General features: G+C 38.4%; 2 protein-coding genes and 3 long non-coding RNA genes across 12 annotated transcripts; 3 read left to right on the top strand and 2 right to left on the bottom strand.

Annotated features, from left to right (window-relative positions):
• Positions 1–29997: 29997 nt before the first annotated feature.
• Positions 29998–31610, top strand: LOC148155540 (uncharacterized). The gene is made up of 3 exons (XR_015765220.1): positions 29998–30214; positions 30561–30673; positions 31312–31610. It is a non-coding gene; the product is annotated as an uncharacterized LOC148155540 (long non-coding RNA).
• A 20084-nt stretch (positions 31611–51694) lies between these two features.
• On the top strand, positions 51695–129813 carry LOC106906402 (uncharacterized). Of its 3 annotated transcripts, XM_088012349.1 has the most exons (12): positions 51695–51983; positions 84049–84201; positions 86411–86518; positions 114128–114371; positions 116602–116832; positions 118063–118169; positions 118586–118733; positions 119844–119896; positions 120123–120220; positions 120321–120510; positions 121159–121368; positions 123134–129813. In XM_088012349.1, exons 1-12 carry the CDS (start codon positions 51963–51965, stop codon positions 124271–124273), a joined length of 2703 nt encoding a protein of 900 aa, XP_087868475.1. In that variant the 5' UTR covers positions 51695–51962; the 3' UTR covers positions 124274–129813. The 3 variants fall into 3 exon arrangements, with proteins under 3 accessions (XP_087868475.1, XP_087868474.1, XP_087868476.1); XM_088012348.1 differs by lacking the exon at positions 51695–51983 and having other exon boundaries at positions 83028–84201; XM_088012350.1 differs by lacking the exon at positions 51695–51983 and having other exon boundaries at positions 83029–84201; positions 114128–114335.
• On the bottom strand, positions 97127–97722 carry LOC148155539 (uncharacterized). The gene is made up of 3 exons (XR_015765216.1): positions 97597–97722; positions 97389–97507; positions 97127–97252 (listed from the first exon to the last, which is right to left on the bottom strand). It is a non-coding gene; the product is annotated as an uncharacterized LOC148155539 (long non-coding RNA).
• A 13029-nt stretch (positions 129814–142842) lies between the features above and the next one.
• dbn1 (drebrin 1) lies at positions 142843–276143 on the top strand. 3 transcript variants are annotated; one of them, XM_088012356.1, is made up of 15 exons: positions 142843–142992; positions 235873–235928; positions 237750–237862; positions 241381–241455; positions 261847–261990; positions 262352–262429; positions 265114–265265; positions 265776–265833; positions 266499–266555; positions 266790–266904; positions 267743–267871; positions 270960–271088; positions 272398–272891; positions 272986–273085; positions 273390–276143. In XM_088012356.1, exons 1-15 carry the CDS (start codon positions 142910–142912, stop codon positions 273443–273445), a joined length of 1839 nt encoding a protein of 612 aa, XP_087868482.1. In that variant the 5' UTR covers positions 142843–142909; the 3' UTR covers positions 273446–276143. The 3 variants fall into 3 exon arrangements, with proteins under 3 accessions (XP_087868482.1, XP_087868481.1, XP_087868480.1); XM_088012355.1 differs by lacking the exon at positions 267743–267871 and having other exon boundaries at positions 266499–266549; XM_088012354.1 differs by lacking the exon at positions 267743–267871.
• Positions 169592–172022, bottom strand: LOC148155538 (uncharacterized). 4 transcript variants are annotated; one of them, XR_015765214.1, is made up of 6 exons: positions 171757–172022; positions 170639–170748; positions 170432–170549; positions 170188–170255; positions 169998–170113; positions 169592–169898 (listed from the first exon to the last, which is right to left on the bottom strand). It is a non-coding gene; the product is annotated as an uncharacterized LOC148155538 (long non-coding RNA). The 4 variants fall into 4 exon arrangements; XR_015765215.1 differs by having other exon boundaries at positions 170639–170727; positions 171757–172021; XR_015765212.1 differs by lacking the exon at positions 171757–172022 and adding an exon at positions 171343–171739.
• Positions 276144–288358: the final 12215 nt, after the last annotated feature.

Below are 288358 nucleotides of genomic sequence, written 5' to 3'. Positions count from 1 at the left end.
GTTCACACGAACCCTCGAACTGCATTGTAAAACCTCTGACACCAGGAGATGGGGTGTCCTCAACACTTAGCATTACACTGCGGGGGTTCAGGACGTGAAGACAACAGGGCCCATCTGTGCTACAACTAAATTAAGGAGAGAAAAATGACATCACACACTAAAAAAAATTAAAAAGAACTTATTCACCACTACCAAGTTTTGTTGGCATCCATTTCGTCTCCAACCTGCAGACTGAAGGGAACCCCAGGAGTGGGCTTTGGTGCTCAGGTCACATGATCAGAGGTGAGAATCCAGGATCAAACATGAGAACACACAACAGGACCACTGCTGAGCGACTTGCCATGCCCCAATTCTTTATCTGCTGAATCAGAAGGTGTCCAGAGTAGCAGTCATTCCCGCAGTGCAGAAACATCTGGATACAGTCCCTCTTTGATGAACTTTGGTCAGCCTGTCGTAGTCGACAGAGCAGGACGTAGAAACACAGCAGATCAGTCATTCACTCAAACCCCCGTCTGGGTTTGGACAAAAGGCTTTGATCTTTGTGGTCCCGACTCCCTGCTGATTCCCGGCCATAGAGGACTCTCACAGATAACGCCTGAGTCCCTTTTGTTTTCAGCCAGGTGTGAAAAGCAACACTCAAAGCAGACATCTGTTGCCAAGTCTTGTGAGCAGCACTTTGCCCTCACGTGACAACATCAGAACAGTTCATCTTCACTGACCTTAGTAATCGTTCAATAGCTTTTGGCTTTCATACAGCAGTCCAGCAGAAGATGGGCACAGTTCAGCATCGTCATGTCCTTGTTCAGCAGCAACAACAGCGGCCTGATGCGGTAATCAAGAAGATCCTTTCTAATCACACCGTCCCATGAGCTCCGAGCTTGAAAGACCCTGCCCCCAAGATCGCCATCAAGTCAGAAGGAAGGAGAACTGCCAGAGAAAAAATAATACAAAGTAATTAAAAAAATCAAAACTTATATATGCCACATTTTGTTACTTTAACTATTATAAATAAAATTTATCTTGTGATGCATCCTCCCGTGTGGCTCTAGATTTGTTGTTGTTATAGCACAAACGGCCAACTGCCCCAAATCCTGAACTGCAAAAAAATAAACATAGAAATGTGTTAAAACATTCCACCATCAGATGTGCCAGAATTAAGAAAATAATGACACTTACTGTTCAAAATCAATAGACGTCAATACCTCGATGACATTCACTCTGTTTGTGCCAAATATCAACTACAAATTTTAAAATCACAACCTCTCAAACTCATTAAAGAATTAGAACAAAATCTAGAATGTCCTAGTACTGACACTAATAAAAGTTGTGATTGAATTGCACTTTGTCAAATAATTATGAATTTCATATTGTCCTAGTAAATACTAAACATTCTTATCATTGCCCCATGCTTCAAGACAAAGTCCTATTTTAAAATTTCAGAAATTATTCACATTTTATTTGAATTTCATAGCAGTTTTAACCAAAATTTTCCTCAAAATTAACAATTTACACCCAACTGTATATAATTAAAGTCAGCAGTGATGCAGAAATCTATCAACAATTTGAAATGTAAATAAAAATGACATAGATGTTGTTTGAAGCTGTTCAATTTTAGATGATCAAATCTAATTTAGTAGAAGCTTCTATATCACATACACCATATTTTAGTCAAGCAGGAAGGCAATATGACTCTACATTAAAGAAATCCATAATTCACTATTGTTGAATGAAAAAGTTAAAATTATTGATTAACTAATTTACAATTAACCATATCCAAAAATTTACCAGGAATTAGGGTCTACTTCTCCTTCTCCCCCTGTTGATATAATAAAATTATAATTTTGAAAACAATTTGGAATCTATGTTACTCTTATATGATAATTTGCTGAAAAACCAAAATATTATAAGATGTTCCACCATTTCTCCAAATCTTCCATCTAGTATTCAAACTAGACTGAGATGATGTAAATTTCAAAGTTCTATCAGTAATCTCTTATCTTTATAATATCCCCCTGTGTTTTTCTTATTTCCAAAAAGAAAAACAATTTTCAGGTGGAAAACAAAAATCGAAGAACTTTCCCCCATTGTGCTAAAATGTCAACATGTCCAATCAGTTACCCATATTAAATATAAACCAATTAAATTCAGTTAGTAAGTGTTAGTAAAAAATAAAATAAAGAAAATACCAAAGTGGATGAGACAGTATCCTATCACTAATTCCATCTGCTTTAAGCCAAGGCTGAAGTTTTATTGCTCCCATCGTTGTATTAATTCTACTGCACAAGCAGATGATTCAGCTTTAACCAGATTGTGATACCAAAATATGTAATGATCACCTTTAAAATTGTCTGTAAAGCAGTAGTAAAAGTAAATTTATGAAACAAAACCTTTACTGTCCCTAAATAGTTTAAAATAAGAAAAATATCACACAGCTACTCACTAAAGTGACATCATATGTACAAAGCGCTTCCTAAAAACCCATCAACGGCCATCTGCATACACATTCACTCTCATTCACACTCAAGCAGACCCATCAACACCCTATTGTAAGAAAGATGCAGGATGTTATCCCAGACTAAGCTGACCAAACAAAGTGAGGTGTGATCTGCCCCCAACACTCTCGTGAGAGCAGGAACACATCCCCATTCTCAGTATTTGAAGGCATCTTTACATCAGTCGACCTATACAGTAAGAAATATACCTTCCAATTCTCCTCGATGACATTGGGCAAACACATTGAGTACAGTTACAGCAACTGAAAAGATTCCCATCTTCACCTGTAATTTGTTCGTCACACTCCAGTGTGTAAATAAAGAAATCCGTGAACCATAAAGTTAGAACTTCCCAATTTGTACTGATTCCATCTTCCAAACACATATTTACCCAAATTTCAAACCAAAATTCATCCTGTAGAAAGTTTTAAACACAATTATTATAACACCATGCTTGAAAAAAATTATCCAACAGTTCTAATATTGTTCAGTTTTGAGTGAACCTATTTCAAAAACTCCATTTTATACACACAACCGTATTTCATGATAGCCCACTGTTATTAAATGGCTACCCAGTAACTAGACCCCCTGTAGGAAAACCCCAAAAACCGTTCATGTGGTCATGTAATATGCAAAATGGGCTGCACACGAAGATCGTCCTACAAGAAACAAAGTCATTCATTAGTGTTTCAACATGTCCTACATTAACAGTGTAGAAAACGCTGTCAAGCAGAAGAACATCCATATGTTCTCGTTTTTGTTCCCTTGTTTCAATCAGTGAGGGTGTTCCATCCTGTGTCAGGAAACCTAGAAATTGAAGTGATTGTCAATGTTACAATATTATAAAAAAGCAATGGGATCATTCCAGTGCTCCAGTCTGGAACTGACGCCACACATTTCTCCCGCTGAGAAAGTAAAAACATCTGTAAATCTGTTATTTTGTACTTTTCATTTCAACATAAAACACAGTTCTAAAAGAAATTTACATCAAAATCCAAGAATCCTGAAAGAGTGAGCTGCAAATGTCAGTGTTAACAGAACAACTGAAGCACTCCCAAAATGCAAATGGAATGGTCACTCAGCCCCCTGCTCTGTGAAACAAAACCTGTAAAACCTGTAACCAAAATGGAGAAGAAATCTCTGTCCCACAGAAGCATGAGTTAACAGAAACACAGCAACATAACATCCAGCAAAACAGACAAACGCATAACAAGACACAAATCTCTTCACAACTCAGACAGAGACAGACAGCAGCGCGCAGTGAAACATAAAATGGTGGACAGACACAAAATCAGTACACATAGAAACAAATAGATCAACCCGCAGCCAAGCACGCTCACAAACACAGATACACAGACGACGTCGTAGTTCAGCCAAGAAAAGACAGAAAAGAAAAGAAAATGAAAATGTCAGGCGCCGGTTACAAAGACTGTATGATTCCCAGAATTAAATAACATGTCTCAGTCCTTTATACTCACGGCAACTCGATTCAGAGTCCCAGAGTAGGGTGATTCAACCCAAATCTATCCAATTAATCCCAAACCAGTCCAATTATTAGTCCACTGGAGATGAGCCATAATCTCCGGGCTGATACAAGCCCATGCTATCTAATACACAAACACCCGAAATTCTTTTATAGAGGCACAGGCATGGATCCTCAGGGTAAAGAATTTAAAAGAAACCCAGCTTTAGGACAGAGATAACGTAAACTTCTACTGTCTGGATCCGCTACGATCCCCTGTAATGTGTATTTTCTCTTCAAACAACAGACTCTTTTAGGAGGGATTTTATATACCGCTGCAGCTTCTAAATTCTGTGAGGCCGCACACACCAAGAGCAATCAGCCACGGTCCAACGAAACAGCGCTTCAGACAACCAAAAAATAATTAAACATTGTCTTACCACACCGAAGCGTCGGGCCGAAACGGATCAATCAGGGCCAAACAGCCGCCCGCCGAGATTCCAGAACCGGCACGAGCCCCCTAATGTTAAGGAAGAATATTCTAAATTGGTTAACTTTGGAAAAAAGTTTGGCTCTCTCTTCCTCTGGATCCCAGGTCCTCTCGGCGGGCCACGTGTAGCCACAAGGAAAACAACAATGCGTGTTGACGTCACAGAATTACAGAGTTTAATCCAATATAAACTTACACCAGAAACTGCAGAACAACGGAGACATACATTCATTTACCTCACAGACTTGGAAAAGAAGGAAAGAAAGCAAAGACGTGCAAAGACGTCTTTGGAGAGTTGCAAGAGCAAATCTAATCTGTTACTTCTGTGTAAAAAGTTTTATAGTAAAAGGCGTATTCTTATCTTTAATTTATTCAAACAAGGCGTATCTTTGCTCATCCAACCAGGAGCTATCTCTGACCCTCTCTCAAGCCAGAAACCCCTGCCGTGTTTACGGCCTTTCACAGATGAGTGTGAAAAGCTACAACTTCTACTGTATTGTTTTCCCACACAGACAAAAAGCAGTTCAAACGATCCTAACAAACCATCTGCTGTAACTACAGGTAACATAAAGGTCAATAGGCCAGAATACATTACTAATTTCAAAACCACAATTAGGGCATTTGAATCAAGACATGTTAAGTTTTAAAACTAGCTTATTTTAAATTTATTTTCTCAACATCCGGAAAGCCAACAAGTTGCACTTTGGAATGACCTTATTATTGTATCATGTTTTTGATCTGAGTTTGTTAAGAGCATGAAATGTCTGAATGAGTGCTCATCCAAGACTGGTGATTCCATACTTTTTGCCAGGGGCTGTATAATTGAAAGTTGTTTTGTTTCAAATTATGCGAGTTCTTCTCTGAGAAAACCATGTAGATACATGATGTCCTTACAGCAGAATATGGTGGGTTTCTACTGTACATCCTTTCTTTGCATTTGCGTCTTTTCAGGTGTTTTGATGCAGCTTCTCCTTATGCATGTGTTTCAATTGTTGCGCCAAAAATGTTGATCGCTAAATCAAAGCTGCAACTTGCAGGCTGCTTCCCTGGGAAACGGGCTGTGTGTGCACACCCTTACAGTGGGCAACAAGTTTCAGTTCAAATCAAGGATGCTCACCTCTAATATCTCTTATGGTTATATTTGTATTATTAATATTTAAGATGCTGGATGGACATCATTTTGTTGATGTAAATAATGTTGCATAAATTATTTTTATTTTGCACCTTTATATTTATAAACCACCATAGCATGTACAGTATATGCCAGCAAGCAGTAAGATTTGTCTTTACCTAACTTTAACAAAAGCATCAGATATTACTCTGACAAATTGTATTCTGTATTAACTTAGTTATTAGGAAAGATAATATTTGGATGATACAAAGTATAAATTCTTTACAACTGATGAAACAAGAACAAGTCCAGCACTTGGTTGCATATCTTCAAACACATATCAAGTTGCTGACAACCTTTCATTCTTGAAGAATGTTGGTACAATATCTGATGGACCAACATCCTGCACTACAAACTGAAATGCCATACCTACAACCATGGCACCAACAACCAGAACTGCAGCATCAACCAATAGAACCACTGTATCAACCACCAAAACTTCTGTTCTAACCACCCCAACAGTTGCACAAAACACCTCAACTATGGCACTAACTACAACTACACTCAACTGCTGCACCAAACAACTACTGTGCCAACCACCATAACTGCAGTGCCAACCACAACAGCAGCACCACCACAACATCTTGACCTCCAACCACAAGTGCTGTCACAACCACCACAATTTCTGCACTAACCACCACAAATTATACACCAACCACTATTACTATGACTGCAACCCCCAGTTCACCATAAGTGCTGTCAAAACTACCACAACTTCTCCACCTACAAAGACAACAGCTACACCAACCACCACGACTGCTACACCAACCTCCACAACAGCTGTACCAACTACCAGAACTTCTCTACCTATAACCAAAACAACTGCTGTCTCAACCAACTCAGCTGGTGCTGAACCTCTCACAACTGCTGTCCCATCCACCACAACACCTCCACGCTGTATATATACATGCTGTGTATATATATATGCATCAAGACGGTGAAGCTGAATTAAGAGTAACTTTAGTTCAGCAGTCCGACTGCTGAAGAGTTGAAAGTTTCCTATATGGTGACCTTGCTCTGGATGCTTCCAGCCACCTGCATGAGCAGAGGGGCTGAGGATTCTTCTTTTTTTGTTAATTGTTGGTTTTAACTATGCTATGTTATTGTTAGGTTGCGACCGAAGAGAAAGACAGACTGGAGCCAACAGTTGTAGAGTACTCAATACTTTTCTTTTATCTTTAGTTCAGTTCAGTACACAGCATGGCATATCAGTTCACCACAACAAGAGGAAGAATCTCCCTCTCACCTGAACCACCTGGTTTTTTAAGGATTGACTCCCACCAGGACTAATTAGAGGGGTGGAGACAATCACATTTTCAGAAAAAAAACAAACATTTGCACTAAACTATTTCTACAAAAAAAATGTCTACACAGTTACAATTAACTCAAGCAAAACTAGAAACAAAAACAATCTGGGCCCAAACAAAATCCAAAATACATCTCTCCTCCCTCTCAGAAAATGGATTTTCCCAATGAGGCTGATTGGAAACACCAGGTCCTTGTCAGCACTGCTCATGGGCGCGCTTCCATGGCAACACATAACCAAGTGACCTCAAAGAGATGAGAAGATGATTAAAACAAGTAAATAAATCAAACCACCTCCCAAAACAATACATCCACCCAAATAAACCAGAATATACAAAGCACACAAAAAACAGCACCTGTTAGGGAGGGGGTAAATCCCACAGTTATAATATTCACGTTTCAGACCCCAGTCCTCAAGCCACTTATTCTCTCCAATGCATTGTTTGTGACCCAAATACAGGTCAGTGCAAATAACATGTGAAGGAGAGGAGACAAACTGCTTCTCTGCAATTGGTAGGTTTTCACATGCAATATCTCCAAAAATCCCATCTTTGTCATGAAGTGGTGTTGGAATACACAGGTAGGCCCAAGTTGACATGATTAAAGTAGATTTAAAATGACATCCAGGAACAAAAACTCAAGCAGCAAGGGGAAAACTGACAACAAAACATACTGGTTCGATGATTGACATAAGGCGAGGACTTGACAAGGAACAAAGACAACAGGTGGACTTAAATACACAGGGAGGGTAATCAGGGAACTAGACACAGCTGGGAACAATCAACAAGGAAGACAGGACATCAGAGACTCACATGGAAACGGGACTAAATAAACACAGAAAACCTCAAAATAAATACACAGAAAACCCAGATTACAACAATCTTTATAACTTGTTAAAAATAATTGTTAATAATGAGAATGAACAGATTAAATGTAATCAACTTCTATGATGTATGTAATTTTCAAATAAAATTACAAAAATTGTTCTCTCATATTGACAGCGATGGATGGAACAAGAGAAATTCCAACACTTGGCTGCATAACTCCAAACACATGTAGAGTTGTCGATAACCTACATAGCCACAACAGTTGCACCAACCACAACAATTACTGCTTCCACCACACGTGAAGAACCAACAACCACAACTGCTACACCACCAAACACGATAACTGTACTAATAACCAAAACTGGTGCCTCCAAAACCACAATTACTGTAACAACCACCACAACAGCTACTCCAACATTGACAGCTGCTTCCCCCACGACCACAAATTCTGCAGCAAGTAGCACTACAGCTGCTCCAACCATCATTTCTGCTGTCTCCACCACAAGTGATGCACCAACAATAACAACACATTCTCCAACCACTACTACAACTGCTAAACTGAATACCACAACTGTTGCTTCCACCACCACAAGTGCTGCATCAACAACCTCAACAGGTTTTCCAACTACCACAACTGCTGCAGCAAGTAGCACTACAACCACCACTTCTGCTGCCCCCACCACAAGTGCTGCAGCAACCATGACGACAGCTTCTCCCACCACCACTACAACTGGTACAGTAAACATGTCAACAACTGTGCCAACTACCACAACTGCTGCAGCAAGTAGAACTGCCATTGCTCCGACCACCACTTCTGCTGCCTTAGCCACCACAAGTGCTGTACCAATGACCACAGCTTCTCTAGCCACCACAACTGCTAAACTGAACACCACAACTGCCCCATCCACAAGTGCTGCACCAATTTCTGCACCAAACTCGACAGATTTTCTAACTACCACAACTGCTGCAGCAAGTAGCACTGCTGTTGCTCCAACCACCACTTCTGCTGCCCCCACAAGTGCTGCACCAACAACCTTGACAGATTTTCCAACTTCCAAAATTGCTGCAGTAAGTAGCACTGCCATTGCTCCAACCACCACTTCTGCTGCCTCCACTACCACAAGTGCTGCACCAACAACCTCAACCGATTTTCCAACCACCACAACTGCTGCACCATCCATCATATCTATTGCTGCACCCACCACATCCGCACAAACAACCACAACTGTTGAATCAACTTTAATGACAACTTCTCTAACCATCTCAACTGTCTCACCGACTGCCATGACAGCTACTCCAACCACCACGACTGTTGCACCAACCACCATGACAACTCACAACACCATGACAGCTTCTCCAACATCCACAAATACTGCATCAACCACTATATCTTCTGCTGCAACCACCACGACATCTGAAAAAACCACCACAGCTGTTGCAACAATCAAAATAGCTTCTCCAACCACCACAACTGCTGCACCAACCACCAAGACAGCTTTTCCAATATCCACATTTACCGCAACTACAACAACTGCACCAACCACCACGACTGTTGCACCAACCACCACAACTTCTCCAACCACCTCAACCACAGCAACAACTACAGCTTCAATGACCATCACAACTCTTGCCACAAACACCACAACAGTTGCAACAACCACCATGACAGCTTCTCCAACATCCACAACTGTTCCACCAAACACCACGACAGCTTCTCCAACCACCACACCTGCTGCACTAACCACCATATCCATTGCTGTACCAACCCGACATCTGCACAAACCACCACAAGTGTTGCACCAACCTTGATGAGAACTTCTAGAACCACCACAGCAACCACAACAGCTTCTCCAACCACCTCAACCGTCTTACCGACCTCAACAGTTGCATCAACCACCACGACAACTTCTCCAACCACAACAACTGTTGCCACAACGACAACAGTTGCACCAACCACCAAAACAATTTCTCCAACCACTGCTGCACCAACTACAACTGCTGCAACAACAACCAAGATAGCTTCTCCAACCACCATAATAGTTGCCGTAACCACCACAACAGTTGCACCAACCACAATGACAGCTTCTCTAACATCCACAGTTGCTACACCAATCTCAGCATCTGAACCAACACCCACATCTAACGCAGCAACCACCACAACTGCACCAATCGCCACAGCTGTTGCCACAACCACAACAGCTGCATCAACTGTTGCACCAACCACCACAAGATCTGCATCCACCACCACGACAGCTTCTCTGACATCCACACCTGCTGCACCATCCACCATATCTACTGCTGCACCCACCACAACATCTGCACAAACTACCACAACTGTTGCACCAACCACCACGACAGCTTCTCCAACCACAACTGTCGCCGCAGCCACAATAGTTGCACCAACCATCAAAACAGCTACTCCAACCACAACCACCACAACTGCTGCACCAACCATCAAGACAACTTCTCTAGCCTCCACAACTGTTGCTGCAACCACAACAATTGCTGCACCAACCACCAAGACATCTTCAACAATCTCCAAAACAGTTGCCGCAACTACGACAAAAGTTGCACCAACCACTATGACAGCTTCTCCCACATCCACAATTGCTACACCAAACTCAGCATCTGAACCAACAACCACATCTAAAGCAGCAACCACCACAACAACAACTGCACCAACCATCTCAGCTGTTGCCACAACCACGAAAGTTGCACCAACCACCACAACAGGGCTGTGCGGAGACCACTAAAGGGGCAGGTGCTCACAAAAAGAGGGCACATCTAACTGCATTCTAGGACAGAATATTAACAAAGCCACATAGCTTACAGAGTTTAATAAATAATGATAAATTACAAAATTGTGAGATATACAATCAAAGCTAAGGAAAATCTCTATATAGAGCACACAACTATGCTATTTTATTAGTAATTTAATTCTGCAGGTCTATTTTGTTATAGGAAAGTACTGCAATATTCAAACCCGCAATTTAGCAAGATATGTAAATCAGAGCTAGACCACCAGACATATTTTGTCTTTACAGAATTACACTATTAAAAATATAAACAAGGGCACAATGCAACCTTTTAGTATACTGTAATCTATATAAAAAGAGCTGCCTGTTTGCTACACTTGCAGTGGAGATGAAGATGGTCCATTCAGGAAAGCAGAGCTGCATCAAACTTTAATGTGGAACTGCAGAGAAAAAAAAAAGCAAAAATTGAATTGTTAATGAATGTCACCATGAGAAAACCCTACTGAGTTTTGCTTAAAAAACTTTTTTTAAATTAAAATCACACATTTTTATTTCATGAAGTGAAAAAATTATTTGCAAAACAAAGTTATTTGCGCTTGTCATAAATCTTTTCTTGCTATTCTAAGTTTTTGTTTGTGACTCAAAGCTTTGCTTGTGATTCTCATGACATTGTGGGCAGGGCCTAAAATAGCAACAAAAGATTTCTGATGTGTGCAAATAAAAGTTTATGTTTGGCAAATAACTTTTTAAGTTCACGAGACAAAAATTAGCTATGTAATTTAAAAATAAGTTTTTTAAACAAAACTTTTTGTTTTTTAAAAAAGAAATCATTACGATTCCAAATGTTTTGATTACAATTTTGTTGTATTTAACTGCATACTCTGTGAACCAGACCCTAAACTTACTTAAAGTCTGGATTGAGTTTTTTCCCCTTCATTAATGAGACACTTTTATTACATACATTATATCTATCATGGTAGTTCAGGGTGAGTTATTTTTAATTCTACATGAATTCTACATGGACTTTTATTTAAGTGCTATTCTCCTTCAAGATACATTGTTATTAGCTAGTTGTTAGCTAGCAGCTAGGTAGCTAACAGTAGCACATCAACAGCAGCCTAATGTCTGTATGATAAAAATACTGAATCGATAGATAACAGTTTTTCCTCACCTGGCTGTCTAATTCCGCTCAGCAGTTCTTCAGGGAAAGGCAGACGCAGAGGTCTGTCAGTGTCTATTGTATTTCATTACCTCTCTGCTTAAACTGCTACGCCGTGCTGAGGCAGAAACGATACATTGTTCAACGTGGTTTTCCGTCATCTGACAAGTAGCAAGTCTACTCCACTTTATTCACCAAAAACGTTTTTTTATTAATTCACTGTTAACTTAAAAAACTGTTATGTAATCTGGAACGTTTGCCGCGTTGAGCTCCAGTTAGCCGCCTTATCTCACTGCGCGAGAGGCAATTGCGTCATGCGTCACAAGGTGACCGGCTTATTATGTTATACAAAAAAAAAAAAAAAAAAAAATCAAATAATTTTAGTACATGTTATTATGTGTCAGAAGAGGGCTTAGAAAATAATAATACCCCCCCCCAAAAAAAATTGACCAAAAGGGCCCTTGGGGGCAAGGAGCAAAAGGGGCAGGTGCTCAAGCACCCTCAGACCCCTCTGCACATGCCTGCTGAGTTGGCAAGTGCCACAATATGGCCTTTGTAACAGATCAGGTAGTTGCGTAAAGCACCTGCCCTGGACCAAGTACACAGCAAATTTGGAAGTGTTAGTTCAACTCCTAGAGAGTTGAATTCGACACTTTGAAAATGTCTATATTGGTCCGCTCTTGATTGAGTTAAAATTACACTTTTGAAAGTCTTATTTGTGACAGAGTTGAATCAACACTCAGTAGCTGAAATTTAACACAGAAGAAGATCTGTCATTTTACCACTTCCCTGTTCTCTGGAATAATGCGTGACAGCATAACTGCCATGTAAACTGGAAGTATTACATGCTTTCTATTGTTTGCTTTGTCAACATCATTTGTCAGCTCACTGGAGACAAGTGACTTAGCTTCCGCCTTCAAACCACGAGAAGAGGCTTGACATTTAAAATCAGGGAGGAGGACACCACTGGAAAAGCAAGTAGCAGTGATTTTTTTACATAGAATAAAACAGAATAATCCTTTATTTATTCCTCAATGGGGGAATTCAGTGCAATGCAATTAACTGAATTTGTATTACAAAGTTATTACAAACTTTTATGCATATAAAAGTTTGTAATGATAAAATGAATAATAAAAGACACTTTACTGCAATTTCAAATATACAAATGTAAGAAAAACAGCTTACTGGGTTTTCTTGGGATCAGTGGTATTGACAACAGCAGAGAGGATGGACCTCCCTCCTACAATAACTCTCCTTTGTGAATTCAGTATGCACAATATCTTATGTTACTTCTATGTGAATATTGACTATACTCTAAAAAGTATTTATGGCTATGGACTTATTTACATTAATCTCACTTAATTATTTTTTTGTGTTCAATGAACTTTACAAATCTAACCAGCTTGAATTAACTTAATTAAATGAAAGGAACTTTTTACTTTGACTTTACTTGAAATAATTGACTTCAATGCCAGTTTCATATCCTATGTCTGACCAACTCAATTTATAATGTTCATCCAACTCAGTTCAAAAACTTTATCCAATTCAATTTACTGAGTTTTTTTAAAGGTTTTATTGGCTCTAGTGGCCTTTATTTGATAGTGAATTGACAGACAAGTGGGTATTGAGAGAAAGGGGAAAACAAGTGGCAAAGGTCAGCAGGCCAGGAATCGAACCTGTGACAGCCGCGTCGAGGACTAAGGCCACCATGTGGGACATGTTTAACCCCGGCACCACCACAGCACCCAATTTACTGAGTTTTTCTAACTTAATTCGTTAAGTGTGTTTAACACATTTAAGTGACTCCCACTCAAATCACTTATTTTTGTCTAATAAATAATTAAAATCTCTTTGACTAAATTCTACAGAAAGTCAACTCAACTTTCTGCTCCAAACTGAAAAACTACATGTCCAAAATTATATCACTCACATTGTACTTAAAATTCAACTTGAATTAAAATTATTTTAAATGTATGTTTTAACATGTTATTTTAGTTTTTTGACGATCCTGTACACTGAAAAGAGAAAATAGTTTATCCAACTTAATTTATTAAGGTGGTTTAACTTAATAATAAATAAGAGGGGGAAGACATGCTGCAAAGGTCATCAAGCTGGCATCGAATGTGCGACAGCTACATCTAGGACTAAGGTCTCCTTATGTAAGTTGTGTACTGTAGAGTGCACTCTCAAAGGTGTATTTGAAACAATTAAAAGTGCTAAGTGAGCCTTTAGGCACTGGGCTATCACTCACAACTTAGCTTTTATCACCTTTACTGTATTTATAAAATCACAGTTTAATTTTACAATTAGTTTTTGGACAAATACATTGATTCACCATCTATGAATAACATCTCCTATTGTAATGTTAAACTAAGCTCCTTTAAGCCGCAGTTTTTCCAAGCAAATTCTTCTGAAAGCCAGGGCTTTAACGATACGTCAACAACTCAGACAAAACAAAGACAGACATGTCCTATTTCACTTAGAGAAATTACTTTCTTTACATTCAGAAATTTGGACACACTTAGGTCACTATACCTTTAAAGAATTTGAGGATTTTAAGGTAACACATTGTGTGTTCATTTGTTTAAAAAAATTATGAAAATATGAACAGCATAGGTAGGGTCAGTCATCATAGAATTCAGGAAGAAACTTGATTCTGATGTCCAAATGTACACATGCACATGTTTTTATGTACATGTGCAAATCAACCCCAGAAAAAAAGTAGAAGACCATCAAAACATTTTTTACTGAAACTGAAAAATGTGTCATAATCCACAGTAAAAAGATTCCTGTACTGACACAGGCTGAGCAGACTGGGAGTGTTTTGTGGCAGGAGGGACAAAACAGACAGCATCATAAGGAAAAAACATTTTATGAAACTGTTGAAGCAACAGTTTCCTTAGACAGTTTCCTTATCTAAAATTTTGGACACCTATGTGTCTAATGCCTTCTTATTCAACCAAATTTCTCAAATTGCAGTTTAGATCCCACTGAAGGATTTGTGACCAACTGAAAAGATGACTGCAGGTAAGTCGACCTCCAAACCTGAACCAGTTATTCCAGTTTGGTCAGGGGAAATTGTAGCCAACATTCAACATTCAATATTGTATTGAATACTTGTTTTACATTCAACTTTATGAAAAATACTTGTACACTGTAAAGAAAAATGGCTCTAATTTACAGTAAAATACTGGCAGCTGTGGTTGCCAGAACTTTACCGTCTTTATACGATAAAATTCTGGCAACCAAAACTGCCAGTATTTTACCGTTTTTTCCAAAATACGGTAAAATACTGGGAGAGCACATCCTCTCTCCATGGCAGCTTCCTCGGTCGACCTGACACCTGTTGCTACACACTGGGAAACCACGCCGTGTTCTTGCGCTTGGGTGCCAGGATTACCGACAGCTGTTCCTCCTGAACTCGGTCCAGAAGCCATGGAATCAATGGAACTGGGGGAAACGCCTAAATGACTGCCCTTGACATGATGTCCGCTCCTCTGTTCAAGACGCTGGGGCAGCCCCGGCTCCAGATGAGTTTAACAGGATGGGGCATCGACTTATTTTGGGGGGCAAAATGAATCGACCTAGCTGAACATAGACAACAACATCCGTAGCCTACAGGCTACTTGTTAACAAGCTTAAGGTGCTGTATTGATATTAGCTAGTCATCTTTTAGCTAACATCGCCTGCATCCAACAGCATTACTCAACTCAGTCAGTTAGTTGGGGGAAAAAACTATGCAAATTTCTTTGCGCTATGCTGGTTTGCTGCCATGAGTCTAGCAGCTCCTGAGCAGCTCTGCACAGCAGCAAGTCTCCGTCGTTGCCGTGTAAACCCAGCTCGAGCGTCTTAGCGCTCATGTTGCATTTGAAGGCGGCTCAAAAAAAACAGGTCATGGCATGTTAACAGCAGATTAAACATTTTTAACTGCTGATAAAAGTGACGGAGGACACAGATATGGGAAGTTTGGAAGTCCCTACTGTGTCAAACTGATATAGGAATCACAGAGAGTTGACCACTCTAAAGTAAAAACAACAAACAGCTTCCAGGCCAGGAGGGGGGCACGGCGGACTCTGTGTACAGGCAATGTCCCTCAATGCCGCTGGGCCTGCGGTGGGGATGTACTCTGATCAAGAGCAGGTTTACATGCGCCCAGTCCACCAGCTGTCTGGCGATGTTTAACAGCTGAGCAGAGTACACGCCTCCCTGGCGATTTACGTAGGCTGCCACCACTCTGTTGACCGTGTGGATCAGAACATGTTGACCCTTCAGCAGAGGAGCAAAGTGCTGAGTCACCTCCACCACCGTGAGGAGCTCCAGCACGTTCATATGAAGAGTCATGTCGTCTGACCACTGTGCTCCAACCACCTGAGACAGACGCATTCCTCCTTGTCCCGACAGGGATGCGTCTGTGAACACCGATATGTCTGCTAAGGGGAACTCCCTCTGCCAGAATGCTGGGGCTTCCCCAGAGATCATGCGCTTCTTCTTGCGCACAGGATCTATGCGCAGGTGAGCGAACCATCTCTGAAGGCGTCTCATGTGTAACAAACCCAGCGGAATCACGTGAGCCGCTGACATTCCCAGCAGCCGCGTGACTGACAGAGCGGTCACTACGCTGCGAGGCCTGACATGGCGGAGCTGCGCTGACAGAGCCTCGATTCTCGGCTGTGCTAACGGGGCTCTCATCATAACTAAGTTCAGCTCCACTCCCAGATAAACGATCATCTGGGACGAAATAGCTGAACTCTTTTTCCAGATGATGGAAATTCCCAGACTCAGCAGATGTGATGTGTTCCTCTCTGGACCGAGCAAGTAAAAGCAGGTCGTCCAGATGGAAGAGGACTCTCATCCCTGCCACGTACAGTGGCTGCAGCGCTGTTTACACACATTTGGAAAATGTGCGCAGGGCAAGAGAAATGATCATGTGGGACAAAATAGCAGAACTCTTTTCCCAGTTGATGGAAAATCCCAGGCTCAGCAGATGTGTTGCCAGCTTCTGGGTCTGAATGGAGGCTTTCTCTCTGGACCGAGCCAGTAAAAGCAGGTCGTCCAGATAGAAGAGGACTCTCATCCCTGCCATGTGCAGTGGCTGCAGCACTGTTTTCACACATTTGGAAAACGTGCGCGGGACGAGAGAATAACCAAATGGCAGATGGTTGTACTGATACTGGGTCCCCTGGAAGGAGAAACGCAGATACTTCTGGTGTTTCAGGATGTTGGGGATGTGAAAGTATGCATCTTTAAAATCTATGGAGTTTGAACCAGACGTCCTGGTGAACGTTTTCCAGCACCTGTCTGATTGTCAGCATGTGGAATGACCTCTCCATGATTGAGTTGTTGAACAGGGACAGATTGAGAATTTCCAATAGGAGGTCTCACTCCTCCTGTTTTTAGGGACCAGAAAATAGCGGGAATAAAACTCTGCATTTTCTTCTCCCTGGGGAACCGTGGAAATGGCACCTTTCGCCACCAGTTCCTGCAGCTCTGACATGAGAGCACCCTTCTGCTCCGGAGGTGGTAGAAGCCTCCCCATGATCCCCTTGAAAGGCGGAGGCCTGCCTCCAAACTGCAGCATGTAACTCCTGCTGATTAGCCGATCCATCCACCTGTCCAAGGAGCATGCACGCCGCCACTCTGAATAATGTTCTGAAAGCGGGCGTGCATTCATACCCTAACCCTCAGCGATATGTTTGTGTTTTATTTCAAAACATTTCACTTTATCACACACATTCCTCCCAGCTAGTCATTTCCTAGCTTGCCTTCTCCATGGTCTCTGCGGCTGGCTGGTCCAGATGGTTCAGGCTGACGTCTTCTGTGAAGATGCTGGGCTGTCACACCGGGAAGAACTGCAGAGAGGTGGAGGAGCATGGAGGAGTGGAACCGGATGAGGCTGCAGCAACTGTGGAGGGCACAGGAGTGCCCGGTCAGAGAACCTGGTAATCAGCTGATCGCGCAGATTCACGCTTAGAAGGGGCACAGGCCACTGGACTAATCCTGACGTCTTGGCCCCAAACAAGTCAGCGAGGCCCGGATCCAGAGGGATAACAGAGGGAAAACTCAGCTCCATGAACCCTTCCACTCTGGTGATGGGCGCATAAGTGGAGACAGGTGCCCCCAGCTTCACGGGCTCAGCCGCTGCCTCAATTATGTAAGCCATTATGGCCAGAAACTGAGGACAGATGGGGTCCGGACGGCGACTCAGGGCAGAGCTAAACCGTCCCACCAGGTCATTCGAATGTGGCAGAGGAGGTTGGGGGACGGGAAGCCCGTTAGCGATAGCCGGCTTCTCGATCAAGCTAGGTAGCTCAAGGAGGAGCGAGCCCACAGCTAGGTGCAGGGTTGAATCGGACATACGGAGCCTGGGGTTGACTGAGTATCCGCTCAACCGCCTCTCTTCCACTGCGGTGATTCCCAGCTGGGAAGCAAAATCCGAACTGCAGCTGCATCCTCTCTGCCGGTAGGATTAGCCGATAAATGCTCAGCGTAGCTAGCATCCCTCTAAGCATAGCTAGCATCTCTCAAGAGCAGCAACCAAATTTGGTGGGCCCGGCGCCCCGTCTAGTGATACTAGAATATCTTAAAGAGACACTACACAACTACGGCTGTTGCATATTCCCCCCAGTGAAAAAAAGGCTTCCCTCAGCCGAACACAGCAAAGGTACAGTCGATACTTAACAAGCCTTCATACATGTATAATATATAGCACAATATCGAAAAACCGGCATACATGACAGTTTCCAATAAATGGAATGTCTTTTTGGACAAATACTGTACAAAAAAAAAAAAACTTAGAACATTCAGGACAATTACAAAATGAAATTCCCGTTTTGTACTTTTTTAGAATGCCAGATTAGCATTATATGTGAGAAACATTTTGTACCATGACCCGTACAAAACTTAATAGTCATTTAACACCAATGAACACAAAGAAACATAAAATGAGGTCACTTAAGGTCAAACCTGGAAGTATGAAAAGGATTCGTCCACCTATTGACTGACCATAAATACATCAAGGACAAAGCCTCAATGGACGATGTGCTCAGCGAATGTCTCAGACAATGGGGAACAGAGGACGAGGTGCTGGAGGAACCATCATGGGAAGACAAGCCCCTACATGGGATGTACCACCGACAAATAACTGAAGTGGCTGATATCAGGAAATCCTACCAATGGCTGGAGAAAGCTGGACTCAAGGACAGCACAGAGGCCCTCATCCTGGCCGCCCAGGAACAGGCACTAAACACCAGAGCAATAGAGGCTCAGATCTACCACACCAGACAAGACCCAAGGTGTAGGTTGTGCAAGGAGGCCTCTGAGACAGTCCAGCACATAACAGCAGGGTGCAAGATGCTGGCAGGGAAAGCATACATGGAACGACATAACCAAGTGGCGGGCATAGTGTACAGGAACATCTGTGCCGAATATGGACTGGAAGCCCCGAGGTCAAAGTGGGGAACACCCCCAAAGGTGGTGGAGAATGACCGAGCTAAGATCCTGTGGGACTTCCAGATCCAAACAGACAAGATGGTAATGGCGAACCAACCGGACATTGTGGTGGTGGATAAAGAACAGAGGAAAGCCGTTGTGGTGGATGTAGCAATACCAAGTGACCACAACATCAGGAAAAAGGAGCATGAGAAACTGGAGAAATACCAGGGCCTCAGAGAGGAACTGGAGAAGGCCTGGAAGGTGAAGACCACAGTGGTGCCTGTGGTCATAGGGGCCCTCGGGGCAGTCACCCCCAAACTGGAGCAGTGGCTCAAACAGATCCCAGGAACAACATCAGACATCTCAGTCCAGAAATGTGCAGTTCTAGGCACAGCCAAGATACTGCGCAGAACCCTCAAGCTCCCAGGCCTCTGGTAGAGGACCCGAGCTCAGAGAGGATGAAAGAGACCACCCGCGGAGGGTGAGAAGGGAATTTTTTTTATATATATATATATATATATATATATATATATATATATATATATATATATATATATATATACTGCTCAAAAAAATAAAGGGAACATTTCACTTTAATTTTGTGTGTGGCTCCAAATCCAGGCCTCCATTGGTTAATAAATTTGATTTCCATTGATGATTTTTGTGTGATTTTGTTGTCAGCACATTCAACTTTGTACAGAACAAAGTATTCAATGAGAATATTTCATTCATTCAGATCTAGGATGTTATTTGAGTGTTCCCTTTATTTTTTGAGCAGTGTATATATATATATATATATATATATATATATATATATATATATATATATATATATCTTCTTTGTGTGCTTTGGAGTTTCTGTGCTGATTAATTTTTTTGCAAAGCAATAAAAGCTGGGTAGCTCTTGAATTGCTACAAAATAAAGCTGTATTTTCCTCAGCCCACTGGCTGCAATGTTGACACCTTGAGATGCCATGAAACCTAAATTTTGAACATCATGGCATGGAGTGCATCCCAGTTTTCCATGTCTGGCATATAACCATTAATTTTATCTTTTAAACTGGTTATATTGATCCTGTGACCAGACAGAGGAATAATCAGTCGGCCTAGTAGTAGTAGGTCTGTTTGTTCTGAAGATCCTGCAGCTTCCACTTCGTCTTCCTAACATGGCGCCTCCTCATCCTGACTCTCATACTGATAGGAGGAACCACAGAGCTCTGTTTGGTTAAAAGCACATCTTCTGAAGTTGGGATATTTTTCCTCCAACAGGTTCCAGAGGAATCACCTCAAACCAGATGTTGAACTGGAATTTATTTCAATGTCATTTGTGAATGTTAGCTTCTCATTTTCAACAGTGGAGCTATAAAGGTTGAAAATGGTTATCATTTTGGAGAAATTCTCATCAACATCAATATTTCCACAAAATAAGAGGCAAAAAAAATTGTTTGATAAAGGAAAAGGCTTTCAGACTCTGAGCCCGACAGCACCAAACTATTTTTTTATATTAGACAATTTAATTTCACATAATTACGGCAGTAGAAGCCATTTGTTTGTTAAATACTTAATGAAACATATTTACCGTGTTTGATGTTTGTTGTGAATGACGTTTTCTCACAGACAAACGAGATAATTAGTCCAAGTTTGTGTTTATTGAACGTTCAGAAATTACAGCAGCTGTGATGCGCCAAGACAAAGGTAAACAAAGGTAAAACAACCCGAACAGACGATCAACTCAAAACCACTCCTACCTTTTTGCTCTCTGTCTCTTTGACGTTTAAGCACACACATTGCCGTGGCAACCGTCTGTGTCCCGCAAGCCAAGCAGAGATTACTTTAAAAACACAACATTCAGTCTGTTACGATATCAGATTTCCAGGCTTGATATTTATTTACCACTAAGTGGTCCTCAGCCTGAAAAAGTTTGAGAAACACTGCTTTAAACCAAGGCTAAAAGCCCTGTTTAGAGTTGCCCTTGATGATATTGATTGATCAACACATTTGTATGCTGATAATTTCGATGGTGGCATTTGATGTAATGTGATAATTATTGCTTATTTGATAAATGGTGACTATGGTGTTTTTATAAGTAATAAAAGTTCTTTATCATTAATTTCAGATGGCAGCTGTTTATTCTCATTTATCACTGAAATACAGGCGGTCTGACATCTATAATGGAGCAGTGAAACATTTGAATAAACTGAGTGCACAAGGGCACTTAGGGAAAGAGAGGTAATATGCAACATATTTAAAAGGAAATGATCAGAAAAATGTGATGACATTATAAATTAATATAAAGAAATAAATTTCTGGTTAAAAAAAATCCTACTTTTAAATATTTAATAGGGACATATTTACATGTTTTATGATTGGGTCTTTGTCTTTGGAACTGCGTTTCTATAGTCATTGTGTTTTGTGGTTCATTGCAGACTTTGTGTTTGTTCATCCTGTTCTCTGAATACATCTTTGTTTATTTGGATGAACCACCAGTCTACCAGCCGCCATCTCTGATGACAGTTTGATGCTGGTAGCCCATTAGAAGTGCTAACTTTGCATCAAAGTGTTGTTATATACAAAATAATGCAAGGTTGGCACTTTTAATGGATTTTAAAGCAACCTTTAGGGCAACTTTGCAATAAAAATGTCATTATTTACCGAATGACACTTCATGACAACAGTCATAGATGTTCATAAAGACTCCTTCATATTCATAATAGATGTTATGTCATGTTTATGACGGTGTAATGTCAGTCTTATGCATACCCCGTCAAATAAAGTGTTACTGATGTTGGGTATTTTACATATAGTTTTGGGCTAAAAGCAACTTATCAAACATTTTCCACCTTTTCCTCTCCAGAATCAAACACCATGGCTATTTTACAACCATCAAAGAACTTTAGGGTGACTCATTAATTGAATGTCCACAACATCTCTTAGATTTTCTTTATGCTAATTATTCTAATAGTAAAGCAATTTTGCAAGGATCAGTACAGCTTAATTCAGTAGTGGAAATAATCATCCATCCATCATCCATCCATTGTCTGAACACCCTTGTCCCTCAGTGGGGTCGGGAGGGGTGCTGGTGCCTATCTCCAGCTAACGTTCCGGGCGAGAGGCGGGGTACATCTTGGACAGGTCGCCAGTCTGTCGCAGGGCAACACAGACACACAACCATGCGCACACACACACACCTAGGGGCAATTTAGACAGACCAATTAACCTAACAGTCATGTTTTTGGGACTGTGGGAGGAAACCGGAGTACCCGGAGAAAACCCATGCATGCACAGGGAGAACATGCAAACTCCATGCAGAAAGACCGGGGCCGGGAATCGAACCCAGAACCTTCTTGCTGCACGGCAACAGCTCTACCAACTGCGCCACTGTGCAGCCCTGGAAATAATCAAATAAGTAAAATCAATTATCTAGGCCAGGGGTGTCAAACTCCAGTCCTCAAGGCCGGTGTCCTGCAGTTTTTAGATGTGCCACAGGTACAAAACACTGGAATGAAATGGCTTAATTATCTCCTCCTTGTGTAGATAAGTTCTCCAGAGCCTTGCTAGTGACCTAATTGTTCTATTCACCCAAGTCGGATGGGTGAATAGAGAGAGACGGACGTAGTATGGCATTTTGAACCCCAGAACTGGCCTGATGATGAAGAAGGAGTTGTAGCAGGAGGAGGCTCACAGAGCTGATCGATGAGGCAGGTGTCCCTGCGGGTCTGATGAGCTTTCGTCTCTGCTTTGAAGGTGAGGTCACATAGGACTTGAGTGCTGGCAGGAAGAGTACTGAGTTAGAGCAGCAGGTCCCAGGTCTTAGGGTGACTTCCTCTTGTGTGTAGCGGTCCTCAGCTTCTTGTCTTGCAACTCTGAAGCTCCCTTCACCTTGTCTCATGATCTTTCTGGTCCATCAAGATGTAGACGAGCTGGTCTCAATGAAGGAACGCAACAATTCTTCCTCTTGGCCTTTGTTCTTTGTCTTTATCTTTATCTTCATCTTTGCCTTGGTCTTCATCTTTTCCTTAGTCTTTGTCTTCATCTTTGTCTTTATCTTTGGGGTCTGAACACAGTTGATGAGAGAAGTGCAATTTGAAGCCACATGTTGCGGGGCTGACGGGTTGGTCCCCATGCACAGAACAGTCTTCTGCTCTGTGACCCTGGCTCTTCTTCAGCTGCGGAGTTCTTTGTCCATCTCAATCTTGACTCAAAACTGCCTGGAGGATCCAACCAAAGGTTCCTCTTTTGCACTCACCTTTTATAGGGTTTATCCACCCTTTTGGTGTGTTCACATTGGCGAGCACTGTTGTTTTGCCTGTCTCATTGGCTGACTGCTTGGACAAATGATCTCATATCCATCACTGTCTTGGAGACATTATGTCCTAATGTCTGTGTTAATGTCCCAGGATTGCTCAACAGTTGTCTGCACACCCTTTTCTTTGGAAAGTTTAAGCTCAACAATCTGTCTCCAAATAAGGCATTGGTCATCTCTGCTCTCCTGTTAGTTCCTCCTTTTCCCTATCCTTTCACCCACCATCTATCTCCAACACAACATCAGTGATCTTGGTAACACTTTATTTGAAGGGATGTGCATAAGACTGACATGACACTGTCATAAACATGACATAACATGTGTCATGAACATAAATAAGTCTTTCTGAATGTTTATGACAGTTGTCATGAAGTGTCATTCGGTAAATAATGACACTTTTAATGCAAAGTTGCTCTAAAAGTTGCATTAAAATCCCATTAAAAGTGCCAACTTTGCATGATTTTGTAAATTAGAATTTAATGCAAAGTTAGCATTTTTAATGGACTTTCAATGCAACTTTTAGAGCAACTTTGTTGGTGTTCTGAAAAGAAACCAAAAATAATCCATTATTATTTGATACCAAAGTTACAGTTACTTGTTTTACTTGTAAGTATTTCCACAAGCGTAAGTGTAAGTGTAAGTTTTCTTATAAGTAAACCAATATTAATATAAGTATTTTACTTTGGGTCTTATCCAATTACTCAAAATGTTTAGACTTCATTCCTTAACACTTTTATGCTTTGAAATAAGGAATAGTTTTAACTATTTCTATTAATCTGCAATTAATCTGCAAGCTGGAAACTTATTTCCTCTGTTTCAGGAGACCTGCTCTTCTTGTTTTATGACTCTCTGTGTCTGACTATGATTCCTTATGATTATATAGAAAAAATAAGTAGAATTAAAGCAAAGTTTGCAGGAGACAAAAACAACACACACAACCAGGTTGATTTTATTAAAGTTTGACTCTACTGTTGGGTCTTGATGTTACTTGTGTAATTCACTTTAAAGATAACTTTATGGATTGTTACTTTCAAACTAAAATCTCCAGCATGGGGAAGTGGAATGAGCTCGGGTTTTCTTGACACTGTGAAAAAACGAAGAACCATTTAAATTGCTTCAACAGAAGAGTTTAAATTAATATCTTTCTGTTAAAAAAATTACAAATTATGAAATTTTTTACATTCCTATAAAATAGTTGCTGACTTTATTATATATTTACTTTGCAACAAATTTAAGTTTTGTATTTGCCACCTCATTAGAATATCAGCCCGCATTTGTTGCATGTATATTTAAAAACAGTTCATTCTGTCATTTTAGTTACTAAGAGTCATTATGGCTCCACAGCTGCAGGTTTCTAACAGCTGCCTTAGATAGAGTCCAGACCTACATTTGGTAATTTCAGCTGAGGACAGCCTTTTATAAGAGACTTCATAATCTGACACATCCGTACAACTACTCAGGTTTAATTTTGTTTTTACATTATTTGTTTGTGAAAATGCTTTATCATGATCTTTTATATTTGCCTGGCATTTTAAAGTCGGCGTGTCGGCTTTCAGAGTTATGGCTTAGCTTTGAATTTGTTTTTTATACCATTTTTTAAATATTTTGTTATTGTGTTTAAAGAGACAGTTTCAAGTCTTAAGTGCTGATCCTTATTAATAGTGTAGATCCTCCTGAAAGTTGACTAACTTCTGAATTTACACACAGAACCACGGTTTTATTTCACATCAGAAAGTGCTAATAAAAAACTTTAAAGGTCACACTGAATATAGATAAACTTCTTTACGGCTTGATTTGTGTTGTCTAAATGTGCTCTGAGAGTCATGTCCTGAAAATCCATGTTGTACTCCCACCTAGTGGTGGTTTATTTTATTGGAGTGTGAGGTTTGTGTATGTCAAGACAGTTGGTCTGCCTTGTTTTAGAGGGGGGAGTAATTTTAATGGCTACAGAAATAATCAGTCTATTGCATCAGTTGTGTTTTATTGAAAACAAAGAAGAAAGTAAAGAGTCCTGAAACTGAGTGAAAAGACTGCACTGAAATGGCTCTAATAATGACTTTACGTGTTTTATTTATCCATCCATCCATTTCCTTGAGGGTCGGTAGGGGAGACATTTCGGGCGACAGGCGGGGTCACAGACAAAAGTAAAAGCAAAACAGAAAAAAAAAAAAAATTAAAACAAATTATTATGCACAATTGACATGCAATTTTACATTATCTGTTTGAAAAGGAGCAGGTAGAAGATAAAAGATCTTATGATTTGCTGCCCCTCTCATTCAAGTTATAAACATTTACATCTCCAAACACCAGATAAACTTAAATTTTTAAACTTAAATTTCACATTACATGCGGTTGCCACCCGTCCCTTAAAATACGGAATCGTTCCGTATTTGGTTGTTAAATGTTTCGTCCCGTATTTGAACCAATACGGGACGCGATTTATTCCGTATTTCTATAAATGTCCGATAGACACGCCTATCACACACATATCAACACTAAGTGTAACAATAATGACCAAAATAAAACACAGGAAATATTAGGGTCAGCTAAATTGTCGTTGCGGGTCTATGGTTGTGGGCATAGACATATACGTAGACGCCTCATGGAGCGCTGAGTCGTACGTAACAGCGTCCGCCATCTTCTATGTGACAGCAGGGCAATCGGAGCTCCTTAAGTCCTGTGCTGTGTGGACTTGTTTCAACCTTTTTATGAAACAAACTGGATTCATTGGCATTACCTTTTACAGGTAAGGATGAAAGATCAGAATTACTTGACTTTGCAGACAGAAACTCGCTTCTAAACAACCGAAAAATATTTCCTAAGTAGCTTAATTGACCCGAAGTAACCGCTGATTGTTAGCGTAGCAGCGTTTTCATACTGTTTTTTAATGAGAGAGAACTGATGAGAAACCGCTGTTAGAGGAGAAGTGCATTAAAGATCAGGGGGGTTTTGTGAGGAAAAATCTGTCAGGATCAGAGCTGGAGCTGCTGTTCTTCAGGCTGTTTCCCAGCTCAGCTTCACCATGTCAGTATTTAGCTATAAAGATGGTACGAGTCAGAGTCCAACATGCTGAAAATGTCTTTTTCTGAATGTGAAGGAAACATATATGTCACTTTTGGATAATTTCTCTTTTATCCTTGGCTTTTTAGCCTGTGAACCAGGATGTCTCAGAAGTCATTGGAGTTCTCCCAGTGTGACCAGCAGACTGAAGCCCTGCCTGTGGCCAGTGTTCCCAGTATAATAAATAAATGTTTTATTCTTTCACTTTTTTTTAAATATCTCAATCTGAAGTATTAGTGTATTAATACAGCTTATGTAATGAAATAAAAATAATTTCTCTGTTAGAATTATTTTCACTCTTTGGTGTCAATAGCAGAATTGACATACTGTAATATTTTTTGTCTGGAAAAAAGTAAGAAAACTATGTAGTTCAGTGTTTCTCAACCTTTTTTGGGCCAGCGCCCCCCTAGCCCTTATCCACGTCCCTCACCGCCCCCCACCAAAAAAATTGCAGGCTACTTTGCACTGACTATTATTTTATTATTAATATTACTATCACTATTGTAGATGTTTTGATTTTTATGCTTGTTTCTGTATTTATCATCAAAAATAATTTCCCAGAGAACAAAAAAGCCATGGGAATAGAAATTATTTTCACAGGTGTCTACGAACAATTTAATGAACATTCAAGTTAAAACTACCCAGATAGCACATGATGTTAAATCAACGTTGAAAAATAGTTAGAATCGTTGATTTTTGGTTGAAGTCGACAAATGACGGTGGATCAACCATCAAACAACCATCCAATCAAACCGTTGAAACTGTGACATTGAATCAACGTTGTTTTGTGGTTGAAATCTGATCACTGAAATGCCGAAGTCTGATTAATGGTTGATTTTTGGTTGAAGATGACAAATGACGGTGGATCAACCATCAAACAACCATCCACCTCTAGCCAAGTAACCAATGTTGAAACTGTGTCATTGAATCAATGTTTTTTTGTGGTTGAAATCTAATGACTGAAATGCTGATGTCTGATCAACATCTGATCAATATTGAATCAATGTCAGATGTATTGCCGCACCCCTTCCCCTCCTCTCCTCCTCATCAGCGCTCTGGGTCAGAGCATTTTATTACTGAGCAGGGGTTATCACATTTAAATTAAGCACTGTAGAGGATAGTCGGTGGTGATTCCTTTCTGTACATTTTCTTACTTGTTCATAACAATTCTCACTGACTGTGTGTGTGTGTGATATATTGACACAAAAACATCTACAACTTCTAAAAGGAGTGGAGCGGTCCACCCCCACGTTTACATGAGTGGGATGTCCCAAACACACAGCCACTTCGCTGTTGGCTTGTTGGAAAATATGTTAATTCAATGTTGAATTATCATCACAAAGGTTGCATGTTTGGTTGAGGTCGACAACTGATGGTGGATCAACTATAAAACAACCATTCAATTCTAGCCAATTAACTAATGTTGAAACTGTGTCATTGAATCAATGTTGTTTTGTGGTTGACATCAAATAAATGAAATGCCAACGTCGAATCCAGTGTGTTTCACCACTGGTCCTCCAGCCCCTACAAGTTTTAGGCATTTCCCTAATTCAACACACATGATATTAATTGACGTCTGATTAACGGGGTTTTGCTGAACTGAAAAAACGCAGGTCAGTTTGATTGACGTCAAGGTTTGGGGAAGAACTACCCAGATAGCACACGATGTTAATTTAATGTTGAATTATGATCACAAAGGCTGCATGTATGGTTCAGGTCAACGACAGAAGCTGGATCAACCATCAAACAACCATTCAATTCTAGCCAATTAACATTCATTGATTGAAATGCCACATCGAATCCAGTGTTTTTCAGCACTGGCACCAGGCACACTGCCCTGCAAGTTTTAGGCATTTCCCTAATTCAGCACACATGATTTTAATTAACATTTGATTAGCAAGGTTTTGCTGAAGCATGCAGGTCAGTTTGCCTTGAGGATAAGGTTTGGGGAAAAACTAGTAATCAAAGTGTTCAGGTGTTTTTTGCGCCCCTCACCACCGCCTGCCATTCAAACGCCCAACCCCCTTCCCTCCACCCGCCAAAAACACACACACACACCTCTTTCCCCCCACCTGGGCCCATCTACCCCTCAATCGGGTGAAACAACTTTAATTTTAAGTGAGGGTTTTTCATTTTTCACATTTTATTTTTTAAAAGATTGTTTTGGCTAGTGGCCTTTATTTGATAGTTAATTGACAGGAAAGTGGGTAATGAGAGAAGGGGGGTAATGCAGCAAAGGTTGCCAAGGTCAGGAATTGAACCTGTGACAGCTGTGTTGAGGACTGAGTCCTTGATTGTGGTTTGTGCTTAACCCCTGCGCCACCACAGCACAACCCCTTTTAGGTGAGGGTTAATCACGTTTTAACTTAAGCACTATGTGTTGACAACACTGAGTTGTGATTCCGTTCTGTACCCAGATTCACTAGCGGAACAAGTCAGCGTTGGGCCGGGGGGCGGGGCTAATTACCGGACCCCTAACGAATCACCAGGCCCCTGACGTTTATCGCCTGCGCTACCAGAAACTGTTGAGCGAGGGGCGGGGAGGTTGGTCTGCGTTTTTTGGTTGATCTTTACCCAGGACACACATCGGCTAAACCGTGAGTGAAACGGTCACTGGGACTGACTAGTATATATTCCATTGAGGGAAAGTAACTTTAACATTAAATAGACCTTTCTCAACAGGTGGTAGACTTTCTCAGTCTATAATCAGATATTTAAGCCCCCCCCATAGCTCTGCGCCTGCCCAGATTGCACATGATGGCAATTCAACATTGAATTAACATCTTTTGCCAACAAGCCAACAGCGAAGTGGCTGTGTGTTTGGGACATCCCACTCATGTAAATGGTGGGGGTGGACTGCTCCACTCCTTACTCCTTGTAGTAAGTTGTAGATGTTTTTGTGTCAATATATCACACACAAATGGTCAGTAGGACTTTTTTATGAAAAAGAAAGAAAATGTACAGAAATGAATCTTCACCCACTATCCTTTACAGAGGTTAATTTAGAATGTAATACCCCCCACTCACTAATAAAATGCTCTGACCCAGAGCTCTGATGAGGAGGAGAGGAGGGGAAGGGGTGTGGCAAAAGAGCTGACATTGATTCAACATTGATTCAACATTGATCAGTCGTTGATCAGACATTAGCATTTCATTCATTAGATTTCAACCACAAAACAACATTGACTCAATGACACAGTTTCAACATTGGTTACTTGGCTGGAGGTGGATGGTTGTTTGATGGTTGATCAACCGTCAGTTGTTGACCTTAACCAAAAATCAACCATTCTAACTATAATTCAACGTTTATTTACTGTTGTGTGCAATCTGGGCAGTTTGTTGCATCCCTCATAACCTCCTCATTTCCCCCTACTCCCTCCCAAACCTCCCCCACCCAGCCGCTCCTCCCAACCTTCTCCTCTTTACCCCCTCTCATTCCTTCTTCCCTCCCCCTCCTTGAGCTCTGGGTCAGAACATTTTATTACTAGGTGGGGGTTAATCATGTTTCAAATTAAGCACTACATGTTGAGAACAGTGGGTTGTGATTCCTTTCTGTACATTTTCTTACTTGTCTGTAAATATTATTACTGACTGTGCATAATGTGTTGACACAAAAACATCTACAAGTCTGTACTAGGAGTTGTACAGTCCACCTCCCCAATTTTACACTTGTGGTTTGTCCCAACCAAAAAGCCACTTTGCTGCTGGCTTGTTTGCTACCGGCTTCTGAATTGAATTCTCCGCTGAGCACTTTTATGGTAAGTTTTTCAATATTACTTTGATCTTAAATGTGTTTATTGAAAAATAAGGGCATTGTTTTGTGCCCATAGTAATCCTGGTTATTTTGGGGCAAAACGGATATTTTTAATAATTGAGGTCATGTCTCCTTTTGTATTATTTTCATCCTACCCACCACTCCAGGCCTAAGTATGAAATCCTGCGAGATTTTGTGGGATTTGAGTTTTTAAAATAAGGTGGGGCCTATTGTTTGGTCTGGGAGAACATGTGGTGGACAAGGAAGTGTAAGGCTGGCTGGTCCAGGTGAGCTTTAAATTGTTGTGATAATAATCACTTGTTTTTAACTTTTTATTATGATATGCTTAGGGTCGTGCTTAAATGAGCCTCTGTACCAGAACAGCTGAGTTGGATGATTACATGACTGTCTGCAGCCATCAAGAAGTGCAGAAGGTTGTTAATCATCCACAGATTCAATCCAGGTGAGGCAGAAGGGAAACACTTAACATGTAAGGCAGGTGAAACACTGAACTAAACCTGCTAATGACTGATTCAGTCTGTTGATCCTTGGATTGGTAACTGGTTAAACTGAACTGGACTATTGTTACTTGTGTGGGATCTTTATTAGCATATTGACACTTTTTAAGGAATTTAATCAACTTATTTGGAAATATTTGTAGTTGATGGAAGATTGAACCAGCTATTTGATGGAAGTTTATTGTGTATTAATTATAATTTTCCAACTACACTATAAATCACCTTTTGTTCGATTTATTTGTCTCTGGTGTGTTAAATAAACCTGATCCTCCCTGAGTTTTATTGTTAGGTTTTCTGATAAACAGCCCTTTATTTTAAATATTGATTTAATATCAATATCATAAATCCTACACTATACTGCAGCTTGATGGGTAAATGCAGTTGTATATGTAAACATTAAGATAAATATTAATGAAAGATTAAGATATTAATTTAACAGTGAGTGCACATGGGGAACTATATGGTTTGTATTTGTTCTCAGACCTGTAACCAGTACACTGTTTAATCTTTCATTGTGTTTCAGAACTTTTCAAATGTTTATCATATTTCTAACTGGCACCTTCCTCACTTTTATTTTTTTCAGCTGTTGCTCTGCAGTTTGACCGAAAGCTGACTCTTGAGGACTGCAGCAAAATTGTCAAGAAGTGGCTTCATTATGCGCCAGAATGAGAGGAAAACATCACAAGGAATCAAAGTGACGCCAACCAGAGTCAAACTGGGGTTACCACAACTTGTACTGTTTCCCTACTTCATACAGTACAAAGCTTAACTTCATGGACTCTGTTCTTCTGTGGACAACATACTGTTGTTTTGACAGTCAAAAAGGAGTCAAATATGTTTAAAGATCTGTCCCTCTTTTCTTAAATAAAATGTTAAATCAAACCCATGTTGTCATTTTTAACCTTTTGTACACAGTTTACGCATCATCTGCCAATAGTACAGTGTTTAACACCAGTAAAGAAACTTTTAGTGGCATGTTATGATGTAGACCTATCAGATGTAAAATGTACATAAATCCTTAGCTGTCATTCAATATAAAAACAACTGCATGTACATCCACAGTCAAATGAGTGTTGAATCAACATTGATTCAATGTAGAATTAACACAAATCTGCATGCAGATCCACGTTCAGCTGATGGTTGAATGAACGTTGATTCCTAACTGATTCAATGTAGAATCAACACAGATATGCATGCAGATCCATAGTCAAATGAGTGTTGAATCAACATTGATTCAATGTAGAATCAACACAAATATGCATGCAGATCCACGTTCAGATGATGGTTGAATCACCATTGATTCCTAACTGATTCAATGTAGAATCAACACAGATATGCATGCAGATCCATAGTCAAATGAGTGTTGAATCAACATTGATTCAATGTAGAATCAACACAAATATGCATGCAGATCCACGTTCAGATGATGGTTGAATCACCATTGATTCCTAACTGATTCAATGTAGAATCAACACAGATATGCATGCAGATCCACAGTCAAATGAGTGTTGAATCAACATTGATTCAATGTAGAATCAACACAAATATGCATGCAGATCCACGTTCAGATGATGGTTGAATCACCATTGATTCCTAACTGATTCAATGTAGAATCAACACAGATATGCATGCAGATCCATAGTCAAATGAGTGTTGAATCAACATTGATTCAATGTAGAATCAACACAAATATGCATGCAGATCCACGTTCAGATGATGGTTGAATCACCATTGATTCCTAACTTATTCAATGTAGAATCAACACAAATATGCATGCAGATCCACAGTCAAATGGGTGTTGAATCAACATTGATTCAATGTAGAATCAACACAAATATGCATGCAGATCCACGTTCAGATGATGGTTGACTCAACATTGATATAATGTAGAATCAACATTGATTCATAACTGATTCAATGTACTATCAACACAAATATGCATACAAGTTGACATACAGATGATGGTTGAATCAACATTGATATAATGTCAGTTATGGTTGAAACCCTAACGTTGATTCAACATACAAGTCACCGACCACTTTCAATGTTGTTTCAATGTCAGCGTTCAACGTTGATTCAATGTTTCTGGCTGACATTGATTCAATGTTGTTTCAATCATTCTGTGCTATCTGGGTAGTAGGCCTAACAGCAGCCAATCAGAGTGGAAAAAAATATTCTTATTTTGTGCCATTTTCTAGTTGTTAAATATTCCACAAAATGATCAGATAAAAGATGTTCAACATGCCAGTTTAAACTTTGATCTATTTCCAAAACGACTGAGCTCTGCAGCTGTAGCGGTTGGCAACAGGAAGTCAATCACACCGGAATCAGGATTCAGGATAATTTTATTCCTGTTCAAAACAAGAACATTTTAAACAAAGCAGCTCCTGGGCTCCGGATTCTCCACAAACACCCTCTCCCCAGCGCAGCTTGGCGCGAACTGACACAGAAATGCATTAAACAAAACCAAAATTCTCTGATGTTCACTAATAAAATAAATCTACAGTCATACAAAACAATTAAAATATAACTTAAACAGAAATAATCTGCCCTATAATTACAATCTTCCACCATAACATAGAAATATACTAAATAGATTAATTTCACATCCAAATAAAATTTGAAACACACATACCTGTTCAAAACAAGAACATTTTAAACAAAGCAGCTCCTGGGCTCCGGATTCTCCACAAACACCCTAACCAACCAAAAGAAAAAAATAAATTAAAAAAAAATAACCAGTTGATACAGAAAACTTGATGGGTGTCACCAATGTGGGAGACAAATGCCCAGCATAGTGCTGCGCTAAACATGAACGGTTAAACAACAATATATATATAACATGTGAGTTTACAACATATTTTTTTTAGAACGTTTTCAATATTTTAATACACAAATGAAAGACAACTCTGTACACTTACCTCTCCCCAGCGCAGCTTGGCGCGAACTGAGGAGGGCAGCGGGAACACACAGGATATAACGCAAAAACAGGAAGTAAGAAAATAAAAGCTTCCCCACCAAAATAAAATACAATTAAAAAACAAAGAAAAACAAATATTCATAGATGAGGGTGGATTTTTGCACACTAGGAACCAAAAATGAAAGCAAAATAAAACAGAAATAATATATAACAGACATGTCAATTCAAAGAAAATTAGTTTTGAGAAGGTTCATAAAGAAAAATAAAATAAATAAAATTAACTCTGCTACATACTCCCCCCTGAACTTCTCAAAACCGTCCCAACATTAATCAAGACTGGACACAGAATAACATTCTTGCCATCTGACAAGACAGTGACCACATACACCTGAGCAACATTAAAGGTCTTCCTCTAATAAAAGGAAAAGCAACATTGGAAAGTTGGCCAGACTCAACAATGCCTGCTTGCTAAAAGATTGTGCCGTAAACACAACCTCACAGTCAGTGGCTGTTACTCTCCCATACATTTTAACTAATGGGCATTGACTTATTTACAGAGGTGTAATACTACCATACTCTATTCACAAACAAAAGTTGATTACTCTTACAAAAATAAACTCTTTGCAAATTCAGAGACTGCATTACGTGTCTGTGTGTTCCTTTGTGCCATGTTTTGTATCAGTCTGTTAACTGGTTTGATTATCCTGCCAGCCCTAGATCTGACAAGACTTACAGCACCAGTTGTTGGAGTTGTTGGCCTACCAGGACTTATAACAACTGCTTCTTCATCAGTTTCTGGCTGTTTATGTGGCGACTGTGGGCACTTGGCAGTGTCACTTTCGATGTCTCCAAGACCCTCAGCATCACTTGCTTCTGTTTGAAGATTCCTGACACAACTTTCAGCATCCTGGAGGTCTTCAGGGTTTGAGGTGGTATTGGCCACCCAGTCAGCAGTGCGGTCCAATCCATTACTCTCTGAATACACAACTGAGACATCCTGGTCACCACCGTTAACAGTACTTGGATCTGGTGTGATGTCAGAGGAAAACACCGACTCTTGCTCTTTGTCCAACTCAAGTGGCAGGAAGTTTGCTGACAGGAGTAAGTTGCGATGGACTACTTTCTCTTGTCCAGTTGCTGCGTCTTTGATGCGGTAAGTATGGCATCTGGGATCATGAGACACAACAATGTAGATGTTAGAAGACCACTTGTCTGCAAGCTTTCTACGGCCACGTTCTCCTTTATTAGCCAAGAGCACTTGATCCCCTTCAGCTATGTCCTTGCCCCTTGTTTTTAGATTGTACAACTGAGCCTGACGTTGCTGACTGGAGTAGGCATTAGCCTGAGCAGCAGCTAAAGCCTCTTTAAGGTCCTCTCTGACTCTTTTCGTGTAACTGTGGTAATCCGTGACTTCATTATCCCTTTCCACATTGTGAAACATGACATCGACTGGGAGGCGAGGAATCCGGCCAAACATCAAATAGAAAGGCGCATAACCAGTTGACTCATGGGCAGTGCAATTATAAGCAAAAGTCAATGTTTGTAACATCTGTGGCCACATGCACTTATCACGGGGTGGCAAGGCTCTGATCATATTACCAAGGGTTCTGTTAAACCTCTCGGTCTGACCGTTGCCCATCGGGTGATATGGAGTGGTCCTCGACTTTTTTACCCCCGCCACTTGCAGCAATTCTTGGATCAACTGACTCTCGAAGTTTGCCCCCTGATCCGAATGGATTCTTTGAGGGAAGCCATAAATACAGAAGTATCTGTCCCATAGCTTGCGGGCCACTTGTTTGGCAGTTTGATCCGGGCACTGGAAAGCATGGGCCAACTTGGTAAAATGGTCGGTTACCACCAACACATCAACGGTTCGACCCCTTGCATCTTCTGCAGACCAGAAGTCGAGGCACACCAACTCCAGAGGGCTTGTTGTTTTTATGCTCTCTAGGGGAGCTCGACCCTCTGGTTCAGGAGTTTTGCTCACAACACAACGTTTGCAGCATTTGACATATTCACGAACACTGTGCTCCATACTGAGCCAAAAGAATCGTTGCCTGGCCAGGTGTAATGTCCGGTGTTGGCCTTGATGTCCAGCCTCATTGTGGACGCCATGAAGTGCTTGGTCTATCAGAGACAAGGGGGTTACAAACTGGTGTCGTTTCTTGCCAGTACTTAGATCTTTACACACCCTATATAGAATGTTGTCAAGCATCCTTAGCTTCTCCCACTGTTTCAAGAGCTTCAAAGCTTTTGGCAGCAAGCTAGATTTTTCTCTCCTGGATGGCCGCCTGCCTCGCATGACGAACAGGATGACCTGAGATAGTATGGGGTCATTTTGTTGCGCCTCCTGGAGGGCCTGAAGGGAGAGCATAGGTAGAGGCACCGAACCAGTCGGCACCAGCCCCTCTACGTCTTGAGCCAGCCAAGTTAACACCCTTTGCTTGTGACTGAGGTCCCACTTTGCATGTCCCAGCAGAACTGCAGATACCTCTTCTTCACTCAGCGACTGATGTTCTGGGCGTTGGAGAGACTGGAGGTATTCATCCCCTTGATGGTCAGTACTGACCCGAAAGACCTCCTGAACTGCGTCTTGCCTCACTTGTTGTGACTCCTCCAATAAAGCTTCATAGGACTCAGTCACCAGCCTTTGGGAGACTTTGTTCTTGATGAATGGTTGTCTGCTCAAAGCGTCAGCGACTACATTTTTGCTTCCAGGTATGTATTTGATGCTGAAGCTGTAAGGGGACAACTTCGCCACCCATCTTTGCTCGCATGCGTCAAGTTTAGGTTTAGTGAGGATATACGTCAAGGGGTTGTTATCTGTCCAAACGGTGAATGTGTGTCCTTTAAGCCAATGGCTAAACTTATCACAAACCGACCATTTGAGTGCAAGAAACTCTAACCGATGGGCAGGGTATTTGCTCTGGGCACGGGTGAGTGCTTTACTAGCAAAAGCAACTGGTCGGGCTTTGCTCTCCCCTTCCTGAACCTGGGATAGTACAGCCCCGAGTCCATCAGTAGAGGCGTCAGTTGAGAGGATGAACGGTTTGTTAAAATCAGGATGTGCAAGGACAACAGATTTCAAAAGTGCAGACTTCAGCAGCTCAAATGAGTTTTCATGCTCTTGCTTCCAGTCACTTGCATGCAGTTTTTTGAATGAAGCGACACCACGTGGGTTGCCTTTCCTTCCTCTCGGGGCAGCTGTAAGAGCAAAAAGGGGTTTGGCTAGCTTGGAACAGTCCTGATTGAACTGCTGATAGTACATTATCATGCCCAAGAATGATTTGACTTTCCTTTGAGAGGGTGTCACTCCATCCTCCATCATAAGGTCCGTAACTGTCATTGATGTTATAGCCTTGACCTTGTCTGGATCAGTCGAGACACCATTACTGTCCACAACGTGTCCGAGGAACTTTACACTCCTTTTAAGAAACTGACATTTTTTAGGGGCTAACTTTAGTCCATGGTCTCTCAGTCTGCTGAAGACCATTTCCAACCTTCTCAGGGCCTCAGCCTCATTGGATGCATAGACTAGCACATCATCCAAGTAGCAAAGAAGAGTCAGGAAGTTTTGATCTCCAAATATACTCATCATTAGTCGCATAAAGCTGGCTGGACTATTGCACAATCCCTGGGGAAGGCGGTTGAACTCATAAAGCCCCATGGGTGTTGTGAAAGCCGTCAACTTCCTGTCCTCTTCTGCCACAGCAATATTGTAGAAGCCGGAGGTGAGATCCATAGCACTGAATATAGTGCTACCACCCAAGGCTGCGAGACAGTCTGCTTGGTGTGGCAAAGGATGGGCGTCCTTTATTGTGCGAGCATTTAACCATCGATAATCTACACAAATCCTAAGGTCCCCATTCTTTTTCCACACAAGGACCAGCGGTGATGCCCATTCACTCTTTGACTTGCGGATTATCTCGAGTTCTTCCATCTCTGAGAGCACCTGTCTGAGTTTATGGTAATGCCCAGGTGGCACACGGCGGTATGGGAGCCTGAAGGGTCGAGAGTCGGACAGATGGATCCTGTGAACAACATCCTTTGCTGAGCCGCAATCGAGCTTAGTTTTTGAGAAGACAGCCTCATACTTTCGGACGAGTTGCAACAGCTGGCCCTTCCAATAGTCTGACACCTCACAGGATTTAATGTCCAAACTCTCGAGTCCAAGTTTGACTAAGGACTCTTGGTAATCCGATGAGTCAAAGTCTTGTGCGTCATCAGCCGGTTCGCTGTGCATTGCCTGGTTTTTTACCTCAAATGAGTCAGCTTCAGTCAGCTCAGAAGTCTCGTCCAGATCCTCCACAGCAATGCAAGCCGACACCTGCGCCACCTTTGTATTGCGCCTCAGAGTTACTGGCTTACTTGAAGTATTTAGGACTCTGACTGGAACCAATCTCTCACCGTTCATAGTGGCAATGGATCTACAAACCATTATGTCATTCTTGTGGATCATTGCTTTGGCTGGTTCTATCAAGACAGCACTGCCTTCAGAACAGGATGAGGCTGCGGGCAATTTGCTCCAGACTAAATGTTCCTGCCTGGGCAGAAGGGTAACAGCCTGCATTAACTTGGCTGTCCCAATAACATCAGGGATAGTTTCTCCGTTCCATCTCTTAATGCCAGACAGCATGTTGAGAAATTGCATTACTTCAGGTGCTTCCTCTGAATCAGGCTTACTCAGAACCTGCCAAAACTGTTTAGATTGTTTAAACTGCTTAAGAAGGTACTTGATAACATTTGTTCCTAGAATCATTTCATCTTGCTGCCCAGGAACAACCAGTGCAGGGACTCTGAAGGTGCAGCCATACACTTTCATCTTTAGGTCATAAATGCATTTAGGCTTAACTTTCATCCCGCCACAACCAACAAGTGTAATGTCAGGGCAAATATCTTTAGACATGGAGACTGAATCTGAACAAATTAACATCTGTTCAGCTCCTTCACTGATAGTACATGTCATTGAGCCTGTGTCAAGCAGGGCTTTCAAAGACACTTCATCCTCCACCTCAGCATCTGTATAGAACAGACTGTCAGCTTTGTCAAGCCTATTTATGTTCTGGAATAGAACAGTAGTGTTAGACGGAAAGGAATTTACACACTCAGAATATACGGTCTGTGCATCATCTTCAAGTTTGAGGGTTTTGTCTCTCACTCACACTATCCCCTCCCTCATGTGAGTGTTTTAGTTTCCCTGATGTGGTAAAGTGTTGCCTGGTCGATTTGAAGACCCCTTGGGACAGTCCTTTCTTTGATGCCCAGTCTCTAAGCATTCCAGACATCTTTTCTCCCTCATACAATGTGTACGTGTGGAATGTGAGGTATGTCTGCAGACCCTGCAAGGGGAACCATGGCTGAATGGAGCAGTTTCTGGTCGGACAGCAGAAGGACTAGACTGGCTTGTACGCTCTAGTACTCTTTCTAGCATGCTAAGTACTCTCTCCAAAGCATTTGACTCTGAAACAACAGCTGTACTTGGTTTAGTAGGGTCAGATAGCTTGGCTGTGTTTACATTGGTGTACTCTGCGTTATTTTCTAGGGGTTCACTGGCTGTTACAGCGGCAGCTACACAAAGAGCATGTGCATTAGGCAGGGTTGTGGTTGTTTTTTTAGCTTGGTACTCCCTCTGATGCTCATCAATAGCTTCTTGCACATCAGCCAGGGACCATTTGCTTGTGGGCTTGCATTTAAAGACACTAGCAAGGTTGGGGTCTGGGCAATTTCTGACAAACATCATGGCAATTTCTGAGTCCATGTTGTCCATTTTACCCCCCTGGGACTTTAGATGCCTGTCTGCCACTTCTGCAGCAGTGTTTAATCTGATCCAATAGTCAACAGGCGTTTCCTTAGCTTTCGGCTGGGTGGCGTAGAAATCGGCCAAAGGTAGACACGAGCCAGGAGTATCACTGAAGTAGCGCCTCAGAATGTTGTATATTGTCTCTGGTGCTACTGGGGTGTTGCCGGTTGAGCTACTCTTCAGGCCCACTTTGACAATACTTTTAGCCTTGCCACAGAGATGGTTTAAAACTTCCTCTGCTTGTTCACAAGGTGGGAGGTCTCGTTTCTGTAGGTACACTTCAACTGTGTCTATCCACTCATGAATGGAGTACTTGTCTGTGCCATCACCACGAAACATGGATGGGTCCTTAATATCAGGTCTGACTATCAGACTTATTTTGGAGGTGTCAGCAGTTGCTGTGAATGATTCAGCTCTAGATGATTTATTGGGAGGAACCTGTGAGCTAAGAGCTGGCTGGCAGGCTAGGAGCCGGCTAGCTATGGATTCACCGATTTGACTTCCTAATTCTCCAATAAGTTCACGTAACTGATGTGTAGTGGTGCGCTCACTGAAATCAGTGGGTGTCGAATGCAATGGTTCGTGTCTGTCTCTACCATCATCCAATGCAAACTGCATTTTAGAGGTAGCTCCTGGAGTGTCATTAACAAAGGTTTTCTCTGGGCTAAGTAAACCTCTCCCTCTTCCAACAGGGGATGAAAATACATCATATGTTTTTTTATTTTTCTCTGCCATAGTATATAAAACAAAACACAGAAAACAATATTGCTATAAAAACGTCCCTTAACAAAAAGTAAATATGCAGGAGGCAGTAGATACTTTTTTTTTTTTTAGATTATCAACCTGAAACCTTGTGATCCAGTTTTTTTTTTTTTTTTGCTTAGAAACAGTTATATACAGTTGCAGAATAGCAACCAAAATGGAGCCTGACAGAACCCACTAATCCACCAACTTGAGCATTCAATGTTCCAAGCACACAGCAGAACCTCGGTGATCGGCAGCGGCTGATCTAGGCATCCGGGTCACGGCACCAGATGTAGCGGTTGGCAACAGGAAGTCAATCACACCGGAATCAGGATTCAGGATAATTTTATTCCTGTTCAAAACAAGAACATTTTAAACAAAGCAGCTCCTGGGCTCCGGATTCTCCACAAACACCCTCTCCCCAGCGCAGCTTGGCGCGAACTGACACAGAAATGCATTAAACAAAACCAAAATTCTCTGATGTTCACTAATAAAATAAATCTACAGTCATACAAAACAATTAAAATATAACTTAAACAGAAATAATCTGCCCTATAATTACAATCTTCCACCATAACATAGAAATATACTAAATAGATTAATTTCACATCCAAATAAAATTTGAAACACACATACCTGTTCAAAACAAGAACATTTTAAACAAAGCAGCTCCTGGGCTCCGGATTCTCCACAAACACCCTAACCAACCAAAAGAAAAAAATAAATTAAAAAAAAATAACCAGTTGATACAGAAAACTTGATGGGTGTCACCAATGTGGGAGACAAATGCCCAGCATAGTGCTGCGCTAAACATGAACGGTTAAACAACAATATATATAACATGTGAGTTTACAACATATTTTTTTTAGAACGTTTTCAATATTTTAATACACAAATGAAAGACAACTCTGTACACTTACCTCTCCCCAGCGCAGCTTGGCGCGAACTGAGGAGGGCAGCGGGAACACACAGGATATAACGCAAAAACAGGAAGTAAGAAAATAAAAGCTTCCCCACCAAAATAAAATACAATTAAAAAACAAAGAAAAACAAATATTCATAGATGAGGGTGGATTTTTGCACACTAGGAACCAAAAATGAAAGCAAAATAAAACAGAAATAATATATAACAGACATGTCAATTCAAAGAAAATTAGTTTTGAGAAGGTTCATAAAGAAAAATAAAATAAATAAAATTAACTCTGCTACACAGCATTAAAACATGGATAGAACTGCAACTACATTAATCATAACTTTTCTTTTCAGTGTTTCTGTCAGTTTCTGGTGGTGCAGCTCTGTGCTGCCTTCAGGAGAATGAGACATCAGAGCAAAATTTCACTCACATGGCATTTAGTTTGCAAACCAGAGCTTTCAGTGGAAAAACAAAAGTTCCAGATCCTTTAATGCCATAGAAATATGAGACAGAAACATTGATTATATCTTTATATAGACCTCTATTGATTTATAGATTAATAGTTTTACTGGACAGAAATTACAAAGAACAAATCTGGTTCTTAATCTAATCTAATTAAAAACATGAATAAGTGATAAGTTATTTACTGTTATGATCTGTAAGATATATTTATTCTCAGTACTAGATGTGGTCTCAACAAACCCATGGCACTTCAACTATATTATTTTACCTTTTATCTGGAAATAGTGTCCGTTTATTCTTGCCATACCGTCCTCTGTATTAATTATTGATTGAAAGGTCTTGCCATACCAGTTTATTCCTCTGTATTTAGTTTCTTAGTTTATTCTTGCATTTTGTTATTCATTCATTCCCATTTAGTTTCCTTTGATTAGTAATTATCCTCTCTTGGTTTATTGCTGTGTCCACTTTAGTTATTTCCTGTTGCTAGATTTATTTTATCATGTATTGACGCTCACCATCATTAATCTTCACTCATCACCTGCTGCACCGCCTAATCATGTGTTTCACATCGTGTTGATTTTTCACTGTTCAGCGTCGGATTCTCTGTTTTTATGCCATAATTCACATCTAGTTCGTCGCTCCGTTTTATGTCCCGCTTCTCCTGTTTCAGAGTTTTTTGCAATGTGCACGTCTTTTTTTTTTTTTTTTTTTTTTTTTAACTCCCTAAGCTGCAGGGCGGTCGGGAACCGTATCGATGGGGAAAAGGCAGACTGACATAAACCTTTTAAAACAACGAAAACAATTTCGGTATTCTGATTATTGAAATTTAAAAGTGCTGTGTTGTTCCATCACCCCAGTTTCATACAGGACCACTTACAGCTCCGGTGTTAACGCTATAAACTGAACGCTCTCTATCGTCGTATCACTATGGAGAAATTTCTTTATTTAAATGGGTTCGTATTTCAGAGGGATGCACAGTGAGGGTGTCGTGATTTTAGCTACCAGTAGCAGGAGAACGGAGCTGCGCCCAGAAGCTAACAAACACTGAATAGAAGAAGAAGAGCTGCCATGTATATTGTTGCAGCCAAGCATGGTTTAATGTTACACAATACAGTTTTACCAAGTTGTTCAAAGTCTAAACTGGCATTGTTGTGCATTTAAAGTGTTAAGTTTACCTTCGACCAAACGCCCCCCAAAGGCATCCCAGTGCCCCCCTTTTGTAAAAATGTCCGCCAGCGCCCCCTGCCGAACTCTGAACGCCCCCTGGGGAGCGGTACTGCCCACTTTGAGAACCGCTAAGTAGTTTAATGTTTGACAGTGAATGTATAAGAAATAAACAAGAAAATTATTTGTTTCTTGTCTTGAAACATTAAATGTACATTAAATTATGGAATCACGTAAATATATACTTTAATTAAACACTGTAAAAGTGTGTCTGTTCATCAATGTCAATATAAAAATGATCAGAATCATTTCTTTCAAATAAAAACATTGTGCTCTTTTTTCAGAAATGCCCCAAAACTATTAAATAATCACATCAAAAGTTAGAAACTCTGTCTTTAGTAATTTCTTTGATTACCAAAATATATTTGTGTGTGTGAGAAAATGTGTCAATGACAGGTCAGTGATTCTTGAGAATAGGGACAAAACAGGTCCTATGGATAAAGCATGAAATTTGAATAAAATATACACAAAATATATTTTTTTTCAAATATCTAACTAAACTAACCTGGGTCATGTGAGCACAACGATGTATATTTTTCTTTTTTTTGCTGAATATTTTTTTATTTTAAACATTGTAGTCGGTGGATGATGCCTGTAAAAGCCCTTGTCCAGGAGCAGAACTCAATACATTCTTATAGTTTAAAACAATTATTAAAGAAATACAAAAATTATATATTATGACAATTAAGTATAAGTAGTCATATAAATAATTATAAAAGTATCGATAAATTGAATTAAAAATAATTTTTAGATATTTTCCAACTCCGTTGAAATTTGTCCTTAGTTTTTGTCAACACCGTCAGAAATGAAAAGAATGTAAAAAAAATCAGGCATTATTGGGGGGCACCAGAACTTCTGAGGACCCGATGACGTTGTCTTTTCTCTTCCTTTGCTAGGAGGGCTAGTTAGCTCCGGTTAGCTTAAGTTATTCTTTAGTTTTTTCTTCTGTTTTATTCCTAAGTTGTTTGTCACAACCATGATGTGTCAACTCCATAACTGACAATTTACAAAACTTTGATGAAATTTTGCGAAATAAAAGCTTAATTTTGGTATAATGTAAAGATTTCATGGACCTGACGAGCTACAATATGGCCTCTTTCAGAATAACATCATATAAATTGAGGTAGTTTGGCATTTCGTCAACTCCGTCAGATGTCAACTCCGTCAGAGTTTTTCTGACTCTTTCAGTGAAATTGTTGTCAAATCTCACTTAATTGTGCAACTAATTCATTTTAATGTATTTTACATGAATTGCATTACTTCACATGTACCAAGTTTTTCATTTTACTCACTAGTTTTTCACCACCTTCAGTTCTGTGTCAACTCCGTCATGCACTGTCAACTCCATCAGATGGACTTTTTCTTGTTTTTTGTTTTAAATAATATTTATTTTATTTCTTGAAAAGCATTTGTCTGTAAATTGAGTAAAAATATCACTAATGGGGTATTTTAAAAATTATTTTAGATTTATTTTTGTCAGATGGTGATGACAAAGTTTTGGGTCAGGTCGATTAAAAATGTATTTTTTTTAAAAAAAAATCGCAACTGGGAGCCTGTACCTTAGCATCTTCATATTTTCTAAACATTATTTGTCATATTTGCATACATAAGGTTGAGAAATAATAAAAAAAAAATATGGGAAAATTAAAACCCATTTTGTCCCTATTCTCAAGAATCACTGAGGTATTAACTTAAAATACTTTGTAGAACGGCGCTTTGTGAAGTTCGGTCCATTTACTTGTTTTAGCTTACTGGCACATAGGCCACATTCAATATGGCGTACGCTGTGACGTATCTCAGCAACGGGCCGACTCGCTCCATGAGGCGTCTAGCTATTCATGTCTATGGACCTTACCAAGCCCCGCCCAGAAACGCCCCTCTACAGTCCCACGTGGCTGCATGTCTCACAAACAAAACCTCGCGGTGCTTAGTTTCTATGTGTAAACATGGCGTCTTTCGTTTCAACTGACTCTCTACAAAGTATTTCTGAGTCGATTAGTGTAGCATTTCTGCCGGATTTTCAAAAAATATCAGCCACGACAGTGGACAGGGGAACAAACAAGTTCATGTCATCTTTTTTGGACGACATCAAGGTGTTTGAGCCACGCGATGCCTCCAACATTGTGCGCGTCGCAGCGAAATGCTACCGGTCGATGAGGGAAAACGGCAGATCCTCACACCTCAGCATAAATATAGCTGTTGACAAGATCACTGATGCCTATTGTTCTTGCAAGGCTGGGTAAGTCGGCCATTCATGGTTTTGAGGGTTACTTTTGGAATCAGTGATTTCTGTTGTTGGCAAATGTTTGAGTGTGCCTAGGCCTGTTACTCGGTGCTAGCGTGGCTAACACGATTACAGTTTCGTAAAAAGCCTTTTCAGGTAAAATAAACATCTTTAATGTATGTCAGATACGGTACACATTGCATATTGATCTGTTCAGCTAACGTAAGACTGTGTAACAGACAGGCTTCAGGGTGTGGAAGTTGTATCGGTACTGCCATTATGCTGTACTTAGCTAAAAGGTTTTCATAATGAATGTGTTTATTATTGACTTTTTTTTCAGACTTGGGGGTCATTGTTCACACATTATAGGCCTCCTTAAGACCTTACAATATTTCAAGCTTCAAAATTCAAAAGGGATCGGGAGGTGCTGGTGCCTATCTCTAGCTAACGTTCCGGTGAGACCGGGCGAGAGGCGGGGAACACCCTGGACAGGTCGCCAGTCTGTCGCAGGGCCACTCAAAATATCCCCATTAACTAAACACAAAGAAAGCAAAGTAATAATACTTACACCAGCACACACTCCTTTGTTTTTATTGATCTTACGACGGTTGAGCTGCAAATGCGGTCGTGCACAAGCTTTGATCCAAGCTAGGCATTCCGTATGAGATTTGGGAAATCTGTGAATTTTATTTCCACAAATACAATCAGGATACCTGACATCGCCTGTACAGATACCCTACTGACAGTGGAGAACCATTCTTATTTGAGTTCTGTCGCAAAACCTTTGATTGTGTAGATTGTGGTCTGCTAGTCCACAATCTACATTAGCATGTGTATACTACTGTAGCTTTTGTTTGTGAGACGGTCAAACACGTGGTAGCTGCGCAATGACGTCAAATGGGCATTAGCCAATGAAACGCGAACCCTGTGGTAAGGTCCATCATAGACATAATATAAGTCGCTCCTGCGACTTGTAGCTTCACTGCATCAGTTCAGCTTTACACCCATAGACATAATATAAGCGTACACCCCGCACTGGCCGCTCCGGCGCAGGAAATACGGCGGCCATCTTGGAGCGGTATACCCTCCTACTTTGCTCAATCAAAACAGCAGAAGATGCCTCAGCACTGAGGGATATTGTTGTTCTGATCGAAGGATTATTGATGTGAGGGCTCCACAGACAACATTTCACAAGTAAGATGGACATATTATTGTGTATATATTGTGATTAGAATATTACTTTACTGTATTTATGTCCACCGGCGAGATACCAGCTAATATTAGCTACAGTGCTTGGTGTAATACGGGTTCAGCCTCGCTATGAAGGCTAACTGAGATTCCGTAAATCTAAAAAAAATTAATTATTCTCTAACATTGACTTAGATTATCTGACACAAGGGCCTGTATTAGAAATGAAACAATATAGCACATATTATAAAACTTATATTATGTGTTATAACATTCACCGGCAAAGTTTACACAGGTGGTAAAGACTATTATTTATATTCTTTCACTCTGTCAAAAGTAAGATACATCCTAAATCTTCCGTTTTTGTTTTGAAAGTTTCCTAAAGACACGATGTGAGGAAGAAGAGGGAGATATCTATAAAGAGAGATGGATTCACTGCAGCACAGATGAATCTCGCATCGGATTTTGGACTCGTCGGCTGAAAAACTATATATATATATATCTATATATATATAGATATAGATATAGATATATATCTATATCTATATCTATATATATATATATATATATATATATATTATTCACTATTAATCATTATTTATTTGTGCCATTATTAATCTTTATTTATTGGTGTTTGTATAGTTATATAAATGTATATTGATATTACTAAATAATTTATTAAATAAATTATGAATGGCTGTGTGTTTTGTAATATGCTCTTCATACATCGATATCGGAATATTCCATTCTATTCTATTGTTATAGCCACTAAGCATATTTAAATATGATGAACTATGTATTAAAAACATACTTAAAAAATACAATTGTTTATAAATGTTGCTTTGATAGATGTTTGAATATGGTTTCCAGTAACAAAAAAGTGTGTTATGATCGATTAAATGTGCTGATACGTCATTGTGCCTGCTAAACGCATAACGCTGAGTGGAGTGGTGTACCGCTCCAAGATGGCCGCCCTAAATCTCGTCAGCGACAATAGGCGAGAGCGGTCCATGAGGCGTCTATCCTTATATTATGTCTATGTTTTCACCGGCTGGTGACGTTGCTGTGATTCACCTGTCTGGTGTCTGATTTTTAAATATTTTAAATATTTTATGTTTTATTGAGGATTTTTGTACATATGAATACATACATAGAAAGTGTTTTATTTCCGTTTGAAGGCTGCCCGCTTCCATGGAAGGACAACAGAAAATCGCTCTTATAAACATGTAATTACTAAAATCATGATACCCTGACTTTGTATCCCTCTGAAAAATGAACCCATTTAAATGAAGAAATCCCTCCATGGGTGATACCACGGTAGACAGCGTTCATTTTATAGCGTTAACACCGGTGCTGTAAGTGGTTCGGTATGAAACGGGTCGGATGTGATACAACAACGGTACTACCATCGCACTTTTAAATTTGAATAATCAGAATACCAAAATTGTTTCTGTTGTTTTAAAAGGTTTATGTCAGTCTGCCTTTTCCCCAAAGATACGCTTTCCGACCGCACTGCACCTTAGGGGGCTAAAAAACAAAAACCGACGCGCACATTGCGCAAAACTGAAACAGGAGACGCGGAACATAAACGGAGCGACGAACTAGATGTGAATTATGGCATAAAAACAGAGAATCCGATGCTGAACAGTGAAAAATCAACCAGTGATTCTTGAGAATAGGGACAAAATGGATTTTAATTTTCCCATATTTTTTTTTTTATTATTTCTCAACCTTATGTCTGCAAATATGACAAATAATGTTTAGAAAATATGAAGATGCTAAGGTACAGGCTCCCAGTTGCGATTTAAAAAAAAAAAAATACATTTTTAATCGACCTGACCCAAAACTTTGTCATCACCATCTGACAAAAATAAATATAAAATAATTTTTAACATACCCCATTAGTGATATTTTTACTCATTTTACAGACAAATGCTTCTCAAGAAACAAAATAAATATTATTTATAACAAAAAACAACAAAAAGTCCATCTGACAGAGTTGACAGTGCATGACGGAGTTGACACAGAACTGAAGGTGGTGACAAACTAGTGAGTAAAATGAAAAACTTGATACATATGAAGTAATGCAATTTATGTAAAATACATTAAAATGAATTAATTGCACAAGTAAGTGAGATTTGACAGCAATTTAACTGAAAGAGTCACAAAAACTCTGATGGAGTTGACAAAAAGCCAAACTACCTCAATTTATATGTTATTCTGAAGGAGGCCATATTGTAGCTTGTCAGGTCCATGAAATCTTTACAGTATACCAAAATTAAGCTTTTATTTCACAAAATTCCATCAAAGTTTTGTAAATTGTCAGTTATGGTGATGACACATTATGATTGTGACAAGCAACTTAGGAATACAACAGAAGAAAAAAACTAAAGAATAACATAAGCTAACCAGAGCTAACTATCCCTCTTAGCAAAGGAAGAGAAAAGAAGATATCATGGGGTCCTCAGAAGTTCTGGTGCCCCCCAATAATGCCTGATTTTTTTACATTCTTTTTATGTCTGACGGTGTTGGCAAAAACTAGGGACAAATTTCAACGGAGTTGGAAAATATCTAAAAATTATTTTTAATTCAATTTATTGATACTTTTATAATTATTTATATTACTACTTATACTTAATTGTCATAATATATAATTTTAGTATTTCTTTAATTATTTTAAACTATTATAATGTGTTGAGTTCTGCTCCTGGACAAGGGATTTTACAGGCATCATCCACCGACTACAATGTTTAAAATAAAAAAATATTCAGCAAACACAAGAAAAATATACATTGTTGTGCTCACGTGACCCAGGTTAGTTTAGTCAGATATTTGAAAAAATATATTTTGTGTATATTTTATTCAAATTTCATGCTTTATCCATAGGACCTGTTTTGTCCCTATTCTCAAGAATCACTGGTAAAATAAACAAGAAGCCAGACCCTTGGAGCTGAATTGCAGGTGAGCTGCGAGCATGCCTGATGGAAGAAACAGATAAAGGCTAAAGGTTGTGACCCAGAGAAGCAGGACCAGCTCTTAAAGCCTTATGAGAAGATGGGGGGGGGCATCTTATTATATATGAGCTGTTTTGTCCCTATTCTCAAGAATCACTGCAACACATGAAACGCATGACGATGAGGCGGCTCAGCAGTCGTTAAGTGAAGATTACTGGTGGTGAGCGTCAATAAACGATAAAAAAAGTCTAGCAACAGGAAAGAAACTAAAGTGGACATAATAAACCAAGAGAGGATAATACTAATCAAAGGAAACTAAATGGAAATGAATGAAGAACAAAATGCAAGAATAAACTAAGAAACTAAAGTAAATACAGAGGAATAAACTGGTATGGCAAGACTTTTCGAGCAATAATTAATACAAGAATAAACACACTATTTCCAGATAAAAGGTAAAATAATATTGTTGAAGTGCCATGGGTTTGTTGAGACCATATCTAATACTGAGAATAAATGTATCTTACAGACCATAACAGTAAAGAACTTATCACTTATTTATGTTTTTAATTAGATTTGATATATTTACTACTTCAATATTATTTTTCATGTCAGTGTTAATGTCATGAGGCTGAAGACTCCATGACACTTTCAATTTGACTCATTAGGACTTGATTAAGAACCAGATTTGTTCTTTGTAATTTCTGTCCAGTAAAACTATTAATCTATAAATCAATAGACAGGTCTATATAAAGATATAATCCATGTTTCTGTCTCATATTTGTATGGCATTAAAAGGATATGGAACTTTTGGTTTTTCCAATGACAGCACTGGTTTGCACAGTTAATGCCATGTGGGTGAAATTTTATGGATGATACTCTGATGTCCCATTCTCCTGAAGGCAGGACAGAGCTGCACCACCAGAATCCGACAAACACTGAAAAGAAGAGCTATGATTAATGGAGTTACAGTTTTAATGTTTTAATGTTGCAGAGCTCAGTTGTTTTGCAAATAGATCAAAGTTTAAACTGGCATTGCTGTACATCTTTTATCTGGTCATTTTGTGCAATATTTAACAACTAGAAAATGGCACACACTCTAAAAAGAAAATAGTTGAATCAACTTAATTTAATTGCTTCTATTGGTAACAAGCAATTCAATTAAGTTTATCCAACTTAATTTATTAAGTTGAACCAATTCAATATGTTAAACAAATTTATTAAGTATGTTAGCAGATTTAAGTCTGTCTTACTCAAATCATTTATATAAGTGATTTGAGTAAGACAGACTTAAATCAGTCTATTTAAATCTAAATAAATAGACTGAACTTGTATAGCACTTTTCCAGTCACTTTGACCACTCAAAGCGCTTTACACTAAAGTCATATTCACCCATTCGCACTGACCAATAAATATACATATATAAATTCACACATTTATATGTGTGAGCGTGAATTGGTGTATAAACACTAATACACAAATTGATAAGCAATTTGGGGTATAGTGGTTTAGTGCCTTGCCCACGGGCACATCAACACATGGCAAGAGGAAGCTGGAATCAAACCTACAACCTTCTGATCACGATTACTCTACCCACAGAGCCACGGTCGCTTACCAGGGAAGCTGTCCCTGGTAAGCTGTCCCTGCTAAGCTTTAGTCATGGTGTCAGACGTGTCAGAGTGACTTAAATTTGTCATGTAAACCCCCTTATGAATTAAGTTATAAAAGCTTAGCAAATTGAGATGGAAGGACTTAAGGAATTGAGTTGGATGATCATAATAAATTGGGTTGGACAGACGTAGGATACGAAACTGGCATTGAACTCAATTGTTTTAAGTAAAGTCAAAGTGAAAAGTTACTTTAGGTTAAAGATTTGTAAGTTTTGAGTAAATGAACACAAAAAAGAAAGTTGTCATAGCAAAAGCAAAATAATTAAGTGAAATTAATGTAAATAAGTCCATAAGATGAACTGCAGCCTAAATACACTTTTTAGAGTGCAGAACAAGAATAGTTTTTCCACTCTGATTGGCTGCTGTTAGGCCTACCGATTTTAAGTTGAATGTTTATTGCATTTTTCGTAGACATCTGTGAAAATAATTTCTATTCACATTGCTTTTTGGTTCTCAGGGAAATTATTTTTGGGGATAAATACAGAAACAAGCACAAAAATCAAAACATCTACAGTAGTGATAGTAATATTAATAATAAAATAATAGTCAGTGCAAAGTAGCCTTCAAATTTGGTAGGGGGCGGTGAGGGACGTGGATAAAGGCTAGGGGGGCGCTGGCCCAAAAAAGGTTGAGAAACACTGACCTAAGCTGATGAACTAAGTGTTAAGGGTGCTAACTTTAAAGAAAGTTGTGTGTGAATGCACTTTATTAACATTATAAGTTAATCTAATTTACGTGAGTGCACAGAGATAAGATGTTTGACAATTTCAGGATATCTGCGATAATATGCTGGTAAATGCAACAACAAATGGATTTTTATTCGATTTTAGATTTTTTTTTATCTTAACCCCGCCCTCGTATTCCGTTTCAGTCGGAAATACGTCATGTTAGTGAAGTAAAAATGCCCCCCTTTAAATGTGATTTTCGTATGGAGTTGTACTTTGTGGCAAACTTTGGCCACACCTAGATCCCGTGCCATTTCCACCCATTTAAAAAAGAGAAAAAAGTAGGATAGAAGAAAAGCCTTTCTTTTTTATTTTTTCCCCTCCTCCTCTGTGGTGCGTTTGTTTGCGTGTCGGCGTGTCCCGGCGGTGTAACCGGAGAGAGGGGCCTCACTGAGAGGGAATGCAGGACTGCAATGGAGCACAATGCAATACAGGTAACGCCGATATAATTTCTAAATAAATGTCGTTTTTATCAGTTTTTGAACGCAGATTTGACAATACGTTGACCCGGGGATATTTTAACCATACGTCTGTGTAAAATCGAGTCAATTTCCGCCTTTATTTTAGCCGAATTTAGCGGTGTCGTATTGATTGTTTTCTCATATCAGCCACCGAGAGTTGGTCTGACTGCAATTACAACTTTATTCAGCTAGCCTCAACTTTTTTTTTTCAACCCCCCTCTTCCACCTCTGGAGGTGGCAGATAAACACATAGTTATGCTTTTCAGGCCGAAACAGACTGGTTATTTCTTCGGGGCTGTCGCCTGGAAGGCAGCCGTTAAATTTCAGTTTAATATCGCAGATATTTTCTCCGTGTTAATGATTAATTTCTTTGTGTGTGAGTGTCGTGTCGACATTAGTCTCCCGGCTACCAACCCCCACCCGCATTAGCTTGAAATAAAAATAAAAATTTCTGCCCTCCTTTTTTTTTCTCCCCCTGCCTGAAAATATCAGGAAACTTTTTCAGCTCGGTCACATTTTTAGCTAACCGCCGCGTCGCCATTTTTATTTTTATTTTTATTAAAATATATTTTTACCGACGCAATATTGCACATTCAAATATACATATTTTTCCCTCGACATCGACTGGTAGGTGGAGCAGCAGTTCGTTGAAATAATAATAATAGGAAGCAGCATATTGATATTATTATCACCAAATCCACCCCGACATTTTGTCTCCAGCAGTTTTTAAGGAGTAATGTTAATATTGTGTACGTTTCTGTACTTGAAATAACTGGTTCATAGTCCCGCCTTAAAAAGCCAAGAAACATGCAGAGGACTCTCACATAGAGCAATGAATGTGTGTGTGTGTGTGTGTGTGTGGTTACTTAGTATACAACTAATTTATTTTTCACAGAAATCTATTGATTTTAGTTTGGCTGTGTGTTTTTAATAATATCCTTGTTTAAATATTAATTCAGGAGAGAAATGGAGATCTTTTTTGTATAGTTTTCACTAGAGGTGAAGTTGTCACTTTTTTTTCAATAACAGGATATAGCCAAGGTCAGTAGTGCTGGCTGGATTTTATTTGTTGGTTTATTTATTCATTGTACAAAGCAGGGGACATTTTAGTATTGATATTCATGTTTTATTCCCTCCTTCCTCTTTCGCTCTTGTTCTGAAAACTGTACTAAAAATTGAGAGAAATATCACGAGAACTGACTCGGGCATGGTGCAGATTAAGGGTTTCCATCTTAAATTCCTGTGTGTGTGTGTTCACTGCTCAGATTATATTATGTGGCTTTTATTTTCCTGCCTGCCGCTAGGCTGGAGCAATGCTTCAGCTGGCCCTCCCCCAGGCCCACAAAAAAAAAGGCTGGAGCTCTGTGATATCCATACAACACTGCCACACTGCATAATAGTATGTTTATTACCCAGCCTGCTCACTTTATGATGGTATTTATCATGCATCGACACTGTAATCATGTTAAATACATGCACACTGCAGATTTAGGGAGTCAAACAACACATAAATTGCTTTCTTGTAGTATTTTTTCTTTGTTTCACTGCTCATAATTACAGCTCAACCATCAGAGAATAAATTAGCAACATGCCTGATGGTGATCTGGGCCAAAAACATTTTTTTAAATCCAGCTGATGGCTAAAGTTGCTTACTTCTACAATATTCAGAAGTTATTATAAAGGTTATTCTGTGCACACAAAATAACAGCCATTTTATGTTGCAGTGTCGCAAAAAAGAAAACGTAAAGCAAATCGGAATGTAAATGAATAATATTACTGGAAAAGCTGGAAAAATTAGTTATTAATTTAGGCAACACAAAAACATTAATTGTTAAATGTGACCAGTTTTTAGAAATGCTTAGTATGCAAATCTGATGAACCATGGGTTTACATGAGGCTTTATTTAAATGGTATTTAAGTTTAGAGTTTGTAATTAAATGCATGGCGTCTTGAAAAAAGGAATTGACAGTCTTATAAAAAATCAGTTCAGTCAGTATAAAGGGAAAAATTATTTTAATTTTGAACCCAAAAAGGAAATATTATATTCAGAAAACAATAATAAATGAGCTAACAAAACATAAAAAACACAAATAAAATGAAAAATTAATGATATGCATTTTAATTCAGTCAGTGGGCTTGCTAAAAATATTTTTTAGAATTAAAAAATAACTAATAATTAAATAAAGTTTAAGTGGCCTAATTATGAATAAAATTTGACACTGAGTTTATTATTAAAAAGTAAGACTCTAGAATACCAATCACCTTGAAATGCATTTAAAAACTATATATTTATTTCTAGTTTGACTGGCAATACAAAATAAAAAACATATTAATCTTAAAGTATTTTCTTACTTTATGGTCATTTTCCTGCAACTGTCCTGAAACTGAAATGATTAACTGGTAAATACATGGTCTGAAATTTAGCCCCACGCATATCCCATAAATGCAACAATAATAATGAAATAATTACTACCTTTCCCTTCCCCTGAATGTTTAGTCAGTGAACAGTAATTACATTAAATAGGTTTATGATTGTTTTAGTTTTGTGTGTTATATCTCATCTGTTTTTCTTTAAAAATTAAAGTGTCAGTGTTAAAATGACAAAAATAATCAATAAAGCTAAAAGTGAGCAATTAAAAATTTTTTTTGAATCAGATGTAACATTGAGATTTATATCAATCCCATGTGAGAACTCATGTTCCTTTGGATAATTCTTTATCAAGGTATTAGCCAGATTTAAAAGCCAATGCATTTGCTCTGCTTGCGCAGTTCAATGTGAACTGCAAATTAGAGGTGTGCCGATCGATCGGTCACCGATCATAATCGGGCCGATTTTCGTGAAAAAGTGCATGATCGGTGATCATTGGCTCTTGTTGCCGATACCAATCACCTGCATCTCATTTCCAGCCTGCCTGTGCAGCTGGTCTCCCCTTTCCTTCACTGTGCAAACGCGCAGCAACAAATCCTAAGCGATGTGGAACTATATCGCACTGAGTGAATGGGGAAGTTTGCGTGTTGCAGCGGAAAATTGAAGCATGTCAAAATGCATCAACACAACGAAGCTAATACGACATAAAAACAATGCCATACTTGACGGAGATTGGCTACATCGAGGCTCACTGCAGTAAAAAAGACATACGGAGGATCAGATGGCAGGTAAAGCAGCGCACAGCTACAAACACTCACCCGGATTAGCATGACGGTCAGAAAGCTAAACAAATAACCCGCAAAATTATTTAAGTCTTCGAGCTGCGATGTCAGACGCTGGTTCTGCTCTCGCTGTTGAACCGCTGCTACGCTACAGGTAGTAATATTTCACAGACGAAGCTTCGCTTCTGCTCCACCTGGTAGTGACTCTCACACCGAACCTCTGCTTAAAGCTGCAGCATCTAACTTAAAAAATACATTTTACATGCGTATTAAAACTTTCGTTGTCCTAACATGAGACAGATAAAAAAATAATCGATCTCCTCCCTGTTCTGCATAATTACTCCGCTCAGTCAGAAACAGCCAATCAGAGCTAGCAGTAATCAGCTAGCCGCCATGCTATCAGGAAGTTTTCATTCAGTAACTCTGGATTGTTTATTGTATGGAACCTGTTTTTGCCTTTGAATGTTAAGTTTCATACTTGAATTTTTTTGGCAATGTTGAGAGGTTTTATTTTGGCTCTTTGTATTATTTAGCCTCTTCAGAGCCTTCATATGTTATCAGTCTGTTAAAGATAGTATTATCAATAGCAGTACAATTTGCACAATGCCTGTTTTGTTTAGTTTTCTTCTTGAAAAAAGTTATTAAAAACAAGTTTTTGTCTAAATTAAGGTGAATTCATGGTTCCTTTTTCCACATAATGTAACCGGTAGTGTTTATGATAAAAAAAATAAAATCATTATGTGATCGGTATCGGTGATCGGCCCTCATGGGTGATCGGTATCGGTATCGGGAGGAAAAAACCTGATCGGCACATCTCTACTGCAAATATAACCCATAGTTGCGTTTTCAGAGGTGTGCATTGTTAATATAGGTTACGTGAACAAAGAATTCTGTGCGGTGTGTGCATTTACATCTCACACACGCTTCCTGTTAGCTCTGTGTCTGCGCTGATGAAGTTTACTTATGTATTCCTTGGTGCATTAGTGGGCCAGTAGTCCAGCCTGTGGAGAAGCTGTTGCACTCGCCTCATAGTCACGCAGCATGCTGGTTTTATTTTTTTTATCCTTTATAAGTTTTGCGGTGACAAGATTCATCAAACTGTGCCATATCAAATGTTTTATCTACTTATAGTCAGGTAGAGTTGCTGCGCGTGGCCACAAGGGTTTCCAAAAAAACTCATCCCATAAAGCTTGGGCAACCAAACCAGTCTCTCTGGTAGTTGTTAAAAACTCAATAGGCACAAAATGGAAGAATTACTAAAGCCACATAAATGAATTTCCCTGTTTGTCTCTCTGTATCCAGCAGAGAGATGCACAGTGCAGCAGATTTAGCTCATCATGCAGGGCCGGCCCAAGGTTGTATGAGTCCTTGAGCAGAATTTGATTTAGAGGGGAATTTGATTTGCTTTTCAGAATATCAGCAACACAAACAGCATTTCAGCATAGATTTGGAGAAATCTAAAGAGGGACGGTAGTTTAATTGGCCAACCTTAAAAGCAATCAGTGATAACTATTATTTACTTAGATGTATTGGCGAACAAACGGAGCTGAAACTCAAAGACTAAACTCATAGCATCATAAAAAACACAGTGGGCCGCTGGTGGAGCACCTCAGTGCACCAGTCACTGGGCTCAGCAAGTTTTCTGAGAGAAACCCTGAGTGGTTTTCCATCAAACTGCTATCTATTTATAATTATAAGACATGAATATTGTATTTAACCTTAAATTACCAATTTCTAACTGAAAGGCTTGCAAGTCACCTTGGAATGATCTTTTTTACTAGTACCACCCCAAATCTATCTTCCAAGTGGGTACAGTTTAAACATTGTGTTAACATTTTATGGTTACTGAAGTTTAAAAGTACAAAAACAACTACAATGTTCAGTATTGGAGTTTTAGAATTAATAGACGGGACTTCTTTCTACTTTCTTTTAGGAGTGTTTAATATGATCAAAATTATGTTACAATAATTTTGTAACATAATTTACTAAATTAAATTGTAAATTAAATTTACAATTTAATTTAAAAATAAATTGTAAATTAATTTACAATATTTTTGCCAGTTCTTGGTGAATGATGCAATTCATATAGGTCTTGAGATATTTCTGTATATTGGCCTAATATGGGCCAATAGATCCATATTAGGCCAGAACCAGTTTTTCATTTTTCATCATTCACTAGAGAAAATTAGATTTTCTTTTGTTTGTTATTACTGTAAGCAAATCCATCGAGAATCTCTAAGAACCTGAAGTAGAGTTTTCTTTTTTGTTGTGCTTCTTCTAGGAAAAAGTGTATCCACCTAATGCATCAACTTGCTGCATTATTTTCATGCAGCAAGTTGATGCATGTTGCTTGAAATGTTCAAATTTTCTATAATGTGTCCTGTCATTTCACTGATTTCAAAATATACATTAAACTGCAAAATAACCTAAATTTAAATGAGGGTTGTTATATTTCAGTGAAAACGAGGCAAAAACTGTTTCAGTACAGCATGGTGTTTTTGTAAAGTGAGTATTCAGAGTGAGTACAAGTAGCTTTAAAATGGAGAGCTGTTCAGAGTCAGTTTGACATTGATGTATTTCATTTAGTTCTCATGTATTTATGATGGCACATAATACGAGGGGGTACCCAAAAGTTTCCAGAAAAGTTGTTGTTGAAGTGTGTATTTATTCTTTTGTACAAAATTCCTTCAATCTCCTTCAAAGTAATCTCCCTTAGCGGCAATACACTTGTCAAATCTCATCTGCCATTGTTCGAAACATTTTTTTAAAGTCATCTACTTTGATGTCTGCAAGCGCCTCCATCGTTTTCCTCTTCACCTCCTCTATGTCAGCGAAATGCTTCCCCTTGAGGTTCCTCTTCATTCGTGGGAATAAAAAAAAAAGTCACTGGGAGCCATATCGGGTGAATAGGGTGGGTGGGGCAAGACAGCCATGTCGTTTCTTGCCACGAAAGTGGTCACCGAGATGGCGGTATGAGCTGGGGCATTGTCGTGGTGGAAAACCAATCACCAGACTGCCACATTTCGGGCCTTTTTTGCCGCACACTGTTGCGCAACCTCTTGAGAACCCCCAAGTAGAAAACCGGGTTCACGGTCTGACCTGTTGGAACGAATTCCAAGTGCACAATCCCTTTTGCATCAAAAAAAGAAATGACAATTGTCTTCACATTGGACTTCACTTGACGAGCCTTTTTGGTGCGGGGCAAGGATGGCGTCTTCCAGTGGCTTGATTGTTGTTTGGTTTCCGGGTCGTAAGCATAGCACCAAGACTCATCTCCCGTAATAATTTTAGAAAAAAATTCTGGGTCGGTTTCGGCATGTTCTTTCATGGCACGGCATGTTTCGATGCGACGCTCTTTCTGTTGATCAGTCAAGAGCTGCGGCACAAACTTTGCAGTGACATGCCCAAATCCTCCGATAAAATGCGTCATCCTTGTAAGTGGTCTTCAACATTTGAACGGTTTCCGATGCTTTTTTCCCAAGCAGGAAGCAAAACTTAACAGCCGCGCGCTGCTCATAAAACTTCTCCATGAAGAAAAACGACGGCTGGACAAAACAGTTCTTCCAAGAAAATTCACTGCGGGTAGACAAAATCTTTTGCATCAACGCCACTTGGCACACTGACTGAGAAGGCGTGGTTGAACAAATAACTAATGGCAGAATCGTGTACTATGAAAACTGCGCGGCAGCAGCGTCATTCTGGAAACTTTTGGGTACCCCCTCTTATATTGACTTCAGGTTACTTGTATGAAAATGTTGCACAAAAAGGCTGTTTGTCTCTTAAAAGATAATGGGAACCTCTGGCCTTGGTTTTTAAAATATCATTAAAATTAAAATCCTGAAATGTGGAAACTGTTCTCTGAGCTTTTTGTGGCTTTAATAAAGGCTATTATTAAAGTAATCTCTTTTATGCCACTCCCAGTACATGAAACAGTCAAAACAGTTACTACTGATTCCGATTTCTGGGTTATGCAAAAAACAAGACTCCATTTATCTGGAATTCACAACATATTGGTGTCCAAATTCCAAAATCATTAAATTGTTAAAAAACATAAAACATGTCTAAGTACATTGTTTTATCTGCTTGTGACAGAAAGCTGTGCAGCAGTCTGATGGCTTTTAATGTTGAAAAAACAAACAAAACAAAAGCGACTCAAAGTTTTGGAAAATGGAGAGAAATATTGAAAGTTAAGTAAAATAAATAAAAAATATATAACTATAAAATTTATATCTTAACCCTCCAAAACTATTAGAGAATAATGCAGTGATGATGGTGATGGATAAATATTGCAATGATGATCAGTTGTGAAATTTGTCTTATTTTCTTTCCTTCTCATCTGCACTTCCATTGTCGTGGCCTTTAGAGTTTTGAGCAAAGTCTTTTGTGTCTGTTGTGAGGATCTGCTGTCCAACTGGTTAAATATCGCACTAGCATGAAAAATACAAATTCATAGCACAATTCCTTCACTTCAAACACTTCTTTGCGATATAAAGATTGCACAGTGATATTTCAAAGATGATATTCTTGTGATGTATTACAGCCTTAGATGTGACAGGGCTTAAAGAGCTCTGGCCGGGAGCCGGATTTCCGGCTTTTGACCAAACGGTCCACCTCAACCAAACTGTAGTCTCCAGGCTAGACTGGAACGTGTCGGCAGCGACGCATCTAAATTTGCAGTACCGTAATTCCGCCACACGTAGTGCTATCTGAAAAATTCCAACGGCTTCTGAAAGGGGAGACGTTGCACTTTCCAGCAAATATCTACGGTGGCCAAAAAAAAGACGCGCTCAAATGAACTGCAGCAAACAAAAAAGAGACGCAAACAAAAAAGAATACAACCACAAATGAAATGCAGCAAACAAATGAAATGCAGCAAGGCTTAGCTTTAATCAGTCAAACCCATTTGCTGAGGAATAAATAAAATACTTTAGTGAACCAGCTATTACCTGGCTTAATATCTGTGTTTCACCTCCGCTCATAGGGGAAAACTATCAGGAGTTTTTAAAATGATTTGCCGGGAGACATGGGTTCTCTCTCGGTGTGCCAAACCTGGAGCGCCAGTCAGCTGACAGCTGGCGAGGGGAGCTGGCTGTTAATGCAGCGGGAGCAGACATCTCCGAAAACGTCGAAGCAATATTGTAATTAAGTGATTTAGGGCTGAAACGATTCCTCGAATGATTCGAGTACCTCGATTACTAAAATTCCTCGAGGAAAATGTACCTGCCTCGAAGCTTCGTTAATTTATGTTTTATTAGTTAGCGCACCGTGTTCCGGCCGGGACTTCATTTGCGTTGCGCGGAGCTCTCACTTCCGCCTCTGAGTTGTTGACAAAAGCTAAGTCTCAGCGGCATAAAGTCCAATCTTCAAGATTGGCCCGTGGGGATTTTATTGATTGATGATAATGCCTGACTTTTTATCGTTTTTGAGGAACCAATAAGCATCCTTAAAATGACTGGGGAATGCCTGGAGTACGGCAGCATTTCTCCTCCGGGGCTGCTGGTTGAAAGCGAACGGCGGGAAGAGCGCTGAGGTGAGCGGATAGACTGAACAGGGCGGGCGGCTGAGTAGCTGATGCTTACCGTGTAAATGTAGCTTTACCGACGAACCACACAATAAATTTCATATCCCGGTCTGAAGAAACGGGTGGCGGAGCGCATCATACATGGCTGGTGAGTTTCTGAGTGTGACCAGTGAAGGTGTCGTAAATATCCCGTATTGCTTCCCCCCGTGTTCGTCCCCCGGTCTAACGGTTTGTCAGTCCGCTGGTCTATTTCCTCCCCTCCACCCCATCTTACGTTCGTTCATTCGCCCTCTCCTCCCACTCCAGGCGGCATTTCCCGTATTTTCAAACCCAAAGCGTGACGGGTTAGGTGGCAAGGTGAGTTTAATTAATCTATTAAACTCACTGAAGATGAATACATAAACTAAAAGCTGGATTGTAGACATTTTTTATAAGCATATTTGTGAGCCTGCCTCTTTGTTATTAAATTCAATATAATTTCAGATTTTTCTATAACTTTTCTTCTGGTTAACTTAGAAAGTGAGCTATTATTGTTACAGGTTAGTTTTCTAAACTACAAAAAAGCAACTGTTAGGGATGCTCAAATATGAAAAATTGGACTGATATTGATATCTGATAGTAACACCGGTATTATGCCAGATTTACCAATATTTCATTTTATAATTTTTTTTTATCCGATTACTCGATTAATCGTAAGAATAATCGATAGATTACTCGATTACTAAAATATTCGTTTACAACAGCCCTAAAGTGATTTATTGATGAACCGAGCAGATATTTGAGATCTATACATCTACATTCTCGCCTAAAAACATTGTAAAAAATCATTTTGTGTAATTTTAAGTGTAACACAGCAAAAATAATTTTGCCGCCATTGCTGCTTTTCTGAATACCCGTTTTAAAGGATGCAGACCCTAAATTTGGACACAGCTGTTTTTTGTTCGACTCCCTCTAGTGATCTGGAGCACTTCCGTTTTCAGCACTTTTTGTTTGCATCTTTTCTTTTGTTTGCTGCATTTCATTTGTGGTTGCATTCTTTTTTGTTTGAGTCTTTCTTTTTGTTTGCTGCATTTCATTTGTGGTTGTATTCTTTTTTGCTTGCGTCTCTTTTTTGTTTGCTGCATTTTATTTGCTTTTTGTTTGCGTCTATTTTTATGTTTGCTGCATTTCATTTGTGGTTGTATTCTTTTTTGCTTGCGTTTCTTTTTTGTTTGCTGCATTTTATTTGCTTTTTGTTTGCGTCTATTTTTATGTTTGCTGCATTTCATTTGTGGTTGTATTCTTTTTGGTTTGCGTCTCTTTTTTGTTTGCTGCATTTCATTTGTGCGCGTGTCTTTTTTTTGTTTGCATGTTTTCTCTGTTGCTGCGCATTTGCACCTGTCGGCCACCGTAAATATCGTGTTAATACGGTAACTTCACAGCTGCAGCTGCAGAGTGTAATTAATCAGGGGGGAACTCGTTTAATAGATGGTAAATTGCGAAAATAACTTGCTGGATATTGAAAGTTCCGGTTATTATGGATACATGGGTAAGTATATCATCTCACAGGACATTTAAAGAACTACTTACAATTAAAATAAAGAAGATTTATTTAGTCAGACGTTTGAAACTTAGGCGTAAAGAGCTCCGTCTGGGGGGCAGACTTCCAAGCAAAGCGAGCATTGGACCAAACAGCCCGCCTCAACTAAACTGTAGATAATGGTTTAGATAATAGATAATAATAGTCTGCCAATCAGAATTCTAGCTCCCGTGTTCTTGACCAATGACTGTAAAACGTTTTGTAGAAAAAATGAAGATGGAGTTTGTTTCACCCGGTAAAGAAACACGTTTACTTGAGAAAGGAATTAAAAACAAGTGGCGCTGGGCAAAGGAAAGGGGACAAGATGGGAAGCTGGTGGAAATTTTTACAAAATGGGGGCGCTGGGATTTCTTTGGGGGGCGTTTGGTCGAAGGTAAACTTTACACCTTACAATCACAACGTACCAGTTTAGACTTTGAGCAACTTCCTAAAACTGTATTGTGTAACATTAAATCATGCCTGGCTGCAACTGTATCGATGGCATCTCTTCTTCTTCTATTCAGTGTTTGTAGCTTTTGGCACAGCTCCGCTCCTGCTGCTGGTAGCTTCACCGCATCAGGTCAGCGTTACACCGGCTGATGACGTTGCTGTGATTCACTTTTTCTGCTGTCTGATTTTCTAATATTTTATATTTTATTGAGGATTTTTGTACATATGTTTTGGCAGTTCTGTGATCATGTTAAAGCAGCAACTTATATTAAAAAGTGTTTTATTTCCATCTGGATGCTGCCCGCTTCCATGGAAGGACAACAGAAAATCGCTCTTATAAACATGTAATTACTAAAATCACAATACCCTGACTTTGTATCCCTCAGAAAAATGAACCCATTTAAATAAAGAAATCCCTCCTTGCGTGATACCACGATAGAGAGCGTTCATTATATAGCGTTAACACCGGCACTGTAAGTGGTCCGGTATGAAACAGGTATGATAGAACAACGGTACTACAGCACTTTTAAATCTCAATAATCAAAATACCGAAATTGTTTCCGTTATTTTAAAAGGTTTATGTCAGTCTGCCTTTTCCCCATCAATACGCCCTGCACCTTAGGGGGTAAAAAAAAAAATGACGCACACATTGGGCAAAACTCTAAAACAGGAGAAGCGGGACATAAAACGGAGTGACGAACTAGATGTGAATTATGGCATAAAAACAGAATCTGACGCTGAACAGTGAAAAATCAACACATGATGTGAAACATGATGATTAGGCGGCGCAGCAGGTGATGAGTGAAGATTAATGATGGTGAGCGTCAATAAATGATAAAATAAATCTAGCAACAGAAAATAAACTAAAGTGGACATAGCAATAAACCAAGAGAGGATAATGGTTATCAAAGGAAACTAAATGGAAATGAATGAAGAAGAAAATGCAAGAATAAACTAAGAAACTAAAGTAAATACAGAGGAATAAACTGGTATGGCAAGACTTTTCGAGCAATACTTAATACAGAGGACGGTATGGAAAGAATAAACAGACACTATTTCCAGATGGCATTTCAACAATAATATTGTTGAAATGCCATGGGTTTGGTGAGACCACATCTGATACTGAGAATAAATATATCTTACAGACCATAACAGTAAGTAACTTATCACTTATTTATGTTTTTAATTAGATTTGATATATTTATTTCTTCAATATTATTTTTTATGTCAGTGTTAATGTCATGAGGCTGACGACTCCATGACACTTTCAATTTGACTCATTAGGATTTGATTGAGAACCAGATTTGTTCTTTGTAATTTCTGTCCAAGAAAACTACTAATCTATAAATCAATAGACAGGTCTATATAAAGATATAATCCATGTTTCTGTCTCATATTTGTATGGCATTAAAAGAAACTTGTTTTTCCACTGAAAGCTTTGGTTTGCACAGTAAATGCCATGTGGGTGAAATTTTATGGATGATACTCTGATGTCCTATTCTCCTGAAGGCAGCACAGAGCTGCACCACCAGAAACCGACAGAAACACTGAAGAGAAGAAAAGCTATGATTAATGTAGTTACAGTTCTATCCATGTTTTAATGCTGCTGAGCTCAGTCGTTTTGCAAATAGATCAAAGTTTAAACTGGCATGTTGTACATCTTTTATCTGGTCATTGTGGGGTATACAGTGGGGAGAACAAGTATTTGATACACTGTTGATTTTTCAGGTTTTCCCACTTGCAAAGCTTGTAGAAGACTAATTTTTATCATAGGTACTCTTCAACTGTGAGTGATGGAATCTAAAACAAAAATCCAGAAAAATAAAATGTATGATTTTTAAATAATTAATTTCCATTTTATTGTGTGAAATAAGTATTTGATACACCAGAAAAATGAAACTTAATATTTGGTACAGAAATCTTTGTTTGCAATTACAGAGATCAGACGTTTCCTGTAGTTCTTGACCAGGTTTGCGCACACTGCAGCAGGGATTTTGGCCCACTCCTCCATACAGATCTCCTCCAGAGCCTTCAGGTTTCGGGGCTGTCGCTGGGCCACACGGACTTTAAGCTCCCTCCAAAGATTTTCTATTGGATTCAGGTCTGGAGACTGGCTAGGCCACTCCAGGACCTTAACCTGTCATTCACGAGAGGACCCAAATTTGGGTCCTCTCGTTACAGGGGTGTCAAACTCCAGTCCTCAAGGGCCGCTGTCCTGCAACTTTTAGATGTGCCTCTGCTGCACCACACCTGAAAAGAATAATTAGGTCATTAGCCAGGCTCAGGAGAACCGATCTACACAGGGAGGAGGTAATTAAGCCATTTCATTCCACTGTTTTTTACCTGTGGCACATCTAAACACTGCAGGACAGCAGCCCTTGAGGACTGGAGTTTGACACCCCTGTCATTGTGAATGACAACCTGTGAATGACAGGTTAAGATGTTTCCTACGGAGCCACTCTTTAGTTGCCCTGGCTGTGTGTTTTGGGTCGTTATCATGCTGGAAGACCCAGCCACGACCCATCTTCAGTGCTCTTACTGAGGAAAGGAGGTTGTTGGCCAAAATCTCACGATACATGGCCCCATCTATCCTTCCCACAATATGGTGCAGTCGTCCTGTCCCCTTTGCAGAAAAGCATCCCCAAAGAATGATGTTTCCACCGCCATGCTTCACGGTTGGGATGGTGTTGTACTCATCATTCTTCTTCCTCCAAACATGACGAGTGGAGTTTAAACCAAAAAGTTCTATTTTTGTCTCATCAGACCACATGACCTTCTCCCATTCCTCCTCTGGATCATTCAGATGGTCATTTGCAAACATCAGACGGGCTTTGACATGCGTTGGTTTGAGGAAGGGCACCTTGCGGCACTGCAGGATTTTAATCCTTGACGGCGTAGAGTGTTACTGATTGTTTTCTTTGAGACTGTGGTCCCAGCTCTATTCAGGTCATTGACCAGGTCCTGCCGTGTAGTTCTGGGCTCATTCCTCACCTTCCTCAAGATCAATGATGCTCCACGAGGTGAGATCTTGCATGGTGCCCCAGATCGAGGAAGATTTTCCGTTATTTTGTATTTCTTCCATTTTCTAATAATTGCACCAACTGTTGTTGCCTTCTCACCAAGCTGCTTGCCTGTTGTCCTGTAGCCCATCCCAGCCTTGTGCAGGTCTACAATTTTATCCCTGATGTCCTTACACAGCTCTCTGGTCTTGGGCATTGTGGAGATGCTGGAGTCTGATTGATTGAGTGTGTGGACAGGTGTCTTTTATACAGGTAAAGAGTTCAAACAGGTGCAGTTAATACAGGTAATGAGTGGAGAACAGGAGGGCTTCTTAAAGAAGAACTAACATGTCTGTGAGAGCCAAAATTCTTACTGGTTGATAGATGATCAAATACTTATTTCACACAATAAAATGGAAATTAATTATTTAAAAATCATACATTGTATTTTTCTGGATTTTTGTTTTAGATTCCATCACTCACAGTTGAAGAGTACCTATGATAAAAATTACAGTCTTCTACATGCTTTGCAAGTGGGAAAACCTGAAAAATCAACAGTGTATCAAATACTTGTTCTCCCCACTGTATTTAACAACTAAAAAATGACAAAGAACAAGAATGGGAGGCGGTGAGGGACCTGGATAAAGGCTAGGGGCTGCTGGCCTGAAAAAAAGTTGAGAAACACTGATTTCGTTGGTAATGTTGCATGTTCTAAATTACTTGCAAAAACATTGACTGAAAGGAGTCTTAATTAATGTTGAGGGATTTTTGCCTTTAAGGCAAACCTTTAGGGCACAGACATTTTACATTTTGTTTTGAGTTGAAATGTACTGAAGTCTTATTTAAGTTTGAGTGTTTAGCTTGTTAATTGTATTGTTAGAAGCAATTGTTTGTACTATTCAAAGACACTTTTTATTAAACTGTGGCAATAGCAACGCTACAGTTAATTTCTATCATAACTATAAGTTTCAGGCTCAGAATTTTTTTTTTACTTTAAGTAGTGTTGACGCGTACCAGTCCACGATTCTGGGTTGGCCGTTGAAAGAAGTTTGATGAGAGGACTTGGATGTTTTTTTATTTTTTTACCAGATTAAGGTTGAAAGAATTAATTGTGATCAATAGATTATTGAAATATTTGTCAACTAATTTAGTAATTGATTAATTGTTGACAGGAGTATACAGACTCAAAACAGGCAATTTGTGTAGAAAGAAAGATATTTAGAGCAGTAACTAAGCCAATCCTGTATACATGTTTAGGATAATTATGCCTATCTACTAAATATGTTCTCAAATGGCTTAGTTTTAGCTTCAGCCAGTTTAGATTTATTTAAGGAAAGCTATTGGATATTAGACAATACCATTTTTATTTTCTTACTTAAAAAAGGGAATTGAATTATGTTCATATACGTCTTTAACATTTTTTTTCTAATATTGCGTAAAAAAGGCAGTAGTGGTAAATCAAGAATCAAGTTATTTCTGCTTCCTTAATCCAGTGTCTGGAGACTCATATGTGCCTTTAAACAGTTTGGAAAAGCCCAAACGATGTCATTGTTATGTAAGTTTCTCATAACATTTCAGTTGATTATAGAATCTATATAGATTATAGAAGTATGAGTGAATGTAGTGTGGGTCTTATTGACCCTTTGCAACTACATCACTTAAATCACACCAGGACCGACATTGGAAGTGAGAGATGGGAATATTGAACAGAGCAAATGAAATTGTTTTCCAAAGTTGTTTTGGCTGTTTCTTCATGGCTTCTACTTGTTCAAGTCACACTACCTGAACAAACTACCTGAACTTTGGAGATTTAATAATCCTGCTGTTATGTAATTGCCTTTTTTTTTTCTTCTTTTTTTTGTGTTGCGTTCAGGTGTGAATGAACGTAACACACCTGGCTCATAGATGGTGGTATTTACAAAAGTTTGAAATAGCTAGCTCAGAAACCAGCCCATACCTTCCGCCTCCTGACATGTTGATCAAGTTGATGATTTGTATCACTGTCATGAACGGCGTTTCCCCTTATTATATATTGCACTTCATGCAATATATGGTATCCTGTGAAAAGAACATGTGGAAATTTCTCAGGTTCTGTCAGGAAGAATGGGTCTAACTTCTAACAAACTATTGTCAGAAGCTGGCCAACTGTTGGCCCAAGAGAATCCTACCAAATAATAATATATGTAGAATTTAAGTTGTAAAAAGTTAGCAATATTCTTGTGTCATTATTCATGCATTTGGCAAATGGAAAGTAATTTAGGTAATTCTGACTTAAAATATTTGTTGAACAATTTTCTTTTAACGCAGGGCACAAATATGTATGTCATACAATTTCTTCTAAAAATAACCCTTTTTATAAAACCCATTTGATGCCTATGACAGTCAGAGCTGGCATCAAAGTGACAAACTTAGTATCACTCAGAGTAAATTGTTTATTTAGAAAATGTAAAGGGTCCTCCATTTTAGACAGCATGTACAAATTTGATTTTGTGCAGGAATGTTTATTGAAACATGGACTATTGACAGAATATTGAGTAAAGTCGTGTGACACACAATAATTTTGTTTAATCTAGGGCTGTTGTAAACAAATATTTTAGTAATCGAGTAATCTATCGATTATTCTTACGATTAATCGAGTAATCGGATAAAAAAAATTATAAAATGAAATATTGGTAAATCTGGCATAATACCGGTGTTACTATCAGATATCAATATCAGTCCAATTTTTCATATTTGAGCATCCCTAACAGTTGCTTTTTTGTAGTTTAGAAAACTAACCTGTAACAATAATAGCTCACTTTCTAAGTTAACCAGAAGAAAAGTTATAGAAAAATCTGAAATTATATTGAATTTAATAACAAAGAGGCAGGCTCACAAATATGCTTATAAAAATGTCTACAATCCAGCTTTTAGTTTATGTATTCATCTTCAGTGAGTTTAATAGATTAATTAAACTCACCTTGCCGCCTAACCTGTCACGCTTTGGGTTTGAAAATATGGGAAATGCCGCCTGGAGTGGGAGGAGAGGGCGAATGAACGAACATGGGGTGGAGGGGAGGAAATAGACCAGCGGACTGACGAACCGTTAGACCGGGGGACGAACACGGGGGGAAGCAATACGGGATATTTACAACACCTTCACTGGTCACACTCAGAAACTCATCTACCAGCCATGTACGATGCGCTCCGCCACCCGTTTCTTCAGACCGGGATATGAAATTTATTGTGCGGTTCGTTGGTAAAGCTACATTTACACGGTAAGCATCAGCTACTCAGCCGCCCGCCCTGTTCAGTCTATCCGCTCACCTCAGCGCTCTTCCCGCCGTTCGCTTTCAACCAGCAGTCCCGGAGGAGAAATGCTGCCGTACTCCAGGCATTCCCCCAGTCATTTTAAGGATGCTTATTGGTTCCCCAAAAACGATAAAAAGTCAGGCATTATCATCAATCAATAAAATCCCCATGGGCCAATCTTGAAGATTGGACTTTATGCCGCTGAGACTTAGCCTCTGAGTTGTTGACAAAAGTCAACAACTCAGAGGCGGAAGTGAGAGCTCCGCGCAACGCAAATGAAGTCCCGGCCGGAACACAGTGCGCTAACTAATAAAACATAAATTAACGAAGCTTCGAGGCAGGTAAATTTTCCTCGAGGAATTTTAGTAATCGAGGTACTCGAATCATTCGAGGAATCGTTTCAGCCCTAGTTTAATCGTATTCTTGCACAAAAATGTAACATTTGTTTATTGATGCCTAAGGCAATCAGGTTTGTGGTCAGGCTTTCCTGGCCAATTTTCAAGTTTCTTTGAGGCCTGAGGTTCCAATTTAATGTTTTTTCTCCTATGAATCATGACAACTGTTGATGGAAAAAGTTATTTAATGGTATTATTAGTTTTGAATCCTTTACTAAATCAAATCTGTACATGCTGATTCAAATTTCTTTTTACAGTTTTTAAAATAAACTATTATAGTAATACATCTCTCAACAAAACTAACTTTGTCACTTTGTGACATCCAATCTAACAGTAGGGTTGGTATAAAGTATAGTTCTGGCTGTCGCTAGAGGTATCCATTCGGTTTTATAAAGAGTCATTTTTAACAGAAAATGCAAAATATACATATTTTTGCACTGTATAAAAAGAAGACCTTCTTGGAGATGTTTTAGATTAGAATTATCGGTAACACTTTGCATAAGGCTGACATGACACTGTCATAAACATAACATCTATCACAAACATGAAGAAGTCTTTATGAATGTCTGACTGTTGTCATAAAGTGTAATTTGGTATGTAATGATGCTTTTAATGCAAAGTTGCTTCAAAAGTTGCATTGAAAGTCCATTAAAAGTGCCAATTTTGCATTACATTGTCATTATTTACAAAATTTTGCAAAGGTGGCACTTTTAATGGACTTTAAAAGCAACTTTTAAAGCAACTTTGCATTAAAAATGTAATTATTTACTGAATGACAATACATAACAGTCATAGACATTCAAAAATCTATATTTTTCTACATTTGATCTGCCAATCAACAACTGCGATTAATAAAGGAACAACTATCCAACTCTAATGTGTGATGGATCTCAAATAAAACATAAACTTTGAAACACTGATGAGTCAAAAGTATTTCTGTGATTCTCTCAAGTTCAAGTTATTTAGTCACATTTTTAAATTGGATATTTAAAATTTAGATTTCCTAAACAAGGATTTGACCCTAAATCCTTTAAAGTAATTTTGGTGTGGTTTTTTTCATGTTTTCTGACTTCATCCTGTTAATGTTGCTGTAATTGTTCCCTGGGTGTTTGGTGTTTGTCTTGGTCCGGCATTTGTTTTATTGTCAGCATGTCTCTACGATGGAGCCATAAAGTTTTCATAGAAACCCTGTGTTTAATTTAAACTACTGCAGCTCTATAATTTCACTTTCTACTGTTTGACCTTTGCTAATATTCTTCTACAGTTGTGTGCAAGAGTAATGCTATAGTTTGAATATAGAAAAGCGACACTGAGATCTTTTACCGTAGTCATTTAGTTCTTTGTGCTCTTGATTTTTCCCACAGGTCATTGAATGCATCACAGTGATGTCATTTATTAGTAGTTCATTTATTTTAACAAAAAAAAAAATCAATGTAGGTTGATTTACACAGTGTCTGCTCTGCTGTGACAGTTTATTCTTATCTTTGTAAAACTGATCCAGGGCCTGCCACAGCTGGTTCACAATGCTCCAAGGGCTGGTGTGGACTGGGGGGAGGGCAGTATGTGCTGGGTACAATAGGGGGAGGGCTTTCTGGAGGAGGAGAAAGGGGAGTGAAAATTTGAGAATATTCAGCCTTTAAACAGCAGAGAGGAGGTGAAAGCTCACGTCACGGCAACTACAAGCAGAACAGGAACGACTGGTTGCTGGTGAGAAGCTGCAGTTTGGAAACACACACCCCTGCCGACTATTTCTGGGCTGGAAAGTGGAGAAAATAAATTATATGCATTTTGTTTGGTAAATCTTCTCCAAAGTAGACCACACCCTCAACTCATACACTGGGTCTTTTATTTCGTGTGGATAATAAGCTGGGGGAAAGAGACCTCTGCCTGATTTATAGCTGTACACTTAATATGAAAAAAAAAAAAAACTCTGTTAAAACTGTGCAGCCCCTCAGAGGAAGCCTAAATTCAGAGTTGCAGACATGGGCTGATCAATGGAAAACACACAAATTATTATTATGTAAATATTTGTTCTTTTTGATCACAGTTCATAAGCTTGTATGAACGGTTGTACATGATTTCTTCGTGCTCTAGATTTTTCCCACAGGTCCTTGAACTTCTTCTACAATATTTCTATTTTTAATCTATTTTAATTTGACATTTAGATACCTATTCCCTGTATTTTTGCATTGAACTTCTCAAATGTAAGAATTAATACCCTTTTCTATTTAAAGTAACTTAACCTGTGAATGAAATATTAAGTTATATGAGCAGTTTAGTTGATTTAATGTTTTTTTTCCACATTAAGCTGAAAACAAGAAACATCTAGAAACGAACAACAGATCCTGAATTTAGGCTTAACATCCTAATACTTTACACAAAGAGGTTTCAGTCAGGCTTTTATTGATAATTTCAAGTTTTCTTTGAGATCTTATCTTTTCTACAATTCTGATTTTTACTACAACTAGGCCTGTCGCAATAACACATTTGTTGTTGCTGGCTGATAAATTGTCCCAGAAGTTATTGCGATTAAAGATAATGTTGTTTTGAGACCGTTTTCAAATAATATAATGGTATTAGAATAATAATGTAAGAATACCTTCACAAACATCAATAAACCTTAATTTCTAATGAAAATGGAACACATTTTAAATATCCAAAAGAAATAAACAAAGCAACAAAAACAAGAAAAAATGAATTGTAAAGTCTCTAAACAAAATTGTTCTTTAGAAAAACGGACTAGTTTAGATCAATGCACCAGACTGAAAACTTTTGTCATCTAGTTTTTAGTAGAAATAGAGAGAGAAAAGAGAAAAACAATAAACTATGCAAATGGAAATTGAATTTGTTTTAATATACACAATTAATTCACACAGATCTAACTTCACCATATGCAAGTTTATTTTCACTAAACTTTTCAATTAAATGCAGCAAACACTGACCATGAAAATGCACCTCAGATTTCACGATGGAGGAAGTAGTTTTTAATTAAACAGAAAATGAAAGTATTTGAGAATTGTCCCTATTGAAGCCTTAAGGCACATGTCACCTTGATCTTACAGTTTACTAAGCATCTAATGCAGATGTGTTGAGCATAATGCAACACATTTTTGCTACATTTGAAGCATTGAAAGATATTTGTGTTCAGCATGTTCTCTAGACTTTTAATGCGCTTTAAATGAATACCGTTGATCCCCTTGGTTCCACTATCCCAGCTGCATTTACTGAAAGCACACAACCTCCTTATTTTGCTGAATCTACGAGTATGATAAATAATAAAAAAGGGTCCCTTGGTAGTTCTTGTAACATATTTAAAAGAAAATTCCTTGGCCTATTGCTAACTGACACACATTTAATGCACATTAATGTATATTAGGTGTTCAAACTTTTTTTAATATATGTAATTATGTGTGTTTTAGTGTTCTAGAGGGTGTCTCAAGTATTTAGTTATTTCCCTGATCCCTGTGAATACCTGGGGATCATGGTATAATGATTAATTTGAATGTGGATTTGGTATTTGAAATAGTCAGAACTTGATTAAGCTAAAGTAGACAAACTCAAGTTATTGTTCTTCAGGATCAGTCCAAGATTCCAAAAAGATTAAATGTACTTTCATTTTGATATGAAGAAAACTACTAAATTCTGCCGTTTGGAAAATACAATCTTAAAAAGCTCTCTTCAAATTGACATTTTTATTTCTGTATAGAATAATTTATTTATGCTTATTTTTGTATTGATAAATACTGGAAACGGTATATAACCAGTAATAATTTTAATGGATCACAGCAGAACCAAATACACATTGGGAAATTAAATGGTTTATTGTACAAAGGAGAGCTAAATTGGATATTTCTGCTTTTTGTTAGACGGAACCACTCATTTAAAAACCTCATACCCCCTGTAGAAGGTCAGTGCCTGTATCTATGCAGCATGAAGATAGTTTAATAATAACCTTAAATCAAAAATGATCATGCAATTAGTTATATTTGTCTTTTTCAAATATCAGTTTAATAATTTCCAGCTGTAGGTCCATGTTTTATGTTTACTGTGAAGCTGCTGACTCACTTGTTTTTTTGTTGCTTTTTTTTTTTTTTTTTTTTTTAGCTGCAAACAGGAGATCAGAGCAGCTGAGGCGGCATGATGGATTTCAGTTTAAGCCACAGCAACGTTTCTGCGGCTGCTGCAGTGTGGAGCTGTAAAAACTGAGCCCATCCTATCAGCCGTGTTCCGTATAAAACAGCATGTGTGCTGCTTTCTCTGTGCATCAGCTTGATTATCTTTAAAAGATCTCAGTCTTCAGCAGGAAACAGGGACAAAACTACCAAATAATAAAATATGTCTTTTTGTTGCCCATTTGTTTCTGTTTTTGACAAACTATGGAAAAGTGTAAAGAAATGTAACATCATGTTGCATGTCAACATGAGGGCTGTATTGCCTGTGCCTGCTTCCAAGGTTACCTGGTTATCATCTGTTTTTATTTAAATAAAACAAGACCAGACAGGAGACTGATGGAAGTAAATGATTTAAATTATCAACTGTCAGGACAAATTGTGTGCAGATTCTTACATGGTTTGGATTACAGCTGCGTCGTAAAGTCTGAGCAGAGATTTGTGTTTTTTTTTTTTTTCACTGAACAACAACATACTGATAAGACCAAAATTATTCATACCCCTGAGGGATTTGGATTTAAAGTAATCTGTAAATGACACCAACATGTTTCTTCTGGCTTCAGATTAGATGCTTAAAAATTCATGATTTTGACAAAATGAGTTCCTCAGTTTATATTGTGATCACGAAAGATTGTGACCTGCAGTCAACTATTAATAAAATTTTGTGCTGCAACAATTTCTGATTGGCCTCTTATTGAGCCAAACGTTAATGTAGAAAACACATTTTCATAAGTGAAATGGACAGACAACATTGTTGCATGGAACAAAAAAGCATTCTGCATGAATCCACTTTTCTCCAGCAGCCTGCTGCCAATCCTCTAATCAGCTGTGTTGCTGACTTTTGCCATGATATTGTGTCTTTTGGTACATATGACTAATCAGAAGTTGTCGCCTAACACTTACCATAAAAATTAAACTCTGGTGAATCTGAGTTGTTAATGTCAGAGTAATAATATAAAATGCAGCTGGCTGATGTATGTATGTACCTACGTGTTTATTGGACTGTTGATGTGATTCACACGCTATATAACAAGTGTTGATTTTAAGTTTTTTTTACATAAGATTATTTTAAAATAAAAAAGCAGGTTATAACTAAAGGAGCCTTTAAAAGTCTTTCTGATGATATATTATGGCACACTATGGGAAAGAGCAGTCTGTGTTACACAGTATTTTTCCTGTGTAAAATCATATTTGGAAAAGTCATGCACTTGTGAATGATTTCTCTAACATTTTGAGACTACTACAGAGTTGAGCCTTCATGTAAAGATGTCTAATTTACACCATCAGCAGATCTCTCTCTATTATCCTGTACCAACTAGCATGCAACTGACGATTATTTTAATAATCAATTATTCTATTGATTACTCTGACAATCAAATAATAGGATTAAAAAATATTGGCACATTCTGCTGATTTTTCCTTTAACCACTTTTTTTGTTCAACATTAGAAATACATTAAACAAACCTATGGTCAATAAATTTTTTAAGAATAAAATTGAACAATTTATTGCCTAAAATAGAAAATATGGGATTCCTTTAGTGAATGCCTAATAAATTGTAGCAATGGATGCGATCTGCATTTAAAAAATACATTTAATATCAACCACTCCTCATTAGAACCAAACAATATTGTTTTCTGTTTTCTCTTCAAAAAATACTTGATTTTGAACCATTTTTTCTGACAGGATGAAAACATTCTTTTGCATGACTCCATTTTAAAATTTGAAGAGTTTAAAATTATTATTCCAGAAAATACTTGTAGTTTGAAATAATGTAATGATCTCCAAATAAATAAAACGGGTGTAATGAATACAGACAGAAGAAATCTCCAATTATTTTTGTAATTGAACACTTATTTTATGGAAAAACACCATATTACATGTTGTGTGTTTAAATAAAACAAAGGTGAACTGTTTTTAAAGCCAACAATGAAAAAGCTGAAGAAGGAGAATAGAAAAAAGTGTATAATTCATATGACATCCATTTAATCTTGTATATGGAGATTAATTTAAATAAAATGTGATATTCTGCTCATAAAAAGCCATAAGAAATAAAAGTAGTAGATATTATTTCAAAAGGTAATCCTCAAAAATAATTTTACAAAATATTTTCTTTCGACTAAGCAACCTAATTTTGGGTTCACTGTGCATAATTTCCAGTGTGGCAGCGGCTTTATCACATGTTCTTTGTATGTTGTGAATAGTTCCGAAAGATGTGCAAGAAGTCACACAAAAGCACAGTTTCCTAAGTGAAGCTGTGGATCCAAAATGGTGGCTTCTCATCGGTTTGAAAGACACAGATTATCCTTCGGGTTGTTTATTTGTAGGATTTTGTCTTAAAATCTATTCCGATGATCCAGTTTACTGAAAAGGCCGAGCTCTTTCATGACTTTGAAAGTCATGAAAGAGCTCGGCCAACACTCAGGTGTTGGCGTTTCATTTTGCTTCCTGATATAGAGAAGAGAAATCAGAGCTGCAGGTTTATTCACTAGCAGCAGCAAAATACCAGTTTTCAGATGTATGAATACATCGGAGGTGTTCCTGATTTATTGTTACACATCGGTCAGTTCAAACGGTAATCAGTTGCTGCTTGTGAAATGAGGCAAGTTAATTATGAAAGCTGAGCTGTAAATACTCAGAACATCAAAATATGCTTTTAATAGTTATTATTATTACTATTATTATTATTATTGTATGTTCTAATTTTTGAGAAACTAATTAAATTTCAGTTTTGACTTTTTAAAAGATTGTGTGATGGATGAAAGGGGAATTTAAGTAGCCCTCAAACATGTTTAGAAACAAGTTCATTTGCAAATGTATCAAGATTTATCAAAGATGTTGGATGTTATCAGTGATGTAGAATTAGTCAAAGGCTCTCTTCACTATCAGAATCACATTTATTTTACAAACGTCACTTTTTTAAGCATGTAACATACACAAGAGGTTTCCAACCTTTACAAATGTCCTCCTGTTTTTGTTGCACTTTTTTTTGCAAAACTTGAGTAAATACAGAAAGCAGTTGTGAGATGATTGTTTCAGTGAAGGTAAATGAAACCTGCTGACCCGCAGAATCAAAGTCATTTAAATGGAACTTGTTGAACCAAAAATATGATATTCTTCTGATCTTTTTTCTTTCTTTTTTTTACGGCCAAGCAGTGTTATTGTGTTAATTCATGTTTTGATCAACTATATTCCCAAAATCAGCTGATTTATGTCTTGCATCATACCTGCAAATGTTCTTGGCTTTGATTTTAAAATGCTAAAACACTGTTTTGGGAGATCTCTATTTTTTTCAACAGTAAAAGAGTTTGTTAAACTTGCATATTTTGAGCTGTAATAATTAGTTCTAGTAGAGTACAGAGGGAAATGAAGCATGTCAGTTTTAGTAGTTGCCAGTTGTCCCTTTGTGTTTGTTTTGGAGAAGTAGTAGAGAGTTTGGCAGTTGAACCAGACTCGTCCTCAACCCCATTAGATGTAATAATCAAACATAGCTGGTATTTCACTCTTGCGTAGAACTGAACATGCATTTTCTTTCAGATAAATTCATCCACTAATAAAAGGTATTTCTACTAATTTTTGTGTTAGAGGGATATTCATTTATTTATTTCTTGCATCCTAGACATAGAAGAGTAGAGAATATTTTTGCTTTGTTGCTTAGTAGCAACAAAACTTTCTGTTAAACTGTAACATACAGTCATATTCAGTAAATTAGAAGATATGTCCAGATGACTCTCATTTGTCAGATCAAAAGTACCTTTTAAAACTAACAGCCTTTAAGCAGATATTAAGCCTACTATTCTCTTTTCTTCCAACCTACATTTCTGTTTTTAAAAATAGTTTTTTGATTGGTCTGATGTAATATTCTAATTTTAAATTTCATGTTTCCATAAACTAAGTGGAAAATCATCATAATTAACAGAAATTAAGGCGTTCAAACCTCCATTTGTGGGTAATCACTTAGTTTAGTGGTAAACGTCTAAAAATAAAATGGATTTACAGACCATTCAATAAGAAAATTGCTTAAAAAGCTCATTTTTAAACCTTCCATCCATTTGTCATGTATTTTATCCAGCAATTCATTGCTGTTTAATATAAAAAGTCCCTGGTGCTGCTAATAACTTAAAATGCTTGGTTCTGTTTTGCACAGTGTTTATCAGATTTCAACAAAAATGTCACTCAGTGTGACACAGGCTTTGACGTACAATCTGGCAGCTTACGCTGCAACTTTTCAGAGTTTTTTTCTGACAATGTCCGCAGCCATGAACATAAAAATATGTTGTTTAAGTTGGCTAAGCTTGTGGTTGAAATGTAATTATCATCAAATTATATTTTATGCTTTGGTATTGGATTGAATGTGAATGATTGTCATAACTGAAATTATTTGGATGTGATTGGAAGTGCTTCTCTTCATTTAAAGTGTCGTATAAACAAAACTTATTGAAATATTCAGAAGGTTAAAACTTAGCACTGGTGTTTGATTTAGCCAACACTATAAAGGCTCGTCAAATCCTTAGTCACATGGTTACAGTGTCATTAAGAAGAGGTTCAGATTAAGTCCCTGAATTTGCATGTTGGATTGTCCTCAATACACACTCTGAATGATTAACTTAATTTCATAAGTTTATGACATGTTTCTGGAAATCTGTGGCCGTTGAGTTGTTATTCCAGATGAAAAAAAACCCATCTGAATATTAACATTTTATTGGTTTGATTTTCCTTCTAGGGCTTAAATGTTTTTCCAAGTTGTTGTGCCATGTTTTCTTTTCTTTAAATCCCCACATTAAGAAATTCTGTGGAAAAGCCCACGCTGGTGATTCAGATGGAACAAGTTTCTGCATGTCATGGCGTTTAGGTAGTTTGAACTAAAGGTTGAAACACACAGATTCAGAGTGAGTGTGAAAGGATGTTGAGGTGCCTTGTCAGCCTAAACAGTGTAAGGGGTTAATTTTTAACATTTCCTCCCTGAGTTGTTTAATATATTACAATTTCCTGCTCAGAAAGCTGTTTATAAAATGTGAAACTGCTGCCTCGCTGCATGTAATTGGCAAAATTTCTGTTTGAACACACCCTACAAAATGTTTTAAGGGGTCACAGCAAAATGTTAATGTTATTGTTCCCCAGCTACATTGCAGTTGCTTCCTCAGCAGTTTGAAATACTGATAACTTTGTGGGCCTGTTGGCATTTTTTGTTTTTAACTGTTGCCATTCTGCCCTGCGAAGTGAGAAATAGTTTTTTAATTACACATTTTTATGTTCTGAATTCTGCTTAAGTACCAATTTCAGGTTTTAGGGTATCATTCTGTACATCAGGAAAAATAACCACATTTCATATTTTTAGGTTCTTTTCACTTATTTAATCAGAAAGTGATCCAATTAATTAGACATGGATAAACAAACCACTGTAATTGGAGAGGAGTATCTGTAGGAACTTCTCTTGAACATGAAACATATATATATATATATATATATAATAAATAAAAATCCCTTCTCACCCTCCGCGGGTGGTCTCTTTCATCCTCTGAGCTTGGGTCCTCTACCAGAGGCCTGGGAGCCTGAGGGTTCTGCGCAGTATTTTGGCTGTGCCTAGAACTGCACATTTCTGGACTGAGATGTCTGATGTTGTTCCTGGGATCTGTTTGAGCCACTGCTCCAGTTTGGGGGTGACTGCCCCGAGGGCCCCGATGACCACAGGCACCACTGTGGTCTTCACCTTCCAGGCCTTCTCCAGTTCCTCTCTGAGGCCCTGGTATTTCTCCAGTTTCTCGTGCTCCTTTTTCCTGATGTTGTAGTCACTTGGTATTGCTACATCCACCACAACGGCTTTCCTCTGTTCTTTATCCACCACCACAATGTCCGGTTGGTTCGCCATTACCATCTTGTCTGTCTGGATCTGGAAGTCCCACAGGATCTTAGCTCGGTCATTCTCCACCACCTTTGGGGGTGTTCCCCACTTTGACCTCGGGGCTTCCAGTCCATATTCGGCACAGATGTTCCTGTATACTATGCCCGCCACTTGGTTATGTCGTTCCATGTACGCTTTCCCTGCCAGCATCTTGCACCCTGCTGTTATGTGCTGGACTGTCTCAGAGGCCTCCTTGCACAACCTACACCTTGGGTCTTGTCTGGTGTGGTAGATCTGAGCCTCTATTGCTCTGGTGTTTAGGGCCTGTTCCTGGGAGGCCAGGATGAGGGCCTCTGTGCTGTCCTTGAGTCCAGCTTTCTCCAGCCATTGGTAGGATTTCCTGATATCAGCCACTTCAGTTATTTGTCGGTGGTACATCCCATGTAGGGGCTTGTCTTCCCATTATGGTTCCTCCAGCACCTCGTCCTCTGTTCCCCATTGCCTGAGACATTCGCTGAGCACATCGTCCGTTGAGGCTTTGTCCTTGATGTATTTATGGATCTTAGATGTTTCATCCTGGACAGTGGCTCTCACACTCACAAGTCCTCTGCCTCCTTCCTTACAGCTTGTATTAAGTCTCAGGGTGCTGGATTTGGGGTGGAACCCTCCATGCATGGTTAGTAGCTTCCGAGTCTTAACATCCGTGGTCTTTATCTCCTCCTTTGGCCAGCTAATTATTCCGGCAGGGTATCTGATTACTGGTAAGGCATAGCTGTTTATTGCACGGATCTTGTTCTTGCCATTGAGCTGGCTTCTCAGGACTTACCTTATTCATTGGAGGTATTTGGCTGTGGCTCCTTTCCTTGTTACCTCAATTAAGTTGCCATTTTCTTGTGGTATTCCCATGTACTTGTAACTGCCCTCAATGTCTGCTATTGTTCCTTCTGGGAGTGAGACCCTTTCTGTGTGGACGACCTTCCCTCTCTTTGTAACCATCCGGCCACACTTCTCTAGTCCGAATGAGATCCCAATGTCAGTGCTATAGATCCTGGTGGTGTGGATCAGTGAGTCGATGTCTCGGTCGCTCTTGGCGCACAGCTAGATGTCATCCATGTAGAGGAGGTGACTGATTGTGGCCCCATTCTTGAGTCGGTATCCGTAGCCAGTCTTGTTGATGATTTGTGCCCACTTATCTTAGCCGCTATGATGCCTGACATGAGCTTCCATGTTGTAGAGAGACAGGTTATTGGCCGATAGTTTGATGGGACTGAACCCTTTGAGGGATCCTTCTGGATCAGGATTGTGCGCCCTTCAGTTAACCATTCAGGGTGAGTCCCATTTTGTAGCAGTTGGTTCAGATGAGTTGCCAGTCGCTCATGGAGGGCAGTGAGTTTCTTCAGCCAGTAGGCATGGATCATGTCAGGTCCTGGTGCTGTCCAGTTTTCATAACTGAGACTCTTTATTGGACATCTGCCATAGTGATGGTTACCGGGGCTTGTTCAGGGAGGTTGCTGTGGTCCTCTCGTAGAGAGGTTAGCCACTGTGCATTGCTGTTGTGAGACGCCTCCCTTTCCCATATGCCTTTCCAGTATTGCTAAGTTTTCAGCCTTGGTGGGTCTGCTCTGTTGTTAGTACCCTGCCATTGGGAGTACACTTTAGCTGGTTGGGTGGAGAAGAGCTGGTTAATCCTCCTGGCTTCATTCTCTCTTGTGTATCTCTAGGCGGCTGGCCAAGGCCGCCTAAAGATATATATATATATATATATATATATATATATATATATATATATCTGCAAAGAAGAGCGGGCTAAAGCTCACCATTTCAAAGCTGAATTTTCTATTTACATTAATCATTTATCAACTATATATATACAGGGTTTCCCCCAGTGTATTATAAGCCTAGCGGCCCGCCATGCTTTACTAGCCCCGCCGCCAGGCTAAGCTTTACTTGTTTACATTTCTAGGGAAATTTTTTTTTTTTTTTTAAGCCAGGCTGCAAGCATCTCTTTATCTCTTAGCATTTCACTAGCAGAGCAGATTTATTCCTAAAGGATAGGTTTATAATAGGTTTATAGTTTATGCATTTAAAGGCGACAGCACACAGACTAATCACACAGCTGGCACCTCTGCGCTTTGCCTCGCGTGTTGCCGCTGCTTTACTTCAGCGCGGATCGCGCGCGCCTCCTTTCACTCAAACTGGACACAGGCTGACCTGTATGAATATTTACAACAACCTGAGGAATTATGATCCTTTGGAGAACTCTAGATACCTAGAGTAAACGCTTACTCTAGAGTTTACTCTAGAGTAAGAGCAAGCTCTAGAGTTTACTCTAGCGCAATGCGCAACATTAGCTCTGGTTGCGTAGCTCAATGTGAACCACAGGAATAACTTGTAGCGAATTCAGAGGTCGCGTTGTGGAGTGGTGAGAATGATTTATCTTTGTGAACAAACAATTATATGCGGCGTTTACATCTAACGCGCTGCCCAGCGCTGCTCTGTGTCTGTCTTCCCTGTAAAGTTTATGTCTGTGGTCCCGGTTGGCCGGAGCGTTTGTGGATAACGAACAGCGCTAACCTCATCATACATGTTCAGCCCAGTGAGGAGCTTTCACGCTCTCCTTGCAGTCACGCATCACCCTGATTTTATGTTATTTTATTGTTATTTTTAGTGTTATTTTTCCGGTTACACGATGCATCAAACCATGTCAAATGTGTTGTCTACTTAGAGTTAATACACGTGGCCGCACAGAGATCTGAGAAACTCGTCCCATAAACTCGACCAACCAGAATAGTCTCTGTGACGCTTATTAAAAACTCAACAGACACGAAATGGAAGAGCTACTGAAGCCACATTAGCAGCATTGAATTAAATCTCCCGTTTGTTGCTAAAAATATCAGCACCTCTAACAGCTTCTGTGTTAGATTTAGTGAAATATGGGAGAGGGGAGTAGTTTAATCGGCCAGCCTAAAAAACAATAAATTATAATCGCAGTTTACTAAATTCAATTTATAAATTGAAAGTTTAAACTCACAGCATCAGATTGTTGCTATGGTAACAAAACAATCTAACTATGAATGTTGTTCTTTGAAGTTTTACAAAGTAAACTTGCCAGCTCCTTAAAATCTTGCATTTAAATGTTAAATAATTTAAAATCATTTAATTTATGTATGCCTAAACAATTGAATAAAATTTAACAGGATCATCTCAATAAACAAGTGTTACATTTATGTATCTGTGGTCTGTTTTAAAATATTAGCATTTATGGGGCCCTTGAAGCCCTTGGGGGCCTGATGGAGCCGCTGACTTAATTTGGATTAAACAAAAGTGCAAATTTGTTGTTTTTAGACTAGTTGTGGATTTAAATAGCATTTCACTGGAGATCTTTTCCCATAACATATAATTACACAGTAATACTTTTACATTTCCTGTCAACTTAACATCTTTTAATACAAAACAAAAACATGGACCGCCAGTGGACCGCCTCGACGCTCCGACCACCGGCCTTAGCAAGTTTTCTGGGGTAAACTCTGTGTGTGTGTGTGTGTGTGTGTGTGTGTGTATATATATATATATATATATATATATAAACAATCAGAAATGATTCCTACTGCATCTGAAATAATAGAACAAATAAACTGATGTTCTTTGAATCATTTGTGTTATTTTATTATGCAAAATGTTATCAAAAGGTTCCAACTTTTATAGAGTAACAAAACTGGAACGAGCTATTGGCTACAAGCAATTAATCAATGAGCAGCTTCAGCTCATTGATTAATTGATTTTATTTAATTAATTTTATTTTATTTTACTAGTTGATTTATTTAATTGATTTTATTTAAATAGGACTGTCCATATTAATGAATGTACATTGTTGTCAGTATGCAAAATTAAAATTTCCATCCAGAGTCCCTTAAAATATTCAAGATACAAACATTCATACAATTTCATACATAAAAATAAGAGCTCACTAGGCTTGCTGCTAATTGTTTTCCCCATTTGCAGTTTCATTTCCTTCACATAGCTGTTTTTTGATACCAGAAATATTTCTAACCAGCCAAGACTTCCTTGCAACCAAACACCAGCAGTGCACTGCAATAGGTGGGGTAGAGGCACTGCTCTGTTGCCTTCCTGATGTTTCTTCAAAATAAGTTTAAAATGTAAGAACTGTACAATAGAAAATTCCATTGATTTGAAACTAAGTATGTAAACATTCTAGTAGGAAATTTTTAAGTTTTAGATACATTTGAGTCAAAGTTTTAAGATTTAGAGATTTTTTTTTCTAGGACATTTTCGCTGCTTTTCAGTTTCTAAGGATACAGTTGACAAATGAATTTGTCTCGCTCTGCTCATGTTTAGTCTATGGAGTTTTTTTTTTTTTTTTTTTTACATTTTCAAATGTCACTGAGGTTTGAAGTTTACTAAGCAGATGTTTGAAATCCAAACAAAAATCAGCAGTCATACCCTCCGGATTGTTTGTTATTTTGTGATAAAACGAGGAGTTATGGTTGTCACACATGATAAACAGGAAAAGAACCAAAACATTTTTGGAAACCTGCAGATTGTTTTAAACCATAAGAACCCCTGCATTCTGGTTTGCTCTAGAGCTGTTCACATTGGTAAGTGATGAAGAGTGGAGCTCCATGTTAACTCTTTGTCCTCCTCAGTGGGTGGGTGCTCCCTCCTGCCAGAGAGGCAGCTACGCCTTCTACAAGTCGGTGAGCAGCAGAGCTCAGCCTGACGGGCCGCTCCAGGTGTGGAAGCTCGGCGAGTTCTACTTCATCCAATGTGGGCCGGAGGATCCCGTCTGCATCGCCGAGGTGAGAATCCCTTGTAATCCGGACTCTCTTTTTTTATTGAAGCTGCTTCACATATTCAGACCTTTCCCTTTGGAGGGGAGAGTGCATTGTTCATGACAGCTAATTGGTGATGGAGAAAGTTCTGAAACCTTGTCTTGTCCGATTCCCATCAGACCGAAGAACAAAAAAGTTATGTTGAACTCAAAACACCCCAGTTCAAACAATTTCTTTTCATCAGTCACCTAAAGTTACTTGAAGCAGCTTATTGTTTGTAGCAACTCTCTAGAATACTGTGTGCAGTAAACTCAACATTACTCCCATCTACTCATACTTGTTTTTTTTAAAAAAAAAAAAGTGTTTCCAATCTATGGACATTTTGTCCTGTTCTACAGGAGTCAATATGCCACCATTATAGATACATTAATAATAGAGAGAAGGTGCCAGGAATAGAAGAGTAGTAGAACACAATGGAGAAGGTTCTTGGATGCAGAGGCTTTCTGTTGGGACAGAGTGCTAAGCATTTCACATTGATAGATTTGTTTATTTTTATATAGTTTACTTAAATTCAAAGTCCAAATGATTGAAAGCTGTGAAGCAAGATGGCGGCCTCTGACATCACTCTGAACTATGGAGGCCCAAAGAGGGGATTGGTGGGGAAAATAATTTTGATTTTCCAAAAATTAAATCTTCATAAATGAATGATCTATTGATGAGATTGATTTCTTGTCCATCATAAACTAATCTACAGCTCATATTTGTCTCTTAACTATAACCATAATAGTTTCTCCTAAGAAAACGTTTGTAACTTTACTCTTTTTTTTTTGTTGTTAAAATAATAAAAGACTAACTTTAACTTTAAGCAGCATTTATTCACTGTATTGTGAGTATTACTGTAGCTAATATTACATTTTACTGCTCAATGGATTGGGTCAATAAAACATACCAAATATAATTATTTTCATAAGCTTCTGAACAAAGTCTGAATGATAGAGAACTGATCAAATGTAGTTGAAGAACTGGTCACCGCAGCAGACAGACAGCCTGTCGAACCTCAGAAAATAAATAGAATTGGCTTTGTGTGAGTGTGTGTTTTATTTTTTCTGGTTCATCAGCTGTCCCCTGATCAGTCTCATCAGTTTCTTCTGCATGGTTCTTGTGTTGCTGTGGTTTGTAACAAAACCATGTGGAGCATCAAAATCTTCGTTTATGCTCTCCTGTTTCAAATAGTTTTGATATTTTAGATCACTTCAGCCTTCAAAACCTACCACCCGATTTGTTTGACAATATCAAGATGCAACATTTTGGAGGAAAACTATCAGTACTTACTTCCTATTGAGATTATTAAAAAGCTGTCCTGAAGATTCTGTCCACAAAAAACCTAGATGGTGACAGATTGATATAAAGTATAATAATTGGCTTGATGAATCGCACAACAGAATATTTCACCTTAGCTGTGTTTCTCCGTTATGTGAGTAAATGGGTTGTAAAATAATGTAGCAAATATGTTTTGCGTTTTTTATTTTATTTTATTTTTTTACATTAAATGCAATATATAGAACAGTTTTTGCTTAATTACTGCTTTGAATATGTTGGTTTATTTCAGGAAATGGCCTTTTTTCAGTTTGTATACTCCAGTTAGCAATTATTCGATTACCAAATGAGTTGAATTAATCAAATATTTAAATATTTGATTAATCCAATAAATTTTTTCAGGGGGTTTTCACATATTTTTTGATCTCAAAAAATGTGTCTACAGTAGCTTCCTGAGGCGCTGCTCCACCAAGAGCAGCTTTTATTCAAATCCATTTGAATAGATTGCAAAGTTCCAGTAGCCCTCTAACAGACGACGCGGGTGGTTCAGTGTGAGCTTCCAATAAAAGGCAGCGGAGAGTCCTGTCTGTTCTCCTTTAGTTCAGTTATGTCAACTTTAATTCTGATCTGTTTGACGTTTAAATTGTCATCTTCCTCACTCACCTCTGTTTGCCTCTTTTGCTTGTTCACATCGATTTAGAGCTTGAGTTTTGGCCAGAGAAGCCATCTAAGTTTCTAGCTAAGTGCTCATTCAGCCAGATGTTAGAAAGCAGAATTCATTACAATGAAACTGAAAATAAAACTTCACCAGATTCTGAACACATCTTACATGTCTGAAGTGATTTAAATAGATGCTGCATAGCAGACGGTTTCTCAGATGGTTGAAAAACAGCTGTGGTCCGTTTCTGTTGTTGTACAGGTGACCTTGCTGTGGGAAGATCAGGCTCGGCGCCACCTGCTGGCCAGTGCCCGACTCTACTTCCTGCCTGAGGACACTCCAAAGGGCCGAACCAGGGAGCATGGAGAGGTAGCGTGTTTAAGGATTTGTTGTTTTAGGTGTTTAGAGATAATTGATATAATTTATTTAAAGTTTTCTCCTCAATCTCTTTGTCATCAACCTAATTCTGATTTTTATTGTCCGTTAATCAACCTGTTATTATTGGTTATCAAAATCAAATCAGATTCATAGTAAGTGAATCTGAAGAAGACTTCTTGTCCTATCCTGAGAGTTGAAAGCTGCATTTTAAAAGGATACAAAGTTTATTTTATGTCTGGGTTTATATTTATTGACTCAATTAAACTGAGTTTATTAAAGATTAAAATATAAAAATAATATCTAATGCTTTCCACTTGTTGTTGAAGAACTCAAACAAAAGAGATTTTAATGAAGTAAGCCTGATAGGTTAATAAAACAAAACAGGGAGTTTTTTGAGGTTTGGCCTCAAGCTCAAAAAGAAACTTATTTTAATGCAGGGATTAATTTGCATAATTTTTTTTCATATTGCTGTTACATGCAGTTTTACAAGGAAAGTTTCTGTTAATCCCTTAACATCAAACAATGACAGGTAGAGTGTCAGTTTTGGGGAAAAAATTAGATATATTTACACTTTATAGGAAAAAAAATGGCATGTTTAAAATAATTTCTGAGAGATCATTGGGCAAATATTTTGTTAATAGCTATGAACTCCAAATGTTTGCGTTTGAAAGGGCTCCTTGCCATCACCATCATCTGTAGCTCCCAGAATAAGAACATCAACATTGTTTTCACTAGACAGGTTGGTAAAAACATAAACAATAAAATAAAATAGCTAAACTTCATGATCTCTTAATTTAACTCATATCTTACTGTATTGCAGATGGTTTCATGTAATCAGAAATGAAGCATAATGCTTTGCAGGTCAACAAAACACTTTTTTGAGAAATTTGATTTTTATTATCAATAATCTCACACTTTTTCTTTTTCTTTTTTCTAAATGATAAAAATCATTTTATCACTTAGTTAATTCCCTTTATTAATAAAGTTAATTCCCTTTATTATTGTTAGATTCAAAACTACTCTTATGAATGAACCTGAATGTTTCTGCATCTGGTATGTTTTGATTCTTCAAAGAAAAATTCTAAATGATCAGAATCAGCAGATTAGACCACAAAGACAACTGGAGACTCAAAATGTTCCTTCTGTACTTCCTAAAGGAATTAATTTTAAGAAGAACATGTATTTATTTATAGGTATTTAGAATAGACAAATACTACGAAAATAAATGAAATGTAAACGATGTGAAATCCAGTGGTGGGAAGTAACGAAGTACAAGTACTTCTGTTACTGTACTTAAGTACAATTTTCGTGTATCTGTACTTTACTTAAGTAGATTTAATAATGGATACTTTCTACTTTTACTACACTACATTTTACAGTAAGTATCTACTTACTGTAAAATGTATCTGTACTTTCTACTTCATACATTTCTACAAAAATGTCGCGTTACTCGTTGCATCCAAGTCGCATTGTGCTTTTTTTCCGTTAAAATGTGAAGTTCAGGGACTTAAGGTGGCGCCGTAAAATCCGAGCAATAACGTGACTTAGTGTCTGTTGTCACCCATCGCCTCCACCTTTACTCACACGCGGAGTTCCAAGACATGCGCAGTGGTTTCCTCTGAGCGGGAGAAGATGTCTGTCCAATCGTTAGTAATATAATAACGTTGCATAGATCATAGATATGGTGACATGTAAAACCAGCAGCGCTTCGCTTTCACAGACGGTGGGGACTTTGTCCAACTTTTAGCGTCACTTGGAAGGAAAGCTTAAAGAAAGGTAAGCTATGTGGACGTGATGCTAGCAAAGCTAGCTGTACTGAGACACATGTTGCATCTGCGATGAAAAAAAGTTGTCACTCATGCGCTGAATTATTGTGTGGAGGTGTTGACTGAGGTGTCGCATATATGGGACACCTCAGTGTTGCGCATATATATATATATATATATATATATATATATATATATATATATATATATATATATATATATATATATATATACAGGGTTTCCCCCAGAAAACTTACTAAGCCCGGTGGTCGGGGCGTCGAGTTGGTCCACCGCCGGTCCACCGTGTTTTTGTATTAAAATATATTAAGTTGACAGGAAATGTAAAAGTATTACTGTGTAATTATATGTTACGGGAAAAGATCTCCAGTGAAATGCTATTTAAACCCACAACTAGTATTAAAACAACAAATTTGCACTTCTGTTTAATCCAAATTAAGTCAGCAGCTCCATCAGGCCCCCAGGGCTTCAAGGGCCCCATAAACACAAATATTTTAAAACAGACCACAGATACACAAATGTAACATTTGTTTATTGAGATTATCAAAGCTGTTAAATTTTATTCAATTGTTTAGGCATAGATAAATGATTTTATATTGTTAAACATTTAAATACAAGATTTTAAGGAGCTGGCAAGTTTACTTTGTAAAACTTCAAAGAACAATATTCATAGTTAGATTGTTTTGTTACCATAGCAACAATCTAATGCCGTTAGTTCAATCTTTGAATTTACAAATACAAATTAGTAAACTGCAATTATAACTTATTGCTTTTTAGGCTGGCCAATTAAACTACTCCTTTCTCCCATATTTCACTAAATCTAACACAGAAGCTGTTAGAGGTGCTGATATTTTTAGCAACAAAAGGGGCCACTAAGTCAGATTCTGCTCAAGGCCCCATACAGCCTTGGACCCGCCCTGCATGATGAGGTAATCCGCTGCACTACGTAGAGATGCGCAACAAACGGGAGATTTAATTCAATGCTGCTAATTTGGCTTCAGTAGCTCTTCCGTTTCGTGTCTGTTGACTTTTTAATAAGCGTCACAGAAAATATTCTGGTTGGTCGAGTTTATGGGACGAGTTTCTCAGATCTCCGTGCGGCCGCGCGCATTAACGCATTTGATATGGTTTGATGCATCGTGTAACCGGAAAAATAATAATAAAATGATATAAAATCAGCGTGATGTGTGACTCCGAGGAGAGCGTTAAAGCTCCTCACATGCTAAGAGCAAAAGAGACCCTTGCAGCCCGGCTTTAAAAAAAAAAAATTTTTTTTAATTTTCCTAGAAATGTAAACAAGCGACGCTTAGCCTGACGGCAGGGCTAGCAAAGCATGGCGGGCCGCCAGGCTTATAATACACTGGGGGAAACCCTGATATATATATATATATATATATATATATATATATATATATATATATATATATATATATATATATATATATATATATTTTTTTTTTTTTTTGATTGGTGAATAAATGAAACAAGAACGTAAAAACGCAGAGCATGCTCATTGCTCTTTGTTTTCGTCATCTGTCATGGTGGCAGACGTTGCAGCAGGAGGGAGGATGAAAACAGTCACGGCAGGGCCATGCTGAGACCACTAAAGGGGCAGGTGCTCAACAAAAAAAAAGGGTGCACATCTAAACGCATTCTAGGACAGAATATTAACAAAGCCACACAGCTTTCAGAGTTTAATAAACAATGATAAATTACAAAATTGTGAGATATAAAATCAAAGCTAAGGAAAATCTCTATATAGAGCATACAACTATGCTATTTTATTAGTAATTTAATTCTGCAGGTCTATTTTGTTATAGGAAAGTACTGCAATATTCAAACCCGCAATTTAGCAAGATATGTAAATCAGAGCTAGACCACCAGACATATTTTGTCTTTACAGAATTACACTATTAAAAATATAAACGAGGGCACAATGCAATGTTTTAGTGTACTGCAGAGGTTCCCAAACTGTGGGGCGTGCCCCCTAGGGGGGGCGCCGTGTCATTACAGGGGGGGCGCGGAAGCCGTCTGGATGAAAAAGAAACAAAAAAAACATGAACACTGTATGCGCTGGGTTTTTACCTTAGAATGGCCAACTCTCTGTTATTCCTATGTCAATTTGATACAGTAGAGCAGGGGTCCCCAAACTTTTTCCTGCGAGGGCCACATAGCTGTTCCTTTCTCTGGTCGGGGGCGGTCTTAGTTTTTCGAGAAAGAAACCTTAGAAAACTTTTGTTGGGGGGGGGGGGGGTGAAACTGTGGACCGGGGGGCTGGATTACTGCCGACGACATATTCGCGTTTGTAGATAGATTTTTACCCAGAATGCAAATGGAAAAAAACCGTGAACGGTGACTGGTACTGACTAGTATATATTCCATTGAGGGAAAGTTAGTTTCACATCTGCTCAAGAGCCCCCCTGGTGGTTGAAGAAAAATCCACATATAAACCGGAAAATACAATATATGAAAAAAAACACTGAATGCTCTCTGGTATGAGGAGGCGGGCCGGATCCGGCATTGTTCAGGGGGCCGGACCAAATGACGTGGCGGGCCGGATCCGGCCCGCGAGCCGTAGTTTGGGGACCCCTGCAGTAGAGGCTTCCACACTTCCCATATTTGTGTCCTCTGTCACTTTTATCAGCAGTTAAAACTGTTTAATCCATTGTTAACATGTTGTAACCTGTTTTTCCGAGCCGCCTTTAAACGCAACATGAGCGCTACAATGCTCGCGCTGGGTTTACACCTGTGAAGGAGAGCTGCTGCTGCTGTGCGGAGCTACGTAGGTTTGTGTTAGAATCACGGCAGCAAACCAGCAAAACGCAAAGAACTTTTCACAGTTTTTCCCTCCAAACTAACCGACTGAGTTGAGTAAAGTTGTTGGATGCAGGTAATGTTAGCTAAAAGATGACTAGCTAATATCAATACAGAACCTTAAGCTTAACAAGTACCTTGTAGGCTACCGATGTTGGTGTCTATTTTCAGCTACGTACATTCATTTTGCCCCCAAAAAAGTTGATTCCCCCCTCCCCCGTCACACGCGTCGTTTCAACCAGACAGCCATTTGTAATCCATAGGGGGGACGCAGAAAATGTTTGGAAACCACTGGGGGAGTGCAGAAGAAAAAGTTTGGGAACCACTGGTGTACTGTAATCTATAAAAAAAGAGCTGCCTGTTTGCTACACTTGCAGTGGAAATGAAGATGGTCCATTCAGGAAAGCAGAGCTGCATCAAATTTTAATGTGGAACTACAGAAAAAAGAAAAAAAGAAAAAAATTTAATTGTTAACGCATGCCACCATGAGAAAAGCCTACTGAGTTTTGCTTAAAAAAACTTAAAAAAAAAAATTTAAATCACACATTTTTAACTCGTGAAAAATTATTTACAAAACAAAGTTATTTGCGCTTGTCATAAATCTTTTCTTGCTATTCTAAGTTTTTGTTTGTGACTCAAAGTTTTGCTTGTGATTCTCACATGATGGCAGGGCCCAAAATCGCAACAAAAGATTTCTGATGTGTGCAAAATAAAAGTTTATGTTTGGCAAATAACGTTTTAAGTTCACGAGACAAAAATGAGTTATTTAATTTAAAAATAAGTTTTTCAGACAAAACTTTTTGTTTAAAAAAAAGAAATCATTACAATTCCAAAAGTTTTGATTACAATTTTATTGTATTTAACTACATACTCTGTGAACCAGACCCTAAACTTACTTAAAGTCTGGATTGAGTTTTTTCCCCTTCATTAATGACACACTTTTATTACATACATTATATCTATCATGGTAGTTCAGGGTGAGTTATTTTTAATTCTACATGAATATCCTTGTTGGACTTTTATTTAAGTGCTATTCTCCTTCAAGATGCATTATTAGCTAGTTGTTAGCTAGCAGCTAGCTAATAGCACAACAACAACAGCCTAATGTCTGTATGATAAAAATACTGAATCGATAGATAAGAACAGTTTTTCCTCACCTGGCTGTCTCCTCCCGCTCAGTAGTTCTTCAGAGAAAGGCAGACGCAGAGGCCTGTCAGTGTCTGTTGTATTTCATTACCTCTCTGCTTAAACCTCTACTCCGTGCTGAAGCAGAAACGATACTTCAATGTTTTCCGTTATCTGACAAGTAGCAAGTTTACTCCACTTTATTCACCAAAAGCGTTTTTTTTTAATTCACCAAAAACTGTTCTGTAATCTGGAACGTTCGCTACGTTCAGCTCCGCAGTTAGCCGCCTTATCTCACTGTGCGAGAGGCAAATGCGTCATGCGTCACGGGCAAAAGGTCAAAGATAACAAGGTGACCAGCTTATTATGTTGTACAAGAAAACCCCAACAAAAAATCAAATAATTTTAGTACATGTTATTATGTGTCAGAAGAGGGCTTAGGAAATAATACTACAAAAAAAAAAAATAAATAAAAAATTTGACCAAAAGGGCACTTGGGGGCAAGGAGCAAAGGGGCCATGTTCTCAAGCACCTCTAGCTCGCCCCTCTGTACGAGCCTGAGTCACAGTGCTCCTTCTGCTTGGTTACTTCTTGCTTATTGCGCCTTGGACAGTGTTCATAGTTGAGCGTTGTTTACCATTAATTGTTATGTTTAATGGTGCAGTACAGTTGTGGTTTTTGACATTGGCAATATGGGCAACCACCCAGGGTGTTATTTTTATTTTTTTTTAGGGATGGCAGGAGACCTCTGCGGATTGTGGCACAGAGATTAAAGCAAAACAGAATGAAGAAGAGTTTGAATTGATACTGGTTAAATTTATTTCAGCTCTAAGTATTCAATATCTACACTCTAAGAAATAATCCTGTAAATTTACAGTAACATACTGGCAGCTATAGACGCCAGAAGTTTACTGTAAATACACAGTAGCTGTAGCGTAATTAATCCTGACAGTAGGTTACCGTCAATGCAATTACGGTATATATACTGTGAAATAACAGTACCGTTTACCGTTCTTTCGAAAGAACGGTTATCTACCGTTTTTTCTGAAAGAATGATAAACAAAAATACTGGTAGCTACAGACGCCAGTTTCTTTTTTTTTTTTTTTTTACCGTTCTTTCCAAAAAACGGTAAAAAGAAAAAAAAAAGCTGGCGTCTGTAGATACCACATTCCACATTTACCTTTTCAATCCTGTACCTTTTAAAGTGGTGTAGTACTTTAAGTAAATACTGTAATGACACCAACACACCGGAGATGTAGTACCGTCAACAGGGTTTATTAGAAATAAGAGCGAGCAGCTATTCCTTAGCTCGCCCCTCTAACAAACAATTACACTCAACTGAATAGCTTCACTGCTAACACACACTGAACTCTCCGCTCTTCTGGTGTTCTGTCAGATCAGCATCGGTCCTGGTCCTCTCGCTCTCCTGATCCCTCGCCCACATGACAGGTCCATCACATGTGAGTGGAAGTCAGCAGAGTCAGACAGGGGAACCCCATAACACTCTACACATAACAGTGATCACAATGCAACTTATAACAAATACATATAACCATATGAACACCAGCAGAACTAAAATACAGAATCGTTAAAATACTACAGCGCTCGACAGGTGCAAATGCGCAGCAAACACGAGAAAAACAAATACAATAGCGGTTCTCAACGTGGGCGGTACCGCCCCCCTAGGGGGCATTCAGAGTACGGCAGGGGGCGCTGGCGGACATTTTTACAAAAGGGGGGCACTGGGATGCCTTTCGGGGGCGTTTGGTTGAAGGTAAACTTTACACTTTAAATGCACAACAATGCCAGTTTAGACTTTGAGCAACTTGGTAAAACTGTATTGTGTAACATTAAACCATGCTTGGCTGCAACAATATACATGGCAGCTCTTCTTCTTCTTCTATTCAGTGTTTGTTAGCTTCTGTTAGCTTCTTGGCGCAGCTCCGTTCTCCTGCTACTGGTAGCTATAATCACGACACCCTCACTGTGCATCCCTCTGAAAAACGAACCCATTTAAATAAAGAAATCTCTCCATAGTGATACCACGATAGAGAGCGTTCATTTTATAGCGTTAACACCGGAGCTGTAAGTGGTCCTGTATGAAACTGGGGTGATGGAACAACACAGCACTTTTAAATTTCAATAATCAGAATACCGAAATTGTTTCTGTTGTTTTAAAAGGTTTATGTCAGTCTGCCTTTTCCCCATCGATACGCTTCCCGACCACCCTGCAGCTTAGGGAGTTAAAAAATAAAAATAAAAAAAAAGACGTGCACATTGCGCAAAACTCTGGAACAGGAGAAGCGGGACATAAAACGGAGCGACGAACTAGATGTGAATTATGGCATAAAAACAGAGAATCCGACGCTGAACAGTGAAAAATCAACACATGATGTGAAACACATGATTAGGCGGCGCAGCAGGTGATGAGTGAAGATTAATGATGGTGAGCGTCAATACATGATAAAATAAATCTAGCAACAGGAAATAACTAAAGTGGACATAGCAATAAACCAAGAGAGGATAATTACTAACCAAAGGAAACTAAATGGGAATGAATGAATAACAAAATGCAAGAATAAACTAAGAAACTAAATACAGAGGAATAAACTGGTATGGCAAGACCTTTCGATCAATAATTAATACAGAGGACGGTATGGCAAGAATAAACGGACACTATTTCCAGATAAAAGGTAAAATAATATAGTTGAAGTGCCATGGGTTTGTTGAGACCACATCTAGTACTGAGAATAAATATATCTTACAGATCATAACAGTAAATAACTTATCACTTATTCATGTTTTTAATTAGATTAGATTAAGAACCAGATTTGTTCTTTGTAATTTCTGTCCAGTAAAACTATTAATCTATAAATCAATAGAGGTCTATATAAAGATATAATCAATGTTTCTGTCTCATATTTCTATGGCATTAAAGGATCTGGAACTTTTGTTTTTCCACTGAAAGCTCTGGTTTGCAAACTAAATGAGTGAAGTTTTGCTCTGATTTCTCATTCTCCTGAAGGCAGCACAGAGCTGCACCACCAGAAACCGACAGAAACACTGAAAAGAAAAGTTATGATTAATGTAGTTACAGTTCTATCCATGTTTTAATGCTGCAGAGCTCAGTCATTTTGGAAATAGATCAAAGTTTAAACTGGCATGTTGAACATCTTTTATCTGATCATTTTGTGGAATATTTAACAACTAGAAAATGGCACAAAATAAGAATATTTTTTCCACTCTGGCTGCTGTTAGGCCTACCTGTTTTAACTTGAATGTTCATTAAATTGTCCGTAGACACCTGTGAAAATAATTTCTATTCCCATGGCTTTTTTGTTCTCTGGGAAATTATTTTTGATGATAAATACAGAAACAAGCATAAAAATCAAAACATCTACAATAGTGATAGTAATATTAATAAAATAATGGTCAGTGCAAAGTAGCCTGCAAATTTTTTTGGTGGGGGGCGGTGAGGGACCTGGATAAGGGCTAGGGGGGCGCTTGCCCAAAAAAGGTTGAGAAACACTGACATAACACAAAAGAGGATGCGATAAGTAACCGTCAGAACAGAATTTTTATTTAAAGGCACCACTATGCCTCAAACCACATATATTTCCAGTATATCCAAACATTCAAAACAAATAACACAAAACCATTCCTCAGAGAACTGGTAAAAGAAAATAGGCCTTCAAAGTCAGTTAGTTTCACTAACACTGGAATAAAAATTTAAGACTTTCAGTTTACAGTGACATAAACTAGGTTTAACTCATTAATTTCTACAATCTTATGAACATAAAAACACAGTTCTTAAAGAGATATCCATGCTTTGGGTATCACTAAACAAAATCAAAGAAAAATGACTTCCAAAATCTAAAATTCAACATGGCTGAAATAATGTGGAATTCTAGTATTAACAGGGTTTTAAAATGTGAACTATTAATGGTTTTCAAGAGTCCAAGTGGCACTTACTTTATTTACTTTATTTATTCTTTTTCCAACATGGAAAAAGAAAAGACAATACAATTTAGATCCTAAATAATATGGAAACAGAAAGATTTCAAAGAAAAGAACAACTAACCTAAATGAGATGCCACTCAAAGTCCATCAGGTTTTTGATGAGGGTGGAAACCTGAACATTGACCGTCACTTTTTCTTTTGAATGGTCTTTCCTGTCTTTTTGGATACCATCTTCCCATGACCGGCTTTTGTGCCCCTTTCTGGGTTAATCCCACTGAAGCGACTAAAACACAAAATCAAAAATGGGAAAATTCCTGAGAATACAAATACTGTGGCATTTTGAATACAGCTGGTACAATATATAAATAAAGCTGTTTTTAATTGCATAAAGCAAAAACATCACCAACTTTGTCAAATGTTAATCATAACTTGCTTTAGAACTTTAAAACCATGTCATTGTTAAAAAAAAAAAAAAATTATAGGAATGGTTTTACCGTTGAATGAACTCCAAAGTCTTGGCTGCCTCATGTTGATATTGGAGGTTGAAGATGAAGAAGATGGACAACACTGTCCTGTCTGGAATGTTGGCTGGGCCCTCTCAAAGACAATATGGCCTTCAATGCTGACCATGCAGAAAACTGCTTGCCACAGGGACTGTAATAAACCAAGTCCTTAATTGGAAGAACACAAAACAAATCCTCTTATTGATACAGTATGCATTTAAATGATAATCATAATAAAAAGTGTCCACTCTGCCAGGTAAAGTAAAAGCAAGGATCTTAAACTCCTCAATTGTCGTGCAAGTCACATCAATGTTGAAAACTGTAGGCTGGATTAATTTACAGAAGTTGTAGAGGAATTCATGGTACTTTGCATTGAAGGTGAAGTGTGCTTTGGAAGTTCATCAAAAGCTGCCTTGGATGATCTTGTGATCACTGATGGTGAAGTGTCTTTGGTGCTGCTCTTGTTTTCACCAACATGCAGGAGGAAGGGCTGTCCTGGTTGCACGGCAATGAGGAAGGCTTCAACACTGGCTTGCATCTTTCACATAATGATGAGAAGACGAATAATAAAAATTATTAAATATATTTAGCAGCACAGCTACATTAAGATAGCAAACAAAGCCAATGAGAAAGTGCTTCTACAAAGAAGTAGGATCATTAGAATAACCACATACCTGCACATATCTGAAAACATGGTCCACAGTTTGACATGAGCTGTTTTGGATTCTTCTTGTGGCCTTTGGATGTAGGACGAAGCACATGAACCAACAGAAGAATGCCTGGTTTTCCCAGCCTGGAGGAACAACAGGATAAATAGCAGACACATTAGGATAATAAATAAACATTTTAAAGAGAAGTGTGAGCAAAACTAACCTGACCCACCTGTGTGTGTGTGTGTGTCACCATCACAGTCATTCAAAATACTTTGTCCACCCGGTTGACCCTGGAGAGCATTTTTCACCACCTACAACATAAAGCATAAAAATGTCAGAAATAATTACCATGAACACAACTCAGACATTAGGCATTATAGAAATTAGTCAACTTATAGAAACATTATGGAGAGGATTTCTTCTGCCAACCTGTCAGAAGAAATGTGTTGAAGTCATCATAACACGCTTCAGTCACCAACATGACGTACTAATGAAGAAAAAAAGAGGCAGCCAATATGTCATTGTTTATTATCATTATTATTATAGAGACAAAAACATTTTGGCAAAAACATAGATCAAACCACCGTTCCAGCACAGTCACTCTCCCCATTATGCCGTCTATAGCCGAAAACTTCACGAAAACGACTCCGCAGCTAAATAATGTTAACTCAAACGGCCTTTATGACAGTCTTAATGTCCGTTTAACCACCTGACACCCCGTGCTACACCTACTTGGCTAGCTTTAGCTGCTAACAAAAATAATAAACCAAGGGTGCTCACGTCCAGTCCTTGAGAGCTACCGTCCTGCAACTTTTCGATGCATCTTTACTCCAACAGACCAGGATCAGCTTCGAACAGACCTGCTAACCAGCCTTTCATTTGATTCAGGTGTGTTAATTGGAGCAGGGAAGCATCTGAAAGTTGCAGGATGGCAGCTCTCAAGGACTGGACTTGAGCTCCCCTGTACTGAACAGTCGTACCGCGATATCCAAACAAATAAACCTACGTTAAGCATACATTGATACTCTTGCGCAAACAGAAAGTTAATGCATTCATAAAAAATAATCAAAATCAAAAACATGATGGTCTTAACATGGAACTTACCTTGATTTTTTTTTTTTTTTTTTATATATCTTTATTGAGATACAAAATACATAACAGTATAAACGCAGCATACATTGTGGTATAATGTCCGCCAGGGAGTTACAAACATTGAGACAATACATCACCAGAACAAAAAGAGCATGTTTTAATAGCTTTGGGGAACTTACCTTGTTATGAATAAGCTCCAGACAAGATGCCATACTGCTGTCTCCAGGGCAAACACGTGACGTCACATATATGTTGCGATTGTGGGAGCAACTCTTTATCAAACACTATTTCTTTAGAGAAACTGACAAACCTATCTTTAAATTTGACTAAACAAGTGTTTAATTAACATTGTATTTTTAACATACAACACCAACATTGGTAATCTAACAGTTTTGATTATGCTCTGTAGATTTCGATTCATTCCCTAAAATATTTATTATGGAAAGTATTTTTGTCTTTCCATTTAATATTGTCTTTAAATGCTGGTTCTCTAAGATGCAAATACAAGTAAAATGTCTTGCCTAGGAAAAAAACTGTATTGAACAATTATTTTGCGGTAGTTTACTGCCAGTCGTCAGTCTTGATTGTGACAATAGAAGAAGACATCAAATTGACAATATCCTACCATATTTCGGAATAACACTATGTTACTGCTGGAATTCCGCTGTAAATTTACAGCCATTTCTAAGAGGGTAGGTGCTTTTATGGGAATGTGGAACTTTCAGATCAATTTGAGAAGCAATTTTGATAGGTGCATTTAATTTTATTGTGTCATGTAGCGCGGGGTGCTGGTCTTGGTCTTGATTTGGTCTCGGGTTCGGTGGCCTAGACTATAACTCTGCTACGTGACTCCTTGGTTCCATGTCCTCCCCTGCCCACCCTTCCAGTTGGATTTCTTTCAAAATAAATGCCACTAGTGGCAAATAAAAGTGAAGTTCATGCAATGTTAGGACAGGAGACAAGATGTTTCAATCCCTGAAATTAAGATGCATAGAATCACATATCTAAGTCTAAACTATGTTACAGTGAGTAAACACAATAAAAAAACATGCTTTATCTGTGGCATTGTTCATTAAAATGGCACATTTCTGATGTATTAAAATTAAATACAATCGGTACACTTAATGATATTAGCGATTAGGTAAAGCCTTCAGTAAGTACTTTTATTTTTAGTACTGGTGTTTAGTACTGGTGTTTTTAAAAGCCAGTACTTTTTTACTTTTACTTAAGTAAAATGTTAATGTGGTGCTTTTTCTTTTACTTGAGTGCATTTTTGTCTGTGCATTTGTACTTTTACTTAAGTACATTTTTTGAGTACTTTCTCCACCACTGGTGAAATCTAATCTTGCAGCTGTAGTTTAACACTGAGAATAAATGTCTCCTTAATATAGCCTGAGCTGCACTTAAAGAACATCTAATAATATTGCCTCCACAGGATCACTGACTCCTTTTTAGAACCAAACATCTCTGCACAGGAATCTAAAAAGGTTAAAATCCAGACTACGTTTCCTTCTAGGAAAAAAAGAAACAAACTCACTTAGCATCTTTGCTCTGATGTTATTTATTTGGCTTAATCTGCAGCAAAGCTCCAACAGTCAGCCATGTCGTTAATTAAAACTATTATCTGATGAGATGGAGTGTTTTTCATCAAATGCAGTCTGATGCTTGGCTCCCATGTGAACTGCTGTAGGAATGAAGCTAATGTAAATCTTATGACTTGTCTGAAACCAAATTTTCCACATTTCGTCTTGGTTAAAATGTCTTGTTTTTACAGGAATTGGACTCTGGTTTATTTTCATGAGTTTTAAGGTAATCTGTTTCTGTGGTCATCTTGACAATTTTTGTCATTTTTTCTTAAGCAGCTTAAGTGATGTAAGCCGCTTAAACAACACTTTTAAAAACAGAATTTCAAGAACAGCGCTTTATTATTAGAGATTTTCATAGTCACGGGTTGGTATGGTAATTCCCACTACAGGCAGACAGAAATGGGTGGGAATTTAAGCTGCTGTGCAAAAACTATCGATTGCATCAAAGCGATGTCAAACTGCAAGTGGCAGAACTTTCTGGTGGTCTCACATCGGAATGACTTTGTGTAGCAGATATGTTAAAATAAACAGGAATTTTCTTAAAAACCTTGAATCAACATGTAGTTTTTGTTTTTAAGTTAACAGGACTAAAAAAAGTCTCTGATTGGGGCATGCCATTAGCAATGCATAAGGAGAGCAGTGACTGACCTGCGAAGCAGGTCAGTCACTGCCTCCATGCATTGCATGGCAGGCACCTATTGTTCTACACCCAATAGAACGCCTCTTTATTATTATAGTTATTTATTTTTCTTCCGTTACCATTAATGCGGCTCGTACCGCTGCGTGCCCACCCACAAAAGTGGTATCAAAACGTGCGGCTCAATCCCGGGAAGGGAGCTATTATTTTTATTGGGGATCGGAGTTACGACAGCGACGTAAAAAGCGAAAAACGAGCGAAATTTCCAACTGCCGAAACCTTAGAGTGTAACTGAAACCAACTGCCGCTTTTTAGAGTGAGAAAAAGGGTGGAATTTTGACCCCAAAATAATTTTGAAATCGCTCTCATGGGTGCAAAAATTGCTCTATTGGTATGAAAGTCGGTCATGACATTGATACGAATGCCTGCTCCGGTAAAATGTTTTCAAAATTTCCCTAGGGCTTACGGTTTTTGGTCTAGGTGCTTCAGAGCAAAGTGATGGGACAGGATAACTGACGCTGCTCCCCAGTGTTTTACATACATTTCTGAAAAAGCTCTGAGCTCAGCGCACACCATTTTTCTCTCATCACTGCAATTACTGTGAATGAGCTACAGATATGAATCGCGGTACTAAATGAGACGACAAATAGCCCTCTCATATGCTTCAAACGGTTTTTGGATCGGCCTTACGGATCCTGAACGGGAAGCAGTCGTTCGGACTGCTTTTTCCATTAAAACTGACTGGGTGTCTCATAAAGATAGATAAGTCTGACACACACAGGGCACTTTCATCACTATAGCAACAGAATGCAGAGGAAGGCACAGCAGCTGGTTTGGACTACAAAGACTCTGTAGTTCTAAATAAGGTGGAACATTTTAATGCAGAGGGCAGAGCAGGAGGTCAGAACTACAACATGGCGGAACACTCAATTATTACAGAGGAGGGCTGAGCTGGCAGTTAGAACTACTTCCTGTTTTGGGCATTATACAGGTGGATTAACCAAACCACTGTTACACATTGGATTAGTGTGGTTATGAAAATTAAGTTTACTGAAAGTTTCAAAATAAAACTCTGAAAATTGCACTGACAAAAGTGCATCGCCGTAGGCGATGCAAAAATGAAAATCTTTTTTTTATGTTGTTTTTCTCAGGATAGTGAACTGCCTTGCGCAGCAAGGCAGTTCATTAACATTAGCATTTCATGGTTGTCTCAAAGATTGAAATCCTTCCCCAGCTTTCTGTCTCACACATACAGCAGTTGGCTGAGGGCCAATCGCTAGAGCAATAGAATCCAGAGAAAGGCTGCTGGTTTGGACTACAAACTATGGACTATGGCTGCTGGTTTGTAGTTTGGACTACAAACCAGCAGCCATAACTGCCATAACTGTAGTTCTATCTATGGCCAAGACTCAGTTAAAACAGAGGCCTGAGCAGCATGTCAGAACTACAACATGGCGGAACACTCAGTTATTACAGAGGAGGAGTTGGCTGGTATTATAAACAACTTGTGCTTTGAGCATTATATAACTGATTTAACCTGATCACTATTACACATGAAATTAGTGTGGCAATTTCAAATGAAGCTTATTGAAAATTTTCAAAATAAAAGCCTTGACAATTTTTACATCATGTAATTGCTCTTTTTACATACATTTCTGCAAAAAGTTCTGAGCTCAGCGCACACCATTTTTCTCTCATCACTGCAATTACTGTGAATGAGCTACAGATATGAATCGCGGTACTAAATGAGACGACAAATAGCCCTCTCATATGCTTCAAACGGTTTTCGAATACGTATCACGGTTCCCGAATGGAAAGGAGTTGTTCGGACAGCTTTTTGGAGTGAAACTGGCTGGCTCAAACAGATAGAATTGTTTCTCCCCCTCTCTGGAGAAACACAGGGGGAGGCTTGGTCACTATAGCAACAGAACACAGACAAAAGCCAGACTGCTCCTTAGGACTACAAAAACGCCATCTTTGTAGTTCTAAACACGATGGAACACTTTACTACAAAGGCCTGAGCAGAAGGTCGGAAGGTCAACATGGTGGAACCCTCAATCATTACAAAGGAGGGCTGAGCTGGCAGTTAAGAAGTACATAATGGTGGAACTCTGACTTATTACAGAAAGAAGGTGAGCAGAATGTTATAACTACAGACAGGGCAGAATGTTCTGGGCTTTATATATAAACTGGTTTAACCCAACCACTGTTAGACATGGGATTAGTGTGGCCATTTAAAATGAAGCTTACTGAAAATTTCAAAATAAAAGCCTGAATATTCCTCTCAGGCCTTTATTATGTTTTTCTCTCAGGTTAGTGCAGAGAGAACTACAGATTTAAATCGTGGTTCCATCGGAGACAAGAAATTGCCCTCTTATATGCTTCAAAAAGTTTTCGGATTGCTCTTATGGATGCTGAACAGTAAGCCGCTTTGATCAGAAAAACTAACTGCTTCAAAGAGTTGCTGCACTCCTCTCATGCTAGTGCAACGCCGTAGGCGTTGCAATAATATTAAGCTTTTTTCGCATTTTTTTCCCTCAGGATAGTGAACTGCCTTGCGCAGCAAGGCAGTTCATTAACATTAGCACAAGTTTAGCATTTTACTGCCCCCACTAGTGCACTGCCTTGCGCAGCAAGGCAGTGCATTAGCATTAGCATTAGCCTTTTCCCTAAAGGTAGCTATTAGATAATTTTCTTACTTATTAGCGATGTTCAGTATACTGAATGGAGTAAATCAATGACAGAAAACATGCTAGTGATGCCACACATCCTACATGAATATTAGTCTTCATGCTAATATTAGCATTTTGGCTTATGCATTAATTTCAACATACTGAATGGTACAGGTACAGTTTAGTCAACATGTTTCTGACTCACCACAGGTTATTGACTACATTGCAGCTTTCTTTAGCATTAATGCTAATTTTTTGCATCAGAAGGCTTGATTAAAAAGCGACGGGCACACTTTGGCATGCCCCTTAAAATTTCTGCGGAATTTTCTAGTTTTTAAATTACATTTATTAATTTGTGAATTCAGTATTAATATGTAGTTAAATCTGATCCTACTGTCAATATGAAGACGGATGGTCTGTCTTCATCTCTTATCTTCTAAAATTTTATAAAACTGATGCTATATAAGCATTTATACCCACAGTTAAATGTTTTCAGCTCAATTTGGGCCAACGTTCATTCATTTTCAAACAATGATCAGCAGTTTTCTTTGTGGTTTTAAGCTTCAGCTGACAGCTGCCACATCCTGCTTTAGCTGTAAAAATGTTTTTTTTTTTTTAAGTTGTTTCATAAAGAGCAGTCTTTGATCTCCACTGAACCTTCTCAGCTGAAGACGCGTTTGAGTGGCAGCAGCTGTGTCGCCGTCATTTTTCGCACCAATGTTTCTCCAAGAGCCAGAAAATGATTGTGGATTCCACCAAACGTTCTCCATTGTTGCACTAGCATTCCAGCTGGAGTCCAATCATTCAGATTTCCACAATTCAGAGCTACTTTTTTTCCTTTCTTGGCCTACTTTTTTATTGTATTTACTAGCTTGGTATCTCAATCTTTTGTTGGAGATAAATAGTTGTTAAAATGCTTAAATGTTTGGTATAGTTTCATTTAATTGTATATTTTCTCTGAATGTTTCATTACATCCTACTTCAGTTTATCATGGTTCTAATCACCATTTGTAGCAAATGACTCATTAAATATGAAAGATTAAGTTCTCTAGTTAAACCAAAAGATGCAATGTTGACAGATTTTATTTATTGGAGTTATAATCTGTTGTTAAAGTGGGTATAAAACGTCTCTGAGTTGCCCTAATTTATTTTCTGAAGCCACAAATGTTAAAGGAGTTGCTTTAGCTGATAGTTCTTGTGTGGTTTCTTAATGTTTCATAAATCACTCTAGATCCAAAGATATTTAATAAACCTAAAATATTTGTCTACTCTTATATTTAAAACATCTATTTATGTAGAATGACATTATGTTTATTTTTTAATTGAGTGCGGCAAGTTTTTTTTAATGCAAGCATAAATGTACAGAATATGCCAGATTTACCAATATTTCATTTTATAATTTTTTTTATCCGATTACTCGATTAATCGTAAGAATAATCGATAGATTACTTGATTACTAAAATATTCGTTTACAACAGCCCTAGTCCAAATATTTCCCCAGTCCCAAGGTTTCCCCCAGTGTATTATAGGCCTGGCGGCCTGCCATGCTTTACTAGCGCCACCGCCAGGCTAACCCTTTCTTCTTTAGTTTTTTTTTTTTAAGGAAAATAAAATGAAAAAAAAAATTGCGTTTTTTTTTTTTTTTTTTTTTTCTTTACTCTGAGCGTTTCACTATCGGAGCAGATTTATTCCTAAAAGATATGTTTATAGAATATATGTTTATAGTTTATGCATTTAAAGCATGAACTGACCAATCAGTCACACCACTGGTGCTTCTGCGCATTAGCTCGCGCGCTGCAGCAGCTGGATTTCTAAAGTTTACCTCAGTGTGGATCGCGCACGCCTCCTTTCACTCAAACTGGACACAGGCTGACCTGTATGGATATTTACATCAACCCCCTGTGAGGAATTATGATCAGTTATGAGGAGTTACTGATTAAGGTAAGAGTTTAAACCCCACCGCGTTAACTCTGGTTGCGCAGCTCTACGTGAACCGCAGGAATAACTTGTAGTCGCGCTTTCAGAGGGGCTTTGAGTGAGCGGTGAGAATTTAACAAAACATTATGCAGCGTTTACATCTCAACACGCTGCCCAGCGTTTGGCCCTGTCAAGTTAAAGACTTAGCCCTGTAAAGTTTATGTATGTATTTCCCGGTTGGTCGGTGCATTAGTGGTTAACGACCCAGCGCTAATCACTCATTGTGCAGGTTTAACCCAGTGAGGAGCTTTCGCGCTCTCCTCGCAGTCACGCATCACGCTGATTTTATATTATTATATATGTTATTACTGGTATTATTTTTACTGTTACACTAAGTACCAAACCGTATCAAATGCTTTGTCTACTTAGTCAGACAGAGTTAATGTGCGCAGCCACTGGGCATCTGAAAAACTCGTCCCATAAACTCGACCAACCAAAATAGTTTCTGTGTCCTCTTGTTAAAAACTCAACAGACACGAAATGGAAGAGCTACTAAAGCCACAATAGCAGCATTGAATTAAATCTCTCGTTTGTTGCTCATCTCTGCGCAGTGCAGTGGGTTTAAATCATCATGCAGGGCCGGTCCAAGGCTGCAAGAGGCCTGGAGCAGAATCTGACTGAGGGGCCCCTTTTGTTGCTAAAAACATCAGCACCTCTAACAGCTTCTGTGTTAGATTTAGTGAAATCTAGGACAGGGGGAGTGTTTTAATTGGCAAACCTAAAAAGCAATAAATTATAATTGCAGTTTACTAATTTTTATTTGTGAACAAACAGAGCTCAAACTTAAAGATTAAACTCACAGCATCAGATGGTTGCTATGGTAACAAACCAATCTGACTATGAATATTGTTCTTTGAACTTTTACAAAGTAAACTTGCCAGCTCCTTAAAATCCATAAATGTTAAATAATTTAAAATCTTTTAATTTATGTATGCTGAAACCATTATGTCAAATTTAGCAGTATTGATAATCTCAATAAACAAATGCTACATGTGTATTATCTGTGGTCTGTGTTAAAATATTCACATTTATGGGGCCCATGATGGCGTCTTTGACTTAATTTGGATTTAACAGAAGTGGAAATAATTGATATTCATTTTAATTGTATTTTTTGATTAGTTGTTTTTAAGACTAGCTGTGGGTTTATATAGCAGTTCACTGACGATAGCATATAATTACCTAGTGATATTTTTACTTTTTCTGCCTACTTCACATCTTTTTATACGAAAACACGGTGGACCACCTCGGCGCCCCGACCACCGGGCTTAGCAAGTTTTCTGGGGGAAACCCTGTGTCCAATATTTGATACATAAATGTCAGGTCTGATACTGCATTGGTTCCGCCCATTCCTTCGTGCAGTACATTGTTTGAGTTGTTAATTTAGTGGCTTTCTTCACCAGGGTCAAGGAAAGACAAAGGACAGGATGTGTTTCAACTGAATTTCTGTTCTCTGAATAACTCACTGGTCTGTAAGTAGATCCTCCAGGGTTCATTTGTGTCCCTAGATCTCTGGTTTTGATCAGAGCGATCTGATCTCTGTGGATCCTCACAGATCCAAATCAGCTATTTCATCTGCACTTTCTGGTGCATTTGAAAACATGTTAGACTAGCTCCGGTTCCTGTTTGAGTTACACACAGGAAGTAAATGTAGGTTGTTTATAGTCTGTGGCCAAATTTAGGACAGAAATAAAAGATAAATATTGCTTTCTGCCTTTTTAGTGTCTATTGTTTTTTTTATTCCCATTTCTTAACATTTGAAATTCTGATTTAAATTAAATTCAAAACTTAGATAGCACATTAAAATGTTTTTCCATAGTTTAATCCTTTTTTCTTTGCTTATTTTAGACACAAATAGAGGCCAGAGGTTGAGTTTGGCCATATTTTTCCCTGGGATGAGCTCATTGTGAGCAGTAGTAGCAGGAATTTGAGCAGCTCTCTGCTGGCTGCAGCTGAGAGGAGGTGGAGGTTCTTGGAGGAGTGCTCCACCTTTACTGTAAACTGATTCATGACTCCTGCTTGTTTATTCAGGAACACCTGAAGGACTTCATGTGCAAAAGCTGCAGTTAGACTTGTTTAAATAGTTTGTTTTTTTTAAAAACATTTCTTGGTCTGCTTTCATTGGCCATTCAAATTATTTCAATTAGGAAGCACAAGCGCAGGTGGAGATGATCATACAATTGTTTCTAAACGATCAGCAGTCTAGCTACAGTTTGACTTTGTCATCCTGCAGACGTCTGAAGAGACGACGATGCTCATCTTTTTAAATGTTCTACTACTCCATTTCAATCATTCTTTTTCAGGATTTAATAGTGATATGACTAGAATAGAATTAGGTGCATACATTTGATTTCAAATAGGGTCAGGAATATACAGGCTTAGATAATATATGCATTCAACTTTACCAACCCATAAACGATTAAGTGGTCAAATATACAGACATAATTCTATTATTCACTGCAGTAATCTCACTAAATATTAGTCAGGGTATATGTATATACTTTACCATGTGTATCTAGTGCTGTTCCCATTTAGATTAAAGAGAATGTGCAGAAATCATTCTTATTTTTGGGTAACCATTCCAGCCTGGAAAAGAAAAAAAGGACTAAAATGAAGAGCCTGAAATGAGTCAGACCTTCATACCTCTATTGGCAGAAACATTGAATTTTAGTAGTTGTGTCACACAATAAAGTCATGCAGATGATTGGATCAAAGAAGAAGCCATTCAGGGATGGCTTTATGTAAATAAGGATTCAGAAATATTTTGTTGTAAAAGATTTCATGGATTCAAGCTTTTTACATTTTTTTAGTCTTTAATTTGTGTACAGCGTCAGTTTCAATCTTGTATTAACACAACGGGTTTGGCTGTAAATCCTCCATAATCAGTCGAGCTCATACTGTTTCTCTAGAATGACTCAATGGAAACAGAAAGAGAAGAAAACCTGTCATAAACTTCCTGTTTCATATTGGAGTGTTTTGCAATGAGTTAGTGTTTGTTTGACGTCATCTGTCACTGAGCAAAGGGGCCACGTCTCTTTATTAAAAATTTTTAAAGCGTAGCAACTTGTTGTTCAAACAGCTGTTTTCAGATCTGTTGTAATTTTCCTGGAGGAAAGGGACTGGAACATTAAATCTTAAAGTGGAGGAAAATGCTGAAAACATCTTACTTTGCAGTCATATTTTTATCACAAAACCTTTCTTAAGCAGTTCAGACTTATCTTATCCTGCTCTCTGTAGATTCCTTTATGTCCTCGTGTCTTCTTCTGTTGGAACACGTTCAGCTCGATGTCTTCACCTGCTCAGGTGGGATGGAGGAGGAGCTGAACGGAGCTGGTTTATTCAAGGCCTCTAGGTATTTTTCTACAAGCAGAAATCAAAAACGGGAAACTTTGACTTGTCCAGGTTTCTGTCTGTTATTAGTGACACTGAAGGCTCACATTATGAAGGACTAAACAGTTGGTTTTGTAAGGTTTTTAATAGGGATGTGCCGATCAGGTTTTTTCCTGCCGATACCGATCACCCATGAGGGCCGATACACCGATACCAATCACCGATACCGATCACATAATTATTATTATTATTTTTTTTTTTTTCATAAACACTACCGGTTACATTATGTGGAAAAAGGAACCATGAATTCACCTTAATTTAGACAAAAACTTGTTTTTAATAACTTTTTTCAAGAAGAAAACTAAACAAAACAGGCTTTGTGCAAATTGTACTGGTATTGATAATACTATCTTTAACAGACTGATAACATATGAAGGCTCTGAAGAGGCTAAATAATGCAAAGAGCCAAAATAAAACCTCTCAACATTGCCAAAAAAATTCAAGTATAAAACTTGACATTCAAAGGCAAAAACAGGATCCATTACAATAAACAATCCAGAGTTACTGAATGAAAACTTCCTGATAGCATGGCGGCTAGCTGATTACTGCTAGCTCTGATTGGCTGTTTCTGACTGAGCGGAGTAATTATGCAGATCAGGGAGGAGATCGATTATTTTTTTTTAGAGATTATCTGTCTCATGTTAGCACAGCGAAAGTTTTAAAACGTATGTAAAATTTATTTTTTTAAGTTATATGCTGCAGCTTTAAACAGAGGTTCGGTGTGAGAGTCACTACCAGGTGGAGCAGAAGCGAAGCTCCGTCTGTCAAATATTACTACCTGTAGCGTAGCAGCGGTTCAACAGCAAGAGCAGAACCAGCGTCTGACATCGCAGCTCGAAGACTTAAATAATTTTGCGGGTTATTTGTTTAGCTTTCTGACCGTCATGCTAATCCGGGTGAGTGTTTGTAGCTGTGCGCTGCTTTACTTGCTGTCTGATCCTCCGTATGTCTTTTTTACTGCAGTGAGCCTCGATGTAGCCAAACTCCGTCAAGTATGGCACTGTTTTTATGTCGTATTAGCTTCGTTGTGTTGCTGCATTTTGACGTGCTTCAATTTTCCGCCGCAACACGCAAACTTCCCCATTCACTCAGTGCGTTATAGTTCCACATCGCTTAGGATTTGTTGCTGCGCGTTTGCGCAGAGTGAAGGAAAGAGGAGACCAGCTGCACAGCCAGGCTGCGAAATGAGATGATCGGTATCGGTAACAAGAGCCAATGATCGCCGATTACCGATCATGCACTTTTTCACGAAAATCGGCCCAATTATGATCGGTGACCGATCGATCGGCACACCTCTAGTTTTTAACTCTTGAAGCACTTTGTTGCCAAAGGAACAAATATTTATCACCACAAGTTCTATGATTAAAGATTATTGCTGCTGTGTCTTTGGTTTTTAAAACTCACTCAATGATAAAATGTGAGCTTCACATTTTATTCTTAATGTTTTAATTAGAAAAAAACACCCATTAAGAACAAAAGTTCTTAATGTTTTCGACCCGCGTTCACATGGAGACTTCTTTTGAAGAACCCTAAAGGTTTTTTAAAGTTTAGACTGTTTTAGTCCATTTCATTTGTGGAGCTGTGAACGTGTTATCAAACCCTAATGTGGACCAAAAAAATTAACTCTGGTCCACTTAGCAACTTAGGTCTCTGTTCAGTTGAAGTGAACTCTAGTGCAGTTCGAATGCATATGTGGATTCAAGTGCACCAGAGCCCGCTCCAAAAGCAAGAAGATAACTATAGTGCAAAACATTCTGGGTAAATGCAACCAAAACAAAAGTGAGTGTCTAGCGCTAGCAGGAGAAACGGCTTGTGGTTTTTTGCCAAAGACAAAAGTGAAATCCTACAGCTGCTAAAATCTGACATTACTCCATTTTTGTTTACATTTTGTGAAGGAAGTTGATTTTATTCAGAGGGTTTCAGGTCGTTTCCTTCATTGGTTCTTGTTGCAGTGCCACCACAGGTGAAGGGGAAAACAGTCGCATCAGCTGAAAATAACAAGTGTTGTAATTTTGTTTCCCAATCAAACAGTCTATCAGACTACCGGATATAAAAACACACTTAATTTATGGGTTCCAGAGTGAAAAGCATATCAATCTAGAGAAATTTGACATGGTCCATCATATTTTTTGTACAGTAAAATCAAAATGTTTGTGGTGATTTAACTACATAAACCTTTATTCTTAAAAAATCCACTTCTCAACATATTTTAATCACCTTGCACAATTTTAGCAACTTGTGTGAACCACAGAAATAGGTCATAGGGCAGCATACCTGAGACTTAAAGCACGTTGTCTCAAACAATATGTATTTATTTTAATAAGTGGCATAACTCAGAAAAGTTCCCTCATGCAGGTTTCTAGCAGTAGGAGAATTTTGTATCATGATTTTTGTGCCTAAATGAATCAGTTAGTAGAAATGCTAACATATTGGCATTAATTATGTTAATCTTTATGTTCTCATTCTATGCCCTTACATGTGTTAGCAGTAAACCTCAGTCCGCAGTCCCATACGCTGAGCATTTAGCTGATACTGTAAGCCAGAGGTTCCCAAACTGTGGGGCGCGCCCCCTGGGGAGGCACCGTGTCATTGCAGGGGGGGCGCGGGAAGCCGTCTGGATGAAAAAAAAAAAAACATGAACACTGTATTGCGCTGGGTTTTTACCTTAGAATGGCCAACTCTCTGTTATTCCTATGTCAATTTGATACAGTAGAGGCTTCCACACTTCCCATATTTGTGTCCTCTGTCACTTTTTTATCAGCAGTTAAAACTGTTTAATCCACCGTTAACATGTTGTAACCTGTTTTTCCGAGCCGCCTTCAAACGCAACATGAGCGTTACGACGGTCGCGCTGGGTTTACACCTGTGAAGGAGAGCTGCTGCTGCTGCTGTGCGGAGCTACGTAGGTTTGTGTTAGAATCACGGCAGCAAACCAGCAAAACGCAAAGAACTTTTCACAGTTTTTCCCTCCAAACTAACCGACTGAGTTGAGTAAAGCTGTTGGATGCAGGTAGGGCTGTTGTAAACGAATATTTTAGTAATCGAGTAATCTATCGATTATTCTTACGATTAATCGAGTAATCGGATTTAAAAAAAATTATAAAATGAAATATTGGTAAATCTGGCATAATACCGGTTGGTGTTACTATCAGATATCAATATCAGTCCAATTTTTCATATTTGAGCATCCCTAACAGTTGCTTTTTTGTAGTTTAGAAAACTAACCTGTAACAATAATAGCTCACTTTCTAAGTTAACCAGAAGAAAAGTTATAGAAAAATCTGAAATTATATTGAATTTAATAACAAAGAGGCAGGCTCACAAATATGCTTATAAAAAATGTCTACAATCCAGCTTTTAGTTTATGTATTCATCTTCAGTGAGTTTAATAGATTAATTAAACTCACCTTGCCACCTAACCTGTCACGCTTTGGGTTTGAAAATACGGGAAATGCCGCCTGGAGTGGGAGGAGAGGGCGAATGAACGAACGTAAGATGGGATGGAGGGGAGGAAATAGACCAGCGGACTGACGAACCGTTAGACCGGGGGACGAACACGGGGGGAAGCAATACGGGATATTTACGACACCTTCACTGGTCACACTCAGAAACTCATCTACCAGCCATGTACAATGCGCTCCGCCACCCGTTTCTTCAGACCGGGATATGAAATTTATTGTGCGGTTCGTCAGTAAAGCTACATTTACACGGTAAGCATCAGCTACTCAGCCGCCCGCCCTGTTCAGTCTATCCGCTCACCTCAGCGCTCTTCCCGCCGTTCGCTTTCAACCAGCAGCCCCGGAGGAGAAATGCTGCCGTACTCCAGGCATTCCCAAGTCATTTTAAGGATGCTTATTGGTTCCCCAAAAACGAAAAAAAGTCGGGCATTATCATCAATCAATAAAATCCCCACGGGCCAATCTTGAAGATTGGACTTTATGCCGCTGAGACTTAGCTTTTGTCAACAACTCAGGCGGAAGTGAGAGCTCCGCGCAACGCTAATGAAGTCCCGGCCGGAACACGGTGCGCTAACTAATAAAACATAAATTAACGAAGCTTCGAGGCAGGTAAATTTTCCTCGAGGAATTTTAGTAATCGAGGTACTCGAATCATTCGAGGAATCGTTTCAGCCCTAGATGCAGGTAATGTTAGCTAAAAGATGACTAGCTAATATCAATACAGAACTTTAAGCTTAAGAAGTACCTTGTAGGCTACCGATGTTGGTGTCTATTTTCAGCTACGTACATTCATTTTGCCCCCAAAAAAGTCGATGCCCCCCCCTCCCCACCCACTCCACATGCGTCGTAGAACCCTGATGTTATTTTCCTAAAAATAATAACGTCTTACCACGCTGATGCAGTAGGAAGTTGAACAGATGAATCAGACTTGTTAGAAAACTACAAACATTTGACTAAATGTTCTCTTACTTAGCATTAGCCATTAGCCAACAAATAACTGCTTTTAAGGAGTGCTGTCGTAATTCCTCTCTGCAGGTAGTGAGTACTAAACATCTTCAGAAGTCTTTCTTGTAGCATTATAAAGGCCAAAGGACAGCTAAATTTAACACCTGCTTCTTTGTGGTGGTTTTAGTGCCGGCTGCACTTTCAATGCTTTCTGCTTGCAGTTGCAGAGACAAACAGAGCAGTATGCGTCGACCCAGTAATCAAAACCAGTAACAGATTCATTCATCCTGCACGAAGATCAATAAAGATTAAGGAAAACTGAGAAAATATCCAAGAGCAAAGAACTACAACACATGCTGTGCTTTGGCAGATGTTCTAATCCATCACAATCTAATGTTACATTGCCCACACCTGATTTGAGCTGACTAGTCTTACAGTACAGTCACATGACCTTCAAATATATCCAGTTTCATTTCTGAACAGAGACACGTAAATTCAGAGGACATAAGATGTTTCTGAGGCCAGTAGCATTGAACTCTTATAAAAGCAGAAATCTCCATCATCATAAACATTTAAATCAGCAGTAAGGCTTAACCTGATTACCTTAGGGATATAAAAACACAAGTCTCACTGTTCACAGTGCCAATAAAAAGTTTTCACCCACTTGGATGTTTCACTCTTTTTATTGCTTAAAAATCCATCACAAATTGATCTTTTTTTTATTTATCAAGAAAATTATGAAAACGTCCTTTCACATCAAAGTGAAATTGATTTCTATGAAATGACATTGAAGGAAAAAAAAGTAACAAAACATATGACTGCATAAGTATTCACCCCTTTAAGTCAGTCACAGACTCCAAATTATAAAATACCCAAAAGGGATGAATATTTTTTAGAGGCACTGTATATTTCTTACCTACAGGTGAATAAAGACTAATCCTGCATGTTTGGATCATTCATTTCTGTTCCAGCAATTCTGAAGCAAATTTCCGTTCTGTTTCATCAGGATGAAGTCCTGGCCGTGTCCAGGAAGATGGTGGTACGGGTGGAGGACCTGGTGAAATGGTCACGTGCTGACCTAACTGGGTGGAGTGGTGGCCCAGTGCCTCCAGTGGTCAAGACAAATGGCGTCCACGAACCTCCACAGAGCAGCGCAGACAACGACGGCGGTGTGCCAAGCGACAACAATGAGCTCCTGGAAGTCAAACCTGAGAGTAAAGAAAATGCAACCAAACATCCGATGAATTTCTGTAAATATATGAGCAGAAGTGTTTTCAGTCAAACCCACTTCATTCGTTTTCTAACTTTTTCTAAAATGATACAGGATATGTTTGGAGCCGCTGCAGGCAGCCAGACATGTTTCTCCCTGGGAATTTTGTGACCTCTAACTTTCTGTTTCTGCTGCAGGAGTTACAGAAATGTAGCAATTTATAGTTCCATGTCGGCTCCCTGTTCCTACTTTTCACCAACACATCTCAGTCTGAGAGATAACCCTGAGGTTTAAGAGCTGGAGGAAAAACTGAGTCATGCTAGCTTTAACGTGTAGCAGCTGCAAATCTCACTGCAAAGCAGAGATGTTGGAGTGAATTGAAAAAGTGTTCACACCCCTCTGTTTTTCCACATTTCTATGCATTGCAACTACAAACTTCCATGTATTTTGTTGGGATTTTAATAGATTGACGCAAAATAGAGACAAATTATGAAGTGGAAGAACCATAATACATCACTTTTCAAAGTGAGTTAGTTGCAGTTGACCCTTTTGTTCTTGTATCCCAAAATAAAATCTATTGCCTCCTTCAGAAATCAGCTAATTGGTAAATAAAACTAACCTGCGTGTGATTTATGGTGTTCCTTTGTAGTCTTGAAAAATCTAGAATCTGTTTCTGTTATTTAACAGTTCATATTTCCTTCTTGACTTGTTAAATAAAAACTCTGTAAATGTTTTTTTAATCCAAAGTCTGGTCAAAAGCAAAAATGTAACTTTTTAATTTATATCTAAAATAGAGATGTGCCGATCAGGAATTTTCCTGCCGATTCCGATTCCGATCACCGTCTGTGAAATATTACTACCTGTAGCGTAGCAGCGGTTCAACAGCGAGAGCAGAACCTGCGTCTTACACCGCAGCTCGAAGACTTAAATAATTTTCCAGGTTATTTGTTTAGCTTTCTGACCGTCATGCTAATCTGGGTGAGTGTTTGTAGCTGTGCGCCTCTTTACCTGCTATCTGATCGTCATTTTTTTTACTGCAGTGAGCCTTGATGTAGCCAAACTCCATGAAGTATGGCATTGTTTTTATGCCATATTTGATTCGTCGTGTTGATGCATTTTGATGTGCTTCACCCCGAGGTAATTTTCCACCGCAACACCAAACTTCCCCATTCACTCAGTGCGTTATAGTTCCACACGACATTGATTAGGATTTGTTGCTGCGCGTTTGCGCAGTGTGAGGGGAAGGAGACCAGTTGCACAGACAGGCTGCAAAATAAGATGCGGGTGATCGGTTTATGTGATCGGCAACAAGAGACCGTGATCGGCGAACACCAATCATACACTTTTTCACGGAAATCGGCCGATTATGATCCTAAGGAGTTTACAAAATGTTCTCATTCCCCATGTGTGTGAAGCTGATGGAGACAAAAAACTTCCAGCTGTCACTGCAGTAAAAGCTGCTTCTATAAAGTGTTGACCCGGGACAGCATTTTTATCTGCAGAAAATGTTGAAGTCCCTTATGTATTTCATGCCTTGCATTTCAGCTGTTCCCACAGAAGAATGAAGCAACAGTATAACTGTTCTGTAAACCAATCAGCTGACATCTTGTCATCTTGTGCTGCAGTTTTTATTTTTGAATTTTCAGCTTTGATTTAGAAAATTCCTGATGGTGCATCAAACTTCTAAAAGATTTAGAAGATTTTTTAAAAAATTTTTTAACTTTCTTTGCATTTTTTTAAATCTAAATTTCTGATTTGATAGTTTTTTTTCCTCTGCTTTCAAATGCTTCAGTTAGTTTTTTCTCTTTATTCTGTATCTGTGTATATTTTGTTTAAAAAAAAACTACAGATATTGACAGTTCCCCCCCACTCTTCAAGACATATTTTGACATTTAAGTGCACAGAAATTGTTTAATATCAGCATAAAAGTTTGTTTTGCTCATATTTCTAATCCTTGTCATAGGAAACAAGATCAAATATAACCACGATTCTTTTTTATTAAAAAAAAAAAAAAAAAAGCTTCTCTCCAGTAGAGTAAATTATTTTTGCAATGTTAAATGCTGGTGTGTTTCTCCTTGGAGAAAGCTTGGATGTGATTTTATGAAAAGTTTAAAAAAGAGTTTTGGAATGAGTCGTCAATCAATCAAAGTTCTGAACTGTCAGCAGAAATGTTGCTTCACCATTCAGCAGTTTGTGTTTTCCTCCAGGTCAGGTCAGAGGTCACCATGCGGATTCTGAGCGGTCATTTTTTCTCTGCTGTCTCCCCACAGACGAGCCATCGCAGCGGCAGACTGTCAAGGTTCTCAGCTACCCACAGTACTGCCGCTTCCGCTCCCTGCAGAGACGCATCCAGGATGGAGCCAGGGGCCCCGCGCTGCAGGACACATACCTGTTGGCCCTTGGGGCCATCAAGGTTCTGCCTAACGTCAGGGTGATGTACTGCAGGGACACCTTCAACCACCCGACACTGGAGAGCAGCGCCTGCTTCTCCTGGCAGTTCAGTGAGTGAAACTGGAAACCTTCAGAGGCGCCACAGCTTGAAGAAACATAAGCAGTTTTTTTCTACTGCTAATGCAGTAGAAAAATAGTTGTTGTTTTTAATTCATTTTGTTTGTATAGCGGCAATTAGCAACAACAACTCATTTCAATTCAATAACACATTCATTCCAGTTGATCCTAGTTATCAAACAGTACATTAATCTAAATTTATTGTTCAAATTAGTTTAAGAAGTTTCTATCTAAAGAAATCCAGCGGATTGCATTGAGTTACTGACTTGCAGCATTCATATGTCAGCCAGTGCCCTCCTCCAGGAAGGTAGCGCAGTTAAAACAGAACACCAGAACAGATGTAGCTTCTATGGAGAGCAAATAACAAAGAAAACATCAAGTTCACAGTTAAAATAACTGAATAATGCAGGTTGGAGAGTCGCAGAAGAAAGTACCAGAGTGAGGAAAAGTGGCCCATATTCTGTGTTAATATACCATTATTGTTCTTATGTAATATCCTGAGAAGCATTTTCAATAAAATTTGCATGAATAAATGTTTGAAAATTACCTTTTCAACAATATTTAATAATAGGGCTGCAATTAACAACTATTTTCGTAATTGTTTATTCTGGCAATTAATCAGATTTTAAAAAATTGCCATATTTTACACATTTTTCATTTGACCTCTAACTCCTTTTATATACAATATTAGAAATGCAATAAAGGATGCTAAGAAACAGTTTTATTCATTTTTAAAATAAGAAAATAAACATTTTTTTGCCTAAAGTGGAATAATATAGGATTCTGTTAGTAAATATGAACCGGGTGAAGTTGTAACTATGCCATTTGTGGAATTTGGGGTAAAATATATTCACATGCAAATAGGTTTTTATCTTAAATTCAAAATGTATTAATATTTTGTATAGTTTTGCTTAACTACTTCTCTGTGTATGTTTTTTTTCAGCAAATGGCTTTTTTTTAGTCTATTTTATAATCTATTACTAAATTAATTGACAATTATTTCAACAGTCAATTAATTGGATTAATAATTTCAGCCCTGTTTAACCAGCTTAACCTCACCACCATGTTAATGATTAAAAGATTCAAAGTCACTTCCTTCCTTGCAGCCTGTCTGTGAAACGCTGCCCCCTGCTGGACGTCTTGATTAAATGTTTTCTTTTAGATTCTGCAGTACATTGTTATTGTTTTTAAAAGTTTGTCGTCATCGTGTCCCTCTCCTGCAGGGTGTCCATCTCTGAGTCTCCGAGGACGACCTCGTAAGAGGAAAGGTCGCGACAGCAAAGACTCTCCGACCTCGGGCCAACCAGAGTCCTGGATCGAAAAGATGAAGGTCAGTGTGTTTTTGTTCTAGAACCTTTCTCCGCTATCTGAACCCGAAGCCTTCATTGAGTCCAACTCTGTTTGAATCTAACATCTTCTGCTCATTTTTCCCTTCCAAGACCTGATAAAGGCACAGGAGTTCAGGGAGAAGTTAGACCAAGAATTAGTTTCAGAAGTCAAAGCAGATCAACTCCACTGATCCTTACTGTTGTTGTTGATCACAAAATATTAACAGAGAAGATCTGAAGATGTGGGTGAAGCTGATCCTCACAGTGTTTGATACTGAACCCACTCCATTCTCATTGTGTTTCTCTGAAAATATGGAAGTTTATTCAGGAAAGTTTAACGAAGCGGGACTTTAACAGAAAACTGTATAAATATGGACTGACTCAAGCCGTCCTCCTTTTCCTTCTCGTCCTCTTGCAGGAGAATGTGATGGGCAGCGTGGAGGTTGGCTGTGAGGGCAGCTGGCTCCCCCATCCAGAGGAGCAGCTGTTCCTGGATCAGCTCTTCATTTTCATGGAGCGCCACGGATCGCCCATCCACAAAGTTCCCAACCTAGGTTTCAAGAAGAGTGAGTCCTCTGTTTTCCCTCCACTCTCTGCTTTGTTGTTCAGTTTTCTTTCACTCCTTCAATAAAAATAATCTTCTATTGTTACTCTGGAATAGTTTATTAAATCCTTTTTTGTGTTGTTAATATTTTTTAAGTTCTTTTATATTAATTTTTTTGTGAAGCTGTCCATTTGATTCGTCTTTTTCTTTTACAAGTTTCTTATCTTTTACTTTTCAAGTTTTCTCTCCTAGTTTTATAATTAAAACATTTTTTTCTCTACGTCTGGTCATTTCGTTCCATCACCATTTTGCAGTCTGTATTGTTTTTAATTAACTTTTTGGTAGCACTTTATTTGACAGGGTGTGGATAAGACTGACATAGCACGATCATAAACATGACTTAATAGTTGTCGTGAACATGAAGGAGTCTTTATGAATGTCTATGACTGCTGTCATAGACATTCAGTCATAGACATTCAAATTTCATGAAGTGTCATTCGTTAAATAATGACACTTTAAATGCAGAGTTGCATTAAGACTTGGATTAAAAGTCCAATAAAAAGATCAGCTTTGCATTAAAAGTATCATTATTTACCAAATGACACTTCATGACAGAACTGGCAAACATTCATGAAGACTCCATCTTCATGACCAGCATTAAGTCATGTTTATGACAGTGTTATGTGAGGCTTATCCGCACCCTGTCAAATGAAGTATTACCAACTTTTTTTTTCCTGTACAAAAGTCTTCACACAATAATGTGCAAATGAATTAGCAAAGTTTTGAGTTCTTAGTGTTTTTTTAAAAAAAAATTATTTCATAAAGTACTCAACTACCAAACAAAATAAACTAAGAATTGTTAGCTTTGTTTTTATTTTCTTTCCATGCATTGTTTTTGTTAATTTTATTTTCTTAAAGATGCACTGGAGTCTCCGCCTGTAAATATGAACTTTCCATTTAGTATTAAAGGTTAAACCAGCAGAATTTTGATTTGGAAACATTTGTATTGATCATAGAGCTTAAAAATAAGTGTTATTGATGTGGATTCAGTAGTTTTACAGTTTTACTACAACAGAAAAATTACAGATTTATTGAGCTGAACCTGGTTTGCATTTTTGACCTGTTTCTGCAGTCGACCTGTTCCTCATGTATTCGGTGGTCAAACGGCTTGGTGGCTACAAGAAGGTGAGCTTGATTTACCTTTGTTGACATTTTGTTGAAAAAGCTGAAAAGATTCAACAGTGAACCTCTGATAGACTTTCAAAACATCCGAACAACTTCAAAATAAAAACTTCACAAATCTTTAGAATCCAACATGTTGCAGCAACATTTGAGTCAACAAAAACCAAAGTCAAAGATGATCAGATCCCTGGAGGATCTCTGGTTATTGTTGTGTGTGTTTGTATGTCAGGTAACTTCAGACCGCCTGTGGAAGGTGGTGTACAACGAGCTGGGCGGGTGTCCAGGCAGCACCAGCGCAGCTACCTGCACCAGGAGACACTACGAAAGGTTGGACAAACAAACCCCCCCTTTGTCCTGTCAACCTTCCTCAGGATCCAAAACCAGGAACGCGTCCACTAAAACCTCTAAATGTCATGTGTGTTTTCAGACTGATGCTTCCATACGAGGAGCACCTGAGAGCTGGAGGAGGAGCAGAGTTTAAGATCCCTGATGTGCCGCTGCCTTCCAAACCCAGAGGAATACGAGGACGCAAACCTCTGCCCAGAGGCAGGAAGCCTGGACCCAAACCCAAGGAGAGGAGGACGGGGACGTTGTCGCATGCAGCTCCGCCTTCTACTGTGAGTCACACACTGAAGGGTCAATTCACCCAGTCTCAGGTTCTGCTGTTATTTTTATCCTATTTCTGTTCTTTTCAAAAGCTAAAAGCACAGCTGATCAAATCAAAACTTGATTTGATTCTTATTAATTATAACAATCGTTATTAATTAGTAAATACAGCAAGGTGTTGCTGCGTTTCCAATACAAAGCTTTTTCAATTTTCTGCTGATATTGGAAAAAAACATTGCTGTTTCCCTTAGCAATGGTGTTGTTTCCATTATATAAGAAACAATTAATATCAAAAGTGTTGATGGAAGCAGCATATAGCTTCATTTGAATATGTTTTATTGATTAAAATACATTTTTAAGTTGCTACATTAAAAATCTATACAGTATCAACAAGTTTTTCTGCAGGAAAATAGATAAGTGTGTTTGTTTCTTGTTAAAAGTAGAGTGACTCAAACTGACAAAGTTTTTCTCTCATCAAAGGTATTTGGTTTAATAGCCACTTCAGACAAACATGGCAGATCATTTTGAATAACTCTTCTCAATATACAACATGCTTTTTTCTTAGATTGTAATCATTTTAGCACTCCTATTTGCTGAAATCATTTTTTGAACCCACCAGAGAACCAACTTTTTCCTTTTCTCCTTTTGTCCTTGAACAGATTCTGAGTCCAAACGGCGCCATGGTGGTGAAACGAGGCAGAGGCAGACCGCCAGGAACTCGTAACAAATCCACGCTAATTGCTCAGGCCAAATTGCTGGCTCAGCAGCAAGCAGCAACCAAACCAGCAGCAGTAGTGGAGCTAAAGCAACACAGTCTTCTGCTGCCCCCTGCAGGCAGAGGAGGACCGACACCCAGCAGCACACACCGGGTAAAAGTCCTGATGCTGCTCTCATTTCTGTTTCCCTTAGCAAAGCTAGACTTTATGAACCTTTAGGTGTTTTAAAGGTTTGGAAAGTGTTTAATATTCAAACTGCACAGTTTTATAATAAAGTTGCAATCTAACATTTGATTAAAAGCCTAAATTTGGAGAGTGTTGAAACCAAATACTTAAAGATAATAAAACAGACAAATTTTTTTTCCACTGTCTGAAGTGAAATCAGATCAAAATTCTCTTGTTTTAAGTCAGTTAAAGTACCAAAATTATTTCTTTTTGCTAAATGCCAGAAAACATAGAACTTTTTTTGTAACTTTCTTAGGTACATGTGGTGTGTGTGACATTTTGAAACAAAGTTTGTTAGATTTTAGTTTACCTTGTTCCTGCGGTAGAATGTAGAATATTCTCACAAGACAGTAATAATAATGATCTCATAATAGTGAATAATGAAAAAGTAGGGCTGCAACTAACAATCATTTTAGTAATCTATTAATCTGTCAACTACCGTATGTTCCGCACTATAAGGAGCACCTAAAAACCTTCAATTTCCTCAAAAGTCAACAGTGCGCCTTATAATCTGGTGCGCCTTATATATGGACCAATATTGAGCCACAACAGGTCTAGTGGGTGGGGAGAGAGAGAGAAGAGAGAGACAGAGACTGCGGCGGCAGCGTGTCAGTTGGTCTGTGTTACCCAGAAAGCAGTTGGGCACAATATCGCAACACCAACACCGTGAGTGAAACAATGACTGGGGCAGCCTACTATATAATATACTCGGGGACCACTTCTTTGTCATTACACATCCACATTTGTAGAGAACGGAACAAAGGGACGGGTGGCAACCCTAACTGTAGCGTCTATTCTATGTGCCTTATAATGCAGTGCACCTTATATATGAAAAAAGTTCTAAAATAGGCCATTCATTGAAGGTGCGCCTTATAATCCGGTGCGCCTTATAGTGCGGAAAATACGGTATTCTATCCATTAATCAAATAAAATAAATTGGCACATTTTGCTGATTTTTCATTTAAACTTTTATTATAAAATGTTAGAACTATGTTAAAATATGCAAATAAACTTAACAGTTCAGTTCCTTTTTAAATAAAAAATAATTATGTTATTGCCTAAAGTGGATTAACATAGCATTTCTTTAAACGCTTGATCATTTGTGGCAAAGAATGCATCTACAGGTAAAACATCACATGAGGAGCTCAGCCTTTTCTGCTTAAATTAACATCAATACAGTGTTGAATGGATCTGCTGATTTTTCAGATAAACCAATTAATAATTGCACAGGAAAAGGAGCTTAATAGATTTTTTTTTTTTTTTACATAATTTGAAGTAGGTAAAGCTAAAACTGCCACTTGAGTTCTGGGTAAGTCATATTTACAGACAAAAAAGGTGTTTGTAATGTTAAATGCAAAAAAAAAAAAAAAAAAAAAAAAAAAAATATATATATATATATATATATATATATAAACAGTTTTGGCTTTATTACTGCTCTAAGTGTTGTTTTTTCAGTGAATGGCCTATTTTTTTAGTTTAACGGTTAATCGATTACTAAATCAATTATTTCAATAAACAGTCCTATTTGAAACTCTTCTTGTGTTCATTTGTATTGTTTTGATGTTCAGGTGTGGTGCAGATAAAATGTGAAAAAGTACCTTGAAAATACTTGGGTAAAATTCCCAAACTCTGTAAAGAAAGCTTTGAAAGATCAGCTTTATGTTGTAATCCATCCTTGTTTTCGTCCCTGCAGCCCATCCAGCCGGCCATCCTCCCGCTCAGCATCCCCCTGACACCTGACCTCTCCCCAATGTCTCCTTCCTTCCTCCCCTTCAAAACGACGGAGTTGAAGTCGGAACGCGGTGACTCGGCGGCTCCTCCCTCTCCCAGCGTTCTCATCCCAGGTCTCCCTCATTTCGTCACCGGCTCGCTGAGCGGCTTCAGCCCCATCAAAGGCGTGTGCCCTCTGGACGTCTTCAGGAGTCAAATCAGCCTCCAGAGGGGCCCCGATAGCCCCGCCCTGACCCCCCAGGACCCGGCACAGCTCCACCCGGCCATCTTCACCCTCCAGCCCAAAGGAGGAAGCCCGGACACGCCCCACCCCAGCTCAGAGCAGCTGCAGCCTCAGCTGCACCAGCTCCACCAGCACCACTGCTCTGGCTGCGGCTCAGATGACGGGGGTCAGCGCGGAGCGTCCAGGAGCCGGCCCCCGCTGCCTCCACTCCGCGTCCTGCCTCTCAACCTGGACTGCAGTGTCCAGGTGAGGAAGGTGATGCGGGCTCACCTGGACTCGTCTCAGCTGCAGACCTTCACCCGCCGGCTGTCGGAGGCGCTGTCGCAGGACCTGAGCGCCAAGCCGCCCTGTTCCCCCATTACCCCACCGCCGGAGCAGGCGCTGCCCCTCAACCTCAGCAAACGATTACCACCCAAACGGCCCAGTGCCGAGGGCCACGAGCAGAGTCCGCAGGCCGTCAACAGAAACTTGGATCCATCGTACTCCAAGAGACCACGCAGTGGCCCCCAGGAGCAAGCGCAGGATTTCAGCCTCAGGGGCCGCTCCAGCTCCTTGACAGTGTCAGGCGTTCAGAGCGTGGAGGGGAGGGGCCAGGAGGAGCCAGCAGACCTGAGCTCCCCAAGCCGCATCCGGGCCTTCCTACTCGGACTTCCACCCTTCCAGGTGAAACTGGAGGAAGACATGAACGGGACGAGGTTTGTGAAAATTCCTCCTCCAACCGAAACCAAAAGGACTGAAGTCGGAGATGGAGATGCGAAGATGGAGGCAAAGAAGCAGGAGGAGCCAATGGGGAAGGAGCAACTGGAGCGAGATCCGACCCGGTGTTCCGGTCCCTTGTCGGAAGCCGGCCCTTCCGACACGGACACACACTGTTTTTAGTGCTTTTTTTCCATAAATCAGGATCACCTCGGAGACTCGTCTCCGCTGGGTGTTTGCTTCTTTAATGACGTTTATTTCGCTACATTTCCATTTTCTCTGGAGGAACATCATCAAACAGAATCATGACAATCTCAGCTGAGTTTCCGTTAAAACAAAAACGGGAGATGATTTTCTTTTTTTTCCTGAACACTGCCATAACCCTTGGAAACACTATACACTTCTCTCCTCTACGTTCTGATGAAACTAAAACGGATCCACAACAGTTAGAACAAGATATCATGTTTGGGTGATCATGACTCCTCCCACAGCATCCCTGGTGTCGTCCACTAGTCCCGTTTTTAAATTGTTCTCCTCGTCCGTAGGGAGAGACTTATTTTCTGATAGTGTTTAAATGTAATCTAGGGCTCAAAATGAAAAGTTGTCTTCACAATGTATCCAGTGAAAGTGAAGCGTTTTAGTCCTGCTCGTTAGTTGATGTAAACGTACACAAATGTGCCTTAAAGGGCCGGCGACCCACGCCATTCCCGGCTTCACCTGCATCCACTCAGACGGAGATACCTTGATGTTTCAACAGCACACCCATCGACCAGGTTCGCCATCGTGTCGGCTTGCTCTCACCTTCGTCCCTGTTCAGGTTCTTAGATCCCACATGCAGCTCCAACAGTCTAAACTACCTCAGGTTCTTCATTTCTCCCTCCTCCCCCCCCTTTTTTTAACCGTATTTGAGGATTATAAAACTATCTCAACGTGTTTGAGATGAAAGCATGCTCAGAATGGTCCACAACATCTGTAGCTTCCTTCTTCTTCAGCAGTTAGAGGCTCCTGCCAACAGTAAGTTTGAAATCAAAACAAATCTTGTATCTGCAGCTTCAGAGTGAGCAACTCCTGCCTCCTTATTGGGATTCATGCACTGTATAGGTGCGTCTCGATAACTTAGAAAATCACCAAGGAGTCTGTTTCGATCCATAAATTCAGCTCAGAAAGTGGAACTTATGGTTGTGGAGCAGCAGATTTTCCTAGCACTAAACTTTCCTTTTAGATTCTTTGCTATAGCACTCTCTGGACAGACAAGTTCTGTAGCAATAACCTTTTCTTGCCTCCACAACGTTTATGTACTAAAATATATTTTTATTGGTTTTCATTACCTGTAAGCTATAATTACCAAAAGTAGAAATAAATGCTTAAAATAAATCTCTTTCTGTAATGAATCCATGAAATTTCTGCAGTTTCACTTTATGGACTGAATTGTTAACTTGAATTCTCACTATAAATTTCTTTAGATGCACCTGTGATTCCAGGAAATTCATGTCGGTTAAAGCCTTTTGTTAGAAACGAGAAACTAAAATTTAATCTTGCATCAAAAAAATATGTTGCTTTTCTTGCTCTTAAACATCAAGGTATCTCTTTAACTTACTTTCCTGTTTGCTTTGACACCACATATGCTGGTTCAGATTTGCACACCTACTGTACTCTTTTAGCTTTTTTTCATATTTAAGCCAGTTATAATTTACTGTCTCTCATTTCTCAGCGTTTGTATTTGACTCGAACTAATAGGTGCTGTTTTTTCCTAGTTATGTAGCTCATGACCACATTGGTTTTTGACTTGCTTCAATGCTCAGAATGTTGTCAAGCTGCAAGTCAGAAAGTTTTTAATAGGTGGAAAAATTCACATTGATTTGTCCACAGAGAAAATATTTTAAAGAAATATTTTAAAAGATGAAAAAATTAGCTTATTAGTAATTATTTTTTATCAGATTTGTTTGACTGTTGGTTCCACGTTCAGCACAAATAGTTGTGAATGATTGCATGAAAAAAACAATGTGTACTCAGTATATGGGCAGATGCACCAAAGTGCTCCACCAGACTCCTATATAATTCTGTTATTGATAGTATTTTTACAATTTTACTTCATTCATTTGTTTTCCTTCTTTATTGTAAAATAATTATTGGGCAAAAAAATAACTACAAATGTCATATTCTTTATCACAGTAATGTTTTTCACAACAGGGTAACTACTGTAACTACTGTCTGGCTCTGCTTCATCACATCAGTAAATCTATATTTATTGGTCCCAGAGAGCTTTAAAGGAGCGCGTTTGTAGAACAAATAATGTGGACAGTGGTGCTCACTGAAGAGCTTATCACATTTTAAAATGAAAGAAGGATAAAAATAATTTTGGTCCTCCACAAAGCTGCTGTTCAGAAGCTGCTAACAACCGGCACTGACATGAAATGATGCTCTTTGGTGTTAGCGTTAGGAACATTTTAAGCTGCTTACCATATTTTTTGTATTCCATGAAAGTTTTGACATTTAAACTGTCATTGGAAGAAATATTGCTACCCTACATCATTTAGTTTAGTATGATGGTTAGGTGAACATGCTAATATCTTAACGCATCAGATAAATGACTTGTCAGATTTTAAAAATAGCTGTTTGGGTCAATCATGTTTTTAGACCATCTTAATTTTTGTATGTTATATACATATTCCCATTAAGTAATAAAGGTTTTGTTAATTACTGATACAACAGGCATAATTTTGCCTGCTAGCCTTGTTGACAGCTTGAGTCATTTTAGCGTTTGATAGAGATTTACCCGACATTATTAGGTTATGATTAATTTATGGGCGCCAAACCTTCTTGGCTTTGCTGGACTGTTTGTTGTTCTAAACAGTTTTATCACACTGCAGCATGTTTCAAACTCGTGGCTCGTGGGCTAAGTCCAGCCTACTGTAGCTGTTTTAGTGGCCCACTAGACTCCAGAAATAGAACTTCAAGAAAGCAGTTGTGTGATTATTTCATAAGTTTATTTGTATACTGTCAAACACCAATGTCATATATATATATATATATATTTTTTTTTTTTTTTTTAAGAAGTACTCAGCGAATGCAGAGAAAGCTATATTATTTTAAAAGTTGAATAGAGTTTTATCAAACCAGCCCTTTGATGAAATGTATGACCTTGATGAGTTTCAAACATCTGTACTGCAGGTAATAACGGACAGTGGAACATTTCTTAGCTTAATATGCTACCTTGCCATGCTTTGATTTACCTTTAACCCAGAATCTGCTATGTGGGGATTCTAGTTCACTTTGTATGTATAAATAAAAATTTTTGACTACTCATCTGTAAAACACTTCAAAGTTGCTGCTACTAGAATGGTGATGATTTTGTTAACTTAGCATGCTGACATATAGAGCTTTATTGCAGTTACTTTTCCAAAGATTCTATATTTAACAGTATTTTTGACAGTAATTCCTAGCAATCAATTGTCTTTTTTGACTTAAGTCAGTTTAGACCAAATTGTTCGTACGCCAAGATGCTAACGGTTAACTTTTTTTTTTGAGTTGCAATTGCTTTAATTACACAAAACTTTTAAAAACTCTGCTTTGTTCAGGCAACACTGTTTTAAGATCTCCTGTTTATCATCAGTGTGACGGTAGAGAGTTGATTTTACAGTTCATTTTGTGTAGAGCACCTTTAATGTGCATTTGCCAAACAAATGCATAACCTCAAACTGATCCTTGTTCTAATAACCTCAGCTTTTAAAATTGAGTTTCCAAACCTGTTCCTTTAAAGTTGGTCTGGGTCTGATCACTCTTCTGGTTCCTCCCAGGTGAAACGCAGCTCCACTGGACTAGTTTAGACCCACCTGAACATTGGCTTCAGTTCTTTTGCTCCTTTTTTGTTGATGTGTATTGAATAATAATGACATGCCACTCATTATTTTATTTTATTTTATTCTCTTTTTTTTCAGCTTCTTAAACTAGTATAACTTTGTTTCTTTGTTTGGATATTTAAGCTTAGTCTAGCTAGTTTTTTTTTTTCTTTGATTGGTTTCACAATGTTTACAGTTTCTTATGCATGTTATACAAATTTCTTACAGTGTTTTGCACACTACTCCAGAATCAGTCTTGAACGGCACTGCTCATTCATGTAAAGTACTTATAAGTGCCTGATACATACATTTGGAGTTGATGTTTGTAAGCAAATGAAAGTTAAATGAGCTCATTAGCCTTCATGCCATCGACTTGAACAAGGGGTCCCAGTGTAGGTGAGTTTTGTTGAACTTTATGGCCTTTGCGGGTTTTTGTAAATTCTCGTGTTGAGGATTTGATAAGACCCGTGACACCAGATTGACACTCAGCTCCGTGTGTTGGATTGAACTGGACCTACAAGATTTAAGAAAAGGGACGGCAAACGGTTGGTTGGACATTCATGATGATAAAAGATCAAAATAAAGGTGCTACATGTCACATTTTTACGTCTTTGAATTGTTGAATTAATTTGACTGTTCTGCAGCTTCCTAAAATGTCCTAAACGCTTCTCAGTTTTCATATCTGAATAGTTGCCTTTTGTCCTCTTATGTAGTTTATTGATTTATTTATGAAGAAAAGTTTCTGGATAACCAAAACGACCATTGATCGCTTAATCGAAATTTGATTTTTGGGACAGTTTTGAACTTGCGGGTTTGTGAAAAATTCAGTTAATGCTTCAGATTTGGAGATGAAAATATATGGAGCTAAAAAGTCTTACTTTTTCTCTATTAAATATACATTTTCATTATTTTTTTCTAAAGTCAGTCATTTTAAATAGATTTCTCTTTATACTCTGATATATTAACAGAATTGATTCAGTAGTTATAAAAACCCTCATAAAGTAACCTAGTTTCATGGTTGGATGTAGTTTTTTTATTTGGTTGTTTTTAATTCTGGTTATTTCCCCTAAAATTTGCCTCATAATGACATAAAAGATGTCAAAAGGGTTTTGTAATCCAAATAACCTTGTTTAAGCAAAAATAAAAGGCTAGTTCGAAACACATTAAACTTTAATTTATGCAAATAAGCGCAAATTGTTGTGTACCGGTATATAACTGATTATTTGAGTGGAAAATTTGAACTTAGATTATTTTAATAATGATAAATGCAAAATGGTTTGTCTGAAATGAATCGAAATTCGGTCTAAAATGAAGAAATGTGTTTGACTGAAATCGAAAATAATGTTCCCTCTCTCTTCACCTTAAGCTTTCAGGACTGTCTTGAATAGCAAACATCCCAGATGTCCATTTTATACAACTGTAGCTTAAATCAACCAAATACAGATGGTGAAAAATGCTCCATGTGGCACCTTTACAAACTGGATGTTACACACTTAGGAATGTCTGTCTGAGATCTCTTTTATAAGAATTAAAGAAGAAAATATTTTATTTCCTGCTTCTATTTACGCACAGCTTGTCTGTAAAATAAAACCGTCTTTTCCATGAGTGTTTCCAGAGTGAGCTCTGCTGGACTGTTGCCTCCCGAGTCTTACCCAAGACCATGGCAGTGTTCCACGAGGCGCTGGATTGGAACCAGAACATTCTTGCTTGATTAAGAATATGTTTTATTTTGGTTGTTACTGATTTACAGCACATGGTCTGTTTTTGTTTTTCTCCGTTTTAAATTTTTTTATCCTTATTTTAATGGTAAACGGCTTTCAGTGTCAGGTACCATTCCATTTTAACACTGTATATTTATATTAAAAGTAATCTGTTAAATTCTGAGTTCAAGGTTTTATTTATTTTTTTAGAAATTAAAAATGTCTGGTAGAGCTCCATTTTGAAAGTTAGGGGATCCGTTTTTTAGAAATTAAGAACATTTTCTAAAATTATTTAAGATTAGTCATAATTTTCATTTTCTCTGAAATATATATCTTCAGAGACATCTTCAGCTGTTTTATTTAATATTTAATATTCTTGTTTTTTCAGTGTAATGTAGAATTCTTTCTTCTATTGGCTGTCAAGCAATTTGTTTTTCTAATTTCTGATCTAAATCACAATTTAAGAAACAGCTATATTCAGTAAATTAGAATATTATTGGAAAAAAATAGTTTGAGTAACTTGCTTCCCAAAGTGAAACCTTATATAGATTCATTCCTCACAGATGGTTTTCTAAACCTTAATTATGATGATTTTTGTAGTTGGTTACTGAAAATGAGACATTTAACATCAGAATTTTACATCTGACCAATAAACTATTATTGGTCAGGAGTTTAACATCTGATTTATCTGATTTCAATGCTGTTTTCAAAAGATGCTGTTAATTTGACAAACAAGACTCATTAGATTAAAACGAACATATGCATCAAATTTGTGGTCCTTAAAATTTAAAACTTCTTTAATAATATAGATTTTTAGTGTTTTTTTACTTTTTGTAATACCTTGTTTCAAAGTTCTGGTACTGTTCTAGTGTTTCTACATCCTGAAAAGCCCAGAAAGTTTCTCTAAAGTGTGATTCCCTGAAATACTCACTAGATGGAAACAAATCTTTGATGAAACATATGGTTTGTTTCATTTGGTTTGTTTTGCGGAGTGTTTCAGATTTTATTATTCTAAAATAATATTAATCATTTCCTCCACCAATAAACATTTTGTTAAGAGATACAACTCCATTCTCCAATCTTATTTTATTTATTGTTCTTTTTGATTAACTTCGAGCCTTTTAAGTTTTGTCTTTAGTGGAATGCTGACATTTGATGAAATCATAGAAGTTATAGATATTTTCTGAGATGTGAGCTCAGGAGGAACTTCACACATTCCTTCCCTGCAGGACTCATAAAGGCAGCGCTGGAAAAACATTCAGAGAGTAAACTTTCACACTGTGGAGAAAATAATGAACACATTCCTCGCTCTGCAGTAGGAGCTTTGTTAGCAGCGCCATGTTAAAGGTCGAGTTTAGGTTGCACACATTTTTCTTTTTTTGTCATGGGAGAGTTGGAACTTTAAAGCTGCAGGTTTCAAACCTTACAACATGGAATCTGATTCCTGAAGGTGGGATCATAATGTTTTAACCAAATTTCATGATATTTTTATCTTAAAGGGAATCTATTATGCAACATTGACATTTTATATGTTTTTGTACTTCCATGTGGGTTTCGACTGCATCTGAAAAAAAAAAAAACACCCACCCATTTTATCGGTAAGTTATTGGTTTTTGGTGTCTAGAAAATTAGCCGTTTCAATAATCTTCTGAATATAACGTCACAAATCAGCAGACACTGCCTTCCATAGCAACCCTAGGGACGCCTGCCTTCATTGGTCATTTGGTTTTACTGCTGTGTGTTTTGTTGTTGACCATCCAGAAACCACTTCCTCCTTCATTCATTTGATTGAGATGTGTTGGAGCAGAATCTCCATAAAGTTTGTTAGCAGAAGAAAGCTTGGAGGCTCTAATGTCCTGGTAGACAGTTGTATTGACTATAAATTATAGAAAACCCAGTGGAACAGAACCAGCAGACTACATGGCAACCCAAACCATCACTGGTTTATCATGTTCTTGAAGTCATGTTCAAGCAACATGACTTCTCCCCGCTCTTCCTCCAGATTGTGGACCTTGATTTTCAGATGAAATACAAACTTTACTTTCATCTGAACAGAGGCCTTTGGACCACTGAGCTACAATCCAGTTCTTGCTCTTCTCAGCCTCAGATGTTTGTAACTGAAAGGCACGGTAAGATGAACAGTGTCTCACAGCTACAGCTCATCACCCAACTGCATCTACAGCTGCATTTCCTTTACAAATGTGAGCAAAACTTTGTCAATATTCTGCAAATGTCAAACAAGTACAAATTCACTATTGCAGTGTTTCCATTAAGCAAATTTATTTTCATAATTCCAACTTGAACAATTATAAGATCAATGGAAATGCAGCTAGCACTAGCTTTTTTATCTGCAGTCAATGCTTTCTGAACTTCACTAGATGTTTGACTCTGCTTCACATCCCTCCCGTGGTGTTGAATATTGCTGTTATGCGCACCTTTTTTCTGCCAAACATTTTTTCTCCTTCCACTAAACTTTCATTATTTGTGTTTGGAAAAGCCACTTTCTTTTGCAGTTGGCTTCTCAGACTTACTCTTCTTGTAGGCCTTCTTGTACCAAACTGCGTATTGGTGTATAAATGTGTGAGTTCAAATGGGTGAATGTGACTCTAGTGTAAAGCGCTTTGAGTAGTCAAAATGATTGGAAAAGCGCTACATAAGTTCAGTCCATTTAGGCAGTCTTCCCCATTATTGGATCTATATCCAATAATATAGAGGGTTATATCAGGGTGTATACCCTGATATAACTGAAATAAATACAGTTTCTCTATCAACTCTTTATTTTTTCTTGTAAAGTTTGAAATGATCACAAAAAATGCTTCTTATTACTTTGAGTAATCTATATGAAGGTCTGACTTTGTGAATAGAATTTAAAGAATTAAACATTGAACTGTGTTTTTTTTGTGTGTGGTAGTTTTTTTTGTTTGTTTTTTTTTTTGAAAGTATGAAACCCTTAACAACATTAATGGGCTGTTGAGACAAAAATCATGTTTTCCATCATTTTTAAATCCAGAGACATGCTACAACTTTGCAGTTTGAAAGCCTTTACATTTCTTAGTTATTAGGTTCAGGTTTATCCAAACCCAAAAAGGCAATTAATGTTACAGCAAGTAAAAGAAAGACACATACACTAGAAGATAAAATCAGTTCTAAAACAAAATGAGGGACTGTACAGTGTGCCAAAACATCAAATATCAGACTAGGCAAGATGGTGGCAGTGCAGTCTATTACATCAACCAGCATTTACCACTAACATTAGTGTGCAGTTGAAACTGTCTCAGATTCTCCTTTTTGTTGTTAGAAATCTGCAGGAATAAAATTTTAGAGCCCACAGATCAGATGGAGACATGAGCTGCTAATCCCCACTTTGTTTCTCTCCCACAGTTTTTATCTCCTAATCTGGTTTCACATTCATCTCCACACCTGTTCTTGACTGGAAACATTAGAGCGTGTTTTTACCTTGTTGAGGGATAAACCTGCTTCACATTAGTAGGTTTAAAACATGGGGATCTGTTTTATCTGTTGAGACAACTTCAAGAGATGAGCTGGACAAAATGTTTGGAGACTAATTGAACTAAACCAGGTTAAATCGAAACAAAGAATATCTCTGAGTCTAAAGCTTTTATCTAAGACCTCAAAGAACATAGATGAACACATCAGTATCATAAATATGCTGAAGCTGCGGAAGTAAGCTTCTGGTTTGTCCATGTGACTCCTTCATCAATCTTCTCTTTGCTGAAGAGAACTGTAGATTTTTTTTGGAAGTCACTCTTATTCTCATGAGTTCCATTTTAAAACTCAGAGAAAAAGATATAATCTTAATCTTTGGGAACAATTAAAAAAGGCAGAATTTAAAGCAATAAAAACACAAATGTTCTGTCAGTGCAATTTGACTGAAACTAATTAAAAAAGATTATAATTGAATTAATGTTGGATGATTTTTTCTTTTTTTTCCAAAGAACAGTTAAAATTAACAGTGATGGTAATAATTCAAAATAAGCTATAACGCACAAAATACATAAGTAAATCTTACTGCCAATACGGCTCAAATTTGGTTTAATAAATTAAATATTTTCATGGTGAAGATGAGGAAATACAGTGAAAATGAGGAAATTGGAATTGATTTTGTAATGGAGCATCAGCTGCACTAAACTAAACCCCATCTGTAGATTTAAAAGCATTATGACCGGCCTAGTTTGCATGTTTCACTAACATTGTTGCCTTTGACCATAAAATTGTGCAAATTGGAATTACAATATTTGCTTACCGTAAAAATGGCAATTAAAAAAAATTCATGTCCTTTCTTATTGATTTTAAACTGTAACAAAATTATTATATTTTGCAAAACTGCAATGAAAACTTCTTATTAATTTGTTTTTTGCATCACACGAGTCTCGTGATCAACAGCTGGTGTTTCTACTGGCAGAGATGAGGAAGACAGCGACAGGAAATGGAAGGAGGAGGACAGGAGCGTTAAAAAACGCCTCATCATATCAACGAACTTATTCATATCATTTTTAATTGCATTTCTCATGTAATATAAACTGCAATTGCAAAATAGTTTTTTCAACATTAGCATAATATTGTCAAAATTTTGTGCACTTTTATAATGGAAACTCAGCTAATGTCAAACAAAAACTTGAAACAAACTGTAATCCAGAAAACACCAGAAAGCTGGCTGTGTTCAGGTTGATGAACAGCATTTTTCCAGTAACTGTTACCAGGCTGACGATGTAGCAAGTGTGCAAGTCTCACTTTTTTATACATAATCACTTTATGTGAAGAAGCTGTGAAAATATTATTCAGACTGCAAATCCAGGCTATTTGCTGCCAACCGAGGACCTAAAATGCGAAATCTGTAAATGGAAATATTTTCTCACTCCACTTGCATCAATGGCTGTGGACTCCCTGCTCAAGCTAGCTGCCATAACCTCTTCTACCACCTTTCAGTACTTTCTTCCCTTAAATCAAAGATTCCAGTTTTATAATCCTGGAGAGAATGTGCTTTCCAACATTGTGCTTGTTTATTTTTACCCATTTACTTTCACATTCAGTTCTCTGCATAGCAAAACTGCTTACTTCACCCATTTTTGGTCATCAGCAATAGACATTCAGTCACAGGTCCATTGTCATGTATTTACATTACACTTTTTACATTGCCTACCTAGAAAACGTGACTTTTGCTCAAACCCTGTTATCAAAAATGAGTTTGAATAATTACAGAAAAATATCTGCAATCTACAACCTATTGAAGTTATTTGTCTGCTTGAAGCATGCAAACAAAATACCAGGTAAAAATTAAAAATCTAAAATGTTGAAAGAAAGAGCAGGTGAAAAAAAATCTACTGTGGTAATATCATGCTACGTTTAAGTTTAAAGTTTAAGACCTCTCCTGTCACAGATCAATAAAAAACAGTAACGGTGGCCAGTTGGTAAATCATTTGTAGAATAAAGCAGATCTCCAATGACCTAACAGTCCAGGAATTCCCCTTGCAGCCCGTCTCTTTGGGCTTTTGTGAGCGATGGTCTGAAATGAGGTTCTTTTCTCTCCGTTTCCCATAAAAGTTGACATTTAGGAAGGTTTTCTTTTTTTTTCTTCTGTTGGTTGCCATAGCAACCAGCCCGCCACGGGGTCACCCTTAGTGTTTGTCTCTCCAGCCCGCCGGCTGGCACAGAGCCCACATACCTTCCCCTCGGTTCTCAGAGCTTGGAGGATAATGGAGCAGGGTAGTTGGTTCTGGTGGGCTTTTTAATTGGCACAAATGGCAGTGGTGTGCAAAATTAAACTTTTTAACCCTCTGATGCGTGAGTGACTGACTATACAGTCTTCCATGAGTGGGTCCTTTTTGTCCCGGGTTACAATCAATGTGTTTTTATGCTACTTTTGTCATTTTGATTCAAAATAATGTTTTGTATAATACTTTCTACTGTGTTTTATTTCACACGACTTATTTCATGTTTGAAATATTTTCGTTTTTCACTTTTTTAAACGTTTTTAGAACAATTTGTAGAACATTTCTGACAATTTGTGGAATATTTTTAAAACAAAATGACAACAGCAGCAATTTTACAACAACAATGATGAAATGTCAATAATGGACAATGTTAACATCCATTATGTGTGTGTGGGTATGGGAGGTCGCTGCAAAAGAGCATGTTTCTTGAAACTAGCTAGCTAACCAAGCTATTCTCTATTCTATTCTCTATTCTATTATCCTATGAGTATCACGCATGTGAGTGTGTGTGTGTGTGATCCATCCATCCATCCATCCATCCATCCATCCATCCATCCATCCATCCATCCATCCATCCATCCGTCCGTCCGTCCGTCCGTCCGTCCGTCCGTCCGTCCGTCCGTCCGTCCGTCCGTCCGTCCGTCCGTCCGTCCGTCCATCCATCTTCCGTTTATCCGGGATCAGGTCGCGGGGTCAGCAGCCTAAGTAAGGAGGCTCAGAGTTCGCTCTCCCCAGCCACTTGTTCCAGCTCCTCTGGGGGATCCCAAGGCATTCCCAGACCAGCTGAGAAACATCGTCAGCGTGTCCTGGGTCTTCCCCGGGGCCTCCTCCTGGTGGGACATGCCCAGAACACCTCATCACAGAGGCGTCCAGGAGGCATCCTGACCAGATGCCGAGTCACCTCAACTGGCTCCTCTCGACATGAAGAGAAGATAGACAGGTGTTCTGTCTATCTGTCATACCTCGTCAATCCAGCATGCCTCGTGGTAATACGAACATCAGTGTTACGTTTCTTATAAATCCGTCATACCTGTAGAAGTTTCATTTTGTGTGTTTTATTTCTCTGAAATTTATGGTAAATAAAAACAATTAAAATAAGAAAAATCTAGTTATTTCCACGCAGTGTCCAGAAAGAGGTGTTGTTCTGCTTGTTGCCTAACAGCTTTGGTCAGCATCCAGCATTATTCATGCTTTTTTTTTTAGGACATATTCCATGCAGTTTTCTAAAGAAATATTGAAATATTAAAAAGGTAGATTAGCTATAGGGACAAAATATCCCGCAGGAGACCAAATTTGTAGTCAAACAGTATTTGTAGTAATAGTGATGCTAAACGGGACTGTCTTGTTTACAGTATGGTAACGGTATTGGAAACAGCAAAAGTTATTTTGTTAACATAGCAACTTAATTAAATAAAATTTACCGTAAACGTCTGAAAAACATAACACACAGGTATGAAGGATTTATAAGAAATCTGCTGGGTAAACAGTATGTGACGTAACATCGATGTGTGCATGCGCATTACCATAAGGTATGCTGGATTGACAGATAGTCAGAACACCGGCTCTACTCTGAATCTCTCCTGGATATCTGACCTTCTCACCCTATCTCTAAGCGAGACCCCAGACACCCTACAGGGAAAACTAATTTTGGCCGCTTGTATCCGTGACCTCGTTCTTTCGGACATGACCCAACACTCATGACCATAGACGAGGGAGGGAACTTAGATCAACCACTAAATCAAGAGCTTCGCTTTTTGGCTCAGCTCTCCCTTCACTACGACAGATCGGTACAGCGCCCGCTTCACTGCAGACGCTGCACCAATAAGCCTGTCGATCTTCTGCTCCATTTTTCTCTCATTGGTGAACAAGATCCTGAGATACTTGAACTCCTCCACTTGGGGCAGGACATCCTCCCCGACCCAAAGAAGGCACTCTATACTTTTCTGGCTCATTTATTTATGCACTTATTTCTATAGCTATGAATTTTTATTTTATTTATTGAGATGATAAAAAAGAACCTTGAGCACATTGATCAACAGGTTTTGTATGTCATTCAACTCTCTCTCTCTTGGTTTTCTCATCCAGGGTGTCAGACACACACAGAGACACACACACACACACACACATACACCCACACACACACACACACACACACACACACAGACAATCACACACAAATAATACACATGCACAATAAAGTATAGGTGGTAATGTTAGCTAGTTGGTTAGATAACTAGTGTTGGCTAACTTTGAAGAAGGCTAATATGTTGATTTGTGACAATAACGCTGTCACAGTACTCAGGATTGACACATAAACACATTTGTGAGATAAAAAATAAAGATAATACTTATATGTAAGAGTTCTTGCTGTGTAAAATAATATTATCCAGGGGTGACACTTAGGTCTCAGTGTGTTTGGTTCACAAAAAAATGTTTTCCTGACAGTCACAGTTGGTAAGAAACAAAGATTCCCATTAAATTCCATAAGAAATGAATGCGGGTCATTTTGGACCCACTCACGGAAGAATGGGGTAGTAACATAAAACATGCTATTTTTTAAAATGTATAAAAGGTAAATTAAAAAATTTAATTGCATGATATCAGTAACATGTTTCTTGAGGAATACCTGGAATATGAAGTGATGAAAACTTTTCATTACAAAGATATTGCAAAAAGATGACCTCACCAGGTTCAAAAGGACCCACTTATGCATCAGAAGGTTAAATAATTCATCTTTTTCTCTTCCTGTAACTTTTACCCCTTCAAGGTTTCTAGCTCAGCAAATTATATTTATGCAGAGAATGGTTCCCTGAATCTAAAGAGATATTTCATCATGGACGTTTTGGATTTGTGTGAATGTGCAGCTCCATCATTTCTCCTTAATATGAAATTCCCTAATATAATGTGTAAGGATTCAGTTATATCAGATAATTATTTCTCTTAACAGCTTTTCTTGCCCCACTTTAAGTAAGAAGCTTGTAAATTATGTTGTTTCACAATTCCTGAATTGTATTTATCATGTTACCAACATAAATATTTTAAGTAGACATTATTCTAGATGCTAACTCTGCACATTCTGCTAGTAACCTGTGGCTTGTTTAGACTCCACTGTGACACCTAAAAACTTTAGCAAAAAAACTATGAAGAATTTTTAAAAAGTAACAGTTATAAATAAATGCAGATCAGCAGATTTTTCAACTGGTAGTGTTAGAAATATATTTGGTAAAATATATTTTTTTCTGTCTTTAGGTGTCCTTTTTAAAATTTATGAAATAGAAAAGTTAAAATAAAGAAAATATATTCATTTCTTTATATCAGGGGTGTCCAAACTTTTTGCAAAGGGGGCCAGATTTGGTGTGTTAAAAATGTAGGGGGGCCGACCTTGGTGGACGTTCTTTACATAGAACAGCAATATAATTAAACAAATTTCAGCAAGCCATTCTGTGTTTTACATTTGCTTTTTTATTTTAATTTCAGCTATCTTAAGCATGTCTTTAGGTTCATTTGAAACATGCATATCATATGCAATTGAATATTCACTTAACTTCACTTTTCACTTTTTTCTAACGGTTAAACAGAAGTAATTGTACTCTTGTGTGCAAATTACATTTGAAACATAAAAAAATATCTCACCATGGCAGTTCAATATTTACAGAATTTTTAAATACAATAACAGAAAAATGAGCAAGAAATAGTCATATCAACAAGTGCAGTGCTCATTTGAAATATGACATATTAGTAAATGTTGATTAGATTTTTAAAAGTTTATCATTCTGGAGTGAAAACTGAAAACTTGTCTGAATTTATGACTTATTTTGATCTTAAAAAACAAAAACAAAATTTATTCAGATACTTATTGTAAATGACAAATGACTTGTCTGCATTAATGTGATACTGAGATCTGGACTACAGCACATAGGACAGGTCTGGTTCAAAGGCAGCGGTAATGATGCGCAAGATGTCTTGTAAGTGAGAGTCCGTTATTTAAGTTCCCAACCGAGAATGTCTTCTAACACAACCCGTCCCGTATTTGACTGTTAAATGTAGCGCCCCGAATTGAACAGAAACGCGATTTGTTCCGTATTCTAGAAATGTGTAAGGGTAATAACAAAGACATGGTCCCCGAGTAATTTATATAGTAGGCTGCCCCAGTCATTGTTTCACTCACGGTGTTGCGATATTGCGTTCAACCCCCCCCCCCCCCACCTTTGCTTTCAGTTTAAGCAAAGACGTAAACTGAAAGAAGTTGATGGCCGAGTATCATTTCTCAAGTTATTTTTGCTGCAAGTTCAGCTAACTTACTCGCACTAATTAGCATAACAATAGCACCCTTCTGTCAATGTTGTCACATTAAAAGTATTACTTACATGCTGATAATGTTAGCATGTTAAATAAACTCAGCATACTGTCATTAGTGTTTAGAACACTAGAGCCATAGTTAGCATTATAATAGTAGTTAGCATGAGTATGCTAACGTCAAGGACTGGACCGCAGCTGTGATTTTTCAGTATTGGCTCTTGTTTCAACCACCTGTTCAAGTCATCTCAGATATTTTTCCAAAATTAATATTTTGTTTTTTTCTGTTTTAACCTTCAGTTGCAAAATTGTGAATGTTTCTGATCCTGTGCCAGCCAATCAGAAAGAAGTGGGCTTTTTAGCAAAGGCTGGGCTTAAACCAAACAAGGTTGCTGGAATAGTATCTGTGAGGATTTGTTTTTTTCTGTGTGTTAATTTAGGTTTCTTTGTTCTGTTGAGTCTCCATGTTGTCCTGTCTATCCCTTAGTTGATTACACCTGTTCCTTGTTTTTCCTGATTGTCTCCCTGTGTATTTAAACCCACCTGTGTCTCTTGTTTCCTTGTCAGGTCCTTGTCTATGCTACCGTCTTGTGTTTCCAGTAGCTACCAGCTCTGAGCTGTTAGCCTTCTGCTCGTCTGTGCTGCCTGGATTTTGGATTAAAGTTAAGAAAAATTAACTTGCAAAATTAAAATAAAGCATAGACTATATAAAAACATGATTGAAGTGGTTCTCGTCTTGCAAAGCATCACCAGTGAATGAACAATGTTGCCCGCAGAAAGAATAAAGGATTGTGCAGTCATTACTTCTGGATGGTTGCAATATAATGTCCATATTAACAGAAATCCTACTAAAAGCATTTTGTCAGGCTAATTTCTTTACTTTTCTAGCCCCCTGTTTCCTCCACAGACTGCAAGTATCTCTGCTGAGGCTGAATAATGTTGGAGGAAACATTCACAACATTAAGATTGTTTTTGTCCTTTTACTAGCAGACCACTAAAGCAGCAGGTGATTGAAAAGGTTCAAAAGGCTTTCAATGAGGGTCGCAATAAGCTGATCCTCTGCTGTCCTTTGACAATAATCTGTTTTTAGATTAAACTTTATCTGATTATCAAGGATACTTGTAGGAGTTCAGAGTTTCAACCTGTGATTTCTGCTCTGATTTGTTTCTGTGATTGTGTCTAAAATCTGAATGATTTGTTTCAGACACTGAGGTCCAGGAAGTTAACATCAAATCTTATAAGCCTTAAAATGACTGTATATCAAAATGTCACAGCTTTATAAAATTTGTATGAATGTTAGGTGCATTATAAAGCATGCAGCAGCTGAAAATGCTACAGTAGATTTGAGCTTATTTTGGAGAATCTTGGAGCTGAAACAATGAATTGTGATTAATCGATTAATGAAATGATTGTGAATGAATTAAGTGGTCAATTAAAGGCCTTTTGCTGAACGTAGAGTAGTAATTAAGCCAAAACAGTACAAAATATAAATTTTGCATTCAAGATAAACAGCGTTTGACTGTGAATATGTGAACCCAGAACTCATCAAGTGGAATAGTTTCAGATTCAGCTGGTTCAAATTCAGAATTTGGTTCTGTATATTCTTTATATATCCACAGGTTTTTTTTTTTTGGTTTTTTTTTAACTTAGCTGGAGATGCATCCTTTGTAACAAGTGATCAAGCATTCACTGAAGCAAAGTTATGTTGTTGCATTTCAGGCTATATGATGTTTTCTTTTTAAAGTAGGAATTGAATTATTTATTTATTTGCATCTTTTAATGTATTTCTAATAGCAGAACGTGCTTATTATTTTTTTAATTTGATTAATCAATTAATCATCAGAATGTCAATTAGTCGTTTATTGCAGTCCTACTCTTCCTATAGACCAGACAGAGCTTTGGAACCTCATATGTGTTGAGATGTTTTTCTGCACATAAGAAAAATCTGTCAGTTTTTAAAAATACTGTCACTTTTTATTTTTAGTTAATGATTGAATGAAAAAAAAAAAATAGCATAGCAAAGGCACTTTCCAGATTCCATATTTCTGAACACCTTGTGGTTTTGTTTGTGGCTTTAGCATCTTCCTGGATCCTCGTTGGATTGAGGAAAAAACTAGGAAATTTCCGAGTTTCAAAAGTTGAAAATTTTCGACTTTTGAACATTTTCTAGAACTTTTTGCAGAAAAATTCTGAGATCTCAACATTTCTGAATTTTGGAGAAATTGAGTGCATTTTATCTACAATGGCCCTAACACGCCGCCGTACTAATATATTTATTATATTTATGTTTGTTTGGTATCATGTGAGAGGGTTTCTCCATGGTTTAGGACAGTGGTTCTTAACTTGGGTTCGATCGAACCCCAGGGGTTCGGCGGAGCCAAAGACACACTTGTGTAAAATCTTTTCTAGCCCCCTGTTTCCAAGTGATGAAGCGTCCCGCTTTGCCATCACTTGCTGCAGAGGATCACGTTACATTGCTTAGCTAATCAGTGCTGCAGAGGAGAACTGATTGAAGGAGTTCCACTCTCAGCATGGATTTGAACTTGTGTCTTTAATTACTTCAACAAAACTCACCGTTTTTACCAAATTCTGTAGCTTTCGGTGTACTTCTAAATCTGCTCCTTAGTCGCATCTTTTCGGGGTTGGTACTGCCTCTAGTGGCGTGGGGGTGGTAACACAACTAATATAATTACATTACTAAATCAGAATACCGTCTTTATTATTTATTATTAATTTTTCATTATCATAAGAATGTAGAGATAATTAAATGATCTAAACAAGACCTTAAAGTGTTTCCAGTTTCTCTCGATGGCCAACCTGTTGAAACTGTGGTAAATTTTAAATACCTTGGGTCGTTCCTGGACAGTCAGCTCAACTTTGCTGAAAACACTGACTACATTTTGAATAACTGTTCTCAGAGACTCTACCTTTTAAGAAGACTTAGTGATCATGAGGTGCCCCATCTGGGGCACCCCTATGTCTTGAATTTGGGGGGGAAAAAATCATATTTTATTTATCACTACAGAAGGGTTCAGTGAATGCACATATGAAACTGGTGGGTTCGGTACCTCAAAAAAGTTTAAGAACCACTGGTTTAGGAGCTAATATCTGGCTCTAGGACCCCGCGGACTTTTCCCTCTCTTTGTCTCCACCAGTCAGATCAGATCCTCCTCCTCCTCTTCCTCCTCTGTGGTTTCATTCCGTGTCTCTCTCTCTATCAGCAGCGGTCTGGATGCTCGCAGGGACAGAAACATGGCTGTGAATCTCGCCAAGAACAGACTGGCCCTGCTGACCGCCTACCAGGACGTCATTGACGAGACCTCGGACACCGACTGGTGAGTCCCGCAGCCTGACAGCCCTCCCACCGCATCCCCTTGTGTCGCTGCCTCTTTGCGGGGCTTTTCTCTGGATCTTTTTGTGTTGCGGGGTTGAAGATGCGCAGGGGCACCTTTGGGTCGTATCATCATTATGAATTATAATAATATCATGTGGAGCGACGTAGAGTGCGGAGGTTTTTAACTCCAAACTATTTACTTTCTGGTTCTCGGGGCTGTTCTCCTCCATCAGCTGCGGGGCTGCAGGAAGCCTTGCAGCCGTGGAAGTGAGAGTTTTTCCGGGCTTTTTTCTTTCTGGTCCGAGCCGCACTGCAGAGTCTCATCCTGGTTGCTTTGTTTGTTGCTTCAGCAGATTAATCCAGCAGGGAGCAGTTTTCAGGGGTTGACTGGCACAGTTTGGGTGAGCCAGGAAGGCCTGGTCCAGGGTGGGGTGTGTACGTGTGTGCGCGCGCGCGCCTGTGTGTGTGTGTGTGTGTGTGTGTGTGTGGCGGGGGGAGGAGGTAGGACGCTGAGCCCCAGCATCCCTGAACCAGGGAGGAGGAGAGGGGCGAGGCCGGTGGGAGGAGACAGAGGGTTGAAGGGCCTCCACCATCACTCTTTGTGGCTTTGCATCACTCAGAAACGATGTGAAGGAAGTTCTTCATAATTCCTTTAAACGTGGTCCAGATCAATAGTTCAAGAACTACCGCATCAAAAGCTGATTTCTATGCTAAACCTCTGATTCACTTCAATTTGTTCTGAACTTTGACTGAACCATTCTAACACAGGAATACCTCCAAAATCGAAGACATGTAGCTCCATCCATCTTCCCATCAACTCTCTTCCTGTACTATTACAGGGGCAGTATGATGTAAAATGGATTATTTTAGTTTTACATCATGTAATGATGTTATTCCCTCATCAAAAACACTCCTGGAGTGTTGCTTGATTCTTCCATATATGTTTGAGAAATCCTCATATGAATTCAAAGCTCCTAAGAAAGACAGACGTTCTGTTGCAATGCTGAAGGCAGCAGGTTGAAAAGAGCAGGAGTTTCTTAAAGAGACAGTCCCAGTTTCAAAGTGTCAAATTTCTTCAGTCATGTTTGACATTGTACAACATTTTTGTAAAAACTGAATTTAACATGATTGTAGTGGTGGCCGATATAGCTCAAAAATAACATTTCATATATGTTGGATTCATAATATTCTTAAATAAAGAGTGTTAAAAAAAACCATTTCATTTTTATACCTAATTTGATCTTCAATTCTGTCTCCCCCTTAAAAAATACAAATGACAGAAAATATATTTAAAAACTGGCTTTTAGTTCAATAAATCCATCTGTGAATTGACTTGAATTCAAAGTTGAAATAAACAGAAGCTGTAAAACACAATTGTCAACCAAGATGGTATTTCTTGGGTGAGTTAGCATCGCTATGGAACCTCAAGGAGTTCATTGGTGGAAAATAAATAAAAAATTCCAAAAACTAAATCTACAAAACAGAAAATTTGAGATAATGGATTTATCTTCCAGCCCTACTTGATTTTGCTATAAAGTGGTACTATATGCCTGGAAGATAGTACCACCCCTTTAAGATCAACATCCCACAGCATAATATGTAACCGTTTTTGTCATACAGTGCAATCTTAGAGTTGTACATCATGTTTTTATTGAACCTAAAATTATATTTTTGTTCTGACTGCTGCATTTCTCACCTGAGCTGTGAATCTCTGGAGCTCCTCCATAGGCTTTCAACTGCTTCACAACTTGAGATTTTGTTTTTCTTACATAATCCTGCTTTAAATCTTCCAGCGGTCATCACTACTGAGAATTAAAGCAGAGCTCTGATTGTGAGTTGACTTGGATAAGATACTACAATAAGAGGCATTACCCTTTAGTTGTAGATTAATGCTGACTTTCTAACTAATATTAACAGGCATTGCTGGGGGTAATCAATACCTCTGTAGTTGTTTTCATCCAACCAGGAAGCCCTGAAGGTCTGACTTGGGTTTTTTTTTACACAACCCAGAAGAGGAATGTTTCTGGTGAATCCCAAAGAAAAACATTGGCTTTGTGTTGCTGCGGCGCGTTCAGTTCTCGTCCTCCACTTCTGTTAGGGGTTTGAAAGTTTTAGTTTTTTTTTTTTTTTTTTTTTTTTTTTTTTTAAAGAGGAAGGACTGCTCATTGCAGAAAAGGTCAAACCAGACCTCTAGCAGAGCGATCTGAAAGTTAAACTGTAAACTTTGTGCTCGATAAAGCAACAAGACAACATGTTGTGTGATTAAAGGTGGAGTCTGTGAAATGTGCAGATAGGCCAAGCTCAGGTTTCAGATCCCGTTTTCCAGTTTGTTTGCGGTCAAACACTCGTGAGTCACCGTCTATACAGTGAAATGTGAACTGCTTCCATCTGTTGTTGGTCACTAGTGTGAATCAGGTTCTGCTTTGAATCGGTTTTGGTTCCATGTTTTTTTTATTTCTCACTCTTTGGGGTCATAGCTGGAGAGCAGCATCAGTGTTTACTGCAGAGCAAATTTTACTTCAAAATCTTTACTCATTGATGCTGTTGCTGAAAATATCGCCTTGTCAGGAATCTTGTTCATTTAGAGCAGTGGTTCTTAACCTTTGTTGAGGTACCAAACCCACCAGTTTTATATACGCATTCACTGAACCCTTCTGTAGTGATAAATAAAATATGATTTTTTCCCCCAAATTCAAGACATAAGGGTGACCCAACTAGAGTATAGTTGGGTAACCCCAAGATCACTAAGTCTTCCTAAAAGGTAGAGTCTCTGAGAACAGTTCTTCAAAATATAATCAGTGTTTTCAGCAAAGTTGAGCTGACTGTCCGACCCAAGGTATTTAAAATTTGCCACAATTTCAACAGGTTGGCCATTAAGAGAAACTGGAACCACTTTAAGGTCTTGTTTAGATCACTTAATTAGCTCTACATTCTTAAGATAATGAAAAATTAATAATAAATAATAAAGACTTTGCGGTATTCTGATTTAGTAATGTAATTGGCTAAGCAATGTAACGTGATCCTCTGCAGCAAGTGATGGCAAAGCGGGGCGCTTCATCATGACTTTACACAAGTGTGTCTTTACCTCTGCGCAGAGGCTCCGCCGAACCCCTGAGACCGACTCATCGAACCCCTGGGGTTCGATCGAACCCAGGTTAAGAACTACTGATTTAGAGGATGGCTTCCTTTAAATTAGTCCCAGTGGTGCAGAAATGTCTGTATGTGACATTTATGTTGTTGACAATGATGGGAAATGATGTTTTTTCCTGTTAAAATCTCCAGAGGCGCCATAAAAAGCAACCAGTGTGAGTTTGTTTCGGAGTCGAGTGAGTTTGAGGGTTTCCAGAGGTTTCCTTGTGTTGGATCTGCCGTAGCAGAGAGCCGATGCTCTGGGCCTCGGGCCTGCCCCTGATTTTTATACTTGATGGGGTCTGAACAAAGACAGAGATGTGCAAACACTGCTGACCCCAAACAACACGGGTCACCCCCACCTAAACACCGCCATCTGACCTGCTGTCTTTCCTTTGGTCTTTAAAGATAAACAGAGGAAGTGGTCTGTTCTCAGGATTAAAGCTCAATAATTTAAAATGACATTAAAAATCCTCCATCGTCATTTAATGCCTAAATTAAGATTGTTATTGAACAAAAGTGGCATAAAATCAAATATTATTTTTGATGTGTAAATTCCGAAACGATTTTATTCCAGTAATTCAGTTAAAAATATGAACCCTGTAATAAATAGTAATATATTTTAAGTCAAGTGTGAATTTATTGCCAGTTTGTCTGAAGTTTATCTTCACCGCTGGCTCACATCTGTTGTCAACCCATAAGATGTTGCCATGTTGTGCAAAAAAAGAGAAAAGTTTTGGCTGTACTACAGCGTACTGCAGCACATGGACCTACTTCACACTATGCCCAGATTTTTGTAAAAAAAAAAAAAAAAAAAAAAATGTTGGTTTTATGTAAAATTACAGTTTTCATTAGCTATAAGCCATAATTATCAAGATAAGCAGAAATAAGCTGTCAAAGTTTATCGAAATCTATATAAGACTTTTACAATTTGCTTATATTCTAATTTTCTGAGATGAATCTACAGAAATCATTATTTGTACAGCAATATCACAACACCTTTCTCTCTTGCTCTCGATGAAGGCGGACGCTTTTTTCTTCTGCTCCTTCCCTGCCCATGCCTGCCCTGTTTTCTCTGTTTTTGTCTTGTCTTTTTCTATATTTTTGGAGCCTTTCTTTCCACATCATCCAAATCTACAAATTATGGATCTGGTCAACCGATCTCTCAATGCAATTGATCAAATTTTTGACGAGAAGTCTGGGCACAGGAGAGCCCTCTTGTCCTGTGGGGACACACCCGGCAGGATTCACCCTGCATTTATTCATGATAACAGGATTTCTGCTGTTTGGAGCTTGTGGATTCCTGGATTATCGACAAATTTGTGACGGACTTGGCCGAACTAGCAAACACTCAGACTGTTGGTGTGGACAGAGACGAGGACTCTAAAACTCACTAACCGGATGGAATCGATCTTGGAGAAGTTACTAGTTTCGGCTCAGTGGAACGACCAAACTAATTTGGATGATTGGGAACTGAGATGTATCGGAGAGACTTTAGGGAAGATTGAAATTTATAATCTTCCCGACCTAAGACATTCTGTTTCTGAATTGGCTTTCCCCATGTGGCCTTGGAAGGGCTGCATATCTCTAATCTCCTTGAAGATATGTAAACACAATGCTCCTTCCCACCTCACCCCCTCCTGTTTCCATGGAGCTGTGAAGCTGAGTGCTCCTAAGGACATCATTCCTCGATAAACACCTCTGTCGGACTATGCCAGGGACCACAGCCACCTGGCTTCATGGCCCTTTGACGTCACCGCCTTAACTCATGTCTTTGTTTTGGCCCTTTGTTTTGTCTGAATGTTGCCATCTGCCCTAATGTGTCCTTTCATTTTTTCCTTTGGTTTGTTATTTTGTTTGTATTTCCTTTTAACTCATGTAAAGCACTTTGAATTGCCTTTTTGCTGAAAATGTGCTATATAAATAAAATTACCTTACCCAATTACCTTACAAAGTGACCAAAGTACTTCTCAGCTAAAACAGACAAAAATAGTGAAATAAAAGAAATAACACAATGATGCAGAATAAACAAGTAATAAAATAAGAAACAAATAGCAACATAACCTCACAATTAAAACACAGGAAAACATATTAGTTTTTTAGACATTTAAAATCTCCCACGCTACTGGCAGACATGATTGATAGTGGTTCCACATATTAAGAGCTACAGCTGAAAAACATCGATCTGGTTTAGTCCTTGGAACAACTAAAAGGATTAAGTTTTTTCCTGAAGTGGATACTTCAAAAAGTATACACACAGTGGATACTTTTTGAACTTCAAGACTATTGGGTCAGATAACAGATTTGTTTTTGTTTGTTATTTTTTTAGCTTTAATTCAGATACTTTATTTTTATCCAACTTATTTAATTCTTACAGCCAGACAGTTTTCACTGCAAGGTTGTTGGAAGAGCAGAAATGGGAGCTGCTAAGGTCTGCAAACCTTTATTGGTGGAAAAAAAAAATCAAAAACAGAAAATGGGATCCAGTTCAAAGCCTGCCACTGTTTATTCCTCCAGACCCCGAGGCGATCGACTCATAAAGTCCTCCTCTGGTCCAAAGCTCACACAGAGAGTCAAAGTTATCTGACATCAAGAGTATCTCCAGACGCTCAGGAATGCAGAGCGATCTATAGCTACTGTCAGGGTGACCTTTTGACCCCCTCCAGCTGCTGGAGGAAGCCATTATCAGATGAGTCTCCTCTGGCAGGCCGACTAAAGCAGAAGAAAATGGAGCCCATCACCAGGAGTCTTGTTGTTGGTCTCTGTTTGAACCTCTGACTCCTTCACACTCAAATGTATATTTATGAGTGCCTGAGGTGACTTCCAGTCTGGATGCATGGAGAGGACTGGAGAGGAGTCTGAGGAAAGGACCTGCAGGGGAAAACAACTGTTTCACTGGAAATAGAAAGCAGAATAAGCAAGTGACAACAGGGAGGGGTCACACTGTGTGAATGTTAATGTGGGGGTGAAAATATTGTAAGCCAAACATTAAGTCAATAAATAACGAGTAGTGGTCTCTCCTGAGAGAATATTGTAACCTCATATATTCTGAAATGGTACATATAGAGAGATACAACTTAAAATATGAACTTACAGGTGACTGTATCTGGGTTTTCCTCATTTGGAAGTATCGCAAAAGAAAATGTTAATGAAAACAGCAAAATTTGAAATAATTTTCTCACTTGCGCAAAAATGTTTTTACGTTTGCAAAAAAGAGTCAATGTGCTGAAGTGGAGATGGAACTTCATCTCCACTTCAGCAGTGGAGATGAAGTTCATTTGCTTCATCTGCTGAAGAAGTTTTGACATTGCAAACATTTGCTGGTTTACTACAGCCATGCAGAGCGTCAACACCTGACATTATTGTGCTTTACACAGGCTGGTTGATTCACTCCAAATCAGTAGATGGAAATACACTTAATTTGCATTTTATTTATTTAATTTTATTTGTGAAATTTAAAAAAAAATTGCTTAAAATTTACATGACAGTTGGATGGAAATGGCTTAACACCTCAAGGTTAGACAACGAGGAAACATCTAAACAAGGAGAACAGTGCAACCTTTAAAACATAGTTGGTACAGAGCTTAACATGAAATGGTCTTTTCTGCGACACACCGAGAAATGTCTGCAGTTCATTCTGGCTGCAAAAAAGCGAGAGAGAGCAGGATTTCCAGCAGAAACAAGTCGGGTTAACGACACCATTAATTTGCTGTGTATTATTCTCTTGAGCTTTTTACCTAATGAAACATGACTTGGACTGTTGAAAGAAATTTCTGTTTTAGTAACACTAGGTAGACCAGAGCCTATGAAAGATGCTAAACCCCATAATCACTGTGTAATTACACTCATTCATTGAACACGGCAGCTTGGCGCCACTTCCTAATTTAAATAACCACCATAAATGGCAGGAGGGTTTTTACTTATTTTACTTATTATAAATTAGTAACAATTTCTCCTAGCAATGCAGCTTGTCAAGAGAAATTGGAATTGGTTAATATCTGGAAAATGACCAACTATATATAACTTTGAGATATCATGCAAAATGTCACATAACTGTTTATCAAAAAACGAATATTTGCTTTTTCTTCAATGGAAAACTTGGATTGCATTTAGTTTTTATCACAGCAACAAACAGCTGCTTAAAAATGTAATTATTCTGTGACTCACCAAATTTATCTAAGAACACTTATTTGGTAAAATTAAAAGAACATTTAATGAGTGAAGTTTTTGTGATCTGAAAATTAACAGGGGATTAAAAAAAGCTGCTCATTTCTGTTTCAAACAGTTCTTTCTCAGAAATCAAGTTTCTCAGACGAACTTGATGTCTGAACATTGTTTGACTTACTTTAAGAGTCAAAGTTGCAGAAAATCACTCCAGGTTTGACCTCCTGACCCCAGCCCGTCTCTTTCTCATCTCTCCATGTCTGCTCTGCTTTATTTTCATAACAGGCATTCTTCAGCTTGTAACGCTGCCCTTAAAACAGTTTGTAGACATAGTTTTTTTTTTTCTGCTGTATGAACTGCCGACCGCCTCTCAGATTAATATAGAACAGGGTCAGTAATACAACATGCAAAAAGCCAGGCTTCTGCTTTTATCACGCCTGCTGGAGAAAACACTGTCTGACATTTTCCATCCTCCTCCTGCTCTGAACATCTACAACCTCTCTTCTACCAGTCAGCATGATCCTGCTTTAACCACGGTTTATTTCCTGAATATACCTAGAAATGTTTCATCAGTCAATCAGGCCGTTTCTATTTTACCTGTTTTTCTTCCCTCCTTTTCCTCCTGCTGCTCACATTTCTACTTAGTTAACTATTGCTTTGAGGTGCAGGTGCTCTAGAATCGGATTAAATAAATTATCCCCTGCACCAGCAGCTCAAAGGATGCAGGAAAAATGGATGAAAAGTCAAAAATAGTAGGGAATAAAACCAACATGAACCTTTCAGTGAATAGCTGTCACATACTTCTGAGGCTGTGTGTCTCTGAATCTCCAACTGGGACCTACAGACTTTCCTAATAGCGTGACATCTGAGCATCGACTCTGGTTCAGACGAAATGATGTCTCTGTTCCCTCCACTGTCAGACCTGCCTGCAAAATGGGTGACTTCAGAAAACAGGACTTAACGTGCAGTATTTATAAAAAGGTAGCTGATACAGAGGTGAACTCGTATCTCCTCTGAGCAGCAGGATTTACTATATAGTTATAAAAAAAAATCAATTTTATTTACCTAATGTTTAAAAATTTTCATCTCTAGTTTTCAAGTATCTCTGTTTTATGCTACTTTTTGGGGAAAGTAACTAAAATATGCAAATGGTAGTATGATGCTAACAAAAGCATCTTAAAGCTAACATTAGCAAGCTAATGTTAGTTCTGTTTATTTTAGCCTGCTAAAGCTAGGGTTTGCTGTAGTATCATGCCAACCATAGACATTAATACGTAGACGCCTCATGGAGCGGGTCAGCCCGTTGCAGCGATACGTAATCGCGTCCGCCATATTGAATGTGGCATCTCTGCCAGTAAGCTAATACAAATGAATGGACCGAACTTCAGAAAATGCCATTCCACAAAGTATTTTTAGCTAATGTTCGTCATTGACCCACTCACATATAAACGTGAATATATTTCGAAATTAAACAATCACCAAAGACAACATTTATGACTTTTCATTATATTTTAATTGTACTTTCTGAATAAAGAAAATAAATGTGAACCTGTAATACAATTGATTTTGATAAATCGTTTTTATATATACAGTAATCAACATTTATGAACGTATGTACACACACAGACGTCAATATATTAAATATTAAATATATGTATATATAAAATATATATAATTTATTTATTAGTTAACAAATAAAAATATTTTATTATTCAAATAACAAATATATATATATATATATATATTAGGGCTGTTGTAAACGAATATTTTAGTAATCGAGTAATCTATCGATTATTCTTACGATTAATCGAGTAATCGGATAAAAAAAATTATAAAATGAAATATTGGTAAATCTGGCATAATACCGGTGTTACTATCAGATATCAATATCAGTCCAATTTTCCATATTTGAGCATCCCTAACAGTTGCTTTTTTGTAGTTTAGAAAACTAACCTGTAACAATAATAGCTCACTTTCTAAGTTAACCAGAAGAAAAGTTATAGAAAAATCTGAAATTATATTGAATTTAATAAAGAGGCAGGCTCACAAATATGCTTATAAAAAATGTCTACAATGCAGCTTTTAGTTTATGTATTCATCTTCAGTGAGTTTAATAGATTAATTAAACTCACCTTGCCACCTAACCTGTCACGCTTTGGGTTTGAAAATACGGGAAATGCCGCCTGGAGTGGGAGGAGAGGGCGAATGAACGAACGTAAGATGGGGTGGAGGAAATAGACCAGCGGACTGACGAACCGTTAGACCGGGGGACGAACACGGGGGGAAGCAATACGGGATATTTACGACACCTTCACTGGTCACACTCAGAAACTCATCTACCAGCCATGTACGATGCGCTCCGCCACCCGTTTCTTCAGACCGGGATATGAAATTTATTGTGCGGTTCGTCGGTAAAGCTACATTTACACGGTAAGCATCAGCTACTCAGCCGCCCGCCCTGTTCAGGCTATCCGCTCACCTCAGCGCTCTTCCCGCTGTTTGCTTTCAACCAGCAGCCCCGGAGGAGAAATGCTGCCGTACTCCAGGCATTCCCCCAGTCATTTTAAGGATGCTTATTGGTTCCCCAAAAAACGATAAAAAGTCGGGCATTATCATCAATCAATAAAATCTCCACGGGCCAATCTTGAAGATTGGACTTTATGCCGCTGAGACTTAGCTTTTGTCAACAACTCAGAGGCGGAAGTGAGAGCTCCGCGCAACGCAAATGAAGTCCCGGCCGGAACACGGTGCGCTAACTAATAAAACATAAATTAACGAAGCTTCGAGGCAGGTAAATTTTCCTCGAGGAATTTTAGTAATCGAGGTACTCGAACCATTCGAGGAATCGTTTCAGCCCTAATATATATATATAAAAAAATTCCCTTCTCACCCTCCGCGGGTGGTCTCTTTCATCCTCTGAGCTCGGGTCCTCTACCAGAGGCCTGGGAGCTTGAGGGTTCTGCGCAGTATCTTGGCTGTGCCTAGAACTGCACATTTCTGGACTGAGATGTCTGATGTTGTTCCTGGGATCTGTTTGAGCCACTGCTCCAGTTTGGGGGTGACTGCCCCGAGGGCCCCTATGACCACAGGCACCACTGTGGTCTTCACCTTCCAGGCCTTCTCCAGTTCCTCTCTGAGGCCCTGGTATTTCTCCAGTTTCTCATGCTCCTATTTCCTGATGTTGTGGTCACTTGGTATTGCTACATCCACCACAACGGCTTTCCTCTGTTCTTTATCCACCACCACAATGTCCGGTTGGTTCGCCATTACCATCTTGTCTGTTTGGATCTGGAATTCCCACAGGATCTTAGCTCGGTCATTCTCCACCACCTTTGGGGGTGTTCCCCACTTTGACCTCGGGGCTTCCAGTCCATATTCGGCACAGATGTTCCTGTACACTATGCCCGCCACTTGGTTATGTCGTTCCATGTACGCTTTCCCTGCCAGCATCTTGCACCTTGCTGTTATGTGCTGGACTGTCTCAGAGGCCTCCTTGCACAACATACACCTTGGGTCTTGTCTGGTGTGGTAGATCTGAGCCTCTATTGCTCTGGTGTTTAGTGCCTGTTCCTGGGCGGCCAGGATGAGGGCCTCTGTGCTGTCCTTGAGTCCAGCTTTCTCCAGCCATTGGTAGGATTTCCTGATATCAGCCACTTCAGTTATTTGTCGGTGATACATCCCATGTAGGGGCTTGTCTTCCCATGATGGTTCCTCCAGCACCTCGTCCTCTGTTCCCCATTGTCTGAGACATTCGCTGAGCACATCGTCCATTGAGGCTTTGTCCTTGATGTATTTATGGATCTTGGATGTTTCATCCTGGACAGTGGCTCTCACACTCACTAGTCCTCTGCCTCCTTCCTTACGGCTTGTGTATAGTCTCAGGGTGCTGGATTTAGGGTGGAACCCTCCATGCATGGTTAGTAGCTTCCAAGTCTTAACGTCCGTGGCCTTTATCTCTTCCATTGGCCAGCTAATTATTCCGGCAGGGTATCTGATTACTGGTAAGGCATAGCTGTTTATTGCACGGATCTTGTTCTTGCCATTGAGCTGGCTTCTCAGGACTTGCCTTATTCGTTGGAGGTATTTGGCTGTGGCTCCTTTCCTTGTGACCTCATCGAGGTTGCCATTTGCTTGTGGTATTCCCAGGTACTTGTAACTGTGCTCTATGTCTGCTATTGTTCCCTCTGGGAGTGAGACCCCTTCTGTGTGGACGACCTTCCCTCTCTTTGTAACCATCCGGCCACACTTCTCTAGTCCGAATGACATCCCAATGTCAGTGCTGTAGATCCTGGTGGTGTGGATCAGTGAGTCGATGTCTCGCTCGCTCTTGGCGTACAGCTTGATGTCATCCATGTAGAGGTGTAGGTGACTGATTGTGGCCCCATTCTTGAGTCGGTATCCGTAGCCAGTCTTGTTGATGATTTGGCTAAGGGGGTTCAGGCCTATGCAGAACAGCAGTGGGCACAGAGCATCTCCTTGGTATATGCCACATTTGATGGACACTTGTGCAAGTGGTTTGCAGTTGGCTTCAAGGGTGGTTTTCCACAGCCCCATCGAGTTTGCAATGAAGGCTCTTAGAGTCCTATTGATGTTGTACATCTCTAAGCATTCAATGATCCAAGTGTGTGGCATTGAGTCATAGGCTTTCTTGTAATCAATCCAAGCGGTGCACAGGTTGGTGTGTCGGGTTTGGCAGTCTCGGGCGACTGTGTGGTCTACAAGGAGTTGGTGTTTGGCTCCTCTGCTATTTATGCCGATGCCCTTCTGTGCCGTGCTCATGTATTTATCCATGTGCCCGCTTATCTTAGCTGCTATGATGCCTGACATGAGCTTCCATGTTGTAGAGAGACAGGTTATCGGCCGATAGTTGGATGGGACTGAACCCTTTGAGGGATCCTTCTGGATCAGGATTGTGCGCCCTTCAGTTAGCCATTCAGGGTGAGTCCCATTCTGTAGCAGCTGGTTCAGTTGAGCTGCCAGTCGCTCATGGAGGGCAGTGAGTTTCTTTAGCCAGTAGGCATGGATCATGTCAGGCCCTGGTGCTGTCCAGTTTTTCATACCCGAGACTCTTTCTTGGACATCTGCCACAGTGATTGTTACCGGGGCTTGTTCAGGGAGGTTGCTGTGGTCCTCTCGTAGAGAGGTTAGCCACTGTGCATTGCTGTTGTGGGACGCCTCCCTTTCCCATATGCCTTTCCAGTATTGTTCAGTCTCCAGCCTTGGTGGGTCTGCTCTGTTGTTATTACCCTGCCATTGAGAGTACACTTTAGCTGGTTGGGTGGAGAAGAGCCGGTTAATCCTCCTGGCTTCATTCTCTCTTGTGTATCTCTTTAGGCGGCTGGCCAAGGCTTGGAGCCTTTGTTTGGCAGTTTCGAGTGCTTCAGGTATGGGCATCTGGCTGTACTTCTTAGGTACTGGTCTTTTCATTGCACCTCTTTGGAGCTCTGACAGTTGGCTCACTTCCCTCCTTGTTATCTTGATCTTAGCCTCTAACCGTCTTTTCCATGATGGATATTGGGTCTCATGGTTGCTCTTATAGCCGAGCAGTTCAAGGATCACTGATGCTGAGTTGTATATCAGCTCATTGGTTTCTGTTATGGTGTTGGTAGGGATTGTTCTCAATGCTGCATTCACATCTTCAATGAGACTTTCTGATGGTACTTCACTCAGCCGTTGTAATTGGCGTCGGGGTTTCCTGGTGTTCATTCGGGCCACAATTCTTTCTCTCAGGTCAGTTGCTGTCTCGTTCAGCTTTGATAGTTCGTTCATTACTGGGGCTGCATACCCAGTCTCGGGGTGGGGAGTTGTAGTTAACTCCCCCCTGACCTTACCTCTGGGCTCCTCCCTTTTGCCGTAGCATTTGTGTTGTATCTCGTCAATCTCAAGTTGTGATAGCAGTTGCCGTTTGCGGATGTTGGAACACTGAGCTACTAGTTGTTTGGCAGTCATTGTAGACTGTGGGTGTCGAAGTAACCATTCCACCCTCAGTCTTTGCATGTAGCCCCTCTGACTAGGGTTACTTGAGTAGTAGCATTCCAACAGATCCATGTTTTCGTCTCTCGCCCATTTCCGTCTTGTTCCAGTAGCCCATTTTTCATCAAGGTGCTCTGGTTCCCCAGCACCTGACGCAGACCTTGTTTGGCCGGGCGACGTCTGAGCCGGCATGTTATGCGTATCAATGTCTCTCATGGTATGAGGTAGGCTATATAGCTCCAAGGGTCTTGCCTAGGGACCCACACTGCATAGCTCAATTGCACTGTTGTAACTTGCCCCCCAGCCTGGATTCGAACCCCGGTCTCCCGGGTGGTAGACTGACTGGTGTCTTACCCACTGAACTATATATATATATATATATATATATATATAATCTGTGTGTGCATATTTACTGAATGTGGAATATGTGCCAGTAAGGTAATACAAGTGAATGGACTGAACTTGATAAAGTGCCGTTCTACAAAGTATTTTAAATTAATACCTGTCATTGACACATTTTCTCACACACATTAATATATTTGGCAATCTAAGAAATTACTAAAGAGAGCGTTTCTAACTTTAAAGAGCACAATTAAATTAAAGAGCATAATGTTTTATTTGATAGAAACGATTCTGAAAATTTTTATAATGACATTGATGAACAGACGCACATTTACAGTGTTTTATTGAAGAATATATTTACATAATTCCATAATTTAATGTACATTTAACATTTCAAGACAAGAAACAAATAATTTTCCTGTATTTATTTTTTATATGTTATTGAGAAATTACTTTTGATTTATAAATCAGTCATTGTCAAACATTAAACTACATATTTTTCTTACTTTTTTCCAGAGAATGTACAGAGTGAAAATAATTCCAACAGAGTAAATTATTTTTTATTTCATTACATAAGCTACATTAATACACTAATACTTCAGATTGAGATATTTAAAAATACACAAAAAGTGAAAGAATAAAACATTTATTTATTATACTGGGAATACTGGTCACATGCAGGGCTTCAGTCTGCTCGTCACACTGGGAGAACTCGAATGATTTCTGAGACATCCTGGTTCACAGGCTAAAGCCAAGGATAAAAGAGAAATTATCCAAACATGTAATAGAAAATATGTTTCCTTCAGATTCAGAAAAATACATTTTCAGCATATTGGGCTCTGACTCGTACCATCTTTATAGCTAAATACCGACATGATGAAGCTGAGCTGGGAAACAGACTGAAGAACAGCAGCTCCAGCTCTGATCCTGACTGATCTTTCCTCACTAAATCCTCTGGTTTCTAATTAACTTCTCCTCTAACAGCGGTTTTTCATCAGCTCTCTCATTAGAAAACAGTATGAAAATGTTAGCTGCTACGCTAACAATCAGCCGTTATTTCGGGCCAATTTAGCAACATAGGAAATATTTTTCCTTACCTGGGGAAGGTAATGAGAATGAATCCAGATTGTTTCGTAAAACGGTTGAAACAAGTTTACACAGCATAGAACTTAAGGAGCTCCGATCGTTCTGCTGCCACATAGAAGATGGCGGACGCTGTTACGTACGACTCAGCGCACCATGAGGCGTCTACGTATTGATGTCTATGATGTACACCTACTTGGTTTTAGTGAGAACGTGATCAGCAGCATTCTGGAGCAACAGCAGTTGCTTTTTACGACAGACCAAAGCTGCAGTAATTAATGTGGCTGAAGATAAAGACATTGAGTTTTTCTAGATTTTGCTTCGTCGTTAATCTTTCAATCCTTTTAATGTTTGTTCAGGTGATAGAAAACCGACTTTGTAATTGTCTTTATAAGCCTCTGGAGGTTGCATGGATTTCTGTCCCGTCCCTCTACGATGGGCCCAGGGTGTAACCCATCTCTCATCCAGTGACCGCTCAGTGAACTTGCAAGGTTGCGTAGGAAATGAGGCTCTGCTGTAGTTGTTGGACTGAAATTTTGCACAGAACATTTGTAATTAAAGATCTTTAGATATTTACTAGCCACATAAAGACTGTACACAAACACGCTTTAGCTTTAGGCTGACTGGCGCAGTGGAGCCAACAGACCCAAGACCTTGGGGCTGAATTTGATTCAACATTGGAACTTTACCCGACAAATAAGAGCTTTCTGCAGACATGCTGAGTGTCTTTATATGAGAATGTGAGAAGGAAATATCTGTACTCGGATCAAACTTGATGTCGGTGTTGGATGGTTTCCTCTGAAGATTTATTAAACTGTTCCCTCCAGTTCTTCCTCTGCTCTCCTCCTGAACTCCAACTCCCCATCTGATAAGTTCTTGTCTTTGGTTTCTGCTGCACAAACTGCTTTATAAAACATAACATACTATCTTCAGTAGAATACTTTTTCCTTGTACAATGTTTAATTTGTTAATGATTCTGTTAATTTCTCCCTTAAATTTCTGTCTGGAGGTAGAATTATTGTATTTTTAGATAAAAGAAGCAGGAAAACCAGCAATTGAATAGAGAAAACAAACGATTGGCGTCGTCGGATTTAAAAGTGGTGCTTGAGGGCAGATTGGAGTTAATTTAAAAGAGTTTGCAGCACCTGAGTGAAGGTTGTGGGGAAATAAGAGCTCATTAAAAATATCTTCAATTAGTGATGTGAAGGCCAGTTTTCAGCACTTTGATGCTACTTAAGTTATTTGAGACTGGAAGCCTATTTCATCCTATCTTTTTCAGTAATTCACCAGAGAGCAAAGAGGTCTGAGTTTTACATTTTGCTGATGCACACTAAAGAAAAAATATTCTTAGCAAGCATTAAAAGAAGCAACATTTCATCCATAGAGTGGTTGGGCTCAGTCTAACATAAAAGGTCAGCTGTCATCAGTCAGAAGACGGACAGAAAGTGAGAGGTGTCCAGTTTTTCAGAGAAAGTATCTTTAGTTTAAACTTTAATTCAGTCTAACCACAGCCTAGCAGAAAAGTGGCTACAAGTACACATCATGGAGGCAGAAACATAAATCAATAAGAACTCAAGTCTGAAAATGGAATGAAAGAGAAACAGATGGATAGAAAATTGGATGAATGGAAGTATAAATGGAAGAGAAACTGGATGGACAGATGGATATATTGTTGGTTGGTTGGTTGGATGGATGGATGAATGCATGGATGGATGGATGGATGGATGGATGGACGGACGGACGGACAGACAGCCCGGTTGCCTTGGTGTCTCCCTCCTGTAAGTGAGCAGCTCTGAGGTGTCAGCCTGTCATCCTGCTGCTGCAGGCTCAGGGTCGGAGTTCAAGAGAAAGATGGCTCTTTGTAACCTCACAGCTTTTCAGAGGCTTTTTTGTCTGAGCCCTCTGCAGTCTTGTTGGACTTAAAAAAGAAGCGATTAAACTGACCAGAAAAGAAGCAGATAGGAAGTCCTTATTTTTAGCTCTGATTTCACACATTTCATTTGAAACACAGAGAGCTGCAGAGGTGTAATGTTGAAACCGATAGTTTATGAGACACATTATTTTGTTCTAGAGAAACATCTTAGCTCTAAGCAGATGCAGACTGTATTAAAACTACTCAAAAATATGTGAACTTGGATCATAAATGCCAAGAAAAGCTTTTGAAATAGTTTCCCAGGTTAAAGTTAACAGATTTTTCTAAATCCAGGACAAGAATCCTGAAACCTGCCTGTTAATGTGAAGTTTATGTAAGATTCACTTCCAAAACCATGTGGGTACTGTCATTTTAACATTAAGAAAGTGAGTTACTTAGTAAACAGAATATCCAATAATTCATAAGTTTCGGGGGGATTTTCAAATGAGTCTTCCTGGCTTGTTTCCAGGTTCATTAACTTTCTTTTCTTTCCAAGAGGTGTGTTTTCTGGTTGTACAGTTTCTTCTTTCATCTTGAAAGCACGACCTTTAGACTTTCATTTTAGAGCTGTTGGTGTCTCTTTTTTCTGATTTACACCAACAGGTTTTGACATCTGCCAAAGTCTGTTAGAGTCATACTCGTCATCTCAACACAGAAACCTGCTCTAGTACAGTCTAGTCTAGTACAACAGAAACAAAATGTTTTCTAGATTCTGTTTCTAGATTTTGGTTTTCACCTAAAAGAGAATAGTTAATCATTTATCTCCTTAACTCTAGGATGGATTTTTTTCATGTTGGTTTTACTGTAACCACAAACAGCCCACGTCAGGCAGCAGATCATATTTCTCAGGGGTACATTTACAAAGATATTTCAAATGCATGATGCAAAATGTCAGTCTACAGACAAAAATAGTATCACTCTTTTGACATTCTATTAATCGGACAATTTTTTTTGCCACATTAGACAGATTTTTTATTTAACCGCTTAAGTATTTTTTTCTTTTTTTTCATTACTCCTCTAGTAAATTTGAAAATAAACTATCTGGGTGCGGCTAAAACTATCCCACTTGAGGAGTTTTGGTTAAAACAGATTTACAGACAAAAGTTTTTTTTTTATTTTTTTTTTTATCTATACATACTTTACACAGTTTTGGCTTTATTAAAGATCCAAATGTTTGTTTTTTCCAGCAAATTGCCTTTTTTGAGTCTGTACTCCAGATAACGATTAATCAATTTCTAAATTTGTTGAGTATTACTTCAATAATGACTTAGTCAAGATTAATCTCAGTAATCCTTTCAGCCCCAGTATAAATTGGTTGTAAAAATACCTTCTACTGAAAGATGGTGGTACATTTGGTACAGCAGAAATAATAATAAAAAAAACTGTTCAAAATTCATCAAAGTCAGCTTTTTGAGAACATGGCAATGCTGTGATCTAGCAGGCTTACTGTCCAAGAACATCTCTGTTTGGTTATAAATCATCCAAAGTGGTCTAATAGTTAAAACTCCTTTTGTGGTTAAATGGTGCCTTCTGTCCTGCTGGCAAGCATCACCTCCATTATAATACGACATAATATACAAAAATATGGATAGGACACAGATAATGTCATGAGTGCTAGGTAGATAATGCATTAGTATATTTGTGAATAATTAGACAATGTCATCTGTTTTTTCAGATCTTTATTAACATCAGCCAGTTTTTCTGTATCTCCTGTCCTCCTCCATCATTGATTCCCAGCTCAAGTGTTATCAAGCTGTCCTAAAGTGATGATGTTTGTCTCAGGCTGCTCTGCATACAGCAAAGAGAACATCGCAGTCTCACTGTGAGGTGGAAGAAGCCTGTGATTAAAGTTGTATTTCTATTGAATTTGAAGCTCTCAACCTTTAGAGCGCTTGTGTGACAACTCGAGGCAGTCTGTGAATAAATGACTGAAAAGAGCTGGAAAAAACTGAGGCATGCCTGTGTGGGCTGTTGATCTTTTCAGGTTTTTGTTTGCCTTTTATCAATTTCTAAGTGTTTCAGCAGCAGATGGTTTTTAATTGGCTTTAATGGAATGAACTACAATAAGAAATATTTCAGTCATTTAAGTATAAAAACTAAGAAGGCTTATGAAGCAGCACCCTTTTAAAAAATTGTATTAATGTGCCTATAATGCTGCCAAAGACTCTTTACATGCTTAGAATTGCCACTCCCTAACCTTGGTGCTAGCCGACTGTTCTGTTAGAGAGACTGTAGAATTAGGGTGGAAACGATTAATCTGATGAATCGATTATTGAAATAATCACCAACTAATTTAGAAATTGATTAATATACAGACAAAAAAAAGCCATTTGCATAAAGAACAATCTACTCAGGTCAGAAATTAAACCAAAAAAGTAAAAATAATAAATACATTTTGCATTTAAGATTTAAAGGAAATCAACATTTGTCTGTAGATTTGTTCTGCCCAGAACTCCTCCAGGGCAGTTTTACAAAAGACTCCTATTAAGAACGTTTTGCTATCCAATTATTAATTGGTCAATTGCATTGATAAGTCAAGCAGAAAGGACTGAGCTTTAATTTTTTTTTTTTTGCTACAGATGATCAGGCGTTCACTGAAGGTCTGGTAGGTTATTGATGTTTAGGCAATAAAATGTTTGGAAAAGGAATTGAAAGATTTTCTGGAGTTAAAAAAATCTGATTAATGATCAGAATACTTGATTATTAAAATAATTGTTACTTGTAGCCTGAGGTTGAATCGGATAATGGTGCTGGATGTCAAACTGGTTTGTTGGAAAATCAGTTATACACTTTAAATTAAGTTGTTTGTTTGGTCACCTAAAAAAAGATGGAGCCATTCTCTGCTGTGCTTGTTGCTGGGAGACCAGAAAAGCTTTGAAGAAGTTCAGCCTCCTTAACACCAAGGAGAGGTTGCTGTATGTATGGATTTTACTCAGTTCTGAGTTACAGATTGGGTAAAAAAATTGCACATAAAGTCCAAACCAAGTGCTAATCTTAGCAGGTTGATTTTAACAATCATTTAAACTCTAAATTCCAGTTTTATATCTATATTCTGCTTGCTGCATATTTTTTTTTTTTTGCTCCAAAAATATTTTTACTATCTTTAAAAAGAGGAAATGTTGGTATTATGTTTTTCCAAGTAAATTCCATACTTTCTGAATGGCCAAACAAAGATGTATAACTCTATCTGCTGTTAACTGCTTTGAATCTTTTAGTTTGAAATATAAAACAAATTAACCCTGAAAAACCACAAGGTGAAGCTTGCTCCTGACAAGAAGATAATGCAAATGGGGAAAAAGCACATTAGTTTCAATTAGCTTGGCATTACTGTGGTTGAAGAGTGAATGCATTATTTTAGACCTGCTGATTGACACGATTATTGTTTAACAGCATGCCAGTTCATTCAGCAGTACCTGAATACATGAATAAATGTGGGAGAAATAAGAGGTAAAAACTGCTAGCAGGAGCAGCGAGCGAGGATGGGGGAAGGGAACAAAGAGATTTAGAGGGAGCAGATGAGGATTTGGGGAGGGATAGAAACTGAAACTAGTAGCTAAAGAGGTCAATAGAAGGGGGAGTAAATACTGAAGTCCTGCAGACAGGAGGGGAAAATTCCAACTTGGTGGATGTAGAAAGCAAATCATTACAAAACGACCACAATATGTTTTTCTCTCACCCATCAAAAGTCTAAGCTACAATTTTTTCTGTGCAAGTGAAAAATATTTAGGTCATCTTATAAACATGTTTCATCCTGTTTATTTTAAAATGGGATAAATAGGCAGAGGTTATGACGTTTTGAATTCACAATAGCATAAATTATATATTATAATCAGAAAGTTGTGTTAACCTAGTACCGCTAACATGCTGTATCAACATAGTATTTAGCAGAAGCTATTGCTAAAGCACTATTCCAACATAATATTTAGCATAAGCTAATGCTAAAGCACTATATTCAACCATGTTGATACACACTATATGTCAACTAGACAAATTAAATTACCTTATTTTCCGCACTATAAGGTGCACCGGATTATAAGGCGCACCTTCAATGAATGGCCCATTTTAAAACTTTTTTCATATATAAGGCGCACCGCATTATAAGGCGCATAGAATAGATGCTACAGTAGAGGCTGAAGTTACATTATGCATCCACTAGATGGAGCTGCACTAAAGCGAATATCAACAAAAAAGTCCGACTCTGGGCGGCGAGGAGAACCTTCTGCGACTGGGCCTGGGTGTGGCCGGACGATGGTTACCCTTCTTCGTTCGCGCACAGCATGTTCGTGGAGAATGTGGTGCTAAATGACCTGCAGACGACCTGATTCTAGACGGTCGGTAGGTAGATAGGTGAGTCAAACTTTATTAACAAACCAGCGTTCTGACAACTATCCCAGCATGCACCGCGCTTCTTCTTCTACGGCAAAAATGAAGTCGGCAGCTGCTTACCGTAGTTGCTAGACCTGTTGTGGCTCAATATTGGTCCATATTTAAGGCGCACCGGATTATAAGGCGCATTGTCGGCTTTTGAGGAAATTGAAGGTTTTTAGGTGCGCCTTATAGTGCGGAAAATACAGTACTAAAGAAATTTAACCGGGGCCTTCCAAAGCGTGCCCATCGGTTTGTACCCAGCATTGTGATGCTAAACCAGTAACACGTCCGTGCAAGCAAGGGCGTAGGAACAAGTTTATCATTGGTGGGGGTTGGGTGGGGGCACATATTGGAAACCTCACAGATCCATAAATAGCTTGAGCAAAAATATCAAACAATGGTGTCATTAAAGCGTTACTCTAATCTGGCCCCTTGTAACAAGTAATCTAACGCGTTACTACTTACAATCCAATAATCAGATTAAATTTGTGTATCCAAGTCACTGTGTGTTACTATATTTATATGTAATTTTTTTCAGTAAACACATATTGTTACTTTCTTCTTTTTCCTTGGGGAGTTATGTTTCATGTGTAACACCACCGACACAAACGTAAATGATGGCAGGAAAAGAGAGATACACATTTTCTAGCTAATGGATTTTTCATTGAGTAATCAAATAAATTTTTCAAAGTAACTATGCCACCCCTGGTAATAAATTAATTACACTATATATCCTTCTGCCTTTAAGCACTCTGAGCCGTTCAGAGGGGGGAGGGGCAAGGAGGGAGGAAGTGCTATGGTGCGCCTTCAAAATAAATTCACGCGAGCAGAAGATTTCGCCTTCCTCCAATATTTGGGGAGACACGTCCCCCCAGGTTCCTACACTTATGGGCGCAAGCCAGCAAGCTTGCATAGCTGGACTTACTTTGGTAAGCATCAGGACGGCTCTGTCGAGCTCAACATGATCCACCAACTGGGTGCAAAACCTGAAGCTCATGCAAGGTCCTTCTCCATAGTGCTATAGCTGATCTAGTTCCCTGTTACAATGAACCTTACCAAGCTCCGCCCAGAACCCCCCTCGAAAATCCCATGTGGCTGCATGTCTCACAAACAAAGCCTCGCGGAGCTTAGTTTCTATGTAAACATGGCATCTTTCATTTCGACTGACTCTCTGCAGAATATTTCTGAGTCGATTAGTGTAGCATTTCTGCCGAATTTTCACAAAATATCAGCCACGACAGTGGACAGGGGAACCAACAAGTTCATGTCATCTTTTTTGGATGACATCAAGGTGTTTGAGCCACGCGATGCCTCCAACATTGTGCGCGTCGCAGCTAAATGCTACCGGTCGATGAGGAAAACAGCAGATCCTCACACCCTCAGCATAAATGTCCACAGCATATAGCTGTGGACAAGATCACTGATGCCTATTGTTCTTGCAAGGTTGGGTAAGTCGGGTATTCATGGTTTTGGGGGTTACTTTTGAAATCAGTGATTTCTGTTGTTGGCAAATGTTTGAGTGTGCCTAGGCCTGATACACTGTACTTGGTGCTAGTGTGGCTAATACGATTACAGTTTAGTAAAAAGCCTTTTCAGGTAAAATAAAATCTTTAATGTATATCAGATATGGTACACATTGCATATTGATCGGTTCAGCTAACGTAAGACTGTGTAACAGACAGGCTTCAAGGCGTAGAAGTTGTATCAGTACTGCCATTATGCTGTACTTAGCTAAAAGGTTTTCATAATGGATGTGTTTATTATTGACTTTCCTTTTTTCAGACTTGGGGGTCATTGTTCACACATTATAGGCCTCCTTGAGAATCTCAAATGGATAAACAATCACTCAAAATATCCCCATTGCTATGGTAATTAACAATCGCCTGGGCTGGCTCTCTCAGAATGGTGGAGAGAGTTTCTATCTTTATGAGACCTCAGCGTTGGTCTGCAGGACCTTGACAAAAAACCATAAGCCCTAGAAAAATTTCGAAAACATTTTATGAGAGCAGACATGTGTACGTATGTCATGACCGGATTTGAGACCAATAGGGTGATTTTGTGCCCTTGAGAGCGAGTTAAAAAGAGTTTTGGAGTCATAAATCCACTGTACTGTATGTGTGTCAGAGAGAAAGATTACTGTCTCTGTGAGACACTCAGCCTCGTTTTTTTGCTCATTTTTCGCAATTTATGTCGTCATTTTAACTCAGAATCACACTAAAAGTAATAGCGTCCTTCTCGGGATCAAGCTGAACGTTCTGATAACACAGAAGGGGTGCACACAGTGGTTCGGGCCGCATTAACGGTGATGGAAGAAAAATAAATAAACTAGAAAATTCCTGAAGAAATTTAACTGGGGCCTGCCAAAGTGTGCCCATCGGTTGGAACCCAGCGTTCTGATGTTAAATATTAGCAGCGATGCTAAAGAAAGCTGCAATGTACTCTATAGCATGTGGAGAGTATCAAGCATGTTGAGTAACATGGACTTTTGCCATTCTGTACGTTCAAATTAGTGCATAAGCTAAAATTAGCCTAATGTTGCTGCCAGTAGCATGTGCAACATCACTAACATGTTGTTTTAATTTCACTTGCTCCATTCAGTATACTAAACATGTCTAATTAATAAGAAAATTAGCTAATAGCTAACTTTAGGGAAAAGGCTAATGCTAAAGTACTGCCTTGCTGTGCAAGGGTTAGGACAGTGTTTCTCAATTATTTTCTGTCTGCCCCCACTAGGGATAATCATTGTTTTCGCGCCCCCTCCCCCCCTGCTCAGTGTCCTTCCATCCCCAGAATTGAAATACTGTTGCGAAGCTGTTCATATTTAATTATTTATCTGTACAAACCGCTGGCTCCAGGATTGTATGACCTCATTATCAAAACCACTGTTTTATTGTTCTAAGCCTCAAAATAATTTCCAAAATTAGTTTATTTAGTGAATCAGTAACATTTAATCAAGATTACTCAGTTTGAAAAAGAAAAAAGTACAAATAATTCACTGGGGTGTGCATTTTTAGACTTAATACAGTAAAACCTTTTACAACTAGCATTGGTTACTTGTCAGCTTCTTCAGTTTAGTTTTTCACAAGGTATATAGTTTTTAACATTTATTGTGGAAAAATGTGCAGCATGTTGCTTATATTTCAGCTTGTCAGATGAGAAGAGATGAAAAGTGCATAACATTTTGCATTAACAATAAAAAGATAGGTTTAATCTATTTCCTGGCCTTTTTCTGAGAGCTACGGTTACTTGCTTATGATGGAGTTAAAGGGCCAGGCTCTGAGTTTTTTATTTGGGTTTTAAATATGAGTAAAGTTGGATGAGAATAAAGTTATAATTTTATAACTTTTCACCATACTGCACTAAATTGCGGAATACTGAGGGTCTTGCCCTGTCACATAATATGTGACAGTTTACCTTGTGACATAATTTCGCTCTGAAGCACCTTGACAGAAAACCGTAAGCCCTAGGGAAATTTCGAAAACATTTTACCGGAGCAGGCATGCGTATCAATGTATTGACCGACTTTCATACCAATAGAGCAATTTTTTTAGCCAGGAGAGCGATTTCAAAATTGTTTTGGGGTCAAACATCCACTCATTTTCTCACTCTAAAAAAGCGGCAGTTGGTGTCAGTTACACTCTGCATTTCGGCAGTTGGAAATTTCGCTCGTTTTTTGTTTTTTACATCACCACCGTAACTCTGATCCCCAATAAAAAATAATAGCTCCCTTCCCGGGATTGAGCTGCACGTTTTGATACCATTTTTGTCGGGTTTCTCGGGGTACGAGCTGCATTAACGGTGACGGAAGAAAAATGAATAACTATAATAATAATAAAGAGACATTGGGTGTAGAACAATAGGTGCCTTCCATGCATCACATTACTTATGTAATGCTATGGCAGGCCCCAATAAAGAGACCGCTTATTGGGTGTAGAACAATTGACCTTATTCTCGGGAGGCTTACTGGGGAAATGATTATAGGCGTTATTTCCGGCGGCTAGCGAAAGTAGCATTATTTCATTGTAATTTGTAGGGTTTTTTGCTAATCTATCTATTCTATCTATTCATGATAGAAGTTACATCTCTCTTTTCGGTTATAATACAATATCTAGTAAAACTTGTTTACTGACACACTGTCTGCTATCAGAGAGCTGCTCAGTACAGATTATCGTAATTGTGAGTGTTATTGGGAGCCCTGAACATGTCACAACATAGTGGATCACCCTGTAAAATGTGTCATTACACACCAATCTGTATGGTTGAGCTTCACAAAATAATTCTTTAGAACATTAGTTTCAGTTTTATAGTTCTTCCAAACTCTGTTGCTGATTTTGCCTGTCTGACCACAGTAGGGCTTCGGTCAGATGTCAAGCAGTAAATCAGCAGATGAGACAGATATCTAACTACTTGAAGAATTCTCTAGTCAATAACCAAAGCTTCAGCAAATTTGGTTAGATAACTGTATATCTAAACATCCAAGTAAATTAGCACTTTTGAATTTATCCAGAAAAAAATAATTTGGTAGAATCTAAGTGTGCTAAACATGTTCAAATTCAGCAAAAGAGTTAACTGAAAAACTATGCCTGCTATTAGCTGATTAGTGGATGTGTGCCAACCAATGATTATGAACTAAAAATATTTTGAAAACGCATACTGGTATTATCATTATTCTCACTTTGCAATAAATAATTAAATATTACTATATTCTAAACGGTTTCTACCTATATGTCTATGGAAAACCAGCATTTCCACTGCACTGTATAATTTGGTTACTAAGGCTTTGAAATAGACTGTAAGCCTGGCCAATATCCTGTTATCTCATTGGCCTATTTAAGAGTGTCCCCCAGACATGAACCTAAAACCCACCAAATCATCAGTCTCTGGTGAGGCAGCTGTAAATGTATGTCTGGAGGCTTTAGTAACCAAATCTACTCATATAAGCTCATAGTGAAAATCTCCCCAAACCTTTCACCCTTGGCTGTGAAAATTAAAGCGGGATTTGCTGATCTGGCTCGAGAACCGAATCCTTGTGATGTTCAGTCTGATCATACTGTGGGATGAAGGCCCTCAGATTTCTTTTCACTGGAACAAAAAAGTGTCTGGCACTCTCGCCAAAGGGCTGCAGTACAGTAGTGAGGAATGTATTGTTCATAAGTGAGAAATCTGAACGTTGTCTCTTGCAGGTTCTTGTCCACATGGAACAGTTTTGTCTTTTTAACTATGAAACAGAGGTGGCTTATTAAGTCCACTGTGATGATAATTGTGTATACAAAGAGATTGTTTTCTTCACCCAGGGATCCTAACTGTTTTGCTTTTAAAATCCTTGGTACACAGTAAAAACTGCTGGGTTAAAAATAACCCAATACGTAACCCAGCGCTGGGTCAAATATGGACCGACCCAACGCTGGGTTGTTTTAACCCAACTGGGTTGGGTTGAGGGTTTGACCCAGCACATTGGGTCATGGCAACTAACCAAACGTTGGGTTAAATTGACTTGTTTAAATTGGTTAAACTGACCCAAAATTGGGTTGAAATTCATAACCCAACACAAGGGTTATTATACCACTATAGTTGGGTTAAAAAAAATTATTTTAAATTTCACTATATAAAAACAGGATTAAAAGACATATGAATTTAAAGCTTCTTTTATTTCCACATGATACATATATAGAGCCAGCAATTTCATTTACAAAAGTTACAAAACATAAGTAGTTAAATCACTTCAATTAATTTGGCTACAACTCCAGAAGTATCTGTTACTCCATATTAGAAAACATTTAATGAAAAAAAGTCTGTTTTAAAGCAAACTACAAGTAAACCTTTCAGCCATTAAACAAGGAGCATTTTTAACGACACTTTAGCATTTTGCCTGTCTCCCTGCATGAGGACATACAGGTTGTCACATTTTGTAGATGCACCACCAGGTTTGTCCCAACCTGATGGAGAGAGAAGACAGAAAATAACAGGCCATTAGTGATGAACTTATATAAACAGCAAACAATTTGAGCATGATTCAGAGATGAATGTTGACTTACAGGCTGGATATCAATGAAACCCTCTGAACTTCCAGGTTGATGGATCTGAAACTCTTCTCCCAAATGTGTAAGTAGGGAGGAGCACTGGCAGCAGCTGCAGGGCTACATCATCTTGTCTGCATGGGAAACATAAGCTTGTGTTAAAATGTTAAATGTTAACAGTTTATAAACATCTCTTGAGCTTCAATACCTTAAGGGAGAAAATTCATGTTGTTGAGAAGACGGCCGCTCCTTTCTCTTCTTGGCCATACAAAAGATCTTCGTTGAGAACAAGAGAGAGAAGCACAAAAACAGGCCTTTAGTGAATTTAAAGGTAAAGGGCTACATTCTCAAAAACTAATTTCTGACTGATTCTAGTTTAACACAAAACCTCACTATTGAATGTGATGCACTTAAACAATCTGAGCATTATTCAGAGATGAAGGTTGACTTACAGGCTGGATATCAATGAAAACATCTGAATTTCCAGGTTGATGGATCTGAAACTTCTCCCAAATTAGTAAGGTGGAGCAGGAAGGGGTACTGGCAGCAGCTGCAGGACTACATCATCTTCTGTATCAAACATAAGTTAGTGTTAAAATGTTACAGTAACTAAAAAGCATGAAAACATTTTAGAGAACATTTCTTCTGAGCTTCAATACCTTGAGGGAGCAGACTCATGTTCTTGGTCATGCAGAAGGTCTTCGTTGAGAACGAGGAGTTTGGGTTTCGCTTAATTCTCCTGAAGATCCTGGATGTAAAATTACAAAATCTATCAGAAAAGACAAAATCACAAATCAAACTTTAATGACTGAATTAAATCTTATAGCTGTCTCCACTGCAAATAACTTGTAATTAGCCAGCAATTTCAAATGTTCAGAGTAATTTTATGTTCCTAAAAATAAATATAGCTCTTAATAAAATAAAATGACACATATAATTTAATTTAGAAGTAAAACTTAACACAAACTTAGTGCTGAATAACTTTCAGCACCAACTTTAAATAAATGTATTTGTAATTAATACCGTAGTAACAATAATAATAAAATGAGCAAACATTAACATTAGATATTGTCTTAGTTTTGCTTTTAATTCGTTGCCTAAAACCAGCGGGAGTTTGAAAGCAATGTGCCGGGAGACGGTCGTTCTCTCTCAGCTTAACGAGCCGCTCCGCCCGGTCAACTGACAGAGAGGGCGAGACGAGCCGGCGGCTGGAGGGGAGCGATAAGTGCGAACACGTCCGAGCATGTTTGTAATTAAGCTATATGTTAATAAACCGAGCGCATAATTCAGGTTTACACAACTAATTTATCGCCTAATAACTTTGCAAAAGTTATTTTATTTTCAAAAAGCATAATATACCCACATTATTAAAGCTCTGCTCGCTCTCCTCCGCCATTACTGCTGGTGTTCGAACACGTAGCCTCAGCCCGCTAAGGATGCGCGCGCATATTGCAAAAATCAGGGGACAAACCGTCAACTACCTTTCTTTTAAAACTAAATCGATTTTTAAAAATTTGACTATGTTAAGTTACGAACAAATATGATTGAGGTTATATTAAAAACTGAATTTAATTTACTTGACAAATTGTGCCCTTCCCCTTCATCTATTTTTTCCCCAACATCCGTATTGTAGCAACACCGAAGCTCTTTGTCAGAGGAACCTACCGTAATAAACATTTTAAATAACCATAAAAATAAATATCAAACATGTTTGAAATAAATTCAATTTATGTATAAAATTCTATAAACGTTGAAACTTTATCTTCTTTTTACTTACCATGTCTTATTTCAAAGTAGAGGAGAAGTCCGTTATGCAACGTTCACAGTCATGTTGAAAATGGAGGCTTGTGAAGAGGGGCGTGGCTTCTTCCAAGTTTCATCTTTAACCCAACCGTTTGGGTAAATCTACCCACCCAACTCCTGGCCCAACAGAAGTGTGCAAGATGTAGACTTCCGATAAATTTCTGACCCAACTCATGAGTTATGAATTTTGACCCAATATTTGGTCAAACTAACCCAACCTATGACCCAACAGCTTCAACCCAGAAATTGGGTTATGAAAATAACCCAGCATTTTTTACTGTGTATATGTACACATTAGTCAATACTGTGAATAAAAGAAATTACATTTACCCAATGCAAAACGTGTCTGAAAAATGCATAAAGATAAAATCTGGGAGAATCCTATTTAATGAAAAATTCAAGAAGAATTTGGTTTGTCTTTCTAGATGCAACCACATGAAATGCCAGTTTGAGCTATTTATTTAAAAACCACAAAATTTTTGTCTTTTCTAAAAAAAGAATAGTCAGGATTTTTTTTAACCATTCTTTATATATTTTCACTCATAAAACTTCAGAGGATTACCAAAAGCAAGTACATTACTTTGCCTAGTTTGGAGGTCCTCGTTGTTGCCAGATTAGGCGTGTTTCTGCCCAATTGAGCTTCTTTTGAACATGTTGGGCTGGAAAAATCAACTTTGGGTAGATTGTTAAAATAAAAGGACCAAAAATGAACATTTGAATCAAATTATCCTTGTACTCATTTTATTTGTTTATTTATTTGGATATGTCCAGAATGACATCATCAATGATTAATAGTCATTGCTTAATCAAGCGTCACTATGTAATAGTGTTGTAAAACAGAAATCTTAGTGCTACTTCATCAATTAAAAGAACATAGTGGTATAAAAACACAAGCTTGGTGTTCAAAAAGTCAAGTTCCTTAAAGTCCCAACAGGAACTAGTGAATATAACAAAGGTCAACCAAAAACGTTCTGAATTGAGGATTACAAAGTATGTCACTGGTCACATATAGATGAGGACGTTGACCTATATTCTATACCTGGCACTACTAACCCATGTTTCAATAGAGGTTTAGATTTAGGCTGTTTTTTATTTTTGTGTTTTTTGAAGTTGGGTGGATTTTATGTTGTGTTTTGGCTGGAAACTGTCAGATTTGGCAACCCCGAAGTCCACACAGAGGTTGAGTAAATCTGGAAGCTTCTTGTTCATCACGAACTCTGACATGTTAAATAAATTTTCCAAAAACAGGAAATGTGGACCATGTGCTTGAATCACCTTTAAAGTTTTTGCTTAAAGTTAATTTAGACTTCGTCACCACTGCTGTCCTGGTGGCTAAAAACTTTTTAATTAAGGCAAGAGGTGAAAATGCATTACCAAAAAGGTTAGTTTATGTAAAATTAGTTTTGCTGTGGATTAGTTTGTACAAGCATCAACAATCTTTTTTCAGTACAGTAAGGCTTTTTTGTGTTTTGCTCCTTTGAACATTTTGAACTTTTAGTTAACTAGTAAAGCATCATAAATCTCAAATCAGCTTTTTCTTTAGAAGCTGTCACAATGTTGTCCTCTAAAATGCACTCAAACACAAGCTATAATTTTGTAGCATTGCATTGTTTTGCTTTAATCTTTATTTCCCCAACTGGCCGTTACCCATAATCTTTACTAGATTATAAGTGGCCATCTCTGTTGAGGGAGCTTCCTGTTGGACTTTTGCACCACATTAAGTCTCAGACATAAAACAGTCCAGCTGTGTGTGTGTGTGCGTGTGTGTGTTGTGAGGCTTAAACTGGCCTGACCTTTAGTTCAGCGTTCTTCCAACTGCTAAGTGTGTACAGCTGAGTGACGAAGACTCTTAAATCACCTTCCTGAGGATGAGGAGGAGAAGTAGGAGCGGTCCCAGCTGTGGAGCGATCTCTGGAGGGCCAGGACCTCACCCCAACAGCCTGCAGCCGTTATTGTTTCCACATGTGTGGATGAGACAAAACTAAACACATGTGGAGGGGCAACACTGATTATCCCATAAGGATGTGAATGGAAACCAAAGATGCTGCAGCTGAATAAGCATCTTAGGTGTTTACAGTAGTGTTGAAGGAACACTTGGGTCCCAAATAGATGATGCTTGTCTAATCTGTTGGTATGTCCCCTCATTCAGTAATACTCTGCCAAAGCGATCAACCAAGTAAGGATAAAATAGTGTTTGGTAAAAAGGCTACTCAAGAACTCAAACTTCAGTTTCCAAAAGTCAACAATTCTTTTCTTTTTTCCAGAAAATTTCTAGTTTAGTTTTTTCCAGCATATTTTCATCTCTTCAAACTCAAAATGTTCCTTTGTTTTTTCTAGAAGATTTCTGATATTAATTTCATTTCTTTTCATTTCTCTAATATTCCGTCATAGACTGACATGTTTCTAGTTTAGCCTAAGCTCTCCTCTTCCTCCTGTCTGAAGTTCTCCCTTCAGTTTGCTTCCTCTTGTGTTTAGTTGGAACAGAATCCTGTCCTCACATGACCACAGCTTACTGATTCGATCTCTTTTTATCGGTGACCCTCCCGGCCTCTCACATACACGACTCGTCCAACTATTAACTAACGGTAGGATCGTTGTTCTTTCTAGAAGAGCCACGGCCTGGGCATCTAGCTGACAAAGATGTGGTAACACTTACAACCAAACTGTTGACTCTCCCAACAGTCTCCCTGAAGTAGTTTTAGTGGTAATGGCAAAGCTTCCCGCTTATCATCCTCATTCTTCTTCTTCTAACTGAGCTGTGGAATTATTTCCCTGTTATCAGCCTGCAAACATCAGGTGTGGTTTAACTGTCAGGTTTTTTCTTGTCTTGGCTGTCCTTTAAAGCAGAAACAATGACATTAAGAGATCTGAGTTGCTCCCCATTTATCTTAGTCTTTCAGCTACTTTTAAGAAGATAACATATCTCCTTTTAGACAGTTTCCATGCTATCTCTTCCACATTTATTCAGAAATAGTTCCCAGGCCAAAGCGATTAAATACAAACAAAGCAGCTTTGACACAATAAAATTCACACAGTGGTTTCCAGGATGACAGAAAAACACTCAAGCTGCCACTGTTATTTTATTCAGCAGCTCAACGCATTTATTTTGGAAGTTTTTAATATGGCTTTGTGGAAAATCAAACAATACTATGTGTCTGTCTATCCTGCTTTCTTTCACGCATCCCCTTATTATTCTGAGCTCATGTTGCAAAGACAAGTTTGTGTCATATACTGTTTAAGTTTTTTAGTTCCTAAATTTGTTAATAATCTTGATCTGTTTTAAGACTGTTTAAAAGTAAACTTAGTGTCAGGATGTCTAAAATTCTGGGGTATAGAGTGTGATTATTTCCATGTCTGCAAATTTAGTAAAAAAGGAAACTAAGGCAATTTTCATATGCAGCAGGTCATAATGCTCTATTCAGATTTTTTGCTGAAATTTGATTATTGTGTTGTTGTTTTTTTACTTCTGCATGGGGTTGTTCCTACTGCTAATTAAACCTGACCAGAATGAGACTTCCGTGTGAACAGCTTACCGTCATGCGATTAACTAAAGCTTCACAATCACAATATTCTATTTCTGTGACGCACAAAAAACATTTACAAACATTGATAGGCCCTGCCTCCATCTGCATCAGCAGCATGTCTGAATTTTTGCCTCATCTGGCTTCATTTTCTTTGTGACTGAATCACTTTGCTGCTGCTGTATCACTATTTTCCCTCCAAATATCATGTTCCAGCAGAAGATGACACTTGCTAGACGTTTCTATAAATGAACTCCAGGTGCAAAAAAAAAAAAAAAAAAAAAGAAGTGCCAAAATCCCTTGAAATAAGCTGGCATTCATACAGCCAAACCCTTCCTTCTTGCTAGACCTCTCTCTTTCTCCTCACATCAACACGTTCGCTGGATGACGGCCGAGGCTTTGGGATTTATGCAACATCTCCAGTGATTTATGGGGAGGGCGGCAGTTTACAGGCTCTGCAGAGGTGTAGGATGTTTCATACAGAGTTTTGCTTCAAATAAAAGCTTTTTCTTTCTTTTTTTTTTTTTGGACAAGTCATTCATTCTTGAAGGATTAAATCACAACCAGAGATGGTTTGTAGGAGGATGAAAGGCAGGAACCAATGGATGCTTTGTCGTTTATAAATAGAAACATATTTATTTTTATTTGAAACCCTGTTTTCTTTTTATTTAGGTCAGCTGTAGAAAAAGGCAGCACTTGCAGATGAGGATTAGGACCGCTGAAACGAAAAAAAAATCTGACTTTTTTTTTCAGAATTTTTACTTTAATCTCAGAATTCTGACTTTAATCTTCTGAGATTTAATCTTTTGAGATTAAAGTCAGAATTCTGAGATTAAAGTAATTTTTTTTTCAGTGGCCTTAATCCTCTTCGGTAACCTCTGGTTCAATGGAGTGATGGTTCCCAAATTGCTAAGTGAACTGCCAAGTTTTTAGTGAACTGCCATGATACAAAGTGAGCAGGTCAAGATAAAAGCACACCACACCAAACCACAACTGGCTGGAAGTTATGATGACAATGCAGGAGTTTAAAAACATGCCTGCTAAATATTCTAAAAACATTTCTAACAGTGATTTACACCACAGTGGCGAGCAAATTACATACATGTTTGCGATGCGACAAGTGAGCATGGTACCAAACGTAAACACTTTAGTTATTTTGTATTGTCTTGTATTGGCTTTGGCTAGTTTAAGGTGTGTCTCATAATCACCACAGAACCACCACCGAGCAGCACGGCTGTAAAATAAGATGCTATTTAAAAAAAAAAAAAAAACATTCCACGTGTAAACAACAATCCTTCAAATGTAAAAACTAACATGTCGTCTGGAAAATTCACTATTTGCATGTTTTTCTACTTCTATTTGGTTCTCAACTGCTTCTAAAAACACCCAAAGTGCCACACCGCCAGTTTTTGGTAATAAGTTAATGTGTTTTGGTGTCTGGAAAATTAGTTGTGTCAAAAACTTTCCATTCGTTGGGTCACAATGGACATTACCCAGCAACCCCAGCCAAGCTCCAGCATGTTTAGAGAGCTGATTTTACCGCTGTATGCACTGTACAATGGCTGCTAGAAAAAACAAGTGTTTTGTTGTTGACTTACCATCCAGAAGCCATTTGCTGCATTCTTGTTGGTTGTGCAGGAGGCTCCAATTCTGCTTTTCAAAGACTTGTATGGTTGTATGATTGGGCATCTGTTTGTAGCCATTTTCACATGAGAGTGTAAACATTAAGTTAAGGAGGCATGGCCATCAGCAGCTTATTTGGATTTAAAGTGACAGAGGTCCCAAAACATCTCATTCTGACAGGCTTCAAAATAGACAGAACTGACCAAACTGGAATCTGATTATCTAAGAATGATTTTTGGCATAAGATATAATTAACAGGTTTTTGTAGCCTATAGACATATCCTAACCCATTGAAGGAAGCATAATAGATCACCTTTAAACTCCAGCTCTTGGTAGCAGCAATTCATTATGAAAAAGAATCAGCAACCTTTTTATACCGTGCTAAATGTGGCAGTATTGTTATGTTATCACCCAAACCAATTCTGCAATAATGAAGACATATTTTGTTGATGTATTTAAGCCTACAACATTTTGCCCTGTTCTTATTGTTTAAACTGGGTTCAAAATGCAATAAAGGTCACTAAGACTTCATAAACTGAACATCCGCCCAGCAACAGTATCAGCGTTACCCAAATCGGATGCTGCGATCTCTGAACTCTGACATGATGTTGATGTTTAGGAAGACAAGACAATTCACTGACAGCAGAATAATTTTGCTTGAAATGCATCATGAACATGTAGAGAACAAAATTTTTATTCTCTGGTATTAGCAAAATACAGTGTAGCATTTTGTGGAATGATAAGTCATGATGCACTGCTATGAAATTTTCTGTACATAGATAAAAAAATTGTACATTCTTTTTCATTATGTTTAAAAATAATCCTATTCAGGCACTGAAATCTTATATTACATGAAGAAAAAGAGATATTTATTTAATTTTTCTAAATATTTCTCAATGCTTATTTAAATTTTATATCTAATTATAAAAATAAACTACATGTTTGCTTTATTTTTCAAGCATTTCCACTATATAGTATGCTGTGTTTTGAAAAGTGAGCGTGCTTTCATTTAGTTCTGCTGCAGCTCAATCTGACCTCCTTTCTTTGTGCCTCAAACGTCTCCCTTCCTCCCTGGACTCATGTATATTCATCCCTCTGCTCTCTGCACATGTGCTAACAGTTAAAATGTCTGTGATTAACTCCTCCAGACCGGATCAGCAGAGGAATGTCTCACTCAGCTCATTATAATTATTTTATGCAGTTTTGACCAAATTCAACTGTTTAATGATTTATTTCCATGTGTGGGATCCTCACTCTGTTTTTACATATGCATATATGTAAAATTCCACAATAAAACTATCTGCTACACCAGTATTGTGTAATATATGCATTTTGAAATATTTAATAAATTGATACAGAATTATCTTATTTGAAACATTTGTAATGAAACATTGGAGTCAATCCTAGTATCTTGGGTTACTCTTAGACGGAGATGCACTATGTTTTTAAATTTCTAAGTATCACAATATTCTTTGAAATAAAAAAATAATACAGATAAATGGTTTTCAACCAGAAAGCCGAAGAGGGTCCTAATATATGGAAAGCCCGGATGTTCTGGACTTTGAGAGATGTTTCTCAGGGGTTAGTTGGAGATTTTATGAACTCGGACAGCGCAGAAATCCTCTTACTCTGCAGAAAAAAAATAACGTTTCCCTCATTAAGTTTGTATTAGGTTTCACCCAGAGCCACGGGTGTAAAGCAAGTTTCTGTTGACTAAACAGAATGCAGGGCTCCAGAACATAGGCGGTCATTTTGTTCGGTATTTGAGGTACAGGCAGCCAGCATCGGTTTGCCCTCTGGTTTTTTGGCGAGACCGAGTCTGCATGATTTGGCCTCTGCCGTCTGCTGAGAGGAAACAGGGCTTTGGATTTGTTGCTGGATCCAAACAGCTGATCCCTTACATGTCTGCCTGTCCTCAAATGTCCTTTCATCTTAACTGAAAACAAGTTGATATTCATCATGTCGTGTAATTTGGAAAGTGTTTATGTGATGGTGCAGTTTGAGAATTGTGATTTTTATGCTGAGCACATCTTCAGCTAGATCAGCAGTGCTTGAATTTTAAATCCAGCTGGTTTGTATGTGCAGGACAGAGCTGTGTCTCCCTGCAGAGCAGAGCCGTTACCAAGGCCTCTGGTGAGAAAAGACACATGAGGATAGGTGAAGTGGAGATGCTTTGTGCTGTTTCTCTGTGTTCACCCATTCACTGTGCACGCCAGTACAGAGAGTGCACCTTGAGGCTTTTATTTGCGCATCCATGTGCAGCTGCAATGGTGTTTGGAGATTGGTGCTTTTGTTCTGAGCCTTTTAAAGCTCCTTGTTTTTCTCGCAGTGGATTTAGAAGCTGGTGAGATGCATTTTTAACATAACATTTTTAGCAATGCAGAAAGAGATAAAAAAAGAAAACAAAATGCCCTTTTTTTTCCTTCAGCAATTGTGTCACAGAATTGCTGTTACATTTTGTATTGTGCTGATAACTCAGTTTGAGTCAATATTAAGCTACGATGGTCGAGAGATGCAAACACACACAAAGAGCGAAACAATCTGCAAATACATGAATGATGCCAACACAAAAAATAAGAAACAGAAAAACTCCACAAAAAATGTAGCAATCATACAAAATGGAAGCGAAAAGGAAAATACTGCAAATGGCAAAAACAGTAAATATGAAATGCTGCTAACTCACTCACTCCACAAAACAGAAGTGCTTCAGATCTTTGCTGTTTGCAACATTTTCCCTTATGCTTCTATTCTTCATTTTTCAGAAAAATAAAAGCTAAACTGCCAAACAAATGTTTAAAATTAATGAATAGTAAAATAAAACTGAAAATTTGAAGTCAAATTAAATAACAATAAAACTAATCAACAAATGCACAACTAATAAAACCTACATGTTGCTTTTCTTGAATTTACAGGTTGCTTCGCCTTTATTCTTACAGGTTAGAACATTCTTTGTTCTTTAGCAAAACTCACAGGTATTTAAGGATAACATTTACAACTAATATGCAATGTGCTGCTGCAGTTTTAAGCAGGTTACTAAGTTTATTGTGCTTTGCGTTCTAACATTGCAGCATAAAACAAGGACAGAGTGAGAGCAGAGAGACAAACGGTGACGACAGCTTAGCCTGCACTGTGCTGAGTTCAGCACTCTGCCTTATTGGTGTGTGAATGTGAGGAGGGCGGGTGAATACGAGACACAGGGGCAGGTTTGGTTTGTCGCTTACTGTCTTTGTCTTCTTTGATACAAGCATCTCTTCCCTGGTCTCTTCATGTGTTTCCATCAAACTGCTAAAACAGATTGTTTAATTTTTTTAGAAGGATCTTCTTATGTGGGATCTTCCATGTTGGCTAGAAATGGACATATGCAAATTTTCTATAAACATATCTTTTGATAGTTAATTTTTAGTATGTGAATAATACTTTTATGATTTAGTGTGTGTACATTTTGAGAAAGATGTTCAAATTTGGACCACTCATTGGGACCCAACAAAACAAGTCAATGCATTATTAATTTTCATCCATTTTTTTATTTACTTTTTTCAAATCAAGTGGTGGCTTGTTTATGGGATTAGTTCGTAATGATTGTTAAAAGTGCAACCATTATATTCAAGATGACCATTTTAGTGACAAACATATTTTATTTTTGTAAGGGCTCTGTTTTCCTTTTATATGATTTCTTTTATGAATGGTTATGAAAAAAATCACAGCATAGCACAAGTAACTAGCATTGTTAGAAATAGTTGCTTGCTATGTTGTTTGGACTTTAACACTGCATTTAGATTTAGGATTGTTTATGTGGGACTTAAAAACACACTCCGAGATGGACAAATATTTATCTGATTTATACAATTTTAAAGAAAAGATTATATAAAACAGAAAAAATATATAACCCTTTATTTGAAAAATAGCTCTTTGAGTTAATTTCCACAAGAACTGAATTTTTTTTACTTTTACAAGAACTAGTCACACTGCTAGAAATACTTCAGGTTTGAGGAAATTTTTTTAGCATTATTAGCAACATTAGCACAATTGAAATAAGCCTATAGCACTTAATTCAAACTCTAGTCAAAAGCCACCGTCTTCTTTAATGTCAGTTCGGTCATGGCACTGTTGTCAACTTAGCAGTTTTGTCGCTATATTTAGGGATTTTCGTTAACTTTTTAAATTTCTGAATTATGAGCATTAATGTTCTCATTGCTTGGACTGTTGGCAGTAACCTTTACTGTGAAGAACTGTCAACATTTCAGCTTTAGCCTACATCTTTAGTGTTAGTGCCTAGAACAGTGGTTCTTAACCTTTTTTTGAGGTACCGAACCAACCAGTTTCATATGTGCATTCACTGAACCCTTCTGTAGTGATAAATAAAATATGATTTTTTTCCCCCCAAATTCAAGACATAGGGGTGCCCCAACTAGAGTCTAGATGGGGCACCTCATGATCACTAAGTCTTCTTAAAAGGTAGAGTTTCTGAGAACAGTTATTCAAAATATAGTCAGTGTTTTCAGCAAAGTTGAGCTGACTGTCCAGGAACGACCCAAGGTATTTAAAATTTGCCACAGTTTCAACAGGTTGGCCATCGAGAGAAACTGGAAACACTTTAAGGTCTTGTTTAGATCATTTAATTAGCTCTACATTCTTAAGAGAGTGAAAAATTAATAAATAATAAAGACTTTGCGGTATTCTGATTTAGTAATGTAATTATATTAGTTGTGTTACCACCCCCACGCCACTAGAGGCAGTACCAACCCCGAAAAGATGCGACTAAGGAGCAGATTTAGAAGTACACCGAAAGCTACAGAATAGGGTATATGCCACGGACTTCCGTTTTAGCACTTCTGCATTTTTTTTCCACATAGCCTGCTTCCGGTGCACAGGTCACTCTGTGTTAGAGATGGAGTTTTCACTTGGTCCTTGCTGGATTTGCCCACGGTAACCGTTAACCATTTTAAAAACAAAAAGCAGCGGGAGGATGTAACTTCATAACCTCATTTTCTAAGCAGAATCTCAGAGGGAAAAAAAGAGAAATGACGTTGTGTAACGCAAGAACAGATTATAGCAGTCAAGTGGAAAAATTCACTCTAACGTGGATAATAATTATGAAACAGCAAAGGTAGATAATCATATATTCGGGATTCGGGAAATACGTGATTTGCACCATTTGTTCTGTGGGTTTTTTATGTGGGTCGGTGCCACTTAAACGGCTGTAAAGCGAAGGTTTTGGACTTTAATCTGACTGACTTCTTGTGTGGTTTGGAGCATTGCTGCTCTCGGCTGTTTTTAAATTACAGTGCTCGGTATCGCTCCGACTGCATGTTAAATGTATTTTATATAATTGTCACATAAACAAAAACTAAGGAGTGGCCTAAAAATAATTTCATACTCCATATAACATAAACGCACATCAACACACACGTATTGACTTACCTTGTGCCGAATCGCTGCCTCTGTTCTCAGCCTGTTCCCATAGCAGTGGATTTCCTCCGGCATTATTTTCCTCCAACAAATTATTCCACTAAACGAACCACGTACAACTCCTTTTATATCCCCCATCTTCCCATTTCTGATGCTGGATCTTCAATATCCTCAAGCTTTGAAATAGCAGGCAGCTACAAACCGCGTGTTAGCTGTAGTGGCTAAGTTTTGGCTACAGTCCGCTGTCGCCTTGATATCAGCTGGAAAATGAAAAAACTAAGCACTGGATGGTACCGACTAATTACTGGACACAACGGCACACCACAAAACTCAGTCGTTGTACCAGTAGCTCACAGATATTTTAAGTTTTGCGTCTTTTTCATGGTACAGATCTTGCAGCTTCGGCCAAGAACAATAGGAGCAAGCAGGACCCGGAACCAACCTATGTGGAATAAATTCAAACAGAAATATGTCACCACCTCTCGTGGCATATACCCCATTTGGTAAAAACGGTGAGCTTTGCTGAAGTAATTAAAGACACAAGTTCAAATCCATGCTGAGAGTGGAACTCCTTCAATCAGTTCTCCTCCGCAGCACTGATTAGCTAAGCAATGTAACGTGATCCTCTGCAGCAAGTGATGGCAAAGCGGGGCGCTTCATCACGATTTTACACAAGTGTGTCTTTACCTCCGCGGCAGAGGCTCCGCCGAACCCCTGAGACCGACTCATCGAACCCCTGGGGTTCGATCGAACCCAGGTTAAGAACCACTGGCCTAGAACTACAAGCATTAGCATTGTTTCCTGTACTATAAGAATTTACAGTTTGTGGCTGGATTTTTGTACACAAATACTTGCTCTTAGCATTATACATGCAATTAGCTGTTGTTTATTACATTTATAGTAATAGCTGTCAACACTGCTCTGAGATTTTAAACGGTAGGTCATTGGCACTTGTTTTTGGCACCACTGATGCCTCAGGGTTTTTTTGGTTGTTGTTAGATGTTAGCATTAGCCTTTAGCACAACTGATTCTAATCTTGGTTTTTGGTCTTATTTCGTTCCTTTCACACAAAACACTGACTCATTTGAATAACAACTGAAAAACACATACAAAATGTGAAAATTATGTCAAAAGGATATAAATATATTCATTTACATTCCAACACATTTACCCAAATGGGTGGCCAATGAAAAAGTCAAATAAAATAACGTTTTTATAACATACATGACCAGTAATTATATTTAGTCATTAATGTATTTTTTAATTTCATTCTCGATTTTGGTGGATTCAGAACTGCCATACAAGAAATGTTTTTTGCCACACTTCAGGAATCGTACTGATCTAATGCTTCCTGTAAACATATCTGCAGCAGCTGAATATGTTTAATAGTTCTGTCTTACAGTTTAAAGCACAGAGGAAAATTCTGATCCTCTCTCAGCAGCAGTGGGGGATTTTCTCCACTGGCTGTTTTTAATAAATCAGCCTGGTGCTGTGCAGTTTTACGAGCTTGAATGACAGTTTGTACAGTTTTTGAGAAATTCTAACTATTCTAGCAAAGAGTAATTTATATCTAGTTTCATCTCTTATGTCTTTTTGTATCTGTTTTTGTTGTTTTTGTAATTTCTGCTCCCATTTTATTTTTCTTAAATGCGGTTTGTGTTCACTATCCTCTGAGGGACTTTAGAGGTTAATTGTTCAGATCAAAGTGAGAACCAGCAACAGTCTTCATCTGAAACTCCTTTCTGGTTTCGCACAACACACGTTGTTCTCAGACCATCTGGGTGTTGTTAGGGAACCGCTAACCCTGCTGCTGCTCTCTCCCAAAGGCCGACGACTTAACGCTCTCACTCTCCATCGAATCTCAAAAAGATACTCTTTTTTTTTTTTTAGTTTTGTTTTGTTTGCTTATTTTTCCCACCACACCTTGGAAAACAGATGGAGTAGCAACTTTTGGAGTTTTTCACTTTAAGTGTGTCTCTCCTGGCATTTGGAGGATTATAATTAGGCCAAGCTTGAAATCAACGAGCCACTTGCAGAAACTGTCATGGCTCAAGTGCCATTTCTGGAATATCAGAAGTGATGACTGTTGGAGTGTGATCATCAAACTGAGCTAAACAATTATACTTATACAATTATATTTTTCCATCTAATACGCTGTTTATAATGTTGAATAATTTAATTTTACTGTCTTAGCTATTGTCTTAATCTGAACTAAACAACTCAGAGCATCATAAAGGAGAATTAAAATTCTCTTGAATTGTTTGAAATATTTTCTACCTGTATTTGACTGATCATCCCATAACTTAATGGGGCAGGATTATGTAAAATCCACTTTTTTTTAGCTTTACATCATGTTATAGTTTTACTTGCTCATCAAAAACATAGCTGTTGCTTTGATTATTTTGTGCATGTTTGAGAAATCCTTTAATCTCTATGGCAACCATTCAGCTGTACAAAATGCCTGGGTGGATCGGCCCCGCCTTCAAGGTGCAGTTCCTCCTCAGGGCTGCAGCTTCCAAGTTTCTGAGCTTCTGTGTCGCAGGTCTCACCCCCCAGTTCCCTGTCTCTTCTTCCCCAAGTCAGCTCTTTCAAACTAGTCAGCAGCAACTAGCAAACACCTGGTGGAACTTCACATCTGCTGAGCTCGTAATACGAGCTACTTCTCAGTGCAACGCTGGTAAAAGTGTTGTTAAAGCAGGGGTGTCCAAAGTTGGTCCTCGAGGGCCGGCATCCTGCATGTTTTAGTTTTCTCCCTAGTGGTTGTAACAACCTCCTCAGCAAGTCAGTGTTCTGCTTAGGCCTTCTAATGAGCCATCATGTGATGCAGGTGTGTCAAACCAGAGACACTAAAACATGCAAAATGCCGGCCCTCGAGGACCGACTTTGGACACCCCTGTGTTAAAGGGTTAACAGAGGAGCCATGTTGGGATGACTTCTTAAAGGCTTATTTTCAGAAAGAGCAGGACTTTTTAAAAAGATAGAAGCCCAATTTCAAGGCATTAATTAGCAATTTTTTTTTGAGTCATGTTTTATACATAGCATTTTCATAACAACTGCAAGTAGGTACTTGATTGTATTTTAAATGGCACTATATTCCTGGAAAACATAATATTGCCCCTTTAATCCATTTATAGATGTATGCAAAGGCTCAGAGTTCTGAAACTGAAAAATCTGACATTAATGAAATATACACCTTCAAAATCCCACTGGACCCAAATGAAGCAGTATTGCCTATTATCGTCTCGGTTCTTTAACTTAGCTTCATCTTATCATCCTGTTGGCACATGAACTCCCAACCCACAGACAGACAGACATTATGTGTTTTTGTTTTTTTACTTTGACAAAGTCAGAAGCTGGAGCTGCTCAGGAAAATGCTGTTATGTAAAATGTGAAGCTTACTCTGCAGTCTGGTACAGTTTGTGCCCAATTTCCTGCAGCAACACACAACAGGATGCGATTTTGGGTAAATCTCTTATCTGTTCCTCATTACGGCTGCCAAGAGTTTCGTTTTTATCCACAAGCAGCACAGCATTAATTTGGAAAAGACCAACTTTTATCTGAGAGAATCTGTTCTTTTTGATTAAAATTAGGACATTCTTGGCGGTTTGGAGGAAGCCTCAGTTGTGTTTTCTGGTCTTGGGTATCAGGCAGAGAGGGGATGAAAATGGACTGAAGCTATCAACTCTAAAATCTAAAACCAGAAACTAGTGAGCAGATCAGGGCAAATGAAATGGAAGTGACTTTTTTAGATTCACTGCAGGATAATGTCGGATTTAAAGAAGGCAAATAGGGCTGAAAAAGGATTCAATTTATTGAAATAATCATCAGCTAATTTATAAATCAGCCAATTAACTAGCATATAGATTTTAAAAAAGACATATTCAGAGCAGTAATTAAGCCAAAGCTGTACAAAAAATTTATACTTTGCATTTAGATAAAAATATTAAAAACAAAAAACTTTCACTGTAAATATGTTCTACTTTACCGTAAATATGTAAGACATATTTACAGTGAGTTTTTTTGTTTTTAATCTTTTTTATCTAAAACTCAAATAGTTTTAGTTTCAGCTGATTCCAATTCTACAAAAAAATAAAACCTTCTATTAAACACCTTTTGCTATCCAATTATTAATTGTTTAGTCCAAATACTAAATCAACAGATCAGCTATGCACTGTGTTGATATTAAATCAAACAGAAAGGGCTGATATTTTGACATGTTGATGTTAGAAGGATTTTTTTAGCTGTAGAAGTCTGTTTTGCTATAAATGATCAGTTTTTGGGTAATCTATCTACTCACCTCTGCGTTGGTGACTTTTGAAAACTTAGAGTTGATTTCTCAAACTTGCAGGGTTTCATGGTGAATTTTACAAACTGATCAACTGGAAGAACTCAAGTACTTTTGTGGAGTGAGTTAAGGCATCTTTCAAGTTGGTACTTTCTCTTTCTGGAACTTACAGGTTGCTTTTTAGATCTTATTACCGTACTGAAATATACAGTTTAATTTTCTGGAACTTGAAGTTTACTCTTATAAGCCAGGCTGGCACATACTTCCTGGAGCAAAGTCACTTTGTGGAGCTAAAAGCTAACTTTGCGAAACGTATATTTTATATCTGGCATTTAGAGACTTTCCTGGAACATGAAGGCTTTAGATATTATTGGGTATATTGTTAGAACTTAGAGAGCCAGCTTTAGTATATCAAACCTGAAAGGTGTGAATTCATCAATCCTATTTTAAAATTTCTCCTCTGGCTTCCAGTAAAACTGAGAATAAATATTAAAATCCTACTCCCTGCCTCTTAAGCTTTAAATTACCTAGCTGCTCGTTGTGTTGCTGATATTCTAACCAATACCAAACACATTCTTCTGTGTGTTCCTTTAAAAAGCTGTAATTTCAATTACTCGATTATTTTGTCCTTCACATCCATATATTTTCTAAAATGTAATGAAAAAAAAAACTGTTTACTGTACCAGTTCCCCAACGCTTTCATCGGAGCTGGAAGTAGGAGATCGATGATTATTTCAACGTGCAAACGTGTTCCGGATGCGATCAGCAGTGTGAAAACTCAGATGTAAATTGTAGAAACGGTGCGCTACCAGCAGCAGCTTCTGTGACAGATGCTTCAGCAGAGAAACTATACATATCCCCTGACTGTTAAAAATAAGCAGCTGTGATTGAAAACAGATAAGTGGGAAATGAAGTGATAAAGAAATGGGTCTTTTGTGTCTTGTTGACATCATCAGTGGTTTCCATCTAACCTATCTCAGGCTTATAAGTCCAACTGGACTTAGGCAGACAGAGGAGATAGCACTACATTAAAACTACAAAGAGGTCATTCTGAGCTGGACAACAAAGAATTCATTTAAAACAAGCTTTTTAAAACCATCTTCCATTTCCACCATTTTTAAAGTTTAGCTAAATGTTAACAAGCTAATAACTAAAGGGTAAGAAAACTGTAATATGCAAATAAATTAAGAAATTTATTTCCAACATTTCCATTATATTCTACAAAGTAATTATGTTTTCTGTTCTCTTAAAACAAAACAATCTTTCAAAATTTTAATACAAATGTCAAGGAGGACAACTAGCATATGGCTAATTGTAGCCAAATATTTTAGCAGTCTAAAACCACGAATCTGTCAAAGAAAATGTGGAGAACACAGTACCTGCAGTCAAGCCAGTAATGTATAACCTGATTTGTTAGCATTGAAAAAACAGATTAACTATCATACCTTTTCTTAAAAAATGTAAGCCTGTACTTATTAGCCTGTTAGTAAGTCAAACCTGAATAATGTGATCACATCGGCCGTATTTTAAAATTTCTCCTCTGACTTACAATAATATTAATTTCAATGCATATTAAAATACTGCTCTCTGCTTTTTGAAGCTTTAAATGACTTCAGCTAAATTTATTAGTTCTAACTACAAATAAGTTTGGCACCATTTCAAAAATGTTTAAATAAATGTTTTAACACCATGCGTGTTGATTAACATTGGATTAATTGCTACAAACTTTAATATTCTAAACTGAGTCATATATATTAAGATATTTAACACCATACCAGCTAGCTAAATAGGCTATAGTGAAGTTTTATAGCATTCTAAAAATAGAATGGAACAAATGAATGCCATGCATACACTAAAACTTATAGTATTGTAAAACAGCTGTTTATAGTTATTTTGGCTATTAACAGCCAATAGGCTAGCTTTAAAAGTGGATCAAACCTTTGATTAAATAATCATAAAGTACTGATACTATACATGCTAATTAGCATATGGCTTAGCATATGTGTGGTGGCATTCTAATAATGGATCAATTACTTGTTTAATTATACATGGAAATAACTAACACCATAGATGCACATTCAAGTTAGTCTGCATTTTATTATGAATTATTCAATTGAAGAATCTATTACAAATGAAGAAATGTACAGCAAAGTTTTGTAGCATTTTTAAAAGAATAGTTTTGCACTAGAATTCTATGTTTGAAAGTAATTTGAAGGAAAGAGGATGGAAAAAGAAGAGGGAGACATGCAGAGAATTGGACTTAAAACCAGGACAGCCACATCGAGCCCTATTCAACACATGATGCAGCTCTACCAACTGAAATGGAAGTGATATCACCACATATGCTAATTATGTGAGTAAATTGAGGTATGTCTAATGGCATTCTAAAACTGTATGGATAAATTCATCATAAACTGAAATAATTAAGGTTATACTTGTTTTTAATTAAAATAAATATCTGTGTGTTGCCAGTAATAACAACTGTGTTTGTCTTTGTGTAAGCCAACTAGACCTTAGTAGTTACACAATGTTGCCTCTCATATCTTTCACTGTCTTCACCTCACCAACACAAACTAATATCAGAACGTTACAACCTGGCACAGCACCTTTGCCTCTCAGTGGGAGTCTGACAGAAATAGACTGCAATGACACTGCCTCCTGCAGCCACATTCTCTTATTAGTTTTGATTTCTGTGGCATTCGGTACCTGTTCGAGGAGATTTATTGCTGCAGCGCTCTATTTAATGCTTTGTGACAGTTCCATCAGTGCTTATGAGTACAAATGTCAAAAAAGCTCCAAAATATGCTATTCAAGACTGGAAAACTTTCTTTAATTTAATAATGTGAGTTGCTGCAGAATGGCAAAAGCAAAAGATTGACTTTAATTGTCTTTCATTCTAATAGGTGTTGTTTTTGTTCAACAACACACATTTACCCAAAATTTCAGTGGAAAAACTTCACTCAAAGCATTTTACTATAAAAATGTTCTCACATTGATAAGCATAGATCAAATTAGTGCACTGAAAAACTGAGTTAGTCTTGTAGGTTTTAAATTGGTGAGAAAAGTTTTCTCTGTTTATATTCTATTTAAATAATGACATTAAGTTGGTGAGAATGCAGAAGAAGCGACTCAGCAACTATTATTTTGCAGACTCATGGTGCTTTTGAACTTTGGGAGAAAATTCTCAACAGAATTCCTGGAATTTAATTTTAAAATGATACAAATCACATTATGTAGCACTTTCGCACTGAAAGCTGGCCATTTATTATTTTCTTTTTTTTTCCCCGTATACAAAATCTCTGTAAGGCACCGATCTTGAATCAAGCTCATTTTACATCACTATGTTACAGAGAAGTTTTCCTTTGATAATATTAATTAACTTAATAATATGTAGTCACTTCCAAGGACAAGGGGATTCATATTTTTTTTTCAATGACTTATGACTTTAACAAGCTTATTTACATGTTTTTTTAATTGCATTTCATATTTCATGGAAGCACTGCAATTGTGAAATAGATTTTTTTTTTTACATTTGCAGAATATCTGAAAACTTTTGCCACACATTTAGTGGAAAAGCATCTTCTGGCATCTCAACAGCAGAAACTTAGTATGATGGAATTTTTTTTTAAATTTAGTCAATTTTGGAACCCTGTAATTAAAACCAAAATGGTTGATTATATTTTCTAGACATTTTGTGTTTCACTTTTACATTAAAGTTTAATTCTTGGTCATTTACAAAAACATAAAAAGCTGAAAATTCTGATATAGAATATCAGGAATAATTTATTTTTCCAGCAAATTCAAATTTCCTGAAATTTCATGCTAAAGTCCAATATTTATCTCTGTAGCACTCTTATCAGTATCTGTACCTGATCTGTTTAAATTCAAACCGTTGGATGTTGGGTTTATTATGAAGGGCCTGATGGCTCAAAGTATTGCTGCAATAATCTAATTATCCAAATTGGATTGGATTGGAGAATTATCTGACTGGAGCGCAAAGCTGAAGCAGCAAAGTGGATGAAGTCTGTTAAAACTCGGTTGGTAGGCTTTTCATTGCCTTTATGTTGCCAGTTTACTTCCTGGTTGCAAATCCATACTTTATTAAACATGAAACCTTCTTTTTATTGTAAAGAAGGTTCTTCAAAATGTAGAGTCATTTTGAAGAAGGGAAAATATGATGTATCCTCCTGTAGTTTGATACAAGTTAATGCAAAACACATACTGGATTATTTTTTGTGTAGTTTCTGTAGTCCAGATATCTTAGTACTATGGTGGCCGACTACAATGGCCGACAGGTGCAAGCGCGCAGCAACAGAGAAAAGATACAAAAAGAGAGACGCAAACAAATGAAGTGCAGCAATCAAAAAAGAGACGCAAACAAAAAGCAAATGAAATGCAGCAAACAAAAAAAGAGATGCAAAGAAAAAACTACAACCACAAATTAAATGCAGCAAACAAAAGAAAAGAAGCAAACAAAAAGTACTGAAAATGGAAGTGCTCCAGACCAGTCTAGGGAGTAGAACAAAAAACAGCTGTGTCCGAATTTAGGGTCTGTATCTTTTAAAATGGGTGTTCAGGAAAGCAGCAATGGTGGCAAAATTATTTTTGCTGTATTGCACTTAAAATTGCACAAAATGACATTTTACAATGTTTTTAGTCGAGAATGTTGATCTTAAATATCTGCTCGGTTTATCAATAAATCACTTAATAGCAATATTGCTCCGACGTTTTCGGAGCTGTCTGCTCCCGCTGCATTAACAGCCAGCTTCCCTCGACAGCTGTCAGCTGGCTGGGCGCTCCAGGTTCGGTACACCGAGAGAGAAAGCCTGCCTCCCGGCAAATCGTTTTAAAAACAATTTTCCCTGAGTGGAGGTGAAACACTGATATTAAGTTAGGTAATAGTAGGGCTGTGCAATAATATCGATTTTGCGATATATATCGATATTTTCTTTCCTAGAAAAAAATCTAAACCACACATCTGCTTTAAAGCATCCTCTTGCTTTAAAGCAGATGTGTGGGTGCACTTTGGCTTCAAAAAGAAGGATAGCGACTCCTGTCACACCTTGCTAAACCTCTGCATCCCTGGCACCAGTGTATCCTCAGAGAGTCTTCTCCACCGCTGGAGATATCATCACTGCGCAGAGAAGTGCACTTCTCCCAGAGCACGTCGATCAGATTCTATTTCTAAACAAAAATCTGAGGAGAATGTAGTTTACTTGGTCTGCAGAGTAGACTTTCTGTTTAGAGTTCACTTATTAGTCAGGGTCTATCTACAGGCCTTAAGCTGCTCTGTTAAGATGGGTGCATTTGAAGTTAAATGTTCTTCATTACTTGAATTATAGACTGTTTTGGAGAAGTCATATTACTGTTTACTTCCTAAGCACTTAGAGCAGTGTTTCTCAACCCTGGTCCTCACCGCCCCCTTGTCCTTCATGTTTTAGGCATTTTCCTTCTGCCACACACCTGAATTGTATCTCTGGGTGATTAACAGGCTTCTGCAGTACTTGATGGTCATGCAATCATTTGAATCAGCTGTTCTGGAATAGAGGCACATCTAAAACATGCAGACAAGGGGGGGCGGTGAGGACCAGGGTTGAGAAACACTGGAGTCATTCCTTCAGATGTTAAGTGTCAAGGTTAAAAAGGTATCAAACTATTCAGAGCAGGGTACTCGGTGCACTTTATTTACTTTACAAATGCATGTAAGCTACAGTTTGTACTGTTTCAATTAAAAGAAACATGTTTTCTCACCACTTCTTTGATTCATTTTGTCCAGCTGTCGACTTTAAGTCTGTGTCCATGTCCAACCAGAGCCAGGTATTGTGTAGTTGGTGCTTTTAATCAGTTTTAAGTTAAATTAATTCAGTCCAACTCTAGAACAGTCACAAAATGTCACCAAAATCACTCTGTCCCTCTAAAATCTTTCAGAAAATCGCAAAAGTGTATTGAATTGTATCGCTTGCTGAATATGGCAATATATATCGTATTGTGAGCAGAATATGTATCGTATCGTGAGATTATTGTATCACTACAGACCTACTCTGCTACACTTACATTCCTTGCTATACATGTTTAAACATTTTAGAATCAAACAAACATTTCTATTTTTTACTATGGAACAACCTTTATTACAAAAGGTGAAGAATAATACAGAAATAAAGAGTAAAAAAAACTGTCATGATCTGTGGTAGTAGCGGTGAGGAACCAGGTGAAGTGTAGATGAATATTTAATGAAGACAATTCAGCTCAAACAGTTCAACGAGCAGGCAGCACAGACAGGGCCGTGCAGAGACCACTAAAGGGGCAGCTGCTCGACAACAAAAAAAAGGGCACATCTGACTGCATTCTAGGACAGATTATTAACAAAGCCACACAGCTTTCAGAGTTTAATAAACAATGATAAATTACGAAATTGTGAGACATACAATCAAAGCTAAGGAAAATCTCTTTATAGAGCATACAACTATACGTATGTAAAATATTTTATTAGTAATTTAATTCTGCAGGTCTATTTTGTTATAGGAAAGTACTGCAACATTCAAACCCACAATTTAGCAAGATATGTAAATCAGAGCTAGACCACCAGACATCTTTACAGAATTACACTATTAAAAATATAAACAAGTGCACAATGCAATCTTTTAGTGTACTGTAATCTATAAAAATAGAGCTGCCTGTTTGCTACACTTGCAGTGGAGAAAAAGATGGTCCATTCAGGAAAGCAGAGCTGCATCAAACTTTTATGTGGAACTGTAGAAAAAAGAAAAAAAAAAAACAAAAGCAAAAATTTAATTAATGCATGTCACCATGAGAAAAGCCTACTGAGTTTTGGTTAAAAAGAAAACTTTAAAAAAAAATTTAAATCACACATTTGTGTCTCATGAAGTGAAAAAATGATTTGCAAAGCAAACTTATTTGCGCATGTCAGAAATCTTTGCCTGCTATTCTAAGTTTTTGTTTGTGACTCAAAGTTTTGCTTGTGATTCTCACATGACGTCATGTAAGAAAAGATTTCTGATGTGTGCAAATAAAAGTTTATGTTTGGCAAATAACTTTTTAAGTTCACGAGACAAAAATTTATTATTTAATTTAGAAAAAAAGTTTTTTAAACAAAACTCTTTGTTTTAAAAAAAAAATCATTACAATTCCAATAGTTTTGATTACAAATTGATTTTACTTAACTAGCTTTGCTAGCAAAGTCGTTAGCTAGCAGCTAGCTAATAGCACAACAACAGCCTAATGTATGTATGATAAAACTACTGAATCGAAAGATAAGAACAGTTTTTCCTCACCTGACTGTCTCCTCCCGCTCAGTAGTTCTTCAGAGAAAGGCAGACGCAGAGGCCTGTCGGTGTCTGTTGTATTTCATTACCTCTCTGCTTAAACTGCTACTTCGTACTGAAGCAGGAACGAAAACGATACGTTCAACGTTTTCCATCATCTGAAAAGTAGCAAGTCTACTCCACTTTATTAACCAAAAACGTTTTTTTTTCTTTTTTTTAAATTCACCAAAAAGTTTTCTGTAATCTGGAATGTTCGCTACATTCAGTTCCGCAGTTAGCCTCCTTACCTCACTGTGTGAGAGGCAATTGCATCATGCGTCACGGGCAAAAAGTCAAAGGTAACAAGGTGAGGGAGGAGGGGGGGTGTTTATTATGTTGTTTTTCTTGAAAAATACAAAAAAAAACAACAACAAAAAACTAAATAATTTTAGTACATTTTATTATGTGTCAGAAGAGGGCTTAGGAAATAATACCAAAAAAAATAAATAAATAAATAAATAATTGGACCGAAAGGGCACTTGGGGGCAAGGAGCAAAAGGGGCAGGTGCTCAAGCCCCCCTAACCCTCACCTCTGCACGTGGCTGAGCACAGAGAACGGAGAGCAAAAGGCTGACCACTGGTAGCAACAGATCTACAGAACTGAACGAGAGCTGAGCCGACGCAGGACTTTACAGTTTGACTGCTAAGACTAGACCCACAACTAGATGACAAACCAATGACTTAGGACTAACGCATACAAAGACGAGGATCCGAGGAGGGACAGAGACAACAGGTGGGTTAAATATATAGGGAGACAATCACGGGGAAACAAGGAACAGGTAATACTAATCAACTAGTACAGTGGTCCCCAACCCCTTGACGTCAAGAAATAATTAAATTTTCCATTTTATTTATTGAGTCTGGAGGATCTTTTATTTTGAAAATGCTTCAACCGGATTCTCTCAGTTACTTGCGCGCCAACATTGAGCCCACAAGCAGCAAAATGAGTAAGAAACGGATCAGATGACTTTGGAAAGTTTCTTTGCGAAGGGGAAAAGGCCCAGAAATGTATGTAATATGTAAATGTTACCATAGCGACCAGAGTCAGAGAGCGTTTGGGCAGAGAGGAGATGAGTAGAGCTTGTGAGTCTTAAGTCTGGTTTAGACTGCAAGATTTAAGAATTGTCGGCCGATTCTCCAAACCTCTGTGACCATACATCCATCCATCCATCCATCCATCCATCCATCCATCCATTTTCTTCCGCTTATCCGGGATCGGGTCGTGGGGGCAGCAGCTTCAGAGAGGCCCAGACTTCCCTTTCCCCAGCCACTTCTTCCAGCTCCTCCAGGGGAACACCAAGGTGTTCCCAGGCCAGCTGAGAGACTTAGTCCCTCCAGCGTGTCCTGGGTCTTCCCCAGGGCCTCCTCCCGGTGGGACGTGCCCAGAACACCTCACCAGAGAGGCGTCCAGGAGGCATCCTTACCAGATGCCCAAGCCACCTCAACTGGCTCCTATCGACGTGGAGGAGCAGCTGCTCTACTCTGAGTCCCTCCCGGATGACTGAGCTTCTCACCCTATCTCTAGGGAGAGCCTAGCCACCCTGCAGAGGAAACCCATTTCGGCCGCTTGTATCCATGATCTCGTTCTTTCGGTCATGACCCAAAGCTCATGACCATAGATGAGGGTGGGAATGTAGATCGACCGGTAAATCGAGAGCTTCGCTTTTTGGCTCAGCTCTCTCTTCACTACGACGGACCGGTACAGCACCCGTTTCACTGCAGACTGCACCAATCCGCCTGTCGATCTCCCGTTCCCTTCTTCCCTCATTTGTGAACAAGATCCCCAGATACTTAAACTCCTCCACTTGAGGCAGGACAACCCCCCTGACCCGGAGAAGGCACTCTACCCTTTTCCGACTCAAGACCATAGCCTTGGATTTGGAGGCACTGATCCTCATCCTGGCTGCTTCACACTTGGCTGTGAACCGCTCCAGCGAGAGCTGCAGATCACGGCTTGATGAAGCCAATAGGACCACATCATCTGCAAAAAGCAGAGATGCGATCATAAGGCCACCAAAACGGATCCCCTCAACACCTCGGCTACGCCTAGAAATTCTGTCCATGAAAGTAATGAACAGAATCGGTGACAAAGGGCAGCCTTGGCGGAGTCCAACTCTCACCAGAAGCCAGTTTGACTTACTGCTGGCAATGCGGACCAGACTCTGACACCGGTCATACAGGGACCTGACAGCCCGTATCAAAAGGCCCGGTAACCCATACTCCCGGAGAACCCCCCACAAGGCCCCCCTAGGGACACGGTTGAACGCCTTCTTCAAGTCCACAAAACACATGTAGACTGGTTGGGTGAACTCCCATGCACCCTCCAGGACCCTGCTGAGGGTGTAGAGCTGGTCCAGTGTTCCACAACCAGGACGAAAACCACACCGCTCTTCCTGAATCCGAGGTTCGACTATCCGATGGACCCTCCTCTCCAGGACCCCTGAATAGACCTTACCAGGGAGGCTTAAGAGTGTGACCTCCCTGTAATTGGAGCACACCCTCCGGTCCCCCTTTTTGAACAGGGGGACCACCACCCCAGTCTACCAATCCAGGAGAACTGCCCCCGATGTCCATGCGGTATTGCAGAGTCGCGTGAGCCAACACAACCCTACAACATCCAGAGCCTTAAGGAACTCCGGGCGGATCTCATCCACCCCTGCCACCGAGGAGCTTTTTGACCACCTCAGTGACCTCGTCCCCAGAGATTGGAGAGCCCAACCCAAAGTCCCCAGGCTCAGCTTCCTCAACATAAGGCATGTTGGTGGGATTGAGGACGTCTTTGAACTATTCCGCCCACGGGCCCACAACATCCCGAATTGAGGTCAGCAGCACACCATCCCCACTATAAACAGTGTTGGTGCTGCACTGCTTCCCCCTCTTGAGACGCCGGATGGTGGACCAGAATCCTCTCGAAGCCATACGGAAGTCTTTCTCCATGGCCTCTCCAAACTCCTCCCACGCCCGAGTTTTTGCCTCAGCGACTACCCGAGCCGCATCCCGCTTTGCCCGCCGGTACCCATCAGCTGTTTCTGGAGTCCCACAGGCCAAAAAGGCCAGATAGGACTCCTTCAGCTTGACAGCATCCCTCACCGAAGGTGTCCACCAACGGGTTCGAGGGTTGCCGCCGCGACAGGCACCAACAACCTTGCGGCCACAGCTCCAATAAGCCGCCTCGGCAATGGAGGCACGGAACATGGTCCACTCAGACTCATAACGCTGAGATGGAGGCTAGGCAGCTAGCTGAAGGCTATGGCTTCTCTCTTCTGGTCGTCCATATTCGTGGCCTTCGAAGGACCCATCTTCCGTAAACCGGGCCGTTTCTCACATAGACATAATAAAAGGATAGACGCCTAATGGACCGCTCTCGTCTTGTAATATCAATACATATTTATATAAACATAAATAATGATTAATACTGAATAATATTAGGCTGTACATGTTTAGCACACAAACACACACACACATCTATCTCTCTATATATATATATATATATATATATATATATCTATATATATATATCTATATATTTTATATATATATATATGATATATATATATAGATATAGATATATATAATATGTTCATCTTACTTGCGAAACGTTGTCTGTCGAGCCCTCACGTCAATAGTCTGTTGATCCGATCATCAATATCCCGCAGTGCTGAGGCATCTTCTGCTGTTTTGGTTGAGCAAAGCAGGAAGGTTCCTTTTTTTTGTTGTTGTTTGCGTCTCTTTTTTTGTTTGCATCTCTTCCTGTTTGCCGCATTTAATTTGTTTGCGTCTCTTTTTTGTTTGCTGCATTTTATTTGCTGTTGTATTCTTTTTGTTCGGATCTCTTCTTGTTTGCTGCATTTAATTTGTTTGCGTCTCTTTTTTGTTTGCATCTGTCGAGAAAAGTCTAGCTCAGCCCACTTCCCCATGCTGGAGATTTTAGTTTAATAATAACAATAAATAAAGTTATCTTTAAAACTGATTACACAGGTGACATCAAGACCCAACAGTAGAGTCAGACGGTAATAAAATTAATCTGGTTGTGTGTGTTGTTATTGTGTCTCGCTTTAATTCTACTTTTTTCTATTTAATCATAAAAAATCGTAGTCAGGCAGAAAGAGAGTTATGAAACAGGAAAAGCAGGTTTCCTGAAAAAAGAGGAAATTTCCAGCCTGCATGTGGTTAAATATAGTTCAGACTGCTCATTTTGAGCACTAAAAGTTTAAGGAATAAAATCTAGACATTTTGAGGAATTGGATAAAACCCAGAGTAAAATCCTTGAATTAATATTGATAACTTATAATTAAGTTAATAATCAATATTGGTTTAACCGGTGGTTGATGTTGGTTTGATTGTAAGAATATTTACACTTAGTCTTATACTTATGGGAGTACTTAAAGGTGAAAGAAGTAACTGTAACATGGTGTCAAATGATTAGAATAATGAATTATTCTTGGTTTCTTTTCAGAAATGTCTGTAATAACTCACATCATGATTATAATAAGAGTAACTAATAAGTAATGGTTATTATAAAATTATAAATGAATGCTAAATCAGAGAAACTAAAAGGTTGTAAATGTGATTTTGACATTGAACTTGAAATGGTGTAAAATGTGTAACTGTAACTAAAGGTCACTGATGTGTTGGAGGTAGATGGTAGGTGAAAGGTCAGGGGAAAGAGGAACTGATGGGAGAGCGGAGGTGACCAACGCCTTATTGCTAAACTTAAAACTTACCTAAGAAAAGGTTAGACACAAGAGAGCTGTTGAGCAACCCTGGGACACTGGTACAGACATCAGGTCATGTCCAAAGATGGTGATGGATATGAGATTATCGGTCCAAGCAGTCAGCCAATGAGACAGGCACAGCAACAAAGCTAGCCAATGCAAATGCACTAAAAGGGTGGATAAACCTTTTATAAGGTGAGTGCAACAGAGGAGTCGTTGGTTGGATCCTTCAGGCAGCTTCGAGCCAAGATCGAGATGGACAAAGAACTCTGCAGCTGAAGAAGAGCCGGAGCCACAGAGCCGAAAACTGTTCTGCACATGGGGACCAACCCGTTAGCCCTGCAACATGTGGCTTGAAATTGCATTTCTCTCATCAGCTGGGTTCGAGACCCCAAAGACAAAGACCAAGGCAAAGATGAAGATAAAGACAAAGGCAAAGCGGAAGAACTGGTGTGTTCCTTCCATGAGACCAGCTCATCTACATCTCAAAGGACCAGAAAGATGGTGAGACGAAGAGAAAGGAGCTACAGAGCTGCAAGACAAGAAGGAGAGGGCCGCTACGAGCATGACGAAGTCACCCTGAAGCCCGAGATCTGCCGCTCTGACTAAGTACTCTTCCTGTACTGGGAGCCTCCTGCTGCTGCAACACCTTTTTCATCATCAGGCCAGTTCTGGGGTTCAAAATACCAAACTCCGTTCGTCTCTCTAAAAGTTTCCTTTTTTAGTTCACAAGTTCACAGTGTCAGCATTAGGGAAAGATAGATTAGATTATTGATTTTACTTATTTGATTATTTCTGTTACTGATTTAAGCTGTACTGACCCTTGCAAAACTGCCTTACTAATAAAATAATTAGCATCAAGAAAATCTAAAAGATGTTGTGGACATTCAGTTAATGAGTCACATTAAAGTTCTTTGATGGTTGTAAAATAGCTATGAAGTTTGATTCTGGGAGGAGAAGGTGGAAAATGTTTTATAGGTTGCTTCTAGCCAAAACAACACCCTTGGGACTCGCCCGAGTCACTAAAACCAACCTGGTTCAGTAACAAGTTGTAATAAAGAGAAAGAGCGACCGTTAACAGGTGTGCTCTGTGAAACTAGCTGATTCTGGGCTGCTCTATCTGGCTAGTTCACAGGGTGAAAAAGGAGGGACATCTGGATGGAGGTCGTTAGAAGCCAGGCTAGTCTTTCTCGCACCCAGCTTAAACAGAGTTTACTTCAGTTCTGGGTAGGGTAAATCTCGGCAGATTTAGGAAACTCAATTCACCCGTTAGACGGAGAGCTGGGTAGTACATCTCCCTCCTCTGACAAGGGGAAGTAGAGAGAGAGAGAGGGGGGGGGGGGGGTTGTTGCGCAACAACACATCTTTTCTCTGTTGCTGCGCGTTTGCACCTGTCGGCCACAGTAATACACTGGGGGAAACCCTGAACTTATAAGTAAGTTTTCAGCAACATATAAAACTTGTTTGAACCAACAATTCCTTAATGTTGATGAAAAAGTATTTGTTCCAATGGCAGATCATTTCACTTGTAACAGGGGAAAATGTCTTGCTATAAGTGAAATAATCTTTTTTTTAATTAATACTAAAGAATTATTGACTTAAAACAAGCTCATATCTCTTGTTGAAAAGTTACTTGTAAGTTAGTTTTATCTTATTTCAAGTGTACTATGATTTTTGCCCTATAAACTAGACCAAAAATACTTAGTCAGATTTTGTGTTTTTGCAGTATAATGTTAGAAAGTTCTGGATTAGCTTTAAGGCTTTTGAGGTGATCAATGTTAGCTTTCAATGACTTTCTACTAGAGGTGTGCCGATCGATCGGTCACCGATCATAATCGGGCTGATTTTCGTGAAAAAGTGCATGATCGGTGATCGGCGATCATTGTCTCTTTTACCGATACCGATCACCTGCTTCTCATTTCGCAGCCTGCCTGTGCAGCTGGTCTCCTCTTTCCTTCACTGCGCAAACGCGCAACAACAAATCCTAAGCGATGTGGAACTATAACGCACTGAGTGAATGGGGAAGTTTGCGTGTTGTGGGGAAAATTGAAGCACGTCAAAAATGCATCAACACAACGAAGCTAATACGACATAAAAACAGTGCCATACTTGACGGAGTTTGGCTACATCGAGGCTCACTGCAGTAAAAAAGACATACGGAGGATCAGACAGCAAGTAAAGCAGCGCACAGCTACAAACACTCACCTGGATTAGCATGACGGTCAGAAAGCTAAACAAATAACCCGCAAAATTATTTAAGTCTTCGAGCTGCGATGTCAGACGCTGGTTCTGCTCTCGCTGTTGAACCGCTGCTACGCTACAGGTAGTAATATTTCACAGACGGAGCTTCACTTCTGCTCCACCTGGTAGTGACTCTCACACCGAACCTGCTTAAAGCTGCAGCATCTAACTTAAAAAAATACATTTTACCTACATATTAAAACTTTCGCTGTCCTAACATGAGACAGATAATCTCTAAAAAAATAATCGATCTTCTCCCTGTTCTGCATAATTACTCCGCTCAGTCAGAAACAGCCAATCAGAGCTAGCAGTAATCAGCTAGCCGCCATGCTAACAGGAAGTTTTCATTCAGTAACTCTGGATTGTTTATTGTAATGGATCCTGTTTTTGCCTTTGAATGTTAAGTTTTATACTTGAACTTTTTGGCAATGTTGAGAGGTTTTATTTTGGCTCTTTGTATTATTTAGCCTCTTCAGAGCCTTCATATGTTTTCAGTCTGTTAAAGATAGTATTATCAATACCAGTACAATTTGCACAAAGCCTGTTTTGTTTAGTTTTCTTCTTGGAAAAAGTTATTAAAAACAAGTTTTTGTCTAAATTAAGGTGAATTCATAGTTCCTTTTTCCACATAATGTAACCGGTAGTGTTTATGATAAAAAATAAATAAATAATAATTATGTGATCGGTATCGGTGATCGGTATCGGTGTATCGGCCCTCATGGGTGATCGGTATCGGTAACGGCAGGAAAAAACCTGATCGGCACATCCCTACTTTCTACCATTAGCTTTTACTGGAGCAAATGGGGCATTTCTTGGACTATTTTCAGCAGCAACTGGATCCATATTTGATGCTCCATTCTGAATATTTGGGGCAGCAGGACACATTTCTGTAGGAATGGAAATAAACAGAAACTGTTGTGTCATTAAGGTTTACATAAAAGCTTACAGTTAAAATAAGAGGTAAATGTGATTTTATTTGAATAATCTTTACCGATGATTTAAAATTCTAACAACCATTAAGAAAATAACACTTGAGCTGCAGGATTTTTCCCGTCCTACTTTCTCTGCTGCACATCCCGCTGTAGAGCCAATGAGCACATGTTGGATTTTGTGCGGCAACATGTTTTAATGTCTCCGAGGACCGGTCCGAGACAATAAGACGGCATTATTTAGACCCTCGTTCACCTCAGATACGTGGTCCATGTGGTTTTCCGATGATACTAGTGTTAGAGCTGCTGCTGCTGCAGCTGCAGGCAGATGGATGGTTTTACCCCCTTGTTCTCATTTTATGCCCTTCATGCATAAATGTGTCACACTGAGTCAATCAGAAAACTCTTCATGCATGTCACACAGCACACATATGCATTCTGATCATGGGTAGAAATCACACCCATCCCCCTCATACACAGCTCATGTTATCCTGTTTGTTACGATAGAGCAGCATTTCAGAGCAATAAAACTAGATGTTTAGCTAGGACAAGGCTTAAATAATTGTTCTCTGTTTTTGAGGGGAAAAGTTTAAATTATTTACCTGAGTCCATTTGTATAATAAAAGTACCATTATTTATTGCTAAAAGGCTAATGTCAACATTTTTAATGGCAATATTTCTCTAGTTGCTTTATATTTTAATGGAAATCATTGTTTAAATGTACTTTAATGGAATATTAGAGACAGTTCAGGGTCATATGGACTAGCATTACATTACTGTTTCTGTCAGCTGACAGGAAATTAGAAAACAACATAGTTTACATAATAGGGATATAACCATTTTGCTTCTTTTAAGGTCGATAATCCAGTAGACTTGCTTCTATTGGAGAACAAAATTGCAAAATTTATTATATTTTCAGCAGCTGCAAAGGGTCAAACCAACCAAACCCTTTGAAAAACCTATTCCTCTCCTCACCAGTGGGAGCGCTGCTCCAAGAACCATTGAAGGAATCGAGACAAAAACCTCTGAAGAAAACACTGAGCGCAATTTCCTTCTTCACAAAATGTGAACAAAAATAGAGTGGTGTCAGATTTTAGCTGTTGTAGGATTTCTTTTTTTCTTTGGTAAAAGATCATGAGCCATTTCTCCCACTAAAGCTTGCTTCAGGCATTAGTTTTGGTTGCATTTACCCAGAATACCTTGATCTATAGACTGCTTCCTGCTTTTGCAGCGGTTTCCAGTCGACTTGGCATTCATTTAATATGCATTTGATTTGTGCCACAATACACTTCAACTCAACCAAGACTAAGGTTTGTAAGCAGATCAGACTGTGCTTTTGTGGTCTGTATCAGTTTGCTTTCTTGTCTCTTCCATTTTGATTGATCCCATTTAATTTGTAGGCCACTGTATATAAGTCAGTTACAGCTCAGAAGATACCGTCACACACATATGAAACAGACACACTGGCCACAAAATCCCACTTCTTTTAAAAGTTTCAGATGCTAATGAAAAACGTGAGATCTGCTCTGTGGGACTCTTATAACTGGTATCAAATCACTGAATTATGGTGTTGCTAGATGTGCTCCAGATGTCCTAAAATACCAAATACATCTGTTTCACTCATTTATTGCAAACTTAGGAGAAACTATAGATTCTGATTTCCTCATTTTTCTACGTCTGTTTGTAATTTCAAACTTTTTCCTGCTAATTCTGCAGGCACTATCAGGCTTACTAACCCTATTTATACTTTTCTGACTACACAGAACTTAGCCGCCATTCTGATGCAGTTTAACGGGTCAATGTGCCACATCTGACTGAAATCTTTCACTTTTATTTGTGGTCATGGGACAGTTTAGTTCCAGGAACAGCAATTTTATTCCTTGATTATTTTAAGAGTATGACTTTCATACATAAAAATGTAATTGCATGGTTGATTATATCAGATGTTACTTCAGATGTGAGTTCCACTGCGTTATTGCAGTCTAGTAGTAAACATTCCAGTCATGAAAGCATCACATCTTGTTACACTCTGCTTTCATGTGAAAGAAATATGACTCTAGTGGTTTTTGTTTCTGTTTTTGGACATCAAGATACATAATCTGATATGGAAAAATCTCAAAGCTGATAGAAAGTTTCCTTTTGATTAAACTACCCTTTAAAGCAGTGTTTCCCAACCCTGGTCCTCAGGGCACCCTGCCCTGCATGTTTTAGAAATGTACCTGCTTTAATGCACCTCATTCAGCTGATTGTAATTCAGCAAACACCTGCTAATTGAAATCACCTGTGCTGAAGCAAGGAAACTCCGAAAACATGAAGGGCAATGTGCCTTGAGGACCAGGGTTGGGAAACACTGCTTTAAAGGAACTGCCCGTTGCTACTACTGCTATCTAGTGGTCAAGGTGGGAATAGCACTCATCTTTGAGGCAGCCAGTCTAATATCAGATGACATACAGTTTGTTTATTTGCACCAACTGGAAAGGGATTTATTTTCATTAAAGACAAATAATTAAAAGAACAACACTAGAAAACATTGAGCACTACATAAAGAATGTTTAACATAAAATGTTAATTTAAAAACAGATTACCTCAGTTTCTGCACATCCCAGGTTTTAGGAAGTTGGTTACAGAACAGAGGGGCAAAGAAACTAAAAGCTGTCTGTCCTTGATTAATTCTGATCCCGTGAACACAATGAAGAGATCCTGATGATCTTGGGGGTGTGTATGACTCATACCTGACTAGCAGCTCTGTAGAGTATTTAGCCTAAACACAATTCAGTGCATTTTTTGTCAGTAACAAGATTTTAGTAGTAGCTGGCTTGATAGGGGCGCAACTACATATTATTCAGGTGGATGCGAAAACATAAATCGGCACCCCCCCAAAGGAAGGTACGTAAGGGTGAAGGAGCGTAGAAAACATACGGTCGCTCTATCCGTATGAGCGACCGTATGTTTACCCCCCCGAGACGAAGATACGTGAAAGGTAAAACTCGCTCCATTTACATTTATATGTGTGCGAGGTGAAGGAGCGTAAGGACGCGGTGAAGTGTATGCGAAGGCATCATCGGGGTGCCGCCCCCTTCAGATGGGGTTTTGACGCCCCCTCTGGTGCAGCGCCCCTATGTGTTGCATGCGCTGCATACCCACTTTTTGCACCACTGGTCTTAGACTGCATTCACACCAGTCCTGTTTGGTCAACTTTAATCAAACTGTAGTTGGCTTGCTTTGAAAGTCCAATTCATTTGCAAAGGTGTGAATGCACAATAAAACTCTGAGGACCAAAGAAGCAAACACTGTTCCACCTACAAACCTAGGCCTCTGTTCGGTTGAAGTGAACTCTGGTGCAGTTTGAATGCCAAGCAGACTGGAGACCGCTCCAGAAGACGGAAGTGAACGATAGCGCTGGGAATTCTGGGTAAATCCAAGGAAAAAAACATGCAAGTCTAGTTGTAGTGGAAATGGCTTGTGGTCTTTTGCCAAAGACAGAAGAGAAATCCTACAACCACTAAAATCTGATGCCACTCCATTTATACTTCCATTTCGTAAAGAAGGAAGTGGTGTTCGGTGTCTTTTTCATAAAAACACCCTTAGTTAAAGCTCTGTCAGGCTGGATTCAAACACTCAACTAGAGAGTGCATTGTGCATTTAGACAAGTGGGCTGAGAAATAAACCTTGAGTAACTTACTGAGTGGTATTTACTTGCTCTGATTTAAATAGTAAATGATGAAAGGTAGCCATTATGTTCTTGCAAATGGCCTTAGGAGCACCAGACAGTTCCAGCTACAATTCTGTTTTACCATGTGTCACTTAAAACTTTAACTAATCAATTTTAGTGTTGTTAATATGTTCTACATTGGCCTTATATCAGTGGCATCTGTCTTAAAAATTGTGTATCTTTTTTTATCTGCCAATGTAGCAGTTGTCCCACTTTCACTTATTTGTGACGAAATCATTTTGTTTAATATAACTCATTGTTTTCCATGTTTTGGCCCGTGGCTTCCTGTAATGTTTCGGCTAACATCTTCCCAAGACTACATTCCAGTTACTGTACAACTGCATAGTTTTGGTCAGTCACTTTGCTCACACCCACATCTCAAGTCTTCCAGCCCAATCTATTCTGGTTTGATGGGATGAGAGGAGTAAAGCAAGAGCACTATCAGCTTTTGGCCAGCTGCAATGAAAAATAAATTCAATGGTCGGAACCATCCACTGCAACACCACATAGTTTCAATATTTAATTATGAGGTTCTGATTTTCACGCATGGCTCCGCCAAGGAAGAGAAACTATTAAAACGGTCTTTTTTAGAAACCAGAAGTACAAATATGACATATCCCTAGGCATTTGGAAGATGTTCCTTCAATCACTTTTTCAGTTCTTACGGATGAAGAAGACGTCCTTAAGAAGACAGAAATCTATTTACCGTATTTTCCGCACTATAAGACGCACCTAAAAACCTTCAATTTCCTCAAAAGCCGACAGTGCGCCTTATAATCCGGTGCGCCTTATATATGGACCAATATTGAGCCACAACAGGTCCAGCAACGGACTTTACCACAGGGGCCGCGTTTCATTGGCTAATGCCCATTTTAGGTCACAGTGCAGCTACCACGTGCGTGACCGTCTCACAAACACAAGCTACAGTAGTAAACATATGCTAATGTACATTCAAAACCATGAATGCCGACTTACCCAGCCTTGCAAGAACAACAGGCATCAGTGATCTTGTCCACAGCTATATTTATGCTGAGGGTGTGAGGATCTGCTGTTTTCCTCATCTATCGGTAGCTTTTAGCTGTGACGCGCACAATGTTGGAGGCATCCAGTGGCTCAAACACCTTGATGTCGTCCAAAAAAGATGACATGAACTTGTTGGTTCCCCTGTCCATTGTCGTGGCTGATATGTTGTGAAAATCCGGCAGAAATGCTACGCTAATTAACTCAGATCGAAATGAAAGACGTCATGTTTACACAGACATGCAGTAGGCTGCTTACGTAGTTGGTCCACTACGGTAAGCAGCCGCCTACTTCTTTTTCCCCCGTAGAAGAAGTGGTGCGCGGTGCATGCTGGGATAGTTGTCAGAACACTGGTTTGTTAATAAAGTTTGATAATACATTTAAAGGGGGGGAGGGGCAGGGGAAGAGAGACAGAGACTGCAGCGGCAGCGTGTCGGTTGGTCTGTGTTACCCAGAAAGCAGTTGGGCATAATATCGCAACACCAACACCGTGAGTGAAACAACGGCTGGGCCAGCCTACTATATAAAGTACTCGGGGACCATTTCTTTATTAATGTGGATGTGTAATAATAGAGTATGAAGCGTCTATTCTATGCGCCTTATAATGCGGTGCGCCTAATGTATGAAAAAAGTCCTAAAATAGGCCATTCATTGAAGGTGCGCCTTATAATCCGGTGCGCCTTATAGTGCGGAAAATACGGTACTACTGTAAAGGGATTTTCTTTACAACAGTAAAGAAAATCTTCTTGTGTTGGACTGCTACCAGAGACCGTCCTTCCTCTTCTTCACTCAACAATTACAGACGTAAAGAGAGAAAACAAACATGATCTGGCCTGTAAGGAACAGAGCGCTGCCCTCTGTCTGCAGGGAAAACAGAATGTTGGCAGTGACGTGCAGTGAGGTTCATTGCTGGTGAGGCACTGACTTATGACTTAGACACCACGCATGTTATTGGACGTACGGAAATTTCGCGCAAGCATACAATGCTGGAGGGCAAAAAGACTAATCTTTTACATGTCATCCATAGCCGCGTTAACTCAGTGAAACTTAGAAATGTAGGTATTGATTTCGTGCTATGATCCACAGCGAAGTGATCTGTATTCGCCAAGCTACGTAGATTCGTTGCCATAGCAACTGACAACAATGCCACTTCATGTTTTAGGATTTAACACCAAAAAACAGTCAAGAATTTTGCGCACAGAACAGAACATTTAGTCTGTTGTTGTAGTACTTGTGGTAGATTAGCTACCGCTTCTACTTTACTGAATTATTTAGACATACAAACTGTAGCCCACAAAACGCACATTTCATTAAAAAAACATCTTATTGCTGTCTTACCTTTATGTATCAATGAAATCCATGCACCGCTAATTCTGCACAAAAATATCCGTTCATCCAAAGCCAAGTCTATCCTCGGCATGTCTTTTCTACTCCGTTTGAGAATCATCAAACTGTCTCGAAGCAAAACCTTCAGCTCCGGTGTTGGTCTTCATTTAGTTATAATCTCCTGCTTCAACTGAAAATCCACTTTAGAAAACTGTTTAAGTGTAGAAATGTAGTCTTTCCTGTTGACGTCGGAAGAGAAAACAAATATATCGCTGTACTTTACTTATTTACTGTATGGCTAGATCTATGGCTAGCTCACTGTGTCTTACTCTGCAGTTGTGCAGTCACAATGTCTGGGATAATGAGCGCCCCCTGCCATGAGGTTAGAGAACTGCCTGCCTCCCCTGGAGTCTGTTTTCTGCCGTTTCTGATCGCTCCTCCTCACACAAAACACGATACACACACAGTAATGACAAAAAACGCACTGTACATTATATACATAAGCGAAATTATGGAAAATCAGTCCATATATTAAATGTGTTTTAGCCATTTTATTGCTGGCGTAGAGACAGGACGAATATGTTCCCATAGAATGGCAGCCAGTGCAGTTCGCGAGAGGTTGCGCAATCCCAGGTGAGGCTCAGTTCGCTGCTCCCTCACCGGCTTCGCTTCTGAGCATTTGAATGGGAAAATGCGAAAATCCAGCGATTTTTGAAGAAAAAAATCATCAGAATTGATTAAGCTAAGTAAAAAATAGGTACTTTATAGTACAAACCACAGGGTGAAAATAGCAATATAAATGGTTTTATTATTATATATTATTTTTCCATGACGACAGGTGAGGCTCTGCCTCCCCTGACCGCACGTCACTGCATGTTGAGACCCCATGGGGAGTTCTGGCACCGAGCTCAGCCTGGGTCTGATGACAGCTTCTTATCTGTAATAACTAAAAACATGTATTTTTGTCATAACATAAAGCCAATTCCTGTCTCTAATAGGCGTTTCTGTTGAGACTGACTGTAGGAAAACAAACTCCTCCTTTTATTCAGAAGACAAAACTCTCTCTGACCTCCTCCTCCCGTTCCCGTCTCAGTATCTGTGTCTTGCAGACTCAGCGTCCCTACTGGCCGAGTTTTGTCTGACTCACTCTTTGCACTCCTGCTAAAATCATCTCGACACACATTCTCCTTGTCTGGCCACAAGCTCTTCATCCTATAATCTACCATACTCTGTCCCGTCGTGGGAATAACAAGGGTTTTCCTTCTCCAGCAGGGGTGGATTATTGCCTCATGTCTGCTGGCAACGCTAGTTGAAATCAAGGAATGCCTAGATGAAACCGTTAGTTTTACTGTTTTAAAGTATGTTATCTTTCTCCACAGGCAGCTGAAAATAAAATATCAGAACAGGTTTCATGAAGGCAGCTGGCTCTGAATCTGTCCATATTGGCAGTTTGGAGGTGTAAATGGATGTGATCGCGAATGATCAGTATGTTCTTTAAACCAAACATGTTGATCCTGCTGGACAAATACAGGAAAAAATGTGTCTGTGTTTGCAAAAGAAATTTGTATGTAGAAATTACTGCAGATGGTTGCTTGGTTTGATGCATTGGGTAGGAAGAAACACCATTTGCTGGATGTCTCTGAGTTTTGCACATCATGTCCATCTATCGTGCTGAGACCACTTAGATCTCAGTGCAATAAATGTGAACCCTGGTGTGGTTTGAATGCATTTGTGAATGCCAAGTGAACTGGAGACCACTCCAAAAACAGGAAGTGAATTAAGGTAATTTTCAAGCCTAGACTTGATTCGATTGGAGACCAAAATTGCAACGTTTGCTACATTTTCAGCTGCCTGAGGGGGCGCTGCATCAAGAATGACTTAAGGAAGCAACACAAAAACCTTTGAAGAAGACAAAGCGCCACTTCCTTCTTTATGTAATGTGAACAAAATGGAGTGGCATCAAATTTGAACAGTTATAGGATTTAAACTGTTTAAGCTTTTCAGTTGTAGAGTTTTTTTTCACTCGTGAGAAGGTTAAAGAGAAAAGATTTTGGAGATGTATTTGAGATTCAACAAGTTTTTGATTAATCTAATCTTATGAGAAAAATACGAGAGGATAATGGTCAAATTCTTTTGTTTTAAATCATTATTACCATACCAACTTTACTTATAAAGCACTTTAAAACAACCACAGCTGATACAAAGTGCTGTACATTAAAACACAACATAAAAATAAAAAAAATATTGATTAAAAACATGTTACACATTTACATAGGACTCTTTTCTTTGTTACTAATGTTTACCCTTTTGCCTATTGATTTAATAGGCTCTTTACTAGTTGTTATTATTTTCTGACAACCAGACAGGTTAAACTATTTCAGTTTTTATCTTTTGTTTTGCTGAAGTTAACTCTTCGACATTAACGTATATTGGCATTACGTTAATGTCTTGCAATAAAATCAGTAGTCCTCAGTCTCTTTACTGGATGAACAAAGCGCTGAAAGGCTGATTCAGGACCGATATTGTAATCTTTTAGTGGTTTCTCCCACACAGCAGGCAGCTCTATATCTAAATGATCCGCCCACATTTACCCAGGGAGGCATTGCAGCTTATTTCTACATTTTCTTTAGATGTTAGCTAATGCTGCTCCATTTATGAAGTGCAGAGCAATTTTTTCTCAAGACAGAGATGTTTGTATTCCTGTCACCGTAGAAGTCATCTTTGATTCCATTTGCCATTTATTTTCACATTTATTTCCTCTGACTGTCGAGTAAACATGCTGTCAGGCTTGTACCTGATTGATTTGCTGGGAATAAAATTCACAGCTGTATTTGAGAAGCCGTTTCATGCCTTCGAATTTCTAGTGTGGAGATATAATAAAATAAACTTTAATCCAGTAAAATGTTAGAATGCAGAATTATTGTGAATGAGGAAGAGAATGATCAGTCTGTCTTACTTAGATGTTCAGTTTGATTATTATTTATTTGTAATTCCAGTTTAATAGATATTAGACAACTGGTTGTTCAAATGGGTGACAATTCAGAATATTTTTTTATTGCATTTTGATTGATATGTAATCAATATCGATAAATTTGATTGAATTTGAGTCAAGTTGTTTTTGAGATGTAGAGAAGACATTTAAACAAACATTAAAATACCTTTGTCTAATTGTTAAAAGTGCTTTATGTAATTTCTGTATTTATCAAATCAGTTAACAGAAGAAAATGTTTTTGTGTCATTTCAGTTGTTTATTTTTTCATCTTTCCATTTGGTTGGTCAAAAAATGTTATATTTTGAGTATTTTCAATGATTTTGTTATATAAAACTGCTTCAGTTTTCTTTCTTTTTTTTACTAAATAATTTGAAACTAATAGAAGTAAAGCAATAATTACGTCGTTCCTTTTGCTTTCCATTATTATCAGTTCAGGATTCTTTTCATAAAATGGCAGAATGCAGGTGCAACAATTAAGTCACAATTCGACTTTGGTATATGGTTTCAAAGATTTACCGCAGTTTTAAAAGTCAGACTGATTTTTAAAACGTGATGCTGTGGCTTAAATTAATTTTAAATACGTACCACAGGAAATAAAGTATTTTCCATTGCACAGTATATGGAGAGCAGAGTGGCCTATCCCCTCTCAGCAATCTGTGTAAGTCAGTTGAAATCCTACTTTTCATGGAGAAATTTATTTTTGAATATGCTAACAATTCATTAAAATTCTAAAATACTTTTTTAATCCAAGAGGGAAATTTAAATGTAACTTATGCAATTTTCATCAAGTAGTTGTAGTTGGTAATGGCAGGAAGGATTTCCTGCAGAGGTCTGTGTTACATAGAACCTGAGGAAGCCTCTGACTGAAGACACTGTTGTTGTGTGATGGTCTCATGATAAGAATTTTCAGGTTTGTCAATAATTTACTTGATTTCATAGTCATTGATGAGTGATGAGTCATCAATCAGTTTATTTTGGTACCAGAACATGGACGGATGTCTTTTCTTCGGTTTCTTTGACAGTGATGTCCTCTCCATGTGGCTGGCACGCTGCGTCAGTCTGTAGTCTCAAAACAACCCAGTGAGGCTCTTGCCACCACTTTCTCACAGTTCTTGTTGTTACCGGTTGCCTCTGAACAAGGTTTTTATATTCTGAGCAGTGAAAAATGACACTGTAATCCTGTTTTTACAGATCAGGTCTTACTTTGGAGATGCATGAATTCTTAACTTTTGCATAAAACAAATCCAACATCTCGTTTTCTCTGGTAGAGCTGCTGACAAATTGTTGAAATATTGGAAGCGTAGCAGAGAGTGAAGACTGATTAAAATAATCAGAGATTGCCACACACACAGGGTTGTTGATGATCATCATAGCATTTCACATTCAAATATAAAGCTGAAATTAAATAAAATAAAGAAGAATTTTGACTTTAGAGTGTTAATGCAGGATGCTAATGCTCATTTTCTTTCTTCTTTTCCATGTTTGTTCTGCTGCTGTTTCACCCATTCAGGTAAGAAACAATTTTCATTCCTTGTTTCTAGAATGCCTAACATGTGTAGGTTGGCAGGTGAAACTATAACTTGTTGAAACTCTATAACATCCAAGATTGTTGAAGTTCTGCTGGAGTGTGTAGATGTTCTGGAATGTTCTGGAATCATCTTGATCAGATTCTGGAGTAAATTACAAAGAAAGTGTTGAAGAATTCAAATATTGTAGTCTTGATATTAGCAATAGCATGTTTTAAGAGCAATGTTAATATGAATATTGATCAGTATATGTAGATATTAGTGTTTACTTTTGAATGCTGGTTTATGTTTAAAGATTTTTTTTGGCTCTAATGGCCTTTATTTGATAGTTAATTGACAGGAGGGTGGGTAATGAGAGAACGGGGAAGACATGCAGTAAAGGTCGGGAATTGAGCCTGCGACAGCTGCGTCAAGGACTAAGGCCTCCATATGTGGGTTGTGCTTAACCCCTGCGCCACCACAGCACACCCCCATATAATTGGTTTATTTTTTATTAGTTTAATCAATGATGTCCTTAATTATTAAGCCCGAGTCGCCCTTCAAAACATTATCAGTTTAATTATCATTAATTATCATTATCTGGACACATATCTACTATAGAAAATTTGTGTAGATTTTTAAATGAAAGAAAAGCACATAGTTTACAAGTACTTTATGAAAAATATTCCTGCTAAAAACTTATCTTTACATTTTCAAACATTGTTCAGTTTTTTATCATTTTGTCAAAATTATCATAGGCGTAGGAACCGAGGGGTTCAGACTCGAAGCAGTAATTTCCATTGGCATGATTTATCGTTTCTCTTTTTATTTCTCTCTCTTTCTACCAAAAACTGTATGATAAAAGCTTCCAGGTTGGTGCTTTGGTCTCAACTAAACCTTTTTTTGAAGGACAATTTTATTTACAAAGACTTCAAAATTCATTTTATTTGTCGTTTTGTTTATTTACTTTGGATAGTTGAAATGTCTTCCAGTTGCAGTGTTAAATGTTCATTATATTTTAAAGTTTACTGATCTTTCAGATTGTGTTCTTGCATTATGATTTTGCCATTGACATGTTATTACTTAAAAATGGTCTCAAAACAACAATAATATTGTTTATCAAAAATCAAAATTTGTTATTGCGACAGGTCTACACACATGATATATAGTGTAGTTAGTTTATTACCTTGGATGGCATAGTTACTTTAAAAGAGTAATTTGATTACTCAATGAAAAATCCCTACATCAGTTAGAAAATGTGCATCTCTTTTCCCTCCATCGTTTATGTTTGTGTCGCTGGTGTTACACATGAAACGGATCTCCCCAAGGAAAAAGAAGAAAGCAACAATATGTGTTTTCTAAAAAAATTACAAATACGTAACTTGGATATGTAACTTTAATCTGATTATTGGATTGTAAATAGTAACACGTTAGGTTACTCGTTACAAGGGGTCAGATTAGAGTAGTGCGTTGATCACACCATTGTTTGACATTTTTGCTCAAGCTATTTACGGATCGTTCAGGTTTCCGATATGTGTTCCCCCCAATGATAAACTTGTTCCTACGCCCTTGAAAGTTATTAAGAGCCAGACAGGACTGGAAAGTCCAGAACGCATTGTATTTAAAACTATTTTGGAACCATTTGTTCCATGGGTTCATCTCTTGGATCTACACATTGCAAGACCAAAACATGCTACATTGCATGCTCTGTTTTATCGAATAGTTGTTTGTAAAATGAAGTTTGAATGATTTTGGTTTCTGTTTGTCATGATGAATTGTGTTATAGATGGTCATGGCTTTTCTAAATTAAGCTATTTTTTAAAATCTTTTTCTCCTGGTTTGTTTCTTTACATACTGGTCTTTTCCATTAGGTTTTCAATGTGCAAATAACTGTGCAGTTATTGTATTGATTTATCTAAATTGTCAGATTTCTTGTTAAATCAAGACTCAGTTTAAATCCCAAACTATTCTTTATTACTAAAACTTTTGAAAATGAATATTTACACACTATTTTCTCCACCAGAATGCAATGATACTGATGGGACTGTGAAAAGTTGGTGTTTAAGAATATAGGCACATGAAACTTGATAAATAGTAAATGCAATGGATAAGACCAAGCAACTCAACTAAAAGAAAAAAAGAAGACACAACATGGACATAAAGCCCTCCATCTTGGCAAAAGCTTTCAATTATTGGTTAAAATGTCTGTCCACAGGGATTTCTGTATTGACACCTGTGAATGAATAGACACCAACATCGTTTTATAAAAACACTTTTTATCCAGCTCGTTTCATTCGAACTGAATTGCAGCCGACGCTGGAATACAGAAAGCCACATGTTGCTTAAATAAAAATAAAATCAAAGCGGCAACAACTTATTCTTTTTAGGGTGCAGATTTCAAAGGCTTTATGAAAGAACACCATAAAATTAACAACAAATGAGACCACATCAATGCAAAAGGAGTAAACAAGTCAATTAGGATGTAGAAAGCAATCAGGAACTGCTGATGAAAAGCATTGATTAACTGATCAACATCAGTGTGACCACTTCTATGAAAGCGGTGGATGAGGGTTGTTTTGTTTTTTGGTGTTTTGCTGATCTATCTAACTTTAATCTGGAGTTTTTAGTTACACAATGCCAGAGAGGAAAGATGAGGCAAATGAGACCCATAACTGACTTTCTAAAGCCAGTCTGAACGACCCAGTTCTCATCTTTTCATCCCTCAAAAATCTGATCTGTGCCACTTCCACATGTGGAACCAGTAGAGAAATGTATCTGATTGTTTTCAAAGGGACTGCAGACAGAACAGTCATGTTGCATTTTGTCCAACTTTTAAGTAATTGATGCAAGTTATGGGTCATAATTCTGCACCAGCACATTTAGTCTGGACCTAAACAATGCCTGAAAATAAATTATAATTATTAACTTATGAAAGAAATCTGTCACTGAAACACATCACAATCCACCACTATTTGCTCTGACTACACATTCAAACAGAAATTGCAATTAACGCTGCACAAAATAATTAACTTTTAAATCTATCCATAGACGGCGGCATTTATGATTACTTCCATAAACAATGCACTGCTGTGTGACACTGGTGTTCTTCTGTGCATGCAGGTTGATTTGGGGTCGCAAACCGTTCACAGATGTCTCATTGCAGTTGGATTTTGTATGAATGACCAAAAAACTCCAACTTCAGCAGTTATTTTTAAACATTGAGTTGAATGATGGCCAACTGCAGCTTATCTGAATTTAAAGAGGTCCTAAAACAGTTTATTCTGAGCAGACTAAAATCATAATCTGAGAATGATTTTGTGCAGAAAAAAAACATGTAAGGAACAATGTTTTTCAACTCCCATTGACCTATCCTAATTTCAAGGAAGCATAACAGGTCACCTTTAAAAAAAACAGAGGAGCAGCAGCCTGTAATTCAGACCTGGACCTTGTCATTCTCCTTAGGTGTGTCGACCACCAACAGGTGTTGTGAACATCAGTGACAACCTTACATCTACTCCCATGGTGGGTGACACACATTGCTGTCTAAAGGCGGAGTGTCACAGCTAATTGGAGAGTAGATGTTGTGAAGTCTGACAGCCTCCACAGTGGGCCGAGTGCCACAGAGCCTCAGTTCAGCAGTTAAATTACAGCTCTTCGCCGTTTACGTCATCTCAAGAAAAACTAACCAAGGAGATAACAGCTAGCAGGAGACGGAGGCGGACAGAGAACGTCCCTCCTGACGGCCGTCTCCGTCTTGTTGTCCTGCATTCAGCACCTCAAACCTGTATGTAGCTCTGCTTCATGTCAGGTCTGATCAGTTCAGGGCACTTTTAGTTATACATTTACATTCATGTCCAAGGACTCAACAGTTAGAATAGCGGTTCTCAACGTGGGCGGTACCGTATTCAGGGGGCATTCAGAGGACGGCAGGGGGCGCTGGCGGAAATTTTAACAAAAGGGGGGCGCTGGGATTCCTTTGGGGAGCGTTTGGTCGAAGGTAAACTTTACACCTTATATGCACAATACCAGTTTAGACTTTGAGCAACTTGGTAAAACTGTATTGTGTAACATTAAATCATGCTTGGCTGCAACGGTATCTATGGCAGCTCTTCTTCTTCTTCTATTCAGTGTTTGTAGCTTCTTGGCGCAGCTCCGCTCCTGCTACTGGTAGTTTTATCGCATCAGTTCAGCGTTACACCGGCTGATGACGTTTCTGTGATTCACTTTGCCTGGTATTTCTGTACATATGTAGCCGGTTCCATCCGACTCATCTGTCGTATGTACTCTGCGTTGTGTGTGTAGGTGAAGAAAGAAACCAGCAGTCGAGGACCCAGAGTGTTTTGTAGCAGGAAGGCGGGTTTATTCTGTTCAAAATAAAAATGAATTCAGCACAGCAGTTCCCGGGCTCTGGCCTCCCCACACAGACCTCTCCCCAGCGCAGCTCGGCGCGAACTGAGGCAGGAATGTGCCACAAGCAACCAAAAATGTACTCTGCGTTATGTGTGTAGGTAAAGAAAGAAACCAGCAGTCGAGGACCCAGAGTGTTTTGTAGCAGGAAGGCGGGTTTATTCTGTTCAAAATAAAAATGAATTCAGCACAGCAGTTCCCGGGCTCTGGCCTCCCCACACAGACCTCTCCCCAGCGCAGCTTGGCGCGAACTGAGGCAGGAATGTGCCACAAGCAACCAAAACTTAAGGTCAGCAAACAAGTAAAATATCAAAACAATTAAAATAATAATAATAATAATCAATAGCTACACCTTTCACTGTTCAAAACAAATAAACCACAAAAAGAATCCTTCACTACAATATGAAAATATACTAAACACATAAATTTAACATCCAAATGACATTTAAAGCAACTCACATACCTGTTCAAAATAAAAATGAATTCAGCACAGCAGTTCCCGGGCTCTGGCCTCCCCACACAGACCTTAACCAACCAAAAGAACAAAAATAAAAGCGTTTGGACAGTAAACTCGATAATTGTCTTTAATGTGGGAATTAAATACCCAATAACGTGCTGCGCTACACATAAAACAACTTAACAACAAAATATAACAAGTTGTGAGCTCAGTGAACATACTTTTAAGAACATTTCAAATATTTTAACACTTAAACAGAAGACAACTTTATACGCTTACCTCTCCCCAGCGCAGCTCGGCGCGAACTGAGGAGAGCAGCGGGAACACACAGGATATGATGCCAAACAAGAAGCAAGAAAATAAAAGCGTCACCACCAAAATAAAATTCAGAAACTAAGAAAAACAAATATACATAAATAGTGAAGATGGATTTGAGGTGAAATATACACCTTTTTTACAGACTTGCTACACATATGTTTTGGCAGTTCTGTGATCATGTCAAAGCAGCAACTTATATTAAAAAGTGTTTTATTTCCGTCTGGATGCTGCCCGCTTCCATGGAAGGACAACAGAAAATCGCTCTTATAAACATGTAATTACTAAAATCACGATACTCTGACTTTGCATCCCTCTGAAAAATGAACCCATTTAAATAAAGAAATTCCTCCATGGGTGATACCACGATAGAGAGCGTTCATTTTATAGCGGTAACACCGGTGCTGTAAGTGGTGTGACAGAACAACGGTACCACAGCACTTTTACATTTGAATAATCAGAATACCTAAATTGTTTCCGTTGTTTTAAAAGGTTTATGTCAGTCTGCCTTTTCCCCATCGATACGCTTCCCGACCGCCCTGCAGCTTACGGGGTTAAAAAACCAACAACAAAAACACACACACACACACACACAAAAAAAAAAAAACAAAAAAAAAAACGACGCGCACATTGCGCAAAACTCTGAAGCAGGAGAAGCGGGACATAAAACGGAGCGACGAACTAGATGTGAATTATGGCATAAAAACAGAGAATCCGACGCTGAACAGTGAAAAATCAACACATGAAATACATGACGATGAGGCGGCGCAGCAGGTGATGAGTGAAGATTACTGGTGGTGAGCGACAATAAATGATAAAATAAATCTAGCAACAGGAAATAACTAAAGTGGACATAGCAATAAACCAAGGGGGGATAATACTAATCAAAGGAAACTAAATGGAAATGAACGAAGAACAAAATGCAAAAATAAACTAAAAAACTAAAGTAAATGCAGAGGAATAAACTGGTATGGCAAGACCTTTTGAGTAATAATTAATACAGAGGACTGTATGGCAAGAATAAACAGACACTATTTCCAGATAAAAGGTAAAATAATATTGTTGAAGTGCCATGGGTTTGTTGAGAACATATCTAAGAATCTTACAGACCAAAGCAGTACCGAAGTGGAGGGGCTTAACGAGGTAGCAGTAAGCGGAGAGTAGCATAAGAAGCCAAAGACACATTCCCCAGTTTATTAAATCTACACACAAACCAAACATTCCTTCCTGTTTTGAAACCGAACTGCTGACTGTGGGGGTTTAAATTCTGGGGACGCTTTGATTCATCAGAATTCATGACAAAATCCTTCATCCTTTTAGAGAAACTGTGACAGATCAAATCCATGATTCTCCATTAAGCTGAAGAAGATCTCTACAAAGCAGTAGGAGGGTGAATGTGGAGCACCAGTCATCCATTAAAAATAACCTTCCTATGCATTTGGACTCTTCTGTTTCATTATGCACCTTCCTCCCACACAGGCTCCTTGTGGGTTGGTGTTTGAGCCACTTTAGAACTTTAGACATAAATAACTGAGAGTGGTTCATATTGACCAAAGCATTCATTTACCTGCAGCCTGATGATGCTCATCGCTCCACATCACACTGGAGTTTTTATTGTGGAAAAAGTGGTGACTCGTCTTATTCAAAGAAAGCACAAAAACATAACTACCAATAAAGTGATTTGCAAAGTAGTCATTGAGTCTTTTGACAATTAATCAACTATTCTGACAATTAATTGATTAATCTATTAATCTGATAAAAAAATGGTACATGCTGCAGATTTGTCCTTTAACCACTTTATTATTATTTTAGTATTTTATAAAATATTAGTAATACATTAAAGATGCAAATGAACAAGTAGTTCAATTCCTTCTAAAAGAAAATAAACATTACAATGCTTTTAATGCAATAACGTGACATTCTTTTAGTGAGCACCTGATCATTTCTGGTAAGGATGCATCTGCAGCTTGAAAATATTTCTAACATCAACATGAGAAAAGCTATGTTCTTTCTGCTTGACTTAAAATCTACACAGTGTAGGCCTGATGTGTTTTATTTTTTTGGATTAATTAAATAATTGGATAGTAGCAGGTGCTTAACAGATTTTGTTTACAAATTTTGAACCAGGTTTTGAACAAGTTTCAGGGAGTTGTATGGGTAGAACAGATTTACAGACAAAGGTTTATTTTTATTTTTTTTTTCTTAAATGCAAAATATATAAATTGATTTTACAGTTTTGGCCTAATTACAGTTGTGAAGTACTTCTTTCAGCAAGTGGCCTTTTTTGACTCAAGTTATACTCAAGTTAACTATAAACTGATTATTCACTTAGTTGACGATTATTTCAATAATCAGTTCATCACCATGAATTTGAATAATCGTTTAGCCCTTTTGCAAAGGTTGGGTATATATGAAATGATTTGCTTACAGATAAATAATGTACATTTGTTTTTAGCAACATGATACCTGGGCTACAAAATGAGAAAATGACTTGGCAAATTGGTGAATTGAGCTGCAGCCATTTTGTTACAGTTTTGGTACATTTTAATTAAACTGCTTTCTTCACTTTAATCAGATTAATTCTACACTTGATTAAGTCTTGACTTGGTCTGCCTTGATAGATGGTTTAATTTGTGGTCTGTTTTCTTACAACAAAACTCCATGAAATCAGTGCAAAAATCACTTACAACAGTATGAGCTCAGCTTCCATTTTATTGCATCAGTCAGTCCGTTCTAAAGTTATTGGGCTTTATAGCTTTAACTGTTAGAAAACAAGCTTCTCAGTCCAACAATACCTTTTTCCATCCACAGTAAAGTCATCTTTGAACAAACAGGGCTGTCAGTCCATAGAGGGTTAGATATCCAGCTCTTAAATTCCCATTAGTCAGTGTTGTGGGTTTTCCCACAGAATGCCAGACATTTCGTTCTGGCAAATAGGGCAAATCACACCAATCAAACTGTCAAGCTGGAATGCACACAAACACACACTTTATAAGGCTACCCTTTTGTTTCTCTGGCCAAGTTGATCCGATTTCACAGTTTCAAGTTCATCACCAATTCAATTTAAACCAATAATTCTCAGAAAGTACATTTTTGTTCATTCTTAGTGTTTAGGGATGAGATCATTGTTTTGATGAGTGTGTGCTCTTTGAAAAGTCCCCCTACTAGTGTGTGTTTGTGGACTGTGATGGCTGACTGGGGCATGACATCATTTCACAGGAGGGGGGAAAGCACAGGAAGTTTCATTACTGTGGTGAAAGTTGGGTCGCAGCGTTCACACCTCTGAAGAAACTTATGTGTGTATCTGAAGTCTCCACACATGGATTTTTAATATTTGCACAGCAGATTTTAAACTGCACTGCAGTTCTAGGAAGATATTCTAAGGATTTGTTTGATCCAACAGATGCAAAAAATGTCTTGTAAATATGATGCTCTAAGGGAAGTAAATGACTTTTTGATTATCTTTACTGTTGGTGAAAGGGTTGGTTTTAAAAACAATTACCTTAAAAAATAATATAAAATAATATAATAAAATGTGATATAAAATTATATCAGACCAGAATGGAGTGGTGAAAAGTAAAAATAAGTAAAATGATTAAAAATGAGAAATAAAATAATAAACGAATTCTAATAGCCTTAAAAATCTGGGCAAATTTAAAGAAATGTAAACTTGACCAAATAAACAAAGATATCAAAAATAATTTCCCATTAAATACTATGTAGCAGAAATAACAAAAAATGTAAAAAATAAAATAAATAAATAAATAAAAATGAACACAGAAAAATGAAGCAAAAACAAATGCATGAAGAAGTTTTGTTCTGGTACTTTGTATTTTTTTATATTTTGAGTGTATATATTTGTTTTCTAATCTTTCTTTCTGTTCATTTTTTCATACTTATTGTGGCATCTCTTGGATTCCATACAGCTACACGTGAACAGTGTCATCTACTCAGATGTGCTGCAATTTACTTGATTGTGAGAACGTCATGTGACCTACTTCACATTCAGCCTCGGTGTGAAGCGCTAGCTGTGTGTGGGCAAAATGAGTGAGCGCCTGTGTTCAGTGTTTTGATGTTCGGGCCACTGTGGCAGTGGGATGAGGGGCTTCTCTGGCTGCTGACCCACTCAGAGGGCTCCATCACCAATAAGGGGGGTCTGTGTGTGTGTTCCCCTTTGAAGTCCTGTCTTTTTGTTTTTAGTCTCTGCCACACAAGAGGGTCTGTTTTGGCTTCAACACACGATCATTTAGAGCCACCGGATGTAAAGAGACAGGAGGAAAACATTTAAAATCAGGAAGTGAAACAGCTGCACATTTATAGACTTCCTTGTTAAAGAAGTGATGAAAAGGTAGCGTTTCTAAGCACAACAAAAATCCAATGTTGTTTGTTTTAGAATCAATAAAAGAAACAGAAACTTCAGAGATCTTCAGAGCTGGATTTTTTGTTTAATACATTTTTTCTGATATATTTAGTTTAAAATTATTTGGAATTATGTTTTTATCACCGCCTACCTCTTGTGTTTTGGCTGTTTCAGCATTAAACAAAGCACCATTTTCATAAGGACTGGGAAAATATCATCACTGCATTAAGAAATGTAAAATATTTTAAATACCAATTTTAGTACCAATATCAAGGTGCTACATTTTCATTCGGGACAGTATTTGTGTGAATTTCATTTTTTGTTTGCAGCATTTTTCTGTTTCTGTTTTCTGTTTCTGTTATTCATATGTTTGCAGCGCATTTTGAAGTTTGCTGTGAGTTTCCGCTTGTTCTTACTGTAATATATTGTGAACCATGAAGCCATTAATCTGTTATTCTTTTTAAAAAATGCATTAGTAGGTTTCCTAAAAATATTGCTGATGTTAAGAACCCAACATTGTGTACCATCTCTTTTCAAGAGCTTTGTTAGAAATTGTTACACATCTACTGTCTTGTCTTCATTAAAAGTCTTTCCTTAAGCTCATGAAGTTAGATTATTAAAAAGATTTTAGGAAAAGCCGATGATGCGTAAATAGAAATGAAAAACAAAGAATAGGATGTACAAAAGCAACACAAAATCCAAAGCAGCTAAAATGTTGTTTTAGGCTATTTACTCTAGGTTAAACATGGTTCTATGCTTTTATTGTTTCAGACTGAACTCACTAAACTTAAAGTTTTAAGGAAAAGAATAGTCCAATAATCTGCAGAGAAAAGGAGACAATCTAAACAATCACTGGTGAGGTAGCTCTCCAGCTGTAGATACAAATATTCCCCAAATACTGGAAAGTGGGAGTGTTATTGGAGGAAGTGGAGAGGATGCCTGAAGGACGTTTTGCAACAGGAATCTTGGGAATGATGTTTGACATTTCTGTGCAGCACTGAGGGTTTAGCTGGTGGCTGTTTTAGCAACTCCTAATATCAAAGGTGAGGACAGGTAGATGTGTTCTGGCAACAGCTGGAAGATCTGATATGTAGTTTATCTAAGAAACAGAAAAAGCTCCTAAAAAGCTCAGAGGTTTGTTTTTCTGCTTCTCTGCAGACCACCAGGTCCCAGATGAACATTTCTATCAGCAGTCTAGACGTTCTCTCTGGTGTTTACACTCTCATGGCAGTGGCCCAACATTGTTCTGGACCCTGCATGGGTCAGCACTGAGATGTGATTGGTGCAGAGCCGACCCAGGCTCCGTGGCCACAGGAAGTCCATTGTGAGGCCTGAAACAGACAAAGCTGGGCTGTGAGAGCTGCTAAGGCAGAACTGACCTGTCTGTGCCCCTAAAAATAGTCCTTCACTGAATGTTAGAGGAATTCTGGCCTTAAACACACATCTTCATAATAAAATCAGCTTCACTAAGAGCACACCTGATGGTTTCACCATGATACACTTATGTGTTTTCATAAGAGAAAACAAACTTGGCTAAAAAACTGTTTGCATTTTTACTGGTTTGATTACCTGATCAATGTAATGGAGTCCAATGTCTTGTGTATTTTTTGGTTGAGTTAGGGAACAGTGTTGCTTGGTAGAGGTGCAACAGTACACAGCAGTGATTGTTTAGTATGTAGTTAATGGAAATGTACAATTTCATTACTTGTTCTGTTTTGATTTAAAAATAGCTGCATGTCATCAGTAAACATTTACACTATAAAGCTTTATGTCATGACATGTGGTAGACGGTGGTGAGGCAGATGCAGCAGACCCCGGTTTAGGAAATGAAATGATGATTTTTAATGATGAAAAAACACAAAATCCAACAGTCCAAAGTCCAGGCAGCACAGAAAAGAGCAGAAAGCTAAGGCTCAAAAACTGGTAGCAACTGGAAGCATAATGGATGGCAGAAAACTAGACATACAACAGACAGCAAACCAAACGAGATGAGGACCCAACAAAGAACATGGAACACAGGTGACATTAAATACACAGAGGGTAATCAGGGAACGAGACACACCTGGGAACAATCAAGAGGTACACAGGACAACACGGAGACTCAATAGACACACAGGGGCGCCACCAGGAATCATGTGACCCCTGACAAAAAATTTGTTTGGGCCCCTCTGCTCAGCTGCTGTTACAATTTTTGAGTCCATTTGACCCATAAAAAGCATCACAATTTTAAAGATTACTTTTAGATTACTGAACTGTCTTTCCCCATGAGCAACAGTCAAAAGCAACGTGCAACTACACATAAAGCAACACATAGTTTAACCAAACTAAAAACATGTTATGTGGGTCTAAATGTGAGGAAATGAATGCATTTTGTGCAACATGAAGACTGAGGTCAGTATTCACAGTGTTCAGCTGCATCATGACTAGGAACATGTTTGTGACATCACCATAATGTATGCTTAAGAGACGCACAGTAGATTGGTATTTATATTGTATCGATTGATTTCAGTGGTTTTAATGTATTGGTGTCAGTCCTGTAATTAATATTAACAACAGAGGTTTATTTCCATATTGTTGCTGTTTGTGTTTTGGGTAGAGGTCGATCATGTGGTATTTGTTTAGGAATTTAACAGTGATGGTGCAGCACAGGATTGTTCAACAGAAGCATGATATGAGGATTTGACTTAGACTTGACTCACAAATTTCAAATTTGACCTGGACTTGCAATATTAGGACCTGAGTTTTGACCTGGATTTACTTCTCAAAGTCTTGATGTTTGACATGAAACCTTAAACATTTGTATTTGACTTGACTCAAAAAGACTTGTGACTTCACTTGTAATTTCCTCTCAGAGACATGAGACTTTTGTGGGACTTGCCCCTCAAAGGACTTGTGATTTCACGTTTAGTTACTGTGTTATATAGTTGTCCACATTTGTTTTCACAAGGTTTTCTTGTTTGTTTCTTTGCACTGACGTCTTGCCATGCAGAAGTGAGATTCTGAAAGCTTCAGGTTGAGGAAATCCTGCTTCCTCCTTGTCTTATGATGAGTCTTTCCCTTTTTCCTCCAGGTTGCCTGTTGCTCTACATTTAGTTGGACTGGATCCCATACATGGCGCCTGAAATATGTCTGAAACGGAAGCGAAACCAGTTGTTTGTGTAGACACTGAAGTTAATTCCCCATTATTTCTACTGGTATATAAACTTATGACTTTCATTGTGTTTCTGTTGATAGACTTGAGGTCCAACCTTCTTATAACTGATCTGTGTAGCTGGTAATCTCTTCATTTATTTAGCCTGTGGACCCAAATACTTTGTGTTTTGCTCTAATTTGGGCAGAAAATCAGTCCAGACAGCCTATTCTCCAGATTCAGATCTGCAAAAAGCTCTCTGCCCAAAAATGGTAGTAGATTTCTCTTGGTCAAGTTAAGAGCCTGATCGTTTGCTGAACCAAATTCTTGAGTATAAATGGAAAATGTTCCCTCAATGATATCACCACCTCAGCAGCTTCTAGCTCGGGAAGATTACTTTCCATCTGGTGGAGGCATTATTAACCACAAGTATGCAGAATTTTTAGTGATGCGTGGTGGGAGAGATGAGGAGGAGGCATACGGTTTCAGCTTAAAAAACAGGCAGAAGTAGAAGGACTATTCACTCATTTATCATGTTTTATTATGATTCTGCAGATGAACCTTGTTTGGTGTTTCAGGCTCATATAGACCCTCTGGAGTCAATAGTTTCAAAGTGAAATGTGCAAATATTCCTGGAAATTATGCAGTGTTGTTCTGTAGTGAGTCTGTTTCTGCAGTTAGGCCACATCTATTTTCTCTGGGGGGGCAGATTTACTGACATCTCTGCTCTGAATCATTGCACTGCCTCGTCTCATTGCTGGTTAAAGGCCTGATCGTGTTAACATGAGTTCTGTTTGAAACGTGGCTGCTGGGTAAATCTGTCTAAGCACACAGTTTGTTTGAGCTGGATAGAAAAGCTTCAATGCTTTTTTTTGTTCTGCAGAAGGTCTGTTCTGTTTGCATATATTTTTTAAATTGTTTATTTTAAACAATTATGTGAAGAATTGTTTGTTCCTCTTGGTTTTCTTCCCATTTTCCCACATCCCAGCATGAAAGTTGAATGTTTTTAGAGGCTTGTCTGTGAAACCAACACAGTATAGTTGATAATTGTGAAGTGGAAGGAAAATGATTCATGATGCAAATAAATTCCCAAGTGCATTTGGAGTCAATGATTAGAAACAACCTTCCTCTGTAAATACTTTGGGTGTATTGTCCAAACTTTGCCATTTTTATCCATTCTTCTTTGCAAAGTATCTTAGTCAAGACAGATTGGATGGACCTGGAGTTAAATTTCAAGTTTTGCCACAGATTCTCAGTTCGATTTTGGTCTGGACTTCACAACATAAAATTTAACCCGGTGCTCGTGGGTTGGTGTCTTTCAAAGGTAGATATAATTTGAACTGAAGTTAGCGCATTAGCATTAGCTCCTGGTAAATTGCTTTAGGGCAGGAGTCTCAAACTCAATTTACCCGGGGGCCGCTGGAGGCAGAGTCTGGGTGAGACTGGGCCACATAAAGAATTCCACAAAAAACATTAAAAAAAATATCCTAAAATGTCATCAACATTTAATTATTTCTCCAATACATGAACTGCAGGCTTTGGCTTTGACAAAGACATGATGAGGGTGTGACAAAATTTAGTTTATTCCACTTGGCGTCGCTCTTGTTCTACGCTTCATATAAGTCTTTAGCCAACTAGCAACGTATGGAGAACGTCTCGATGCGTGACGTCATTACCGCTTCTACTTGTCACAACAGCGTGGCGGATGACGAACAGCCCGGTAGCAGTCGCCTTTCTCTGCGTTTGATCGTGGCATTTGTTAATGGTAGAAAGTACCGGAATGGCGACTGCAAAAAAAGGCAACTGGTACCGGACTGTTCCATCATCCGCCACACTATTGTTACAAGTTGTAATGGATAGTGAATCATTTAAATTAAGTTGCTTAAATTATTCAAATTTGTAGACTATTTATTGTAAATTATTTGAAGAATGTTGCAGATTGTTTAGTAATATGTCTGTTTTGATTACCACTGTTGGTGGTTTGTATTTTGTTTTGTTTAATTGTATTTGCACTTTGTAAAGTTTTTTTTTTTTTTGTTATATACCTCACGGGCTGCCGTAGCTAATGAGGGCAAGCCCTATAATAGCTGGCAAATCATTGTACCAATGAATGACTTGTACAAACTGTCAGAGATGTGCTTGGCACTATCAACACTTAGTGGCTCTCTGGGTCACAAAGGATCCCTGACCTCACTTATGTCACAAAATAGAACATAAAAACCACCGCCTGTTCATCAGACTGCCCTCATGTGGCAGCAACATGCTACTACACATAGCTGTGCTGTTTCTCCTGCTTTTCTTGCATATTTATTTCTATTTTGAGGTTGATTAGCTGCAACAGGCTTCAATAAAAAAACTGAGGGTGCATGTTTAAAGGTTGGGTCTTGTCCACATTGGCTGCGACAGTTTGTCCAAACTCCTATTTAGTTTTCACACTGCCTGACCTTTAGCACACTGAATAAACTGATTCTCTTTGTATCTTAAGAGCTTCTTGTGCCTTTGTGTGACTGTGTGAGCAACACTTCTCAGAAATGGAAAAGCTTCAAAGCAGCATTTACCTCCTCAGAGAGGGCATTAGTGAGGTGCTCCACCTACACGGCTGGATCCTCAGCGAGCGGACTCTCATCCTGCTCAGACTCTGCTCCATTAGTGAACCGCGCTGGAATCTGCTGCTGTTTCACTTTTACATCCACACATCAGTCATTCCCAGATTCCAGCTCTCTTTCCCGACAGCAGAGCCAGTCATTCCCTCTGAATGATGATCCACTACTCCCTGTTCTCATTGTCTGACTCATTTTTAGCTCATTAAATCACCATGTAGGATTCTGTCTCTGTAAATCAGACTACACAATCCAACCACAGGAACAACAACCCCTATTAAAGTATTTAAAGGGGACTTGTTATGCAAAATTCACATTATGCATGTTTTTGTACTTCCATTTGGGTTTCTACTGCTTCTGCACCCCGAACACCTAACCGGTTTTTGGCAATAGTTAATATTTGTTTGGTGTCGGGGAAAAAAAACTAACCATTTCAAATCTTCTGAATGTAACTTCACAAATCATCAGGAACTGCCATTCACCTAGCAACCCCAGGTTAGTCCAGCCTGTCACCAAACAGCTGGTCATCTGGTCACCTTAAACCAAAACTACAGACGACCAAAACCAAAAATAAAGGCAGAAATATAAAAATTGCCTAATAAATAAATGAAGTAATTTAAAATACACCAAAAACAAGAACATTACCTTATGTCTTATTATTTGGCATTCATTTTTATTTTTTCAGTTTAATTCCAATAAATGACATTTTTACGCTCATAATTTAAATTTTACTGGTTTTTAGAAATGTTTTTTCTTTTACTTACAGATGCATTTGTGTCTCTTTAATTGTTTTTCCTCCACAATTCCTTTTATTGTAATTTTTTCTTTTTAAATTTTTCTGTCTCCTCTTTTTACTTCATATGTATCTCTGCCTCATTATGCAAATGAGGAGGGGCGGTGTTTTAAGACTTCATCTTCTACCTGTTGGCTGGGTAGCATTACAGTACTCATAGCCCAAACCTATGAATCTACAAAATGCATATATAAATCAAAATTAATTAGTCCATTTTAAGTATTGATTTACTTATTGAAACTTTTATATGTTTCTGCTTTTATTTTTAATTATGTCAGTTTTGGAATGACATATCCAATGGCTACTAGAAAAGACAAGTGTTTAGTTGTGAACTTAGCATTCAGAAACCACTTGCATTTTTGGTTGTACAGGAGGCTTCACTCGTGCTTTTCAAAGATGTATGGTTGTATAATCGCATCTTTGTTTGCAGCCATTTTCGTGTTCATCAGTAAAAGTTGAATTGTGGGGGAGGAGCCAGCAGCAACTTATTTGGATTTAAAGCGACAGAGCCCTAAAACAGCTTATTCTGAAAGGAGCTCAAAATAGGCAAAACTGAGCATATTAATTTCTTATTTTCTAAGAATGATTTTGTCCTAAACATGTTTTATATAACTCATAGACCTTTCCTAACCTGTTAAAGGAAATATAGGTCACCTTTAAACATCACCCTCCTCTCCTTTCTCTGTCTTTTTGATCTCAGTCTTGAACTGATGACACTTCTAAATGAGACCTGCAGTCGGTGTCTCTAATGTTTCATCTCCACTGAGCCTGTAGGAGAGCAGCAGCTGACAGCAGCTGAGAGCTGAGCGCTCACTGCCTGGTTTTGTAACATCATCCGTTCGACTTGTGTCCAAGAGGCCCAAAGGGAAACGATTTTTTGTCCCCATTTTGAGTCATTTAAACTCACTGGAACTGTCTTGGACTGTGCTGCTCCATGAACTTGGCCAGTTTACATTCCTCACAGCAGCTGATCCATTTCATAGTTGAAAGATTGTAAAACTGATTTAAAGGATAAAAAGCAAACTTTTGTGCATGTGAAGAAGGGGTTTTAATGAATGATGTGCATCAGAAAGCAGACTCTGGTCCAAACAGTCTCTTGGCCTGTTTTGTTGAGTGTTCTAATTCATAAAATGAACTGGGATTTAGGATTGGAAATACAGGTTTGCAGTAAACCAATGTAGACAAGCTTCTGGAGATTTATTTGTAGTGTACAAATCAGACTAAATTTAGCTGCTCATCATCCATCCATTGACTATACCAGGGGTGTGCAATCTGTGGCTAGGCACCAAAGCAATATTCTTGCAGACATCAAACTTGTTTTTATCTGGCACCACCTGTGAAGAATCAGAGTACACAGATGAACGAGGAGGTGATTTGCCACGTGAAAGCCTCATGGCTTCTACCTCAAGCTGTTTTAGTTTAATCTCTTTGTCAGCTTTAATTTCCAATTTGCGCATTTCAAGTTTGAAATCAAACTCAGCTTTTCTTACCAACTCCCTCTCCTGTGCCTCCAACTATAGTTGAGCCAGCCAAACCTTGAGTCTGGCATTATCACTGGAGTCACTGAGCTCTGGTGACATAGAATTGAACTGTGGTAAAGTCGCAGGGGGCGCCTGCAGTTCTGCCAACCCCTATGGGGGAGTTGCCATTACAGCGGCTCCTTCACCTTTCAAAGGAGGGAGTCCTAGATCAACAGAAGGATCACCACAAACATCCAGATCAGTTTTGCTCGAGTCAACCAGGACTTTCATCTCAACCAGTTTTTGAACAACAATGTTTTTAATTTCAACTTTTGAAAAAAAAAAAAAAAATTCACTGGAATGTCATAGTGATCAGCCAGACATAAGTTGTTCTTACGATACATTTCCAGCTGTTCATGGCTAGGAGCCTGTACGAACTCCTCTAAGCTGAAGCTCATTTCTAAACGGACACAATGATCTTTCAAATTATTGTGGATGTCTACAGCTCAGGGAAAATGGTGATCCCCGACAAGCCCCCACTTGTGTTATGGCCCCCCCTTGTCAGGAGAAGGAGAGTAACACGACAATCACAAAAATTTGACAGAGTCCAAGTGAAAGTGATAAAAAAATAAATAAATAAAAAAAAAACCCAAGGGATTTATTTACACAAAAATCCCAGAAGGCTCATACAAACTGTGGTGGAGAAAGGGACAGTTAGGTGGTGCCAAATCAAAGAAAATAATAAAACAGGGCCTAACTACCGTCTATGCTAAAGAAAAGAAATAGAAAACAAAAACCCTGCTTACCTAATCTAACAAAAGTTTCACCAAAACTTTACATGGGTGGCACCCACCTACTTACCTAGTGTTTCTAACAGAAAAACACCTACGTGACCGAAATGTACAGGTTACCCCAAACTTACCTAGTCCTCTAACTCCCACCACAAACCTTTACACAAAGAGCACCAGCAACAAGATATGTGTCAGCTAGCCAGTCAGATAGAGCAGCTCTCAGTTACCTAGGTGGGCTGCTTATATATTCAGGCTCCCTGGATACTGATTGGCCCATGAATGGAGAGGATCAATCAGGGGAGACTGACACCAGCTTTCCTACTACCTGTGAAGAAACAAACAAAAGAAGGGGTAGGGGAAAGGAAAACACAAACAGCCTTTCTTGGACCGCTTCTTTTTATTTTTACTGGAATAAAAATTAAGTATAGCTACTCTTACTTGAGTACATTTCCTGGGTGCTCAACCCACCTCTATCAAATAAGAAATGTTGACTGAAATGAGAAATCTACAAGCGAAATGCTCAGCCTTTTGATGCTTTTGCATTGGGACAAACAAACTTTAAGTTTTCACATTTTTTATTACTACACTCTGGCAACAAATGGTGGAAGTCAGAAAAATTCATGTACTCTGAGTTTATTCAGCATCAGCGTGCTTATCTGTTTTTCTTATGAACATGACACCACAGTATTTCAGTGAAGGACCTGCAAGGTTTTTTCTTAGGTTAGACTCATAAATCGTTACACAACTGTCCTTCAACCCTACTTGTGTCTTTACATAATCTCTCCCACCCCCTTCTACTCCCATCCCTTCAGGTCACAGACTGCTGCTACCAAGACAATGACTGGATGCTGCCTGGTTGCCATGGTTCTGCTCCCTGTAGGGGTGTTAGTGTGTACCGGAGGGGGTTTGGGATTGATTTGTCTTGGCAACAGTTTTATTGAACAGCAGATTCCCTCTCCTGCCAGACAAAATGGCTTTTTGTTTCTAAATCCGACATCGGGAGGGGTAAAGCATTCAACTGACGTCAGATTAACATACAGAATCAGCATGAAGAGCAAATACACCAGAGTTGGGAAGAAACAACCTGAATTGGTGGTCATTTTCCTGAAAAATGATGTTGAATTGTCAGCATATCAGTCTGTTGCACAGAAAGTGTCGGTCTAGATGGCATGAACATGTCAAACATAAGGTTGTATTCATCATTGTTTGGTTTTTAATATTTTTTTTATTAGAACTTAGAAAATACAAGAAAAAAAATAGTTTTTTAATGAGAAAGCTCAGTTTGTGTGGTCCTTTCTGTTGTTTTCCCGACACATTTCAAAATCTTGCTTCTGATAATAATTTGATGCTGATGTTTTAAAAGACGAAGTATTACCTTATCTGTAACCTTATCTGAAACGGACACCAGAGTATAACTTCACAAAGTGATCATAGTTCATGTGTTAACATCACTGAACTGCACTGAAGAAAAATAATCCAAATTATTAAAAAATTAAATATTCAAAAGCCAAGAATTTAATATATTGATAAAATCATTTTATCACCCACCCCTAGTTTTGAATGTATAAAGTCTGCATTCATATTGAAAACGATCTGCTCAGAGCTGTAAAAGGATGAATTGACCTTCACATGTGTATTTGAAATAAAATGTAGATGCTCTGCTCAGTGAAAGTGCCTGTTAGAGACGAGAGTTTTGCCCTGATTGGATGCACACTGCTCTGATGAAAACGTTGTGGATGGAGTCTGATTAGTTGATGAACTTAGCCCTCATCTGTCTTCATTATTCAACTCATATTTCATCGTTCCATCTTGACATTTTTTCCACTTTTCTCTGTGATTCTTTTCTTCCTCTCATGAGGTGTCCTCTCTTTTTCCACTTACCTTCCTCCTAAGCTGCTTTCAGACAAACACACGGAGCAGTTTCTAGGTCATGAGGACTTTAAATGAATAATAAGCTGCTGTCTGCCTTAAAGAGAATTATTTATAGATAGAGACTCATGCTCTGTCACCATCTCAGTCCTAAACTCTTCCGTCTTTTGTCTCAGGCTGTTTTTGTTTGTCATCTTTTCATTTCCTAACAGCCTGTTTGTTTCTGCCTGTGGAACTCTTCTGTTGCCTCTCATTCTTCTGTAACTGTTGTAGTGTTAATAACGGCAGATACAAACCACATATGTTGATAAACACTCAGCGTAAGTGTTGTTGAAATATTCAAGCCAGACTTTGATCTTTTGTCTTACAGCTTTCTCACTCATTTTCTGTACATTTTTTTTTATTCTTTATTTTTGAGGTATTGAGAAGATTACAAAAGCACAGTTTCAGTCTGTGATCAGATAAAACATTCCTTCTCCTTACAATTCCAATTACAAAAGCAAAACAAAACAAACAAAAAACAACAAAAAGCAAATAAAATAAAACAAAAAGGGGAGCAAGGGGGTATTGTTTTGGAAAGACATACTTTTATGTATATAACTAAGTACATTATATTGTAAATAGACACTTTCTGAAGGATGAAGCCTTTCTTTTTAAATTCTCTTCAATCTAGTGCATACTGTGTTTGGTTGACATATGACATCCATTTGGACCACAAGGTAATAAACTTATTCATTTGAAAACAAATTAGAAATGTTAATCTTTCCATCTGATAGATTTCATTAACACACTCTATCCATTCTTCTACAGTAGGAGGCTCAGGGAGGAGCCAGCGTCTGGTGACAGTTTTTTTTACAGGCCGTGATTAATATTTGAAACAGATATTTTGCGTTGTTAGGTAGGCATTCTGTGTCACCTAGAATAAGACTAGTAAATTTAAAAGGTATTTTTATGTTCAAGATATTTTCCATATTTTTGTGTATTTCTACCCAATAATGTCTTATAATTGTATCCCAAAATATATGCCAGTGGTTGGGTTCTGTGTTTCCACATTGCCTCCAGCACTTATAGGCTCCATCCTGGTATGAGAGATTTTCTGTTTCGGTGTTACAAAAAAATCTAAGCAAGCATTTCCAGTTAAATTCTCTCCATGAGTACAAATTGGTACATCTCCAAACTGTCATGCAGTAACTATGCCACTTTTCTTCTGGTATTTTCATTTTACTTTCCTTTTTCCATTTTGTTTTCACATATAAAGAAGAATGTGTTTTTTTATTCATAAGCCCCTTACCGTGATATAATACCTTTTTTGGATTTGGCCTGATTTGCCGTTAGTATTTCTTTAAGCACTGGTTCCCATTTTCTGTACATTTTAAGAACAACATCTCAACTCCTGAGCTCAAGGAATGAGCTAATGTTGTGCTGACAAATGACAGCTAACTTTCTAAAGAATACATTACAGTTTGCATCATGTTGCTATCAGCTTTTTGTTAAAAAGACAAATTTTATTCCCATATTTTTTGTGGATGGGAAATGGAGCGTGGAGGCTTGTAAAGTTAATCCCAGAATTCTGTGGTGTAGAAACTACTGAATTAATGTTTTGACATAAGTTAAGCTAATAACCTTATTAGCTCATTAATATTAAAAATGAGGGGAAACAATCAATACAGCAGTATATATAACTACTAAGCTGAACTCCAATCATGAAGGTTTCTGAGGAAAAATGTTAAAGAATTAGTTGTTAAATAGCTAACACAATTAGCATAAACAACCAAAACAGTCACTGAACAAATTGATTATAAAAGAAAGAAAACAAAAACAAAGCACTTCATTAGATTCTAATTTAGTTCAGTAGGGTAAAAAGGAGACAACTTATCAAAGAATACTGAAATACTCTCAAAAAGCTGAACTGTCAGTCAGCTTTAGCATAATGTAAAATCTGTGAAGCTACAGAAACAAAAACAAAATAGGATTGTAGCTCCAACATCTAGAATCTTCTCTGTCACGTGCATAAAGACTGCACATTTTAATCAGGCCAGGATTTCAGTTGATACTTTACATATAATCTTTTCAGAAAGCTTTGTAACAGTCGAGCTTAGTTGGATGTTTTCAAGACAGTCTGGCTTCAAGGCTGTGATTGGTTCTGATTAAGGTCCAGCCATTTTTGCTTGCTTTTCTCTTGATCATCTTTCTTTTTGCACTATAATCAGGCAAGTAGGCAATCCAAATTACTTGAGTTGTTGCATTGTCTGCCTAATTTAACCCCAAAGTGATAAATCATGTTGACTCCAAGATGTCTGTTTCATTACCCTAACAGGAGTAAATACAGCTGAGTGTGGAGCAGAGTTTTCTGCTGACATAATCAGAGAGGAAAATGAAAAAGAGACAAAAGCTGCAAAGTGACTCTGCAGAAACAGGATGGAGGGAGGCGAGCTGAGGTCAGCAGGAAGTCAGAGTTTAACCAAACTAAAGCTTCAGGTTCACACAGTGTGAGGTTGGCTGATAATCCTCACAGAAGCACATGGCACACCGTTTAATATGGAACAGAGGCCAGCAGTCATCTACTACAGTTCAGACTCTGTATCTTTATAGAATCTCTCATGGAGATTATATCGGCAGGAGAGGTTGATCTGCAAAAGAATCAAAAACTAATTCTGATTGAAAAAAAAAGATTCTTTAAATGACAAACATTTAATGTGCTTAAGGCTACTCTTAGTTTGTAAATAATGTATTTTTGTAGATGCTTTGACTAATATCAAGCTCTATTTTAATCCCATTTTTACTTTAATGACTGTTTGCTCTTAGTTTTTTCTTTCTTCCTTTATTATCCATATTGTATTTGAACTGGGTTTTGATATCTGTAGTTTTAATTTGAAATTGTTGGTGTACTATGGCCAGTCTTGGCCAGGTTTCTCATGTCAAGATATTTTTAATCTCAATGATATATACCTGCTTAAATAAAGGTTACATATGTACACACACTGGGAGGTAGACGTTAGGTTTCAATATCAGGGGTCTGTCTCCTTCTGATAGACTTTAGAAGATATTTATTAAACTATAATCATGTTTATCCCATTTTATTCTGACATCAGCCACAGATTATCAACAAATTCTTGAATATGTCTGGATGAAGGAAAATTTTTAAAGTTTTGCTCTTCTTGAGCTAAACATACAAACAAATGTGTTGACTGTTTCTACCTGTTCTGGGTTTTTATCAGGAAGTCGCTGATTAGCTCAGTGATTTCCTGTAACCGCTGCGTTTCTAATGAATCTTTGCCTAATACCAGCCCCTCTCTGTGTTTCAACAGGGCCTTGTACACCTATGAGGATGAGAGTAATGACCTGACACTGGCTGCATCCGGTGGTACGCGTTTCCATCTCTTTTATTTCCCCTCACACATGCAGTCTCTGCTGGGACTCCCTCAGGAGGAACACATCGTTGTTGTAATTTCCATGTTTTAAATGGAAAATTTTACGCAAGGCAGTAAAGCTGATGAGCTCCCCAGGTCCTTCATCAAAACGTCAAACATTACCAAGTATTTTTGACCTAGTTTCTAGTGCAATTGTCAGTACACATGAAATAAGATGAAACTAACTTACAAGTAACATTAAAGCAAGATATAGAAGCTTGTTTTAAGTATTGATTATTGATTAAAAAGTATTAATTCCACTGGCAGATTATTTCACTTAAAACATTTTCCTATGTTTTCTCATATTTGCACCAGACACTAAACCAAAAATACTTGGTAAGATTTTGTTTTTGGAGTGCACTGCTGCTAACAGATCAAGGCTTCTTCTTTATATTTGATTCATTATCGATTCACGATGCCATGTTGACACTGCAACTGTTGTGTGAGTGGTTCCTCATAAATTAGCAAATGTGCATATGGACCAAATGCTTCAACACCAGAGGAGAGAAAACTGCTGAAGGTTGGGTTTGTTATAAAATGTTCCACATTGGCAACAAATAGATCACTGAAAGCAGATCTGTTATCTTAACACAGCTATGTTGCTTTCAGCCTGAAAAGAAGCTCCTGTTTTTGTTTGTATTACACAACAGTGCCTTTCTGCGCAGCTATGGAGAAGCATTACCTTATATTGTCCTGCTTTCAGTAATATTTAGATGCTGTAAACTCCAGATGTGTCTGTACCAAGGGCACAAGTAAATACAATACGAATACCAACATTTGGAAGAGACCTAAAGCTAAACCAGAACCAGGAAGCTCAGTCATCTGGTTCAACCAGCAGGGGCAACCTGTTGTATCATACACAAAGAAGTAGAGTTTTTATATGCTGCTTTAACTTGACACATTACAAACAAACCTCAGTGTGTTTTACTGGGATTCTATGTGACAAATCAACACTAAGTAGTGCAATGTAGAAGGAAAATAATACAAGTCTCTCCTCAAAATGTGGCTCTTTGTATTGAATACTCCAGGTTGTACCACCAAGCGCTTTGGGGTTTCAGCAACTTTGCATATCTTCAGCTTGAATTGGATGGAGAACATCTGTAAACATGAATGTTAGAAGTATTGACAGAGATTTTCAACTGAACTTTGGTCTGGACTTTGACTGAGCCATTTTAACACATGAATATCAGGGTGTCCATGCATCCTTAAAAAGTCTTAAATTCAGCTATCTAAATGTAAGGTCTTAAAATGTCTTATTTTCTTTTTAAAAAGTAAGTTTGTGTTAATTTTATCTTGACAGGGCTATTTCATCTCGTCAATTCTATGTTGTTTTTTTTAGTGAGACTTTTCTGTCAGGCGAAAGGGTGAGTCAGACTCAGATGTCTTCATGGCATTCTGTGACTTGAGGCAGTTTGGGCTAGCTGCTAATATACCTAACTAGCTAATTTTTTGCGTCTATCGTGGGTGGATGCAAATTTATTGCCTGTTGGCTGGACTAAGTTTGTACATTTCTGTGGAGACATAGGTCTTAAATTTAATTCATAATGCTCTCAAAAAGGTCTTAAATTTGAGTTGGTAAAATCTGCAGACAGGTGGTCGTAACTTGCTGAAGAAACTCTGTTGAGTTCTTTTTTTTTTTTTTTTTTGATGAATCGTTGCATGCTTTCACAGAGCCAGTGTGGAAGGTCCAAAGAGCCACTTGCAGCTCTGGAGCCTCAGGTTGCAGACACCTGAGCAAGAGGAACCAAAAGCCTCTCCTCTGTTCTGTCCTGCAGGAGGAGGTCTAGCAGAGATCACACTGACCTTCGACAACAGCAGTGTGATGTATGGCTTCTGCAGCCTGAAGGAGCCCACTGCTGCTCTGCCACAATACATCCTCATCAACTGGGTGAGTCGTTGTTTGAGGGGCAGACAGGAGGGGAGGGGAAGTGAGGCAGACTGTCCTTCGGTGTGTTGAATGAAGGATGTCCAGGTCAGAAGGACTTGCAGCGCATTTAGTAGCTTATCTTTCAGGGATTGATCTAAACATAGTTCAGTGCACAGCTGCTGCAGATCTGATGGATCGATTCATCAAGGTGTTGTCATGGTTTCACAATAATCTAGATTTAAATATCATTACTTGATTTTAAATACATAGAAAACAAAAAGTTAAGAGCGTCCAAACAAGAATCAATAAAACTCACTTTTGTTTAGATTTTTCTTGGAAATCACTATATTTAAATGTCTGGAGATGGAAACAGATAGTTCGATTGTGACAGATAAAAAAAACCACTACACTACTTTCTTGAGTTTGTCAGTTTTATCTTTTGACCTCGTCACTCCAGTTCAAGAATTCATCTCTAAACTGAACAAGATCGAGGCAGCTCTTTTACAAGCCTGAAAACTTTAATATTAGTGAATATATCACTAATTACTTCACAGGTTATTGATTCTGATTGTGCTAATCACTGGTGCAGATAAATATAGCTTAATGAGTTTTAAGTTGCACTGCACTGATGAAGAGAAGTTCTACAATTATACACCATTTATTATAGATCAATTTTCATCCTTTGAATTTGTTTGTAAATTTATTGAATAAAGTGAAAAAATAAACATCCAGTAAGGATACTGTTTTATCCAGAGTAGAGAAAATGTAACACTAGTGAAAGTGTGTCTTTTATGTATTTGATGTTGGTGTTTTAATTAGCCAAATAACAACTTTTTGATAATTAGGCCAAATTGAGATATGACTTAAAACAACCTCAAATGTAAGACCTCAAATGTAAGACAATACAAATGAAAGCACCTATATGTTATTGTAAGACAATAACATATAGGTGACAAAAGAAAGAAAACACAAATAATTTGTGAAGTTGAGCTCATTCATTCTCAGTGAAAGTCTCAGAAAAGCCTGTTAAGAGCATTTGAACGCAGACAGACTCCTGAGAGCTTCATGATGAATGTTTAACTTTGTGGACCTGACAGCCGCAGGGGCTCACTGAGCAAGTACATAATGACAGAGTGCAGAATGATGAAGAAAGAAAGAAAGCAAGCTTATGTTTAATTACTGCCTGTTTTTTTTTTTTTTTTGGTTTGTTCCCAGGACCCAATCTGCAGAGGTGAGCGGAAAAAAATTTCACCCAGAGATCCTTTCATTAATGTAGCAAATAGTGATTGAAAGAGTCAGACAGGAAGACATTTGGTGGTTAATTGAGCCTGGGATTGCAGTCATTGGTGTTTTCATCATCAAACAACAGAAACAGCCACAAGAGCAACAGACGGAGTTCAAATGAGCCAAGCCAGTCTGAACTGGGCCAGAAGGGGGAATTAAAGTTCATAAATTAAACTTTCCAGCTGTATTTTTGTCTGATCCTGGCACAAAAACATGAAATTTAGATAAATTGTTATGAATGTAAATGAGATGAGCCTCTTTTTTTCCATGTAATTGGTGCTCACTGCGTTTTCTTTGTCCTGGTATGAATGAGTTGTGATTAGTAAAGTATATAATAAAAAGATTATATACTTTTAAAAAAAAACAGTTTTTATTATAAAGTTATAATAAAAACTGTTTCAGTAACTGAGCCGCACACAGATGAACAAACGTAGCAAGCGAGAGCAAAGCAAGGCTCAAGCTGCTGTCGAATGCGGTCACTAAAAAGGAAAATTAATGAGTAATTCTGAAAAAAACAACATTCAAATTAAAATATTCAGTGCAGCTGGGGTTTAACTTTTTTTTTGTCTTGGTTCGTTGGCCAACGTCATCTTTATTAAGCAAAACTGCAGTTTTTTAAATAATTACAGCTATAAAAAACCTTGGAAACTGTCACCTTTGACCTCTGGTATATTTTTAAAATATAAGATATGCTGATGCAGTGTCAGTCACTCGTGAAATTACAATTTTCTGTACTTAGGTTGAAGGCAAACGTAATTCCATTGTTTCTCAAAGACTCTCGTCCAAAAGGTTTCTTTAGTTCAGCTAAGTCAAGAATTTGTGTCCAAGAAACAAGAGAATTCCAGTTTTACTGAAGCTCTTTGGAAAGTACAAGATAATAAATTACAGATCATATTTTAGGTCCAGAGTCAGATTTGGTGTAATAAAGTTTCCCAGTTGGGTTTTCCTTTTGGGCACACAGAGAAAACTTTGCAGTCGCCCTACATCCATGCATTCCTCAGGAAAATAGCTGATATACATCAACTTTTATTCCCCAAGTGGTCTTTTTTTTATTGGATAGTCAGCCTGAACTTAAAACTTACAATTATCAGCCACTCAGTGTTAATATTAGTCTGAGTTTCTGGGAAAGTCTGGCCAGTGTATTTGACAACAGCTCCCATCTGTTTTCTTCCTCTTTCACTTTAAAGAATTTGATGTCTAAATTTGAGTTCATGCCACATAACTTGATTGTTAACAAGTTTTGCTAGCAAGCAAACAGGTGTACCAAATAAAGTGGGCAAACAAAATGGAGACTTTGTTTTTAACACTTTCTTTAAGGTTGCCAATGAATGGAAGCACTTGCTGCTGTTTGATGTTTTATTTTATTATAATTATTTCATTTTTCCCACAGATGTTTGTGATTGAGAAAAGACACATTTTGCTAAACACAAGTTTCTAACATTGTTTAATCTCCATGTGTACATCTTCATTTCGCCTCCCAGCTGTGGGACTCACTTTTTTTATGCTCCCAAACATGCAGACAACTTTACTTTAGTTCACTATATGTGGTGCTGAATTTGTATTTTAAAACTAGAAGTGAAGCCTTTCTGCAGCCTGTTATGTGACCTACATAAAACACTGAAAACATAAAATGTTTTTGACATTTGTTGACACCAGAAGATTCTGCTACCACAGTTCAAATTTTACCATGGACATGCAGTATCAGCAGGGATTAGGTGCAATTCTTTAAGAAATTTTGTAGGTTGATGTCTTTATTATATCAACCTTTTTTTTAGGTTTTGTTGGCTCTAGTGGCCTTTATTTGAAAGTAGTTTGACAGGAAAGAGGGTTATGAGAAATGGGGAAGACATGCGGCAAATGTCACCAGGCCGGGAATCAAACCTGTGACCACCGGCATGAGGATTAAGGCCTTAATACATGGGTTGTGCTTTGCCCCTGTGCCACCACAGCAACCCATTATATCAACTTTTTATCAAAATCTTCATTTAATCTAAAATATATTTATAAATATGTTGATAAATTGAGATCCAGAATGTGTCTTGTACAGTTTGATATCTCTAGACAACTTCTGTCCTTAGTTTTGTTTGATGAATTGACAACCTGTTTGTTTTGGAGAGGAACCAGTATCTGCACTAAGGTCAGTAAGTATCTACTCTAAGTACCAAAAGCAAGGATTGGGGTGTCACTCAATCCTTGCTTTTGGTCTCAATGTTTAAAGCTAATCAATGTTTTTTTTCTCTCTCTCTCTATGGCAGGTGGGAGAAGATGTTCCAGATGCCAGGAAGTGTGCTTGTGCCAGCCACGTTGCCACCATTGCAGATTTCTTCCAGGTGAGAACCGCAAACTTACATGAGCAACATAACCCATAAGAATATATAAAGTCATATTCATCTTCCACTAGTGTAACCACTTTAAACATGCAGCCTGAGTGGAAAAGTACAACTTTATGGACAAGTATCTACTTCAGGACATTTCTTACCATTTTTAAAGAACCAGCATTTTCTTTCTAGGATTTTAAATAAAGGAAAACAGATCTAAAAACATATTATCAAAACTTTTAGTGTCATTGTTTGTGATAATTCATTGCAAATATTTCAGGAAGAAATTTTTAAATAGTTAAAAAGCTGCAACATTAATTGGATTCTCATCATTTTTAGCCGTAGTTCAACTATCCACCTTATTCCTGGGAAGCTTACTGGGGAAACAATTATGGGGCTTACTTCCAGCGCCCACCGGAAGTAACTGTATTCCACTGTAATTTGTAGGGTTTTTTGCTAATCTACATTCATGATAGAAGTTACATCTCTCTCTTCGGTTATAATACAATATTTAGTGAAACTTGTTCAAGGATACACCGTCTACTATCAGAGAGCTGCTCAGTATAGAATATCGTAATTGTGAGTGTATTCACAGGGAGCGACAGGAACACGACGTGATTTAGGAGAGTTGCTAGCAGCTCGTTTCTCTGAAGAACTGACAATAATAAAGACGAGAAAAGCAGAGAAGCTGGTCAGAGTTCTGAACTGCCGATCTGCGCCGACAGTGTAAAACACCAGGGGCCTCAAGCATAAAAGCGTGCGTGTGTGCGCACAAAAAATGTGCAGTCCCATATTTTACGCAAAAGTCGGCATGTGTAAAAATTAATTTTGCATCAGGGTTTGCGTAAATATATGCACACTTTTTCACTGGCGTGAAAATGTGCGGCAGCCACGCAAACGTTTTCTGTGGACAATATCAAACCACAAAGCGTGAAAACTCACCTAAATACACTGAAATCTGACTACACTTGGCGTTATTTAGACAAGAAGCATCAACCAATGCTTTTCATGATTTTAATATTTTATTGCTTCAACGTAAACGATGAAACTGAACCGCATTTATCCCCAGACAATAAGCTAACACCCACACAAAATAAAGAAAATAAAAATAAAAGTATGTGAAAACTTCGCTCGAATGTTAATAGTACTTTTCCTCAGTTTTTGTCTCATAAAGATGTAACGCATTGGTCCGTGAGCCGAAGCGCATGAAATGCATCTGCGGGGTAATTTCATTCTCACTAAAAACGAAAACAGGGTTGGATCAGCAGATTAACTCAAACCTGCTGATCAAAAATAATCAACAGGTTTGATTATTTTTAAGGTGATCAAGGCGTGTATGCAATCACACGTATAAAAGTGTAGCTGCGCAAAGGTGAGCCGTGTAAATGTGGAGCTCTTTGGCTCTGATGGAGAACATCCCCAATGAAGGATTCAGAAGGAGCGATTGATCAGAAATCATATTGATCTGCTGGGAAATATTGAAGATGGTTTATGAGCATTTAGATTAATCCAGACTGATCATCCTGAATCTCTGAGCAAAACTTAAAGAAGGAGCCGTGCGGTACAGTCATCCTTCAGTCGAGCCGCCTGCTTTGTGAATGTGCCTTATGGATATAAAGCATCTTTATTCTGTAAATGTATAACTTATACACATGATTCTACTACTTAGAATAAACGTCCACTTTCCCCACTCAAAGGACCCTCTGACTTTTTGTCTGTCTTTAAATCCTGGTTGAACGCGCTACTGTTCAAACAGGCATTTGCACGATCTCTTTATTTTTTTTAATTTGGATTTTTTTTTTAAATGCATTTTTATTTTTGTGAGGTGACATTATGTGCCCTCAAAGCACCTTTTAAGTAAAATATATAATTATTGTAGGTTCCTAAATAATGAAGCCATAAGCTTGACGCTCTCCATCCTTCGGTCCACTTGATGACGAAAAACGACAAAAAACCAGACTGGGTCCTCTTGATAAAGGTTAACAGTTTACTTCAAAAATAAAAACGGTACAAATGTTACTTTTCCACAAAAATAATAGAGTAAACAAAAGAGAGTCTTGAGAGAGAGAGACAGAGAGAGAGAGAGAGAGAGAGAGAGAGAGAGAGAGAGATCAAAAAACTGTGTGGCTCCACTCCAACTGCCCAACTGATTCTGCCTGGCCATATCCTAAAATCCTTAACTGCAATTACATATGCAAATTTATAAGAAGGCCTTAGTATAGTCCAGTATAACAAATTAGTATGCAATAGAGATTTAACTTTTAATCATTTTTATCCAAATAAACAAATTACCATAAGAAATATAAACATAATTTATCTTAAAGGTCTAAATGAACTAAAATTGAATTTAGGCTTCTACAATTATTATTATTATAAATACTTATACTGCTTCAAACAAGGACGTTGCCATGGTTATTGCTTCACGTGGTGGCAGACTTCCAGGTATTTATACTAATCTACATATGTATTTGTGGGTAGCTACAGGGCAGACCAGCAGCTGCGCTAGATTTCCCGCAAGTTAGGATTTATAAAGGAAAGGTGTGCGGCCACGTGCGTGCACATGGCTTGATGCATCCAATTTTTTTTGTGCACCACACTTTTCTAAATGTTTCCGTATTCCAAGTTTTAGTGTCAAAACTGTGTACTCTTTTATGCATGAGGCCACAGAACTACATAATATTAGCTTGGTGCGATGTGAATTTTATTTTTCATTTGTATTTAAAAAAATAATAAAGTTCATGATTGTAAGAGAGTAGGTTGTTGCCCCCAAGAGGTAAGAAATACAGACGTACCTGTTCTAGGGATAGTACTTGGTAGGCCAATCTCATAAAGGATGCCTAGAGCTGAAGTGAGACACTGAAGTTGATGTTATGTTCTGCCGTTCACAATTAAAAGCCAGTTATCCATATTCCCTCTGATCATTTCCAACCAAGAATATCACAACTGGCGACCATACACATCATATACGTAGACGCCTCATGGAAAGGGTCGGCCTGTTGCTGCGATACGTCACAGCGTCCACCATATTAAACGTGGCCTATGTGCCAGTAAGCTAAAACAAGTAAATGGACCGAACTTCACAAAGTGCCGCTCTATAAAGTATTTTAAGTTAATACCTGTCATTGAAACATATTCTCACACACTAATATATTTGGGAATCAAATAAATGACTAAAGACAGAGTTTCTAACTTTTGATGTGATTATTTAATTGTTTTGGGGGGTTTCTGAATAAAGAGCACAATGTTTTTATTTGATAGAAATAATTATAATTTTTATATTGACATTGATGAACAGACACACTTTTACAGTGTTTTATTAAAGAACCTCACGATTCCATAATTTAATGTGCATTTAACATTTCAAGACAAGAAAAAAATATTTTCTTGTATTTATTTTTTTATATATTATTGATAAATTACTGATTTATCAAAGCCATTATCAAATGACAATGACAGTCATTGTCAAACATTAAATTACATATTTTTCTTACTTTTTTCCAGAAAAAAAACATCAACTCTGCTATTGACAGCAAAGACTGAAAATAATTCTAACAGAGTAAATTATTTTTAATTCATTACATAAGCTGTATTAATACAGCTTATGACCAATATTTCAGATTAAGATATTTATAAATACACAAAAAGTGAAAGAATAAAACACATTTATTCATTATACTGGGAACACTGGTCACAGGCAGGGCTTCAGTCTGCTGGTCAAACTGGGAGAACTCCAATGACTTCTGAGACGTCCTGGTTCACAGGCTAAAGCCAAGGATAAAAGAGAAATTATCCAACAGTGTAATAGCAAATACATATATTTTTCCTTCACATTCATAATACATTTTCAGCATGTTGGCCTCTGACTCGTAGCATCTTTATAGCATAGCTAAATACCGGCATTGTGAAGCTGAGCTGTGAAACAGAGACTGTAGAACAGCAGCTCCAGCTCTGATCCTGACTAACCTTTCCTCACAAAATCCTCTGGGTACTCATGCATAAAAGAATGCGCAGTTTTCACACTAAAACTTGGCATACGGAAAAATGTAGAAAAGTGCGGCGCACAAAAAAATAGGCTGTATAAAGCCATGCACACACACGTGCCATGCGCACCTTTCCTTTATAAATCCTAATTTGCAGGAAATAGAGTGCAGCTGCTGGTCCTGCCGTGTTGCCACCCATAAATACATATGTAAATTATTATAAATACCCCGAAGTCTACCACCACGTGAAGCAATAACCATGGAAACGTCCTTGCTTGTAGCAGTATGAGTATTTGTAATAATAATTATATATTTTATTTAAAAGGTGTTTTCAGGACACATAAGGTCTCCTCACAAAAAAATAATACATTTTAAAGAAAAACATAAAATCCAAATAAAATAAATAAATAAAGATATCGTGAAAATGCCCGTTTGAACAATAGGGTGTTCAGCAGGGATTTAAAGACAGACAGTGTGTCAGAGAGTCTTTGAGTGGGGAAAGTGGACGTTTATTCTAAATAGTAGAATCTTATGCATAAGTTGTACATTTGCAGAATAAAGATGTTTTCTGTCCTAAAGGCGCATTCACAAAGCTGGTGGCTCGATGACTGTAGTTGCACCGGTACCGGTACTACACGGCTCCTTCTTTAAGTTTTGTTCAGAGCTCCAGGATGATCAGTCTGGATTAATCTAAACACTAATAAACCATCATCAACAGAAGATAAATATGATCTCTGAATCCTTCCATTGGCGATGTTCTCCATCAGAGCCAAAATGCTCTACAATGCGGCACATTTTTGCGCAGCTATGTACCTACGGGATTGTCTACACACCTTAATCACCTTAGAAATAATCAAACCTGTTTGGAGTTAATCTTTTTTTTTTTTTTTGTGAGAATGAAATTACCCCATAAATGCATTTCAAGCGCTTTGGCGCACAAACTGACGCATTGCATTTTTATGAGACAAAAACTGAGGAAAAGTACTATTTACATTCGAGTAAGGTTTTCATATCCTTTTATTTTTATTTTCTTTATTTTGTGTTCGTGTTACTTTATTGTCTGAGGATAAATGCGGTTCAGTTTCATCGTCTACTTTTAAACAATAAAAAAATAAAACCATGAAAAAAAATCATCGGGTTTGATGCTTCTTGGTCTAAATAACTGGATGTAGTCAAGTTTCAGCATGGCAAGCTGTTTATCATAAATTCGGTTTCGTCTGACTATCCGTAATTGCATTCCAGATATCTAAAAATTCATTTTGACTAGACAAAACTACATTTTGACTATCCAGAATGGTAATTTAAGATATCTGTATTTATGTTCTGACTAGTAAGAATAATAATTCAAGATATCTTCAATTACATTTTGACTAGTCAAAATTCCTTTCAAAATATCTCAAATGATGTCACTGGAGCTGTCATTTGATGGGACACATATTCGTAATTACGATTTAAGATATCTTCAACACAGCTATGACTAGTCAAAATTACAATTTTAGATATCTGAATTAAGTATGACGTGGAAGCCCCTATGTGGTGTCCAAACAGTTGCCTGCAGAATTTTATGTTTCCTGCTGAAAATTGTCAGTAAATGCCACAAATTAGAAAGAGCTCGACAATGTTGGAAATGCGGAGAAAGCAAAACGTCATAAACTATAAGACTGCTTCTGATATCTGCAAAGAATTTCCTGTTTATTAATTTCCGAAGAACCGAATGCACTTAGAAACAGCTTTGAAAAGCTAAAACTGCTATTGTCAAACCATTTTCAACATGAAAGTGGCGCATTTTCAAACATTTTTTCGTTTTCTTTATTTTTCATTGTTTTATTAAACAACTAGTCGGAATGTCAATTTAAGATATCTTAAATAGAAAAGCTGTATAATTCAAGATATCTCAAATTCATTTAGAGATATCTTAAAAGGAATTTTGACTAGTCAAAATTACAATTCAAGATATCTTTAATTTAGTTTTGTCTAGTCATTATTTGATTTTAAGATACCTATAATTTAGTTTTCACTAGTCAAAACTACATAACTCCTATCCAAAAATGCATTTAAGATTTCAATCTGTAGAGACTCACACAGAGAGAGAAACAGCAGGTAGACAATTTTATTAGACCGAGAATTTGGCGCTCGGACGCCGGCAGAAGACGTGCAAGCTGAGCTGAGACTTGAGTGATAGGCTCAAGCAAAGCTCAGGTAAGTCTTCCCCCGGGCCCGGTCAGTGGTGGTGAAGCTTGGAGGGGAGTCTTGATAGGACCTGAAGTTTCCGGGAGGCTGATGGTGGAGATGGGGAGGAGGTGGGTTGCAGCACGACTGAAGCCATCTTGAAGCACAACTGAAGTGGGTGGACTTGTGGCTGCTTCGCCTTTTAAAGGAGCTCTTGCTGGATGATTGGACCGAAGCGGAGCGGTGGAGTGTCCTGGTTGGCTGCAGCGAAGGCGTTGTGATAGATGATGCCGGTTAAGGAGAATAGTCTTACAGGTTGAACTTGCGCCTAAGGCTTCATTTCAATCTGTAGAGACTCACATGGAGAAAGAAACAACAGTTAGACAATTTTTTTAGACCGAGAATTTGGCGCTCGGACGCCAGCAGAAGACGTGCAAGCTGAGACTCGCTGCGAGCTTGAGTGATCAGCTCGAGCAAAGCTCAGGTAAGTCTTCCCTCCAAAAGAGGGTGCCGGGCCGAGGCCATGCCGTGACCTGCAGGCTGTCCAACCTTGTTAGGCACGATGGCAGCCGGCCTGCAAGCTCTGACGAGCTTTGTTAAACGGGCAGAAGGGGGCCGAGACCTGCAGGTTGACTAACCTTGTTAGGTGCTACGGCAGCCGGCCTGCAGGCTGATCAGGCCTTGTTAGGCGCAACGGTAGCCGGGCCTGCAAGCGTTCAGAGCTTTGTTAGGTGGGCCAAGGTGGCCGGGACATGCAGGCGATTCGAGCCTTGTTAGGTGCAACGGCGGCGGTGCATGCAAGCTGTTTGAGCCTGGGAGAGCTGTGGCTGGCATGGTTTGCAAGCTGATTCGGGCATTGATGTGCGGCAGACGTCCGTGGCCTGCAGGCTGTTCCTGCCTTGTTAGGCTTGACTGACCCCTTAGATTAGCGGTTCTCAACGTGGGCGGTACCGCCCCCCAGGGGGCGTTCAGAGGACGCTGGCGGAAGTTTTTACAAAAGGGGGGCGCTGGGATTCCTTTGGGGGGCGTTTGGTCGAAGGTAAACTTTACACCTTAAATGCACAACAATACCAGTTTAGACTTTGAGCAACTTGCTAAAACTGTATTGTGTAACATTAAAACATGCTTGGCTGCAACGGTATCGATGGCAGCTCTCCTTCTATTCAGTGTTTGTAGCTTCTTGGCGCAGCTCCGTTCTCCTGCTACTGGTAGCTTCACCGACCGCATCAGTTCAGCGTTACACCAGCTGATGACGTTGCTGTGATTCACTTTGTCTGGTATTTTTGTACATATGTTTTGGCAGTTCTGTGATCATGTCAAAGCAGCAACTTATATTAAAAAGTGTTTTATTTCCATTTGAAGGGTGCCCGCTTCCATGGAAGGGCAACAGAAAATCGCTATAAACATGTAATTACTAAAATCACGATACCCTCACTTTGTATCCCTCTGAAAAATGAACCCATTTAAATAAAGAAATCCCTCCATGGTGATACCATGATAGAGAGCGTTCATTTTATAGCGTTAACACTGGTGCTGTAAGTGGTCCGGTATGAAACGGGAGTGACAGAACAACGGTACCACAGCACTTTTAAATTTCAATAATCAGAATACCGAAATTGTTTCCGTTATTTTAAAAGGTTTATGTCAGTCTGCCTTTTCCCCATCGATTCGCTTCCCGACCGCCCTGCAGCTTAAGGGGTTAAAAAAAAAACACAAAAAAAACGACACGCACATTGCGCAAAACTCTGAAACAAGAGAAGCGGAACATAAAACGGAGTGACGAACTAGATGTGAATTATGGCATAAAAACAGAGAATCGGACGCTGAACAGTGAAAAATCAACACATGATGTGAAACACATGATGATTACACAGCGCAGCAAGTGATGAATAAATCTAGCAGCAGACACTATTTCCAGCTAAAAGGTAAAATAATATTGTTGAAATGTCATGGGTTTGTTGAGACCACATCTAATACTGAGAATAAATATATCTTAACAGTAAATAACTTATCACTTATTTATGTTTTTAATTAAATTTGATATATTTATTTCTTCAATATTATTTTTCATGTCAGTGTTAATGTCATGAGGCTGATGACTCCATGACACTTTCAATTTGACTCATTAGGATTTGATTAAGTACCAGATTTGCGCTTTGTAATTTCTGTCCAGTAAAACTATTAATCTATAAATCAATAGACAGGTCAATATAAAGATATAATCCATGTTTCTGTCATATTTGTATGGCATTAAAAGGATCTGGAACGTTTGTTTATCCACTGAAAGCTCTGGTTTGCACAGTAAATGCCATGTGGGTGAAGTTTTATGGATGATACTCTGATGTCCCATTCTCTTGAAGGCAGCACAGAGCTGCACTACCAGAAACAGAAACACTGAAGAGAAGAAGAGCTATGATTAATGTAGTTACAGTTCTATCCATGTTTTAATGCTGCAGAGACTTGAGAAATACCATTGATTAGTTGTTGGAATGACCTGCAGGGATAGTAGAGGTAATGGTGATTGCTAGATGATGAGAAGGAGGAAGGCTTGACAAGGCGACAAAGGCAGCTTAGAAGATTGCTATGCCTGTGCGGGGATTAGTCAAAAGAAGTGGTCAAATCAAGGTTTAAGTAATGGCCTGTAGTACATTTCAGCAGCAGGCTATCAATCAGTCAATCAATCAGTCAATCAATCAATCAATCAATCAATCAATCAATCAATCAATCAATCAGTCAATCAATCAATCAATCAATCAATCAATCAATCAAATTTTATTTGTATAGGACATTTCAGCAGCAAGGCATTTCAAAGTGCTTTACATAATTAAAATAAAAACAGCATGTAATAAACAGTGAGAAAGAGAAAGAGATTTAAAAAACATCATTAAAACGTAAACAGTGAGAAAGAGAAATAAAAAGCTGTAGAACTTTAATTGAGACGCCTTCAACTGGGACTCCAACACTTTGGACTTCAGTCAAAACGCCGTTTGACAAGGACTCTAGCACAAAGTACGTTGAATCATACAGAAAGAAGCATCCTTTCCTGGAGCTGACGTAACTCAATGAATACTCGTTAATGATTCATAAATTATGCACCAAAGTAACTATAGGTGGTGACATTAATCGAGAGTTAAAGGATTTCTCATTCGGCTGATATACTTCAGAAATTTCCCAGATTTGATGTGCACAAAGCTAAATACTGCTTTGTTTTTATTCTGGGGAGGCAGAGCAGCCAGATCCGAAGACCAGGGAGGAGTAGAATGTTGATGCAACAGATCTCTAATGAGTTTAAGAGCTAGACCGTTCAGAGGTCTCGAACGAACAGTGGGTTAGGTCTGTTCTTCAAGCTGTGATGGCCGATGGGAAATTGAGCTGCATCCCCTTGTTTCAATTAAGTCGCTGCTGCAATCATCAATGGGTTAAAGATAAATGCGTGGATAAATTTCCATAGGTCCTGAGTTATTTTTGTTTTGTTTTTTTTTTTTAAGATGGCACGAACGGATGGCTGCAATTGTCAAAATAGCTATAGATATCAATGCGTTGATATTTAAACTGCCGCATGACGGAGCAGATAGATCATCATGAGGGAACAGGAGGCATGTTCCATGCGTGAGTGCTTCAGTAACAAGAGGTGAGGATCATAGCTGGAGAGGCATATGTAGTTGTAATCAAATTTATACTTTACTATACTTCTTTCTATATTTCTTTTAAGGACTCAGATCGACGATCAACCTTTATCTTGTTCTCTTATCTTTTTTCCTATGGGAGATACTTTCACCGCTTTGTGTTTCTTAAGTATCACAGATCGGCTATCGTGTTCTTTTCCGAGGGCAGTACTCCTCAAGGAAAAATGGAAGAAAACCTAGCCTGTACCTTCCCCGTGTCCGGGCAGAAGGGGGGGATGGCCAACTCCGACTGCCGGTCTCAGACCGAGCCGATCAACCTTTACCTAATCTACTTTATTTCTTCAAACTTTACTCTTTACTTTCTCTCTTGTCACTCTTTGTCACTCTTTACTTTTTATCTTCTCTACTCCTACTCCTATAAACAATGGCTCCTATAAACAATGGCTGATAACAGTTAAACAGTATGCCCGTGAAACAGTACGACCAACGGCTGATAACTGAAAGTTTGCGCCTGAACAGCCAATCCCATCTCTGCTCGAGTCTCAGCACACAACCATCCTCTGAGCTACCAATTGCTAAGGATGGAAAATCCTAACCAATGGATCAAAAATGTACTGACACCCAGAGCATAAAATCAGCCAACAAAATCATTCAGACTTTACTTATTTTATTCACTTTCAGCGCTGAAAGGAGAAGCTTTTACCATTACATTCGAGAAGAGTTTCTAAAAAGTCTGTGCAGCGTCTAAGGAAAAGGAGGAGGCTAGCTGATTATATGGACTGAAGACACTCCCTGAAATCACACCGTGGCCTGATAAGTTTCTCTTTCTGAGGAATGGGCCTTAGCCTCTAACAGAATGTAACTCTTTACAATAGGCCTTTAGTCTAACAACATGTAACTCTTTCTCAACCTTGGTAAAGCATCTCAACACTGACTATTTTTATTTGTTTTATAGTCATTGAAAAATGAACATTGGTCAGTGGGGACATGCTCATTTGGCTGATTTCTGCACTTCAACAACCCATAAAATTTTTCTAAATATGATTTTTAAAATATATTTGCATGCTACATTACCAAGACACATGGATATTTCCATTTGTTTATTTATAAGAAAATCTTTTAGATAAACCTGTGGGACACAAAAGGTACTGAATTCGGAGAATAACCCAGATACATACAGGCTGCTAAAGAATCTTGTGTCTCCGAAAGTACCGAGCACAATGGCGTATGCAGTGCTCACTGCAGTGTTACAAGCGCACTATAAGCCAACACCAGTGGTGATAGCTGAGCGTTTTCGATTCCAAATATGTTACCAAAAGGAGGGGGAGTCAGTTTCTGACTACATTGTTGCCCTTAGGCAGTTGTCAGCCACATGTAATTTTGGATAATATTTGGATGAGGCGCTGAGAGACTGTTTTGTTAGTGGGCTGCATTTGGATGTTGTGCAGCATAAGCTACTGTCAGAAAAAGATTTTACTTTTTCACGTGCATGTGAGATTGCTGTAAACATGGAACTTGCTTCCAAGAATACTATGGAGTTTTCTGGACACCATGACCCTCGCCAAGTAAATGCCCTGACAAATGCTCCCAATTTTTCTAACACAGAATGGAAGGGGCAGAGCATAAAAGAGGGAAATAATAAAATAAAGAGCTGGACGGGATCTAGAAAAGACACGGCAACAAAGCACATGCTTTTTATGTGGTGTAAAACATTCGGCACGCGACTGCAGATTTAAAAATGAATGGTGTCATGTCTGTGCTAAAATAGGACAAATTGCTCATGCTTGCAGGAATAGAAAAAGCAAACAAACTCAGTATGTGGAAACTGACAACGATGCATCAAAAGGAAATGATGAAGCTGAACTTTTTGTAGTTTATTCAGTGTACTCCATCGCTTCCAGTGAAAAAGGATACACAGTAGTTTCACTGGGAGACAAAAACACCACCATGTTGCTGGATATAGGATCAGTGGTGTCAGTGATAAGTGACAAGTATTATCAGACACATCTCACTCAGTTTCCTATAAAACCAGCAGTTGGGTTAAAGCTGTTCGTGGATATATATGTTGTACTAGTACAGTATGAAACACAAAAAATTACCCTACCACTGATCATTGTTCAGGGAAACAGGCCATTCCTGATTGGATGAAACTGGTTAAAGAAACTTCAGTTAAACTGGAAACAAATCTTCACAGTACACAAGGTACTAGTGCAAAAAGATGCAAAACCAGGAGTACAGGAAGTGATCCAACACCATCAGAAAATGTTTTCAGATGATCAAGGCTGCATCAAGGGATTTAAGGCCAGAATCCACACTAAGCCAAACACTGCACCAGTTTTCTGTAAAGCTTGCCCAGTTCCTTATACACTTAAGGAAGCTGTAGAAAAAGAGTTGGATAGATTGGAAAGGGTGAAGGTGATTTCAAAGGTTGAAAAAAGTGAGTGGGCATCTCCCGTTGTTACGGTTCTGAAAACTGACAAAACAATTAGGATCCGTGGTGACTCCAAGGTCAGCATCAATCAGTGCAGTGAAGAGGAAAGATATCCACTGCCTAATGCTGAAGACCTTTTTGCTACATTGGCTTGAGGAAAATCATTCAGTAAACTTGATATTTCTCATGCCTACCATCAGCTAGAGTTAGATGAAGAGTCAGAGAAGTATCTGGTTATCAACACCCACAAAGGTCTGTACAAGTACAATCGCCTCAGCTTTGGCGTTTCCAGTGCTCCTCCTCTTTTCCAGTCTGTGATGGATCAGATTTTTCAAGGGATGGATCATGTGACCTGTTTTTTGGGTGATATTCTCATCACTGCTTCATCTGAGAAGGAACATTTACAGAGGTTGGAAGAAGTTCTCACACGCCTGGAGAAGTATGGTGTGAGAGTGAAGCTTGCAAAGTGTCGTTTCCTTCAGAGCAGTGCGGAGTACCTGGGACATCGGATTACCAAAGATGGATTGCATCCCGTGGAGAAAAAGTTTGCAGCCATAACAAAAGCACCAGAACCAACCAATGTCACTGACCTGAAGTCCTTTTTGGGTCTTCTAAACTACTACAGTCAATTTCTGAAAATCTATCCACCATTCTTCAGCCTCTCCACAACCTGCTGAGAAAAGATGTAAAATGGATTTGGACAACAGAATGTACACAAGCATTTAAAGATACAAAAAGACTACTGCTGCAGAACAAAGTGTTGGTGCATTATAGCACACACCTGCCACTGAAGTTAGCCTGTGATGTATCACCTTATGGGTTAGGTGCAGTCATTTCTCATGTCTTGGAAAATGGAGAGGAAAGGCCTGTGGCATTTGCATCAAGAACATTAACTGATGCTGAGCAGAAGTATGCCCAAATAGAGAAAGAGGCTCTTGCCATCATTTTTGGAGTCAAGAAATTCCACAAATATCTGTATGGGAGGAAATTCACGCTCATAACAGATCACAAGCCATTGTTGGCTATTCTGGGACCAAAGGAACATAAAAAATTTTCCTGTTTGGGCCAGGAACATTTTTTATCAGACAATGGACCTCAGCTGGTGTCAAAAGAATTCACCCACTTCCTGGAGTTAAATGGGATCCGTCACACAGCTATTCCTGCATATCACCCTGCATCAAACGGAGCAGCAGAGTGGTCAGTACAAATCCGGAAACGATCCCTGATGAAAAATGTACTGGAAGCTGATCGGAAGGCCACATTGCCACTCAGTCATCGATTGGCCAAATTTCTTATCATGTATCGCAGTACACCTCACACCGTGACAGATCGCACACCAGCAGTTATCCCTGAAACTTCAGATCTGAACTCGCTTCAGCCTTCTCAAACCTGAACTTACCCCACACATTGAACAAAAAAAAAAAAAGTCAGAGCAAAAGCGATATCATGATCACAGAGTCCCACCTGTATGTGTTTTTTCAGAAGGAGAGACTATTTGTATCCGAAATTTCAGAGGAGGGTTTAGGAAGTGGACCTATGGAACAGTCCTGAAGAAGATGGGAAGCGTCACTTATCGGATACAAGAAGGACAGAGAACACGCACCATACATGTTGACCACATGTTACCATTAAAAACAGGCTGTGGAGGAATCTCCAGTTATGTGTTTTCGAGGAGAGACCAGAAGAAATCAGAGACTGTGTTGTTCCAGAGATAACACCAAGTCCAACAGGAAATCTAACATCACAACCGTTACCTGCTGAATCACCTGGGCAGACAACAGAAGAACCACCAGTATCAACCCCTGAAACAACCCAAAGCATATCAGTGCAATGCAGATACCCTGTGAGGCAGAGTTCCTCCAAAGAGACTGAATCTTTGAAAATGTATAAAATATGATTTAGTTTTACTGCCAGTTGATTTTTGAGGTGATACAGCATTAAGTGATGTCTCCATTGTTAAATTCTTAATGAAGGCAGCAGAATATTTTATTTGCAGTTAGAATGCATTATTTCCTACTTATTAGTTGTATTAGAAATCAAAAAGGGGAGGAATGTAATAGAGTAGGTTGTTGCCCCCGAGTGGTAAGAAATACAGACATACCTGTTCTAGGGATAGTTCTTGGTAGGCCAACTTATGTTCTGCCATTCACAATTGAAAGCCAGTTATCCACATTCCCTCTGTTTGATCATTTCCAACCAAGAATTTCACAGTGATCTGAGTCTTTATCATTATGTTTGGGCCAGGAAAATTTTTTATCAGACAAAATAAAATATCTGGCTTCATTTAGTCTATTACAACCAGAATCTCGAGGTTCTCCTTTGCAGAGTGTAACTGCAAATCAGCGGAGAAATGACTGCAGCTGCTGCGCTCCAGACTGTAATATGGAGAATCTCCCCATTGGATTAGAACCAAACTGAATCACGCATTAACCTGTCATAGAGAGCAACTTGCCACTGGAAAGTGTCTGCCCTTTCGGAGCTCAGGTAATTGTTGTACTTTTAGTGGCTGTACTTTAATAATCAGACCAAGTTTAATTTGTGGCAGCAACAGGTGTGTCTTGAACATCCTCCCAAAACAGAGGCGGTATAGTTTTCATCGCCTACCGACAGATAAGGAAACAAAAAGAATTTGGCTAAAAATTCTAAACTTGAACAGAGAACCCAGAAATGCTTTATGTGTGCTCATTTCATTGTGTGGATAGAAAGCCAAGGGAAGAAAACCCGCATCTGCATCCGAAGCAACTGAGTCAGTGAAGTAGCTAATAGTGATGGGTAAATGAGGCGTCATGAGGCGTTTCGACTCATAGCAACACTGTATTGATACTGTGTCGATACTGTGTCGCTCAATACTGACACCTGCTGGACATTAAAAATTCCTACAGGCAACGTAGTGATTTGATGACCTAGTCTATACAATAAGATTTAAGTCTTTGTATTTTATTGAATATTATATGTTGTATTATGTCATATCTTCAGTTACATTTAAAATATATTTGATATACAGTCAATAAAGAATGTGAATATGTACCATAAAGTGAAAATTTAAGTGAATGTGTTTGGAATATGGACTGTTTTTTCCCACACATTTTTATTTTAAAAAAAGTTTTTACAACATTTTTGAAATTTAGCCTGTTACGCTTTTTTGACAAAACTTCTCCTGCTGTAGAAAAAAATTAAGTAAACATTACATAACATTACATTTACAGCGAATATTTTTCTTAGGGGTTGCGTTCCGAAAATAACCCGTGATAGGCGAAATCCGTGAAGTAGTTATAGAGGAATTTAAAGGTGCTATACTCATGAAATGAGTTCCTTTCTGACTTGTAGGTCAGATTGACCCAGTACATTTGACACAGTACATTTCTTTTCAGTCAAAACTTATCTTAATGTGAATCAACCAACAACATGCCTTTTAACTATTAGTAGAATTATATTCCTCTACATAATTACCTTCATTTTTACAGTTATTACACAGCATAAATAAATACTTTACATTGAAACCAAAGAACAAAACCTGTTTTCAGGTCAGCGGATGTGCGTGTGCATCAATCGGGCCTTAATGTGATCCGCAGTCATGTCATTAAAGCGTCTCCTCCAACCTGCCCCGCGAGATTCACAACTGTATCTATGGCAGAGCGATGGATCTCATCAAACGAGCCTCCGGTCGGGTTTTGCGCTGCCTCTGGCCACAGTTTTTTTTTTTTTTTTTTTTTTCAGGAGACATCGAAAGTTTCAGTTTCCATCTCATGAGTGGCCAATCTGTATTAAACACCGTAACGTTATTGGCACTCAGGTAGCGCGGAGACTGTTTTTAACAATCATATGGTCAATCAGGACGAAGAACACTGTGGGAAAAAAAACTGCACAAAAAAATCTGCGAAGCAGCGATACCGTGAAAAGTGAACCGCATTATAGCGAAGGATCACTATATATGAAATCATTTATAAAACGCAACTGAGTAATTTGTAGAATGGCTGTATATCAGAGTTTATTCTAGGTGTATCTGGGACTTCATTCTCATGCCTCATGATGCCTCAGCATTGAGGAGGAGGATTTATTTAAATAAGACAGCTTAGTTAAACAAATGCGACACTTAACCTGCAGAACATAATATGAAAGTAAACTAAGAGTCAGTTTCAGCTGAATTTGGGTTCAGATAGATCAAGTAGAAACTGACAAGAACCGGATGAAACGACAAAAACGAAAACAAATTTATTTTCCAGTATAAGATCAAAATGGTCCCACTCTGCGGAACCTTTCCTTTGAAGCTGCTCCGTAGTTGATGCTGTAAAAGATCAAGAATTTGTTTGGCAAATGCTTTTGACAGATTCGCTTCCTTATAAACACAGTTTGGCATCCAGCGTCATTTTGAAACAGTTCCTGTATTGGTCACGTGACTTGCTGAAACCAATACGCGCACCGACACGAGTGTTGGTCTATGGGGCTTGATACATGCGCCGACGCATCGGTGTTGCTGGACCCATCACTAGTAGCTAACTTTGCTAGTGTGGGTTATTTGCGGCCATTTCTTCAAGTCGCCATCCCTCCCCGCATTAGCTGTAGGTAGCGGTAAAACAATATTGCCACATGTAAGCTGTGACAGCTGGAGTTCCCACATATTTTATAGCCTAAAAGCTCTGTGGAAAGCAGGTGTTACGTCAATCCGCGTTTCCCCATCAGATACGGTTCCCCCTTCGTCTTCTTGCCGCTCCGCCCCGCCCACGCGGCAAAATAGGCGCGTGCTCGTGACGAGCACTGACAAAGCACGCGCGTAGCAAGCACGCGCTTGTTCGGCGCGCTTGTCTGAGGAACTACGGACACCGTGAAAGCTCAAACATGTTTCGGCAAAGTTGTCACACTTTTTTCACGTTTTTTGCGGGAAACTAATAGTAATAATACTAATAATTATAATAAATATGTTATACATATTATAATTATAATAAATAATATATATTTTATACATAGCTATTATAATTATAATACATAATATATGTTATATATATTATAATATTATATATGTATATATATATATATATATGGCCATCTTTCACCCATCAGATACCGTTTTCCCTGTTTTAAAGTGGGGGAAACGGTATGTGATGGGAGATTTATGGCCATCAGATAGCGTTCCCCCTATGTTAAAATCACCCATCAGATAGTGTTCCCCTTGTTTTACAGTGGGGGAACGGTATCTGATGGAGACATTTCACCCATTAGATAGCGTCCCCCCTGTTTTACAGTGGGGGAACGGTATCTGATGGAGACATTTCACCCATCAGATAGCGTTCCCCCTGTTTTACAGTGGGGGAACGGTATCTGATGGCCACAGTTCACCCATCAGATAGCGTTCCCCCTATGTTAAAATCACCCATCAGATAGTGTTCCCCCACTTTAAAACAGGGGAAACGGTATCTGATGGAGACATTTCACCCATCAGATAGCATTCCCCCTGTTTTACAGTGGGGGAACGGTATCTGATGGCCACATTTCACCCATCAGATAGCGTTCCCCCTGTTTTACAGTGGGGGAACACTATCTGATGGGTGATTTTAACATAGGGGGAACGCTATCTGATGGGTGAACTGTGGCCATCAGATACCGTTCCCCCACTGTAAAACAGGGGGAACGCTATCTGATGGGTGAAATGTCTCCATCAGATACCGTTCCCCCACTGTAAAACAGGGGGGACGCTATCTAATGGGTGAAATGTCTCCATCAGATACCGTTCCCCCACTGTAAAACAAGGGGAACACTATCTGATGGGTGATTTTAACATAGGGGGAACGCTATCTGATGGGTGAAATGTGGCCAACAGATACCGTTCCCCCACTGTAAAACAGGGGGAACGGTATCTGATGGGTAATATTGAGCATTAAATTGCATTGCCCTGTTTTTAATTCATATAGCACTAGGCTATCTATCTATCTATCATAGTTATAATATATACAACATATTATAATTATAATATATACAACATATTATAATTATAATATATACAACATATATATATATATATATATATATATATATATATATATTATAATTATAATATATATAACATATATTATGTATTATAATTATAATATATGTATAAAATATATATTATTTATTATAATTATAATATGTATAACATATATATTTATTATATTTATTATAATTATTAGTATTATTACTATTAGTTTCCCGCAAAAACGTGAAGAAAGTGTGACAACTTTGCCGAAACATGTTGTTTGAGCTTTCACGGTGTCCGTAGTTCCTCAGACAAGCGCGCCGAACAAGCGCGTGCTTGCTACGCGCGTGCTTTCTCAGTGCTCGTCACGAGCACGCGCCTATTTTGCCGCGTGGGAGGGGCGGAGCGGCAAGAAGACGACGGGGAACCGTATCTGATGGGGAAACGCGGATTGACGTAACACCTGTTAGCGAGTTGCTAACATGTAAACAAATGGCGGTTCCAGTTAACAGCGGAAGTCGCGCCCATATATCACGTAAAGCCTCATGGGGGCTAGGAATAAGGTGGATATAAAAGAGCTACTTGCATCTCCTGAACTGCAGGTTGCAGGACTGCACTGGCATTCTCTTCCATTTTAACTCAAACAATTAACTGCTTTGGATTTTTCTTTTCTTTTCATCAAACGTATGGTTTCCATCTGGATGGATTCAGAACATTTTTCTTCTGCAAAATATCCAAGCCTGTTTGGACAAAACCTGAATGTTTTAATCAAACCTTTGGCAGTGAAAGGAGCCTCATCACATTAAAACCTGTAGGAGGATCAAAGAGGAGGAACAAGTGTGTGTGACAAATTGCATCTCTTTTTAAAGCAATCTCTTGGTGCTGAGAGCATGGAGATTGAGTTGTGTGTGGAGGAAAACATACAAAGCATTTGTTTCCCTCCTGCACACCTGGCTGAGTGTATTTTAGGATCTATAGAGCAGATAAAAAGATGGAGATTAAAGCAGAGGTGATGTTTTATTTATAAATTTTTTTCTAGCAGCTGAGCTGAGTGTGTGTTGGAGTGTCATTACTCTAAGTGGCAGCTTTCTCTCCCACACAGAGCCAACTTCATCGCACAGACAGGGTTTTAAATAGCCCTTTTAGGAATGCACATATTATGTTTCTATCACTTTAGAGGGCACTGCAGGAGCTGAGATTAATTTCATGCAGCCCCAAAAAATCTAAGAGTAATCATACATGATTGGTTGTGTTAAACGGGAAAATTAGCAAACATACAGTATAAAACTTTGAAGATTCTAGTTTTCTGCTATGTATTTAGACAGCAGCTTTCCAACAGCCCTGATATCTCTCTTAGGTGTTTGGTAGGATAGTTCCTTTTTTGAGTCAGTATCCTTTCTGTAACCATTTAAGATAAGATAAGATAACTTTCGTATTCTGAAACAGCTCCAATTTAAATCTAGGAGTTTGAGCAAGCTATTTATATATTTTAATTACACTTCAATTTGGCCAATGTTGCATCTTTTTTACTTCAAGCAATTCAATTTCGTTGTCATGCTAACACCATTACATGTATTCAGCCACCGGCCTGCCATATCATCTTGAAACATCAGTTCAAGGCAATCACTCATCATCCATCATGTCTGTACAGTGGTAGAATCTTTTGGTTCATACAGTTAGTGTAGCCCCAGAAAGCAGCAAAGGTTTAGCAATATTCAACATCATCATTCCAATTCAGATCAGGAATTCTTTAGTGATCAAAAAAGGAAATAATGAGACTGTTTTTTATAACAGGCTCACAATGTACTCTCAAATAGCTACTGCTTCAGTAACAGTTAGCCTGATTAAGTCGTATTGATACGCCTAAGTCCAGTCTTTACCCTGACATTTACCTTCAAAAGAAAAATGTACTTTAATTGTTAATGGCAAAATAATTAAGTTGGTAAATTAAATTAGATATTGTTGCCTTAGTTTTCTTTCCAAGTAAGTGTTGCATAAGAAGATAACCAGAAAAGCTGGTTGTTAAATTGTGCATCCAAGTTCATAACTTTTGAAGTAATGTTAAGAATACCCAGGACTACAATATTTTTGTTTGACCATTAATAGGCAGAGAATTTGAAATATTACTCACATTTAGCAGAAGGTTATATATAAATAAATAGCAGCAAAGTCTGATACCATATCTTGTTTATTTAAAAATAACTAAATTAATTCTTTTCCAACTTCTTTCATCTTTGTTTACTTCAGGGTGTGGAGGTTACCGTCAATGCCAGCAGCCTGGATGACATAGATCCTTCAGCCATTGGTCAGCGGCTAACTAATGGGACAGCAGTGGTGGCGAGCCCAGTTCTGAACCGCCTGAAAACCCGAGATGAAGACCACGGAGATGTGGTACATAAACATGAACAACATAAAATCAAGTCAGAATTTATTTTAGTCTGGACATTTTTAATAAAGTATTTTTTTAAATTATTCCTTTAGCTTTTATTTTTATTTTATACACCTTTTCATAAATTTGAGTTATCAAGAAATTAAAATATAAACCTTCTACTTTAAAAGTAAGAATAAATGTCAGGGTTTTATATGATAAAACCCTGACATTTTTATCATATAAAATAAAAATGTCAGAATGTTGTTGAGCAACAACATTTTGATGTTGTTGCTCAACATCAGAATGAGAGCAACGTTGATTTGCTTTTTTGATTACATGACTAGCTGACAAATATGTATCCGTGCATCATTCCTGTTGCAGGGCACGGTGTACCAGAAGACTAATGCAGAGGTGGAGATGAAGAAAATCAATAGAGAGGAGTTTTGGGAACAAGCCAAGGTACACACTGAACCTAATACAAGAAGAGGAGGAGAAAAATGCAAAAGGAAAATGACAGGAAAAGAGTTTAGTCTTGCTTTTTATTTTCAAGTGATACCTATGATTTATTGTAATAACAGGATTATTTAAAAAATGAGAATGTTACTCATAGTTTTTCATTTCAAAACATATTTTAGGCATGAGATAAGACCTGAAGCCTGTAGGGGTTTCATAATGTGAATTTAGGATTTTTTTTTCTCTTTGTTTTTGTCGACTGCGTGTCAGTTTTTTTCTTACCAGATGAGTCACATCTGTAATGACTGATATGGAAACCTGGAGATACCATTTTTATTTTCTTCCTTCAATAATCTATTTGATATTTTTTATTGTCGTCTTTGGGTTCATTTTCCTGTCCAATAAGTTTTGAATTAGCTAACAAAAACTGCTTCTTTTCAAGTTTGTTGACCTGAACTCAGCTAAAGCATCTAAAACCTGATCGTCATTTATTTATTTAATTATTTATTGCCTTGGCTTCAAGAGTTGCTATTTTTTTTACTTAGTTGTGCTTTCTTGCAAAATGACAATAAAAGAAATTCTGAATTCTGTAACAAAACAATTCATCTGTAGGTGCTAGGCTAAGCCAAGGTGCCACGTGTAGCTAACAGAATAGCATAAACATGCCAAGCAGTAATTTGTAAATGTATATTCATTGCTCTTTAAGCTGCTTTCTGGGCATAGTTTGATAAGAGTTAGATAAAGTAGTCTGTAAGAAAAAAAAATGTTGTCACCTGTAACTGCTAAGCTAAGCTAAGCTAACAAATTAAAAATAGCTAACTATTGCTAACAGTTGAATTTAACATTTCTGTTAAAATGTCAATGTAGGTGTTGTGATAAGGCTAAAAACGTTAATAAACAGCTAAAAATACTATAAATCATAAAACATGGTCAAATTAAAATCCTTTGTAAAGTAAATTAAACCTTATGCTGGCTTTTCAAATGTTATTTTTTTTTATTATTATTATTATTCCCTGATTAGTCTAGAATAGTTCTTGTGAATCCCAGTAAAGCTGGTGTTGAAAAGAGGTGAGAATCAAAGTCATTGGTTGGCGAACCTCCGGCTGTTTTACTGGTGGCAAGTTTAGATGAAATATAAAATGACAATATGAAACATGAAGCCGCCGGTTGTTCAACAAATGTACCCTTCAAATGAAAGAGAGACTTTAAAGTTGAACATAAAAATGTATTCAGAAGAAAAATCTTTGTTAATCAAAAAGGAGGTGATTAGTTTTTATGTTTTCTCAGATTTAATATTTTTATTGTGGATGCAGAGAAAAAGTAAAGAACAAGTTACTGCACTTTAAGTGAAGCTTTTTGCCCAAGCTGTTGGAAAAACATTGTTTTCAATGATTGTACAAGTAATATAATGCCAAATAGATCAAATTTCATATCATAGAGTAGAAGCTCATTTTTGGGAATTAATACAACTGACATTAGAGTTCCAGAACAACTTAAACATTTCCCTAGTTTTGGGTCATTTACCTGTACAAGATATGACCAGTGGATGTTTTCATATTTTGTTCATGTTTGTTATGATTAGCAATGCTTTGGTTGACTGGCTGCGTGCTGGTATCATCTCCACTTGGTGAGATTTAGGGTAGAAATAACTTTAAATGTTTTTCATCAGGGGTTTCTGAATGGTAGGTCAACAGAACATCTTTTCCAGCAGCCAGTGCATACAGTGGTAAAGTAGCTGACTAAACATGCTGGAGCTCAGCTTGGGTTCCTAGGTTACAGGTGGAGCTCAGCTGGGGTTATAAGGTTAGGGGCAGTCCATGTTGATTTGTGTTGTTGCATTCAGAAGGTTTTTGAAACTGCTCATTTTCCAGACACCAAAAACTATTAACTTATTGCCAAAAAAACAGCGTGGTGGTTTTTTTACAGCTCTTGGTCTGTTTTTAGAAGCAGAAGAGACCTAAGTGAAAATACAAACATGCAAAATGGGAATTTTGCATAATAGGTTCACTTTAAGAAAGGTTTTCTTTTTCTCTATTGTGTAGTTTATTTGTCTTTGGTTTGGTTTGCATTAGGAAACAGCTTCCCTTTTTAAGACTTAGAAAATAAAGCTAAAGTTTTCCATGTGACTGAGTCATTGTGGCGTAGAATAAACCATAATTTATGAATGACAGGGAAGCTGAGTTTTCCGTCTTGCATAATGTTAGGCTTACTGGTTAGGTTTAGACAAGAGGTCTCTCAGTGAGGAGTTAGTAAACAGAACTTCAAATATTTTCTAACTATTTTGGCTAGGACGACATAACATAAACTATGTTATAAATTATATAAAATAAAGTAATCCTAAAAAATACTGCTTTCCAAATATGACTTTCATTCTTCTTTATTTACTTATTTTTACACAGATTTCTTAGGCTTAGCTGCCAGGTTTGGTGGTAAATTTAAAGTTAAAATGGTCTTCCTTCAATTATAAGCATCAAATCTCTGAGTTTATCACAACATTGGGCTTTTGAAACTAAATTTGTTCTGATATCAGTTATTATTGGAAACTGGTGGCAAACTTGGTGCCAGCTCTTTCTGCTTCCACCTGCTGAATCCCAAAAAACAAGAAACAGAACGTTACCGCAGGAACTAGTCCAAAAACTCTGTGATGATGACGCAAAAACTATTTAAATCCTGGTCACTCTGCCCTCCAGCGTGAAGAGGAGATGAGGAAGGAGGAGGAGCGAAAGAAGGCAGTGGAGGAGCGGCAGCGCTTCGAGGAGGAGCGGATGGAGCTGGAGAGGAAGGAGCAGGAAAACAGAGAGAGGAGGTACCGTGAGAGAGAGAGGCAGATCGAGGAGCACAGGTGGGCATCCAACTAGCATCCTCTCCACATTCCAGAAACAAATCTGCTTCAGGGAATAATGTTTTCAATGAATTTGTAAGAAATATAGCAATATAAATATAACATTCAAGATTCCTAAATCATCAGTTTTTATTTAACTAGGAGAAAAACTCCTTGAGATCAGAAATCTCTCTTAGAAATGTCCTGGCAAGTGGCAGCAACACAATTACAGCAGTTACTTACAGATAGACAAACTTACTCAATATCATAAATAAAAATTTGAAAACATAGGTCCTATTATCAGCTTCAAAACAATGACACACAAACTGTTTCTACTACATCTTTAAAAATTACCTTTTAAAGAATAAAATTCATTCAGATGGTAGTGCCAAATTAAAATGTTTAGTTTTTAACTTGGGATTTTCTTTTTGTTTATATGTCTTGTGCAGATTTGGTGGTGTAGAAAAGACCTAATCTTTACACTATTATTAAATGCTTTCATTTTTATTTTTATTTATTTTATCTGAACAGGAAGAAGATGCAGGAGGAAGAGGAGGCCAGAGAGAGGCTGCGGAACCAGACCACCATAGTGAGTCCTTTCATATAAGTTTATTATCATCACTTACGGTTGCATTAAATCAGGCTTTGTTATCTTTTGTTATCTTTTGATACTACCTTGTCATGCATTTAGAAAATCAAAAACGACTTATTGAACCAGAGAATAAAAGACAAATAGTTACATGTTTCAGACTCTGATCTACAACTGAAATTAGCCATCCAATATGGAGACTAATTAGGAACACAATGTTTGTTTGAAACATTTGTGAAAGTTTATTTGAAAAGAGAAATATACGTGTTGAAAACGGAGGGGAGTTTGTCATAAACTTGAGAGTAAATTTGTATAAAACTAAATAAAATCATCTTTCTGAGTGTAAGTTCTGAAGGGTTTTGACTCCTTTTAGAATTAAATAAAACAATTAATTAATTTTAATGAACAATATTTTTTTAAAACTTTGACATAAATAACCACAGATCAGTGTTTTAAGTTTAAGTTCAATTTCTTGAGTTAAAGCCTAATAGGCCATAATTAAGCTTTAAAATGATTATCTTGGTTTTTATTTTCCTCCAGTCGACTCTCACACTAAAAAGCATTATTTGGGATCTACTGACCTCTACTGGTAATAGTATGTATTTGTTCCTGTCTTTATTTCACATTTGATGAAAAAGACGCATGTCTTCTTTTGTTTTTTCCAGGCGTCTGAACCGAGCATCGAGGACCTGAACCTGGACAAGAAGGAGTCTGAGGTAGAGGTCAGTTTGATGAAAAACCTGAGCTCACAAATTGCAGCAGCAAATCCATTCAAAGGAGGGAAGATGAAATTTCACAGCATTAAAAGAAACTGAGCTGAATAATCTTCACTGCTGTAGTTTAAAGCTCTTGGATTTCTTTAAAACATTAACAGGCAGTTAGTCCAAAGAAACATTACCTGGTGGGTTTGTTTTACTGCTCACTTGTGGTTATTCTCTGCATTTTAACTTTTCCAGGAGGCGAAGGCCATCATCGCCCAGCGATCTGGGAACCCTAGAGAGTTTTTCAAGCAGAAGGAGAGAGCAATGACCATCAGCGTGGACACCTCACCCGTCTCCATCCACAGGACCGGTAAACATTTTATTGTCCCTCATTTCATTAAATGTGACCTATTATGCAATCTTGAAAAGGTTATGTGTCAAACTTTTGAGAAACAGAGAAAATGTTGAGGGTTTTTTTGGCTGTGAGCCAAAAATCATAAAAATAAACTCGACCAAGGCCATAGTTCAAGAAATTAAAGAAACAAAAACTCAGATATTTCACTCTGTGTATTTTTTAAATTGAAATACTGAAATAAAGGAAGTTCACGGTGATATTCTAATTTACAGGAATGTGCCCGTACAAAACTTCTATACTGCTCCTTTCCTTTGACGTAAAGTCTTCGTTACACTGAAGTGTAAACAGCTTGTTGGACGGAATCAACAACATGAAACAATCCCTTTGATCTCATCGACGACCTGCTTGATCAGATCTAAATATATGAATTTCAGTTAGTTAGTTAGACAAACATTTTTGCAGTGCAGGGCAGCATAAACTATGCTTATACTATCTAATATCCACACATCCACACACACAGAAGCTGTCAAACTTTCCTGCTTTGCCTGTCTGTCGTCGTCGTGTTTATGCCGTACATTACACTAATCGCTTTTCTTTCTGTCTTTTTCTCCTTTTATCTATCCTTTTTCTTTTTTGTGTCCATCCTTACTTCTGTCTAATTTGAATCTCTCAACTCTGGGTTTTCTCCTTGTTGGGCTTGGACAAACCTTTTACCTCCTGACTTCCTCTTCCTCTTCTCCTTCCTGTCTGCCATCGTCACACCTGGTCCGTCGCTTCATGTCCGCGTTTTCTTGTTTGTGTCCTCATGTTGGACTGTGCGTGTGTGGCCACTGTGTGTTGCCCTGACCACCAGGCCGCTTGGACAGCCCATTCTTGAAGCAGCAGCACAGTCCCAGCAGCCCCAGTACAGCCACCCCTCCCCGGGGCGTGTCGCCCCTCCGCACCCCGCCACATGCACGCAAGCAGCCCTCTGCTGCAGCCGGTAGGTACAGCAGGAGCCAGAAAAAGGAAATAAAAAGATTGTTGTCCTCAATCTCCTTTATCCTAGCACTAAGGACAAAATGAGATAAAAACAGGAGGTAATTATAACACCTTCCTGTTTCCAAGACACAAATCAATAAAAGCTTGGAAATATTTTAAATTGCAAATGAAACCCAAATATGTATCAATTTGAGCTTTTCCAGATGTTTACCTACCAGGGAGAGAATATCATTTAGACCAGGAGTGTCCAAAGTGTGGCGCAGGGCCATTTGCAGCCTCTAGACTGATATGGTGCAGCACCCCTGTAGCACAGGTGGTTGATTTAGATGAAGACATTTTATTTTTAACTATGGCAAAATTATTACTTGATTACAATGGAAACTGTTGGGTACAAAACAAAGTATTAATTCTTTAATTAATCACACTGTTTTATTCTCTTTAAATTTCTTGTTGGGAAAAATAAAAAACACATCAATCAGGTGAAGTTTACTAGAAACCACACATTGGTGTGACTAAATCCAGTGTTTGTGGAAACTTTTAAACTGTAAGCTGTTATAGATATTAACTGCTAATAAAAGTTTTTCAAGGTCACGCTTGTATCTTTGTGTAAGTATTACTACAATTATCTGTTGGAATAATTTGAAAAAAATGAAACATCAAAGTGCAAAACAATTATAAGGAATCTTCAAAATGATTACATCAGTTATGAAAAGATATTCTGAAATATTAGGAATTTGGATTATCTCACATTTGAGCTAGCATAATACCATCCCTCATGCTTTTAAGGTAGACCAATCACAGTGCCCAAAAGAATGCATTGTGGCAAGCGGCCAATCAGTCTCATGCATCATTGACAAGAACATATTTAAATGTTTTTTTATTGTTGGCAATGTATTTGCAAAGTTATAGGAGAAGCAGGTTGATCAATCTGTCCAGCGGTTTTGAATTTTTCTAGACTTGGAAAGGTGCAATTGTCTGATGTTTTTCCACAGATACTGGTAAATAAGTTTTGGGGTTTTTTTTAAAGAATGAAATCATTTGTCATTGCTGAAAAGTGACAATTTTTCCTTTCGGGGCAAATATAAAAAATCATTAGAAAGCTTTGGATCTGATATTATTTATGCGTCTATTTCCTTGAAATATAAAATCTGACTTTTATTTGACTAATTTAAATACTGCATGCTTACTTCAGTGGTAAGCAGAAAGAATTTTTTTTTTTGTGCCGCCTAAAAGATGTTTTTTCAGTCCACAGGACAAAATGTTTTTGGACACCACTGACTTAGTTTCAAAATTATATCCTGCAAAAATGAACAAATCTTAAATCTGATGCACCAACAATAGGATATTTTACAGGCAAGGAGGTTGAGATTAGAAACAAAAAGAGAATCCTGTAGATCTGGCTCCTCTCAATCCACATCAGAAGGAGCCAGTTGAGGTAGCTCAGGCATCTGGTTTGGTTACCTCTTGGACTATGAGTGAGTCGGTAAGCTCCCACTGACTGGAGACTCAGAGGAAAACTATGAAATGTGTCCTTGGAATACCTTCTGCTCTTTCCTTCTGGAATGAAATTATTTATGATCAAATTATCCAATTATTTGGTCAGAAAACAACTTGACTGAATTAAATTGGTTCTAACCTCTTAGCTATAATGTCTTCAGTGGAAACTAAGTCGTCCTTTGGAGCTGTAAACCCTTTATTTATAGATTTTTGTGATTCAGTTGTCATCATGCTTTCGATGTGGTCCAGTCTGATGTTAAACTAGTCTATAAATGTTTCTGTTTAATGGTGGTTCTGGTTTGATTTTGAAGAATAATTGCAATGTTTTATTCACTTTCTGATTTTTTTTTTGTTTGTTTGTTTGTTTTAATCTTGCGCACCTGATTGTGGACTCTGTCACCTTTCTGCTAACACATCCTCTAAAACCCTTTCCTGCTGCTGCCTTTTACCCTGACCTGTGAGTTTTTTTATTTTAAATCATGTTGTCAGTCATCTGCAGCTTGTTGACAGTGGAACTTGTGGGTTTCCTTGGAGGTTCATGTAATTTTTGTGTGAATGCCAACATAAAGACCACAGTGGTGATTGTTTTTTGTCATCTTTCAACTTATGACTACAGAGTTTCTGTTGAGCACTTTTCACATTTAACATTACAACAAATGTACAACAATAATGTAGTTAATGAAATGGCAGATAAATTACCAGGTCAGAATGTGAAATGAAGAAAAAATTAAGAAGGACATCCTAATTACTTGTAAATAAGGCATGGTTGGATTTAGTTTAGTATAAACTTATTTGATTAGCTCAAGATCTTACTTTTTAATCTAATTAGATTTATCCTATTATTTCTGAACATGTTCTGCCATTTTATTGTATTCCTTCATTAGCGGTTCATTGTGTTGGTGAACTCTTGTTAGCAGGTACTAGAGTGCATTGGACATCAATGAATGATGAAACATCTGAGAAACATCTTGGTTTTAATGTGTGATAGCTGATACTGTGATGATGTTGGTGTCAGGGTTCCTACACATCATAATAAAAAAAACTGACACCACCTACTTTTTTCATTTTTCATATTGAAAGCGACTAATGATTCAAAATTTGTAGTAAAGTTTATTTTTTTTATTTTAGAAACACTCTTAGAATTTGGAAATTTGAGCATGGAAAAGTCTAATGTGTATGGGGAATGTGTAGGAACACTGAAATTCAATTAAAACTGTATGGTGGTGAAACTAATTCCTGTCAATGATTTGTAGGATTATTTACATTGTGTTTTTAATAGTGATTAACTTAAAATCAACTGGACTTCTTTGTTCATGAAGATGATTCACCTCACATCCAAAACTTTTCATCAGTTCTGCACATGGGTTGAAGTTGTTAAGTTTATAGTTTATTATAAAGGAGGAATCACATAAGGTTCCTCTGCGAATGAGGAGCCAATCTTTTATCATGCTTCATCATGTTTAATTCAGCTCAGAAATGCTTCATTTGAATATGTTTATCAGAACTTGACTTCTCAATGGGAAAGTGCATGGAAACAAAGTGGTCTGTGAATTATGTGTATCTGTTTTTGTCTGTGGTTTTTTTTTTTGCAGATGACAATGATGATGAAGTGAGCATAGAGCGCAACATGGCCGCCATTTCGCCCATTCCTAAAATAGTCACTACGCCAATCAAAGAGGACTTTAACAGGGAGGAGGAAGACCACAGAGAAGATGAGTGGGGTACAAAGTAACATCTTTATTCTGAAATGACACATAGATTTACTCCTAGCCAAAGATGGTTCAGCCAGTGAAACGCCTGTCCTGTTTGGAGCTCAACTATTCAGATGGAGTCCCATTAGGAAAACTATTTAAAGAATGGAAATGACACAGAAAGCTTGACTGTACCTGGCTAGACTGTTTTTCCACAGCAGCAATGAAGACATTATTATTTTTAAAAATTTTTATGCATTCTTTCATGTGTACAATTTAATTTATCTATCAAAATGTGAACAATGTGGTTTCTTCTACTTTACAGTTTCCTGTCAACTCATCCTGAAGTACACAGCAGATTAGGGATCTCTTTAACCTGCAAGATTTCAACGCAAAACTCACTTAAATGTATAAGAATTTGCATGTATGACAACCAGAAAATACTCCTACTGTCAGCTGAATTTTTATTTGTTTTTGTTTGACCTTTGGATGCCCTTTTTTTGTTTGAAACTAAACTTAAAACAAGAAGAGCTGCTACCAGTGCCTCAGCAGGTTATGTAAGATTTCATCAACTTTAAATATTATATTTTAGAACTAAGTGGATTTACAGAACTGATATGAAATCATAAAACATTTAGAAAAACACAAACATATTACAAGATTTTCCAAAATTAAAGTTAAATTAAAATCTGGTTCTGTCATGGCTTCATACTGAGAGCTTTCACCAAATCCAAACTAGACTGACAACAGGAAGCTTAGTCCAAGTTTGCTATGTAGACTATCTTTGTAGCAGAAGATCACTCCATTCTTTTTCTGTTTTTCAATAAATGGCCATACATCCATTCAGCACATTAAATATGTATTTTTTCCTGAGAAAAGAATCTAATTTCTGTTTATGTACATGTAGCATGGGAGACTTCACAGGTTGTGGTTACAGATCACCCATATATAACTGAAATTTTCTATTAGTATTTTTTTATATAGATATATTTATGAATGAAGGAAGAGCACAGTCCAGTTCTACTTTTGTCATGCACATTATGCTAGTGTTGTACTCCAAACACAATTTTGTTGCCTTTTTTTTGATAATGACAATAAACTTTGAATCTGAATCTGAATAAATGTTTTTGTGTTCAAAAAGTGATCCTTACAATTACTTATCCACTTTGAAAACCAAGGGAAAGGCTGATTCAGACTTATTTTATGTTTGATACATTCAATATTTTCTGGGTCTAATATGTACTATTTACATGGTGTAACTGTAATTAATAAAAAAAAAAAAAACAGTTGAGGAACAGAATATTTTGTCTAATAATAATTATGATTTTATTTCCTCCAGATTCGGTGCCAAAGGAGGAACAGAAACGGCCCGTCCAGGAGTCGACGTCCACCAAGCCTGTGCAGAGCGTCGCGCCGCAGGCCCGTGAACCCTCTGGTGTTTCTGCATGGGACTCCGGGACAGACAACCTGGTTGACCTGTGGGACAGCAGCTCCGCCCCCACTGTCAACCCCATCCCCTCCACCCATTCATCCAATCTAGTTGACCTGATGGGAGATGGTGACGTTCTCCATGACGACGTCCCACCCAGCATTGCTGCCGGTAGCGGCAGGCCTCAGCCCCTTCTCAGCTTTGACGAGATGATGGATGGGAGTTTCTGCTCGGGCACCAGCGCCGAAGACGACCCCACCAGTCTGGTAGATGTGACGGGGTCCGACCAGATGACCCTCAGCTACCAGCATGCGCTGCAGCACGCTTCTGGGGAGGGGCGGGATTCGGATGATGGGCAGCTGCTGATGACCAATGGGGAGACGCTGCTGAAAGAGGGAACTCAGGTTAGATGGCTTCAAGCTCCTGATGATTGTCTACAATTTTTGTCATTATTATGCTTTGTCATCTATTTTTCCTTCCTCTCATTTGTTTTTTTAGGCAAGTGAGGGCTATTTCAGCCAATCACAGGAGGAAGAATTTGGCCAATCAGAGGAGTCATCAGCTAAGCCAGCGCCTGTGTTTTATAACAAGCCTCCAGGTTTGGCCAGTCTTTTATCTTAATGCTTCTGTTTGAAAAGAGATGCATTGTGGTGAAAGCATGCATTTTGTTATGATTAACTATGTTATGGATGGATGGATGGATAGATGGACACTTTATCAAACAAACATCTGCACAAGCTGCCACTTATTTTTTATGTTTCCAAAGTTCTCCAGCTGTTTCTTGGCTTATCTTATACCCCATTTGTCCTTTCTTGTTTCTATCTCAATCTCAGCTACATTGTCTGTCAGAAGTTTGTCTTCTGCAGAGAATAAAACCAGCTTCTGTTCTTGTGTCCACTCAGAGATTGACATCACGTGCTGGGACACGGATCCTGTGGTTGACGAGGACGATGACTAACCTGCTGCTCTGACATCACCGTTGTACCCAGAGGAAGTAGGAACCGAGCTTCATGAAGAAACAGATTTCTTTCTTTTCTAAAAAAGAGCAAACAAACAAAAAAAGTAATAACAAAAGGTCTTGCATTAAAACTCTTTCAATATAATCTTTTAGAGGAAACAGTAGCCACCAATTGAGTTGAAAAGGCTCAGATCTGATCTGTTTTCTGTGTTTATTTATTTTAATTTTTTTTTTCTATGCAGATGTTTTAGCCTGGATTGAGGGGTTTTGTTTGTGTACATGATTATTTCACGTAGGGCACTGCTGCATTAGAGACAATGAAGCTGAGTGTGCGGCCGGTGGCCCTCGCTCTTAGTTTGTAGTGCTTTAATAACACCTAAAATAAAAAAAAATGAAAAATCCAGCGCATCAAAACAGCTGCCATGTTTATCTTCACTCTCTTCTTTTCTCCTTCCTTCATACCTGAACATAATCACCTCTGCAGCTCTGTTTAATCATGTATTTAGACATCACCTTCATGGAGGAAAAGTTATTTATTCGGGTGTATCTCAACTGAAAATCCTTTGAACAAGTCTGTGGTGCCGTTTATTTAATCTTTTTCACTCCTTTTGTATGATTTTAAAACTGCGTTCAACATTAAAAAGCCTTTTTTTCTGTCCCAGTGCATTTTTATGCTTCTTCTGCCTCCTTGTGGTTGAACTGCAGCCATCAGCCCTGAGATTCATTCAAATTTACCACTTATATATTTACACAAACAAAACAGTTTACATAAATATACTGTACATATTTTTCAAATTTTTTAAAAGACCATAGAAATGCAATAAATTTTTTCTGTCTCCAGTAGACACAAATCTACGTTTCTGTCCCAGGGCAGTATTCCTTACCCTTCTTAGTTTATAAATCAAATTTTTAATTTTAATCTTTAAGTTCAGCCTAATTTTATCTTTTTTTATTTACTGTTTCTGTCTTTGTATTAATCTGCAAGGGACCAGATGTCCTGGATTTGTCTCCAAATTGAAAGAAGTTAGTTGAGCCTTTCCTTGTTTTGTTTTGCCAATCAAACTTCCTTCTGTTAATTATATTATGAATATAAATCTTATGTAATGAATTAATATAAAGTCAGAGAGACTGAAATTTGACACTTAGAAAATCGTGTATTATGGTTGCTATGGTGATTCCCTTTATTTTGGGAGTAGCAGGTGGAGGAAAACAGAAACAGACACAATTTTAAGCATCAAATAAATGTTTTTCTGCTTTAATCCTATGAGTTATGCGTTTTGTCCCAAGAAATTGGTGGACAAGCCTTCTAGCCATCTCTATCAATTTTTATGTGTCTGCAGTGTCTTATGTTGGAGATATGACAGGTTTTTCAAGGAAGATTCAGAGTTAGAACATAGTGAGAGTTATGATGGGCCTAATCTGGGATTAGTAGGGATTGTAACAGCTATAACAATGTGAATAGCATCTGGTGAAAGCAGACAAAAGTACTTATAATTAAGTGTATAAACTACATGTGGCAATGAAAATAAGAGCTTGAAACTAATATAAATTCAAACGTATTTTAATATTTCGCAGGGTAAGGGACTAGAGTGTGTGACATCATCACAGAGTAGCAGTTTGTAGTTTGATGAAACATTAACTGCAATTAATGTGAAAGTAAAAGGTGGAAAATATCAATTCAGTTAGGTAAAATCCAGCTTTCTGTGATCCTTTTAAACATTGAAATGTGACTCTGCCATAAAGTATGCCTGAGTTGTTTAGCTCAGACATACTGAGCTAAACAGTAGCCGAGTATGCCTGAGTAATATGTCTGACATTTAGGTCAGTCCTTAACCTAAATTTTATTCTATGTGTTTTTCTGCTAATTTGATTATACTGTTTATAATCTAGACTTATTTCCAATCAAGCCAAAGATGTTATGTGTGTTGGTTATCAACACTTTGGAAGAAGTAGCAAACTGAAAATGATGACAGGATCCAAATATAGTGACATCTATATATGACACGGTAATGGCTTAGGAACATAAAGTGTCTTTCCGTGCTTAGCTCAGTATATTCTGTAAATTTCTCCTAAAAAATCGATTCACAAAGCTAACAAAGAAAATTGTTATTCTATTTTTTAAGAAAACCACTAGTTTTGACGAACTTCCTTTTGCCTTCAAGTTAGAATAACACGCAGCACAGCAGTAGCCTTGTATTTGTTGTTTCTGGTGTATCACATGGCTTAGTCCTCAGTCTTTGTCCTCAGTCTTTGGTTGAGTTCCACACTTAATTTTTAAAGTTGTTTCCCTCAGGAGGAGAAAATGTAGATAAACTAAAGAAATTGAATAAATGGGCACCATGTTTGTGTAAAAATAAATTCTGACACTTCCCTGACATCTGGTACTCAAAGCAGCTTGAAGTATATAAATATATCAAAGAAAAAAATCATTGTTGCCCCACACCTGCTAATATTGTTTTGTGCCAAGACAAAGGAACCACCTCAGTATTTTGTTATGTTTGGTTGCTAAGCAATGACTAGTTTGGTTGCTGTGGAAACTGGGTTAAAGACGCGGCTTGAAGAAGCTGTATGTGTTTTTAATAACCCGTCAATATGTGTGATAGAATTGATTTTCAGTTCCCCTTTTTTGGATTTTGGCACAACAGTGTTGATCTGTTTGCTGTACATCCCTGTAGACAATAAAAAAGCAATAAGAGCAGCTTTGTGTGAGTGTGTGATTATCTGTAGAAGACCATGGCATGTTCACATTGCAGCCTAATCTTAAAGTGATAAAAATGCTGGTTAAAGCAGCACTTGTTGAACTTTTATCTATTATATTTATAAACAGCTAAAGTGACTTTTGAAAACTAACAAATCATAGCCACTATTTTACATAGTCATTACATTGACAAACATTTATTTAAAAAATCTTTATTGAACAAAAAGTGTATGAAGCACTTTGAATTGTCTTGTTGCTGAAAATGTGCTGTATAAATAAAATTCCCTTACCTTAAAACAAACAGGCTTTCCATTAAAGTTCACCACATCAAAAGCAAAGACAAGACAACTCTTCAGGAGACATTCCAAGGATACATTTAAGCAAAATAAAGTGAGATACACAATTTAATGAATGGAAATATTGATTCTTAGAGAAAAGAGAGAAGAAAAATCAGACAAAAAATATGTAATAAAATGCTAGAAACATCAGGTTTCGGGAAAATATTTTTTGTAATTGGAAAGAAACGTGTTGCTCTTTTTATTATTAATCAATGACACAAACACAAATAAAATAACACCATTCTTATGTCACATGTTAAAAAACTTAATCCCTGCTCAATTTTCTACAATCTGCAATTCTGTTGGCTCAGGTTTGCAGACACAAGAGTTTCGTTCATCATGTGAAAATGTATTTTCCACTCATGTCACAAACTATAGCAAAAGTGATTCTGATTCATCCTACTTTATTCATAATTTCCATCCAAGGAAACCAATTTTCTTATAATCTTTTAAAATGCTCCTCTTCATCAACATTTTTTTTTTCAATGTCAATAGATTTTAAACGCCTCATAAATCGCAGTTTTAGACTTTGTTTCCCCTGAACGGCTTCTTTTCACAACATTTCAGGTCATTACTGAACCAGGTTATGCAAGTCCCAGCTCAACCACCAGGTGTCTCCTTTGTCTTTAGTGGAACAAACAAGCCAATTGGGGAAAATTTTAAACTTCAGCACAGTGCATGCCTTCAGAAAGCAATAGTTTTTCAATAGCCGAGGGTCCATAGAACAAAGGGGCTGTTTTTGAACAAGCTATGTAGCAATCTGCAATGAACTTCAAACTGGGGAGGAGATTCACCTTCCAACAGGATAAGTCAGGTTTATTTATATAGAAGAGGCAGAGTGACAGAATGCATTAAATCAAAGGATGTTTGTGTTTGAATGGTCTAGTCAAAGACCACACCTAAATTTAACATAGAATCTGAAAACATATCTTCACGGATGCTGTCTGATTATATATTTTTGCATAGAAGAATAAGTAAAAAATGTAAACATGCAAAGCTAGAGCAGACAAGAAACCATGGATCAGAAAATGAGTGAGTTGTTGCCTGAATTAGTAAGATTGCCATCAGACCTCAGGGGACCAAAACCTTCAGATGAGAGGGAGCAACAAGACAACATTAAGCTATACTCTTCCAACAAGCTCAGTGAAAGAGAACCTGCATTTATTTCAATCCAATTATAAAGTAAGTACAGTCCTGTTCTGGCAAATTATAACCCAGTCCAATTCAGAGGACATCCCATTATCTGGTGTTGTCGTAGTGATTGTGACATTAGGGGTGGGTGAGACTGTTTCTTTACAACATGTAAACACTGCTGAACAAAAAGTAAACTTTACACCTTAAATGCACAACAATACCAGTTTAGACTTTGAGCAACTTGCTAAAACTGCATTGTGTAACATTAAAACATGCTTGGTTAGAACTGTATCGATGGCAGCTCTCCTATTCAGTGTTTGTAGCTTCTTGGCGCAGCTCCGTTCTGCTGCTACTGGTAGCTTCACCGCATCAGTTCAGTGTTACACCGGCTGATGACGGTGCTGTGATTCACTTTGTCTGGTGTCTGATTTTCAAATATTTTATGTTTTATTGAGGATTTTTGTACATATGTTTTGGCAGTTCTGTGATCATGTCAAAGCAGCAACTTATATTAAAAAGTGTTTTATTTACGCTTGAAAGCTGCCCGCGACTGGGTGCATTGTCGGCTTCCGTCAGTTGTGTCCCCGCTGGTCTGGAAGCTCCGTGTTTTACCTACGTGGCCAACTCTTTGATATTCCTATATCGATTTGATACACTATGGGTCTCCTCCACTTCCCATATCTGTGTCCTCTGTCATTTCGTTCTGCAGTTAAAACTAGTTATCTGCCGTTAACACATCGTAGTCCGTTTTTCGAACCGCCTACAAACGCAACTTGAGCCCTGAAACGTTCGCACCGGTTGCCAATGGCGCAGAAACTGTTAGAATCTTACAGTATAACGCCTAAGTACTTTGCTCAGTTTTCCCCAATCTAACCGACCAAGTAGAGTAATGCTGCCGGATGCAGGTAATGTTAGCTTAATGATGAATAACTATACAGCCCCTTAAGCTTGTTAACAAGAAGGCTACTGTTGTCATTGTGTATGTTCAGCTACGTAGATTCATTCAGCCCTAAACAGTCGACGCACCCTGTTAAACTCGTCTGGTGCAATGGCTCGCTTTACAGCGTCTCAGCTGGCCTTCACCAGCGGCTAAGGCATAACTGAATTTTAAATTCAGTCATTTGCCTAATTGTGGACTCTTGCCTTGTCACGACGGTGATACGTGCAGTAGAGTGGCTTACCTACCGAACATGAAGTCGGCTAATAATTCCTCCTTGGTTCATCTCTGTTAAGTCCGTCCAGCGCTTTTACTAATTATTAATCAGCCTTAAATTCTTGTTAATAAGGGCCATTGTCCAATCATTGTTTCTCTTCAATTTTTGTCCAGTGTCCATTCACTACTTATCAAAAACAACCCTAAATAGAAGGTGGTTTAGTCCCAATGTATGTGTTTTTTGGCATTCGACTTATAGGAATTTTCCCAGACGCACAGTACAGAACAATCCAGAGGATTTAAATGGTCTGGCAGTACCTATTCCAGCAGGTATTTAACAAGTGATCCTTTTCCTAGTTTAAGTTTTAGTTGTTGTTTTTTTCTAAGTTGTTTGAACTTCTGGATATTCCTGGTCTCAGAACCTCTGCTTGTCTCAGCCCTGATCATTTTGACACTATTGTTAATGAGCAGACTCTCTCTGCTTCAGCTATTAGACGGAATCATTCATTTCAATGTTTAATCTCAGGTCTCGCTCTGTAATTTTATTTTCTATATGTCCCCTGTTTTTCATCCTCACTTTGATCTTAGTTTTTCTTTATGCTCATCTATAGCTCCAAGCCCCTGAGTTTTAGATTATGTTCAACCAGTCTTGAGGCACTCTTTTGGCCTTACACCAACACTCCTGTCCTTTCCAGTATTCTCGTCTTATGATTATATGCATCTCTTCTGTGTCAGTAGCTTCCCTCAGTGCCAGACGAGCACTTCGCAATTCGCTGGTGGTGGTTGGTCTACCTTATCCAAAATGTAAACTTATCATGTGATTGTCCTACATATCCCCTTTATGTCCTTTGTCCTTTGTGTCCTCCCATGCAGGTTCATTTGCAGGTTCATTTCCGCGTTATCACTCTCGCCTGTATCCTCCAAAGATTGAACCCCTAAGTCTACTTCCAGCTTCTTTGTCCCTCAATCAAACAGCCCTATTGCCAACCTCTTTCGGTTTCCCTGAAACTATCTCAGTAATCCCTCAGCTTCCAGTCTGGCTCCGCCATCCCAGGAACCCTGCGTTTCTCTGCCCCTGCAGCTGACCCATATCCCAGCGCTTCTCTGCCCCCGCAGCTGGCCCATGTCCCAGTTTTGTTTTTGTTTTTTTCCTCATTCTTTTCAGCATGGCTCCTTTACAGCGGGCACCTATCCTCCAGCCTTTCTCCAGGCGATTTCGTGTCCCCTAAGCTGATCCCAATCTCCTGCCTGGCTCCGCGCCTTCAACTATCCTTCACTCTCTTGCCTGGTATTATTTCAGCCCTCTTTCTCTTAGCAGGCCTTCATTCTTCATTTGGGCATCATGCTATCATGAAAACCCCTCTATCAATCAAAATTGATTCCTCCTGTCAGCATCTCACCTTTCTAGTTATCTGTACTCCTTTGGCTGACTACCTGTACTTTACTTTCCTCCCTGCATTCTCAAGTCAGCTCACAAGTTTTAGGTCTCACTTTCCCTTGGGCCTTGGCCCCGGCCTCAGCCCCTTTTTTGGGGGGACAGCATCCCTAATCAATTATCAGGATGTTCACAGCAAATCTCAGCTCGAATCAGCTGCTGGGGCCTGAGCGCCAAAGAACTGTTATTCATTCCTGTCATTAAATCTTTTAATTGTTCTTTTTTCTCCGTCTGAGTCTTTCCAGATTGAAATGGAGCTAATAGTGAAAGTTCAAGCTGGGAGAATCCGCCCCCTCTGTTTCGCCCATCGCTGCGTCATGCTCATCTCCAACCTCAGCGCTGGACCTAACCCGGCGCGTCCAATCATCAATCAAGCTCTGCATATAAGGATCCACACCGAAGCCGTCACCCGCTTCCCAGCTGTGTTCAACCCACCACCTCCCCTTCTCCACCCGCATCCTTCAGCTCTCCAGGATGTCATCGTTTCTTGACCTCCATCACCAGTGTCGGGCCCCGGGGAAAGAGCATCCCTAATCAGTTATCAGGATGTTCACCTGAGCAAATCTCAGCTCGAATCAGCTGCCGGGTCACGAGCGCCAAAGAACTGTTATTCATTCCTGTCATTAAATCTTTTAATTGTTCTTTTTTCTCCGTCTGAGTCTTTCCAGATTGAAATTTGATTACTCAATGAAAAATCCATCAATCAGCTAGAAAATGTGCATCTCTTTTCCCTCCATCATTTAAGTTTGTCACTGGTGTTACACATGAAACGTATCTCTCCAAGGAAAAAGAAGAAAGCAACAATATGTGTTTTCTAAAAATAAATTGCAAATGCGTAACTTGGATACGTAACTTTAATCTGATTATTGGATTGTAAATAGTAACACGTTAGATTACTCGTTACAAGGGGTCAGATTAGAGTAACACGTTGATGACGCCATTGTTTGACATTTTTGCTCAAGCTATTTACGGATCGTTCAGGTTTCCGATATGTGTTCCCGCCCCCACTGATAAACTTGTTCCTACGCCCTTGATGAAGAGAGTCGGGTCGTGGCTGATGCTGAAGGAACTTCTCCAGCATCCGTTTCCTTCAGTTGTTTTGGTGGAAATGTTTGTGCAGAAGGATTTGCACTGTGTGTCAGACTGTCTCATTTCTGCCAAAGAAGCATTATCATCTCTACTGCAATAAGCTTCAAATAATGTTTCAGTGAAGCTTTTATCACTTTGTAATGTTAGCATTCCTAATAAAAATCCTTAAATGTGTTCTGAAACTGAGGACATGAAGACTTTCAGGTGTTACTTAATCCTGTTCCTTCTGTATTTCTGCAGAATCTGGTTGTTCTCTAACCACTCCTGCATTTCATATCACAGCCTTTATGTAAATAAAAAAGGTGGCACTCGGCCTTTTTGTGGGTTAGGGAAAAATGTGAAGTTGAGGTGCTAACTTACATAACTTGATAAATCAATGTTTATATATGAAATTGTACCTAAAATCATTTAAATTAGAGATACACTGATCCAATATTATCGGTGTAGGCCAAATATTGAAAAAAATTCTAGATTAGGCTTTGGTGACAGATCTATTCAGCATAACTCTATGCTTTGTGCTCTGAACAATATCATGCTTTATTATTTTACATTATATTTTTTAACTTTCTGAACTATTTGAAAGATGGTTTGTTGAAATGTATTTTTATATGTTTGACCAAGGTACTGTAGACAGTCTATTGTTAGGTTTTTTTTATTTATTTTACTTCAGCCCCTGAATTCAGCTCTGTTTTCTATCAGCATCAGCCAGTACTAAAGCTCTGAAGCATCCAAAATAAAAAGAGGACTGGTGCATCACTAATTTAAATCTGTCGGTTCATTAGATACGCACCAAAAATAATTAAATGGTGAAAATAATTAAAATGCGTGTTGCATGTTAACTTCAAATAATTATTTTATATTTCCACTGCTATAGTTGTTCATAAATCTATCTCAGCGGTCACAATAGCTGTCCAAATGACAATTGGTAAATCAGTAGATTTACCAACTACTGATTGGTTAATCTGAACAGTGATAAAACTGCAGAACAAACATTTTGTCTATTGTACCAACCTCTAAAAATTGTATTTGTTGGAAAATATATTTTTTTTCTATTTTTTTATTATTTTTAGGAACAACTACTGATGGTTACAACCTGTGCAATTAGTTTTTCTACCCACTTTTCCCAGATTGGCATCATCTGATGCAGAAGTGTCTTTGTTTTTGAACTCATAATGGTAAATATTGGGCTATTTTTATGTTGGCTAACCATGGCTGAATTTGGACCTCCACCTCAAATATGAAAACAAACCAGAACAAAATGAAAACGTCCTGATGTAGAGAGCAGGAGTATGTGCTGCTCCCCCTCCATTGACCCTTCATTACTTAAGAGGACATTTGTAGTTGTGGAAACACTCCTGAATGGTTTCTTTCTCTCTGTCTCTTTATATAACCTCAAAGAGTGAATCATCGAAGAGTTTGTCTCCGTGGTGAAAAGACAAAATCTAAGTGAATTTATTAACTTAGAGAAGTTAATAAATTCACTTAGATTTTGTCTGTCTCCTCAAGGCCAGAAGACATTTCTCTGAAGGTGTGAAAAGGTTGTGAATCATCAGGCTGAAGGTGCTCATCTATTCCTTGCATGCAGATGAAAATATAACAAGTCCATTTGGTCCAAACACTCAGTAACTGCAAATTAAAAGACTGAACCCTGCTGAGAACATAAAACATCCATACTGTAATTCAAAAGCAGCACATTGGTGAGTTAAACTAAGAAGACACTGCCTGTTGGGACCTGCAGTAATAGCTTCAAAGGAGACTTGCATAAAGAGGTCAAAGTCAATTACATACATTGCAGCTCAATCCTGAAACAAGTCAAGCAAGTTCAGCTTATAATACCAATTGGTAAAAAAAAATTAAAAAAAAATCTTTTTAGGAATAAAGCATGGTCCATTGTGTTATTTTCTTTGCAGCAAACCCTTATAATGAGTAAGTAAGCAACAACAGTGGAAAAGAAAACCCTTTTAACAGGAAAAATGTCCAGCAGAATGAAGCTTGTTTTAATGGAATACAGTAAGGAGAAAAGTGGTGCTTCTCCAAGGTACATAATTTCTCTCACAGCCACAAAGACACAATGACTGCATTGATATTCTGGTCAGAAATCAGCAAATTCTTTATTTTCAGTTGCATTCTTATCTTCCAGACAGTGTATGAACCTGAGTCCTGGGGCTGTAATGCAAAGTGGTGCCCATTAATGGTCTCCTACTGTTTAATAAGCCCTAGTTTGAAAACATCATGAACACCTTCAGTGTGGTTCCATCCTCATAAGCGTCCAACATAGGCCCCTTTTCCACCGGCTCTACTTAAACAACCCGGCTCGGCCCGGCCCGGCCCGGCTCGGCTCAGCTCTATTTCGGAGTGACCGCGTTTCCACCGGCCCAACTTGGCTCTGTAGCAGGGTGCCGCCTCCTGGTGGCGGGGGGTGTAGCGCCCCCCGCCACCAGTGTTTACCTTCAGGATGTCTGGAGCAGGGATCACATGAGCTCAATATGCTGATGAAACATTTCTGATTTAAAAAAAATGTGGCTGATGTTCTTACAGAGTTGAAGTGCATTAACAATCTGTAGTTTTTAATTTCTCAATACGTTTAATTATGATTCACCTGATGTCCAAGTTATACTGAGAACAAATAAAGCTTTATTCCTTCTAATTTGACTGGTTCTAGTTTTAATCAAACCTTCCTTATTTTCACATTTTGGTCACTAAAAATTAAAAGTTTAAACTCAGTCTTATTTATCACTAATTAATGTTACAGGTTTTGGACACATTTTCTCACTTTCTTACATTGAAGATTCTCCAGGAAGACAGATAAACAGTGAGTGGATAGAATGATGTACAAACTGGAAACTAACAAACATGATTTGTATTTTGGGTTCTTGTTAATAGCAACCCTGATAATAATGTCAAAATGTTTGGTTTGCTGAATAATGTATTCAGTTTTGGATGCCTTAATTGGTAATCTACAATGTTAAGTGTCAATGACATATTTATATAATATAATGTTATTTTCACTCTATCTAAAGCTCCTCACATTTTGGGAGGATTGTATTAGGACCTTGACGCCATATAAACTACAGTATGTACAATAATGTGTGGAGTGAGCAGAAATAGAGACTTTGTTCATTGAGACACAACAACTTTTATTTTTCTTTTGTTTGTTTCAACTTTCCATGGAGCTCTGCCACCTCTGCTGGTAGCTGCTTCCTCCTGAAGGAGATCCAGTTGTTCTGACGGTTCTCCTCATCGTTCACCATCATGCCAGCCATGTTAATCTTCTTCTGTTCCCTGGGAAAAGTAATCAGGTGTTATAGCTTATAGCACATAAATGCAGATAAATAACAGAGTTACTAATGTGGAAGTTACAGTTACATGTTCAAACAGACATGTTTTATATATATATATATTTATTAGAGGTGTGCCGATCGATCGGCCACCGATCATAATCGGCCGATTTCCGTGAAAAAGTGTATGATCGGTGATCGACGATCACGGTCTCTTGTTACCGATCACATAAACCGATCACCTGCATCTCATTTCGCAGCCTCCCTGTGCAGCTGGTCTCCTCTTTCCTTCTCACTGCGCAAACGCGCAGCAACAAATCCTAAGCGATGTCGTGTGGAACTATAACGCACTGAGTGAATAGGGAAGTTTGGTGCTGCGGTGGAAAATTACCTCGGGGTGAAGCACGTCAAAATGCATCAACACGACGAATCTAATATGGCATAAAAACAATGCCATACTTCATGGAGTTTGGCTACATCGAGGGTCACTGCAGTAAAAAAAAGACATATGGAGGATCAGACAGCACGTAAAGCAGCGCACAGCTACAAACACTCGCCCGGATTAGCATGACGGTCAGAAAGCTAAACAAATAACCCGCAAAATCATTTAAGTCTTCGAGCTGCGGTGTAAGACGCTGGTTCTGCTCTCGCTGTTGAACCGCTGCTATGCTACAGGTAGTAATATTTGACAGACGGAGCTTCGCTTCTGCTCCACCTGGTAGTGACTCTCACACCAAACCTCTGTTTAAAGCTGCAGCATCTAACTTAAAAAAATAAATTTTACATACTTATTAAAACTTTCGCTGTCCTAACATGAGACAGATAATCTCTGAAAAAAGAATCGATCTCCTTTGACGTCTACACTCATTTTTGTTTTCTGTGTGGTTTCATTTCGGCCCGCCGGGAGAACCTGGGATCCGTGAGAAGAAGATAGAGCCAGAGATTTTCCAAAAATATATTATAACCTAAAATCTTCTTCAACACTTTTTAACTCTACACCACACACTGACACTGCACAGGTATTCTTTAGTTTTTAAGACGGATATAAGATGCAATTTACAATTTGAGTCCATACAATTACTGTACTGCCCACACTGATGTCCAAATATTTGTGAGTAGTACATATACAACTGACTGATGTGCCACAAAGGCCCTCCCATTGCAGTGCAAAACCATTGCAAACATCACAACTCCTGGTCTGGTCCCTGCAGTAAGGAATGGGTGGGTATTAAAAGTAAAGCATGCAGTATTTTGTCATATTGTAAGGTGATTTATATTTCGTTTTCAGTTAGTGTGATTATATACAATTATTTACTAAAGTTGATCTATAGCAAATGAATTGTGCTGTGGAGTTAAGAGGAACTGTTTCCTTCTTCTTCGTTGTTTTTTTAGGAGTGCCTGAGATGGGTTCTGTTTGGTTAAAATAAAAGCTGAATAAACATTGTGACAGTTACGCTATTCCCTCTCAGTGTTCTGCTCTTTCTCCACCCACGGCCTCCTATTTTATGGTTGCACGTTGTTACGGACTGACCGGTAAGGCACAAGGACAAAGACATATATAAAAAAAATGTTCTATTTATTTTTCAAAAAAATCTTAACAAAAGGTTTTCAACAACAAATCTCAAAAATATAGCAAAATGGGCCCAAAAGAAATCAACTAAGGCATACCTAACTCAGGATAACAAACCAACAGGCACATGCAGAGGGGGGGCCTGGGGGTGCTTGAGCACCTGCCCCTTTTGCTCCTTGCCCGCAAGTGCCCTTTTGGTCAATTTGTTTTCTTTTTTTTGTGTTATTATTTCCTTAGCCCTCTTATGACACATAATAACATTTATTAAAATCATGTTTTTTGTCGCCACCATGTTTGTCCCAACCTGATAGAGAGAGAAGACAGAAAAAACAGGCCATTAGTGATGCACTTATATAAACAGCAGACAATTTGAGCATGATTCAGAGATGAATGTTGACTTACAGGCTGGATATCAATGAAACCTTCTGAACTTCCAGGTTGATGGATCTGAAACTCTTCTCCCAAGTGTGTAAGGTGAAACAGGGAGGAGAACTGGCAGCAGCGTCAGGGCTACATCATCTTGTCAGTCTGGCAAACATAAGCTTGTGTTAAAATGTTACATGTTAAAAACAGTTTAGAAAACATCTCTTGAGCTTCAGTACCTTAAGGGTATGTCATGTTGTTGAGAAGATGGCCGCTCCTTTCTCTTCTTGGCCATACAAAAGATCTTCGTTGAGAACAAGAGAGAGAAGCACAAAAACAGGCCTTTAGTGAATTTAAAGGTAAAGGGCTACATTCTCAAAAACTAATTTCTGACTGATTGTAGTTTAACACAAAACCTCACTATTGAATGTGATGCACTTATTTAAACAATCTGAGCATGATTCAGAGATGAAGGTTGACTTACAGGCTGGATATCAATGAAAACATCCGAACTTCCAGGTTGATGGGTCTGAAACTCTTCTCCCAAATTAGTAAGGTGGAGCAGGGAGGAGAACTGGCAGCAGCTGCAGGACTACATCATCATCATCAAACATAAGTTAGTGTTAAAATGGTGCATTAACTAGAAAGCATGAAAATATTTTAGAGAACATTTCTTCTGAGCTTCAATACCTTGAGGGAGCAGACTCATGTTCTTGGCCATACAGAAGGTCTTCGTTGAGAACAATGAGTTTGGGTTTTGCTCAATTCTCCTGAAGATCCTGGATGTAAAATTACAAAATCTATCGGAAATGGAGGAACCTCCACACACGTATTTATCCGACATCGTAGTGTTGCAATATCTTTCAACCTGATTGATGTTATGCTACAATCTGCTGCTGAAAATCTTCAAAAACAATTTCAGATGCATTTTTTAGTTAGCATGTTCTTTTTTTGATTTTGTTTTAAAGCATTTTATGTAAAAATTGCAGAAGACTTGAGTGGTCAAGGGGAAAGTTTCATAACCAGAAACAGGTCCAACTGCACTACTACACACAAATATTTGACCCCATCACATTTAACATCACATTTTTAAAGGTTCACATTTTGAAAAACATTTTCCAGAAAGGCAGTGAGTGAATGGGTAATTAATCTAGTCAATATAACGTTTTCTTATATATCCATTTTCTGTACACCCTTGTCTGTAGTGGGGTCAGGAGAGATGCTGGTGCCGATCTCCACCGAATGTTTCGGGTGAGAGGAGGGGTCACCCTGAACAGGTCACCAGTCTGTCGCAGGGCAATTCAGAGACAACACACACACACACACACACACACTAAACCAACCTAACAGTCATGTTTTTGGACTGTGGGAGGAAGTACCCAGAGAGAACCCACGCATGAACAGGGAGAACACTCCATGGAGAAAGACCCAGGGCCTGGAATCGGATCCAGGACCTTCTTGCTTCAAGGCAACAGTGCTACCAACTGCTCCACTGTGCAGCCTATGAAGTTTTTTTATTTGAAACATAAAGTTTTTAAAAAAAAGAAATTTAAACTTAAAAAACTCTGAAGATAAAATAAATGAATGAAATACAATAAAATCTAAATTATAACTGCAAACCTATTAGGGGCTAATCATCTTATGAACATGTCAAATTGAACATTTCTTACGAAAAATTATTTCAGACTTGAACTAATGGAAGTTCTTTTCAGCAACTTTAAATTTGATCATCTCGGTCTTGTCAAATGGTTTCTTTGCTGGTTGCACTCTAAGGCTGTTTACAATTATGAAATGGAAACATGAAGGTATGAAGTGATATTTGAATACAAATTGACAAACTGAGTCTTTCCATTTT

The sequence above is a fragment of the Poecilia mexicana genome, unplaced genomic scaffold (assembly GCF_051168715.1).
Source record: "Poecilia mexicana isolate PSO_F unplaced genomic scaffold, ASM5116871v1 scaffold_14, whole genome shotgun sequence".
NCBI lineage: Eukaryota > Metazoa > Chordata > Actinopteri > Cyprinodontiformes > Poeciliidae > Poecilia > Poecilia mexicana.
Note: the sequence above shows the minus strand (reverse complement) of the source record. Positions and strands in the feature narration are given on the sequence as shown.

Coding starts and splice junctions, on each gene's coding strand:
- LOC106906402 (XM_088012348.1), top strand. CDS start 84,025: ATGTTAACTCTTTGTCCTCCTCAGTGGGTGGGTGCTCCCTCCTGCCAG. Junction 84,202..86,410: donor ATCCCGTCTGCATCGCCGAG/GTGAGAATCCCT, acceptor GTTGTTGTACAG/GTGACCTTGCTGTGGGAAGA. Junction 121,369..123,133: donor CACCCAGCAGCACACACCGG/GTAAAAGTCCTG, acceptor TCGTCCCTGCAG/CCCATCCAGCCGGCCATCCT.
- dbn1 (XM_088012356.1), top strand. CDS start 142,910: ATGGCTGTGAATCTCGCCAAGAACAGACTGGCCCTGCTGACCGCCTAC. Junction 265,834..266,498: donor TGCGGAACCAGACCACCATA/GTGAGTCCTTTC, acceptor TGTTTTTTCCAG/GCGTCTGAACCGAGCATCGA. Junction 271,089..272,397: donor CCACAGAGAAGATGAGTGGG/GTACAAAGTAAC, acceptor TATTTCCTCCAG/ATTCGGTGCCAAAGGAGGAA.